At 53.7% G+C, this 280,923-nt stretch overlaps 3 protein-coding genes and 5 long non-coding RNA genes across 27 annotated transcripts; 3 read left to right on the top strand and 5 right to left on the bottom strand.

Moving 5' to 3' along the window:
* Positions 1-16,977: 16,977 nt before the first annotated feature.
* LOC139032967 (uncharacterized) lies at positions 16,978-23,455 on the bottom strand. Its single transcript, XR_011485583.1, has 4 exons — positions 23,221-23,455; positions 22,781-22,919; positions 19,685-19,781; positions 16,978-19,212 (listed from the first exon to the last, which is right to left on the bottom strand). It is a non-coding gene; the product is annotated as an uncharacterized lncRNA (long non-coding RNA).
* Positions 23,456-28,240: 4,785 nt separating this feature from the next.
* LOC139032991 (uncharacterized) lies at positions 28,241-29,244 on the bottom strand. Its single transcript, XR_011485611.1, has 2 exons — positions 28,902-29,244; positions 28,241-28,552 (listed from the first exon to the last, which is right to left on the bottom strand). It is a non-coding gene; the product is annotated as an uncharacterized lncRNA (long non-coding RNA).
* Positions 29,245-71,233: 41,989 nt separating this feature from the next.
* Positions 71,234-88,193, bottom strand: LOC139032972 (uncharacterized). The gene is made up of 2 exons (XR_011485589.1): positions 87,992-88,193; positions 71,234-71,618 (listed from the first exon to the last, which is right to left on the bottom strand). It is a non-coding gene; the product is annotated as an uncharacterized lncRNA (long non-coding RNA).
* Positions 88,194-88,246: 53 nt separating this feature from the next.
* Positions 88,247-201,919, top strand: AFDN (afadin, adherens junction formation factor). Of its 17 annotated transcripts, none has more exons than XM_070461352.1 (35): positions 88,247-88,571; positions 119,284-119,479; positions 123,256-123,371; positions 125,085-125,245; positions 127,238-127,398; positions 131,624-131,781; positions 138,710-138,821; positions 140,131-140,298; positions 142,816-142,860; positions 147,105-147,199; positions 147,942-148,204; positions 153,041-153,110; positions 154,736-154,854; positions 158,034-158,095; positions 158,199-158,404; positions 160,513-160,533; positions 161,261-161,406; positions 163,048-163,142; positions 163,515-163,780; positions 165,983-166,126; positions 167,500-167,698; positions 169,021-169,124; positions 171,587-171,673; positions 181,854-181,919; positions 182,065-182,138; positions 182,484-182,602; positions 183,974-184,168; positions 184,769-184,860; positions 185,158-185,343; positions 186,587-187,486; positions 189,328-189,363; positions 194,905-195,039; positions 197,190-197,454; positions 199,170-199,254; positions 200,042-201,919. In XM_070461352.1, the coding sequence occupies exons 1-35, from the start codon at positions 88,467-88,469 to the stop codon at positions 200,193-200,195; spliced, it is 5,406 nt and encodes a 1,801-aa protein (XP_070317453.1). In that variant the 5' UTR covers positions 88,247-88,466; the 3' UTR covers positions 200,196-201,919. The 17 variants fall into 17 exon arrangements, with proteins under 17 accessions (XP_070317453.1, XP_070317464.1, XP_070317452.1 ...); XM_070461351.1 differs by having other exon boundaries at positions 88,249-88,571; positions 123,259-123,371; positions 125,082-125,245; XM_070461354.1 differs by having other exon boundaries at positions 88,249-88,571; positions 125,082-125,245; positions 189,331-189,363; positions 194,911-195,039.
* A 3,868-nt stretch (positions 201,920-205,787) lies between these two features.
* KIF25 (kinesin family member 25) lies at positions 205,788-248,080 on the top strand. 2 transcript variants are annotated; one of them, XM_020909986.2, is made up of 15 exons: positions 205,788-205,892; positions 212,395-212,460; positions 216,744-216,836; positions 219,020-219,158; positions 219,640-219,746; positions 221,817-221,905; positions 224,716-224,752; positions 230,530-230,597; positions 236,811-236,885; positions 239,612-239,761; positions 243,933-244,109; positions 245,238-245,410; positions 246,416-246,610; positions 246,971-247,126; positions 247,855-248,080. In XM_020909986.2, the coding sequence occupies exons 1-15, from the start codon at positions 205,821-205,823 to the stop codon at positions 247,992-247,994; spliced, it is 1,737 nt and encodes a 578-aa protein (XP_020765645.2). In that variant the 5' UTR covers positions 205,788-205,820; the 3' UTR covers positions 247,995-248,080. The 2 variants fall into 2 exon arrangements, with proteins under 2 accessions (XP_020765645.2, XP_070317851.1); XM_070461750.1 differs by lacking the exons at positions 243,933-244,109; positions 245,238-245,410; positions 246,416-246,610; positions 246,971-247,126; positions 247,855-248,080 and adding an exon at positions 240,060-240,595.
* Positions 248,081-253,465: 5,385 nt separating this feature from the next.
* Positions 253,466-266,952, bottom strand: FRMD1 (FERM domain containing 1). 3 transcript variants are annotated; one of them, XM_070461344.1, is made up of 13 exons: positions 266,685-266,952; positions 266,386-266,501; positions 261,480-261,570; positions 260,745-260,824; positions 260,377-260,459; positions 259,414-259,600; positions 258,858-259,013; positions 258,545-258,610; positions 258,358-258,426; positions 257,596-257,770; positions 256,949-257,260; positions 255,650-255,732; positions 253,466-255,393 (listed from the first exon to the last, which is right to left on the bottom strand). In XM_070461344.1, the coding sequence occupies exons 2-13, from the start codon at positions 266,452-266,454 to the stop codon at positions 255,190-255,192; spliced, it is 1,575 nt and encodes a 524-aa protein (XP_070317445.1). In that variant the 5' UTR covers positions 266,455-266,501; positions 266,685-266,952; the 3' UTR covers positions 253,466-255,189. The 3 variants fall into 3 exon arrangements, with proteins under 3 accessions (XP_070317445.1, XP_070317444.1, XP_070317446.1); XM_070461343.1 differs by having other exon boundaries at positions 266,386-266,498; XM_070461345.1 differs by lacking the exons at positions 266,386-266,501; positions 266,685-266,952 and adding an exon at positions 262,099-263,065.
* Positions 266,569-268,259, top strand: LOC139032971 (uncharacterized). The gene is made up of 2 exons (XR_011485588.1): positions 266,569-267,218; positions 267,469-268,259. It is a non-coding gene; the product is annotated as an uncharacterized lncRNA (long non-coding RNA).
* A 5,327-nt stretch (positions 268,260-273,586) lies between these two features.
* Positions 273,587-278,922, bottom strand: LOC139029619 (uncharacterized). Its single transcript, XR_002317066.2, has 2 exons — positions 278,617-278,922; positions 273,587-274,021 (listed from the first exon to the last, which is right to left on the bottom strand). It is a non-coding gene; the product is annotated as an uncharacterized lncRNA (long non-coding RNA).
* Positions 278,923-280,923: the final 2,001 nt, after the last annotated feature.

The following is a 280,923-nucleotide window of genomic DNA, read 5'->3' as shown; positions in this document are numbered from 1 at the left end:
GCGTTCTGAGCTGCCTAGCAGTGAGCAGGTAAACGTCGGGGCTCACCAGGCCACGCGGCCCGTCACGGACCCTCAAGACCCGGCACAGCCCACCGAGGCCCCGATGGGCAGGCAGAGCCCTCCCCTGTAAGCCCCCAGGATGTGCACTCATGGGGCCCTGGCTGCTGACCGCAGGGGTCAGAGGTCAGGGAAGGTCAGTCCCGGGCACTGGGAGCCCCAGGCCCCAGGTGCAGACACATTTGCAGAGCTGACCTTCAGTGAGCGCTAACCACCCACCCCATTTCCTGGGTCAACAGTGAACAGGAAGCTTTTAAGAACAAAACCACTCCCTGTGATTTGGAAGGTGATACTTTCGTTCAGTTTGAATGGACTCTGAACCTGCTGCTCAGTGGAGAGAAAGCGCGCCAAGGCTCCCCACCTCTCCACGCACCTGTTAATCGGCCTGTCCCCTCGGGGGACGAACTCACTTCCCACTGTCTCGATGCCTCCTCCGCCTTCCAGCTTACGCTCCAGGACCTCCGTCTGCAGCAGAGTATATGTCTGTACACCAGGAACAGACCTGAAGACCCGAAACAGACTTCCTCGGGTTTGCAGCCTCACGAGGTGCTGTGGAAACTGCCGTGTGCACCAAGCCGGGTTCTTGTCCAAATAAACCGTCCGATCAGAGCATCTACATTCTCTTACATCAAGTTTACTGTCAACATGGCCGAGGCCACAGGTCAAGTGCAAAATGCCACACTGTCACTTCCCAGGTGGCGCAGTGGTAAAGAACCCGCCTGCCAACGCAGGAGATGCAAGAGACATGGGTTCGATCCCTGGGTTGGGAAGATCCTCTGGAGGAGGAAAGCCAACCCACTCCAGTATTCTTGTCTAGAGAATCCCAGGGACAGAGGAGCCCAGTGGGCTATAGTCCACAGAGTTGCAAAGAGTCGGACACGACTGAGTATGCACGCCTGACACTAATCTGAAATCATCTTGATAAGATTCATTCACATTCTCATCATTCTTACCCTTATAAAGGAACTAAAGCTGAACTATTCCAAATATAAGACCTTGACACAAGATAGGGACTTCATCCAGGTCCGTTTACTGACTCACCCGTGACTGAGATTGTTTGTGTGTCTCCCAGCTGCTTTGGAGTGATCAGCCTTCCGAGACCAGGTCACCACGTGGTGAGGCTACTGCCCAGAGCCTTGAGAGACGCTGAAGCAATGATATGCTCGTCCACTCGCAGGCGCTCACAGCGAACTCAGCAGAAAAGGCAAATATGACAAACTCACCAAAGCACTGTGAGCCGTGGGGCCTCAGAGAACCCAGACCTTCTCAGCAAGGGAGATTCAACCCCACAGAAAGCTCTCGGTGTACACCCCCAAATATATACCATCCCAAGCACACACCCCTGGCGACAGAGGACCCAGAAGCCCCTCTATCACCATAACTCAGCTCCCCACAGCACATCTCCCAGAAGAGCTGACTTCAGACACAGCTTACAAATTCTTAACAGCAGTCCTCGGGCCATGATTATGGAAGTAATTCAGATTTGGTCCAGGTAGACAGAAGCTAATGATGGAGAATCAGCAACAACATTCCTGGCGAGAAAACAGGCTAGACTAGAACTTCCCCATTCAGAGATGAATGATAAGTGGGGAAAATCCAGCAAGGAAGCCATAAAATGTCCTCATCAGAACAAGAGAGGGAGGGGAGGAAGGAAGAGAGAGGTGGGTGGAGAACACACTGGATGTTCACGAGACAGGTGAGAGGAGACACGCGGACAGGGAAGATTGTTGTAAATCAGACACCCGAGCATCAGAGGCAGCCTCTGACAACAGTCGGCCAGCCTCAGACTTACCCTCAGAAACGACAGTCGTGTGCAGACAGAGGGGCCCCGTGCACACACAGACAAGGACACCCGGGTATTACCTGTACGTATGACGACAGAGCGGCTCCATCCCACTCATGGCCTCGGGAAAGAAAGTCCCTGGGAAGCCTTCCTTACACGTCTGCTTAGCTTCAGAGCGTGACCCAGTGAACCCTGGGCGAGAACAAAGAACGCACACGTTTCTCTCCTGCTTTCCCTCCCCTTCCTTTCCTTCTTACTTTCCTGAAAGATTATGTATCAGTCCTCTCCCTTCCTTCCCCTGGTCTTTCTTGAGCCCTCGGGACCAGTAGGGTCTGCAGAACCAGAGCTGAGAAGGTGAGCCGGGCTGATGAGAAGGTGAGCCGGGCTGATGAGAAGGTGAGCCGGGCTGATGAGAGGCTCCGGACCCACCAGAATTTTCTGCAAGGTGGAGAACACAGAAGAGTTCCGTTCCAGGGGAACCGGCAGAGGCTGCTGCAGTGTCGTGTAAACACAACCGTCACCTGGGGATCCAGAACACCAGTGTGGCTCCCTCTCCCCGGTATTCACTTTAGTCTGGGGGTCTGGAACGGAGCCCCCTAGCACCTTCAAGGTGTGCCTATCTAGTCATTGTTCGGTCACTCAGTCGTGTCTGATTCTTTGCGACCCCACAGACTGCAGCACGCCAGGCTTCCCCGTCCCTCAGTATCTCCTCGAGTATGCCCAAACTCATGTCCATTGAGTCGGTGATCATCCAACCATCTCATCCTCTGTCGTCCCCTTCTCGTCCTGCCTTCCATCTTTCCCAGCATCAGGGTCTTTTCCAATGAGTCAGTTCTTTGCATCAGGTGGCCAAAGGACTGGAGTTTCAGCTTCAGCCTCAGTCCTTCCAATGAATACTCAGGGCTGATTTCCTTTAGGATGGACTGGTTGGATCTCCTCACAGAGTCCTTTGGACTCTCAAGAGTCTTCTCCAGCACATCAGTTCCTGTACATATGTTTTTATTCTTTCACAATATATAAAGGCAAAACTGAATAACGTCAAAGAGAAAAACTTTAAAACAACAAGAGAGAAAAGACATATTAATACTACCACCAAGAAACAGTAATTTAACTGCAATTGGGCTGACACCAGATTTCTTATGAAACTGCACTGAGTTAAATTGTTATTCACCAGAGGGAGAGAAGACATTTTCAGACAAAGACCAAAAGAAACCCACCTGCAGGCCCCCATTAAATGACTGCGGAAGGACTTCAGTAAGAAGAGAATTAGAACTGGAGGGAAAATGGGATTTGGTAGGAAATAGGAGCCATGAAGTGTATACAAAATAATGGAAAATTTAAATAAACACAGTAAAAATCCATCATCATAAAAACAGGAACAAGGGTATTAATGACTACTAGGCGGCTAATAACAACAAAAAGAAAACTAGACCAACACCAGGGAGGCCAGGCCAGGGAGATGGAAGCCCAGATGTCCCCGCGTCCCTGAGTTCTTCGGATCAGAACACGGGTACCAGTTACCCCAGGTCTTGTTAAGTGGAGTGGACCGCGGAGGTGTTTGGAGCAGCAATGGAGGGGCAGGTGGAGGACAGGCAAGCTCTAGCGGCAAGAGAAGAAGGGGGAACACAGGAGACTTGATCATTTCAATAAAAAGGCAAAAAATTAAATCTAAAGAAAGCCAAGGAAGATCATGGCAAAGAGAAATAGCCACACAAGGGACTTCCTTAGCAGCCCAGCAGTTAAGATTTCACCTTTCAATACAGGGGGTACAGGTTCCATCCCTGATTGCAGCGTTAAGATCTCATATGCCTCGGGGCCAAAAAGCCCAAAACATCTCTGCAATATTGTAACAAATTCAGTAAAGACTTAAAAATGACCCACATCAAAAAAATCTTTTTTCAAATATAAACTAATTTATTTTAATTGAAGGCTAATTACTTTACAATATTGTATTGGTTTTGCCATACATTGACATGAATCAGCCATGGGTGTACGTGTGTTCCCCATTCTGAACCCGCTCCCCCCTCCCTCCCCATCCCATCCCCAGGGTCATCCCAGTGCACCAGCCCTGAGCACCCTGTCTCATGCATCGAACCTCGACTGACGATTCATTTCATATACGATAACATACATGTTTCAATGCCATTCTCCCAAATCATCCCACCCTCACCCTCTCCCACAGAGTCCAAAAGTCTGTTCTTTACATCTGTGTCTCTTTTGCTGTCTCGCATACAGGGTCATCATTACCATCTTTCTAAATTCCACATATATGCATTAGTAAACTGTATTGGTGTTTTTCTTTCTGGCTTACTTCACTCTGTACAATAAATAGGCTCCAGTTTCATCCACCTCATTAGAACTGATTCAAATGCATTCTTTTTAATGGCTGAGGAATATTCCATTATGTATATATACCACAGTTTTCTTATCCATTCATCTGCAGATGAACAACTAGGTTGCTTTCATGTCCTGGCTATTGTAAACAGTGCTGCGATGAACATTGGGGTACACGTGTCTCTTTCAGATCTGGTTTCCTCAATGTGTATGCCCAGGAGTGGGATTGCTGGGTTACGTGGCAATTCTATTTCCAGTTTTTTAAGGAATCTCTACACTGTTCTCCGTAGCAGCTGTACTAGTTTGCATTCCTACCAACAGTGTAAGAGGGTTCCCTTTTCTCCACACCCTCTCCAGCATTTATTGCGTGTAGACTTGTAGATAGCAGCCATTCTGACTGGAGAGAGATGGTACCTCGTTGTGGTTTTGATAAGGAAATACCAACATGAGCTGGCCACAGAAGTCCACCTCTAGGAGGATCTCAGTCAACCCACGATGTAAACTCACCTGATACACAGAGAGCAGAGCCCTGACCCGTGTTCTCAGGGGACCGTTTGGATCTGAGGGTGGCAGAGCCGACTTGCCACCTGGGGAATCCTGTCCCCGAGTTTCTAATCCAGACGGTCAAGTAGCAGGCGTTGAGAAATGGCTAAAACCAAGGGAGAAGGCCGTCTGGGTGTCAGAATTCACAGAATCTTCTCGCAGAGCGGATTCGTGTTTCACATGCTTGTGCATCTGCATTCAGTCACAGCCACGTCCCCCTCTTTGGGACCCCCTGGACTGTAGCCCACCAGCCTCCTCTGTCCATGGGATTCTCCAGGCAAGCATACTGGAGTGGGCTGCCATTTCCTCCTCCGGGGACTTTCCCGACCCAAGGATTGAACCTGCATCTCCTGCATCTCCTGCATTGGCAGGTGGGTTTTTACCTCTGCACCACCAGGGAAGCCAGGGTGGATTCTCCCTCTCCTCTTTGGCACTGAGCCTCCTCCAGCCTCGTGGGTCCCCAGGGCACCCAGCTTCACAGGCTGCTCCCTGACTGAGTGCTTTGCTGCCTACGAAGCCCCATGGGGCCCTGCCCACCCCTCCCATCCTCCAAGGGGGCTTGGAAAAGACACGCAGACTCCTAGGAATATGTACCCCAAAATACGCAGCTAAATTTACAAAGATTTATGTACACAGATATGATAACAAAAGGCAAGGTTCTTATGGTTAAGATGGTAAAGACTCTGCCTGCAATACAGGAGACCCGAGTTCGATTCCTGGGTCAGGAAGATCCCCTAGAGAAGGGAATGACAACCCACTCCAGTATTTTTGCCTAGAGAATCTCATGGACTGAGGAGCCTGGTGGGCTACAGTCTGTGGGGTTGCAAAGAGCCAGACCCAACTGAGTGACTAACAAGTATCATAGTAGCAAAAGTTGGGGGAAACTCAGATGTGAACCAGCAGGCGCTTGGTTCACAAATCTCCACGGGTCAGCTATTAAGAGTAAAGGAGATCCACGGTCTCTTGTCATGGAGAGACGTCCCAGACGAGTTGGTTAGTAAAAGACAGTAAGAGACTTGTATGTATAACAGGATCCAGTTTCATGAGAATGCATTCATGCAAGGTCTTTGCTTCGGTTCAGACCCAGGAAAACAAAACAGGAAGGGTGTCTACAGTCTCTGATCGTGGTTTTTCAAATGGAATGTGGGCAGGAACAGTGGTTATGGAAATTTTTATTTTCCAATCTGTTCCGACTTCTCTATTGTTTTTTTCACTAGATTGCATTTATTGTACAGATGGGGGGGAGCAATAAAAAGAGGGTTTTTTTGTTGTTTTTTAATGTAACATTACCTTAATATGAGTTTTTAAATTGCTCTTGTCCTTTGTAATATGAAAGGATTTACCCTGACACCCCAGGCTTTATCTGCTCTGTTTATCTACCCAGAATTGTCAGGATTATGACTCTTAAACAAGTAGGCAGTGCCAAGGGTTTTGGTTTTGCTTTGTTTTTAGTGGACTTTTTAGGGGCAGGAGGGATGTGGACTGTGAAAAACATACTTGCAAAGGATTCCTTTTGTGTTGGGAAAGAGTTTTGAATATACACCACAGGGTATTTTTATTCGTATAACAGCACTCAGAAATTCCCAGCTGATTTCAATTATCAGAGTATTTATGGACAAAGCAACTTTCACTTTGATAAGCAAAACTAATGAGACAGTTTAAATAACGTCTTCGCAGCCTTCACCAGCCTCACACCACGCATCAAGTCCTGTAAAATGTCTGCACCCTGAATGGACGGCAGGAGCGTGCTCACGCGATCAGACCCGGTGGGCACCTGCCACCAGGCCGTCTCAGGAGGGCTGCTCACTGCCTCCGCAGCCACGCCCGCCGAGGAGCCGCTCCCGCGGCAGGGCCTTCCCCGCCCTCCGGGGCCTGCTTTCTTCTTCCCCTTCCTTTCTCGTGTTTCTCTTTCTCTTTGCCTCTTCCTTTCGCTTTCTTCTTCTCTTTATCTCTTTCTCTTTCTTCTTTTCCTTTCTCTTTTTCATTTCATTCTTTCTCTTTTTCTTTCGCTTTCTTCTTTCTCTTCCTTTCATTTCATTCTTTCTCTTTGTTTCTTTCTCTTCTGTTTTCTTCTTTCTTTTCTTCCCCCTCTTTCTCTTTTTCTTTCTTTCTCTTTCCTTTTGTTTCATTCTTTCTTTCTCTTTGTCTCTCTTTTGCTTTCTCTTTCTTCTCCTTCCTTCTTTTCTTTCTGTTTTTTTTTTTTTCTTTCTTTCTTTCTTTCTTTCTCTTTCGTTTTTGTAGGGTTTTAGAGACAGCATTAATTTCCCACCGGGCCGGGCGCTGGGCTCCCAGGAGCTGCGGTGCTCACGCTGTGGCTCTGGGATTCCTGATGTGAGTCCCAGTAACTCTGCCCTGATGTGGGTCTCAGTAACTCCGCCCTGATGTGGGTCTCAGTAACTCCGCCCTGATGTGGGTCTCAGTAACTCCGCCCTGATGTGGGTCTCAGTAACTCCGCCCTGCTGCCAGGGCTGAAGGCGAGGCCGTGGTCACACTGTACACGGGACTCCCAAGCACTTCGGGGTCCCTCTTTAATTTACCCCTCCTGTACCACGCTACACAGGGTGACGACCACGTCCGCTTTTCTAGGTGATAAAACTGAGACTCGGGGCCACGACAAGGCTCGCCATGGTCAGTGGCCAGTCTGCCCAGGAGGGAGGAAGGGTGAGATCTGAACCCAGACCATCCATTTCCAGAGACGGCTGCTTAACTGGAGGCTCCGGTGCATCCGCGGGAGGGTCACAGGCGGTGAGCAGTCTGGAGGGGCCTGGCCACACACCCCTGCCCTGCTGGACGAGGACGTCCTTGGGGACAGTCACCACCTGCCCCAGCGGAGCTGTTCTGGGGCTTGATGTCTGACGTTCCGGGGCCCACCACGCAGAGGCTGAGTCACGGGAAGGGTGTGAGAGGGCGGGAGCCTGAGTGGGAGGGCAGGGTGGGGAAAAAGCGGGGTCCAGGGGAAGGACGGTGGGGCTCCTTGGGAGGCGGCCGCTCCTCCGGGGAGGAGCCGCTCCCTGGACACCGACGTCCCCAGGAGAGGCCCGCACCCACAGAGACGCTCGCTAACCAGAGCGCCGTCTGTCTGGGTGATGGACAGGAGCCAGTGCAGGGAGGCCAGGTCTGCGGGGCTGTGACATCGCCCGGCTGCTCGGCGCTGCCCCCGGGGCGGAGTCTGCACAGACCCACCTCCGGCCCACGCCCACCCTGCCCCCTCCTGAGGCTGAGTGTCCCCTGGTCTGCGGTCGGGGCACAGGGCGGGTGGCGGGGCATGTCCCCCTGGACCCAGCTCTGCAGAACTCACGCTTATACAAGCAGCCTTCCGGCCCAGAGAGAGGGAGAGCTAGGAGGCCCCGAGCCCACCAAAGTGCCCCATCCTCTGGGGCTACGAGACACTGGCTCTGTTCATGGAGCCGATTCTTCGCCTCCGCTGGGCCTTTCCGCGTCTCCACCAGTTAGAACATGGAGGGTCCCAACTCCACCCACTGGGACCCTGTCTCCCTGCTGGCAGAATCACGAGGTTTTAAAATTTTATTGAAGTATAGTTGGTTTACTTTTTTTTTTTTGGTTTGCAATGTTGTGTTAATTTCTTCTGTATGCAAAGTGACTCACACACAAACACAAACACACACACACACAGAGGTATAAGTTGTTTTGCATACCGTTCCATCCTGGTTTATCACAGGATATTATGAACATAGTTCCTGGTGCTCTACTGTAGGATCTCGTTACCCACCCGTCCTATATGTACCAGTTTGCATCCGTTAATCCCCAACCCCCAGCCACCCTCCCCACCCCAGCCCCCAGCAACCACAAGCCTGCTCTCTGTGCGTCTGTCTGTGTTTGTAGACACAGAATCGAGATCTTGTTCCCACTGGGGTCCCCTCCCCACGTGAGCGCGTCCTTCTGCGGCAAGGGGTGCACCAGCCTGACCCGGGGTCCGCAGCCTTGGTGTGTCGGGGCCCCTCCCCAGGGTCTGAGGCTCAGTACAGCGACGAGCCTCCGGCACGTGGCCGGTGCCCCTCTGGGAGCACTTTAGGTCCTGCAGGGAGGACAGCCCATCAGAGCCGGGAGCAGGATCCCAGTCCCGGGCTGGGTGGGGCCCTCTCCCTGGGGCGGGCATGGAGGACGCAGCCCAGCCCGGCGACTTGCCCATCTTGCAGCAGGGAAAACCAGCCTCGGGATGGAGAGCCACGATGACCGATGACCGAGATGAGCCACTGATTCACGGCACCCACACCCCTACCCACCCGGTACTTCCCGTTTCCTGATGTGTGAGGTCATGCATTTCCTTTTTTCTTTTAAAGCCAGTTTGAGTCAGAGTTTCTGTCCTTATAGCTGAAGGCACCACCTATTTCCTTTCATGGGTAAAACCAGGAACTCACAGCCTAGAACCACAGAAGCTAGAGTGCTACAGCCTGAATGGGGCTCGGGATCCACCTCCCCCAGCCCTCCGGGGGTGGGGACCCAGACAGCCAGGCCCCCGCTCCAGGCTCTGTGCCCCATGCCCTCCTCCTGGATGGACAGCCCACAGACAGCTGCCTCGGCCCAGGGTTTTTTTTTTGCTTAGCGTGTCTTTCTTAAGAAGTCAGTGCGTTGAAATGTTATGTCTTAGGCCTACTGAAATATTAAGTGTCTGGTTTTGTCTCCATGGATATTGACCTTCGGAGCTATAAATAAGGATCTGTGAAGAACAACACAGTATATCTTACTTACCCTTAGAAGTATTCCCAAATTGCAGTGATAGTCAAAACACTGCAAACACTGAGAAGGAAGGAGTAAAAAAATCACGTGTACAGAAACACAGACTAAGATCATCTCAGGACTTCCCTGGTGGACCAGTGGCTAAGAATCTGCTTTGCAATGCAAGGGACCACGGTTTGATTCCTGGTCCAAGAAGATCCCACGTGCCGAGGAACAGCTAAGTCAGTGCAGCATGACTAGTGAGCATGCGCTCTGGAGCCTCCACGCTGCAGCAGGAGGAGTCCCGGAGTGGGGAGCCGAGCCCCCTCGTGCCCCGCCCCTCGTGCCCCGCCCCCTAATGCCCCGCCCCCTCATGCCCCGCCCCTCGCGCCCCACCCCTCGCGCCCCGCCCTCATGCCCCGCCCCCTCGCGCCCCGCCCCCTCATGCCCCGCCCCCTCATGCCCCGCAGCTGGAGAAAGACCTCGGGCAGCAAGGAAGACCCGCCACAGCCAAAGTGAAATAAATAATCTCTTTAAAAAGGATTACCTTAGATTTCTACAGTGCAGCCCTCTGTGCCAGCATGTAAGGAAGCCACGTATTTTAAAAGACACTTAGAAGGAAGACGAAAGCTGGTCCTCACGCCAAGAAGTCAGTCAAGCTTGGATTCCTGTGTAAAGGCGGGGTTGCGTGCTTAAATCACATTCTTGTCCTTTGTTCGAAAAAGATGATTTAGTTAAAAGCAACAGGAGCCGCGTCAAATTCACAAGAACTTACAAAGCATACACCTTCCTGGAAAATTTTACTTGAAAATATGTTTTAGCCGTGAGATAAGGAGGAAAAATTAGCTTAAGAGAGGGAGGGACATCCATGGAAACACTGACCAAGGCCTTTGAGACCAGTTTAGAAAAGAACAAAACTATCTACCAAGTTACCTGCAAAATATAAAAGGGACAACAAAAGCTACTGGGAACAGAACCCCCAGATTAAATGAACAAAAGGCAGGAAGTTGGGGGCAGAGGGGCAGGGGGCAGAGAGGAGAAAAAAGGGTCCCTCCTGGTCTTTCTCCTGCACCCCCACACACACTCATGCGCACGCATGTACACACAAAACCCACCTTGCATGCCATTTCAAATACGTAAAGTATTCTGAAACCATAAATATACTCACTAGTATATTATAAAATATGTGACTTTTTCAAGCACCAAAAACAGTGACAGCAAAGAAGATAAGTCAATTTATATTGGTTGTATTGAGGTTATAAGATAAATGAATGAAACAGAAACTTTAAAAAAAAAAAGTGACTGCAGCCATGCAATTAAAAGACGCTCCTTGAAAGGAAAGCCATGAGAAACCTAGACAGCAGAGACATCACTTTGCTGACAAAAGTCTGTATACTCAAAGCTGTGGTTTTTCTTGTAGTCACGTACGTGTGTGAGTTGGACCATAAAGGAGGCTGTGCACCAAAGAATTGATGCTTTTGAACTGTGCTGGAGAAGACTCTTGAGAGTCCCTTGGACTGCGAGGAGATTAAACCAGCGAGTCCTAAAGGAAATCAGGCCTGAATATTCACTGGAAGGACTGATGCTGAAGCTTCAATACTCTGGCCACCTGATGCAAAGAGCCGACTCATTGGAAAAGACCCTGAAGCAGGGAAAGACTGAAGGCAGGAGGAGAAGGGGATGACAGAGGATGAGATGGTTGGACGGCATCACCGACTCAATGGACATGAGTTTGAGTAAGCTCCGGGAGATGGTGAAGGACAGGGAGGCCTGGCGTGCTGCCTTTGGGGTCACAAAGCGTCAGAGACAGCTTAGTGACTGAACCACAACAGCTGTGAGAAGAACTAGGGAACATGTTATGTTCATACTTTACAATCCTCAGACTCATATTTCCCATAATTTCAGCCATATTTTCTTAACACATGTGGCATCATTGTCTTTTATTTTCCTTAATTTGACTCACTTTTTCATTTAGAAACACAGTATAGCTGGCTGGCAGACGGCCTGGAGCACAGGGTCTTGTCCCGGCAGGCAGCCTTGGGAGCACCTGCTGAAGTTCAGGCAGGTGTTTCTGTTCTTCCCAGGTAAGCCCGCTGCACCTTTTTCCTGGACGCATTTCATGGCCCAGCTCCAAGAAGAGATTAAACCAGAGCGTCCAGCAGCTGCCCTGCAGCTCGAGAAGAGCCCTCACTTCCCTTCCATCCCCTGGGGGCAGAGAGGGTGGGGTGCAGGCGGCAGGCTGTTTCCCGGATGTGGTTAGGGGGCTTCTCCAAAGCATCATGGGTCAGTCCTGACTTTGGGGTGAGCACTCAGGAATGGGGAGAGGGATGGTGGAACGCAGGCTGCAGAGAAGTCGTTGACTTGATGCCACAGCTCACAAGGGTCAGAGCTGGAACTTAGACCCGGGCCTGTGTGACCCCAAAGCCAGCGCTCTTTACATCAGTGAGCGACAGACACGTGGGAGAGGGGAGCCCTGAGCATCAGTAACTCTGACCCCTGAACTCTGACCCAGAGAAAGGTGTGCAAGAACCTGGGCTCCAGGCACTGCCTCCTCACCCGTTCATTCATTCCCTCATGATCGGTGCGGGGGCATGAAGTGAGGCGTACAGCATCACACGCCCAGCTTTAAGAGTTCAGGATGACTTGAGAACATAAGGCAGGCGTCTGTCAAAGTCCAGAGACTGACGGGGAAGCAGGAGAGCAAGTGCCAGCCTCCCGGAGGGGACAGGGTGCCAAGGTTGGCTCATTAAAGCCTGAGCCCAGGGCCTCACCAAGAACTTCTGTTTCTGATGTGAGAGCTGTCGACAAAGGAAGTCCTCAAGGGCAGAAATCAGATGCACCATTTGTGAATCTTTGAAAGACTTTTCATGTTAATAAACTCTCACATCAGAAAAATATATAAACATGCTGACTGCCCTGGTGGGGCAGGTGCTGGGAGGGTGCAGGAATCCTGGGAGCAGAGGTGAAGGCCCTGGGGGCTGGCGGGCCAGTCTGATGGGTTTTGGGGGGAGGACGGGGACCAGGTCCCTTTCCTCCTCATGTTCCCAGTCGCCAGCAAGGCGCTGGGCCCCGGGAGGCTGCCAGGTTGTCCTTCAGGCAAAGGCGCTGCCCGTGTGCAGGTGGAAACACGCCCGGCACGTTCCTGCAGGGATGAAACCGCTACATCCACGGAACGTCGGGTGTGAATACAGCCCCTTCCTGACAGCTTTGCTCCAAATAAGGAGTCTTCTTGGGACAAGTCCTTGACATCTCCTGATAAGATGGCTGCAGTTGTACGAGAAACCTTATTCTCAAAAGACAGTGTTCCCTGGATTGAAGGGGAGGGAAACTCTGGGCCACCTCTTGGTTACCCGAAACACAGCTAGGTGGGAGCTGGACGGCCTGTGATCCCCAGAGTTTCTGGAAGGTTCCTGGAGGACACGGGTGAGCAGGGCCCAGGAGGGTGTGTACTCCTGACTGGGTTTGTTCCGGGGCCGCAGGCCTGGCTGGAGAAGGAGGAATACCTGCTAGAAAGACAAGGAAGAAGGCGACCGGGAGCATGGAGGCCACACCACGGTGAGCGGAGTCCTTGGCCTGCAGCAAACCAGCCCTGCCTGTCTGCCGGGTGTCGTCACGGCTGATTTAAGGCTCCGAAGCGTCCTTGCCCGTCGACTCACTCGCGACAACTCATCAGAGGCAGAGCAAGCACGCAGTGACCTCACTCCAGTTTCAGTCCTGCTTCTGTGTCTCCATCCTGCTGAAATAATGTTCATGAGCCCTGAGAGTCTCTCTCTGGTTTTTAATCTGTTTTTTAATTTCAACTGAAAGATAGCTACACCTCACAACAGTGTGATGGTTTTTGCCACACATCAGCATGAACCGGCCGAGGACAGACACGTGTCCCCTCCATCCAGAGCCCCGCTGACCCCTCCGTCCCCACCCCACCCCTCGAGGTTGCTGCGGAGCACCAGCCCTGGGTGCCCTGCGTCAGGCACCTGCCTCCCCCAGCTCCCCGGTTCCCGCTGCGTCTCGGCAGCCTCTCGGTCATCCCACCCTCTCCTCCCACCGAGTCCAGAAGTCTGGTCTGTACGTCTGTGTCTCTCCTGCCCTGCCCATAAGGTCGTTAGCACCATCTCTCTAGATTCTCATATATAATTTTCATTTTTTTTAATTAAAAAAATTTCTTCTTCTTCTCTTTTTTCTTTCTTCCTCCCTCTCTTCCCCCCCTTTTTCCTTTTTACCCTCATACTGTCCTAGTATGGCTCTTTATTACTCTTTTAATTTTTATTTTTTATAGCCCTGAGATTCTTAACAGTGCCAGGGCTTCACAAATAGTAGGCTGGAGTCGCAGAGGGGGTGTGGGTGAGGGTCCTGTGCTCCTAGACGACACGCAGAACACACCCCTGCCTCCTCACCCAGGGGACAGGGTGCCCCCGGGTCCCTCACGTCTAAAGTGCAGCTCAAGCTTCGGCCTTTCCCGCATGCCCCAGTCACTCAGGTCAGCGGCCCGCCAGGTGGGATTCAGTGACGCCAGAGAGAGATTAAGAGCCTCTTTCTCTGTCCTTCAAAGAAAACTATTAAAGAGTCACTCACAGAAATAAATCCTGACCATCTAGGATCTGCATAAAGCTGAGGAAGGAAAGTGGAATTCTAGAAGGTTGGTTGTAAATTTGTGTCACGTCAGATTTCAGAGGCCTGGAGCATTGTTCTGAACTTCCATAATTGTCACTACGAGGGTGGTATTATATACTAGAAAAAGACAGCCTGACACCACCAAAATTAAGCAGAATGATCGAGTTTCCATGTGCAAGTTGAATAGTAGTCACCGAGTCTAGATAATTGAAATTTCTCAGTGAAAGATGGAATACTCAATCTAATAAATACTTTTCAAAATTAAATTTTTAAATTAGAGTTGTCACAAGTGGTGTGCCCTTCTGGATTCCCCAAAAGTAGTCATTAATAGAAGCTCGGGGCAATGAGAGGAGGTGACAGCTGCTTGGCAGACAATCCGTTCCAGGGAGCAGGGCATGAAGCAGGAAGACTGATACGAAAGCCCCTTCCAGCCACGTGGGCAGAAGATGATGGTGGCGGTAAAGATGGAAGGACTGTGCGTCCCCGGATCTGAATGTTGAAGGTGGGTCATTTCCCAAGGACTGGATGTTGGGGGGTGGGGGGGAGAGGGTTGGGGGAGACAAGGCAGGGTATCATGGGGACCGCTCACCACATCGCAGCTGTGACGGAAAAGGAAAAAGAAGCGGAGAGGGGGAAGTCACACGCAAAGCACCAAGGTTACACCTCCTCTTAAAACCTACTTCCTATTCCGAGTAATAGGAGAAGTGTTTCAATAATAAATTGAGTGAAATTTGGCTAAAAGTAAAGAGAATCAGGAATGACAGAAAGGAATTCACAGATGAAATGAGACAGCAGAATAAAATGAAAAGTTGCAGCGACAGGGAGCAAAACGAGGCCAGTAATTCACGGTTAGAGAAGGGAGGGCTGGATTCAAAACTCTGAAGCAGCAGGTAGCACAGCCCACAACTAATTAGTTCCACGGAGGAAAAGCTGCTCACCTTTCATGGAAATACTCACACAGTGAGAACAAAGATCCATTGAACCAGGAAAAAATACCATGCTTGTAGGTTTAAAAATGGCCAAAGATGGTGATTCCTTATGGTTAGACCTAATTAGATGGAGTGAAAGTCACTCAGTCGTGTCCAATTCTTTTCAGCCCCGTGGACTGTAGCCCACCAGGGCTCCTCTGTCCATGGAATTCTCCAGGCCAGAATACTGGAGCAGGTAACCATTTTCTTCTCCATGGGATCGTCCCAATCCAGGGATCAAATCTGAGTCTCCCACATTGCAGGTGGATCCTTTACCAGCCGAGCCGCCAGGGAAGCCCAATCAGATGCATCAAAAGTGAGAAAGTGAAAGTGTTAGTCACTCAGTTGTGTTCTCCTGTTTGTGACACCCGTGGGCTGTAGCCCACCAGGCTCCTCCATCCACGGGATTCTCCAGGCAAGAACACTGGAGAGGGTTGCCATTTCCTCCTGCGGGGGATCTTCCCCACCCAGGGATGGAACCCAGGTCTCCTGCTTGGCAGTTGGATTCTTTACCACTGAGCTCCCTGGAAGCCCTTTAGCATTCTCATAAATGCAACGCTGCTGCTGAGTCACGTCAGTCCTGTCCGACTCTGTGCGTCCCCATAGACGGCAGCCCACCAGGTTCCCCCCTCCCTGGGATTCTCCAGGCAAGAACACTGGAGTGGATTGTCAGTTCCTTCTCCAGTGCATGAAAGTGAAAAGTGAAAGTGAAGTCGCTCAGTCGCGTCCGACTCTTAGCGACCCCATGGACTGTAGCCCACCAGGCTCCTCCATCCACGGGATTTTCCAGGTAAGAGCACTGGAGTGGGTTGCCATTGCCTTCTCCAGTAGTGATCTCTAAAAGATAAGAAGAGAAAGTCTATCACTTCCATGGTCCCAGCCAGACTGGCCACAGGCTCACCCAGGGCTCCTTCTTCAGGGTCAGGGTGCCCGTCACCTGGGGACCTGTGAGGTCCCTGCTCCATCTCGTTTCAGACATAGAACCTCATCATCCCCATCCGATTAAAGTCATCTGAGAAGGGGCCACAGGGTCAACACTGCCCTCTGTTAAGGAGAAGGTGGTCATTACTCCAGTGGGTTAGGGATCCGTGAAAAGGCAGCCTGAGTAGATTACAGTGTTTAGAACAAAACAAAACCGAAAAAGGCCTCGGGTCAAGTGATGATTCACCCACAGCCCCCGAGGCTCGGGAGCCCGCGAGCCCTCCTCTCTCCTTTGCCTCAGTGAGCTGCTCAGAGCAGGAAACACCTGCGGACCCCTGGCTCTTGCAGGGTTTGCAGCGGCTCCGGGGACACCGGGGAGAAGGAGGCGGCTCGCTGGGCAGACAGCCCGGCAGTCCAGGTAGCAGGTCACCACGCGGCCGCCTGTCACACACACTCGGCAGAGCCCAGAAGGACGGGGGAAGGGGGTGGGTGGAGAGAAAGGGGGCGCAGCAGAGGGAACAAGGCGGGGACAGGCTCTGCATCTCACATGGTCAGGGGCTCACACCAGGCACCCACGACTGTGAATCCAAGAGCAGTTCCTCTTTTCCTTCTCCTTTGGGTCACAGAACTCCTGCAACTTGGAAGCAGAAACATGTGTGCTTCCCAGCTCTTGCTATAAGGATGGCCATGTGAGAAGTTGTTGGCTGGGGCTTCCAGAAAAGCTATGTAAAGGTGACTGAGTCAGCTAGATGGAATGTAGATGTGATGGTCACAGCCACAGCAGACATTTTGCTACCATGAGGAAATTTGGAGCAGAAAGACAGAAGAGGCCCAGGTTCCCCGTAATGGGAGAAGGCAGGTGAAAGAAACCAGCTCTGGACAGCCTACCTCCAGATTTGTTTTACAGAAAAGAAAAGTAAATCATTATCTAGTTGAAGTCTGTCTTATATTAAATATATGTTTTCTGCTACATGCGACTGAACCTAATCCTTAACAATACAACTAAAAAATTTTTATTAAAAAGTCAGCTATTTATTTCCCTAAACTCCTGCAATATTTATACTTTGCACTAAATAATTTATCCCTGAGTTATACATATATGTATTATTTATTAACCAACGGCATGATAGATGACTCCCATCTTACTGCAGGATCGTAAGCTCTGTGCATGGAGATGAATGGTTTCCGCGGCCTGCTGGGGGCTTGGAGCGCCCTGGGCCAGCTGGAGGGGTCACCATGGGCTCCCCTGTCTTCTTCTCATTCACGGGGAGCGTGCAGAGGGCAGGGAAAATGAGTTTTGCTTCTACTCTTCAACCAATGATGCTGGTGTTAATTCCACGGGGGACGAGGAGACCAAGGTTCAGAAGGATGAGCCACTGTCCGGTGGTGAAGCAGGGAAATGGCAGAAGGTAGAGGCAGCCCCGTCCCCGGGGCCTCTGGCCCCTGCCCCCCTTGACCAGACAGCTTTCTGAGAACTGCGATGGATGGGCTTTGCATGAGAGGCCACTGACATTGACATTGAAGTCGCTCAGTCGTGTCTGACTCTTTGCAATCCCATGGACTGTAGCCCACCAGGCTCCTCCGTCCATGGCATTCTCCAGGCCAGAGTACTGGAGTGGGTTGCCATTTCCTTCTCTAGGAGATCTTCCCGACCCAGGGATCGACCCCGGGTCTCCCACACTGCAGGCAGACGCTTCACCGTCTGAGCCACCGCAGGAGCGTTCGGATCACTTTTATTTTACCCTTCGTGTTTGATCTTCAGTGGACATGTTGCCGTGGGAACCCCAAGGGCAGGGCTTGATCCAGGATGAGCAGGAAGCTGGCTCATGCCCCTCATGGCTCAGAAAACTGCCCCAGGAGGGACGGGGGTGTGTCCGCTGTCCCCTGCCTGCCCCCTTCCTCCCGCCTCTGGCAGAGACTGGTGGGCTTACCCAACCTCCCCACCCACACAGGTGAGCTGAGGCCCCGAGTCCGGGAGATTCTGGGGTTTCCCCTCCCTGTCTCCCCAGTAAGTCACGATGAGAGGCCACTGCGGGACAGAGCTAAGCCCCTCTTCAGCCCCGCCCCGCGGCCCGCTCTTCCGAACCCCCAGAGGCTCTGGCTCCACTTCTGCCTTGGCTCCTGCCAGCGTCCACCTGCTGCCCCCGCTGTGCTGCGGACTCGGGACGAGCCCCCACCCGGCTCCCCGGGGCCCCCCACAGAGCAGCCCCCAGTGAGGCCCGCGTCCCCGTGAGGGGAGCTGCCCGCATCCCAGGAGGTACTCGCCGCCCGGGACTCTGTGGTTCCCGCGTGGCTTGGCTCTGACCCCAGAACACGCTTCTGCTATAATTATTATAATAAATATAATAATTATTATTATTATCATTGGCTATATGAGTTTCCAGGGTGGCTAATTTTCAGCCAAGTTTAAATTTAACAACAGCTCTTGGAGCAGCAGCGTTCAGAGCCTTCTCCTGCGTCCTCTGTGATCGCCAGCATCAAGTTTCCATCTCTGAGGGTTCAGCCTCGCGGCCTCTGTCCCCCAGGACCACGTGCCTCAGGCCTGCGCCGATTTACAGGATGGAAAAGCAGGGTGCTATTGCTGGCCCAGAAGGGTTCTTTGAGGACATGAGGGGAAAGAACTAAAATAGGAGAAACCCTTTAAAAGCAAGAGCAACACTTGCAATGATCTCAGTGGAATGGAGTTTGCCTGTTTCTAGGAAGGCCGTGACCCCACAGTGGGTCAGGAGTCCAGCTGGCATCATGCCCCCCACCCAATGTTTTCTGGCACCAGAGCCCCCCTCTCCCATGGGAAAGGGTTGGAGTTTGAATGAGGCTGAACCCACTCCCCTACAACCGCCTCCAGGGGCTCAGAGCTCCGGCCACCCGGCAGGTTCAGGGGTGGGCATCGCTGCCCCGAGGTTCCCCTGCGGTCCTTGGAAAACAAAGACCTCTCCTCCCAGAGGGTGAGAAGCAGAGGCTTACAGAAGAAAGCAATAAACAGAGAAGACCTCGGGATAAGGAGCGGTGGAGCCATGCCTGTCTCAGCCCCTGGGTTGAAGTTGCCTGGTAAATGCAATTGCCCAGATGAAGCTGAATTTCTGGGTGAAGGAGGCAGAATGCACTTATGCTAAAAAGCTATACTTTCTTCATCTGAAATTCAGCTGGAACTGGGTGTCCTGGGGTGGCTTGGTTTTGCTTTTTGCTGAGTCTGCACTCCTGCCTGGATCCACCTGTGCCTGAAGCCCAGCTTGCCCTCACCTTCCCGGCACGCGGCTGGGTGTCTCTGCTCATAAACAAAGGGGCGTTCCTGGTCTGCCCTCTGTGGAGCTCTCTCTCCTGCATGAAACAGAAACAGGGAAAGACAAAGTTACCCTGGGGTCCACGAGCATTGCCGGAAAGAAGGAGGAGCGATACTCGAGATATTGCAATTGTCCCTGAATGTGGAGACGCCCCGGGACTCTCCCGGGAGCCGGCGGTGTTGATGGAACACAGCAGTGTGTTCCCATGGGGTAGAATCGAGTAGATCCCATGGGACGGGATCTGCACAGTTGTGGGAAGGAGTGCTTCTGAGGTCTCCTGATGAGTGATGAGCGCCCCAGAATGCAGCGGCTGAAAGCCATCCAGGGGTTAGTCTTGCTTTCTGGGTTGCAGTCCTGAGCTCAGCCTGCTGGACGGCCCCCCCCTCACTCGCAAGCAGCGGACGCTGGCTGTCGGCCGCTGGGTCCTCGCTTCTCCGACCCGGGACCTGGGTGTCTCAGGTTTGGGTCTAGGAGGGACTTTTCCACCCGAGGCAGCAGAACCCACAGACCTCTCAAGGCGCAGCCTCCAGGTCGCTTGGTATCTGCTGATCACAGCAAGCCAGACTGGTGTCTGTTGCTCCAACTGTGTGATACGAAAATAAAAGCCTGTTGGAAAATTAAACAACAAATTATCTGTGGTCAAATTCATCAGGCTTTCATTTCTTCGTCTCCTTTGGGTCTTGCTTACTTGGGAGGGCCTTATCTATTCCTGAAAACTGAAATATACTCAGTTATTTGCCTTCATTAGTTTTAAGATCTTTTATAACATTCAATTTTTTATCTGAACATTATTTTTATAAATATTGTGAATTGAAATGTAGCTTTTCCCCCAAATAGATAAATGACTGTCCCAATACCATTTATTAAATAATCTGCAGTTTTTCTTACTAGCTCGAAACGAATCTAGACTCTCCGTTCTGTGCCATTAAAATGCTTTTTTCATTCCTGCCTCACCACACTGATTCAAATAACCTCATACTGGGTTATAATACCTGAGAGGGCAAGTTTTCGCTCTTAGTTCTTTTTTATTTGGTTATTCTTGCAACGTAAGTGCGCATTGTCAGTCTTTGGTTTTGCTGTTCTTAAACGTCTATCCAGCAATAACACAACACCATCCTCTTTTATCCTAGTAATTTGCCTACAACTTGCATATCCTGTACAATGAGCAGTTTCTGTAAAGTGTTTTCAAATCCATAATCGTGTTTGATTCTTCATCTTCGCAAATGGGACGACACGCAGAGAGGTCCATGCCAGACACAGCAGCAGGGGCACCAGGCGCTCAGGCCTGGGGTCTGGTCTGCTGGTCAGCGCGGCCGGGCTCTGCCTCCTCGGCCTGTTCGGCGAGCTGCTCCCCAGCCTCCCGCCGCCTGTTTGGTAAGCCGCACGTCACGGCCGGCTCGGCGTTCTCTAGGCAGGGCTCCCTGGCTCAGGACGGAGGCCCTGCACCTGTGTTCTCCGTCATCTGGGCTCCTCCACGGCACGTGATCGGGTTCTGGGCCCAGGACGCGAGCTGAGCCCAGTCGGAGCCCGTGAGGCCGGGGCGTGGGCAGGCACACCCTCCCTGCCCACTTGGCTCAGGGTCGCGTTGCTGGCTACTCAGCCCATGCTGAAATCTGCTCAAGCGTTTAAAATCTGTCTGTCTCGATAGGAAGTGCAGAGAGGAGCCCTGGGTGATTGGCAGAGCACATTGGAGCCTGCGTGCCAGTTCCCTCCCCATTTGCAAATAAATCAGTAAGACTGCCAGCGTCACTAATCCAGCCTCACAAAGAGAGACCCTCATCTCCGAACAGAAGTGGGACATTCCAGATTTCACAGCTGTTTGTTTGGCTAGAATTCACCCTGAATTCAAAAGAAGAAAAGGAAATCCTGGCTGAAGAATGAGGATTTTACAGGACAATACCTTTCCAATTGTGGCAAGACAGGCACTATTATTGAGCTGATGATATCAAAAGCCCAGATATAATTTAAGGCTGGCTTGAGCGTTTGGCCTAGGGCAGGTCCTTGTTAGGGAGACTGAGAGAGGAAACCAGGCTTTGTCCTTTTATAATTTCAGTGTTTAGATCATTTTTCTACGAAAATTTCCAGAACATGTTTATTAAATGGCGACTGACTACAAACCAACGTTGCGCTAGGGTTGTGATGAGACTGTCAGAAGTGCCTGCATCCGGGGCGGCTCTGAGGCTGGTGACCAGGTCGTAGGACCGGGAAGGGGAACGACACAGAAACCAGTCCTTTCTTTCCTGCTCTATCTCTTCCTTGAGGTTCTCTTTCAAGGAAGAAATGAAACAGAAAACATTCAGGATGTGTCTCACACGTTGGGTCATAAGAAGCTCACCCGTTCGGGGGATAATTCCCCAGCACCCCGTGTCATGGAAGCAGCCGTGGACTCTGGAGACACAGCACTTCCTGGGAGATGATGGATGATTGGGAGAACCGGCCGGACAGGCACGCTGTCCCCGGACCCCATGGCCCCTGCTCACTCTGTGCCCTCCTTCCTCTGGGCCCCACTTACCCATCAGAACTGAAGATGCAGCTCTTCAGAGAAGGCCTGGACCGCCAGGCCCTTGGGTCCATCTGCCCCAGACCCGAGCAGCTCCGGGGCTGCTCATGCCTCCTCCAGGTCTTCATCTGATCTGGAGCTCACCTGGCGAGCGGTCCTGGATGGTGCTCCAGGATGTGCACTGCACAAATGCCGGTGCCCCTTAACACCCAGTGCCGTGAGCTCTCAAGGCTTTTCATCCTGCTGTACCCCTGCCACCGGCCCTTAGAGGGGGTCCAGGCCAACCTGGACCCAGAGTTTCACCTGCACGAGCTCACTCAGCACTCATTCAGCATGCAGGTGCCTTCCACAGATGGGGAAACTGAGGTTGGGACGTGAAATACCATATGTCATTGGGAAATAGTCACTGGAAGGACTGTGGTTGAAGCTGAAGCTCCAATACTTTGGCCACCTAATGTGAAGAGCTGACTCGTTGGAAAAGACCCTGATGCTGAGAAAGATTGAAGGCAGGAGGAGAAGGGGGCGACAGAGGATGAGACGGTTGGATGGCATCACCGACTAGATCACCATGAGTTTGAGTAAGCTTCGGGAGTTGGTAATGGACAGGGAGGCCTGGAGTGCTGCAGTCCATGGGGTTGCAAAGAGTTGCACACGACTGAGCGACTGAACTGAACTGATAGGAACTGGTGAGGAACAGGATGGGATCTGAGCTCCTTTACTCGCCCGGGTATCCCAGGTCCCCCTGTGCCGGAGATGCTGGTCATCACCCCTCCTCGCCCTGGACCCCGTCACCCAACAAACTACACATGATCACCTGAGTTCTTCTCCATCAGACTTTCTAAAATCACCCACCCAGCCCCAGACAGGACACTCAGAGACACGGAGCGAGCCACTCCAGCCAGGGGAGCCCGGGGGGGGTGGGGGGGCAGGGGTGGAGCAGCGTGTCCTGAGTGCAGGGCTGAGGGGCTGTCTGGGGGTCCTTCTCAGCCCTGCTGGACCCTCAACTGCAGTGCCTCTCGCACCGGTCCCGGGCCACCCGCTCCACCCCCTTCCCCTATCCCTGCCCTCCTGGCCTCCTCTTTTCAGAGAGTGAAGTGTTACTCACTCAGTCGTGTCCAACTCCTGCGACCCCATGGACTGTATCCCACCAGGCTCCTTGGGATTCTGCAGGCAAGAATACTGGAGTGTGTTGCCATGCCCTCCTCCAGGTGATCTTCCTGACGCCAGGATCGAACCCGGGTCTCCTGCAGTGCAGGCAGATTCTTTACCCTCTGAGCCACAGGAAGCCGCCTCTTACCAGAGCCATCATTCATTCAAATGCTGATAAGTTTTCAGAGTCTCCAGCCCCATCTCTTCACTGAGCTTTGAACCACACACACACACAGTCCTCACACGCCCCTCCTGTCACACGCCCCAAATGGCTTCTAGTCCAACATGGTCGGAGCTGTGCCCATCACCTTCCTGGATGCCAGCCTGCCCCCCACCCCCACCCCGGGTTGGCTGTGCCGCGTCCAGTTGTAGGAGCTGAAAGACGTCTGGACTCACCCCGTCCCCCTACACCCAAGCTCAGCGGTCTCACACCCGGACTCAAGTCAGCTTCACGTTGTCTTTGTCCACACTGCAGCCTGGAGAACGGTACCCACCGTCTCTCATGGGCTGCCCTGTCCTAAGAGCCCCCAAGGGTCCTGTGAGTGGGGAACCCTGGGGGGGAATTCTGCATGGGGGTGCCCGGGACACTTTCCTGTGAGCGGCTCCAGCCACCCGCAGGACGGAGCCGGAGCCGGAGCCGGAGCCGGGAAGGAACCCTGTGCCCAGGGAGGCCTCCCAGGCCTTTGACCCCAAGCCCAGCGGCGTTTGATCCTCTGCCTCGGGGGCAGGACGCCTCCCGCCCGAGGGCAGTGTGAGGCCGCTGGCCCGTCCCAGCCAGAGCTGCCCCCGCTGACTCACTGGGGCCCCGGCCCTCCTCTAGTGTTTGGACAATCGTGGGCTTTCTGACCAAATGTTTTATTTTAAACAATGGCCTAAATTCATCCCTCGGAGACTGACATTCGACCTACTGTTCCCCGCCTTTGAACTCGCGTGTGCTTGGACCCGGGTAGAACATTGTGCAACTTCCTGCCGGGCCGCGCCCCTGGCCGGGGAGGGGCCGGACCCCCACCACCACACGCCCCACCTCCTCCAGCCCGTCCCCTGAACTCCCAGTGCCCCTTGGCGGTTCGGGTTTAATTACAGTGTTTTCAAAGACGGCTTGCCCAGTCAGGGTCTGAGCATCAATTCCACGGTGCCGAGGGCGAGGCAGCCACGGCTGTAGCCTGGGGGTAGGGCCCCCCCCTTGCCCCGGCTCTCGGGCAGGGGACAGACGGGCAGCCACCCTCCCACCCCACAGGGAGGCGGTGGGTCTGCTCTGCGAGGCTCCCTCAAGCCAGTGCCCCGCCTGCATCCCGGGAGAGGGCTGGACCGAGACCACCCCCGCCCTGGGCTGAGCTGCAGGCGGGGATGACCCTGGGCCTCCTCCCGGCGCTGGGCTGGCTTCGTGGGCCATAATCACAGACGCTCAGCTCCATCTGCTCTCTCAGTCCTGCGCTCTCTTTGATCAGCGCCCGCCGGGTACCAGACACTGTGCTGAGGGACCCACCCACGAGGCTCAGGTCGGTGCTGGGGACGGACCCTTCCCCAGGGCTGAGGCAGCCTGGTCCTGGGGTCTCCAGAGCCACAGAATCCTCTTGGCAGCGCCACCGCTGCAGCAGGCCATTCTGCAGATGGAGAAACTGAGGCTTTGAAAAGTTAAATCACTCGGCCTGCGTTACGCAGAGAGAAGAGGGGACAGCGAGGACTCTGGAGCCTCCCTCCTGACTCCAGACGGCACCGGCGCCCGGCTGGCTGACAAGCCGGGAGCTCCGGGGGTCGCTGGGGGTGGCCGGCCGGCCCGTGGGCTCCTGTAGAGGAGAAGCTGCTCGCACCCGCTGCTCATGGAGGGAGACGTCTGTGCCCGCGCCGCCACCGCCAGCGGCCGCCCCGCCCCGAGCCTGGCCCCTCCGCTGCTCCGCGTGCTGACCCCCACCCGCGGCCCCTGCCAGTCCTCGGGGTCAGCCCTGCAGCCTCCTCGGCCAGGGCACGTGCGGGTCCTCAGGCCGCTGTCTCAGGAGTCCTGGTCACAAAGCACCGAAGGCAGAAGCAGCCTGCTTCCCACGGGGGCGGCCGTGGTCCTCACACCACGGGGACGGGGCGGGGGCTCACCCTGCCCGCCCCACGTAGGAGGCAGCGCCGGACCCGCGCACGGGCCTTCGGAGCAGGCCTGTGGCCGGGCAGGAAGCTGCCCTCTGTATCGCCCCCTCTGGACCCGCTCACCGGCCTCGGGGTCAGCCCAGCGGCCCTGATGGGGGCAGTCACCTGGCCCCTGGGTGTCCCCACCGACGTGCGTCTGCTGCAGCCCTGCCCACTCTGAGGGAGTCACACACCCCTCTCCTGGGAGGGGAGGGGTCCCCAGAGGCCCTTCCAGTCTGCTCCCCCCAGCATGTCACCCCAGTCACTCTGGGACCTGGCCCCAAAACAAACCCCCCTTCAAGGAGCTGGACACGGCTGCCAGTCTCGAGCCCAGGCCGGGCCTCCCCCACCCTGCGTCCGCCCCACCTCGCCCTCAGCAGCTAACATGCACGGCCCTCACACTCACCACCGGCCTCTGTCCTCCTGCCCTGCCTCCTTTCACACTTCACCTGTCTGTAGACACTGCCCGAAATGCCCCTCTCTAGGACATTCCACGCCCCCGGGTTACAGCAGGACTCCCCGCAGGGCAGATCTGTGCGGGTGTCTCCCCTCCTGGACCAGGTAGCATCCACCTGCGTCCACCCGGCACCTGGACGCACACATAGAACCCAGCACGCCCTCAGCAAGTATCGTGCGATGAACCCGGGAGATGCCCCCTCCTGAGGGCGGCGGGAACCCATCCCCTTCTCTGAGAAAGTGAGGAGCCCCAGAAGCCGCCCTGGGCAGTGATGTCCTTTCGGCCAGGCCTCCCCTCCCCATGGGGACACCCCTTCTGGTTGGGGGGAGTCGGGGTGCAGGGTTCACCCTGCTTTTGTCTAAGAACCTTCCTCTTCAGTATGCTTATCAGCACAGACGATTTAGTTGGGATTTATATGTATCGTTGGAGTTAATAAAGCGAAAGTGATTCTTGTTTTCCTGTAGACAAATGAAATACTGAATATGTTTTTCAGGGTAAGTTGCTCCCAGGAGATCGCTGGCCTGGGGGCAGGTTGCTGAGGACCTGAGCTCGGCTGGCCCCCTGGGCCGTCTGCCATGCTGATGGGGAGCTGGCTGGAAGCTGAGAACCGCATGAAGAAGGCCCCACGATCCTCTTCACGGCTGAGAAATGTCCTGGGGAACCACGAGCGGAAAGGCAGTGAGGCTCCCCACAGCAGAGCGACTCCAGCGTGATGGTAAACATGTCTGTTACTGATGAGGATGTGGGCAGCTGCTTCGGAGTCCCAAGGCCCTGAACTTGAACCCTGGGCTCTGAGGACAGGGGACACTCCATGGCTAACAGCTGTTGAGGTTTCGGGGGTTTGCTGTGCGTACGTGCCCCGCATACGGGGACCCCCCAGACCAGGACCCGTGAGCCTCTAGGAGGCCACGGACAGTGGCAGGGGCTCACTCTCAGTCCCCTAAATCACCCACACTGAGCCCCACATCTCCAGGACACAGTGAGGGTGCTGAGCGTCAGCGCCTCCTGGGTCCGCAGGCAGCTGTAAGTGACCAGCTGTCCCTGGGGACACCCCAGAGCCGCCAAGGTCCAGGGACAGGGTCCTCGAGCCCCTGAAGCCTGCGGGTGGGAATCAGGATGTGCGTGCGCACGTGCCTGTTTTTGTGGCCAGTCCCCACCGCTTTCCGCAAACCCTGACCTCATCCTGCCCGTGGAGGTCCAGGGAGCCAGCAGGGAGGCCGCCAGCTGTTCTCAGCGGGACTCCCTGCCCCCCAGACTACAGCGCAGCGCTCCCGGCAGGTGTGGGGTGTCGTGGTCGTAGTGAAACCCCACATTCTACACATCTGGACAATTGCATTACCTCATCGACTCTTGCTCTGCAATCAGCTTTTATCTGGGGTGAGCACTTTGCAAAGGCAGATGTCGCGGGGTCGGGTGCACGAGGCAGGCACGGCCGGATCTTCTTAGTGAATCCAAACAGATGACTCACAGATAAATCACAACACAGGGAAGGCAGGCCCCGGGTCCAGTATTTGAAATCTCTCACACCCCAGAGATTACCAGCTTTGGAATAGAAAGAGACGAGGGCCAGAAATGCCCCACCCACAGAAATGATGGGGTTGGGGCTGAGATGGAAGCCCCCAGGCCAGTCTCCCCCTCCAGGGCCGGCTGTCCCTCCACGCCTGCAGGGTAGGATGTGGACTCAGAGGGAATTCCAGGCATTCCACCGGCCTCCTTATCAGAGGGCTGGTCAGGTTCCTGTTATCTCTTTCTTCTTCCGTGACCCCTGTCTTTCATTCATCTGCAAAGAATCCCAAGGGGGTGTGGGAACATTGCAGATAAGAGGACCAGGGGCTGGAACCTGAGGCATTTATTTCCCTTCAAACCTGTAACAAGAGCGTACGTATTCAAATCATATATAATAATAATAGAATATAGTAAAACCTTCAATTCCGTTGTTGTTTTTTAGAATATAGTAAAATCTTAGGGGCTTTTCTAGTGGCTCAGATGATAAAAAAAAAATCGGCCTGCAATGCAGGAGACGCAGAGATGTGAGTTCAATCCCTGGGTTCAATCCCTGGATGCCCTGGTGAAGGGAATGGAAACCCATGCCAGGATTCTTGCCTGGAGAATCCTGCGGACAGAGGAACCTGGGGGGGCTGCAGTCCATGGGGTCACAAAGAGTCGGACAGGGCTGAGCAACTAACACTAACTAGCAAAATCTAATATAATACATGAGCGTATTAACTAACACACGTACATATTCTTTAAATCTTTTCTTATATTTAAATCTTAAAGACCATGAGCACTCAGGGCAACGGTCTACCCGTGTCGCTGAATGCGTAAGTCAGCTCAGGAAAGAGATGACTGGTTCAAAGTATAGTCATGAGCCAGCCCCGCAGACAGAATTTGGCGTTTGCCCCCAGAGAGCGGAGCTCCGGCCCGGCCCCAGTCTCACCCGCCTGCAGGACCTGGGAAAGGCCACCCCCTGCTCGTGGCCTCAGAGTCCCGTCTGTGGCAGGAAGGCTGGACTTGGGCCCCAGGCAGGGCGTCTCTCCCACAGGTCTGCTGGTTTGCCAATGCTTTTAGGTGATGAAATTCCATTTAAAAACTTAAATATTTGGCTTCTCTGTTTTGTCTGACTCTTTGTAACCCCATGGACTGTAGCCCACCAGGGACTCTGTCCATGGGATTCTCCAAGCGAGAATACGGGAGTGGGCAGCCATTCCTTCTCTAGGGGATCAACCCAACCTGGGGGCTGAACCCAGGTCTCCTGTAGTGTTGCAGGAAGGGGGACCCCTTCCAGGGCCCAAAGTTGGGCTCTTGTCTAACAGTCGGGAAAGAATTGTCCGAGGAGACACGTGCTGACAAAGCAAGAGATTTTATTGGAAAAGGGCACCCGGGTGGAGAGCAGGAGGGTGAGGGAACCCAGGAGAACCGCTCTGCCGCGTGGCTCAGTCTCAGGTTTCACGGTGATGGGGTTAGTTTCCGGGAGGTCTTTGGCCATTCGTTCTAATTCAGAGTCTTTCCTGGTGGCGCGCGCATCACTCAGCCAAGATGGACGCTAGCGAGAGGGATTCTGGGAAGTGGACGGACTCGCGGTGTCTCCTTTCGACATTTCCCGAACTCTTCCAGCTGGTGGTGGCCTATTAGTTCCGTATTCCTTATCAGGATCTCCTGCCATAAAACAACTCATGCAAATGGTTACTATGGTGCCTGGCCAGGGTGGGCGGTTTCAATCAGTGTGCTTCCCCCAACAGTATCACAAGCAGACAACTGACTGTCTGAGCCCCAGGGGAGCCCACGTTAAAAAGAAAGGGGACGCTCGGCACGCAGGCCCTTCCGTCTCACTCGAGCTAGCCGGCCCCCTAAGCCCCGGCCGGTCCCCCGTCACCCTCCCTGGGGCTCCCGCAGGCGGCGTTGGCCCGGACCCCTGGGGCTGGCGGTGACCATGATCCCAGCCAGCGCTGCCCCCCACGGCTCCCTGGTCCCCAGCCGGACGGCTGCTGGCACGCAGGGTCAGTACCTCAGTGGGAAGCAGGGCCGCCCGGGCCCCGCTCAGAGGAAACACTAGGCCTTCACAGGAAACACGTGCCCTGTCTGTGCTGCAAGGCCTCCAGCCGTAAGCGTGTCTGGGTGTGCTTCAAACCTGCTGCTGGAACACGGACACGCAGCCAGGGGTCTGCGGAATGACGTGACCAAGGAGTCCCCGCACTTCTGGGCCCGGCGTTCCTCCAGGTGTTTTCTCTGCGGAGTCCCAGCAGTGGCACCCACCGGGGCCGGGATGGGGGCGGGCATGTCAGCGTGGGCCCCGGAGGAGCGCTCTCCGCCGACTGGGGAGCCCCGACTTTCCTCGGCCCAGCCACGCCCCTCCCGCCTCCGTGCCCTGCCTCCTTCTGGGTGGGGTGGTTTTCGGGGCTGGTCAAAGCCAGCGGTTGGGCACAGCCAGCGTGCCCAGGGCCGGCTCCTCTTTCACAATCGGCCCAGACTCGTGGGCTTGGGAAGATGCCCGAGCTGCTGTAACCAGATAGTTTATCAAATGACTCCTCGCTGTTTGGAATGTTTTAGTGATTGGATTTTACATGACCTGCGCTCTGGGGCTTCCTTTTAGTAAAGAGCAATTTTAAGATGATCCTTTTGGGCTCCTACATGGGAAAGAACCAATAGCGATCTGTGTCCATTCTTTTCCCGGACGGTCCTCCCCCAGAAAAGCTCTTAACTCCTTTGGACATGACCGTCTGGACGTCAGCTCTTTGGGAGCTCAGCGTTTGGTGTTCGTGTTGACCGACCGCCAAGCACGTGGCGAGCTCGGGGGCCTGAGGCTTCTCCGGCGGGCGGAGCAGGCAGGGGAGGCACGTCCGCTGCGTCCTGGGGTTGCTCTGCCACCTTTGCCTGGAGGGCTTCGCGAGCATATTGACTGCAGAGGGTGGAGTGGTGAGAACTCTGAGTCTAATTTGGCGCTTTGGTGCTTGGCCTGAAGCAAATGAATGCTCTCCAGTCGGATGCATTATTGATGGGCTTGTTGTAAATTTTTAAACAAAATAAATAATGTATTTAGAACAGTGTCAGTTTATGTCTGTTTACCAGCGGGGTGGTTTAAATGTTGAACTCAAACAACGTAAAAATATTCTTTTTGAATTAACAGTGTTTCGGTAAAGAGACAACAGCAAAGTCTTGCTTTTAAACACTTCTTTTTGTTGTGTAATTGTGTGGACTAGTGTCTGTGCTGCGGAAGAAAGAAGGGGGAGGAGGAAAGAAGGAAGGAAGGAAGAAAAGAGGGAAGACGGAAGAAAGGAAAAGAAAGAAGAGGGAGCGGGAGGAGGAGGGACCAAGGAGCAGAGAGAGGAGGCAGAAGTGATCGTGGCCCCTGTTCCTGCAGGCGGACTTGGCGGCGGGGTGCACGTGCGTCGTGTGCATGGGTGTGTCTGCGCGCGTGTATGAGTGTGTGTGCATGCATGCGTGTGTGATAGTGAGACTGGGGGGGAACGGAGTGGGTGTGGAAGGGGCCGTGACTCTGTCCAGGGAAGAGCTCCCCTCTCTGGGCAGAGGATGCCCTGCCCCTGATCGCCCCCTGACCCCGACCCCAGGAAAGCCCACCTCTCCACATGGTTTCCACCCTCCGGAGTCCCCGAATCTTGGGAATCCTCAGCACACAGGCGGCAAGCCCTCAGCAATTATTCTCTGTGCTTGCTGATGTCGCTTAATTCCATTCACTGCCCACTGGCCCAAACAGGAGCGAAACGGGAGGCTCTGTGGCCCGCCTGCTCCTGGAACCTTCTGGAACGTCTTCCCCAAAGCTCCACAGCCCTGGGGTCGGGAGCCTGAGAGTCCCCAGCCGGGGACTGAGACCGGGGCTTCCATAGGGAAGGGGGCCCCGGGGATTCCGGAGCCGCAGCTCCCAGGGCAGCCAGGAGCCCTCAGACCGGCCAGGCCTCCCCTGGTGCGGGGACTCGAGCGGCCAGGCGTCAGGCCCCGAGCATCACGTCGCCCTTTGTCCGTGTCCCTCGGAGGTGACGCCCGACGTCCTGGAGCGAAAGCCGCTCCTGCGTCCCCACCGTGGAGGGCCGGGCCCCACAAGGAATGGGCAGAGCAGCGCCGCGGGGACACGAGAGGGGAGCGGGGTCGGCCCCGGGGCCCCTGGGGGCCTCGGGACCAGCCCTCGGCCACCACCCCCTCGGAGACACGAATCGGGCTCAGAGCAGGGAGGCCGCTCCAGAGCTTCTCTGAGGACCTGAGACCCGGGGGGGACTAGCCGGGCATCAGGGTGTGAGGACCTTGGGCCTCTGCAGACGGTGCGGCCTCTGCGGATCCGAAAGGCGCTTCCTCAGGGTGGCTGCCGAAACAACGCAGGCCGCGCGGGGACAGTCTCAGCGGCACCTTCTAAGGCCTTCTTAAAAAGTTATTTTCATTTATTTTTAATTGACTGATGACTGCTTTACTATACCGGTTTGATTTGTCATACACGAACATGAATTAGCCATAGGTGTACATATGTCCCCTTTTTCTTGAGTCTCCCTCTCTTCTAAGGTCTTTGAAGGAAAAAAATAAAATCTCACGATTTACTTTTATTTATTTTTTAAAGAATTGATGGCATAAATGGCAGGTGGCATCATTTATTCCCACCTTGGGATTCCATATCGATTAACAAGCTTCCTCCTCCCCAAGTTGCCGTCCCATGGAAGCCTCCACACACCCTTGTGAACCCACGATTTGTACATTTCACTACCTTTAATGAACTGCCATTCTGATGAGCTGTAAACTCTGTCTAGGTAGCTTTTTATTAGAAACATAAAGTGAGCCGCGGTGTCCTCAGCCTCGAGAGTCTGTCTCCTGCTCTGCGGGAGATCCCAGCACAAGTGCCTGGCAGAGGGCGTGGGGCGGGGGGCATCAGAACACGGGGCCAGCCCCGGCCCCTTCGCGATCTGAAAGGCTCCAGCGCTCCCTCCCCACCCCAGAGGGTCTGAACAGCCACGACCTCCTGGCTTTCCTTCCTGGGCGAGGTTGGGGTCGCAAGCCCCCTGTGTTCCAGGGGCCCTGTAGACTCCCTCCCTGGGTTTCCACCGAGACTCTGGGCAGGGATCCCGCTGGCAGCCCCAGGACCGAGGGCGGGTCTGCCCGGCTGGCTTTTCTGGAAGTGCCAGACGCGGCATCCACGCCTCCACTCGGCCGCGGACTCTGACTCCCACGGGAGAGGCGGAGCGGGGTGGGGACTGGGGAGGCGGATGTTTGTTATTTCAGGAGTAAGTTACGCAAGTGACTGGGTCCGGCCCAGCTGGATCCATTCAGGGATCTGTGCCCACGGCCGAGGGGGGAATAGTGAGTCTGGAGGACGCGCTGGAGATGCTGGGAGCAGAGGGGCAGAGGCCCAGAGGGGCAGAGGGGCAGAGGGGCCGGGGTCACCCTCTCTGCCCCCTCGCCCTCCTCACCCCCTTCTCCTGTGCCCTAACCTCCAGGGGCCCCTGCTCCCCCTCCCTGTTCTTCACAAAGAACTGCAGCACCAGGCGTGAGGCTCCATGACCCGGATGGATGCACCCTTGAACGGAGTGTGTACAGATCTACTGTCTCACAAACCCCCAGGCCTGGACAGACCTGGACCCACCCCCGCTGTGGGGAGACCAGCTCCTTCTCGGGGTAGGAAGCTTAGAAACACATCCACGACCCGGAAACTGCTGTTTCCATGTTCTCCAGTCGTTATGGCTTCCCAGAGTCCTCTGTAGCTCTGACAAACTCCCCTGGCCCCCAGACGCTGACCCACCTCCCCAGGGCCCCCGAGGTGCTGCTGAACTGGGCAGAGGCTGGGGCGGTGGGCGGGGTGGGGGCACAGCCCCCGGAGCGGGGCGGGCTGAGCAGGGCTGGCTCTCCCTGGGCAGCCCGCCCTCTGTCCACGACCGCAGGCCTGGCCCTCCCCTCGGGCCGGGCAGCACCGTGAGCAAGGCAGGGGTTCAAGGCCTCAGCGGCTGCGGGCCATGGAGAAGGCCCGGAGGTCACGCTCATGCCCGGGGGAGTGGACGTGGTGTTGGGGCCTCTCAGTGGGTTTCTGCCCCTGCCCAGCCTGCTGGGGGCTCTCCACGGGGCAGAGGGGTCCCGTCAACCCACAGGGGCCCCAGCCTCTACCGACTTCAGCCAGGTTTCTCTCTGGGCCCAGAGGAAATGGATTTCTGTGTCCCAGGGGTTATTACAAAACTTTTCAGGTGAAACACAGACCGAAGTGGATAAACTCAATGAACAGAGTCCTCAGAAAGCGAGGTTGAAGGTGTCGATTATTTCTGAAGTGAAAGGTACAAAAGCGAACGCAGATGGAAGCAGTGATGGCCCCTTCCTGGATCCCATGTCAGACACACACACATGGATCCAGGCTGCCTCTGACGCCTCCGCGGCCAGCCTGCAGCACTCCCTGGAGCGGGGCTCCCAGCTGCGGTGCCCGTTCAACAAAGAGCCCGGAAAACCCTGAGACAGAGATGGCGTTCCACCTCCTCCTCCAGAGAGACGAAGCACCAGGGGCCCGGGTCCTCAGGTCTCGCCCATGACCAGTCACCCCCGGGACAGCCCCTTGCCTCCCCCTGCGAGCAGTCAGCACCTCTTATCTGCTCCGGGCAGGCACGGCGGCGCCAAGGCTGACTCGGAGGCCTTCTCCCTGGGCTGCGGTCGACTCTCGGGCCCGCGAGCTGATGACAGGCCGCGCCCCGCCCGCCCACCTCCCCTCCACCCTCTCTGGGGCATCTTCAGATGCCCAGGGCCGGCCAGGTGCGGCGCATCAGGGAGCGGACCCCGCCTCTCTGTGCAGCCAGGTGCCTGCGCTCTGACTCTGAACAGGAATTCATTCGGGTTCATTCCCTGAGATGCTCCCGGGCGGGCCGTCCCACCGCCCCATCTTCTGCACAGAGGCTGCTGCTGTCGGGTCAGCCCCACAGGAGTTGGATTATGGACCAGACGGTGCCCGTGGGTTCCCCTGCTGTTCCCAGAGACCCGGTCAGATCGGCCTGTTGTTCGAGCCTCTCTGAGCAGAGCTTCCTACAGGGCTGGGCCACCCGGTCCAGAGCGGCTGGGAAGGCAGGGGCCGGGCCAGAGTGGACGGGGGCGTCAGGACCCCAGGCCTCTCTGCTGACTCAGGATGCGGCCCGTGACCTCCGTCTGTCTGTCCATCAAGTAGCTCGGCTCTGGGAGGCCTGGGCGTTCCTACTACAGCAGGTCACTGGGCAGAAAGCCTGGAGGTGGACCCAAGGCCCCGTTCCCTTGGTCTCAGCCTCACTGCTGAGGACATGGGCCTTCTCCGGGGCGCCGTCCTCTCTCTGCACCCGGAGCCCTCGGGATACGAGGGTCTGAAGGCCTGTCAAGAGACGCACGGTCGGAAAGGCCACAAAGCAGGGCCGACCCAGACGGCGTCCTGTCCCACCCACGCCCCACCCTGCACCCCGTCACCTGCACCCCGGGGTCAGGAACCGGAGGCGCTGGGGTCACAGCCGCCCCGTCCCCCTCGCCCGCCCCTTCCTGGAGCCAGGCTGACTGTACGGAGGGGGCGCCCGGCGTGCCCACTCACCCTCCTCTGTCTGCACCGACCAGCCCGACCCTGCCTTCTCCCCCAAACCATCGGCCACAGACAGCCGGCCCCAGACCCTCATGCTGACCCCACAGCCCTAAGGCAGGCCGAGCGTCCGATCTGGACGTGGAGGAGGCTGGCCTAGTGCAGAGGCCCAGCCCCCACCCCCAGCCCCGTCTCACCCACCTTAATCGTGGCCCATCCGGGCACTTCCGGACAAGCCCCTGGCATCAGCTGTCCTGCCCCACAAGTTTTATTGGTGAACAAACAATTGAGCTTCGACTTAAATAGTGACTGAGGGAAACCTCAGACAAGATCCAAGTCATCTCCCGCCTTAGTGCACACAGGGGAAACCGGAGTAGGCACGGCTCCTGCCCCGGGTTGGCTGTGGACAGCCAAGGCAGAGAGGAACGGGCGGTGGGGACCACCTGCTGCCAAGGAGGCCGCCCATGAGATGCCCAGCCTGGCTTCTCCACCCCCAGACCCAGAGAGAGCCTGACCCACGTGGCTGCAAGGCTTCGAGTTGCTGTTCCGTCGCTCAGTCGGGTCTGACTCTTCGCAACCCCGTGAACCACAGCACGCCAGGACTCCCTGTCCATCACCAACTCCCGGAGTCCACCCAAACCCGTACCCGCTAGGTCAGTGACACCATCCAGCCATCTCATCCTCTGTCACCCCCCTTCTCCTCCCGCCTTCAATCTTTCCCAGCATCACGGTCTTTCCAGTGAGTCAGCTCTTCACGTCACGTGGCCAAAGTACTGGAGTTTCAGCTTCAGCATCAGTCCTTCCAATGAACACCCGGGACTGATCTCCTTTAGGATGAACTGGTTGGATCTCCTTACAGTCCAAGGGACTCTCAAGAGTCTTCTCCAACACCACAGTTCAAAAGCAGCAATTCTATGGCACTCAGCTTTCTTTAGAGTCCGACTCTCACATCCATACATGACTACTGAAAAACCATAGCTCTGACTAGACAGACCTTTGTCAGAAAAAAGTAATGTCTTTGCTTTTTAATATGCTGTCTAGGTTGGTCATAACTTTCTTTCCAAGGAGCAAGCGTCTGTTAATTTCATGGCTGCAATCACCATCTACAGTGATTGTGGAGCCCAAGAAAATAAAGTCAGCCACTGTTTCCCCATCTATTTCCCATGAAGTGATGGGACCAGATGTCATGATCTTAGTTTTCTGAATGTTGAGCTTTAAGCCAGGTTTTTCACTTTCCTCAAGAGTTTCTTTAGTTTCTCTTCACTTTCTGCTATAAGGGTGGTGTCATCTGCATATCTGGACGTTACTGATATCTCTCCCCGAAATCTTGATTCTAGCTTGTGCTTCATCCAGCCCAGCATTTCGCATGATGTACTCTGCATATAAGTTAAATAAACAAGGTGGCAATCTACAGCCTTGACGTGCTCCTTTCCCGATTTGGAACCCGTCCACTGTTCCATGCCTTGTCCTAACTGTTGCTTCTTGACCTGAATACAGATTTCTCAAGAGGCAGGTAAAGTGATCTGGTATTCCCATATCTTTAAGAACTTACCACAGTTTGTTGTGATCCACACAGTTAAAGTATTTGACATAGTCAGTGAAGCTGAGGTAGATTTTTTCTGGAATTCTCTTGCTTCTTCTATGATCCAACGGACGTTGGCAATTTGATCTCTGGCTCCTCTGCCTTTTCTAGATCCAACTTGAACATCTGGAAGTTCTCAGTTCACATGCTGTTGAAGCCTCGCTCAGAGAATTTTGAGCATTATTTTACTAGCATGTGAGATGAGTGCAATTGTGTGGTAGTTTGAACATTCTTTGGCATTACCCTTCTTTGAGATTGAAATGAAAACTGACCTTTTCAAGTCCTGAATCCACTGCTGAGTTTTCCAGATTTGCTGGCCTATTGAGTGCAGCACTTTCACAGCATCATCTTTTAGGAGTTGAAATAGCTCAGCTGGAATTCCATCACCTCCACTAGCTTTGTTCATAGTGATGCTTCCTAAGGTCCACTTGACTTTGCATTCCAGGATGTCTGGCTCTAGGTGTGATCACACCATTGTGATTATCTGGGTCATGAAGATCTTTTTTGTACAGTTCTTCTGTGTATTCTTGCCACCTCTTCCTAATATTTTCTGCTTCTGTTAGGTCCATACTATTTCTGTCCTTTATTGTGCCCATCTTTGTTTGAACTGTTCCCCGTATCTCGAATTTTCTTGAAGAGATCTCTTCAAGGCTTAGAGAGACCTCAGAAGTCTGCCCAGTGCTCAAAGCAACACCCTTCAAGGGTCCACATGCCCAGGACCGCAGTGTCCTGTGGGCAGATTCCAAGCAGTGTGTCGGGATGCCTGAGACTCTGCATCCATGAGGGAATCCCGACAGCTGGGGCCCAGGCCACAGCCCTCACTGTGTGTGGGTTCAGGGCTCCCGGCCTGACCCCAGTGACCAAACGTGCAGCTCACTGCCCCCTGTGTCCTGACACGCGTGCCCCCGGAAGGACCAGGAGGAGCAAAGCTGGTCCCAGACAAGCTCCCCACACCTGCAGCTCCACCTTCCAGCCGCGGCCGGGGACTCAGCAAACTTGGAGGTTCACAGTCAACGTGCTGAGCTTCCAGAACTGACTTCCAGGTTTTCCTTTGTTAAGGAAATCCTTTTTACAACTTTGAAGCAACACTCAGTCTAGTGCCCAGAAGGGCTTTCTTCCCTTTGAAGAGTGTTGGCAAAGGCTTCAGGCTGATAAAGCGTGTCATTGGGCTCAGCGCAGGAAGGCGGGCGTGGAAGGGGCGACGTGTGGTGTGTGCACCTTAGGGGCCGGGTGGCCCGGGGCCAAGCGGCAGCGTCCCTGGGCTTCAGCATCCTCGCCTGTGGGACGCGGACGCTCTGGGGCGCCTCGGGTGTGGCGGGGAGAACACGAGGCTGACACCGGCCGGGATGGCCTATGATGTGCAGACAACCCCCGTCAGCATGAGCACGAGCCGCCCAGTTGTGGTTTCAGCTCCTCTCGCCTCCGCTGGTGCCCGGGGAGTGGGGGAGCTTACACAGACGTGCAGGGATTCCACAGCCTGGATCGCAGACTCGAGGGTGGGAACTGGTCTGCACAGACATCAGTAACGGCGGTGAGTTCCAGACTCGAAGCCGACAGGAGATGTGGCTTAGATGACACGGTGGTTTTATATGGAAGATGTTGACCCAACGGAGCCAGCCCCCAGGACCCAGCTCCACTGCAGAGCCAGAGGCGGGGGGCAACCACAGGCCCCCCTGGGACCTGGGGCTCATGCCCTGAGTTAGAAAGGCTCTGTCTGCCTGGAAGGTCAGACACCCCTGAATCACTGAGAGCAAAGGGGGCGCCTCCGAAGCAGGGGTTGTTGGCTTCCCCCAAAGCTAGCTGGAGTTGGGGGGCCGCGTGCAGCCTTCTTTAGGGGCCGAGGAGACAGGCAGGTGAGAGGCCGACCGGGAAGGCTGTCGGCCCCTGCCCTCTTCCTTAGGGTCTCAGGATGGGAAGCACTGTCGGAAGACACGTGGTCATGCGGGAAGGTTACACGTCTTCTGGAAGCAGCGCTCAGCACCCACACCCCCTCGGGTGAACTCGCCCAAGCCTTAGGCCCAGGGCCGTGCTGTGGGGTGACCAGCCACCCTGCCGACTCTGCCTCTCATATAAGAAGGCCTCAGAGTTTCTGAGCACAAGAATTCAGTCAGACTAATCAAGTATTGATCGTTAATTAATGTCTCATTTTTGAGTGTGTATGTGCTAAGTTGTGTCCGACTCCTTGTGACCCCATGGACTGTAGCCCACCAGGCTCCTTTGCCCATGGAACTTCCCAGGCAAGAATACTGGAGTGGGTACCATTTCCTTCGCCAGGGGATCTTCCCGACCCAGGGGTCAAACCGGCATCTCCTGAGCCTCCTGCATCGGCGGGCAGAACCTTTACCACCGTGCCACAATCTCGTTGACTATTATTATTTCCATTGCTATCCTCATTCGCTGAACATCACATTTTTTCTAATTGATGACATTCTCAAGTTATTTGGCATGTGTGGACACGTCTGAGTAAACTGGGAAAGTGCAGTGCAGGAATATGAGTGCTCCACCTTCGTGATGGAAGGCGAATGGCCGTTCCCCTGGGACAGGACTCAGTGGCTCAAAGGGAGACTGCTGGCCCAGGGCCCCAAGTTCGGACAGAGTGTGGCCCGGGGACCCAGTGTCCACGGCATCCCACAGCCAAGCCAGAGATGGGCACTGATAGAACCTGGGCGTCCCAGTCCATCCTAGAGAGAGCCCAGCCACGGATCCAGCTTCGGAACCAGGCAACCGGGTTTGAGCCCTCCGGGGGATCCCCTGAATTATTCATCTCCCAGCAAATATTTGCTCAGTCAGTCACTCCATGCAAGGCACTGCGATGAGTAACACACGATTCTCTCCCTCGAGAAATCTATCATTTAGGGGAGACAGGCAGGTTAATTACTGACTCTCATGCAGGGCTGGATGAAATAAACGCTTTAATAAACGTCTAGGAGGTGCATCACGGAGGGGCTGAGAGCCAGTGATTGGACCTGATTGGAGGCATTGGGGCGAGCTGGCGTTTGGGCTGGGCCTCAGAGGATGCCACAGGCAAGAAGGGCAAGAATCGCAAGACCCACGTCCTGAGCTGTGACCTCACTCATCACTGTGTTTGCTGTTGAACTATTCAAATGGCATCCAAACATCAGTCTGTCCAGTGCCCTGGCCTCCCCGTGAAACTAACCACCTGCGTTAGGCCTGCCCCTGTCTGTCTGTGTTTCTGTAAGCAAATGAGAGTCGTGCTAATAACAACTTCTTCTGCACCCCTCCCAGACTCAGTCTGTAACCTGCTTCTCACTTAGCATCGTGTTCCAAGCACCTTCCCTACAAGGCGCAGAGACCCCTGCCCCTTCTCACCCCTGCAGACCACCCGGGTGCGGGGGCCTTTCCCACACTTGCTGGGATGGTGAACAGCCATCTCCAGGCGGTTCTCACTGGTTCTTTATCTGTCATCCACCTAAACATCCACCATGGGCTTCAGGAAGTCAGCAGCTACACGTCCTAAAGGCTGGCACTCAGCCACAGTGTCTGACACAAGCGAAGCGTGGGAGCCGGGAAGAACCAGTCTTCGAGCTCTGGGCAGTCCACTGCCTGGGGGTCGTCCCTGGAGCTCCTGGGTGGGGCAGACACCTTGCAGGAGCTCAGCGCCCACAGCCAGGCTGTCTGGGAGAGAGCGCCAGCCGCATGTCCTGGGGGTGTGAGGGTGCCTCTCCCATCACAGCTGGGACCCCTCTGCTCCGAGGCTGGGATGCTTCTAGGTGAGGCCCCCAGGCCGGAGAGGACGCAATGGAGAGGGAAAAGCAGACACAGATGGGCTGACACGCCCCACGCCCCCAGGGACGTGAGCCACCACACCTCCTGGTCTCCCTCCTCCTCTGAAACACCAAGGACAGGCTAGAGGATTCTGTGGGGATCAGTACAATCATTCATGTGGAGAGCCTGCAAGTGATTCGTTTCGGGCATCTTCTGAAGTTGGCGGGAACACTTGCTGACGGGTGGGTGTGTGGGATGGGAGGTCGTGATGGGGGGAGTGACGCCCCCCCGGGGGGGTCGTGTATGATGGAAACACGGGCTCACCCCAGCCGAGAGGGCAGGTGCGGGGTGCAGGCTTGGGTGGGAGGGGACGTGTGTCCTGAGATGCCCACTGGGCACCTGAGCAGGGACCAGGGACCCCACCAGCTGCCCAGGTGGGTCTGGAGTTCGGGAGAAGGGCTGTCCTGGAGCTCAGGCTGAGACTCACCAGCACAGAGACGATGCTCGTCTCGGGGAGCGGAGACCGCCCTCCACCTCCCCAGGCAGAGAGGAGGGACAGCAGGGAGGCCAAGAGGAGGAGCCTGAGGGGGGGAGGCACCCCGGGAGGCCACAGCAGGGCTGCTCTTCTGGCCAGACGCTCACACGGCTCAAGGTCAAGAAGACGGAGATCACACCTGGGGTCAGGTGGCCGGGCGGAGACGGCGCCAGAGCAGAGGGGTGGTCCGGGCCTGCAGGACCACCTGGGGGCTTCTGACCTCAGACGGAGACAAGCCGTTATGGGGTCTGCTGACGGGAGAGGCAGGGAACGGGGCCAGGAGGAATTTGGTATTTTTTTATCCCCTGAGAGGAGACAAATGGCTGCACATTTGTGTGCGAATTGGAAAGACCAGGAAAGAGAGAAGGTGGGATGATGCAGGCAGGGAGGATGGAATTGCTGCTTCCTGTCCCGGGGTCGTGAAGGGTCGGACACGACTGGAACACTTCACTTTCACTTTTCACTTCCATGCACTGGAGAAGGAAATGGCAGCCCACTCCAGTATTTTTGCCTGGAAAATCCCAGGGATGGGAGCCTGGTGGGCTGCCGTCTATGAGGTCACACAGAGCTGGACATGACTGACGTGACTTAGCAATAGCCCCGGGCAGCAGCGGGGTGGCCTGCTCAGGGAAGAAGGGTCTGGCCCCTGGAGGAGCCGGCTGCTCACCCGGTCTGGAAAGTGTGATCCGCTGTGATGCTCATACGGGATCAGCCGGGTGATTGGTTCACAATAGAGGCGTTTGAGATAGGGTAGGGCAAGCACTAGGCAAAGCCCTCGGGAGATGTTAATGCCACCCGCCTCCCCAGCCTGGCCACACCATATGAAGGATGGGGTGATACAGCCGGGGGACGGCCGAGCCTCTGCGGCCGTTGGGACGACGGTGGGCAGGGTGACAGATGCGGGTCCGGGCTCAGGGACCGAGGAGCAGGATGCGGGCGGTGGGGCCTGCAGCCGGTGAGAGGTCGTTCCCCGTTCATCATACAGATGGCTCTGCCCGGATCTGCTCATTGCAGTTTTATAGGTTATTTTCATCTTAATGTGCAATTTATCTTTCCTCTTTCCAAGCCTGCAGGCATATTGCACTCCTGCCCCCGAGGGTCCCTCTCCACGTTCAGCTGTCTTGAACAGAAATCACACCAGGGATCACCTCAAGAAGGAAGCTTCAAGGCAGAAGGCCTTCCACATGGGGGCTGTCCGGCCTCTGCTTCTGATCCAGACGGGGCGCCCTCGTCCTGAGAGTCCAGCCAGACCCTGCGTGGTCCGCACACTGCCGGCGGGGCGTCCAAGCCACCGCGCCCCCTCCCCAGGCACATGCGGAGTGGAAGTAGCAGAGAACCACGCCCCCGACATAACCACCCTCTGACCTGGGTGTCAGGGAGCGCCAGGTCTCCCCCTAGGCCTTGATGTCCCGTGTCAGCCCCTGCACCCCTGGGAAAGCTAGCCCCGCTCCGCAGAGAAGGGCCCCACGTGAAGCGGGGAGACCGAGGTGAGGTTTGAGGAGGAGACACAGAAGGAAGGGGACCCGCTGGCTCCTCCTCGCGGTTCTGGGAGAAGAGGGTCCCAGACTCAGGCCCCCCAACCCCAAACCGGAATGCCTGACCAGCAGCAGGACCCCAGGGAGTGGAGCGGGGAGACGGTGTTACGGAAACGACCTGACGCAGGGCCGAGGCCGCAGTGATGGCTCCCAGAGCCACACCAGGCATACAGCAGGCGCTTAGCAAGGATCCGTGACGGGTGAACGGATGGACGGAGGAGCGAGGCAGGAGTCGGTGGGCAGAACCTGCTCGGAGCCCACCTGGAGCCTTAGCGTGCGGAGTGGGAGCCAGTTAGCAGCCGCTGGAGAGTCTCCTGGAGACCCCTTCCCGCCCCGCCAGAGACCACAGGCTCGAGGCGCCCCGCCAGCCTCCGGGTGCCAAGAGCGAAGGACAGGAGCACTGTGAAACTAGGAAAACTCAGCCCCTCCGTCCGGAGGCTGGGTGGTCTCTTCCCTGAGTGGGGTCTGCACGGTTTTCCTCCAGCCCGGCTGACACAAAGAAGCCAAATAGCTGGGAGGCTCTGAATGGTTAATCTTCATGAAGAGACGGAAGACTTCACACACTTTCATGTGTTAACTCACATAATCCTCACAACAGCCCTGCTTTTATTCACATCATACATTGAGAGGACTGGACCCTTACACAGCCCCACAAGACTGTGGTCAGTGTATTGATCACTGGGAATTAGACCCAGGCAGTGTGGCTCCATGGGGCTCACTCTTAATCTCCACACTGAAGTCTCCCTTCTCCCAGAACCCTGGGTTGTAGCTATCCACTCAGTGTCCATCTGTCCTCCCATCCAACCAGCTGCCCACCTGTCCACCCATCCATCCATCCAACCATTTGTCCATCTGTCTATCCCATCCTTCCAACCATCCATCCATTAATCCATCCAAACGTTAATCCATCTGTCCATTTGTTTGCCTATTGTTCATCCATCTATTCTTCCATCCAACCATCCACTCTCCCCACCGTCCATCCATTCAGCCGTCCACTCACCTGTTCCTTTATCCTTTATCCATCTGTTAATCCATCTGTTTGCCAGTCTGTCCATCCACCCATGCAACTATCCATCCACCCATCCATCCACCTATACATCCATTCAACCATCCACCCATCTGTTCATTTATCCATCTGTTAATTCATCTGTCCATCTACTTGGCTGTCCATCTCTCAGTCCATCCATTCGTTGGTATATCTATTACTAGCAAGTCTTATGGGTTATGGGTGAGCTGGCAGTCCAAACAAGCTGACAAAGGGAAGGATAGGAGATGACACGCTCTGCTGCCTGAGTTATCACACGGGTTAGTCTGTTCACCCGGAGAAAGCATGAAGCAGAAGTCTGATGAGATGAAGCCCGATGAGCATCCATGTGAGGCCCAGGAGGAAGCTTCCCCAGGTGTTTTCCCCATAGACCCCACTCGGGGCCCATCCCAACCTCATTCCCCTGTTATCTCCACACTTAGCACCATCCTTACACTCCCCGTGAAAGCTTTTCTCCTTTCCCCACAAACTCCACCTTAGTTCTGGACAGCGTTGCATTTTTGCTAAAGCTTAAACTTCATTTACGGAAAGATACTAATTACGTTTTTGTGATCAATTACCAGGGCCAGAGGGACCGAAGGGACTGACTGCCTTGATGGGTGAAATCACAGCCAAGCACGTCTCATCTCCCACAGCCTTGGCACCGTGCTCCAGTGACAATGAGACTCGCATTCCTGGGCCCGTCTCTATTGTAAACACAACAATGAACTATGAGCTCTTTCTCAATCTTGTTACCACTAGCGTAAATTCACATGTCAGCACGTGACTGTTGCCAGGAGACTGCATGAGTGCCAGTACATGATGGAGGCTCCAGGTTTCATTCTGGTGCAAAGGAGAGGAAACAGCTTTGGTCGGTAGATAATGTGCAATGTTGCCGGGGGTTTCAATACTGCCAGTAAGCACAGTCTTAGAGTTCTGCAGAAACTATGCTTGCCTTTCATTTCTTTGTACTGGACTTGATCTATCTTAAGTGTCTGTAAGGTTGCTGCCCGGGGACAAAGTCAAAGGCAACAATGAGAATGAGAAAAGTAAAAAGTAATCTCGCTTCTCCTTCTGGTTTTGTATTTATGTTTGTTCATTGATTTGACTGCACCGGATCTCAGCTGTGGCACACGGGGTCTTTAGCTGCGGCCTGTGAGATCTAGTTCCCTGGGGAGGGGCTGAACCAGGCCCCTGTATCGAGAGCCCGGAGTCTTCGCCGCTGAACCACCGGGGACATCCCTTCCTCCTGATTTTAAAGCAAGGTCACTACTATGTCATCCATGTTGTATATTGCCTATCTCAAGATCCTCATCTCCTGTGAAGTGAATGCTTGGCCAGCGAAGCTCTTCTGGACGTCACATCCAGGGCTGGTGCTGCTCAGGTTCGGAGGGGGCGGCTGGCACTGCTCGCTGACGTGAACAGGGTCCTCCTCTCTCCCAGCGTGTGGGGGGCTGGCCTTCCTGATCCCCCATGGTGGGTGTGGCCCCGTGACGAGATGTGGCCATGGTCCCGAGAAAGAGAAAAGATCAGGGCAATCGTGCCTGCCTGGCGAGGCTGTGGAGCGGCTCCCACCCCATGTGGACTATAAGGACGGTGGTGGACGCGGGGGTGTCCACAGGCCTGGAAGGGCGGCCTTCCTGGAAGAGGCAGCACAGGGCTAGGGGTGAAGGGTGGAGAGGCGGCCAGCCTGGCTTCCACCGGAATGGGGGAAGGCCAGGGTGCCGTGGCTTCCGTGCTGCTCCCAGCTGTGGGCAGACTTGGTCCTTGGCCTTTTCTCGCTTAGCTGAGGGGAGCAGAGCAGAGTGCGTGGCTGGCAAAGGAGGTCCCAAGACGACAGGCTTTGGATCGTGGCAGAACTCCTGGGAGGTTCTGTGCTCCATCCCAGCGAATTCCTAATTCTATGCGAGTTACCCCAAACACTGTCATCTTCAAAGACATTCGCAGGCCCATGACATTTGAATTAATCAGAAAATCGGTCTCCTGGAGAAGAATCTCCCCCTCAGGGCTCCAAATCACGAGGCAGCACCCGGGGCAGAAACAAGACTGCGAACTCGCTTGGCCTCAGTCAGGAGGAAAGAGCCTGTGTATAAGAGCTCAGCCGGACTGAACGAACTTTCCCACGGGCGTCCTCGCCACAGCAGGGCTGGTCCCTGCGGGCAAGTCTGGCTCCAGGGGAGGCAGCGCTCAGCGGGCGGGGTTCCCTGGTCTCTGGTGCTCGGCCAGCTCTGCTCCCGAGGTGCAGGGGGTGCGGTGGGCAGTGGGGGTCCCATCGTCCTCCAGTCAGAGACTGAGAGCCCGGGTGCTCTAAGCCCCCACGTGACACGGCTTAGAGAAACAGGACAGGACCCTCAGTGGGGGACAAGTCCCGGTCAAGCCTCCTGGTCGACCTCCCCGAATCCGACTCCGACATGGACTCTGGGTTCGTTCACTGACCGTGGGCCCCTTCCCCCACACCACGCCCTCCAGGGATGCCTGAGAGTCACCTGCTCGGCAGGGGTCACTTCACGCACTTAGCCCAGCTGTTTTTGGTGACCTGGCTCCACCAATCTGACGTCTACAACCTCAGACTTCAGCTCGTTTTGAGCATGCTTTCCCTAGTGACCAGGCTGTGAGCTGACCTCCACCGTCACCTACGACCCGTGTGCAGACCCTGGGAATGCACGCTTGCCTTCCCACCCTGCAGTTCCCGCCAGGCCTGGGAGAAGCAGGTGGGCTGACTCTTCTAGTCTGCTGGGCTCATGCTTTCTGGCCAGGCTAACCTGCCTGAACAAGCTGCTCAATTGCCCGGGAGCGCAGGCCTTGGCCCGTAAACTGGAAAGGATGCAGCGTCCCTGCTGTGCTGGGGTGTTTGTGTGTGAGTGGCCGGTGGCATCCAGCAGGCATCTGGTTTGTGTTGACTAGTGGTACCCGCTGGCTGGGTGACCGCCGTGCTCCCCACGGGCACTCGCGATGACCTTGCTGGCCGGCTCTCAGCCTGCAGGGCTGTGAGCGCCCCAGACGCCCCAGAAGCTGGCGGTTTATGTATCGAAAGGGTGGTTGGGAGCTGCAGATGGCTCAGGCCACCCCGCCGCTGGCCCACCGCTGGGGTCTCCCGTCTGGAATGGGGCTGCGCTTGGCCCCGTGGGAAGGTGCACACAGCAGGGAGAGCCTGGATGGGGGGCCCGCCCCCAGAGCAGGTCTGAGGGGGCTGCTTAGTCGCAGCAGGTCACCCGGGGCTCGCGGTCTCCGTGCTGACAGACGCCCCCCACCTCCGGCATGAGTCCTTGGTCCAGTCACCACGGGGCAGCATCACCGACGCTGGACGGACTCCGAGGGCCAGGCCAGCATGTGTCAGCCACGCAGGGCTCCCTGGGCTTTCCCCGGGGTGGTCTCCGGTGGCCGCTCTCAAACTCTTCCCCAGCTTTCAACAAACCACGCGGGGCCGCGACGAGGGCTACAGGGAGCAGTCCCGGGAGCACTCCCGCGGCCCCCTCTGCCCCCAGCACGATGCGCACGCTGGCTTCATCACGTGGCACCTCCACCCCCGACTCCAGCCTCGGAAGGCCTCCTCAGTGGCCGCTTACTTCCTCCCTAGTTTATTAAAACTATCGAAAAATGTACATGCTATTTTTCCAGCGTCTTTCCTTTCTTCTCCGGGTTATGAATCTGTAGCTGGTACTTGGACGGGTCTGAAAGCTCCCGGGAGATGGTGCTGGTCGCATCTTCTGTGAACATCTTCTTTCTCAGGAGACACCTCTCTCACTCCCCAGTCCTCCTCTACGATCGTCAGAATAACTGGCCGAGAGTCTATTCAGGACTGTGCAGGGACCAAGTTTCAGCTGAATAAACAGGACCAATGACCAAATGGAGACTCAAGAAATACCCAGTTAGGCTCCCTTCTAACACACTGCTGTAACATAAGAAGTGTGGCTCTCCCGCATGGCGTGTTCCTAAACATGCACGTGGCACATCTGCCTCCATTTCAGTGAAAGATTTTGCCTTAACACAGCTAGGCCCCACTGTCCCACCTGGAAACCACACAACAGTTTGGTGTCCCCTGTCCCCAAGAGGCAGCCAGGACCTCAGGAGCAGGCCTTCTGACCCAAGTCCCACGCGGGCAGGGCTCCAACGATGACCTCGCCTTACGGGAAGGATGCGGCGTCCTCCCAGGAAGGACAGGCTGACAGCCCTGCCCGCGCCCGAGCGGGTTTCCGCCCTTCCCTGCCCGCCCAGCCCAGTGATGCAGCCTGCCCCTCCAGCCAGGCCCCCCAGCCTGGGAGGGCAGTCGGTACATGCTCCAGCAACCCTAGCCCCCGGCCCCCTCACTGGACGAGCTGGTGCCCCTCACCAGGTCCTCAGATCCTGCCACCATGTGAGCTCAGATGCCACCCTCACCTCCAGGCCAGAACAGCCCCAAGTGACTTCCATCCCGAGTGGTCCCGGGACCCTCCGTGGGCGCTTCCGTCCAGCGCCTCTCACAGGCACGCAGGCGGCCCCAGAGGATGGCAGCACCTTCAGAAAAGATGAAGGCCCGCCAGGGAAGTCGTCACAAACCATCGCTCCTGGTCCCGACCACAGAGATGCTCAGGGCAGTGAGGAAGCATCGAAACAGGTGACTGAGAGGCAAATCAGTTTAATACGGAAATCAGCATATGCTTTAAAGGGACCAGATATCTTCCTCTTCATTCTCTAAACTGTATCATTATCTCATGAACACCCTTCTGTACAACCATCTACCAAGATACATGAATTGTGGCCCAAATCGTTTATCCAACCTAATAATTTCCAAATCACCAACAGATAGCTGAGAACGTTGGGGTGACACTTACTTGACAAAGCTGTCCCCATAAGATGCCCCTGACTGAGCCACAATCCACATGGGACCCCCAAAATCCTTCCAACTTCCCCATTAATTACGCAGTCACTAGGCAATGCTAGTTCTTTAACACCCATGATACGGCTCACGGGGCAGAAACGGTGTGAGCACCTGTGACACTAACCCCCATCACGTGCAAATATTCCTTCCGTCTCCAAGACCACTGTCTGACATTTTTGCAAATTCAACATCTCCGCTATTAAACCGAATCTTGATAATTGGTTCTTGGGCTGTCATATTTAATAGCCAGCTGAATTTTCTTTCTCCATGGAACTTCACACGTGCCATTTGACCCAGTTTCAGAATTCCGGATTTAAAAGCCTTAACATTTCATTTTATCTTTTCCCTTTTTTTCATTAAACCACAAGTGCCTTTTCCCATAATTTTTAGGCAAGCTGCTAGCTCTTCCACGTGGACCAGCCACTGTACATTTTCATTTGAAATTCCATGTCTTATTTCTTCTCCTGAGCATAATCTTCTCCTTTTTCTTCATGACTTCGTTTATTTCTTTTACGTGTTCATTCACTCAGGAAACATTTATGGAGCGCCCACCAGGGTGATGCACACTTTAAGCACGTGGAATACCTCAGTGACCAAAATCAGCAATAACATTAGCAAAAACCTCTGCCCTGAAGGGCTTCCAGTGTGGAGGAGAGTGTGCGCGCTCAGACACTTCCGTCGTGGTCCCCCTTGTGTGAGCCCACGGACTGTACCCCGCCAGGCCCCTCTGCCCATGGGGTTCTCCAGGCAAGAAGACTGGAGGGGGCGGCCACGCCCTCCTCCAGGGGGTCTTCCCGACCCAGGGATCGAACTCACATCTCCTGTATTGCAGGCAGATTCTTTACTGCTCCCCCACCAGGGAAGCCCAAAGCCCAGAGGAAAGAAAGCAAAAAGAAGCACAGCAGGAAGGAAAATGTGTGTTTAAAGGCGATGAGGGCTGAGAGCAGGAAATCAGGGCGTTCAGGAGCTCTGGGACGGCGGGGCTGCTTTGAAATTTTAAACTGAATCTTCAGGGCGGGTCCCACCAACAGGAGTACGCGTCTGAAAGCTTTCTTCACCCTTGCATGACTGAAACATCCTTCTCGCAATAACTACAAAAAGTTCTGACGGCTTTGTGGGTGCGCAGTGTTTATCAAAGCCCATATTAAAATGCTTATCCTCTTTCAGATGACAATTTTATTAGAGAGCCTGAACTTACCTTGATACACTTTTTAAATGCTACAGTAACTCTAGCCACACAGGATGCAGGCTAAGATACAGATATTCTTCCGATTTCTTTATTTTTATTCCTACTTCTTCAGACAGAGTATTTCATCCCTCTGCTGTCTCCTTGGTATATGAAACAAATATAAAGCTTTTTGAGAAAAGCTGTGAGGTGATCAGTTTACATATTTTATTATATCATTTGGATATAATCGAATGTGGTCATTTTAGATGATCTAAATTAAAACACCTGGAATTTTTATAAAAATTAGCAGAAGTGACACATTTTCTCTCTCCAATTAATTGCAATTAAACTATAATTGCAGTGTAATTGTGACATGTGGACACTGATCATACGTTTCCAATTTATTCTCTGTGGGAAGGTTTTTCCTCTGAAATTATTTTTTCAAGCACTAAGAATAATGATTGATGTGTAGCTACATCTACCCCTTCCAGAACCACGATATCAACCAAACCATTAAACCATTTCCAGAGCGCTGCATTTTGCACTTCAAATACAGTACCACAGTATTCTTAAGTGAAAGAGATGAAGTATGACCGACAGGGACAGAGATTTTGCTGGCTTGGCTTCTAAATTTTTCTAAAAGTTGCTTTCACATTTCAGTAGATGCACATATTTAGTCAGGAGGGTCAAAAATCTAGATGACAACAATTCAGCTACGTCAATGTTATTTTTTCAAAGTTCTAGTAAATATTTCATGTCTGAAATGCCTGATTAACTTCAGCCACAGGGTAGGAGATGTGAGAAATTATGATGGGACTTTCTCCATGTTATTTTACTTGAATTATTAACATCCTTTAATAAAAACATTTGTGCTTTTATTATTTGAAATATTTATGATATGAAACTGAATTATGATGTCCTTTAAAATTTTTCCTCATTAATCATCACAAATATTTTTTATATAAACTGTGCATTTAGTGGAGCAAGATTATCCTCGTGCTAAAATATCTGGGTGATTTAGCATTTTTATCTGTAACAAATGTTGGCATCGTTTGCATCCATGCTTAGGTCAATGCTGACGGTTTTGTTGAAAAAATCAACCTGGCTTTAATTCCAGGAATAGAGCTTTCCTAACGCATTCTTGCATGTGTCAAATCCTGCTCCAAGCCAGCCAGGTATGACGCAGCATCCGAAGATGCTCCAGGTGGCAGATCTCATAACAGCGTCTCTTCCTTATTCTTTGAAAGACTCGGAGGAGCATGCTCATGAGATTGGAAGGGAGCGTTAACACACCTACCCAGAGCGGTGCTGACAGTATTTTATTCTGAATCTGCGGTTACTACTTACATAAGAAATTCAGTGCACCACTGCAGGAAAGCCTAAAGGTTTTCAGAAAACAGTGAAACAGGGAGCTAGTTTATCTGTAGCGGTCATAACGTCTATAATGAGTTTCCGTGGCCACGACAAGTCTCCATCAGAATTCACATCACTATGGTATCACACGACACTGCCTTCGTCTCAGCCACTGCCGTGCTGCTGACCAACCACCGGGCAGACAGTCTGGTGTCCTCACCCTCAGTTCCTTCTTGAGGGCCTGGTGCTCAGGGCCGAGTTCGGGGGCACCGCTGGGGCTTGGATGGCAGATTACTAAGTTATCAGGCAGGGCGGGCCTCTAGAGTGTGCCGGTGGCTTTTTCATCCAACTGGCAGAGTGAGGAGCTGGCCACAGTCCTCTGTCCTCACCCACCCCCAGACTCCAGCCCGGAGGCTGGCACGGCCTGCATGCAGTGGTCATCAGGGTGTTAGCGTGGGGTGGACCTGGTATCCATCACGCCTCTTTGGGCACTCGGCCAGACTGCACATCTTGTCCTAGGGAAGGCCTTGGGTCATTTTCTTCACCCCAGGAGCAGTACATCAAGATTGTCAGGAAATGGACCAATGAAAATTCTCAAGCCATTTACCCAGCTGCCTTCCGTGAACGCTTTGAGGACGCGATAAGATGTATCCAGAGAGCCTGCTTCACCTCCAGCCCGAGGAACCACCAGCACCAGCTGGTCTGGCGATGCTGTGCCCGCCCCATGCCCTAAACGCTCATCCTCGCCGGCACTCCCCTGGCGTTTGGGTCCATCCGTCCAGACATGAGCCTTCTCCCGGGCACCTCATATCTGCATACTTGAGGCTCGATTGCGAACTCAGTGACTCATTCCTCTGATTTGCCCACTAAAGGCCTGACTTCAGTCAACTCTCTGCTAACTGGGGTCTGACAATCCAACTCAAGTATTTGCTTTTAATAAAGATTCTGTTTCTCCTGTGCCTTCCACATGGGCACGTTCCCAACATCTTAACAGCAGAAGGCAGGCGGGAGAGTCCAGTGAGGCTGCTATAGTTACGGGTGTGAGATGCAGACTAACCTTGCCGTGGGATTGATGGCACTACTGTGGTTACTCAGGGTTGGAATTTCTTGCTGTCTGTCTCGACTGTCTAAATATTTAGACGAATGGGACCCACACTATACATATTTCTTTCCCCAATTACTTAGTTCTCAGCTTGGCCCACAAATAGAGAATGAGATCGTTTTGTTTACAGTGGAATGAGAATGTCTTTTTTGAGAAACCCAGAGAATAGCTTTTCTAAACTGGGCAGGATTCTTTACAGAAGTGGGAGGCTTGCTATAACTATTCTTCGAAGGCGAGTGGGGAGAAAGGGTTTTACCAGCCTTAGAGAAGTTCTCGGGCACTGAGACTGGGGTTGATGTCAGATCTGCAGTCACCGTGACCTCCAGGGTAGCGTCATCCACCCACAGCATCCGCTGACCCGGGAACCACGGCCAGGAGCCCCGACGGTCCTGCAGTGGCCACTGCCTGCACCCGTGCACCGCTGTGCACCCCAGTCTAGAGACTGGGGAGCCCTACAGGCTCCGCGGGCGCCCAGGTCTGGAGCTGAGGACCCTGGCTGAGAAGGATGGCTGGGAGCATGGGGGGTCGACTGGACAGCATGTCTCCCTGAGGCTGGAGAGCAAAGGGCAGTCAGGGGCCAGTCTTGGGGGCCCAGGGAAGGGAGAGCATCTCCAGGGAAATGGAAACGAGAAAATTCAGATGGAGAGCGTGAAAGTATCAGCTCAAACAAATGCAGGTGAACAGGTCACCAGCCGTGGTCCTAGCGAAGAAGTACCGGCTTGTGCGGTCTGCCCGTCTAAACTCGGGGTCCCCTCGGTCACACAGCCCATGAAGCCCACCCTGCTGGTGGGCTGACATGCGCCTGAACTGGCGCGAAGAGTGCGCACATCAGGCTGGTCACGTAGGAACGGGCCACTGTCCCCGTCCTGTTCAGAACAGCATCTCTCAGCTCCCTGGCCCGGCGGCCACTGCATCTGCATAGGCAGCAGGGCTGGTCACCCGCTCGGGGCCGTGTTCACGTCCCAGGGGCCTCTCTCGCCCGGCCCCCGAGCCCCAGATGAAGACGGACCACGCTCACAGTCCACTCCTGGGCGTCACCCCCTGGCAGCAGGCGGACAGGTCCTCACGGCGTCAGCCCCGACCCGGCTCCCAGGTTGGCGCTCAGCCGCTCGGAAGCCCCGTCCTCCCCGGGAGAACACCGCCGCCTCCTCTCTGCGGCCTCCACCCCTGCCCTGGGATTGCAGGCCTCCAGCCACTGCGGGGCCCCTGCTCTGCTTCCAGCTCCTCTCCCCCCCAACCTGAGCAGGCAGCGCACAGCCTGACCCCCAACCCCGCTGCCCCTCCTTGAGCTCCTCCCTGCAAAGTCCCAGCCAGCCTCGCCCTGGACGCCCCTCAGCCAGGCCTCTCCCATGCTCAGGAAGGTTCCCGCCTCGTAATTGCTGACCACACGGGGCCCCAGCTCGCCCGGCCTGTTCCCCAGCCTGCAGGTGCCGCCTCCACCCAGCATGCCGGCCACGCCCGCCTCCTGTCTCCTCCTGGCCTCGATCCCACGGGGCTCCAGCCACGGCCACATCCCTGGACTCTCCCCACTTCCCAGCAGGGACCACTGGACTCCATGATGAGCATGGCCTGGCCCATCACCTCCCCACGTGACAGGCCAGCGGTATGCCTGGGTCCCCACTGCACAGACTGGGAACCGGTCTCAGGGTGGCCACACAGCCTGCTGGGATCACACCCCAGAGGAAGGCCATGGCAGGGCCCCCCGCCGGCCTGAGCCCTGGGAAGCCCATGGGCCCCCTCCCGCAGCCGCACAGCCTCTCTCCTCCAACTCCTGGACCAGGTGTGAGAGGCCCCCGCATGCAGGAAAGAGTCTAGATAACGCAGCAGGTGCTTGGCTTAAACGAGCCTGCTGTGAGTCAAAGGCAGGAAGATGTGAGTGACAGAGTGACACTTAGTGCTTAGCACCACACGAGTGGAAGCGATAGCGCTGCAATAGAAGGAGCAACAGGTGCATTTGAGGCTAAAGAGACACAGACAGGGTGCTGAGGAGCAGGTGCATCTGAGCTGGGCCTGGAGTGACAGGTGTATCCCTGTGGTCTGGACCAGCAGACCGGTGAGGAGGGCCAGCTTCCGGAAGGACGAATCCTCACTGACGCCTCCACCAGGCCCCCCTCACTTGGCACATGCCTGCTTCGCTGCTGGGCTGCCGTTTGTTGCTGTAGATCATCCCCTAAGATTTAGTCGTGTCTTCCCAGTGAGGCGTGGGGTATTGTCCTACGAACACAAACACACCAGAGTGTTGAAATACGCATGTCCTCCTCCGCAACCAGGCGGCAGAGTCCGTGAGCAGGCCTTCCACATACCGCTCATTGCGTGCAGAGCCAAGTGTCCCTGGGGGGCTGGCCAGTCCCCTGTCTCGCCGCTCACGGGCCTGCACCCACGGTCCACCCATCTTTGCATCCCGAGAGGCAAGGAGAAGGGCCCACGTGAGTAGCCCCGAGTCATCATGGAGGGGAATGTTGGGAACAGAGACGCTGGGTCTCTGAGTCTGAGCAGCCATGGGGCCAGCAATTACTCTGCTTCAAGAGACTCAAGCTCAGTCTTGCCCACAGATGGGAGTCAGGTGGTCATGTGCAGATTCTGAGTCTCTGAGCATCGCTGTGTCTGCTCGGTGCCTACAAGGAAGATCAGGGAGGTCGAGCATCACTATTCAGAGCAAACAGGGAGGATCCAACGTCAAGAGGCTGAAATTCCTTCTGGCTCTCTGTCCTTGCACACACGTCATGGAGCCCGTCAAACAGAGTATGTGACCCCTGCTATTGGGCCACACGTATATAGGAGACCAGCGGTGCCTTCCAGCAAAGAACTCTGCACCATCACGAATCAGGCCCTCATGAAATGCTTGGTGGGTGAATAAATAAATGACGGACTCAGTCACTGAGCGTCATGGCCTCAGCCCTGCTCGGGCTCAAGGGACCAAGTCTGGCAAAGACTGGCATGGGAGTGAAACTGAGCAGGTGCCCATGGCTCTGGACCCCCTTTCCTCTGCCTGCCTTTTGTCTGTGGAAAAACTTCAGCCAAGAATAAGTTTAACCAGCGAAGTGAGAAAATGTAGAAGCAAAGAAAAGTAGTCAAACAAGACAAAACAATGATAGTCTAGTCAGTAAGCAAAGTCGAGGACCTTTAGCTTCTCCTTGAGGGCTGTGATAACATTCTGACCCGCGTCCCACGAGCTGTCTTACGGATACTGAAACCCCCTCCCCAGATGGAGGGGTTAACTACGTGAGAGCAGGCTGTCGCCATAACATAAGCTGCCACAATTCCCAGAGCCGGCCTCAAGGAAACGGGAACACACTGACCCTGGAACTGAATACTAGCCTTATTAACTAAGGTGACGCGGGTCAGACCACCGGTGACCCACTTCAAGGCGACCGTCCGAGCTGACTGCGCTGTCTCTGCAGGTCGCCCCCTCCCTTCGCCTAGAAGAGCTCTTGCCCGCTGGCTCTCGGGGTGGGGAGTCGGCCTTGGGACAGGAGTCTGCGCTCCGCACTCCCATCCCGTTGCCAGCCTCTGAAATAGAGCAAAGTGCTTTTTCCGCTGACCTTGTCTCTTTAATGGCCAGACCCCCACTTTCAGTTCCGGGAGGAAATGCTTCTTGGAGTCGGGTCTCTGTCACGCCCCACCCGCACCCCATGGCAGAGGCCACCTAACGTCACTTAATCTTCCCGGAACACGCGTCCTGTGTCCTCTCCTGGGTTCCGTAAGTGATCCCACCAAGCATGACCCAGCCCAGGAGCTCAGCTGAGGGTGGGCATCCACCAACGGAAGGCCCGAGTTTCTGCATCTGACCCCGAACTCCAGGCTCTGAATGAATACGCTGTGGTCGCACCTCTCACGTCAAACACGGGCCGGAAAGGCTGGGGCTGGGCTTGACCATCTGCATGTTGCCCAGCCGGCCGTGCTGGTGGCCACCAGACCTCAGTTCACAATCCCGGGTCAGCGCCGTGGGGATCTCTCCACTAAGGCATCACCAACAGCTTGCCTGATTATAGGAGTGATTCCAGAGCTTTACTGGGGTGATTCAGTTCCGTGTTAGTCAAGATTCCCCAGAGAAGCAAAACCAGTAGGAAATACCGACACGCATACAGAAAGGGATTTTAGGCATTGGTCCTGTGACCCGAGGGCAGCAGGTCTGCAGCACAGAGGCCAGGTCAGCAGGCTGGAGATCCCAGCCAGTCCTAAGCCTGAAGGCAGTCTGGAGGCAGGATTCCTAGGGAGGAAATCACAGTCTTCGCTCCTAAGACTGATTGGACAAGGTCCAACACATTCCAAGGTCACCTGCTTTGCTCACAGCCGGCGGATTTAAATGTTAATCACGTGTATACAGCACGTCCCAGCGCATCTGAAGGCGTTTGAAAGAATAGCAGGTCATGTCTCACCAAGCTGACACACAACATTAACCCCCACAAGTGTCAAACTTCCAGAGGCGCGACACCCCTTCCCTTTATCTGGGCATCTTCTCTTCAAGCTTTACTGTCTCTGCCTTTGGCAGCCAGGTTCCCAGGGCCGGGTCTTGATGGACAGACAGCCGGGCAGAGGCTTGCTGCCTCCAAGGTCACACGGCCTCACCTCCACCAACGTCTCTGGTTGGGACAGGAGCCAGACCCCACAGGGACTCAGAGCAGGGTGACCTCGGCCCTCACCTCCCCAGGAGGGAGGGCACCTCCATGACGAGTTCCAGGGCCAGGGCGGCGGTGAGCTCACAGGCAGGGGTGGCCCCCCACACCCCCTAGAAATGCCCTCGGGAATGCAAGCGAGCACCGTGGACAGAGGAATGGACGGCTGTCATGAGAACATATGGTTCTTCTCAACGGCGATGCATCAGGGTGTGGCCCAGACTGTCACCCTGAATCCTGTTCCCTGCCTCCACCTCTGGTTCTCCTCCTCCAAGTGGTGAGCTCCTTGAAGGCAGAAACTGTGCCTGGGGCCCCGAGATTAACCGGAGCCAGATGGGCAAACGGCGCTCAGTAAGTACTAGTCAGAAAGAAGGATGGAGGGAGGGAGGGAAAGAGAGGGAAGGAAGGAGAGAGAGGGGGGAGGATGGAGGGAGAGAGAGAGGGAGGAGAAGGGATGGCGGGAGGGGGGGAGGGATGGAGGGGGAGGGGGGAGGGATGGAGGGAGAGGTGGGGGGAGGGATGGGGGGAGGGATGGAGGGAGAGAGAGGGGGAGGGGAGGGAGGGGGAGGGAAGAGGCAATGGTCCCCTCAGTCTGCTGTGAGCTCTAAGGTTCAGTGATGTGGGGCTCTGGTCTCAAGAAGCCACAGTTCTCATCTCTGCAGGAACCACAGCACAATCAGGATGTAAACGAAAAACTAATTCACTGCATTAATTCTCCCTCCAATACCAGGAGCCATCTTTGCCTGAAGGGAAAAAAAGAGCCAGCTTTTTTTTTCCCCAAAAAAAAACTCATCTTTGGACACATTTTATAAATTTAAAAGGATGCACCAGAATATTCTCTTTCAAGTCCAATAAAAGCTACCGTAACAAACAGTGGTTTCACCTATTTTTTTTTTCTTCTACACGCCAGGGCATGTTTTAGAAGAAATAATTCATTTACACCTCTACTGTACATTTCCTCTGAAAGCATGATGAAGAGAACACCTCAGAGATGAACATATTTGCTCGTGTTAATACCGAGTCAGAAAGGAGAGCTTTCTGTTTTTGAATTAAACTTACCTTTTTAAAACAACTGATGGAAAAACAAGTGTTAAATCCGATCAGAAGCCTGGAGATTTACATAAAATCTGATAACAAAAATCAGCTTCTTTAAAGACTCCAACATCATGGAAAGGGAGGATATTTTCAAATCAGTCCTGAGCTGGGAAATCTACCGAATCACTCTCCTGGTATTCCTGTGTAACACTGCAGTCACCTGAAGATGAGGACGTTCTCCCCATATGCTTTCCTGGCCTTCCCTTTTCAAGCTGAATTTCATGCCACCTGCTGTTTGGCTGATGAATGTGGGCTTCCTTCCTTCTGACCCCAGCCCAAGGCCAAGACACCGGTGTGGATGTCCATCTTTCAAGCTGGACCTTCCACCAACCACTGACCTGAGAGTGTTCAAAATCACTCTAATCAATATTTTTAGTGTTTCACCTGTGAATGTTTAAAAACATTTATCTTCATTTCATTTCTGAGTGCATCCTGTATTCCTACACTCAGATACCACCAGCGAAATTCCCAGCTCCCAACGTGTATGTGCGGTTCGTGGTAAGTAGAGGTGACTCCACGAAGTGTCCCCAGAAAGCCCACTAGTTACTCTGGAGCCCGAAGGGCAAGCGACCCAAATAATTTAGGCTTTTTAAAAATGGAGAGAAAGAAAAACTCTGCTTCCTTAATAGCAAAGGGCAATTCGGGGTGAGCTTTGCAGACGCCAGCTCGCCTGTATCAAGCCTGCGGCTGCCCGCAGGGTCGCCCCTAGAAGGAGCCTCAGCCACGAGTCTGACCCACACCGGTCCCCGAGGCAGGAGCGTCTGTCCACACCCCAGCAACTCTCACCCTCTACGGCATGTCAGTTTATAAATGCAGAGGCTGATCACAATCACTTCTTACCCAGAGGAGTCCCTTCCAGTCAACAGCTGAAATGACCTCTGAAATCATCCACACTGGTTGAATCTAAAGCTCAGAAATTACATCCCACCCCAAGTTTTCCCACTCTTCAACCTCATAAGGCTTGCTCAGAACTGAAATGTTCAAAATATTGCATTTGCAAAATTTGTGCATGCATTTAACTTTCAGCCTATGGGCTTCCCTGATAGCTCAGTTGGTAAAGAATCTGCCTGCAATGCAGGAAACCCTGGTTTGATTCCTGAGTCGGGAAGATCCCCTGGAGAAGGGAAAGGCTACTCACTCCAGTGTTCCTGGACTTCCCTTGTGGCTCAGATGGTAAAGAATCTGCCTGCAATGCGGGAGACCTGGGTTTGATCCCTGGGTTGGGAAGATCTCCTGAAGAAGAGAAAGGCTACCCACTACAAATTCTGGCCTTGAGAATTCCATGGACTGTATAGGCCATGGGGTCACAAAGAGCCGGACACGACGGAGCGACTCTCACTCTCACCTCTCAGCCTGCTGTATCAAGCATATGAATGTCAGTGAACAGCCACTTTCCTCCGAAGGCCAATTTAATTCAGTGTTCAGAGCACATCAGTTACTCAAAAAAATCTCAGAAAGAATATCATTTTATTAATAGCTGTGAAGGGATTCTATAACTATACATTATAAATAGTATTTATACATGCTGACTGTGAGGAGTCTGATGTGAAAAAGACAATGCCATTAGGTGTTTGTACGATCTTCTGATGGAGAAGGTTTTTGCTGTGTTTTGTCTTTGGCTGCCCTGCATAGCTTGTGGGGTCTTAGCTCCCAACCAGGAATTGAATCCAGGCCCACGGCGGTGAAAGCATCGGCTCCTAACCACTGGACACCAGCGAATTCCCAGAAAGGCTACTTTTTTTAACACACAAAAGTGAAGAAAGAACCCATAAACAAAACAGTAGCAGATTTTTTTTACTTAAAAATAGAAAATCTTTAGCAGTCAAAAGCTCAATTAACAAAATTAAAAGCAAATGAAAATTAGAAGAAAATATTTGAATTATACATAATAAACAAAGCATTAATATTTCTAATATGTTTGATTATTTTAAGTATCAATAAGTAAAAGATAATCCCCATGACCCAGATGGGATCAGAGTATTAACTGGCAACTCATTAAAAATAGGTAACAAATACATCAAATAGTATTCAACTTCTCTAAAATTCTAAGAAGAGTCTATCAGAACAATGAGAAATCCATTCGTCATTGAATTATTTATTTTGGGTTTTATTGTTTTGATAAAGGTCTCTTTTGGTAAAGATCTGATACACCGGATATTCTCAACACAGGTAGAAGGAATGAGAATTTACCAAGAGACTTAACAATTTCAGATGCTGTAACCCGTTTACTCCAGTTCTGTGAATCCAAGGAAGAATCAGAAATGTGCAGTGTGGGGACTCCCCTGGCGGCCCAGCGGTTCAATCCCCAGGCAGGAAGCTCCATCCCAGGGGCCGGGGTTCAATCCCCTGGCAGGAAGCTCCATCCCAGGGGCCAGGGTTCAATCTCCTGGCAGGAAGCTCCATCCCAGGGGCCGGGGTTCAATCCCCTGGCAGGAAGCTCCATCCCAGGGGCCGGGGTTCAATCCCCAGGCAGGAAGCTCCATCCCAGGGGCCGGGGTTCAATCTCCTGGCAGGAAGCTCCATCCCACAAGCCACGAGTAAGGAGCCTGCATGCTGCAGCTAAGGCCTGGCACAGGCAGATTTTAAAAATGTTTTAGAAATGTGCAGAGCTTTGGATATAAGGATATTTGTGCAGCATTACTAACAATAATGGGTCCTAAATGTTTGAGAACAGGAGAAGGGAGAAATTGTGTTTTTTTCTCCATTTGGTAGAAAATGATAGTCATTTAAGAAATGTGATTTTGAAAAATATCTGTTGACCCTGGAAAATGTTTGTGACAAAGTTAAGAGGGAAAAAACAGGCTCAGATCTCTGTAAATAGCAATGACTTCCCCAGGAATGCATGTCAAAGTTACCCGTGCCTCTGTGTTTATTAACAGTTCACTCATGATTCTAACGTGCACTCCTCCTCTGAGAATCACCAACATGCGGTATTATCCCAGTTCTATTGCACAGAAAAAGACTGAAACAAAATCCACGAAATATTGCGCACCCTCCTAGAGAGTGGAATTAACAGGCAATTTTATCCCAGTTTAAAACAGTATTTTTCCAAGTTATTGATAGTGTGTATTCATTACATTTATCATTTTAAAAGAGGGTCATTTTTTAAATGCAAAAAAAGCCCTTGATTTTGGGTGAACTACACCTTAAAAATGTTGAGAGAGTTTGATTCCCAGAGCAGTGAAAATACCAGACGTCCTTGGTAACAGTATAAAAAGCATGTTTACTGAGTGGCTAACAGCTTATAATCAATCAAGCTCTAACTATTTCACAGCCATGTTCTCTCTATCCAAATCCAACCCATTTGTTTAAAACCTGAGGATCGAAGCTGCCGTACCTGCAATCTGCTATAGATTCTTGGTCCCTTGCATTCTGTCTGGCTCAGATCCTCTTTTTTTAAAACTTATTTTTAACTTTGAACAAAACTGATTTATCTGTTTACTTCTGGATGTGCGGGGTCTTCACCACTGTGCTGCTTTTCTCCGGCGGTGGCGACCGGTGGGCGCCCCTCCAGGTGCGGCCCGTGGGCTCGCAGCTCGGGGCCCCGAGCACAGGCTTAGGGCTCCGCGGTCCGAGCTACGTGGCGTCTTTCTGGACCAGGGATTGAACTCCCATCTCCTGCACCGGCTGGCAGATCCTTTACCACTGGACCCCCAGGGAAACCTCGGGTCCTCTTTCCTGCCTCGATTCCCACCCTACCTGTCGTCTCCCGACGCCCGGTGAGGCTCAGAGTCTCAGGTGCAAAGTCAGGGATCCTCACATCACACAGCTCAGGAAACACGCAGCTCCAGTTCTTGACAGCACAGCGGGCCCGGGTCTTCCAAACCGAGGTGCTGATGCCCTCAACTCGCAGCGGGTGTGTGCCGGGGCCGTCCTGAGTGGGACCCTCCGGCACCGCTGGCTCCAACAGGTCCCTCGAACTCGGACAAGCGTGTGTTCTCGGTGCCCAGCGGGGCCTGCCCCCGTGAGCCCACCTGGCCGCCTGCACAAGCCCCACCTGCTTCTCCCACATCCCCTCTCGTGGCACCCAGAGGCCACCTCGGCCCCAAACATCCCCCGACCCAACGTCTCGCCCTGCTCTCTGCTGGGTTCCAGTGGTAGCAGAGTCTTCCCGAGGTGAGAATAAATTCAGCACAAATCAGAAATCAAGGCGGAATCTGTAACTTGGTGCATAACTGACCTATGTATCCTATGGACACTCAGGATAAGCGTATCTCTCTGTCTACACACACGCTTCTCCGCCTGTCATTACAGCTCATGGAGGAGATAGCCTCTTTGCAGACTGTGATGTCCTGGGCGGCAGGCCTGTCCCACCTACGGGCACCCCGCCAGAGCCGCTGGTGATCTGTGGCCACATTGCGGGGGGGCGGTTCTCAGTGTTTCATGAAAGGTGGTCACACGATTGTATGGCATTTCACGTAATCTTAGCAGTGATTTTTTTTCTATTTGCATGGAATTTAATTTTATCTTTTTTTTTCACTTTACATGGAAAATTTAATATTTCATTTTTAAACCTCCTAAAATAATGTGCTTTGAAGCAGAAAATCGAGGTAACTAAGGACACAGGCTGGAACCTTCAGCACACGGCCTGTCAGTTAACATCCCTCCTGCAGAGATGGGCTCAAAGCAGGTCCCCGGCTGTCCCATCAGAGGCCACGGCCAGCCGAGCTCCCAGCTGCACGCTCTCTGCCGCTCACCCATGTCAGAGGGGTCGCCCCGTAGATGCATTTTGCATCGTGTTTTTATCCTGTCTGATTTCTCTTAAATTATAACTGTGAAGGGCGCACGTGTTGGTGCTGGCGGGGCGTGGGTGGAAGTGTGGAGGCCAGTGCCCCAGGGCCCTTTTTCCTCCGGCAGGAAGCCGGCCCCCCGACAGTGATGGGGGCCCGGGGAGGAGGCTCAGGGAGCACTCTGGCCTCACCCCGTCCTGGGGACCCAGTGTGCCGGCTGCCCCCACAGAGGCACAGCGGGCTGTCCTGAGTGTTCCCAGGAGGTCCTCCGGGGGCCAGAGTCAACGAAGAGACCACTCAGGTGCAGCCAGCAGCCAGGGCAGGCTCTCCCCTGTCTGGAGTTTGGGCCGGCCGGCCTGTGGGGGGTTAAGACGGTCTGGGGGGAGCAGGAACGCAGCCCTGGGCTCGAGTCTGAGGCACAGCCAGGCCCCTCATCCCGCCGCAGCAGCACTCCTGGGATGCCCAGGAGACACCGGAGATGCATTGGGCAGGAAGGAGGGTGCCCAGCGCTCAGCCAGACTCTCTCACCCTCTTGCACGCCCACAAATGAGAAGTCTCAACTCTTCAATTTTCATGATTGTGCAAAGGCTTGATTTAACGAATACCTGCTTCACCCATGATTATCTACTTTCACACCCGATTGAAGCAAATTGTAATCAAATCTCATCAATTTACAATTATAAAATAATGCCCCTCTAGTTCATTAAGCATCTGAATTACAACATAATTGAAAAAAAAATGCAACTTTCTTACTGGTAAACTCAATGAATTGTATAAAGATGTAAATGAATAAAAATAAAATGTTTTATAAAAGGACTTGTATGCTTAGATTCTAGACTGCTAAATGCAAATTAGAAAAACACCCTAACAATAAAGTACGGGCTTCCCTGGTGTCTCAGCAGTAAAGAAATCGCCTGCCAATGCAGGAAATGCAGGTTCGATCCCTGGGTCGGGAAGATCCGCTGGAGGAGGGCAGGGCAGCCCACTCCAGTATTCTTGCCTGGAGAACCCCATGGACAGAGGAGCCTGGCGGGCTACAGTCCATGGGGTCACAAAGAGTTGGACACGACTGAAGTGACTTACACACATGCCATAATGGTGGCGAAGACATAGAGAAGGTTTACGGACCCAGTGGACGAAGGAGGGGTGGGACACGTGGAGAGAACAGCATGGAAACATATGCATCACCATATGCAAAACTGATAGCCAGTGGGAATCTGCTGTGACTCAGGGAACACAGATCTGGTCTCTGTGACAACCTGGATGGGCCGGAAAGGGAGGGGGTGGCTCATGAGCGAGGGGACTTATGTCTGCCTGTGGCTGATTCATGCTGATGTGTGGCAGAAACCAATACAGTATTGTAAAGCAATTATCCTTCAATTAAAAATAAGTGAATTCTAAAAAAAACTAAGAAAATTTTAATAATAAAATTAACTAAGACCTGAAAAAAACTAGTGAAAAATACAGAAAAATAACAAAACAAAAAAATCTTTCAGAAGTCAGCATCGTGGTTGGGATTGGAAGAGGGGGAGGGCAGGCAGGGGAGGGGGAGGGCAGGCAGGGGAGGGGAGGGGAGGGGGAGGGCAGACGGGGGGGGGGAGGGCAGGCGGGGGAGGGGAGGGGGAGGGCAGGCAGGGGGGGGAGGGAAGGCGGGGAAGGAGGCAGGGGGGGGAGGGCAGGTGGGGGAGGGGGAGGGGCTGACTGGGGTGACAGAGCCTGGAAACAGCTGAATAGGCGCTGGGGTCCGAGGGTGTGGCTGAGTCTTCCCTGATGAGAAAGGTGTGCCGGGCCTGCGAACCCGGACGCTTTTCTGTACGTCATTACTTCCAAAAGGAGTGAGAAGTGTCACACAGATCAGAGGCCCCACAGGCAGTCAGCCGTCTCCATGGCTCTCCGCAGGGCCGCCCTTCACAGGGCAGTCAGACGACTGAAGCCACATCCTTAAAATGCAAAGCCTCATGAAAATAAAGCATCCTCCGGCCGTGCCTTCCTGCCGCCCCGTCTAACCAGGGGCCGCTGACCGCGTCCTGGCTGGGCTGGCCAGGTGCGTGTGTGTCTGATGTGTCCCCCTCAGCCCTTGGAAAAGAAGCGTGTGAGTGCTGTAACAACATCCATGCGTTATGGCCCCATCTGAGGCCACAGCTTCTTTTCCTTTTATGACGCTACTCAGAGCAATTTTTGATAAGAACCTGACCAAAGTCCTCCTCAGCTCCAACGTCTCAGAATTTCAAAGCAGCCCTGTTGTTGGGGTTTTGGCTCAAGTTCCCAAAGGCTTGATTAGATGCTGAGTATCATCCCTTGGACTGCAAGGAGATCCAACCAGTCCATCCTAAAGGAAATAAGTCCTGAATGTTCACTGGAAGGACTGATGCTGAAGCTAGAACTCCAATACTTTTGCTACCTGATGTGAAGAGCTGACTCATTGGAAAAGACTCTGATGCTGGGAAAGATTGAAGGCGGGAGGAGAAGGGGGCGACAGATGATGAGAGAGGGTTGGATGGCATCTCCGACTCAATGGACATGGATTTGAGTAGACTTCGGGAGTTGGTGATGGACAGGGAGGCCTGGTGTGCTGCCATCTATGGGGTTGCAAAGAGTCGGACACGACTGAGTGACTGAACTGACTGATTATCACCTCAATCCCAGTGGACTTTCCCAGTCATTGAGGCAGAGGGGGCACTGAGACTCCTCATCCGTCTTGGCCCCCTCCTCCCAAATTAGCTTATTCTCCTTTACAGTCGCCCTCATCTACTGTCTCCCAGAGCACGTATCACTCCAAATCCTTGATGCCTGTCAGCAGACACTCTGGGCCTTCTTGGTCGTTCACAAGTCTCCTTCTACTTTTCCGGTGACTTGGGGGGGTCCTGGAGGGCGGGGAGTAGGTTTCCCCCATTGTTCTGCGAGCACCACATGCCCTGCCCGACAGAGGCTCCGTGAGCATCACCTGATGAGCAAAGCACAGTCACAGGGCACCCGGGGAAGGGGAGCCCTCCGTGGGGCTCTGAGACCCAGCGCCCCCTTCCTTCCTGGGAACGGAGCAGAACTGTCCCGTGGAGCCTGCCGGTGTCCCACACATGGCGTCCCGGGACGGCAGCCTCCCCCGCCGCGGCCTGGAGGACACCCAGGTGTGTGAGGGTGGCCCCCGGCTCCGGGGAGGGCGCCTTCCCGGCGGCCGGTGGGGCAGGGATGTGGGCGGCTCGTCGCCCCGGGCCCTCCAGGGCAGGGCCCTGCGTGCAGCTCCAGCTGGAGGTCTCCTCTGCCCACCAGGGCTCAGGACAGCCGCCCTGCTCCCGCCCACAGCCCGGAGGCCCTGCCCCTCGCAGGCGGGGACGGCCTGGTCCCCGAGCATCCTCAGCTCTGCCGTCATGGAGGATGAATGGACACAAACCAGGGGTAAACAGTGGGCGCTTAATACACGGCTGCCCGGCATTTCTCAGAGCGGAGCTCTGCCGCTCTCTCTTCCATCTTCCCCGTGCCCCTCGACCCGATGGCAGCAACTCCAGTGAAACTTCGTTTTCTTAACTAAAGGAGGGCCTGTGGTTTAGTGTTAATATTTAAACCCCTGAAGACAGTGGGCAGTGGTGAGATGGGCCAGAGTGGAGCCAGGGAGGAGCTGCACCCCTGGCTTCCCCTCCCAGGGACCTGGGGGGCAGCGGTAGGGTCCCCGTGGACCAGGGGCAGATGCTCAAGGGGGATGGGGACCAGGGGGCAGCGGATGGGGTCCCCGGGGACCTGGGGATGGAGGCTCAGGAGGATGGGGCCCCCAGGGGGCAGCAGATGGAGGCTCAGGGGGGACAGAGGCCGGGGGGCAGCAGACGGTGTCCCCGGATGGAGGCTCAGGAGGATGGGGACCAGGGGGCAGCAGACGGGGTCCCCAGGGACCTGGGGATGGAGGCTCAGAGAGGATGGGGCCCCCAGGGGGCAGCGGATGGAGGCTCAGGGGGGACAGAGGCCAGGGGGCAGCGGACGGGGTCTCCGGGGACCTGGGGATGGAGGCTCAGAGAGGATGGGGCCCCCAGGGGGCAGCGGATGGAGGCTCAGGGGGGACAGAGGCCGGGGGGCAGCGGACGGGGTCTCCGGGGACCTGGGGATGGAGGCTCAGAGAGGATGGGGCCCCCAGGGGGCAGCGGATGGAGGCTCGGGGGGACAGAGGCCGGGGGGCAGCAGACGGTGTTCCCGGATGGAGGCTCAGGAGGATGGGGACCAGGGCACAGCAGACGGGGTCCCCAGGGAACTGGGGATGTAGGCTCAGAGGGGATGGAGCCCCCAGGGGGCAGCGGACGGAGGCTCAAGGGGGACAGAGGCCGGGGGGCAGCGGACGGGGTCTCCGGGGACCCGGGGACGGAGGCTCCGGGGGTCGTGGACTGCAGGTGCCGGGAAGAACAGGGCCTCCAATGCATGCAGAGAAGAGTCACTGACCCAGGAGCCCTGCCTGCTGTGAAAACCAGCCCTCTGAGCCCCTTCCCTGCAGGGCTGATAGTCGTTCCAGCCTGGGCTGTCTCTACACCGGGCCCGCTGAGGGGACGTGGTCCCGGGGGGTGCACACGTCTGACCGCGACTGCAGTCTGCGCGCCCGTCTCTGACTCTGAGGTGGAAACAGGAGCGGCGTCCCGCGGGCTCACCACCGGTCCTGACGTGAGCGGGGAGAGGCGCCCGTGCTCTGAACATGCGTGTGGTGCTGAATGCGGGCTTACCCCTCAGGGGAGAGTTCCAGAAAAGTGTAGGACTGATGAATAAATAAACCGTCCCCCTTATGGATGAAGACCGGAAGCCTTCTGAGGTGAAACGGAAGTTCCAGACGTTAAGTGATTTTCACCAGCCAAGCGAACCAGAGCTCAAATCTTGCCCGTGGTCCTCAAGGTCTCCGTCTTTGGAGATAGTTTGTTCAGTTAGATTCTGAGTCCAGGTGTGATTATTTAACCTTCACCCTTCATTTGTCTGAATTGCTCAACGTGTGAATTTGTTTTTGCGGAGAATGATTCAGATCAATAACTAGATTTTCCCCATCTTTGGAATGAGCTACATTAAGTGTCCTGGTGATTCAGATTCTAACCATAACCTTCACTCTTTAAAGCTTCGCTTTGTGACAGAGATGCGGCTGTCTCAGCCATGCAGAGCAAACAAGAGCAGACAGTGGGAGAAGGGGGCCAGCCCTCTCTGGCGCCGTCTGGCAGCCTAGGGAGCTGGGGTACACTTCCTGTGCCCCTCAACCACCCCAGAGGCGTCGGGGAGGCAGGGCAACCCCACGGAGGCTCTCAGAGCCCTGCCGAGTGCCGCTCTGGCCATGCAGATGCCTCCATCACGCCTCCGCGTTCCATCAGCAGGCTCATCTTCTGATTCGGTGCAGAAGTCTCGGTCAGCTACTGGTGAGACGGAGCAAGCAAGCAGTGTGCTGACTGTCATGGAAACGGCATGTTGTCACTCTAGACAGGCCGGCTTTCTTGGTTTCAGCCCAGGTTCCGCAGGTCAATCGGATCGCGTCTTTGAGTATTAGCACATCGAGGGAAGGGCCCTGTGACAGAGGAAAGGCGGTGTGCAGGTGGAGACGTTTAAGTTCTGGAAACATTTATATTCTGGCCCAGAAGACACACCCAAGAAGCCACAGTGAGAAAAGCAGAGAAGAGGAAGACAGTTCTGGGTGGCGTCAGAGAGGATCCTCCAAGAAGGCGGGACCTCTGGTCCCAGACTCACTGGAGGCTCCGTCAGGGCAGGGATCCCAGCTGCAAATGTTGCTCTTTAAACCTACTGGTCTTCAGAGGAAAACTGAAAGGCAGCGCTCCTAAGGTTGGATACATTTGCCCGAAGCACCTAAATTTAATTTGGTAACAAACTGAACCAAGTTTCAAGTTACTCAAATTGGCAAGTAGTCGTCCAGTAAAAAGTTTTTTTTCTTTTTTCTTGAAAAGAGGGCCTGGGACAGGGGACCCCTGAGGGTCCAGCCCGTGATGCTGGCAGCCTGTGGGACCCGGTGTGCGGCTCCAGGGCCCCCAGGCCACAGGCTCCAGTCCCACCACCCAGACCTGCTGCTCCCCTCCGCACCGTCTGGGAACACCGGTCCATCCTGTGCACACCAGGGTGCTGATACTTCATTTGGTGGGCGTTACTAGACACTGAACGGTTTCACACAATTTACTTTTCTAAACAATGGAAACTTATTCCCTTAAGGGCTAACACTTTTACAATTTTTTTCAGTTCAGTTCAGTCGCTCAGTCAGGTCCGACTCTTTGCGACCCCATGAACTGAAGCATGCCAGGCCTCCCTGTCCATCACCAACTCCTGGAGTCTACCCACACCCATGTCCATTGAGTCGGTGATGCCATCCAGCCATCTCATCCTCTGTGGTCCCCTTCTCCTGCCCTCAATCTTTCCCAGCATCAGGGTATTCTTCAATGAGTCAGCTCTTCGCATCAATTTTTTTTATTGGGGTGGTTTCTGCCACGCGACAACGTGAATCTAGAAAGCTGGTGCAGCTGAATCTCCTCGCAGAGCAGCCGGGGAGATGCAGACACGAGGACAGACGTGTGCACACAGCCGGGGGAGGCTGTGCCGAGAGGGCAGGATGAACCGAGAGCAGCGTGGAGATGTGCACATCACCACATGTAAGACGGACAGCCGGCAGGAACTTGCTGGGTGATAGAGTGAGTTCAACCCGTGCTCTGTGACAACCTGGAGGGGGGGGATGTGGAGGGAGAGGGGCTAATACTTCTGTTTTAGACAGCTTGTAATGTGCGAAACCTTTTTTTCTGCATTCTGAAACACATCCCAGTTTAACCTTTCTCTAAGTGTGTGATTCCGTGCCTTTGTTAAGAGAGTAATTTTTGGACAATTATGTCATTTAGAGCCATTGAATTAGAGAGGGTGCTTCGAGCCCACAGTCGATGGTTCCAGACTTCAGTGACCTTAAAATCCCGTATTTGTTCTTTCTATAGCTTTTCTTCTTCTTCCTCATACTTCTTGCTGTACGTTTCTTTAATAGATTTCATCTCTCAGCTTGTGGGCTAAGAAACGTGATGGCTAAGGAATTAGAGAGAGTGAAGGGAAGTTCAGGACAGAGCGGGCTCAGGATAAAGAGAAACTCCGAAGCTGAGGGGCACTGCTGTTGTTGGAGAGACCCCCAGCCCCGCCGCGGGACACAGCACGCTGAGGTCTGGCCAGAGGGGAGACTGTGGTGCAGGCGCTCCCGCCCCGTCTCCTCTGCGCTCCTCTGAGGCCGCCCCGTGCCATCGCGGATGTGTTTCATCATGCCTCCTTGGAAATCCTCAGACTCTGCCCTCCTATTCTGCTGCCTTTGCCACCAAACTTCTTAAAATCTTGCACTTTCTGATTCGACTTCCACTCTTTCCTTCACACTCCACAGAGCTGAAGTCTAATTCCCAACCTCCCAACTAGTAGGGAAACAAAACTTACCAAGCCTGACTCCCTGGAGAAGCTGTCCTTGCTGGTCGCCCATGAGTTCTGAACCTGATAAACCCGAGGGCCAGGTCCCCCCTGGGGACCCCGACGACCCTTCCCTGACTCTCCCCGAAGGCTTCCTGCGTCTTCCTGAACCGTGTTCTTGCCCTCCTTGGGCAAGGGAAGTCCCGGACTTCCCTTCTTCCTTCTGTCCATCAGCGCTGGATCCCCCAGGATTCATCTAGAGTTCTGCTAACTCCATGATCAGTGGAGAAGCTATAGCCCACGGAGGCCCCAGCCTGTCAAGAGGCCACGGCTCCATCCACTGGTTCACTCCCCTTCACTTCCTTCTGCAAACGTGGTCCCATTTGTTGCGGGACCGGAGCCGGCCTTTTGCAGTGCAGAACGCCGTGGGGTGGAGGACGGGCAAGCCAGGGACATCGGGGCCAGGAAAGGGCCATGGAAGATGCAGCTAAAGGCGTCTGAAGGGTGATGGGGCAGGAGGGCGGGGCTGGGGTCTTCACACCTTTCAAGGAGCAAAGAGAGCCTGGGCTGCTCCCAGGGTGTCTCTGGTCCTGAGCTGGGGCTCTGCGGTGGGGGTGGGGGCTGGGGCGAAGGTGGGGTTCAGGACGGAGCCACGGGGCTACGCAGGCTCCTGAGCACCAGGGTGGGCCCCCCACAGTAGACACCCTGTGGCCGGTCAGGGTGACTCCAGCCGGACGCCTTCTGCCTCCCCTTCTTCATTAAGGGCGTCACTCACCTGATGCCCAGAGCTGGGAAATCAATTTCTCTTTTTTTCACACCACATTGGTATACAAGTCTAAGCCAGTGGGCTCCCGGCCAGAAAGGGTGGCCCGCCGCTAAGGGTTCGACCGAGGAGAGTTCCACGGAGGCAGTGTTTACACAGACGTGGGCAGGGCCACGGGGACACGGAGGGAGGGGAGGCGGGGAGGAGCCCCTTGGAGCGAAACGTCCAGAACGGGGCGAGAGCGGCGCAGGGCTTCCCTGGGGCCAGGGGCGGCTGCGGGCGGCGCGCAGGCTTCTGCGGACAGCGATCTAAAGTTGCCGGTGCTGAAAGCCGCACAAGTCTGCACGGAGCCCTACCCACCGAGAACGGTGGACGCCACACGTGTGAACCGCACGGTATGCGAACTGTATCTCCATAAAGCCTATATAGAGGGCGGCGTGCGCGGGTGAAGCTTCTCCACCGCTCGGAACTAAGCAACAAGGGAAGCGGTACCACCTGTCAGCCGCAGACTGGAGGGGAGGGACCAGTGATGCTGGTCCCCGAGAGGGCGGCTGTCCCGAGGGCCCCTCGGCAAGAGCCGAGTCCAGAGGATAAAGCCGCTGCAGGCGGCAGGAAGTTGGGGAGCAGGGGGGGGGAAACCCCACCCTCCCTCTGCCCCCCACCCTCCAGCCTGTGCGGCCTGCAGTTCACAGGGGGAAGGCCACCCCCCGGGCACAGAGGGGGCAGGGAGGGCTGGCTGAGGGCGGGCAGGCACAGAAATTAGGAACCATGTCGTCCCTTCCTCCACCGCCGATACGTCCCGAGGACCCTCACGCGGCCAGGCCTTGAGCTTCCTAACATCCTGCCTCTCGTCTCTCTACAAGCCAACCAGGATGGGGAGCAGTGAGACCCCGAGGACGCGGAGGGGCGCACACGCCTAGAGAACTGAGTGTTGGGAAGACAGGCGGTCTGCCCAGCGCCCGGCCGCGGGGCGGGGGCCCAGCTGACCCCAGGCGGCCCTGATCGGGCACTGCGGGTCTATTCTCGCCCAGACAGCGGAGCACACCGCTGTTCTCAGACAGCAAAGAGGGCAATCCTCACAGGTAGTGTTGGGGTTGCTTATTGCCCAGTCACAGCCAGACCCGTCATAGATGTGAACAAAGCCTTCGCAGGCAAAAGAGTGCCCCAGAGTAAGAGGGAAACTCAAATCTTCTCCAACAAACAAGACGCAAATCAGGCTCACGGGTGTGTGATCTGGGAGAGGGGCTGGAGAGGAAATTCCCCAGAAGCGCGTTACAAAGACACCATTCACTGGGACCAAACTCAGCACGGTTGGGTGGTTTTGGATGCTTTCCTTAAACAGAAGTTACAATGAAATGTTTTGACAAAGAAGTGCTATATCACGTGGTTTAATATTTCATGATTTCTCTGTGAAATTTTTCATGAGCTCTGGCAAGAATTCTTAAACATTGTGAACTCTTGCAGGGCGGTGGTCTCACATACGATCAATATCCCATATTGGCAGAGGTCCAGCAGGCAAGGATGCAGTCACAGAAGTTAGGAGGCCTCCGCCCTGATTTCAAATGGGAACTAGAAACAGAGGAAGTCGCCACAGCGCTTATGAGACTCTCAGGAGAATCCACCCCGAGAACAGGCCACGGTTAGTTTCGGGTCATACTGCGGTGCCATGGTGAGCCCTGGGAGTCAGCTGGTACCTTCATGAGAATGAGTTCTTATTCTTCTTTTCATGATCTAGTCCTAGTCTACACGCCTATTTCCTGTCAACAAGAAACACAGGACAGAATTAATGCACGATGGACATTCTTTGCTTGCATATTTTTAAAACAAACATGCTGTACTATACAAGGTGCACATTTGATGGAAAACGTTTAAAATAGGTCCCAATGCCAGATACTCGGGTACCACCCGGCAGGGAAAGCTTCAGTCTACCCTTGGAGATACTTGAACAGCCAACTTGAGCTGCGAGAAAAACGCTGGAAAAGGCACATCCTTGTCATCTGCCTGTGTGTCCCGTAGGTATAATTAGGATACGAAACTTGAATCTAATTGCGGGTATCAACTGAAACCTAAAAGAAGTAATGATGAGTTGACAAGTATTTATAGTGAGAAAAATAGCTCTTGGTGTCAGAGAGGAAGGGAGCATGACTTTGAGAGACTAGCATTTGCCAGGGTGATTGAGTGCTTCCGCCCATCCTCCCAAAAACTTGAAGGTGAGCGTCAGCAGCGGGCAGAAGGCAAGGCTTCACCCTCCGTGGAAGCTGGTGGGCTAGCCTGGCACAGTGACAGGGAAGCTGGCGGAAGACAGAGCGTCCAGGCTCACAGTCAAAGGGCCCGCCATGCCCAGCACGGCAGGCAGCCTGAGTTCCATGCCTGCCTCTGTCCCCCACCCCCAAATCCCATGGGGGTTTGCGTCCCAAGGGACCAACTCCAAGCCTAGGGTCCCTCAATCCTTTACAATGGGCTACAAGCAACCTGCCCCTGACTCCAGAGGGAGACACTGTATCTACTACAAACAACAGTGAAAACCTGCCCCTTGGGACTCAATGGAGGGAGCTGCCATCCCCCCAAACTGTTTGCTCTGCCTTCATCCTGGGAAAGATGGTTGTGACAAAGCACATCAGTGCTCCATCAGTGCGAGAATCATGTCCCAACGGTGGGCAATCTGATTCCAGTTATTACAGATACATAAATCAAACACCGCAAGGAGATCCAACCAGCCCATCCTAAAGGAAATCAACCCTGAATATTCATCAGAAGGACTGATGCTGAAGCTGAAACTCCAATACTTTCGCCATCTGATGTGAAGAACTGACTCATTGGAAAAGACCCTGATGCTGGGAAAGATTGAAGGTGGGAGGAGAAGGGGATGACAGAGGATGAAACGGTTGGAGGGTATCGCCGACTCAATGGACATGAGTTTGAGCAAACTCCAGGAGATGGTGAAGGACGGGGAGGCCTGGCGTGCTGCCGTCCACGGGGTCATAAAGAGTCGGACACGACTGAGCGAGTGAACAGCAACAAGAACAAATTAAACACCGAGGAAGGCGTCCGAGCTGCTCAAAGTCACAAAGCTGAAGCTGAAGCGTCAGGATTCCAGTGCGAGTGGGCCCGATTCCTGCACTTGTCTCGACCAGACAGCTGCTCAACTCCCTTCCACGTGAGTGAGAAAATATTAATACAAAAAGGCAGTAGACCACAAACGCCAGAGCTTCCCTCCTAGCTTCCTGAGTATCTATATTTTTCAGTGACAGATCTATTACTGTCAATGCTTTTAAACAGGCCTCACAGCCTGGCACTACCATCCTGCGTTTTTCACATGTCGAACATGAAATACAGAAGGAAAACCAGCAGGGGAATCAGAGCTGTAGCAGAGACATGGCACATCCTGACCGAACTTGCTTCCCGCTGTGGGACTCCGCCCCCAGCTCTGGACTCCTCAGACCAGGCCACTTTCAGCACTACGCAGTGTGGCACCTGAATGTGGGCACATCGTGCATTTTTTTTTTCTTGCAAAGCCAATAATATTATATTCATATTTCTCAATAGCTTGATTGTTCTGGTCTCTAAACAAAATTTCTAAGTCATTATTATGTGTGCATTTCTGCAGGGATTTCTTACCAGACAACACTTTTTCAAAAAAAAAAAATATATTTAGAGAGTATAATTCATTTCTAGACACAGAGAAAGATTTTACACAGTTGAAATGTATGTTCTAGTTCCAATATTGATTGCTGATTTACTTCTAGCATGTTTGTGCTATATTTGCCCATGAAAAAAAAATCAGCAAAATTGCCAAAATGAAATCTTCTTAAAAAGGATCAGAAAGAAAAAAGTAGCCAGATTTTTGCCCAAGCCTAACTACTTCAAGAAGTGAAAACCACACAGGAAACCACGGTGACCAAGGCGCAGCATTGAGTAGACATACGACACAACTGGGGTTTCCGATAGGGGAGAATCTTTTCGCCAGCTTTATTGAGGTATAATTGACATACAATAAACTGCACATATTTAAAGAGCATACTTTTTTTTAGTTTTCACGTATGTACACACCCATAAAAATATCACCGCAGTCAAGATATTGCCTTGTGATCCATTGCAATCTTCATTTTCTCCCCTCCCCAAATGTGTGTGTTGTAAATATTCCAGACTTGAGTAGAATCTTGGCATCTCATAAAATCTCAGGCCTGAATGTTTCCAAATTAAAGCTTCTCAAGTTAGCTGTGAAGTTTCACGTTTTTAATTTGCTTAGAAAAGCAAGATATGTTACCCTCTATTTTTAATGAAAGCTTACAATTTAATAATTATGTCATTCCAAATATATTATCCAATTTTTTAGTTATATTTAATAATTTAGGAAGATTTTCTATCAACTAAGAATAATTGTACATCATTACCCTGCAACTTTCTTTTTCCCCTTTCAACAAAATGAACTAAGGCAAGAATGTTTTAATCTATAAAATTCATTATAAATATTAGCACCTTATGTACAAAACACACTGGGCAGGAATAACTGAGTCTATTATTGTAATGGTTATATTTTGATCATAGTATAAGATTTGTATGGTAATCTTTTTCATTTTAAAACAAAATTGTTCAGCAACACGGACAAGCCTTGAAAACATACTAAGGAGAGAACCCAGTCACAAAAGACCACATATGGCATGACGCCTTTTAAATGAAACGTGGAGAACAGGCATCACAGTAGAGACAGAGGCAGGTATCAAAGGGAGAAGGAAGGTCAGTGTCTATTACGGTTGTGGGGGTTGGGAAACATGAAGACTGACTGCTAACAGTTTGGGGTAAAAAGATGTTCTGATATTACTAGTGATGTTTGCACAACTCTGTGAGTATATGAAAACTCACTGAAATGTACACTTGTAAAGGTGAATTTTATAGTATGTGGATTATATTTCGATAAAGCGACTATTTTTAAAAAATTTGCTGAACTTCCTGAAAAATACCAATAAAGCCCATCTTCCACTCTAATAATGTGAGTCTCTTTGTTTTCTCAGATACTCAACATTTCCCATCATTCGTTGTCAATTTACTATATATACTGAAATTCAAACTGCAGTCCCATCTTCTTCAATTAATAATGATGTGGGGAAATTTATAATTAAAAATTGCTTCTTGAAAAAAATCTTGTTATTAAACAAAAACAACCCATTTCCAGAATCCCAATGGAAACAGAAGGACTCAACCATAGAAAATTCTCTCATAATAAACTGCTGACCTTACTGTCTTAAAGACACTAATAATACTTCTCATGGGAGCTACATCCATGACATAGTGAAACTACACAGTACCTGGTGCTGCTGAGTTAGAGATGTATGTATTCCTGAACACACTGCGGCTCTCTGCTAGCCTAGTGAAAAAGTCATGGTCTCGGGAGGTATTAACACATAAGAAGAATTTACTATCCAAACAACAAATTCCTTCCACCAAATATAAAAATTCCTTCCACCTTCCCTGGCGTCTCAGACGGTAAAGCGTCTGCCTACAATGTTGGAGACCCAGGTTCAATGCCTGGGTCAGGAAGATCTCCTGGAGAAGGAAATGGCTACCCACTCCAGTATCCCTGCCTGGAGAATCCCATGGATGGAGGAGCCTGGTATGGGGTCACAAAGAGTTGGACACGACTGAGCAATTTCACTGATGAAGGTGAAAGAGGAGAGTGAAAATGCTGGCTTAAAACTCAACACTCAAAAAACAAAGATCATGGCATCTGGTCCCATCACTTCATGGCAAATAGATGGGGAAACAATGGAAACAGTGACAGACTTCATTTTCTTGGGTTCCAAAATCACTGCAGATGGTGACTGCAGCCATGAAATTAACAAATGCTTGCTCCTTGGAAGAAAAGGTATGACAAAGCTAGATAACATATCAAAAAGCAGAGACATTACTTTGCCTACAAAGGTCTGTATGGTCAAGGCTATGGTTTTTCCAGTGGTCATGTATGGATGTGAGAGTTGGGCCATAAAGAAAGCTGAGCACTGAAGAACTGAGGCTTTTGAACTGTGGTGTTGGAGAAGACTCTTGAGAATCCCTTGGACTGCAAGGAGGTCCAGCCAGTCCATCCTAAAGGAGAGCAGTCCTGGGTGTTCATTGGAAGGACTGATGCTGATTGATTTCTCCCTGGGGAAAGGTACCATAGTCTGCACGATATGAACCTGAGCAGGGAAACCCCAATGGATTTCTAGTCCATCACCTTAACCACTTGGATGCTGAAGCTGAAGCTCCAGTACTTTGGCCACGTGATGCAAATAACCGAGTCATTGGAAAAGACCCTGATGCTGGGAAGGACTGAAGGCAGGAGGAGAAGGGGACGACAGAGGATGAGATGGTTGGATGGCGTCACCAGACTCATGTCCATCATCAATGGACATGAGTTTGAGTAAACTCTGGGAGGTGGTGATGGACAGGGAAGCCTGGTTTGCTGCAGTCCATGGGGTCGCAAAGAGACGGACATGACTAAGTGACTGAACAATAGCTATATAAAATGTGAGTTACTCTATATTTATTCATTCTATCCCTGATATTTAAGTATGCATTAAACAAACCAAAAAAAAAAAAAAGAAAGAAAGAAAGAAAGAAAGAAAAACCCTTGAAACCAAAAATTGTCCCACATTTCAAAACAGATACTCACTCAGGTCAAAGGTAATTGGAGACATTATATGAACAACTAAACTTTTTCAGTCTATGATTTTCAACTTTTCTGATACATAATTGGCTTTTTAAAATTGATTTTCTATAAATTTATATAGAATCAATCTGATTTTTTTAAAGAAATATAAGAATATTATTGTGTAATAATGTTATCAAATTTTTTATAGCTATGGTTTGCTTTGTGAACTACCCTTAAAAATGAATATCTGCGCCTTATTTAGAAGAAATCAAACTGGTAATAATATTGGGCAGAGAAATTTATCTGTTCAGCCTTGTCATTATTCTATAAATTGAAGAAAAACAAAAATAAAATCTCATCCTCTGGGACTACTTTAGGGTTGTGCGTTTCCTATACCAAACAATGTCAGTGGGAAGGTTTTCCATTTAGGGAGCTCTGCATCTGTATTACTGCACAAGTGCAGCTCATTCATCCGTCACGCTTCAGAGGCATCACATCTAATATTTAGACACATAAACTGGCTTTCAGAAAAAAGTTCAGGGGACTTCCCTGGCAGTCGAGTGGTTAGAACTTCACCTTTGAATGCCAGGGGTGCAGGTTCCATCCCTGGTTGGGAAGCTGAGACCCCACATGCCTCACGGTCCAAAAAACAAATACCATGTATTGATATAGAACTATCCATAGTACATACTGTTACATGAAAACCACATGGTACAGAAGAGTGGATATTTTTGTGTAAAAATGTAGAAAAAACAATTTAATTGTATGTGCATAAACACTCTCGAAATACAAAGGATACTAAAAAAAATTAAAAATAGTTTACTTACACGAAATGGGGATTGGATGTGGAAAATAGAAATAAGACTACTTACAATACCTTTGTAAATAGTTCTGATTTTTGGTCCACATCAATGTATAAGCAAGTAACGATCTTTTTAAATGAATAAAATCATTGTCCATTTTGACTATTAAAAAAACAAAACATAAAACAGAAGCAATATTGTAACAGATTCAATAAAGACTTTAAAAAGGTCCACAGGTCAAAAAGAAACTTTGAAAACAAAGAGGGTTCGGCATTAGTAGCCAGGGGCAGTTTGACATTCAGCGAGGGTCACCCCGGGTTATGACCACAAACAGAGGGACAGACCACGGCGGGGCGGGGGGGGGGGGCGGGGGTTGTGGAGGGACCCCGCAGTCTGGTTGGTGCGGGACCACTCCCGGCGGGAGGGGGCATCCACCCGTGTCTGAAAGTCGATGACGGGCCTGCAGACAGGCCAGGCTGTGCCCTGGTAACAAGCGGCCCTAAACTGCCGCGTTCACAGCCACCACGGGGCTCAGAGACCCTGCAGGGTCAGCTGGGGCTGAGACGGCCGCTTGGCCTTATGAAACCTTGGTTCCCACATGGACTCAGTCGCCACGGGCAGGGCCAACGGGGCTGGACGGTCACTCACAGGCTCCTCCTCCCAGAAGGGACACACTTCACGTCTACACCGTTTCATTGACCTAAGCAAGTCCCGTGGGCCGCCTGACTTCCCACGTGCAAGGTGACGTCCCGCATGTTTGGGAGAGGAAAACAGAAACCAGTCCTCGGTGCTAAGGTCTAAGGGGGACGGTGAGGGTCCCCAGCGGTGGATCTGAAGGGGGCTTCCCCCTGGAGGGAAGAGTGAAGCTGGCAGGTATGGGGCAGAGGGTGTTTGGAAGATGGAGTCACAACAACCTGCCTGGAACTCACAGGTTGAGGCAGTAGGAACTGAGCTAAAAAAGGAACTGGGCTGTCAACTTGGATGACTTGGTTTTATTAGTCCAGACAGAGATACGATCAGAGCAGCGTGTTGGGAAGATGGAGACCGTCTGACCTGGGGAGAGGGTGCGGAGAGTCACAACCAGAGCTGTAGATTGGGAGCCCAGGAGGACGGAGCAGAAGGCAGGGAGGACAGGGAGACCAGAGGGGCAGGCCCCTAAGCCAGGCTTCCCCAGGAGGCCTGTGATGGGGTGTGGAGGGGGGAGGGGGCTGCAGGGAAGCGGGGGGATGGGCAGCAAGACACCCTGGATCCTGCATGTGGAAGCCAGCTGGAAAGGTGGCTGAGGAACTCAGGAGAGGGTGAGCGTGCGCGCTTGCTCTCCCCCACGTCGAGTATGCAGAGTTTAAACATTTACAGTACTAACCGATTGCAGTGTTGCAGTGAAAACAATCACAATGAACCACAGCCCAAACAAAGACAATACAGTCAGTCAGTTCTTACACATGCTATGGCTTGAAAACCTCCCAAGGCTTGCTTCAATACTCTGCACAGAGTGCTAATGTAGTTTCTTTTAATAATTCAAATTTGCATACAAAGTTAAAATTTAATGTTTTTTTTCCCCACACACATAAGCATGAATACTTCTGTACTGTTTCACTTCCATCCAAGTCTATTTAAAAAAACATTTTTTTTACCCCCTAGGCTTTCCTTCTCTTCATGTACGTTTTTAACACCCTGCAGGGCCAACATTCAATGGCCTTCCCAGGTAGCTCAGTGGGTAAAGAATCTGCCTGCAATCCAGGAGATGGGAATTCCATCCCTGGGTAGGGAAGACCCCCTGGAGAAGGAAATGGCAACCCCCTCCAGTATTCTTGCCTAGAGAGTCCCATGGACGGAGAACCCTGGTGAGCTACAGTCCGTGGGGCCGTGAAGAGTGGACAGGACTGAACATGCACATGCCAGCATTCAAACCTGAAATGAAGATGTTGCTACACCCACAGGCACTTGGAGAAGACACTCACGTGTTTAACTCTAACTTAAAGCTTACGCTCAGCTCTGAGATGGGTTGCTGGGGTCACTGCCCTCAGGAAGTTATTTTTCACTGAGGGAACGGTGCCTCAAGAGAGCTACATGGACCCCGGCCACTACCTGTAATTCAGAGGTGGACCTCACAGTTGAGGGCTTGACTTTCCCCAACAACCTGCTCATTCTAGCACCTCTGACCACACACATAAAACCGATTTCCAGGCTAGTTCAGTGATACAAGAGAACCAGCTTCACCCAGGAGAAAGAGGTGTCACTGCAGACGTGTGGCGTTGGGAAGTCACGGTCTCAAGGTCAGAAAGGACCTCAGTGGTCATCTGGGCCAGGGGCGATCTGACCCGGCTCTCAGAATCATGTCCTAGCCCTGCATTTTGACTCTGCGTCTGGGATCAGGCAGAGGAAACAGGTTTCAAAAGCCTTCTGAGATGTGAACACAGTTGATAGTTGATGACTTTAAGGAATGATTGTTCAGTTTCACAGTATGACAATATTAGGGGAATGTGCATTTTAATTACTGTGCCAACAAAAGTCCATCTAGTCAAAGCTATGGCTTTTCCAGTGGTCATGTATGGATGTGACATGACTATAAAGAAAGCTGAGTGCCAAAGGATTGACGATTTTGAAACTTGGTGTTTGAGAAGACTCTTGAGAGTCACTTGGACTGCAAGGAGATCCAACCAGTCCATCCTAAAGGAGATCAGTCTTGAATAGTCATTGAAAGGACTGATGCTGGAGCTGAAACTTCAATAGTTTGGCCACCTGTTGTGAAGAAGTGACTCACTGGAAAAGACCCTGATGCTGGGAAAGATTGAAGGTGGGAGAAGAGGACGACAGAGGATGAGATGGTTGGATGGCATCTCCGACTCAATGGACATGAGTTTGAGCAGGCTCTGGGAGTTGGTGATGGACAGGGAGGCCTGGTGTGCTGCAGTCCATGGGGTCACAGAGTCGGACACGACTGAGTGACTGAACTGATGTATTTTAATATTTAATGGTCCTAGTCTTCCAAAGATAATTACTACATCTAAGATAGTAATGAATCAATACGTCTAGTTTTCTGGTTTATTTATGTTTTGGTTCTTGTTTTGAAATAATCTGGGGATGAGGGCAGAGGGCAGAGGGTCCATGAAGCAGGCTTGTGGTAGCCGCTGGAGCCGGGGCATGGGGGTGGGAGAAGGCCTTCTTATGACGCCCAGTGCTTCTGGAAGAAGTCATGGGGATCCGCTTCCCCGGAAGCGCTTTTGCGATGAGGTAGCTCCAGCGACAGCGGCGCCCCGTGACTTGACCGGGGTGCACACCGACGTCTCAGCGGGGCCGCTGCAGACACGCACCCACACGCGCCTGGGTGAGGAGCCAGAAACGGCGTGACCGCACAGGGCGTGCAGAACACAGCGGAGGGGGCCGGTGGCCAGCATCCGTGTCCTCGGGGACGGTTTGCTCCCCCAAACCCGGGACCTGTCTTTGATTCTACCTTTTCCCTCTGTTTTTAGGCTGTTCCCAGGTAACCGGTAGCGTTTCCACCTTGACCTTCGCCCTGTAGTTCCACTACTGTGTACCTGCTCCAGGCCTGAGATTCTTCTAAGCTGCAGACTCATTTTTCCCACTCTGGAAACTCCCCAGCGTTTGTGGCTGCTCTGAATTTCCTGTCCCCTGGAACGCTGATGAGACGGGACTCCACCAGCCAAGCTGAGGCTCACAGACGCTTACGTTTAGGAGCCTCTTTCTCCCCATTCTGCTTTCCAGACGTGCTTCTCAGCACTTTTCTTCCTTCTATGGTGGTTTTTTTTACGTCAACGCCCACATGGATCATTTCTAGAATCTCTTGTTTCTTTATAAATATGTTGCTTTATTACTTTGAGTTCTTTGTGGATTTTACTTCATCATATGTTCCCTTCCCAAACACTGGGACTTCCCTGGTGGCCCAGCGGCTGAGACTCCAAGTTCCCGGTGCAGGGGCCATGGGTTCAATCCCAGGTCAGGGCACTAGATCCCATATGCCAAAACTAAGACCCGGTTCAGCCAAGTAAATAAATAATTTTTTTAAAAAGTTTCCCAAACACTTCAAACTTTTTCTAGAATGCTCTCCTTTTCCTAGAGTGAGTTCATCTTCAGATTGCTGCTTCTGAGGGTCCTCCAGCAGCTGGGCTACACGTGGGCCTTGGCATTCGGGGTCTGTCAGCTCACCCCAAGTCGGGGGCCATCTCCCTTGGTCTCTTGGAGCCTCTCTGCTCACTCCTGTCTCTGGCTAACACAGTCCTTGCCCTGGCCCACTCCTCCTGGAGTGAGTGTGGTCTGGATGGAAGGTCTCCCAGAGGCAGCCATTGCGGGGCTCAGCCCAGTTCTAGGCCAGAGGATGCATCAAGGCCCCCTCTCCTCCTGGGGTGCGCTCTGGAGTCCTCGGCCTGACAGGAGCCAGCTCCCAGCAGATCCACTTCCTTGGGCCCCCAGGCCCAACAGGTCAGCTCCTCAGGCCCCTCTCACAGCTGTGCACTCTAAACTTACATTTTCTCTTTATTTTTCACCTATCACTCATGTATAATCATGTATAATCAGAGCTGGAGTCTCTGCGCATAGACCTGTAACACCATTATCACAGAAGCTGACCCAAGCTTCCCACTTCTCAGGGAATTCCTGCACGTATCAAGTGCCTTGTTTAAGCTGTGCTGTTTCCACGAGCAAACACCTGTGATTTGGTGTTTCTGGTTTCCAGAGAGCTGGTGGGTGAGGAAGCGCTTCCAGGCTCCTGTGGACAGAGGCGCCTGGCAGGCCACAGGCCACTTTCTTCTCTGGTGTATCTTATTTTCACTGCTTTGTTTGTACTCTGCTTAGTTGCTTTGTCCGACTCCTTGCAACCCCATGGACTGCAGCCCACCAGGCCCCTCTGTCCATGGGGATTCTCCAGGCAAGAATACTGCAGTGGGTAGCCATGCCCTCCTCCAGGGGAATCTTCCCAACCCAGCGAATGAACCCCGGTCTCCTGCATAGCAGGCAGATTCTCCACCTTCTGAGCCACCAGGAAAGCTGCTAAAGCCTTAATAATATGCATTCCCTTCATTTGGTACGCTTTTATTTGTTTAAGTACAATTTAATTGGAGTTTGCATTTTAAAATGTTTTCCAACAATTTAAAAAAAAAAAGCCAAAAAGACAACCGATGGAATAACAGAAAATATTTGCAAATGACATGACAGGCAAGGGCTGACTCTTCAAATACACAAACAGCTCATCCCACTGAACCAAAACCCAACAACTCAATTGAAAAATGGGCAGAAGACCTTAACAGATATTTCTTCAAAGAAGACACACAGATGGCCAGTAGGCACATGAAAAGATGCTCAACATCACTAATTACTTGAGAAATGCAAATTAAAACTACAATGAGGTACCACCTCACACCAACCAGAATGGCCATCACTAAAAAGTCTGCAGATAACAAGTACTGGAGAGGGTGTGTAGGAAAGGGCGCCGTCCTCACTGCTGATGGGGACGTGAGCTGGTGCAGCCAGTGGGGAAAACTGTACTGAGGGTCCTCAGAAAACTCGAGTTACCGTGCGACCCAGCAATCCCAACCCTGGAGATACGCCCAGAGAAAACTATAACTAAAAAGAGGCACGTTGACCCTGTGTTCACAGCAGCACTGCTCACAACAGCCAAGACATGGAAACAATCTAAACGCCCATCGACACACATATGGATAAAAAAGAGGCAGCACACATATACAATGGACTACCACTCAGACATCAAAAGAATGAAGCGATGCCATTTGCAGCAACTTGGATGCAACTAGAGACGTCAGACCAAGAGAAGTGAGAAAGAGAAAGACCACGCGATCCTACTTACACACAACATCATATCTCGTTAGTCGCTCAGTCGTGTCAGACTCTGTCAACTGCATGGACTGTAGCCCGCCAGGCTCCTCTGTCCATGGGATTCTCCAGGCAAGAATACTGGAGTGGGCTGCCATGCCCTCCTCCAGGGGATCTTCCCCACTCAAGGATCGAACCTGCATCTCCTGTGTCTCCTGCAATGCAGGCGGATTCTTTCCTGCTAAGCCCCTGGGGAAGCCCAGGGAAGTATATCCAGGGATACTTCAATAAAGAATAACAAACAAACTCATGTTTTCCAGCAAAATCATACATACTCCATACCTCAGCATATATTATAAAATTATATATAACATGTAAAAGTTTATATATTTATATCTGTAAGTATTATATATGTATATATATGCAATACGTAAATACCCGTTTGCTAGCAGAACATGGTATGAGACAGAATAACAGTTAACATATCTGTACCATTTGCCTTCTTAGGTCTATTAAGTCACTGGTCTTCCTGACACTGTATTTTCTGGAGCCTGTGGAAACTGCTGCAGAAGTCAGGGTTATTGCATTTAGTTCACCGTAGCACCTAGTTTCCTTAAGGCCTCCTACATTTTCTTTTGCTTTGCTTTATCAGTGACAGTCGGGTGGCGGACTCCTAGAGAAGCCGCTCGGGAACTAAGACCTCAGTTGTAGGAATGAGGCCCTCTCCTCACCCAGCTCCATTCAGGAGAACAGGGAAATGCCGATGGAGAACTCCCGAGACCTCCAGGCTGAGGACACTGCCTGGCGCAGACCCCTTGCTCGAGCGCTGGCCCGGGGGCGCTGGCCGGCCGCTGTGGATGCTGTGCGCCGGCGGCCCACCGTGTGCCAGGCTCAGCAGTCGGAGTGAGGGCCCGACACCCACTGCACACAGACCTCTGCGCCGCGAGCCGGGGCGGACTCAGGAACTGCAAGACAGGCCTGGTCACCGGGGGTGGCCGTGTGGGGTCGCTCTACAGCACATGACGGGGGAGTGAGCAGTGCTCACGGGGTGAATTCTCCATCTACCACTACACACACACACACACACACACACGGACACAAGCTAACACACACTCAGACACAGACACACACACACGGACACAAGCTAACACACACTCAGACACAGACACACACACGCGGACACAAGCTAACACATACTCAGACACAGACACACACACACGGACACAAGCTAACACACACTCAGACACAGACACACACACACGGACACAAGCTAACACACACTCAGACACAGACACACACACACGGACACAAGCTAACACACACTCAGACACAGACACACACACGGACACAAGCTAACACACACTCAGACACAGACACACACACACGGCCCATTTTCTTTACACTCAGCGTAAATATCTTATTGATCTGTTTTAGATAAATAGATCTGTTTTTTTCAGCATTATGTTTAGTTTACAAAATGCTAGAGAACACACACCACGGAAGTTTGAGTTAGTAATATATATTTATATATATATATATGTATACATATTTTTAAATAAGATTAAATTCTCACTGTAAGGGCTTTTTATGGCTCTGCTCTTTGAAATCTACAAAATCTAAAATTTAACTAAATATCAGGAACATTGGAATATAATGAAGAGAGTATAAAGGATATTTCTTTCAAGTGTAAGTATACATTTCTCCATTTACCCAGTAAAGTAACACATACCCTACTTTTATTTCTTGAGACCTAATCCTCTAGGATTTGTTTTCTTTTTTAAACTGAATTAACCACACTGACCTTCCTAGCCATGGGTTAGGCAAAGGAAGAGTTTCGTCATTTAACGTTTAGATTAGCAAATTAAATGACCTCTTACTTTCTTTAGGCCACTAAGGAAGGTGGTGTACCCTAGAGATTCTCCTATTTGAACCTTTATTATACCCCTTTACTTTTTGCTTAAAGATGACCCTCTGAATTGATATATCCAAGAAAAAGCTTTATGATGCTTAGTACAATTACAGGATGAAATAATTTTCAATTTGGTTAACTTACTGAAATATGAAATCTATTGGTGGCTAGAAAATGACCCATAGGTCACTAAATATAGTTGATATAGTTATATATAGTTAATATATTTGTATCATATTTTCCTTCTGAGACGGATTAAGCTCCTGATCTTCTCCCTGTCATTTTCTATTTTCCAGAGCCTGTGAAAACTGGGGCAGGAATAGGTTCATTTCATTTGGTTGGTCTCAGAACACGGTTTTCATGTTTCAAAAAATATTTGTAAATGTTCAGAGCTTAACCAGAATTTTAAAATTATCATTATTTATTTGTCCTTATATATTTATAAGATATGAAACTGCAAGGCTTTATGTAGCTTTGTTTTACAGATATTTAGAATTATTGGTAGGTCAGTACTGACTTAAACAGAAGCTCTTTATTTTCTTAAAATGTAGCTAAAAATAATACTTAAAAAGGAAACCAAAAGGTAAATATATACATTGGAAATTTAATTTTAAAAAATAGACTCAGATTAAAAAATCTTTTCACCCTCATCCAGTGCAGAGTTGTTTAGCAGGATTAATCATAAACCCCACACAACTTAATTTTCATATAGCATCTCTTGAATAGCACTTACATATGATTTCCAAAGTGTATCAGAACTCAGTAGTGCAATGAGAACAGAAGATGGATGGCATGTCTACTTATTATTCTTATAATGTGGTATCAAAATTAACATATGGCTCAGCGCATTTTCTTGGGCCTTGGATAATAACAACGAGTAGAAGAACATGTTATCTTTAAATTTTCACGGCCTAAATAGATAGGCGTCTTCATGATTTAAGAACTTCCCTATAGCTCAAACAGTAAAGAATCTGCCTGCAATGCAGGAGACCAGGGTTTGATCCCTGGTTCGGGAAGATCTTCTGGAGAAGGAAATGACAACCCACTCTAGTATTCTTGCCTGTAAAATCCCAGGGACAGAGGAGACTGACAGGCTATAGTCCATGGGGTTGCAAAGAGTCGGACATGACGGAGCAACTCACACACACACACACAATTTAAGAATCATAGGTACTCTATGGGTTTCACCTCGCTTTTAAACCTTTGTCAAGAAACTAACACTGGTTGGGACCTTCTATGAACTGTATGGGCTTACCTGGTGGCTCAGACAGTAAAGAATCCTCCTGCCAAAGCAGAAAACACGGGTTTGATCCTTGGGTCAGGAAGACCCCCTAGAGAAGGAAATGGCAACCCAGTCCAGTATTCTTGCCTGGAGAATGCCATGGACAGAGGAGCTATATGCTCATACACTCATAACACCAATGGGGATTTTTAATGAGTCAAAAAAATAATAATGAGCTTTGATTTAGAGCCTTCTCTGCATCAAACTGTAGGCATTTCATGTATGCTTTATATTTTTATTACAAAAACAACACTACAGGGAGCCCATTTTTATTTTCCAGCAATACTAAATTTTCCACGTGTACTTATTTCAGACACCAGCAACCTAACTGCCAGCTTTGCAAACTCATTTTTTTTGCTCTAAGAGCCAAGTGATCCTTGCTAACAGCATCGTCAGGAATAAAGCTCTTACTGTTAGGATTCAGCTGACAATATAGCTGATGACCCACATGGCATGCGTGCAACCTAGCTGGACAGTTTTGAGCTGTATGGACACTGTGATGTTCACCACAACAAACAAAAAAACAAAATCTCAAAACAGAAAACGACTTGAGTCTATGAAGAAGCACAGGAACTAAAAGGCATAAAGGAACAGAATGTCGGAACAGGGATGTGCTGTTTATACACATATGCTTTTCTGCAAGTCACCACATTTTAATTTTGAGAAAGGAGGCCAGAGATCTATTGAAGAATTCATCCCCCCGTGGCACTGGTTCAACACCGCAGGCTTCTCTGCTGAAAAGCCTCCTTATGAAGCTGAACTGTACCAGTGCTGCAGAAAAGAGAGCTGAAGACAAAACCCAGCAGGGATGGTAGAATTCTCATCTTTCCCAGAAAAGAAGAAATCCGATTGGTGGAGAGGAAAATCGTCTCCACGCTGCAAAAGACAAAGTAATGACACAAATAAAGAGGCTCTGTCAAACGCAGCTCGCTGTTTTCATCACTCGGCGTGGTATTTCAGACACGAGGGCTCTTTGTTTCCACACATCACAGATAAGGCAGGAGGCTGGTTTTACCTGGCCGAGCGCTGCACGGAGAGCTGTCTGCTGGAAGGTGTTCTGCGGCCAATTTTTTTTTTTAAAGGGGGCGGGGGGGGGGGGGCCACGGGGAAAACCCTTAATGAAATAAACATTTCTAAAACGGACAAAATTTGCTACTGAAATGAATGTGGGGTCTGCACGGACACCGGGAGCCTGAGAGACGCCCGCGCAGTGGACAGGCAGCATCTCCCCGCGGGGGCACCTCGGGGACCCCCCTCCCCCGTGGCTGGAAGCCTGTGCTGGGAGAGGACGGGTTTCCCGGTCCACACGTGGAGGACACCGCGGGACAAACACGGGCGAGGGGGCCCAGCCCCGGGCGGGGCGGACAGGGTCACCCCGGAGCTGGCCCGGTCGGGCGCTGCGGGGCCCTTGTGGTCAGCGCGCACAGGGGCTCCGCGCGTCCTAGCCCTGGGGCCTCGACAGCCCAGCGCGCCTGGCCGAACCCGGCCCGCCCGGAGGACCTGGCACCGTCCATCCGAACTCCACCCACTAGCTCGACCCGAGGCCGGCTGACCCAACACATCAGCATACGGACCCAGCCAGCCCGCCTGAACCCAATACCGTCCGAACCCGGCCTCCCAAGCGGACCTGGTACTGTCCCTCCGAACCCCACCCACCCATCCCCGGTCGGACCTGCTACCCCCGGTCCAAACCCGGTACCGTCCGAACCCGGTCCGCCCACCTGACGCGGGACCGTCGGTCCGAAGCCGGTACCACCTAAACCCGGCTGGGCCGTCTCAACCCGGTGCCCGCCTCCGCATCCAGCACGGTCCGCGCCCGGCGCGGCGGTCGGACCAAGCCGCCCGCCGGGACCAGCCCCGCCCGGCGCGCGCGCAGCAGCAGCACCTCGCGGAGGCCGGCGGCGCGGGCGGGCGGGGCGGCGCGGGCGGGGGCGCGCACGGCGGGCGGGGCGGCGCGGGGCGGGCGCTCGGGGCGCACTCACACCGGCCGGCGGCGGACGCGGGGCCGGCGGACGCGGCCGAGCAGCCCGCGGAGCCGAGAGCCTAGGCGGCCGGGCCGGGGCGCAGGGCGCGCGGGGGGGCGCGGAGCCGGGAGCACGGGACGCCGGCCGGCGGGGCCGAGGCGGACAGGCGGCGAGCCGGGCCCGCCGACCCCGGCGCGCGGCCCCTCGGCCGGGCCGACCCCGCGGCCGGAGGATGTCGGCGGGCGGCCGCGACGAGGAGCGGCGGAAGCTGGCCGACATCATCCAGCACTGGAACGCCAACCGGCTGGACCTGTTCGAGATCAGCCAGCCCACCGAGGTGCGGGCCGCGGGCGCGGGCGGGGCGCGCTCACCTGCGCGGGGCGGGGGGCGCCCGGAGCGGGGGGCGCGGGGCGGGGGCGGGGGGCGCGGGGCGGGGGCGGGGGGCGCGGCGGGGACGCGGTTGGTGGGGTCTCCGCCCGGAGAACCTTTGTCCCCGGGGCGCGCGGGCGTGTGGCCGGCCGCGGGGTCGGCGCCGGGTTCGGCGGCCGGGCGGGCACAGCGAATGTCGGGGAAGTTGTTCCGACCGTTCGGCCCCGCTGATAACGCGGCCCGGAATTGAACTCCGCGGAGAGGCGGTCCCTCCCATTCGCTGCCGGCGCTCAGGTGGACGGGCGGGCGCCCCTCCCCGCGCCGGCCGTGCGCGCGGCCGCGGGCAGGGTCTGGGGGAGGGGGGGCTGGGCCGGGAGAGGGGCGGGGGTGGGGGAGGGCGAGGGTCGGGAGGGGGAGGGGAGGGGGTCGGGGCGATCGGGTGGGGGCGGGGTTGGGGGGGGTTTGGGGAGGGAGGGGAGGGGCGGGGGGCGCAGGGCGGGGCGCGTACGGTGGCTCCGGGCCTGGCTGGGGGTAGCCCGCCCTGGGCGTGCTCCTGGGAAAGGAGGAAATCTCACTCGCCTTCGGCCTGGGACAATGGTAGTTGTTTGTGGCAAAGAGGCTGAAAGAATTCCCAGCAGTTTTCTGTTTTTTAAATAGGTCTCCTCCCGGTGCGTTGGTCTGGGAGAGGTGTGGGAGGGCCGTGGAGGGAAGGGCTCAGGGAGGGACCCTGAGAGCCCATCCTCCCGCCGCGGGAGAGACACCTTACCCGGGACTCACGTCCTCTTAGGAAATGGTTTTAGTAGCATCTATTTCTGATTTGTCCCCATAGGTAATTACAAGTTAATACTATTTACTGAAATGCCGTCTTTGGGGCCCCAATCCTGTTGGACGAATTTGAACATTCTCATGAAATTGAATCCCTTATCATTAAATCCCAGTTTATAGTTTTGAGCAAACTTGACTTTTAGCGTCTCAGCCTCTTGAGTTTGCCCATGGTGGGGGAGAAGATCCATTTCTTCCGTCTGCACTGGCCGAGCCATTCGTCCTAATCCGTAGTTGAATGCCAATATGAATTGTTAGGTTCAGGTTGCCAATTTAAACACTGATGATAAGTTACTCCTGGTTCACCACTTACCTTCTCTAATGATTTTACGAGTTAGGTGCTAGTAAACAAATTAATAATGCGTAGTTGTGTTCATTCATAGGTTTATTAGCAGGTCTTTGAAAGGTGACGTGCAGTCATTTAGCCTTCAGGATTATGCTGTCTTTCAGAATAATGAGTTCATTTTTCTTTATTCTGATTTTAAAAATTCAGGTGTAAAATATTATATTGGTACATAGTTGTTTTGTTTTTCTGTTTGAATGCAGAATGAATAATTATTTTTTTCAGAAATTTCCCAAGTCTAGTTGAGAAAAGGAACTTTTTTTCAGTTTAGTGCTAGATAATACAGTTTACTCTTTGGGATTCTGAATTGCATTGCCATTTTTAAAAATCCTGACTCAGAAACACAGTTGATTTTATTAAATTCTGTTTTTAAGCACTTGGTTGAGACTTTTTCTCTCCTTTCTAAGATACACTATCTGAGTAGTTTTTAAAGTAATAACTGGCCTGTCATTCAGAGAACTATGTTTTTTCTGGTTGTCCTGCGGGTGAAAAGTTGCTGTGCAGATGTTGAAGCAAAGCAAAAGTCGAAGGCCATTTCAGGCAAATGGTTCTATATTTCATTTAGAAGTGGCAGCCCACTCCAGTGTTCTTGCCTGGAGAATCCCATGTAAAGAGGAGCCTGATGGGCTACAAGCTATGGGGTTGCAAAAGTGTCAGGCATGACTTAGCAACTAGACAACAACCTCTCCACTTACGACTGAACATTTCTAGAAATGATCCTCCAGGGTTATGTTAGAAACTGTTTCTTGATGAAATAAATTGGCTTTTTAAAATATTTTTTTCTTAGCTCTTATATTATCTAGTACCTAGTTTACACTTGCATTTTTTGTTTTCTGGAGAACCTTTGCATACTGTTATGTTTATGTTTATTCTGGTCTTTGGAAGTTTAAGCATCACATTTAGCATGTATTTTTCATTATCATGAAGGTAAACTAAAGTTAATAATTCCCTAAATCAATATTTTAAAGCCAGTGGATTTGAGTTGCTTTATCTAAACTTTTTTGTCTGAACTTTTTTTAATATCTGGGAAATGATGAATTTTCACTCTATTTGTCCACCACAAATAATTTCTCTTGTAAGTATGTAACATCATTCTGGCCTTTATTATGGTCAATAAATGTTGAGCAACTTTATTTCAGAATTTTATTTGTAAAAATAAGATGTAAGCCATGTATTTATATATTTGGAGAATCTTTTTTATGTACATATACGAGTGTAGTTGTTTGTTTTCTTTTGACAGCGGTTTTGGAGGGGTTACAGTGATCAGTATCTGTTAACCAAATTACATAACTATTGACTGTCTGTGACTGGTGGTTTCAGGCAGCATTGCTAACTGCTGATCTGGGGTGTTTATGTTTAGGGAGACGATAAGCTTGGCTTTTTGGATTACTCTCACTTTTAAAGAAAATTAGAATATGTTTTAACATCAGCTTCGTTAAATTTGCTTCATATTCACCTTTGTATGTATAAGGGCTTCCAAAGAAGAAACAGATTATATTTTATCATTGTGTGTTTTTCATCTCCGATTATATTTAAAATGAAAGTTGATGATCTAAACTTAGAGTCAGTGCTTTATCACCAAGAAATTGATTTTAAGCTGAATTAATATCTTGATTACTACGGAGAGCTATAGTGCATGATAATGCTTATAAGAGATTCTTAGTCCCGCCTTTCCTGTTTCATTTTTAATGTTAAGCCTTCACTTCTTTTAGGGGTTTCTGATTATTTATCATGGCAGAGTTCTTGTTGCTAATCTCTGTACTTCCTCAGAAGAGGGCTTCTCTGGTTACCCAAAAGTCTGCATGTTGTTTTGGGTGTTCCGTTGTTTATCTTATCCTAATTTTGTCATTATAGCCATTGGTTTTGTCTGAATCCTTCTCTGATTGCATGAAGGCAAGAGTTTTATTGTTTGAAATGTCACTTTTATGTCTGTCACATGGTACGTGCTCAGTAAACACTTTGTGAAAAGAATGCTGAATATGGCTTCCTTTTTGTGTACCTTTATTCTTGACTAAACAGGGATATGTGCTTTTTAAAAACTTAGTGAGATCCTCTGTTCGGCTGTTAAATATTTGTCGTTTCATGTCTTATTCTTTTGCATAAACTTTACACCTGAATGTAGAAACCTTGCTGGGTAGTTAGTTGACCACTTCACTTTTGTGAGATATTTGTTTACTTATTGAATTCATTGCCTTTTTTTGGCATCGATGGGGAAAGGGTAACCTAGAATTTTTGTGGTCACCCCTGTATTCTTTATTGAAGGTAAATGTGTTACACTTTAATACTCTGATTAGTCTTGAGAAGTAACGTGGTGCTTCATACTACCCAGGCTACCCAAAGGTGTGTGTAAAAAATAACTTGTGGTTTGTCGGTAGAGGTAGAGTAGGAAGTCTTCAGATGAGGTCGTAGTAATCGCATCATTTGGAGCTGAATCTGGGCTTCCCTGGTGGCTCAGATGGTGAAGAATCCGCCTGCAATGCAGAATCCGCCTGCAATGCGGGAGACCTGGGTTTGATCCCTGGGTTGGGAAGATGCTCTGGAGGAGGGCATAGCAACCCACTGCAGTGTTCTTTCCTGGAGAATCCCATGGACAGAGGGGCCTGGCAGGTTATAGTCCGTGGGGTCTCTAAGAGTTGGACATGACTGAGCAAATAAGCACAGAGTTTAATCTATACTTTGGACTAATGCTTAGGTTGTAACTATGCTTTATCATTACAACTTAAGTATATTTGAGACTCTTTTGGAAATAGCAGTTGTATTATTAAACTTTGGTACTTTGGAAGATCTGGTGACTAGTGTGTAATGAGCTAGGCAGTTGCCAGTGATGTGTTTTTAGTATTTATAGGTATCTCTATTCCTTTAAAAAAGATTTTTTTCCTTGGGTAGTAATTGGTTGTGGTTTGCGTTTGTGGGTTTGAGGTCAGGGCGCCATTGTCTCCTTACTTTGAATTGGAGCTGCATCTCAACCAGCTTCACTTTGCTGTGTTCCTGCCAACGAAGCAGTAATTTTGCTTTATGCGGTTTATGGACTTAATGGAATGTAAATGTTGTAAATACAGGCATTTCTAGAATTGTCAGATTTTGATTGCGGTTAATAGTAAAATACAGAGCTCCAATACTTTGGCCACCTCATGCGAAGAGCCAATTCACTGGAAAAGATCAGCTGGGAAGGATGGAGGGCAGGAGAAAAAGCGGGGGTGACAGAGGATGAGATGGTTGGATGGCGTCACCAGCTCCGTGGCCATGAGTTTAAGCAAATTCTGGGAGATGGTGAAGGACAGGGAAGCCTGGCGTGCTGCAGTCCATGGAGTTGCAAAGAGACACCATTTAACAAACCGAACAACAGCAATAGTTGAATAGCAGAAATGGTTCTTTCATATTCATGAAAAAATTTGATTCACAGAAAACCAGGATATGATACTAAGTTGGTGGGATGTTTAAGAGAAAAAGGTTTAGGGTTATGTCAATAGGGATTTGATTGAGTGATTGTAGTATATAAAGCATTATTATTAGTGGTTGATTATTATTCTGGTGGCATAGATTTGTTTATAAACAGTTTTGCCAGACTTGAACTTGAGTGTAATATCAGAAAACACTAATAGATAATCTAGCAGTTATTTTGGTAGAACCTTGCTTTCCTCTATTATACATAAAATAGACGCGAACAATATTTACGTAACTTAAAACTGAACTGACCTCTTCAGTGAAAATGATTTCCAGGTTAGGTAGAGTCTGTTGGTTTTTGTTCACAATTTTCCTGTCGCCTTTAGTTTCCCTGCTGGTTTTGTTTCAGGCGCGCTCAGTTACCCTGATGATGCCTAGGACAGTGGTGGAAATGCGTGTGGCCCGCAGCCCCACACGCTGGGGGAGGATGCATCACCGTCGAGCCTGTCTCTGCCCCCGACGGCGGTGCAAGCAGCGGGACGGGGGCTTCCACAGGTCTCGCTCGGGTCTCCGCTGGCTCCCTGGGAGCCCCCAGCCCACCCTGAGAGCTGCGTGGAGGGCCTGGCCGGCTCCTCACTGCTCAGCCTCACTGTTTTGCCATGTTCTGAGTCACGGCTTGATGGTTCTGTGTTGTTCCATTCCACACATGCTCCATTCAGGGAAAGTCGGGCTCCGGCTCTCCACTAGTTTAAACCATTTGCTCCTTTACAGAACGTACTTTCTTTGTACCCTTGTCTGCTGACAGTGGTACTTTCCGTGGTGACTTACTGTTCTTTTTATTTCCCGAGTCTTGCCGGAGACCCAGCACCATTTCTAACTTGTAATTTCTTTTCATGCTGCTGTTACCAGCTTTTAATACGGAGGCTGGAGGCTGCCAGTTTCCCCCTTTCGCTTTGAGGCTGGTCTAGTTCTACATGGTTGGTAGAGAAGATGGGCTGGGGGCAACAGTGCAATCAAATATTTAAAAACCGCCGTGTTCTTAAAAGCGCGTGCCTGTCTCCATATACATACTTCGTTCTGGACCTCGGGAAGATGTCTTGCAGAGACATTATTTTTAGGTAGGTGTTGATATTATTTTCTGAATAAATTTCTGAGTGCTCCAGATTTACAGAAAAAAGCTTGTAAAATCTACCATGGTTTTATATGAGTTTATAGTGCACCGTTATTATCCATGAGCTTCTTAATGAGTTCTTAGGTTATCTTACATTTTTCACTGTAATGTGTTTTTGTGTTGGCAAATACTTGGGGGGATTATTGGGGTGATTATTTCTAAGAGACATGGGAAATAAAAGTAAGAGTCAGTTTTATGAAGATTTCTAGTTTGAGCCTAAGTGTTTCCGTTTCTGGCACTAATTCTCCTTTGGAAGATTGTCTTAAATCTTTTCTCATGTTCTGTTAGGTTAACATCCATTTGTCTGTCTTGCACTTTGAATGGGTCTTGTACCCATGCATGGTTTTGTGCCATCAAGCATTGACCACTTGGAAAATACTGGTTCTCTGAGTTATGTCAATTTTTTCCACATGTTGATAAATTTCTTTAAACCATATAAAAATAGCCCATTTGTTAATGTCAGCACTGACTAGAAAAATCTTAAGTATTGGGAAGCTTCCCTCTTAGCTCAGTTGGTAAAGAGTCTGCCTGCACTGCAGGAGACCCAAGTTCCATCCCTGGGCTGGGAAGACCCCCTGGAGAAGGAACCGGCAACCCCCTCCAGTGTTCTTGCCTGGAGAATCTCATGGACAGAGGAGTCTGGCGGCCTGCAGTCAGTAGGGTCGCAAGAGTTGGACATGACTTAGCCGCTAAATCCCCACCAGCAAGGTGGAGACCCGTTTTCGGAACACAGAGTCCCTGTCAAAGCTCAGGTGTCGTGTTCGCTGGCGGCCCTTCCACAGGCGGCCCTTGAAGGAAGAAGCTCACTTCCCTGGTTTCTGAGAAAAGGCCCCAGAAGCCGGGGTGCGCCCGCAGCTCTCCGAGGTGGATGTGGTTTTCCGTGAGAAACGGGGCTTGTTCGGTCCACAGCGGCGTTCACTGAGCTGCCCGCGGGCTTTCCGTCCGACGTTCGCTGGACTCTGACGAGCAGCCCGAGCCCTTCACACGCGCTTTGTATTTTAACACATAGGGTGCCGGACAGAGGTACTTGAGTCCACGTCTAAGACTGATCGTCCCTCCTGTTTCATCAGAGACAGTCTTGGGTGAGACCGGCCCTCTTTAGGCGTACCTGCCGCAGGGACGGGACTGTTGTCAGCGCGGTGTTCCCGCGGGGAGCTCGATCCGCCCGCGTGCCGGCCGCTGCTGCGAGGCTCCACCGCCTGCGGATCCAGGAGAGCGTCTGACCTCACCGCGGACCTGAGAGGGGCCAGGGCCTCCTGGGTTAGTGTGAGCGGCTGCCTGGAACACTTGGTGATTGCTTTTAAGAGTTTTGGTTTCAGTTATTTTTGTATTCTAAGGCAGATATTTAAGTCTACATTCATGGTTTTTTCGAACTAGGGCTATACAGTTAACAGATAAGGTATTATTTAAAGTCGAACGTAATACTCCTTCTGATAGAAAGATAGGTTTTAACATATATTCATTTATTTTGCATATATTTACTTATTTTTTATAAATATATATTTTCATTTGTTGTTGTTCAGTCGCTAAGTTGTGTCTGATACTCTTTGCAACCCCATGGACTGCAGCACGCCAGGCTTCCCTGTCCTTCACCATCTCCCTAAGCTTACTCAAACTCATGTCCATCGAGACGGTGAGGCCATCCAACCATCTCATCCTTTGTTATCCCCTTCTCCTCCTGCCTTCAATCTTTCCCAACATCAGGGTTTTTTCCAGTGTGTTAATTCCTCGCATCAGGTGGCCAAATTATTGGAGTGTCAGCTTCAGAATCAGTCTATCTAATTCAGGACTGATTTCCTTTAGGATGGACTGGTTGGATCTCCTTGCAGTCCAAGGGACTCTCAAGAGTCTCTCCAACACCCCAGTTCAAAAGCATCAGTTCTTTGCAATCAATGTTCTTTATGGTCCAACTCTCACATCCATACATGATTCCTGGAAAAAGACAAAGTTTGAGTTTGTAGTTATCAATAATAAGATGCAAGCATGTACATTTTTGCTGTTGAGAGATACTGGCTACAACCTAACCGAAGGGTGACTGAAGGTTCATTGCCCTGATTCACTCAGGCTGTGGCCTGGCCCACTTCCTCCTGGCCAGTGCCTGGTTCTGAGCGTTGGCGTCTGATATCCCAGGTCACCTGGTCGGTAGGTGTGTTGCTGATGTGGGCTCTGTCTTCTGGCGCTGGTCTGTCCTTCCAGGCCTCCCCTTCCAAGAGTGAGCTCGGCACGGTGCCAGCGACCGATCCTGAGAGGGCTTTCTCCTGCTGTTTGGTTGTGCTCCCCACTAGCGTCACTGTCTCTCCTGAGAGAGACAAGACCGCACAGATTAGTGTTTGCATTCTAAGATCCGCCATGCACAACGTGGGATTTTATACTTATAAATAGTATGTGAGCATACTACTTTTAAAATTGCATATGGCAAAAACAAAACATGAGAATATTGAATATATGTTAAAGATTACCAACACTTAAGATTAATTTATCTACTCAGTGCAACTTTTTGTAGCAGATAATGTTGTGTGGTTCTTTCATGGAGATGTGTAAGTTCATTTGAAGCTTTGGTGACCATTTTCTTTTTATAGGTAGTACTACTAAATTATTTTGATGGAGCACTGTTTTTAACCACATAATGAGACATATTTATTAATAGACATGTTGTTTTAATTTACCAGAGTAATACAATGCAGATCTGAAACCTGAGTTGCTGAATAAGTGAGTCTGTGGACGGCTCCTTTGTAGAGGAGCTGGGCTTGTCTTACTCAGAGGAGGGTTCTGCCCAGCGCACCGTGGACAGTGTCTTCATCATGGTTCATGGTGAGGACCTCAAGTGTTTTGAAATATGTTTTTAATTCTGTTTTGGCAAAGGTGGCCTTGTAGACTTCATAGAATAATTCATGTGTTTTTATGCCAAACTTGATTTCAGTTTTTAAAAATAATTTTTTATAACTTTCATTAAATTGTTATTTTGGAAATGTCAAGAATGGTAAAAATAAGGCCAGTGAATCTGGAAAAGCACTAAAAAAATTTGTGATGTTGTTTTATGGTTTATTTTTGAAGTATATTCTTGAAAATGTCATTAGACATGAAGGAGTTAAGGCATTTGCTTTCTTTGTATTATGAAAATTAGATGTTTCTTTTGAATATTTGGGAAGTGTTTGAAGTATACGTACTTAGTTATTAATTACTTGCATTTTTAACCCAGTATTGGATCATTTGTTATTAATCATGTTATTAAGTTTACAGTTTTTGTCAAGAATCCAGTTTTTAAAAGCTTTGTAGGTTATTCTGATGATAGCTGTGATACTTAGCATTCTGTGGGTGTATAGTGTCTATACTTGACATTAGTGTGAGTGCATTGCCTGTATCATCTCCCTTAGTTTTCAGAGCAGTCCTGTAGGTATGTGGACAGGTGGTAAGCTGGGGGCAGTGATCTGCCCAGGTCGCGTGGTTCTGGAACAGAGCCTTCCTGTAACACAGCACTGTAGACTCTGAAGGTTTAAGATCTCTGCAACAAAAACAGTGTTTGCAGGTTTTATAGAAAAATAATTTATAAATAGAACAACTTAGAGCATAATTTTAAGGAATAACCAGAGGCATGATATAATGAAACGTTACGTGTATATGTATATATATGTTCTGTTAGGTTGGTACAAAAGTAATTGCAATTTGGATTGAGTTTTAAATGATTATAACTAGGCTCAAATGCATCTTTATTAACCAAAATAGGAACCATTACAATCAACACATTTTTGCCAGTGAGAAATAGGTTTGTTCCTGTAGCATAAAAATCCATGCTTCGGGATTTGCTGAACTCTTGGAAAGCATTTTCTGCCTCCTGCTGGTTGTAGAAGCATTTTCCCTGCAAAACTTTGTTGGGACGCTTGAAGAAGTGGCAGTCGGTTGGTGAGAGGTGAGATGAATATGGCAGATGGGGCAAAACTTGGTAGCCCAATTTGTGCAACGTTTGAAGTGTTGGTTGTGCAGCGTGTGGTCAAGCGTCGCCCCACGTGGAGGAGAACTGGGCCCTTCTGTTGGCCAGTGCTGCCTGCAGGCGTTGGCGGTTCTCGCTGCATTTCACCTATTTGCTGAGCGTACTCTCTCGGATGTGGTGGTTTCGCCAGCGATCAGAAAGCTGTAGTGGGTCAGACCCTCATAAACAGTGACCGTGACTTTCTTGGTAACGTTTGGCTTTGGGAAGTGCTTTGGAGCTTGTTGTCAGTCCAGCCACTGAGCTGGTCGTTGCCAGCTTTATAAAATCCACTTTTCGTCGCATGTCACAATGCTGTCAAGGACCGGTTCATTGTTGTTGCACAGAAGAGAAGACAGCACTTTAAAATGACAGGTTTTTTCGGTCCGCTCCCGAGGCGCCGACTCGTCAAGCTTTTCCACTTTTCCAGTCTGCCTCAAATGCTGAGCGACTGTAGGGTGGTCGACCTTGAGTTCTCCGGCAGCTTCCCTTGTAGTTGTAAGAGGATCCGCTTCGATGGTTGTTGTTAATTAGTTGTTGCCAACTTCCGATGGCTGGCCACTATGCTCCTCGTCTTCAGGGCCCTTGTCGCCTTTGCAAACCTTGAACCCCCACTGCGCTGCATGTTCGTCAGCGGTTCCTGCCCAAAAGTGTGGATGCTGCGAGTCGTCTCCGTTGCTTTGAACTCGAATAAAAAAATCGCTTGAATTTGATTTTTGTCTAACATCATTTCTGTAGTCTAAAATAAATATAAAATAAACAGCAGGTAATAAGTCGTTGGCAAAAAAAAAACACATAAAGCAAGAAATGTGCGTTGAGATGATGTATAACATAACCACACTTAAGAATGCATTCCAGTGTCAGAAAAGTTCAACAGTGCAACTCTGTAGCTAACTTTTGCACCAGCCTGAATATAAACATGAGTATGTAGACTGGAAGGCCTTGCTGTGTCTTATCTTCAGACGGGTGAGTGTGCTGTATGGTCAGCAAGGAGTGGCCGCCCTTCTCTTCTCGCTGTCTGCAGATGTGACCCGCTTGTGTCTCGCACAGTCACCAGCAGCTGGAGTGTGAAGCGTGGCCGAGGTGGCACAGGTGGCCTGCCCTCCCCGAGGCTGGGGTCCTGCCACGTGGAGACCCTGCTCCGGCCGCAGGGCGCGGCCTGGGTCCGGTGTCTGCTCACCTGGCCCCTTTCCTCCTGCGGGCCTCCCGCCCCTGGGTCTGGGTGTGGCCCGGCCTGTCCCTGGTCTGAGCCTGAAATGGAGTGACAGGTGAAACCTGTTTGCTCCCGTCACTGCCAGGGCTCCTTACTCTGCCTTCCCGGGTGCGGTTTACATATTAACCAGCAGTTTCCCCAGGTGACACTGCGGTTTCACCAGAGTCCTCTGGAGCTGTGCCCTAGTTGTTGCTGACGGTTCTAACTAACATCTCCTGAGTGAATAGTTGCCCTTCCTGATCTGGAAGGGAGGATTTCAGACCAAACAGCCAGTTCAGGGGGCCTCCCGGATGATCACACTCTCCCTTCTCTGCTCAGGAGCCCGTTTGCTCCCCTTGAAGGAGACAGTAAAGCGTGGAGGAGCTTCCTCGGTGGGAGCTGGGTGTGCATTTCTTTTACGAGTCCAGGACTGAAGACTTGGCTTGGGGAGCTGCACGTCCGCGTGCCCGGGTTTGTGAGGACAGCGGCCTCCATGTGCTCCCTGAGCTGTTTCTCCCAGGATGGCTGGACGCAGGGAACTTCAGGTTGTCACCCACCCCGGTTGCGTTTGCCTCTCGATTCTTGTGGTTCATATTCCAGTGCAAAATGTAATTTAACCTTAAGGTTATTAGTGTTTTTTTGCCGAGTGACTCCTAAACTACTGAACACTACGTTTGTGGTTTGTACAACTTCTAAGCAAGTTTCCAGTGCTCAGGAATGTTCCATGGATTAGTCTGACGACGTTGTTAGGCATCTTGCGTGTGTGGTTACAAATGTGCGTGATTGGTACCAACAGCTTGATTCTTGAGAAACTATGCAGACTTTACATTAAATAGAGTGATAGTTGCTGTCTGCTTCTATGAACTTCTGAGCAAAAAATTCAGAAATGGTTATACACTTAGCTGAGGGCCTGAGTGTTGTGAGAAATTGCTTCTGTGGCATGTATGTGTTTATTTCTTTTTTTAGTGGCTTAGCGCTGTTAAAATGATGACATTTAAGCCCTTCTCTTGGGTCTGTCATCGGCCAGTGCGGCGTTCGTTCATTCAGAGTAATATTTTCCAAGTGCCCCGTATGCGTTAGGCGCTGTGGGCAGGGCCTGGGCCCTGCGCGCGGCCTGCTCTGCCGTCGGGGGCGAGCGTGAGGGGGCTGCCCGGCGTCATGTGCAGCTCCCTTGGCGCTCACCTCGACGGGCCGGTCCTTGCGAATGCGGGGCGCGGAGCCCCGGGGACCCCTGTGCTTTCCGCAGCGGCTCCCGTCTGAGCGCGCAAGAGCACTGGGAAGCGTGTCTGGAGTGTGGCGCGCGCCCCGCCTGGGTCCCGAGGAGCAGGCGCCCTGTGCAGCCTTTGCCGTGGATCTTCGGATGACAGGGAACCTTCTCTGTGGTTCTGGGGAGGGCGTTCCTGGCAGAGAGCGTGACTCACTCAGCGAGTATGTGCTCACCTGATGCCCGTGGGGCCGGGGTGAGCCGGGAGACGCCTCCAGGGGCACAGCCTGGTAGGGGGCGGTGTGCCCAGGTCCGCAGGCCGCGCTCCCTGCCCTGGGGCAGGGAAGCGCCTGGGGCTTAGGCACAGCTTCCCACAGTTCATCTCAGGAAATGTTCGCTCTGAATCCTGAGGAGTTTGTAGAAAAGGTGGAAAGCTGACTTAGAAAGAACCCGGTGAGTCCGTCTGTGGGCCCGTGCGCACGCAGGCACGCCGTTCCTCGGGACTCCGCGCCTCGCCTTTTTCACCAGGCCTGAGCGCGTGCCTTGCTCTGGCTGGCGAGCGGCCCCCCTGAGCAACAGCTCTAGGCCCCAAATCCACGTTGTTTCTGCTCGAACCTCTCCCGTGAAGCCGTGTCCCAGGTGGGGCTGGTGTGGAAGCCTGGAACAGAGAGGTGTGTCTTGAGAGAGCAGTGAAACTGGAGCGGGGCGCATGAGCTTTGGGTTCGTTTGTCTTTGCAGCGCGGCCTAGTGACTGAAAATCGTGTATGTCTGTGTGTGTCTGGATGTACAATCGTGCAGTTTACTCATTTGAAGACCCTGATGCTGGGAAGGATTGACTGTGGGAGGAGAAGGGGACGACAAGAGGATGAGATGGTTGGATGGCATCACCGACTCAGTGGACATGAGTTTGAGTAAACTCCAGGAGTTGGTGATGGCAGGGAAGCCTGGTGTGCTGCAGTCCATGGGGTTGCAAAGAGTCAGACATGACTGAGCGACTGAACTGAACTGAACAAGTGTGCCTGCTGGCCCGTCTGGGCCAAGGCGCTGGCCGCTGGCTGAGGAGCTGCACGTGTTAACAGGTGGGTTTCTTACGGGCCTTGTAAGCCAAGGTAAGAACGTAGGTGAAAGAAAGTGATGACGTTTGCAGTTGAGCTCTCCCGCCCTCCCGGGGAAGCGGAGGCCACAGGGCGAAGGGGGAGCAGCCTGGCGGCAGGAGGCTGATCGGGTGCAGGGCCTTCGTCTTGTGAAATGAAGGCCACAGCTCATATGCAAGCAGAGGATGAAAGAGAGCTGTTCGGGGTCATCCCAGGTTGGCACTTGGCTACGAGGTAGGTGGTGGTGCCCTTGAGTACATGCGTGTGTGCTAAGTCACTTCAGTCATGTGAGATTCTTTGTGACCCCGAGTTCTGTAGCCCACCAGGTTCCTTTGTTCATGGGATTCTCCAGGCATAATATTGGAGTGGGTTGCTTTGCCGTCCTCCAAGGGCTCTTCCCCACCCAGGGATCAAACCCATTTCTTTTGTCTACCTACACTGGTAGGAGGGTTCTTTACCACTAGCACCAACCTGGGAAGCCCTCTTGGTACCCTTCTGTTCTGTTCAGTTGCTCAGTCGTGTCCTGAATCTTTGTGACCCCATGGACTGCAGCACGCCAGGCCTCTATGTCCATCACCAACTCCTGGAGCTTGCTCCAACTCATGTCCATCAAGTCGGTGACGCCATCCAAGCATCTCATCCTCTGTTGTCCCCTTCTCCTCTCACCTTCAATCATTCCCAGCATCAGGGTCAGCTCTTTGCATCAGGTGGCTAATGGAGTGGGTAGCCGTTCCCTCCTTCAGAGGATCTTCCCGACCCAGGGATTGAGCCGACATCTCCTGCATTGCAGGCAGATTCTTTACCATCTGAGCCCCCAGGGAAGCCTTGATGTGCTCATCGCCAAACCAGGCGCCCTCACTGGCCTCCCACCTCTTGTGAGGGTGTCTGTGTGTTCCCACCCTTCCCTGGTGTCACGGGTGACTCCGTCTGGCTCCTCTTTCTTGGCACTGTAAGTATTTTCACATTGGACTCTGTCCTCTGTTTATTTTTTCAATGAAGGCCTGTAATTAAGCGTGGCACCATTATCCTGAGGTCAGGGAGGCGCACGGGTCAGGGTGGTGCCTGACGGAGCGTGCACACTCAGAACTCCGTGACTGTGGGGTCTGCCTGAGCCCCTCTGGGTCCCGGAGCCCTGTCTCCAGCTGAAACCTCCGTGGCTGCTTCTGTGTGAACGTCTGTGTCTGACTTTAGGAGCAGAACCCCCGGGGGCAGTGGCTCTTGAAGCATTAACAGCAGGCTTTTTTAGGTGAGTGGTGCCCGGGTCATTTTCACTAGGAGGAAGCTATGGGGACTTCTGCAGCACGTGCATAAAGTGCTCTTGCTTTTTAATGGCTGTGTAATATTCCTTGTACGAGTCGTATTATTCACACCTTGTCTCTACAATACAGTGTTTCAGTGATGTTCCTGTGAACATTCTGCATAGTTATCTCCCTGTAGTTGTATTTCTGTGAAATAGAAATGGATTTCCAAAAGCAGTTAGCATCGGAGGGGTGGACACGTGGAACGTGTTGATAGACTTTGCCGGAGTTCTCATCTTAGGAGGCTCTTCCAGCTCACACCCTGCTGCAACGGGTGTCACCCTTCACCTAACACTGATGCTGGGAGTTCATCTTTTTTCAGCCTGACAGAAAGTCCTTGGTTTCAAACTTCACATTCCCTCGTTCACTGTTGAGGAGCAGCGTCTTTCACAGATTCATTGACCATTATACTTTCTATATGATGTGTCTCTTTTTCTGTTGGGATGTTTGTTTTAATCTCTTCAATTTGTGCAAATGCTGTTTATAAAACATATTGATGTTTTATCTTGTATTAAAAAATAAATTTTTTTCTATTTAGTCATTTTGGTCTTTTAATTTTATATCCATCAGTGGATGTATTTTACTAGTCATTTGTTTCTTCATTGTTATGTACTTGAAAAGTAAGTAAAAAATCAAGGGAGCACCTATTTTAAAATCGTAACTGTCTTAGCTTGAGTTACGGCTGACAGCATATATTCTTTTGTGTTTAGTAATCGCCCTATTTTTTTAAAGTGTGGGCTGTCTTTTTTCCTTAAATCAGGCTCAATTCTATTAGACTCTTCACCAGAATTTAGAGTTATCAGGAGGAGACTCACACAGATAGTTTTGTGTCTTAAGGATTTCATTGTGGAACTACTTTGGATATGAGGGGTAAATTTTTCATTTTTAGCAGTAATTAATGAGCTTCCCTGGTGGCTCAGATGGTAAAGAATCTGCCTGCAATGTGGGAGACCTCGGTTCACTCCGTGGATTGTGACGATCCCCTGAAAAAGGGAAAGGCCACCCACTCCAGCATTCTTGCCTAGAGAATCCCGGGGACTGAGGAACCTGGTGGGCTGCACTTCATGGGGTCACAAAGAGTCGGACGCGGCTGAGTGACTTAAGCACGTACAGCACCTAAATGAACTGAAAACCTTTCCAAAAACCAGAACATGAGCTTCAGAAGTTCGGAATTAAGCCATGAGCTTTGGAAAAATCAGCCTTATTGGTAGTTGTAAATGGTTAAGGTTATCTGACTATTTAAAATTTCCTTCTAATATGGAATTTAGAAAGATGGTAATGATAACCCTATATGCAAAAGAGAAAAAGAGACACAGATGTACAGAACAGACTTTTGGACTCTGTGGGAGAAGGCGAGGGTGGGATGTTTCGAGAGAACAGCATTGAAACATGTATATTATCTAGGGTGAAACAGATCACCAGCCCAGGTTGGATGCATGAGATAAATGTTCGGGCCTGGTGCACTGGGAAGACCCAGAGGGATGGGGTAGAGAGGGAGGTGGGAGAGGGGATCGGGATGGGGAACACATGTAAATTCATGGCTGATTCATGTCAATGTATGACAGAAACCACTACAGTATTGTAATTAGCCTCCAACTAACAAAAATAAATGAAAAAAAAAACAACACAAAACCTTCCAATTTGTTTGATTTGTTTTAGTGATATTTTTTTTTTTTTTCAACTTAATGTCTGCAAACATCCCAGTAGAGAAAATAAGTTAATGGGTTAAAAAATGATTCAGTTCAGTTCAGTCCCTCAGTTGTGTCCGACTCTCTGCAGCCCCATGGACCGCAGCACGCCAGGCTTCCCTGTCCATCAGCAACTCCCGGAGATGACTCAAACTCATGTCCATTGAATCAGTGATGCCATCCAACCATCTCATCCTCTGGCGCCCCCTTCTCCTCCCGACTTCAATCTTTCCCAGCATCAGGGTCTTTTCTAATGAGATTAACATTAAAAAAGAGGCGGTTTTGTTTCCTGGAGTTATTTTTAGAGTCTTCCCTGTGGTGGGCCGGAGAGCCGGTATATAGGTTGTGGAGTATGCGGCGTCTTCAGGGGAGTTCTCGTTGTGAAAGTCCTTAGAGCTCCGAGGTTGGCTGAGTAGATATCAGAGCTGCTTACCTCTGCTGACCCATGCCGCGCTGTGGAAACAGGCAGTGATTATGTGGCTGTTTTGCCAGTTTGGTTATTTGTGGATATGACCAGTGCAGCGCAGCTGCGCTCTGCTATCAATGTAAGTTGTCTAATTTTAAAGATGAAAATGAAATTTTAGAACTTTTTCTTTGCTCCTTACCCTGAGGGCCCAACCCTCGAGTTCACCCAGACGGCGCTTGTCTAAGTCACTAGTACCCTTCGGGCTGCCGGGACCCAGTCATCACCGCGGGCCCTCTGATCCCATCCCCTGGCCTCGTCTCCGCTTGGCCCCTGGGTCCAGTCGGTTCTCCTGTACGGAGTGGAGGAGCCCCGGTTTGCGGCCTCCTCTCTGCTCCTCCTTGGGGCACCCAGCGCCGACGCCGCCCTCAGCGGACGGTGTCCACACCCGGCGCCCGCACCGCCCCGGATGGAACGTGCCCGCATCTGGCCCCACACCGCCTCGGATGGACAGTGTCCGCACCTGGCGCCCGCACCGCCCCGAGCAGACCGCGCCCGCACCCGGCGCCCGCACTGCCCTGGACTGGACCGCGCCCGCACCCTGCGCCAACACTGCCCTGAGCGGACCGCGCGCGCGCGCGCGCACCCTCGCGCTGCCTCCTCACCCGCGCTCCGCTCAGCGGCTCCTGCAGCCTCCCGGCCAGAGGACTGCCTGGCCGCCCCTCGTCTGGGCTGCTGGCGCCCCTTTGCCCCCGTTCTCAGCCCCGCTTCTCCTGGGCCTCAGCCCTCCCCAGTCTGGCGGCTCTGCCTCCAAAGCGTCGTCGGCATCTTTCGCGTCTCAGCACGTCTTGCTGGTGCCCAGGCCGGGCTGTGCGCGTCTCAGCCTTCAGTTCAGTGATGCGGTTTTCCGTTCAGACCCTCAGGCGGCTGAACTGCCACCCGAGGCGCCCCGTGGCCGTCGGGGCCGGTGTGGCGCTGCGGCCTGAGAAGCCCCGGCGCCGCCCGCCCTGTCTCCTTCCGCCCGGACTGCCGCGGTCCTGCTGGTTTCAGACACGCTGCCGGGCGGCCCCCGGACTCTCGGTCCCTCCGCCTCGCTTGACGGTGTCCGCCTGTCCCCGAGGGCCTCCTGAGAACAGGCTGTTTGCGGCTCTTCCCCTTCGGAGTGAAGATAATTTAGCTGCAGAGAGAAGCAGTTTATTCCCTGGGCTGCTTGTCTGTTCTGAGCCTTTTTTCATTTCTAAATTACAGTTTTTATTTCTTTTAAAACATTTATTATGATTGCTATTCCGTTTTACTGAATGTTTGCATTTAATGCGGCTTAAAAATGTTACCCTGCAGCGGGCTCTGTCTTTGAGCTGATTTGTGTCCCAGCTTTGGAAATCTGACCCTGGGTGTTGGTTTTTATTGTTTCCTTCCTTCCAGACAATTCTTCTCCTCCTTCCCTGTTTCTTCTCTCCACCCCGTGAGAGTTACTACTGGACAATGCAGGGAGCCTTTGTCCCGGGCCGGGCCGGGCCCCGACAGACTCGTGGCCCCAGCATGGTCTGTGTCCTGGGGCCTTTGCTGTTGCGGGGACCGCGCTTGGGGGGCCAGGCCCTCCCGGCCACCTCCTCCGCGAGCCACTGCCGAGCTCACACCCCTGAAGTGTCGCCTGCTGAGCAGTGGTTTAGACGCACAGTCGGCCCGTTGCTCCGTTTAATTCCCAAATCAACAAGGGAGTATAGTTGTTATCATCCAGGTATCTTTCAGCTGAAGGAGGCCGGGGAAGCCTGAGGATGTAGAGTTAGTAGGTGCAGCCATCCCTCCTGCCTGTCTTCCCCGCTTTCTGCCTCCAGAGAACACGGCTGCCTGAGGCTGGCAGGTTAGTGCCTCAGGTGTCGCAGCAGGTGCGCGGTCGTCCTCTGTTCCGCATCTCTGCTCCTGCCTCGGGCCGGCCAGGCTGTCCTGCATCGTCCCTGTTACAGAGCAGGCTTTCCAGGGCCCCCTCGTCTGTGTCCTTCTGGGCCAGGGCAGTGTTAGCAGGACGACTAGATGTATGCAGGCGCAGATTCTGCCACATTGATCTTGAGATGGGTTTGCCAGTTTACATTCCAAACCTCAGAAGTGCCTGCATCCTCAGTATATTCAGATTTTTTTTTTTTTTTTTTTGGTAAGCAAGAATACATGAAATAATAATCATGACTAATACTAACCTGTTTTCAGTGAGTGAACGTGTTTTCTTACGTTTATGGTCATTCTGGTTTTCTCTTTGAGTTACCCATTTATACATTTTGTCCATGTGTTTTTCAGTGAGCTGTTTGTCTTTTTCTACCTGATTTGTAGGAAATCTTTATAAACACTGAATTCTGATCTTTTACCTGTATGTTGCAAGTATGTTTCCATTCGTTGTTTTCTTAAGTTTCTTAGTGTGTTTTGTCACACAGGTTTAAAGACTTACACTGTAGTTGGGTTCCTCGGTCTTCCCCTTAGACTTTGCTTTTACACCTTTTCTCTCTGGTTTGGGGAACATGCTCAGTGCTCCCTTCTGGAGGGTTTACAGCGTGACTTTTCACACGTAGCTGTTCACTCCACCTGGGGTGCCTTGGCCTGTGGGACCCCTCACCCCCTTTCATGGCCTCGCTGCTGGTTTTCCGGGCCCGCCCTTCTGTAAACGCAGCGTGTGTCAGAGCGCTGACCGTGCTTCCTGTCCAGTCGTGGGATGCTGACTGGCTGTGCAGTCTGCGTGTGACTGAGCGTGGGGAGGGTACAGCCTTTCTTCACAACAGGGTAACAGGCCAGCTTCTTGTCTCAGATCCGCCTTCTGACCCGAGGGTGCTACTGTGTGGTCCTGTTCAGGCAGCTTACCAGTCCTGGGCTCAGCTAAGGGTCTGCAGACAGAGGTGCCCACCCCATAGGGCCGTGGCTGGAAGTGCCGTGGTCCTGGTCTCAGCTGAGGGTCTGCAGACAGGCCTGTGTCTGGAAGCGCAGCAAACGGCCTGAAGAACGCGCTCGGCTCCAGGTGGTGCTTCCCTTCTGGACTGGTGATGCTTCTTGAGGATGGGTACCTGTTGCTGTTCTGGTTGTTTTGTTAGCTGTGCTTTTTCTCCTTTCCTATGTTTTGCTTGTCTGCTCCAGCAGAAGGTCTTCCTTGTCTGTCGCAGGACAGAAGCTCAGATCTGTTTGCTCAGCCTGGTGTCAGATGAGGTCCTTTGTCGGGGAGGGGAGGTCCCCAGCACCACGTTCTGGGTTAGTATTGCAAGTTTTAGTTTGATTCTGCTTTGCGTATCTTAAGCTGAAAAAAAGTCTTATTTGTTGCTGTTTCTGATTTTGTCTAGAAATGGTAATATCTTCTTTAAAAGATATAGTGTAACTTTACATATAAAAAAACAAATCAGTGATTTTTGAGGTTTTCATTTTATGGAACCTAACACTTTTTCTTTTCATCATCATATTTCTGTTTGTCTTTGAGTTCATGCCTATGACATATTCCATTAGTTATCTAAAGAATTTATTCCAGAATGTACTATTTTTTTTTAGCTTATACACGAATGCATTATAGTTAAATACCCCACATATTTGTAATACTTACTTCAGTATGGAAAATTCTGGAATAGAAGTGTTATTTTGGTGAGCAGAGTGACAGTCCACTTTGGTGGTTGCTGCTTTTCGTGAACGTTCTCTTGTGCAGTTACGCTAAAAAAACTCAGCAGAACAGTGAGTTGTTCTCACCCGTGTCACTCTGCCCTCCTGGGTTCCTTTCTACTTCAGTGCTGTTAAACATCCTCCTAAACACTGTGGTCCTCTCCGAAGTCTCTGCTGATGTGAGCAGCTCACCTTTTTGCCTCACTCTCGCCTGCTACCAGGCGGCATTCTGTCTGCCGTGGTCAGCTGATAACCAGAGTGAGGCAGGAAGTGCGGTCCACAGGTCCCGCTTAGCAGCAGGTATGCGGCCCAGGAGCCCCCATCAAACCAGGCAGGGAACGTCAGACCCGGTGCCGGTTTCTCTGTGAAGCCCCAGCCAGAGGCGGTGGTGCTCACCTCACTGCTCCAGCAGCCTCTGCCCCTGCGGGCCCCGCCCCCAGCCCCCTTTCAGGTGTCTCACGGAGGATATGCGAGGCCTCAAAATATGGAAGAGGACTCAAAAACCATTTCAAAGTGTATTTGGTTACTAATGCAGTGTATATGACGGTGAAGATTTGAAGATAATTTTTTCATTTATATAAGTTTCTTGAGTTTTTTTTTTTTTAATAGAACAGGTTGAGTACTGTGAATTCAATTTTTAGTATATTACAGAGATTCAGATGGTAGCATTTCAGCTGTATGAAGCTTCTTTGAATCAGTTGTTGCAGTTGAGTATTTACCTGGAAGTTATGTAAATACAGTAAATGATAGTCTACCAACTTCTGTATATAGTTGTATGGTGCATTACCCTTGTTCAGATTTAGAAGCTTTTTAATATTTCACATAGTTCAGACTCAGTGCGGATATAGGAAACAGGTTTTAAAACAAAATTTCCTCATTTTATTATTGAAGCTGAGTTTAGGGACATGGTTATCTGAGAGAAGATATTTCATCACTTCCCATCTAAAAATTCTCAAGTGCTCATACACTTAAACATGAGAAAATAGTTGGAAAAGTATATAATCCTATCTCTAGCAAAAAAAAAAAAAAAAAAAAAGGCAAAACCAACCAAGCAAATTAATAGCCTATATGCATGCATATGAAAAGAGCAAAATATAAAGATTCACAGAATAAAACAGCGTACATTCATGATCCTATTTCTGAAGTTCACTGTCCAAAACTTCCAATCATTTCCAGTGGCGGTGGGGAGTGACTGTTTCTGTAGCTTCAGAGCCGTGATGGAGCTGAGGTCCACACGCACGTCCAGCAGGGCCTCGGGGGGTGGCCCCGAGCTGGGGGCGGAGGAGGCGGCCCAACAGCCCGCCCAGGCCCAGCAGCCTCTGCCTCCTGGCTGGGGTGGTGCCTGTCCTCGCCCGAATCGAGGAAGTGTTAAAAAAAATCCTGATTTCCCAGTTCTGTCATTTCTTTCATGTTTACTGGCTGGAATTCTTTAAAAGCCTGTCTTCCTCATCTGAGCTGCAGGAAGACTGTGAATGCCGCGTTCTGACTTGAATTGCTTATTTCCCGACCGGGGAGCCGGTGCCCTAGTAGCCTGCGGCGCTGACAGTGACCTTGACTTTGGCCTTCTCCCGCTCTTCACTGACGCAGTGCAGTTGGGGCTTTTCACGGCTTCTGGGTCTCATCACTTGCGGTCATTACTGCTGCTTGTAAACAAACTGTCCAGATTTGGCCAGGTGCACCTTTTGGTGGCTAGACGGTTTTTCTTTTTTTTTTTTTTTCTGAAAACTTATTTGTTGTCTGGTGTAATAAGGTGTCCCAGACTCATCTTGTCCATTTCCTGACCATACCTGGATTAGACCATTTCTCCACGGATCCTTGGTTCCTTTTAGTGGAGAAAAGGATGGAGAGTCAGTCGAGGTGCTAGAGATGCTTAATGTTACATCTTGTCTCTTGCTTTAAGACTTCTTAAGTGACGAGAGCTGTTGTTACTGAGTTGCTGATTTCTGACTCCTTGTGACCCTTTGGACTGTAGCCCACCAGGCTCCTCTGTCCTTGGGATTTCCCAGGCTAGAATACTGGGGTGGGTTGCCATTCCCTTCTCCAGGGGATCTTCCCTATTCAGGCAGCGCTTTAGGGAACAGGTGTCACGTAAAAGGCGCTGACTGTAATACACACACTGTTGTGTTCCTGCGTTCATTGAAACGCGGACTTGGGTTCTGTTCCATGTCATAGTGAGATGGCAGCGTTTCATTCCATTATGTGAAGGGACCAGAGTTTATTCAACCAGTGAACCTCGCCTCATCACTTCCAGACGTTTGCCGTTATCACCCGTGCTGCAGTGAACGACTCTGCCGGCGTGTCCCGGGACAGGCCTGCGGAAGGGACTCTGCCGCTGTGTCCGGCACAGGCCCGCGGAAGGGGCTCTGCCGCTGTGTCCTCAGGCCAGGCCCGCGGAAGGGGCTCTGCCGCTGTGTCCCGGGACAGGCCCGCGGAAGGGGCTCTGCGGGCGCGTCCTCGGCCAGGCCCGCGGAAGGGACTCTGCCGCTGTGTCCCGGCACAGGCCCGCGGAAGGGGCTCTGCCGCTGTGTCCTCAGGCTAGGCCCGCGGAAGGGGCTCTGCCGCTGTGTCCCGGGACAGGCCCGCGGAAGGGGCTCTGCGGGCGCGTCCTCGGCCAGGCCCGCGGAAGGGGCTCTGCCGGCGTGTCCCGGGACAGGCCCGCGGAAGGGACTCTGCCGCTGTGTCCCGGGACAGGCCCGCGGAAGGGGCTCTGCCGCTGTGTCCCGGCACAGGCCCGCGGAAGGGGCTCTGCCGCTGTGTCCCGGGACAGGCCCGCGGAAGGGGCTCTGCCGCTGTGTCCCGGCACAGGCCCGCGGAAGGGACTCTGCGGGCGCGTCCTCGGGCCAGGCCCGCGGAAGGGGCTCTGCCGGCGCGTCCCGGGACAGGCCCGCGGAAGGGACTCTGCGGGCGCGTCCTCGGCCAGGCCCGCGGAAGGGGCTCTGCCGCTGTGTCCCGGGACAGGCCCGCGGAAGGGGCTCTGCCGCTGTGTCCCGGCACAGGCCCGCGGAAGGGACTCTGCGGGCGCGTCCTCGGGCCAGGCCCGCGGAAGGGGCTCTGCCGGCGCGTCCCGGGACAGGCCCGCGGAAGGGACTCTGCGGGCGCGTCCTCGGGCCAGGCCCGCGGAAGGGACTCTGCAGGCGCGTCCCGGGACAGGCCCGCGGAAGGGACTCTGCGGGCGCGTCCTCGGGCCAGGCCCGCGGAAGGGACTCTGCAGGCGCGTCCCGGGACAGGCCCGCGGAAGGGGCTCTGCCGGCGCGTCCCGGGACAGGCCCGCGGAAGGGGCTCTTTGTGCCAGATGCCCAGCGTCGTCTGTTTTGCCCAGCGTCACCCCAGGTCTGCTCCGTGGATGTGCATCTTGTACCCGCCCCACAAATAGAGCGGTTGTTAGACTTTCAGATTTTTACCGCTTTGATTGAGGAATGTTATCTTATTTGGAAGTTTTACAGTTATTTTGTCATTAACAAGGTGGATCGTCCTTTTTCCTATTTGAGTCATACTCACTTTGTGAACATGAGGCTTTTTAAATCCATTTTAAAATGGGTTTTTTTTTCTTCTCATATTTTAGGGACTCTATATATCTTACATTTCTTTCTTTCACGTAAGTTGGAAATGTTTTTCCCCCAGTGTGTCACTTGTCTTTGGAGTTTACTTATTGCGTGCTTTTTTTTTCCCCCCAAATGAAAGTTTATTTTTATGTAGACAAATTTATTTACATTTCTTAAATTGCCTTATGATGACATCTGTAATTTTTGAAGTGTGGGTTTCTGTGAAGATGTTTATTACAGAATGCAGGTTTCGAAAGCAGTGTGTGAACTGACTGCATACTAATGCTGAGACGATGAACTCAAACTGATCCTAGAAGTGCTCTCTGGTGATGGAGGGCCTGAAAAGAAGCCCGGCGCGGGGCTGGGAAAGCTGTGCAGTCCCACTCACAGGAATCAGCCTCACTCAGCGGACGCAGTCACATCACTGTGTGTGTGTGCCTGAGACAGGGGGCTGCCAGCTTCGTAGATGAAGGAAGTGGGTTAGTCACGATGTGTCTGGACGTTATCAAGGGATTCAACCATGTCTTTCATCCTGCTCTTCTGTTTAAGGGCCGGATATAAGTACAGTGAGATGAATTAGGAAGAGGTGATTGTGCTGTGCCAAGTCGCATCTTTGTGACCCCCAAGGACCATAGCCCGCCAGGCTCCTCTGTCCACGGGATTTCCCAGGCAAGAATACCGAGTGGGTAGCCATGCTCTCCTCCAGGGCATTTTCCCCACCTAGGGACCGACCTGTGTTTCCTGCTTTACAGGCAGATTCTTTACCCCTGATTCGTGGGGGAAGCCGGGGAACCGGTGATTAGTTGTACCCAGAGTCTGTGGTTTAACAGGTTAGTGCGAGCTGGAGAAAGGCTGCTGGAGAAAGGTGGACTAAGGTGGCAGCGACTCAAGAATTGTCATTTTACTGACGTCTCCTGTGAATCTGCACTCTCAGGTGGTCACCGTCAAGTGGTGTCACCTTCTAAGTCGTGTTAATTACAGGTGTGGTGTTAGATTTAGCAGTTCATTTGCAGCTGGTTAGATGCACCCGGAGCTCACTGGCCACTTCTGGACACTGCGGCTCAGAGGCTGAGCAGGAATCTGTTCAGGAGAGAAGTGGGATCGTGCCTCAGGAAGGAGGGCACTTGGAGGGCGGGAGCTGGAGCGCCGTGCTGCGGAGGGCCGGCTCGTCACTGGGAGCCCGGGCAGGAGTCTGGGGACACCCTGGTCTCCCGGCTGGCGGGTGCTGCTGGCCTCTGGTAGGTGGAGTCCAGGGGTGTTCCAGGTGCCGCACGGCTGTCCCCGAGGAGCGCAGGGGCCCGTCCCGCCTGCTGCCCCCACCCCCACCGCACAGGGCACGGTGCCTGGGACGTCAGCGCCGCCCCTCCACCTCACCGGTGGCGCAGGATGTTGTGCTCAGACCTTGGTTTGAGCATCGGGCTCAGGGATGCCAGCGGGTAAAGTTCAGCCCGGTTGGCAGAGCGACGTGAGATGAGTTTTGCTTTTGTAAACGGCAGTATTTTGTAGCTGTCAAGCATGTTTGTCGTCTCTGGAGCCGCTCCAGGGACGCCGTCTCACTTGAGGGCTATAGATACATTCCATGGATGAGAAAATAATGACATCTTAATTTCAGTAAATACATTTTTATTAGCCTGTAACTGAAATTTAACATTTTCTTCACTTACAAGTTTATACTCATGTCTCCTTCAGATTTGAAGTTGTAAAATTTTAAATGCACAAAAATAAGGTCTAGACCTTATTTAGTATGTTAGTAAAGACCACTCATGTTACTGTCACAGGTTTTAAAAATATTTTAAATATTGTACTTTTTAAAAGATTTCTCTGTTTATTGGCTGCATTGTGTCTGCATTGCTGCCTGGGCTTCTCTCTGGTCGTGATGAGTGGGGGGTGCTCTGGCTGCGGTTTGCAGGCTTCTCGTCGCGGAGGCTTCTCTTAGGGTGGCGCGTGGGCTCCCAGGGCGAGAGCGAGGGAGTTTGCGGATCCTGGGCTCCAGAGTGCGGGCTCAGGAGTTGCTGCCCAGTATCTTCCTGGACCAGTGATCTGTCTGGTGTCTTCTGCATTGCAAGGCGCGTTCCTCATCACTGCACCACCAGGGAGACCCTAATAATTGCATTTTACTGTGATTGTTCACTTTGCAATCCTCCGTGCTTTATGCAGTTAACATTTTTATTCTGAGAGCAGTGGCATAGGCCTCACCAGTCTGCTGAAGGATCCCGGACAGAGTTGGGTAGAACCCCCAGACTAGAGAGGTGGCTTTTTGAAGAGTGCTTTCTTTACTTGCCTTGTGGCTCAGCTGGTAAAGAATCCGCCCACAGTGCGGGAAACCTGGGTTCGATTCCTGGGTTGGGAAGATCCCCTGGAGAAGAGAAAGGCTACGCACTCCAGTGTTCTGGCCTGGAGAATTCCATGGACTACATAGTCCACGGGGTCGCAGAGAGTCGGACACGACTGAGCGACTTTCACTTTTACTTCACTTCTTTACTTCTGTGCAAGTGCAGTACTTCCGAGTCACAGCAGAATGAAGACGTCATCTTTAACCACAAGTGGGATTTTTGCTTTTTTGTTACTTGGGTTTAATTAGTGCATCCTTTGTTACCGTCTTTCACATCCCCAGTGCATATAGTGTGGTAGCTACTCAAATACAGAGATTAAAGATTTTCAGAGGACTGTGGGGAGAACTTCACTGGTCCACCCCCTTGTGATGCTGACTCAAGGTTTCGGTAGGTTTCCGCTTCCACTGGCGTCTCCCAGAGAAGCGCACTGGGAACCTGCCTCAGAAGCTGACAGTTGTAAGTAGACGGTGCTGGCGGCCATAACAGGCCTTTGAAAACCATGTTTGCGACGGGTTTTCACAGCAGGCTGTTTTCTGGCATAGAATTGTCTTACTTATAATGCTTACGTGGTCGGATACAGGGTGGTTTGTTTGAGTTCATAAAGCAGTTATCTGCGGCGTGTGTTCTCTGTGGGGTGTGTGTGTTGGGCTTGGTTTTCTAGACCAGAGAACTTGTATGAACTCTGAGATCTTCCCCTGAAAGGTGACTTTTCCCGCGTTCAGTGAGCTTGCTCCAGCTCGGCTCTGGTGATGTCAGGAGAACAGTAGTTGGCTCACACTGAGAAGGCGTGCACTGGGATGTGTTAGAGACGGTGCCTTTGCTTTCAGACGAGGAGCTGTACCAGAATCATTGGATCACGCAGACCCGTGAGGCGTGTGCCTTGAATCGTGCTCCTGGGTGAGGACAGCCGGGTCGGAGGTCAGCACTCAGGACGGCCCAGGCTCGCCCCAAATGAGCGGATTCGGTCCAGAGCGCCACCATGAGGCCAGGCTCACCACTTTGTTTGGTTTCTGGTTGCAAATAACAGTCACGTTCACATAGTCCTATAGTCTGTTACGTGTGCAGTAGCATTATGTCTGAAAAAAGAGTGTACCTGCCTCCACTGCAAAACACTTCAGTGCCAAGAAATGCCAGCCGTCCGTTGTGTGGCCCTCCCGGGGAGCCTCACCCCTTCCGTTTTTACAAAGCCAGTGTCCGCGGAGCGCTGCGCGGCGTGGCGAGGCGCCCCATGGCAGGTTTTGCCACAGGGAGCCGGGGAGGGGGCGCCTGCCCCAGGAGGGGTGGGCGAAGGTCCACTCCAGACGGTGCTGAGCCTTCGGGAGTATCTGTCGTATAGAAGTTACAGGTAATGAAACGCATATAGTTTTAAAAAGTATTCTTCAGTACTGATTTAAAAAATAGTTCAAGAAGTAGTTTATACAAGTTCAAAAAATAGTATTTATATAAGTACGATTCCAAAAAATCCCATAATCAGGTATTTCGTCCATTCTCTACCTAAATGTTACTGCTGTTTTTAACAGCGTGAGTCAAACGGCCATCATCTGACCGATGGCTTTATGCACGGTAATGTTTGTGCTTTGGAGGCAGCAGCCTTGGGACTAAGGTGTGTGTATGAGATAAAGTCGTGGCCCTGTGAACGAGGGAGTTGGAAAGCTGACCGCCTGTTGGCAGGTAGCATTGATGGGCTGCAGGCTGGGACCTGGTTTTCCTAGAAATGCTGGAAGTGGTGAGAAGAACATGAACAGAGCCTGGTTCTTAGTCTGTGTAAGCTCTAGAGCAGGTGGTTCTCGGTAGCTTGAACAGAAGGAGATTTGGGGTTGTCCGGGTGAGTTTCTGCTGGTTCGGATAAGAAGGCCGATTGATTATCAATTTCATTAACCAATGAGGTATTGGTAAAATATTGAGACGCAAACCTCCATCTGTACGTCTTTGCTCCTTGTTTTGACTCTTGTGTGTGTAATTTGATAACGAGCCTTCTCTCTCTCTCTTTTGGTCTTCTTGTATTCGTTCTGGTAACACAAGAACACTTCTGTTTCAAGAGTGGTAACACAACCCCGCGCAGTATTCATTTCCGTTGTGACCGTCGGTGATGTTTCTAGGGGAAGAATTTATGTGAAGGTGAGGATATACCTTTAGGCAAAAAGAAGGCGATTTTTCTGTCAGGAAAAGTGACCTTTGAGGAAAGGAACCCAGTACCCGCTCTGTTAGGTGGTCCCGCCTTTCTGCGCATCGGGCTGCAGCGCCAGCTGCGGAGCACAGGTGGGGGGTCGTGCCGCTGGCCCTGGAGGGGCTGGTGGCGAGGAGGCAGCTCTGGGGGGGACGGGGGCCTGAGGGGCGGGGGCAAGGGTGCTGGCCGCCTGGCGGCTGTGTGCCGGCTGCTCACGCTTGGCCTCCCTGGACCTTCTTTTCCCCCCTTGCACAGTGGGCGTGATGGTGGCACCTGCCTCCTGGTTTGGGGAATTAAATGCTGAAGACCGTCCGTATCTGGCACATGATGGCCTGTCACAGATGTTAGTTACAATTATTATTGTGTGTTAGCTTGGTCACTGCCCACCCAAGTTAATGTTCAGGAACTTGATTTTTTTTGTCTTCTCAGTTTTGATAAAATTCTGTAGACTTACACACACTGGCCAAAACTGGCTGAATAATTGAGCAGAAAGCTAATGTGTTCCTTTATTAGGGGACTCAGCTAGTAACGGCTCTGCTCAGGTGTTCCTGTGTGATGTTAAGGAGATCCGGCAAACTGAACTGCTAGGTATTTATTAGTGCTTATTTAGTGCAAATCAGATGAAAGGAAGTTTTTAATAATCTATGTTACTTAGGCTTAATCGAGCCTGGAGAATTGTTTCTTTAAAAGCATCAATAGAGAGGTTTCTTTTAAAATGATTATCAGCCTGATTTTTGGCCCAGGCCAGACACGGACGACTGCTGACTTGCTTTCTCAGCTGCCACCCTGTGCCCGTGCCCGGCTTCCCTGGCATCTGTGGTTCGGGTAGTCCTTCCCACACATCCCTGCGTTCCTACCCCGGGTCGGGGAACACAGGGGCGGGCGGCCCGCAGCAGAGTCGGGCGGACACAGTAGGAACCCAGGGGGTGGAAATGTGCCTGACGGTGTCTTTGTCCCGTTTAATTTTCAAATAGACCGTTAAGCCCATGCTAATACTCCACGTCCCTTACTTTCCTTCAGGTGAAGACTCGTTAGGTGGTGCCTTTCCATGAGGGCAGGCTGGCGGGTTGGGACGTGGATAGAACTGGCTGTGATGGTCTCTGAGGCCGCAGGGACGTCTGCGAGGAGGAGGGCGAGGGGGGCTCCCCGGCCTGCTCTTAGGGTGGGGGTGGGCTCTGGATGCTCGAGGCGGTGGGAAGACCTGACATGTCAGGGTGAGGGGAGGGGAGCCTTGAGGACTCCTGCTGAGGTGCTCTTGGTGCTGGGGGCCGTGCAGGGAGCCTTGGGGTTGGAAGAGTCCGAGGAGGTCTGCGGGGAGCTGCGCTTTGTCCAGGGAGCCCCGGGGTACACAGCATCATCTGGTAAAGTGTGACCCACCAGACAAACACAGGTGCTCTGTGATGCAGCAGGCCTCAGCCCTTGGGTGTTGAACTCCTGAGTCGTCTTATTGTGGTGCTGGCAAGAGTGTTGCCTCAGAGTGTCACTGTAATTGATTGAAAAAGCAAAGGAGCCCTGGGAAGGAGCCTCCCAAGGTCCTGTGTGTGGGCTTCACCCTCCCACGAAGTAGTCTTTGGTTGGCATCCATTGTACTTTTCTCTGGAAGTAAGATTATTTTAAAAAATCAAAAAGATTTTAAGAAAAATCTACATTGTGCCTGTTGATCTGGAGCAAGTAGTTCACGCTGAAGATACTTAGTTACATTCCGCCAAGGTGGCTTTCCATTAATTCACATTCATGCTGGAGTTGGGGTTAGCGTTTCCCCTTTGAAATCTCGGGACAGATGGGCCTCAGGGTCAGACAGGTGGGCCTCAGGGTCGGACAGGTATGGACCTCGAAGTTCAGTGCTGCTGCTGCTGCTAAGTCACTTCAGTCGTGTCCAACTCTGTGCGGCCCACAGATGGCAGCCTCCCAGGCTCCCCGTCCCCGGGATTCTCCAGGCAACAACACTGGAGTGGGCTGCCATTTCCTTCTCCAATGCATGAAAGTGAAAAGTGAAAGTGAAGTCGCTCAGTCGTGTCCGACTCTTCGAGACCCCATGGACTGCAGCCTACCAGGCTCCTCCGTCCATGGGATTTTCCAGGCAAGAGTGCTGGAGTGCGAAGTTCAGTGCATCCGGGCTTAATTCTGGACTTGGCTTTGATCCTGCTTGAACGGGATACTCAGACTTTGTGAGTTTTAGTGGCCAGATCTCGAGGCTGGGCTTTGATCATAGCGTCTGCTTCACTGGCTGGTTATAAAGACTTGAACAAGTGGTGCCCGGCCCTAGCTGAGGGCCCCGGTCCGAGTGGGCAGCTGCTGACACAGGTGCTCTGTGGCCGGACCTGACACTTGAGCCACGCAGCGGGGGGCAGCCTGTAAATAGCTCATCCCAAGTCATTTGACTAAATTTGAAGACACCTTTTTTTAATAGGGTATCGTTTTTTTCAAAGATGTATCATTTCATTTTCCTTTCAGGATTTGGAGTTCCACGGAGTGATGAGATTTTATTTTCAAGATAAAGCCGCCGGGAACTTCGCCACGAAATGCATCCGGGTGTCCAGCACCGCCACCACCCAGGACGTGCTGGAGACGCTGGCCGAGAAGTTCCGCCCCGACATGCGGATGCTGTCGTCACCCAAGTACTCACTCTACGAGGTGCACGTCAGCGGAGGTCAGTGCGCAGGATGGGCCGCGGGCCGTGGTCCTCGTCGTGAGACGCTCACTTTCCTGGGGCCCAGCTTTCCTGCTGCCTCATCCCATTCTGAGGGAGTAGTGAGATAGATGGCAAAGCTCGAGTCTGTCTGTGAGATCCTCCTAGCAGGTAGCGTTTGGGGAGTTGCTTTCTTCTTTAGAGATAAGGAGCGCAGTGTTGCATACTTGAATTCTCCAGGTCTGGCACATACTTTGATGATACATGGGGCTGCTTGATTTTGGAGAAATACATCTTGTAACTCTATTTGTAGATTACCATGCTACAGCTAGAAGTAGCCCATTGTTTTGTGAGTATGGCCCATAAGTCTTGTTGTAGTATCTTTGTCCTGTGGAACAGGAACCGTGTTCTTGGGAAGAACAGGCATCGTGAAGAAACTCTTTATGTGGTCACTAACTTCTCCTTGTTTTAAGGTTTGAAGCTTTTGAATATATCCTGTATATTGCATGGCAATTTAGGTTGAGCTGATTAGGAATGTAAAAATGTTTAAAATTTTTTATGAGTGCTTTGGAAATACTGAGTCATCTGCCAAAAAAAAAAAAAGCAAAATCCAGTTAATGCTGTAAATAAAGAATTGCAGATAGCACAAACCTTATTTTAATACCTATTTAAGTTGTCACAAAACCTGTTTGAACATTATTTATTTAGTTAGTTTTCTTCCTGAAGTATAGCTTTCTCTGTCTGAAATTGGGTTAAGATTTTTGTAGTATGTGAAATTCAGGTATCACCACATACTACCAGCCTTGGGTTAGGCAGGCCATATTTGTTCATCATTCTTTCAAGTTCACTAGGGTATCACCTGCATGCATCGTACCCAGAGTAAATCTGACAGGAGAGGATGGTCCCAGTTTTGGATGTTTTCTCTGAGGCTGAGTTCTCCTTTCACCTCAGAATCTCTGTACATAGCTTACAAAGAGGAGGATGATATTTCTCATCTTTAGCACTCTTCTTTCTGCACCGTTGGTCATTTGAACACCACCACGTGAGGTCTTTGGAATGACATCTGTGGTTGGGATTTGAGATCTAAAAATGGAATGGGCTTAATTTTTTTTAAAGAATATTTTTCCCTTAAATTTTCTTTGCCAGATTTGGTTTTAATTAAAAAGATATGTTACTTGTACGGGATGAAGACACCAGGAAGGTGTGTAAGGAAGCAAGTGTCCGTTCCCTACCCCCAGCCATGTCCCCTTGTTGACGCTCAGCCAGGCTGGCCCGCCTGTGTCTTGCACCTTCGTGTGGCTCCAGCAGGGCCTCAGAGAGGAGGAGGCCGTGGATGCAAGTCTGCAGAGGAGCAGGCCTGGTGCAGGGCCTCAGTCTTTTTCGGGTTACAGAGCCTGTAATGTGTCAGGAACTTTTTGTGGCATCCCCAGGCCAAAGGAAATACTTAACACTTTATTTTATTGCGTAGATCCAGACAAGTTCATAAAGATTTATGTTCTTAACAGCTTGCTGGTTATTTGGGAAAATAGTAGACATAAAAGGAAAACTGGTGATTTCATTCCGTTCCCAGTCACTGTTGCTCCCTGATGGGGGGCATGTCTCCTGGGCGCCCCCTGCCCCAGTCCTGGGTGGAGGCAGCACCTCCATCTCCTGGTTTCCACAGTGCCGTGGCAAACCCACCTGACGCGGAATGGGACGCCCACAGGAGAGACAGTGCTCAGCCTTGCAGGCACCAGTGGTTCCTGCTGCGTCTGGCAGGTACAGCTCGTGTTCCCTGGACGGGTGACATGTGTCTAGTGAGCTGGCACCTCAGCCGGTGGGGGGAAAGAGCACTGGCCCAGTACCATGGAAATGCCACTTGGAGCCCTTTTCCACATTAGAATTTCTTGTGTGAAGTCAGTTGGAAAACTAAAGACTTCTGCTGTTTTAACTTGAGCAGAAGATACTGTAGATTGTAGCAGGGCCCTGACTGTATCTGCATGCAGTTGTCAGGCACACGTGATGTTGTTGACTGTAGACAGTAGTAGGATCCTGACTCTCTGCATGCAATCATCAGGCACGTGTGATGTTGACTGTAGACTGTAGCAGGGCCCTGACTGTATCCACGTGAAGTTGTCAGGCACATGTAATGTAGACTGTAGTCTGTAGCAGGGCCTGACTGTGTCCGTGTGAAGTTGTCAGGCACGTGTGATGTAGACTGTAGGCTGTAGCAGGGCCCTGACTGTATCCGCGTGAAGTTGTCAGGCACGTGTGATGTAGACTGTAGACTGTAGCAGGGCCCTGACTGTGTCCACGTGAAGTTGTCAGGCATGTGTAATGTAGACTGTAGGCTGTAGCAGGGCCCTGACTGTATCTGCATGCAGTTGTCAGGCACACGTGATGTTGTTGACTGTAGACAGTAGTAGGATCCTGACTCTGCATGCAATCATCAGGCACGTGTGATGTTGACTGTAGACTGTAGCAGGGCCCTGGCTGTATCCACGTGAAGTTGTCAGGCATGTGTAATATAGACTGTAGGCTGTAGCAGGGCCCTGACTGTATCCGCGTGAAGTTGTCAGGCGCGTGTGATGTAGACTGTAGACTGTAGCAGGGCCCTGACTGTTTCTGCATGCAGTTGTCAGGCACACTTGATGTAGACTGTAGCAGGGCCCTGACTGTATCTGCATGGAGTCATCAGGCACACATGATGTAGTCTGTAGCAGGACCCTGACTTACTTTCATGCAGTTGTCTGGCACATGGGTTTCAGGGCAGCTCCCTCTTTGCTGTTTTACAATTGAGACTTAATTGTCCTGAATATTAGTTCTCTAAAAATGTGCTGTGAGGGATTTCAACCCAGTGCAAATTTTGCCACTTGAGCAACTTGGTAATTTTGGTTTGAAGCAGGAATTTCAAGCTTCTTGGCCCAGCCTCTGATTTATCACTGTTCTCATATCTTCTGCTGCTACAATGGTACTTGAGAGTTCGTCTGTCCTGTATTCTGGGAGTTCACGGTGCTGCTGACGTGTGATGCTTACTGAGAGCCTCTGTGAATCTTGGGATCTATCTGGCCGGTCCCGCCTGCTTTACCACAGTGATTGCCCATCTTTGCTGCCCTCTTCCCGGCGTAATCTTCGCCAACTCTCACCTCCTGGTGGTCAGGTGTGGGGGCCTCAGGGGGCTGCCAGGAGTGTTTCAGATTTCAAACCAGGAAGGACGTAGACTCTGAACTTAGCCCTTTACCTGTACATGGAGAACAGTGGTGCTTGCTGGCGGGAGGGGCGTGAGGGTGGAGGACGGAGCGTTTGGAGCAGGAATCAGGACACAGTGGGAGGAGGAGCGCAGGGTTCAGGCCAGGACGGATGCTGGTGGGGCAGGGCTGCGTCTCGTCGGCACTTGACGCTGATGTGAGGAGTCTCATCCATCAGTGGAACGTCTTGTTTTCCAGTTGTATGTCAGAGAACGTGATTTACAGAAATAAACATAGCAAGGCCCTACATGTGTTTTTTCCTAGGCTGTGTGTATTTCTCATATCTTCCTGGTTAGATTCTAAATATTGTCAGGAAGCTGTGCCTGGCCATCTCTGGCACTGGACCCATGGTAGGTATAGACATACAGTAGCACCAGAATCCTGAATTAGTCATTGAAATGCTCACTCCACAGTTTGAATTACACTCAGCCTATCAGAAAGTAAGGAAGGTTACAAGACATTTTTTTTGTCTCTAAAATTTACTGTATATCAGAATGTTGTAATGTTGTATTGATTAGTGCCATTAAATAACCATGGTTTTTTGTTCTTTTTTCTTTTCATGTTGTGAAGAAGAAAGAAGATTGGATATAGATGAGAAACCCCTGGTGGTGCAGCTGAACTGGAATAAAGATGACCGAGAGGGGCGGTTTGTCCTTAAGAATGAGAACGATGCCATTCCTGCAAAGGTGAGAGCCGGGGGCCTCGCTGATGCTGTTCCAGGGCTGCCTCTGATCAGGGGTCATGGGGCTCATTCGCTTCTTTGATTCTCTCCCTAAACTGTGCTTTCACCTTCCTCCTGGAAAGTACTGTAAGAGTAGCCCAGCTTCATCCTCTTATTTCACGGAATAATCCCAAGTATTATTCTCTCCTTTTCAAAGGATTATGTAAACTGTTGTCACTCAGAGACTTCATGATCAAGGAATCAGCTTCAGGCCTTTTCCCCCCCAAATTATAAAGTTGAAATATGTTTTAATAAGAATCAGAAGGGAAAATAAAACTTGAAAAACCTATTTATATGTGAACTTTCAGATACAACTTAATAGTAAGGCATGTTTAAGACCTTTTTCATATTATTATGTGGAAAGTTAAAACTTGGTAAAGTTCCTTGAGTTTCTCTGGGTGCTGTAATAGAGTGAGGCTAAAACTTTCTCGGCTAGTAGGACATCTGGATTCCCGTGCTGCTGTTCTTTTCATGTGGAATACTGTGAAATACAGATATAGCTTTAAAATGATTATAATTCTATTTCAAGTCAGGTGGCCTCTTACAGACTAGAACTCAGTGTTGACAGGTGACAACAAAGGCAGAGGTTAAGGGTATTTTGAGAAAAATCTTGCATTTAATTTTCCTCTGGGGAAAGGGCTGATGTTTGCTTCTGGCAGCAGTTTTCACAGTGTCTGTGTGACGTCAGTGTCCCATGTGGAAGATCCAGACACACAGCTGTGCTCCCGGGACTTGTCGCCTTTGCAATGAACACGTACGAAATAAGAACGGACAACTTTTTTCTGCCAGAGGAGCCTGGAGGGCTACAGTCCGTGGGGTCGAAAAGAGTCAGCCGAGGCTGAGCGACTGAGCACGTGACTTCGGCTGGTGTGCCTTTTGGTGGGGCCCCAGGTCCCACTCGGCGGGCAGTGGAGCCCTTCTTAGGGTCGGGACGACTGGACAGGGCCCAGGCAGCTTGCACAGAGACGGAGGTGCTTGCTGGCACAGCTGAAGGCAGTTTTCTTTCCCCATAAAATAATCTTTTATTTTTTTTATTTTTTACCAGCCAGCCTGTTAAGTCATATAAAAAATAATTTGTTTCTGTGTCTTCTGCAGGCAGGTCATGTTATAAATTAAGAATAAGCAAAAAAAAAAAAATAAATAAATAAAACCTGGAAAAGAAATTAGAAGTTTTTGTATAAACATAATACTTACAACTTTGCTTCATAAAAGCCAATTTTTTAGAGCTATTCTTGACATTTCTTCTGACTTAAAGCAAACATCTATAAGGTAGATAATGTTTCAAATGATTATTTCAGTATTTCCATTAGGTTCCATTTATTTGTTACTAATTATTTGGATTTTTATTTATTAAAAGTGATAAATAAGCTGGTGTGATTCCCATCCCAGTTTTCTTACTGGGTTTGGGTTTTCTTATGTGCTTGCTTCCTTGGTTATTGGTTTGAATTTAGCTGAAATTTTCACTCGGTGAAATGAGATCTTGAGCATGTAAGTGTGCATCAGCACACTCACATACCTGTCGGCACAGGCAGGACAAAGACCATCTGTCATCCCAGGCCTTCCCTGCCCCAGTGGCTGTTTTCGGCTGTAGCGTGTGAGATGTGGTTAGATCCCCATAGATGGCTCTGTGTGACTCTGTGTCATAGCAGTGGAGTGATAATATTGCTTTTATCAGAAGGCTCAAAGTAACGGACCTGAAAAGCAGGAAAAAGAAGGTGTTATCCAGAACTTCAAGAGAACTCTCTCAAAGAAGGAAAAGAAGGAAAAAAAGAAGAGAGAAAAAGAGGCAGTGAGACAGGCGTCTGATAAAGATGATAGACCTTTCCCTGGGGATGACATGTAAGTTAATCTCAGAAATATTCCTGTTTCTTTGTGTTCTAAGCCAAATGTTTTTTAACGCAGCAGGTCTCCTTAAACTCCCAGATAAACTGGGGGGGGGGGGGGGGGACTTCAGCTCAGTGACCGGCGTGCCGAGGGGAGCTGGGCGTCTGCTGAGCGGCACATGTTGCTGACGCTGCCCGTCTGCGATGCTTGCTCATCTTAGAGTGGGGAACCCGCGAACAGGGTTGCCTTTCCCGGTGAACCACAGGGTCAGATTCTCACCATCCCTGCCTGCCTTCCCTTCCCTCGCTGCTGTTTTGGTCGTTAAGGCAGCAGTGGTTTCTCAGACACCTCAGATACTCTTAACACCTGAACGGAGGTTGGCAAGACTGGTGAGAAAAGCTGGTGTCCCCGTCTCAGGTCATAGGCACCATCGGGCCCACCCAGCCCCTCTCCTTCCTTAACTGTACACTGGCCCCAGCACAGGTGTGCTCACCTGTCTGAAGGGACTTGCGCCTCTGGCCTCGGAGCCGAGGGGGTAACAGAAAGGAGGCATGAGGAGAACCCGGCCTCTTCTCTTCACGGAGTCTCCTGGCCTCGGCGTAGCCTCATGGGTTTTCAGCTCAGTCAGTTCATTCCATCATCAGGTGCTTTTTCCGAGGCTGCCTCCTTGTCTTGGTGTTGACTGCATCCACTCCAGCGAATGTCCTTGTTTCTACAATTTTGAGGACTCGTTTGAATGTTTCCCGAGGAAATATTCCGGAAGAATGGCTGAGAGACACTGTGGCATGCTTGTGTTGCCAGACAAGGGTCTCCAGCCCACGAGCCCCTCATGCTGCCTTAGAACTGCCGAGTGTGACAGAGCAGCGTCTGATCCCTGCAGTGTGTGTGAGCATCAGTGAATGCAGCTTGCTTCACCATTAGCAAGGCCGTGGTCTCTGCTTGTTCACCGTTTCGGTGCTTCTGTTGCAGTGACCTCTTCAAGTCTTTTCCCACATTTTGATTGATTCTGAGTGTTCCATGTGTCTTGAAGATGTTAACCATTTGTCAGTGAAGGATGTTTACTTTAGAGTGGAGTTGGAACCTGTTTTGGATTGCATCAGAGTCGATTTAGATCTTAATCTGTTAGGCAGAAATGCCTGTGTGATGAGCATGAACTTGAGTATAGTATGTTACATTGTAAGGCTCTACTCAGCGTATTTATGCAAGAGGAAGAACTTGTACACATAGGTTGCTCACATATGAAAAATATCAAGGAAGAGGAGAGTTTAAAACTTAGGCTGTAGTCATTCTGTTAATTTAGTGTACAGGATGATCAAAGTACTTGTGTTAAGAAAGTAAGCTACTTAAAATGAGTTAAGTTCAACTTGATTCAGAGCTTGACTGATTTAATGAAATTATTTTATGATTTTTATGACATCTTTAAAGTATATTTATCAAAATTTAGTCAAGTTATATTAGTCTTACCTAAATATTTAGTTTTCAACTCATTATTCTATACAGTTGACTCACTGTAGGAACTTGGGGAGCTATTTCCTTTTTCAGTCTTTCAGTTGTTGAAGAATCATGCCGTGTGAGTTCTTCAAGACTTACTGGGTCACAAAGAGTTGGACATGATTGAGCGACTGAGCATGCATACATAATTTGAAGACAGATTTTTGCTAAAGTATATTCAGTTCTTTATTTCTTGTGGTTGCAATGCTGTATCACTTATTTAATCTCTTTGAGATAGAGAAACCTTGTAGAAATAACTGAAATGTGTTTTAGTTTTATTAATGAATACTCAATTAAGTTCTGTAAACTCAACTATAAAATTTTAACTAGGAGTTTCTGCCTAGTTCAGCGGTTTAGTTTGTACCGAGAGAAACTACCTGTCGTGATTAGACCAGGGCAGGGCAGAGCTGCTCGGCTCAGGAGCGGCTGGGGGCCGCACGCCGTGAGTCCGGTGAGGGCGGCGTGCCTGCCTCTGATGTAATCCCTGCTCTGTCTGTTCCTCTCCCCCTCCCACAGCGAGAATTCTCGCCTCGCCGCCGAGGTCTACAAAGACATGCCTGAGACCAGCTTTACGCGAACCATCTCCAACCCCGAGGTGGTCATGAAGCGGCGGCGGCAGCAGAAGCTGGAGAGGAGGATGCAGGAGTTCCGGAGCTCGGACGGGCGGCCGGACTCGGGTACGGGCCCGCGCCGCGCCCGCTCATCCCTGGCGCGAGTGCTGCCGTCTGGGGACGCGCCTGACGCGCGCCGTCTTCTAGTGACGCGCCTGACCTGTGCCGTGCCCGCTACTGCGCTTGACGCGAGTGCTGCCGTCTGGTGATGCGCGCCGTCATCTAGTGACGCGCCTGACCTGTGCTGTGCTCGCTACTGCGCTTGACGCGAGTGCTGCCATCTGGTGACGCGCCTGACGCGCGCCGTCTTCTAGTGACGCGCCTGACCTGTGCCGTGCCCGCTACTGCGCTTGACGCGACTGCTGCCGTCTGGTGATGCGCGCCGTCATCTAGTGACGCGCCTGACATGAGCTGTGCCCGCTACTGCGCTTGACGCGACTGCTGCCGTCTGGTGATGCGCCTGACGCGCGCCGTCATCTAGTAACGTGCCTGACATGTGCTGTGCTCGTTACTGCGCTTGACGTCTGGTGACGCGCCTGACGCGCGCCGTCGTCTAAGGGCGCGCCTGACGGGCGCCGTCTTCTAGGGGCGCGCCTGACGCGCGCTGTCATCTAGTGATCTGCCTGATGCATGCCATGCCCGCTGCTGTGCTTGACGCGAGTGCTGCCGTCCAGGGACGCGCCTGACCTGGGCCGCTCCCTCTGCTGTGTTTGACGGGCCCCGCGCCGCGCCCGCTTAACCCTGACGCCAGTGCTGCCGTCTAGGGACGCGCCTGACGCGTGCCGCGCCCGCTGCTGCTCTTGACGCGAGTGTTGTCTAGTGACGTGCCTGATGTGTGCGAATAAGTGTGGTAAAGTCACAAGTTAGTTATTGAGTAGTTTCACTTGTTAGGAAATAGTAGATGATCGTTTGTTTCAGAAAGTCTGTATTAGAAGGCTGTGTCACTGATGCGGCATTTGCTGAAAATGTCCGACCTGGTATGCCGTCACCTCTGGTTCTCCGACAGGGTCACGTTGAGGTGCTTTAGAGTCGGGCGTTGTGAACCTTTCCTGTGACGATTAGGGCCCTTACGAGCTGAGTCTTCATTATGTGTTTTGTGGGAATTGTAGTGTCGGTGACTCAGAAAACTAGGGGCTGAGAGACTTATTGTTCTATAAATAATATAATAGGTGGCTTTTGAGACCTATCCTGTCTTGTTCCAGCAGGGATTTGAAATGACTTTAAAATATATGCATTGCAAAAGAAGGAGAAAGAAGAGAGGAACTACAAAGATGAGAAAGGAAAAATGTAAAAGTTTTAGGAAAAATGTGCGAAAAGTGCAAGCTAGGGGCTTATCCGTAGAAAGCTTCCAGTCTAGCCCAGGCCTCAAATCGGGACGGTTGCTCTGAGAGTGGAGTAGAGGGTCCACATGAGGGGGCTGCAGTTGAAGCGGGCGCCCGCGTCAGACGCGAGTGTAGTCCTGGAAGGGCTGACTGACTAAGCGGTCATGGATGGCGGCCGTAAGGAGAGAAAGGAGGGGTAAGCACCAGCAGAGGGAAGGAAGGGAGCCAGCACCTGGCGGGGCTTTTCTGAGGAGAGGAGCCCTTCAGGATGACACCCTGTTAGTAGCTGGATGACTGGGTCTGCAGGGTGAAATGACATCTGGAGGGGAAGCCGGATTCACTTGTGTGTCTTGGGAGGAGCTGCCAGCTTGGTGACTGAGAACCAGTCAGCGGTGTCACTGGGCATGCAAGAGACTTGGTGCAGGTAATACAGACCTGGAAGGAAGGCCGTTGCTGAGGGGTAGACAGAGGAAACAGGGCAGACCTCTGGAGGATGAGGAGGAGAAACAGCAAACATCCAGGAGAGGAGAGCTTGTCTGCTCAAGGGATGGTTGGGGTCCAAGGAACCTGTGCAAACTTCCAGGAAACCCTGAGAAACCAGAGATTGTTGGTAGAACAGCTGTTTGTGTTAATACTAAGACAGACAAATAGAGTAAGTTGAAGTGTTCTGTCAGTCTGTTTCTAATAAGTAACTTACAGAAATGTATCTCTGTAATCTCCGTGTGTGCTGGGTTTGTGTGGTGATGTCACGATGGGAAGGTCCTTGAGAGGAACGCCGAATCTGTCATTCTGTCTCTTAGCCTCAGGGTGCTCCCCCAGGCTCTCATGAGGAGCTCACACACACTGTCCGACTCCCTTCACAGCAGGTCAGAAGTCATCACTTGTAGCAGGCGTGGCCTCTGCACCTTGGAGAGTATTTTTAGCACTCAGGTGTATTTACGCTCTGATGCCTCCCAAGTGTGAGTGACCTCAGAATGCCCGTGGGGTCAGCCCTTCCACCTCAGCTTCCTGTGAACAGCCTTGGGAGCCGCGTGTGCTGCCCTGGATCCTTCCGCTCTGTGGGCCACGCTTTGTACATCTTCCCAGTGGGGGAACGGTCCTCCCTTAGCTTTAGAACTGAAACGTGTGTTTACACAGACGGGTTATAGTTGCCAGCAGGAGTTTTAAAATGTTAGCTTCTCTCCTGTCTCTCCCTCCTCAGGGATTAGGGAGGTGTGTGTTTCTGTTGTGCTGATTCTGTGGTATTATGCTTTTATAGTGAAAACCTCTTAAATCAGACTCTGGCCGTTTGTCTGTTGACCTGTCCCTGGATGAGTTGAGTGTTAGGCTCCCTGGTGCTGTTGTGTTCCCGTCAGGCCCTCTCCCCGTGCCTGCTCAGATCAGCTTCATACAGTCAGGGGCTCACTTACAGGCACGTGTGTGTGAATTAGTGCATTAGCGTCTTGTATTTGTATCCCTTTATCATTATTGCTGCCCCCACTTTCTTGTCATTTGTTTACATGAATTGTCTTTTTCTGCCCCCTCATTTTCTGTCAGTTTGTGTCTTTAGCTCTGAAGGAAGTTTCTTATAAGCAGCATGTGGATGATTCTTGTTTTTTACCTAATCAGCCTCCTGTGTTTTTTGATTGTAACATTTAGTCCATTGCCATTCGAAGTAATTACTGATAGGCATGTACTCACTGCCATGTTATTACTCGGTTTCCGCTCGTGCACGTAGTTTTCCTCCGTTCATTTCTTTGTTTCTTCCCTTGTGTTCTGTGGATTTTCTTTAGTGGTGTTTTTGTGTTTCCTTCTTTGTAGTGTTCGTGTTTATTGTAGGTTTTTGTGGGCACATACATCCATATACATTGGTCTGTATCTACTTGTGTTAAACTAGCAGTCGTTTAAGTTCAGACACATTCTAAAAGATCTACATTTTTTCCTTCCCCTTCTTGTTAGTTTTCCCCCCTTAACATCTACCGTTTACAACCTGTTGAAAGCCTGTGGCAGTGACCGGTCCATGCTGTGTCCTCATTGTTGAGCTGGGGGGGTGGCGCTTTGTCCCCGTGAGTCTGTAGATAGCTTGCCTCCTGGCCCATGTCAGCAGGTCTGCATTCTAATGCTGGCCTGGACTTGCTGATTATCTTAGGAGACCAGCATTATTTTATTGTTGTCAGGTTGTCATGATGCAGTGTGTGCCAGACTTGTGTACAAAGGGTGCGAGAAGCATTCAGTAGCCAGAATAACTGCATTAGAATTCAGCAGACTCAGGGAGTCACAGAAGTTTAGAGTTTGCGTCGAAGTGCACAGATCTTTATTCTCACTCTGTAATTCAAAGGTGAGACAAGAAGCCCAAGGAAACGTGCCCCCACCTCTAGGTCTCCTGGCATGGGGGCATGGTGCCTTGCCTGACTTGCACACCTGCCCCAGGAGTCTTTCATCTAGACTTAAAATTGTAGGGCTTAAAAATCTTGTAAGTAGAAAGCAAATTATGACACCAGAAATGCAATAATACAACATGTAAAAGAGTCCATTAAAGAGAAACATGCAAAGAAGAAAACCTCAGGGTATCCAAATTGCTGTGCTCTAGTTCACTATTTTTCCTCCCAAATGAGTTCACAGGTAGAAGGGACAGGTTTCGGATTGTTGGTCAGGAAGTCGAGGAACTGGGGAAGGTCGGTGTCTAGCAGTGCCGGTGAGGAAGTGGGAAAGCAGGTGAAGAAGGTGTAGCGCTGAAGACGCTCCAGGGTCTCCTCCTTTCCATCCTTTACTGAGAGCGGATATGAAAGCCACGTGGGCTCGAGGGGAGGACACACGCAGCCTTACCGCACAGAACTGTTTCTTACTCGCTCTGGCTAAGGGTCCCTGGGCCAGCGTGGCCCTGCCATGAGTGTCGTTTAACAGGAAGTGGGGCTGCAATTTGTGTACAGCTCTCTGTTGTTCGAGTGAAATAAAAGTTGTGCTTAAAGATGTCAAACTTTTTTTTTCAGGTGGAACATTGAGAATTTACGCAGATAGTTTAAAACCAAATATTCCCTACAAGACGATCCTGCTGTCCACTACAGACCCTGCGGACTTCGCCGTGGCAGAAGCCTTGGAGAAGTATGGCCTGGAGAAGGAGAACCCCAGGGACTACTGCATCGCCCGTGTGAGTGCTCCCAGGTCACGCGGGCCCAGATTTGGCACTCCTGTGGACAGATGTGCTGTAGATGGAGTCGCATGTAGGCTGACTTTCTCCCTGCTGTATCATTAGAATCTGGTAAACTGAGACTGTGCGTGCATATGTATAAAAGACAACATTCTCCCTCCATTACAAAAGTAGTTTGTGTTTCTATTTGTTATAAACTAAGTATAAAAAGACAAATTGAAGAAGGTAAGAATTCTCTGTAGTTCTAGTACCAAAGGATAAGTGCTATTTACATTTTCATACATCCCCTTCCGATTTTTATTTAACATATATACTAATATATAGGTAACAATTTTAGTAAAATCTGCCTTAGTGATTTTTTTCTTATCGTAATGACTCAACATTTAAATAAATTTTGGTTTGCTATTTGTTACTAACCAACATTTGGTTGATAGATTTGGTTGCCATCCATAATTTCTTGGAGATAAAGATTGTGTCTTTGACCCTCATTCTCAAGAAATAACAGTGAAATTTTATACCTCAGAATTGATTTGCTCACACTAAGTAAAACCAAGCAGATTTTTTTCTTGTAAGAAAAACTTTCTGGTAAATCCTTCACCTTTAAGTCAGTCCCAAGTAGGTATTAGCTTCTTCGTAACCATTATTTCTGTCAGAATCTCATTGAAAGTAGATTTAAAAAGGTATCCTCCTTTATTTCATCTTAGTGGTTGATTGTTAAATAATCAAAGGGTGGTAGTCTTAGTTCGTCCTCCCACAGGATTATTTAGGAATAGTTAAAGTGCAATATGTTACATGTATTAAAGCTCATAGCACTGTCAGCTTTGGCAAGTCAGCACAGTGACCCCCTCAGAAGCTTCCTTGTGCCTCTGTTTCTACTGTGAGTTTCATTATGTGGGTGTGTCATAGTTTGTTCATCCATCACCTGTTGATGGATTTGTGTTGTTTTCAGTTTTCATTTTTTAACTCCTACAGTAAAACTGCTATGAGCGAGCATCCATTGCAGGTCTTCTCGTAGAAGTACTTCTCTTCTTGAGTAAAGACTCAGGAGAGGGTTCAGTCACACAGGAGGCACACGTGTGCTTGTCCAGCATGGCTGTACCACTTACACCTCCACACACACATGTAGACGACAGGTCCCGCTGACGTGTCCAGCGTGGCTGTATCACTTACACCTCCACACACACATAGATGAGAGGCCCCGCTGACGTGTCCAGTGAGGATATACCACTTACACCTCCACACACGTAGACGAGAGATCCCGTTGATGTGTTCAGCATGGTTATACCACTTACACCTCCACACACGTAGACGACAGGTCCCGCAGACGTGTCCAGTGAGGATATACCACTTACACCTCCACACACGTAGACGAGAGGCCCCGCTGACGTGTCCAGTGTGGATATACCACTTACACCTCCACACACGTAGACGAGAGATCCCGCTGACGTGTCCAGTGAGGATATACCACTTACACCTCCACACACGTAGACGACAGGTCCCGCTGACGTGTCCAGTGAGGATATACCACTTACACCTCCACACACGTAGACAAGAGATCCCGCTGACGTGTCCAGTGTGGATATACCACTTACACCTCCACACACATAGACGAGAGGCCCCGCTGACATGTCCAGTGTGGATATACCACTTACACCTCCACACACGTAGACGAGAGATCCCGCTGATGTGTCCAGTGAGGATATACCACTTACACCTCCACACACGTAGACGACAGGTCCCGCTGACGTGTCCAGTGAGGATATACCACTTACACCTCCACACACGTAGACAAGAGATCCCGCTGACGTGTCCAGTGAGGATATACCACTTACACCTCCACACACGTAGACGAGAGATCCCGCTGACGTGTCCAGTGAGGATATACCACTTACACCTCCACACACGTAGACAAGAGATCCCATTGATGTGTTCAGCATGGTTATACCACTTACACCTCCACACACGTAGACGACAGGTCCCGCTGACGTGTCCAGTGAGGATATACCACTTACACCTCCACACACGTAGACGAGAGATCCCGCTGACGTGTCCAGTGAGGATATACCACTTACACCTCCACACACATAGACGAGAGATCCCGCTGACGTGTTCAGCATGGTTATACCACTTACACCTCCACACACGTAGACGACAGGTCCCGCAGACGTGTCCAGTGAGGATATACCACTTACACCTCCACACACGTAGACGAGAGATCCCGCTGACGTGTTCAGCATGGTTATACCACTTACACCTCCACACACGTAGACGACAGGTCCCGCTGACGTGTCCAGTGAGGATATACCACTTACACCTCCACACACGTAGACGAGAGATCCCATTGATGTGTTCAGCATGGTTATACCACTTACACCTCCACACACGTAGACGACAGGTCCCGCTGACGTGTCCAGTGAGGATATACCACTTACACTTCCACACACGTAGGCGACAGGTCCTGCTGATGTGTTCAGTGTGGATATACCACTTACACCTCCACACACGTAGACAGGTCCCGCTGACATGTTCAGTGTGGATATACCACTTACACCTCCACACACGTAGACCACAGGTCCCGCTGACGTGTCCAGCGTGGATATACCACTTACACCTCCACACACGTAGACGACAGGTCCCGCTGACGTGTCCAGTGTGGATATACCACTTACACCTCCACACACGTAGACAAGAGGTCCCGTTGACGTGTCCAGTGTAGATATACTACTTACACCTCCACAGATGTAGACGAGAGGTCCCGCTGATGGGTCCAGTGTGGATATACTACTTACACTTCCACACATGTAGACGAGAGGTCCCGCTGATGTGTCCAGTGAGGATATACCACTTACACCTCCACACACACGTAGATGAGAGATCGCGTTGACGTGTTAAGCATGGCTATACCACTTACACTTCCACATGCATAGACAAGCGATACTGTTGTCCTCTCTGTACCCATCTTTCATTTGGTCGATCATCTTACCTGTTAGCCATTCTGATGGGTGTAGTTGTATCTCACTGGAAAAATCTTACATTTCCCTGATGATCTAAGTAGTCCTACATGTGATACATAGGCTGTGAATGTTTTTTCCCAGTCTGTGGCTTGGCTTGCCTTTTCATTTTTAAAGTGGTATCTTTCAATGATAAAGTCTAACTTGCTAATGTTTTAGCATTTATATTTTTTTATTCTATATGAGAATTTGCTTCCTCCAAGGTTGTGAACACTTTTACCTGTATTTTATTTTAGGAGTGTCATAGCTTTAGGTCTTACATTGGGGCTGAATGTTCTGTTTCAAGGTAATGTCTGTGTATGGTATGAGGTTAGAGTCGCTTCTGTGCAACACCCAGCTGACCCAGCGCTTTGGCACCTTTGTGGAAAATCAGTTGGCTGTTCTAATTCTGGAATCTGATGTTTCGTTTATATATCTTGTATCTTTTTGCCAATATCAAACTATATTGATTACTGTAGATTATGGTAAGTCTTTTAACATCATATAAAGTCCCTATTGCACTTCTTCCTTTTGCGTTAATAGATTGCTTTGGTCATTCTAGCTTATTTGCATTTACACATCAGTTTTGGAATCGGCCTATCAGTTTCTACGTAAACCAGCTGGAGCTGTGGGTGGTTTACCCTGACTGTGGACGACCCAGAGCCCCGCAGTGTCCAGTCTTTCGAGCTGTGAGCTGAGCGCCGTCTGCTCTGAGCTCTCGGCAGTGCTGGCAGTGCTGCTCAGAGGGGGTTACATAAGAGGCCTTGCTTGAGTGTTATGGCTTTTTTCTTTTTGTTGTAAAGCTGAGAATCTATATTCTGTTGGAAAAATCATTTGCTAGGTCTATAATTTTATGAATAAAGCCCAATTTTCAGCTGAAAATAGATAAGAAGACAGACGTTTTTATCCCATTGAGATGACGGTAAAGGTATAAAAACCCTGTGTAAATGCTCAAGAGCAAAGGGGGCGAGAAAAGAGATGGCAGGAGTTGTGAACGCAGTCCTCCCATCCAAGTACTCACCAGGTCTGACCCCGCTTAGCTTCCGAGACCAGGCGCGTTCAGGGTGGTGTGGCCATAGACACAAATGCAATTCTGGAAGACCTGAAGGAGGTGTGACCTGCAGAGGGGCCTGCGTCCCAGCCCAGGGAGACCCAGGAGTGCGGAGCTCCAGCACTTCCCCAGGCAGCATTGAAAACAGTCTGAAGACAGGTTGTCCTGGAAGTTGTTTCAGGGAGTAGCCTCCACCAGCTTGCACCCCCCGTTCTGACCGCCCTGTCAGCTCCCCTTCTGAAGGCCACGATCACACTGCGGGATTGGGGGTCCTGGCACAGCAAGGTCTTCACCACAAGCCGGGGGCAGGTGGAGGGAGGCTGTGTCCTGAGTACCGGCAGCCAGAAGATGAGCGATTCCTTCCAGACGGTGCCGGTTCTCAGGGAAGAGCAGTCTGTATGTACTCTGACCTTTGGACATCCTGGTTCACTAGCGGCCACCCTCCCCAGAACCACCCGCTCTCCCTGGACTCACCGTCAGCATGAGAGGATGACCCAGACTCCACAGATGTCGGAAAATGCCTTTAAAGTGAAAGACAGACCAACCCAAGCAGATGAGAGAACCTGAGATAAAAGAGACAAAGTAGACGGAACAAAGCTGAGGCTTGAGACAGAAGGGCTGGCCGGTGCTTGGGGGAATGGACCGGAGTGCTGGGGGAGGAAGGAGCCTGCAGAGGAGGGCCGGGGGTGAAGTGTTGGCAGGAGGCCGAGAGGCGGCGTGAAGGACGTCTGCAGAGAATGGAAATACAGGAGATAGGGGAATTTAGGATCTCCTGACGGAGGGTCAGGTACGAGGAGCAACAGGAAGTGGAGAGAGGAATAACACCAGTGTGTCTCCCAGACCTGAAGGAGTGGGGGTTTTTTGGTCCTTTTTCCTCATACTTCCAGTTGATAGCTGCTGTGGAAACTGTCTGAGGATAAAAGCAGTAAAGTGGTGCTGTGAATAGAGTCCGCACTGCTGAACAGAGGCCTGACTCTTTTCCGCCTGGGCCTGTCAGGCTGTGACCCCGAAGGCTGGAGCTAGCCACCACTGTCTGACTCTTGGGGCTGAGGCTCAGGTGTCTGCCAGGGGAGCGTTTTTAGTGTGTGTAAGTCTGATCGGTGATTCTCAGTTCCATGAAGCTGCATGTGAGAGACTGTGTAGTAGTAGACTTCATGATGTGTTTTTTCCTTTCCTTAATTTCCGCCTGATTTTATTGATGAAAATGAGAAAATGAAAGAACACCTTAGTCAGAGTCATGAAATTATAAAATACTTTCTTTGGGCTTTTTCTGACAGTCTCTTTGAAATCATTTGATTTCTTTTGAGGGTCGCGTAGTTTGGGGTTTTTGTTCTAAATACTATGTTCTTGAGCAGTTTTTTCTTTTTTTCCCTGCTAGTTTAGGCAGAATGAGTTAGGGGTTGATGATTGCTTTTAGCCTTGAGTTAGAAATCCTTTGCTCTCTTGCCATCTCACTGGTCGTGTGATATGAGGCTCTTTCATATTCATTCAGTTATCTGTTGTGTCTCTTCACTGAGTTATTCAGTGCATAGGTAGGTTCCTCTTCCTTAGATACTGTGCTAACTGTGTTAGATTCTGTGTCAGGTCAAAGCTAAGACCTGCCTTCAAAGAGTTCATAGTGAAGGGAGACAGGCGGAGAGTGAGAAACGCAGGTGGTCTGCGCGAGCACGGCGGTCCGGGAGGGCTCCCTGGAGGAGCTGCACCCGAGCCGAGGGGTGGGGGGTACTCACTGGACCCCAAAGCTGGGGGCGCCTTGCAGGTGCAGCGCAGCATGGGCTCTCATGGCCTGGCGGAGAGTCCGGACAGCTTCCGAGGGACGTGCTCTCTGAGGCCACTTGGCAGAGTGTGAGACCGAAGAAACAAGTGCGAATCAGACCCTGGAGCAGTGTGCGTTCCAAGCCCGGGATGCTGCATTTAGTACAAGACACTATGAGGAAATAGCAGTTACCTTAGTGTAAGGGTGTGTTGTATTAGTAATAAACTTGTCTTTTTAGGGTAATTTGTAGCAGTGTAGAGAGAAGTTTTACAGTTCTATAGACATCCAAGTCACTTGGTATATGCACATATGATGTAAATGGGCATAATGTCTCTTAGAACATTATTGAATTAACTCGAGGTTGAAAACAATCTCCAGGTGCCAGTGACTGGGTTTGTTTTCTGTAGTCATGTGTTGGTTGGTGTTGAGAGATGGGCTGGAACTCAGCAGGGCATTGGAGACTGAGCCCTGGTCACTGGCTCTTTTCTCTCTGTTATGGGTGGTTTTCTCTAATGATTAAGAAAATTGCTTGCTGATAAAACAGAATAAAAAGTAATACAGTGCTACAGATGTGTGAGTATCGTGCATGCAGTACCTTAAAGCCCGTGTTGAATGAATGACTGTGTACTGCATCTAAACTATCTGATTATAATTTAATCATAATATGAATTTTGTGTAAGAAAAGGAAAGCTGGTCTCTTCTGCGGCTGCTCTGTGATGGTTCTCTTGCAGAGGACGAGTTAGATGAAACTGCCTTGTTAACACCAGTGTGATAGTGGAAGGTAGGCTGTGGACCAGCGGGTCTGCGATGATGCAGTAATCTTTCTTTAAGAACCTCCTACAGGTTGAGCTTTGCAGGCAGTCCTGCCGACAGAGCGTGTCAGGGAGCAGACCTGACTAGCGTTTGGGGCGGGACAGAGGGGCAGGCCAGTAACAGCAGTCTGGTCAGCTGGCTGAGGTTTTTATTGGAAACTTTTCCCTCACTTTTGTCCATGTTTTTCAGGATTGTTTATAGTGTTTGAAAAATTCAGTTCTACAGTGACTTTTTATTTCCTCAAAAACAAAAAATTCTTCTAAATACCCGCTGATTCACTTTTGGGCGTAGTCACAGTTAATTGTTATTCCCTCTTAGGTCATGCTTCCTCCTGGAGCCCAGCATTCTGATGAAAAAGGTGCTAAAGAAGTTATCCTTGACGATGATGAGTGTCCTTTACAGATCTTCAGGGAATGGCCAAGTGACAGAGGTAAAGAGAGATTATGCTTGTTAAAGAATTAGCTCTGGGATACGTGATAGGTTAGGGTCTAACCTGGCGGAAGAGGCAAGAGGTGTGTGTGGCAATGTCTCTTGAGGACTGTGTGCTGGGCCGTCTTCCACCTCCTTCCGGGACTTGCTGGGGGCAACTAGCTGGGGCCTCCTAGCTAGCTGGTCCCCTGTTCCTGAGGCTGCTCTGGGCCAGGTGGGTCTGGCAGGGGGCCGGCACAGACCGTCAGGCAGCAGCGGGGCCACTGTGTCCTGCAGAAGCCGGACCAGAGCACCTTGTCAGGTCATGAGGGGTTGTCACCTGTTGGCACCTGGTTCCTTCCCTGCTGACCAGATGGACTGGTGACGTGTGGACAGGCTCGTCGTAATAGGGAAGATAACTTCAACCCTAAATGCTGTCTAATCCTTTAGTCATTTTGTATAAGGAATCCAGACCTTTCCACCGCTCAGACAATTTCTCCTGATTATTTCGCAGCGGTGAGGGCACAAAGGTGCATTTTTGATGAGAGAACAGTTTTCTTGCTTTCAAATATGCTTCTTAAGCTGACTGTTGCCCAATGGAGGGCCTTTGCGTTGATGAAGACGTGAAAACTTCCTGCCAGTTAATCCTGACATTTGAATGTAGATTGATACTTTTAAACTACACTTGCTTAGTACTTTTTCTTGACAGTATGAAGTTAAACTTTATTAAAGTCAAATTGCTCTTAATTGTGAGTTAATTCAGTTGAATTAAGAATATGTGTGTATATGTATTAACGTGCGCCTGTGTTACTACATGTGTGTATGGACGTATTGATCGTAGGGTCGTTTGCCAATAGAAGAGTTATTCTGAAATAGGTTGTTTTTCAAGCATATAACATGTTTGCATAATTGTTAATTTAAAATGCTTTGGGGAAATTGCTTACTAGAGTTTTCAAGAACCCAAAGTTAAATTGCGTGAGCTTTTCTTAATTATGCCTTGGGCAGTGGTGTGCAGTGCTAAGGTGCTTCAGTCGTGTCCGACTCCTTGCACCCCATGGACTGCAGCCCACCAGGCTCCTCTGTCCCTGGGACTCTCCAGGCGAGAGCGCTGGAGGGGGCTGCCGTTCCCTCCTCCAGGGGTCCTCCCGGCCCAGGGCTCAAACCAGGTCTCCTGCATCTCTTGTGTTGGCTGGCGGATTCTTCACCACTAGAGCCACCTTGGGAGATGTTAAACTGCATTTTCTTGATGAACCTTGGGCAGTTGATGGTCGATCAGCTGTCCATCAACATTCACTTGACTTGGTTGATAGCTTACAGTGTTTCTATTCTAGGGATTTTAGTCTTTCAGTTGAAGAGGAGGCCGCCAGACCACATCCCAAAGAAAAGTAAGAAGCACGTGGACGGGAAGCCCCTGCAGGGGAAGGAGAGAGCCGATGGGTCGGCCTATGGCTCTGCGCTGCCCCCCGAGAAGCTGCCCTACCTCGTGGAGCTGAGCCCGGGTGAGAGGCCACACTGGGCGTGCTGCGCTTGTGGTGAACGTTACTTGAATAGCCTGTCTTTTGCTTGACATCCTTTTTTTTTTTTCAGACCGTTTATTTTTTTATGTAGCATCATAAGATGGTATTTATTAAAAAACAAAAACCCTTAAGATCATAGGATATGTATATTCATGCATAAGAATAAACTTCACATGCACAAAAATGGATATTGAAAAACAAAATCTTACATATGAATATAGAGAGTTTTTGAGTCGTTTAAATGATCTACTCCCTTAAAAAATTTTTTTTTCCCAAAACAACCTTGTAAAATACTTAAGCTACTAAAAATCAGGAAACTCAGGACATACTCTTCTCAGGACAGATTTTCTAGAGGCAGGTGTGTGTGTATGTGTCACACTGTTGCTCAGTGTATGAACGTCCTAAAGAATGTCTGTGAACTTAGCTGTGTATCTAAGAAGCCCATGTGTAAGAGGAAGGGTATGTGCTTAGTTTTAAATGATAATAGACTAAGTTTATATTTGGGTCAGCCTTCTAAATTGTGTGTTTGTTGAGCTCTCTCACAAAGTTAAAGCTGTTGTTACAAGTTAGCCACCAGGTAGAGAAATGCACTGACTTTCTTAAAATGTCTTAACACACACATGTCCTTATGTGATGTACTTAATCTGCTTACATACTTGATACATGTGTGACACATGTATCATTCAGCTAAACTGCGTCATTTCTATTTATTTGGTTAAAATGGTGCCGTGTGACCTGTACCGTAAAATGCTGTCAAGAACAGAGTTGGCCCTCCCACCCAGAGCTTCTTTTAAATGAAGCCTAGTAAGTAATCCTAGAAAAAGTTAGCTAAAAGCAAACTGTTACGTAGATAGCCTGTGGATCCTTGGGCAGGAAGTGTGTTTTGCTCTTTGATTCCTGAGTATTTATTTTTGCTTACAAAATTACGGCTCACTGTTGGTGGGCCGGGGTCGGTGTGGTGTCCGCTGGGTTGTGTGGTGTTGATACGGGGCAAATGGCAGCTCCTTTGACTGACAGTGTAGGTTATAGTCTGTGGCCTGTGCTGCAGGCCGTAGCTTCTACGTCTGAAGGTTTTTTGAAATTGATTAGCTGTTTGTGGGGAAATGTGAGTATTGCTCTGTCTCTGAGTTCTCTGGCTGAAAAGTTGATGGACACTTTGGTTTGGAAACCTGGCGTGTCTGGCGTCCGGGTATGAGGATTGGTTCTCAGATGTGTGCAGCCGTGCACGGGGACTGCAAGACGGCCATTGGTTTTGGAACTTAGGGCATTGGGTCTGTCCTTTAAAATTTTGCATTACGTGCTGGAAATTAACGATTATTTTCTCCCAAACCAAAATGTTTGAAAATAGCATTAGCCCAGAGAGACGTGATGCACAGCAGCTGACATAGAATGGTTTTGAAATGAAGAACAGCAAGTTGACTTGGGTGTTAGCAGAGGCAGGGTGACGAGTGCTTCCCGAGGGCTTCTTAGGTGTCAGACGCTGCTCTGGGCCTTGGCGGTGGAGCAGCAGCAGGTCAGATTAAACCCCTGACCTTGGGACTCACGTTTTGGCGAGAAGCGCTGTTTTGACTGCTTATGTCATGCTTATTGTCTCCCAGGTCATAAAACGCATAGAACTGTTCTGTAGGTGTAGAGGGATGGATGGTAGGTCCTGCACAGATGTCTCTGTGTCCTGCTTGCCACCAGATGCTGGCAGCATGCATCACGCACTTGTTAGTGCCCCGGCCTCTGCCACCTCCAGTCAGGGTCACGGGGCTGCCTCCAGTGCCTGGGCAGCGGGCACAGAGGGGCCAGAGGTCTCACTGCCCTTGTGCAATTCGCTGTCTCAGTCTGAGCGGGCGGGCGTTGTGCACCTGGGGGTCTGCCGCCCTGCCAGGCTCGGGGCCACGGGGGAGCCTCTCTGCTCACAGAGGCCGCGCTCGCCGGGGGGCTTCTCACCCCAGAGCTGGTCTCCCCAGAGCTCCCTGACCTGACGGTGCCGCCGCGCACTGACACGGTCTGCGTGCTGAGTGAGAGGGTGGATGTTGGCGGGTCGGGGGTGAGGACCACGTCGCCGTGTGTCAGCCCGCACGTGTCCTTGGTCGGGGATCGGGGGCGGGGGAGCTGAGGCCCGCGGGAGCTGTCCAGGCTCCTGAGATGCAGGTGGACGCTTCCACTGTCTTCTGGAGGGACGGGGGTAGAGAGTCATGTTCCTCTCTGGGCAGAAGCGCCCAGCTGCTCTGGGCTGGGTGGGAGCCTCTGTGCTGGACTAACTGCTGCCCGCCTCGGGCACTCACCTGTTGTCTCAGTGTCTCCCTAACAGCGGGCCTCAGTCGCTTACACCCGGCCGCGCGGAGCACGGCTGTCGTTCGTGTCCGCGCCCCGGGCTCGGGTGATGTGCTTTTCCCACGGACAGTCGCCCCTGCAGCTCACTCTCTCCTGTCTCTCCCCCACGCCTTCTGCATGGCCTCTGTCCTGCTGCGGCCTTCACCTGGGTGCCGTGCATGTCTCCGACCCCAGGGAGAAGGAACCACTTTGCCTGCTACAGCTATCACACTTCTGAAGGTAACGCTATGCTTCCTACTACTTTCTTAACTAGAGCACTAACCCCCTCACGGGCAGAATACTGTGAACTGACCACATGCGTGATGTGTTCATTTTTCAATTAATATAAATAATGTTTCCTAAGAGTTTAATGTCCTTTCATTTTATATGTATCTAGTAATTGTTCCATATCCAGAATTCATTTAAAAGAAGCTTGTTTTGCAGAAATTTCCAGTTCCTTTGTTCAGGATAAGTTTTAAGTGAGAATTGGAGTGAGGAAGGGAGAGAGCTGTTTTCTTGACCTTCGACTCCCCTCTCCCCCAAGACAATCAAGAAGCGGGGGCAAGGCGGGGGAGGAGGAGACGGCCGGGGAACAGACAGCCTGAGAACCAGGGCCAGAGAGAAGGGGCCTGGGCAGAGAGGTGGGGCACGGTCTGTGGGGAGGGCTACGTGTGTGATGCCCCAGGAGGCTGCAAAGGAGGAGCCTTTGCAGCGGGGGCCACTCACGCCTGGGCCTTGGTGGGGCCCTCAGTGGGGGCCGGGCCGGATACAGGGCATCCTCAGGGCTGTCCTCGTTCTCCCGATTGAAACTCATCTCTTGTCAGCAGAGCTGTGCTTCCTTACTTGGGGTTTGTGTCTCAAATTTTGTGCAGTAGAGTCTATCTTAAATAGTACGTGGAATTATTTCTTTGGTCTGTCTTTATATTTTAAATGTCATTTTTTGCACGTCGAATGTAACAGTCAAATACATTCTCAAATATAAAGCTTATTCACCTTCTAGCATCTTTGTCACTTTGTCATTGCTTTGTCACTTTGTTCAAACTGATCATACAGGTTTTCATCAGATACTAGCCAAACTTGGAGTTTGGGGGGTTTTGTTCTTTTTTTAAAGAAAAATAGAAACAAGTGGTATTTATTACCTGTGCTGTGTGCTGTGTTTAGTTGTTCAGTCGTGTCCAACTCTATGGGACCCCGTGGACTGTAGCCCTCCAGGCTCCTCTGTCCATGGGATTCTCCAGGCAAGAATACTGGAGTGGGTTGCCATGCCCTCCTCCAGGGGATCTTCCCAACCCAGGGATCAAACCCAGTGTTTATCACCTGGTTTGATATAATACATAAATAGAGTCTTAGACATGTTTCAGTTGTTATTTTATTCCTGAGAAGGACTGTTTAATATTTTCCTGTGTTTTTTAATTTCATAATGTAAAATAATGAGGCAGTAGAGAGAGAAATACATTTTTTTTTTTAACCTGGCATATTCCAAAAATATGTATGATATAGTCATCAACTTTACTAAAGTGTTCTTAGTTTTTATGCCAGTTCTATTTGAGGAGACTTAGTTTTTTGGATTTTTTTTTTCCAATAGAGTTAGTGAAAATATTCTCAATAGTCATGTTTCAGTAAGGTTCACATTTCTTTTTTTGATGGTTTCGTAACTGTTGTCTTGGTTTGTTGAAGTGTGAGCTCTCTGAGCACATGAACATCATTCGCTTCTTCGCGGGGTGTCTCCGGTGTCGAGCACGGCGCCTGGGCCGTGGTCCCGGTCAGCCCTCCGTCCGCGCGGGGTGGCCGACAGGACCCCAGCCCCTTTGTCCCGCCGGCCGCCCAGAGGAGGTGGTCGGGGCAGAGGCAGAGCTGGCTGTGTGGGCGTGCTGTCAGCGAGAATGCAGGCGCCCTGGGACTGGCTCAGGCTGTCCGAGTGGGCTCTGCTGTTCGCCCTTGCAGCTGGGATTGGCGACGAGAGCTGCAGCAGACCAGCGTGCAGGGCAGAGTGCGTAGCAACGGAGTCGTGGTGGCAGAGGTGGCAATGCAGTTCAGAGTGGACTTCAGAGGAGACGCTGGTTAGTCAGGTGTTGGGCGTCTGACCGGGTTTCTGCGTCTTGTTGGCAGCCCCAAGTGGGTCTCTAACAGGTGTGTGAGCGCCGGAGAAGGAAGAATCTGGGTGTCGGGTTGTCCGTCCGCTGAATGTAGATGCTGCAGGTGTGCTTCTGGGTGGAGGCGAGGAGGTTTCACTCGGACTTGTGCCTTTTGAATTTTGAACCATACGATTGTGTTACATACCTATTTGACGCGATGGACATGAGTTTGAGCAAGGCTCCAGGAGATGGTGAAGGACAGAGAAGCCTGGCGTGCCACAGTCCATGGGGTCACAAAGGTGGGACTGAACAACAACAAAAGTGCAAAATGTAAAAAAAAAACAAAGCTGAAAGCCTCTGGGAGAAGCACTGGTGTGTGTGGTCGGGTTCCTCAGGAGGACTTACCTCCGCCTTCCGGCCATGCCAGAGCTGCTGTCCTTGAAAGGAGAAGGGTGCTCCTGCCCTCCAGGCAGAAGCAGTGTTTACAGAATATCTGTTTACAGAAAAGCAACAGTTGTAGTGTGTGTCTGGCCCTTGAGATGACTGCTTTTGCCGAGGAGGGGGGCACGGACCAATGAGGAGAAGTTGGCTACTTGCATATTCCTTGCCTCCATTTCTGATCCTCCCCATGGCCCCTGGGCTCCATTCTGTCTCCGGCATCTGTGGCCCCCGTTTGGGGTACTCAGGACGACGCACCTGTGAAGGTGTCTCTCTCGTGTTATTCCTGGAGAGTGGTGAGAAAGGAGGGACTCGGAAAGGTGGCTTCTGCTCGTCTGCTGGCAGGTTTCTGCTACAGGGAAGTGGTGAGAAAGGAGAGGATGGGGAAGTCTGTAGCACTCCCTTTCTTTTTATGTTTCTAAATTTGCGACTGTAATGTCCGTGTAAAGCATTGTAATTGAGACAGTTGTTCTTGGTCACTAATTTGCTTCTTTTGCTTTCTTTGTGATTCATTAGTGTAATTCTGTGTAGCCATATTGCAATATTCTGTTCTCTTCATTTTTAGTTAGTAGTTACTCAGTGTTAACCCATCCTGTCTTTACAGGATGCACGCTGTGGCCCACGCTCCGCACTGAGTGCCAGCTGTAAAGAGACTGTTTTAGACGCTGTCCTCACGGGAGCTCGGGTGGGGGGTGAGGAAGCGGCCGCAGTGGCGGGCGGCAGGGCCGAAGGTGCCTCTCAGCCGGGACTGACCCCAGGGCTGCCCGAGGTGTTGAAAGCCAGCAGAGTAACACGCCCCTGGCAGGTCTAACGGAATCGGCCGGTCCAGGAAGGCCACACACAACGGTTGCTTCCTTCTGGGTCAGCACTTAGAGGTGAAACAGAATGGCTCAGAAGAGGCCGCCGCTGCGGCCGCCTCCGACAGGGATGCCCTGTGCGGGGTCTGTTCGCGGTGGAGTCTGTGGACCCGGCTTGGTCTCCTCTTCACCTGATCTCAGGATTGCTGCAGGAGCTCGCAGACAGGAAACCTGTCATCAGTCTGCTATTGTGTGCACTCACAAGTTAGAGAGTCTCCTGACGTCTGTGTGTTCGTGTTCCCGCTCTTGTGGTCTGTGAGAGCTGGGATCATCTGTGTGCGCTCTGGTGTGGGTCTGAAGTCAGCGAGCCTCTGGTCCGGCCCGGGACCATGTCCTGGTGCCGCCGTGTCAGGGAGGCCCATCCCACCAGTGCCCCAGGGCTGGAGTTAGAGTGACCTGCGCTAGCCGGGATGTGGGGGCAAGCGGCCTGGCCTCAGTGGGCAGGGGTCTCAGTGCGTGTGGTCCCTCTCCCCCTCCTCCCCGCCCCCCAGGCCACCCCGTCAGGTCAGAGAAGTTCATGCAGAGCCAGGGGGAACATCTCCGCGGTTCCGGGAAGTTTAAAATGACACAGAAAGCTCCAGTCTCTGTTTGTGCTTCTCCCCAGTTGCGCTCCATGGAGGTGAGCGCCTCACCGCCATCCCTACAGGACTCAGCGCGGTGGCAGCCGGGTGGCGTGGGACTGCCTCCCTGGGTCTGCCCCCGGATCCAGGAGAGCCCAGGGCTCACATTTCCCCCTTGGGCGGTGTGCTGGGCTCGCGGGGAGACGGCCCATCAGGAGGTGCCCACCTCCTCCCTGGTCTTCATTCAGCACCGGCCGGGTCCAGGACCATGTAGCCGGGAAGCATTTTTACGAGATAAGAAAACTTAGTGGGAACGTTGGTGTTAGTACCTTGTAGTGTAATAAACAGAAACTGCAACATTCATGTCTTCAGTTGTATTTTGTGTACCCAGTTAGTTAAATTGCATGATGTAAACCTGGGGAGTTCTTTGAAAAGAAACCCTGCGAACTGAGAGCGGGTGTGTCTTTTCAAAGATCGCCTGTTGTTTGCTTGCTTGTCTCAAATCACGTGGCGAGAGCCCTCAGCTCGCAGTGAAGCCTGTTCTCCTCCCGCAGATGGCTCTGACTCCAGAGACAAGCCGAAGCTGTACCGCCTTCAGCTCAGCGTCACCGAGGTGGGGACCGAGAAGCTCGACGACAGCTCCATCCAGGTGCGCGGGCGGTGGGCGGTCCCGGGGCGGGGCCGTGACAGCGGCTCAAAGGTCGGTGCAGATGGCGTGCGTGCTGAACGGCGTGCGTGCTCCCGGCTGCGGTGTGAGCGGCCGTCCTCCAGCCTTTCCCAGGCCCTGGCCTGTTCACTTTTCTCCAGGACACGGGGCTGCTCTTATAGGGTGCTTCAGGATTAAGGAGAGAATACGAGCAAGAGCGCCTGGGGTCCCACATGCAGTGGGAGGCGCCGAGAGGTGGCAGGTATCACGCCCGCTCGGCGCAGCGCTCGGGCTGGACTGGGCCAGGCCCCGCGTGTCTCTGAGTGAGGACGTTCGGCCCTCGCCTCCTGGGGCCGAGCTCGGCAGGCCGCGCGCTCTCTGTGCCCTCATTGCTCAGCTGTGGAGCTGCGGGGTTGAGGACCCGTGTCATTTTCCTTCTCTGTCCTTCCCACAGCAGATCTGTCTGGACGGATCCATTATCATCTCATAAGCACTCGAGATGATGCAGTTATGCATAATGCAGTTATGGTACACCTTGTATCAGGCTCCTGGAAGCTAAAAATAAAATAGTTCTTCTGACAGTATTTAATTACTGTTTTACTATTGGGGGCAATTCCCTGAAACCACCAAGAATCCAGAGTTTGTTAGGTTGTATTTATCATGAAAGGGGGGCTCAGAGTCTTAAAATTAAGTTTGAAATGCTCTATGCTTGACGGAAGTTCCTTGGGTTTTCCTTCCTTCCCAGTTGTTTGGTTCAGGCATTCAGCCCCATCACTGTGACCTCACGAACATGGACGGGGTGGTCACAGTCACGCCAAGAAGCATGGACGCTGAGACCTATGTGGATGGGCAGCGCATCTCGGAGACCACGATGCTGCAGAGCGGGATGAAGGTGCAGTTCGGGGCGTCCCACGTGTTTAAGTTCGTGGACCCCAGCCAGGACCACACGCTCCCCAAGAGATCCGTGGACGGGGGCCTGACCGTGAAGGGCCCCAGACATAAGTCTGGGTAAGAGCACATGTGCCTTTGAGAACTCTGGAGGGCGTGATCATGCTGGAACAGATGTGAATTAGCCATGGACTGTGTGTTTTGTCATTTAATTTCTAAAAATTCAAAGTGTGTGGTCTATGGTTCAGGTTCGTGTTGGTTTGGGTTGATTTCAGAGAGAAAGAAAGGTCTTGACCTCGTCTTGAAATTGGAAGTTGTGGCTGGTTTTTTAAATTCTTTTTAAATTTTGTCTTTTAGCTGATACTCTAAAGCCATACTTTGAGTTACAGTGTTCTGAATCTAGACAGCTAAGGGTTTTGTTGAGGTGTATGTACCTTTTCTGTTACTAGCGATAAAAGAAAGGAAAGAAAAGAAAGTGAAGTCACTTAGTCATGTCCAACTCTTTGTGACCCCATGGACTGTAGCCTACCAGGCTCCTCTGTCCATGGGATTTTCCAGGCAAGAATCCTGGAGTGGGTTGCCATTTCCTTCTCCAGTGATAAAACACCGTCTTTTAAAAAGAATTTAAAGTGTTGTGGCTCCACCTAGTGCCTCTCTGAGGACCTGCGACCCAGGCCTGTGGCAGGAAAGGAAATGCTCATTGTCTGCAGGGCCGGGAGGAAGATGTCTTCTCTGATAGTAACTGTTGTTAGCAAGTGTGCTGGCCCACGGCTCTACAGCTGGTGTTCAGGCCAGCAGGTGCGTAGCCTGCCCCCTGGTGTCGCATGCCCAGGCCACGGGCAGCACAGGTCCGCCCTGGTCCCCACCCGCCCTGGAGCCTCCCGGGGCGCGTGCTTCAAGCCCTGCCTGGGCTTTCAGTCTCCTCGTGTTGCCTCCTGCCGGCTCCTCGGCATGGGGCGTCCAGCCTCTGCCTGCCCTCTCTCCTTCCTGCCGGCTCCTCGGCGCGGGGCCTCCAGCCTCTGCCTGCCCTCTCTCCTTCCTGCCGGCTCCTCGGCGCGGGGCCTCCAGCCTCTGCCTGCCCTCTCTCCTTCCTGCCGGCTCCTCGGCGCGGGGCCTCCAGCCTCTGCCTGCCCTCTCTCCTTCCTGCCGGCTCCTCGGCGCGGGGCCTCCAGCCTCTGCCTGCCCTCTCTCCTCGCCACGCCTCTTGTCCAGCGGGGCTGGCTACTAGGCTTTGTGCTATCTCTCTTCCGATGGTGTTCATTGTGGCATCGCTGTCGCAAACGCAGTTCTGTAAGCTGCCTGTGTCCCCTGTTACAGTCAGTCTTTCAGTCTTGCTGGGATGTGTGTCTGTCTGAGAACTCGGCCTCCTGCTGCAGAGGGTCCTGCTTCGTGGGGCTGCAGTGTCTAGTCTAGTTACGTCTCCAGATGAGCCGAGATTGTGTCAGGGTGGTGCTGCTGTGAAACTCAATCTCTAGTATCTTTTTCCTGCAAAACTAGTGGAAACTGCTTAGTAGTTGATTATACCAATACTTACATGTACATCCATAAATAGAACAGACTTTTCATTTTTATAAAAATTAGTATTATTGTTTTAATGTTAAACCATTACATAAACTTCTAGGTAAGCAACTCGTGTATTCTTTTTTACACACATCTATGTATACTTTTTAAATGAGATATAATTTACATGCTAGTTCAGGTGTGGGATGTACTGATTCAGTATTTGCACATACATGAAATGGTCAGAATAAATGTAGGCGCTGTCCCTCGCCATCAGAGTTACAGGAGTTTATTTCTTATATGAGAACACTCAGCATTGCTCTCTTAATGACCACTGAACTCTGGTCACTGCTGCGCGATACCCCCTCCCTCTACTCACAAATCCTCTGCCTCTGGTAACCATCAGTATGTTTGTATCTATCACCTTGGTTTTTTGGTTATTATTTTTGATACGATTTTTAAAAATTTATTTTTAATTGAAGGATAATTGCTTTGCAATGCTCTGTTGATTTCCACCACACGTCAGCGTGAATCCACCATAGGTGTACATGTCCGCTCCCTCGGAGCCTCCCTCCCCCCGTCCAGGTTGTCGCAGAGCCCGATTTGAGCTCCTGTATCACACGGCAAGTTCCCAGTGGCTGTCCGTCTCTCCTTGCGTGACGTGCGTGTTTCTGCGCTGCTCTCAGTGCGCCCCGCCCTCTGCTTCCCCTGCTGCGTCCACAGATCTGTCCTCTGCGTCTCCACTGCCGCCCTGCACGTGGGCTCCTCAGCACCGTCTTTCTAGATTCGAGATACATATGTTTTAGTACACTGTTTTTCTGACTTGCACTTCACTCTGTATAATAGCTTCATCCACCTCATGAGCACTGACTCAGAATGCACCCCGTTTTGGCTGAGTAATGCCCCGCTGTGTGTGTGCCCCAGCTGCTTTGCTCATCTGTCCAGGACAGCTAGGTTGTCTCCGTGTTTTGTAAAGACTGCAGCGATGCACGTTGGGGCACGTGTGTCTTTTTCAGTTTTGATTTCCTCAGGGTATATGCTCAGTAGTGGGATTGTTGGGTCATGTGGTAGTTTTATTCCTAGTGTTTTTTTATTTTTTTAAGGACTCTCTATCAGTGTACATTCCCACCAACAGGGCAAAAGGGTTCTGTTTCCACCAGCCCCTCTCCAGCATTTATTGTTTGTAGATTTTTTGAAGATGGCCATTCTAACCACATGAGCTGATACCTCTTCGAATTTCTCTGATAATGAATGAGGTTGAGCATCTTTTCATGTCTTTAATAGCCATCTGTCTGTCTTCATTGGAGAAGTGTCTCTCCATCCACTTTTTGATTGAGGTTTTTTATTTGTTTTTTTTTTTTTTCTGGTATAGAGCTGCATGAACAGCTTGTATATTTTGGAGATTAATCCTTGGTCAGCTGTTTCATTTGCTGTTATTTTCTCCCATTTTGAGGGTTATCTTTTCACTTTGTTTATAGTTTCCTTTGCTGTGCGAAAGCTTTTAAGTTTAATTAGGTCCCGCTTGTTTATTTTTGTTTCTATTTCCACTCCTCTGGGACATGGGTCACGGAGGCTCTTGCTGTGATTTATGTCAGAGTGTCCTGCCTGTGTTTTCCTCTCAGTTTTACAGTTTCTGGTCTTACGTTGGGTAGAATGGACATTTTAGCTATATTAATTCTTCCAGTCCATGAACACAAATATCTAGTATCTTCCATTTATTTGTGTCTTCTTCCATTTCTGTGATGAATGTCTTAAAATTTTCAGTGTATTTGTTTTTTACTTCCTTGGTTAACTTTAGGTGTTTTATTCTTTTTGATGCCATTGTAAATTGGATCTGTTTTCCTGGCCGCTCTGGCACCGTTGCCAGTGTGTGGAAGCAGCCTCTGTCTGGCCCTGCGGGTCCTGCCGCGGCACCCGGGTTTTCCTGGCTGCAGACCACAGGGGCCTCTCTAGTTGGGGCACTCGGCTTCGTTGCCCCAAGGCCGGTGGGGTCAATCTTACTTCCCCGACCAGGAATTGAACCCACGCCGCGTGCATTGGAAGGCAGCCTCTTCACCCCTGGGCCACCACGGGGGTCCCATGCATGGATGTTGAGTTTTGTGGAATCTTGTTCTGTGTGTGTTGAGATGATCATGATTTTTACCCTTCCTTTTCGTTAACGTGATGTACCACGTGGATTGACTTGTGAGTGTTGAACCATCTGGCCTTGCTGGGATCTGTCAGTGTTATCTTCGTGAATGAGCGTCTCACTGCACTGTTACATTGGGCTGCTGGTGTTCTGTTGAAACGTCTGCGTCTGTGCTCAGCGGGACTGTTGGCCTGAAAGTCTCTTTCCTTGTGGTGTCCCTGCCTTGTTTTTGGCATCAGGGTGATGATGGCTCATACAGTGAGTGTGAAAGTGCCCCCCCCCTTTTATGGTTTGAATTAGTTTGAGCATTTGTGTTAACTCTTCTTTAAATGTTTGGTAGAACTCACCAGTGAAACCATCTGGTCCTGGACTTTAGTTTGTTGGGAGACCTTTGATTACTGATTCACTCTCCTTTCCAGTGATTAATCTGTTCAGATTTTCTATTTCTTCATGCTTTAGTCTTGCAAGATTTTGTTTCTAGAAATTTATCCATTTCTTCTGGGTTGTCCAGTCGGTGCATTGTTGTTCATAGTGGTGTGTTCCGATGTGTCTCTGTGGTGTTGACCGTAGTGTCTTTTCTCTCATTCCCAGTTGACTTGAGTCCTCTCTGTTTCTCTCGGTCGGTCTAGCTGCAGGTTTGTTTTGCTCACCTTTTAGAAGAGCCGTCTCTTAGGGGCTTTTCCGTTGTCTTTTTAGTCCCTGTCTCATTTATTTACACTCAGTCTTCATTTGCTGTTCTTATTCTGGTTCCTCAAAGGATGCATGATGTGTGTGTGTTCTTAGCTGCAGACTTGGTGTCTCTGTCTTCAAAGCCTTGGTGGTGGGGTATCCCCAGGACATCACAGTTGGTGTTGATGATCAGTGTGGGGTGATCGGTCTGGTGCTATGTCGATGAACCTGCGTGTTCATCTCGTCCACATCCCTGAACACCATGCCATCGTGAGCTCTGCCATCAAAGTCACCATAGAGTCACTTTGTAATTGTTCACATACCAAGAATGCCGTGCAAACGGGTCCATTTTACACTGGAAAATTAACAAACTCGCACAGTGGAAGAGCTTTTTTTCTTTTTTTTAATGCTTCTTTTCAATTTTGTGTTCCTAGTTTTAAAAACTCTGATCTTGACAGCACTCAGTATATGTTAGAAAAAACAGTTTATAAAGTTAGTATAGTTTTTTTTTAATTCATTAGATTCATATTCTGACAGTAAAGTGATTTCTTGAAGATCTTTGAACACTGGGATATTTAACAATTTGTACTATGAAGAAGAGACTGCCTCTGATCATTTGAGAACTATTAATTCTGTGGCTTTCTTTTTTATCTCAACAGAATTGTTCAGGAGACGACTTTCGATTTAGGAGGAGACGTTCACAGTGGAGCGGCCTTGCCAGCGAGCAGGGTGGGTGCTTGTCCGTCGCCGATGGGACTGTGTGAGCGTAGCAGGCGGCCGTGGCGAACCACGACCACCCCGCAGGGGAGCCTGGTGCAGGCTTTGCGGGGCCTGTGTGTGGGCATTCTGCCCGCTCTCGTCTCTCGTGGTCCGCGGGAACGGCTGCAGAGTCCGGGATCTTCCGCTTCCTCTCCGGGCCGTGCGTCCCAGCCTTGTCCTCTGGGACCACACTCCTCGCTCAGATCAGGTCACCCCAGAGGTCATGGCTGCTGCTCTTGTGACCTCAGCTTGGTCCCAGCTCCCGGCCGTCCCCTCCTCTCCGCGGTCACTGCGCTTGCCCAGGACCCTCCTCACCTGCACTGTGCTTGCTCTGGGTAGCAGTCTGCCCCTGGGGAGAGGCCCCCTCCCCTCGCCCCACCCCCCCCCCCCCCAACCTGGGGCCTGAGACAGCAGGCATTTTCCTTCTCTAGGTACCGGCCCACCACTGGGGAGAGGCACCCCCCCGCCCCCGACCTGGGGCCTGAGATAGCAGGCGTTTTCCTTCTCTAGGTATCGGCCCACCGCAGGGGAGAGGGCCCCCCCCCCCCCCCCCCAACCTGGGGCCTGAGACAGCAGGCATTTTCCTTCTCTAGGTATCGGCCCACTGCTAGGGAGAGGCCCCCCCCCCGCCCCGACCTGGGGCCTGAGACAGCAGGCGTTTTCCTTCTCTAGGTACTGGCCCACCGCTGGGGAGAGGCCCCCCCCCCCCCCCCCCCGACCTGGGGCCTGAGACAGCAGGCGTTTTCCTTCTCTGTAGTTGCTGTCTTGCTGCTGGTTCCTGGCGTGGGTTGGTTGGTGGCTGGGATATGGGGTAGCTGGGTCTTTCCACTTCCCTGTCACTGTTCTGTAATACAAAAATCATACTACATGCTGTTTACAACATGCAGAAAAGTATCTTTTCAAAGCAGGCTGTGTAGCCTCATTTGGGGGCGATGTGAGGAGTGGGGAGATGGGTTCTGCAAAGTGTAAATCTCTGCTTGGTGGGCTCAATGCCTGCGCTCAGCTTCTACAGGGAGGGGTGTGGTGAGAAGTCTTGCAGAGATTTTTGCTGTGGTGAACTTTGCCCCTAAATGTATTGGTCTGTTCTGATGGTCCTCTGAGCATCGGTCGCCGTCCCCACCGGCTGCAGGCTGCAGGCCACAGGCACTGCTCAGAGGGGCGTCCATGCCCCCTGTGGGTTGCTGTGTGGGTGTCCTTCCTGTGTCGATGAAGGGCAGGAAGTGAGCTGGTTTCTGCACTGAGCTCTTCACTGGGTTTTGCGCTATCATGAGTGAGCTTGCACATCCTTTCTTGAAACTCACAAGTAAAACAGACACCTGCATCTTCACACCGTGCGTGTGCCCTCTCTGCTGCGTCCTGACCCAGGGAGCACATGGGGTCCAGATGCCGCGGGGCCCTCTCTGCCCACACCCCAGCAGTGGGTTCAGACCCGCCTTGCTCTCTGCCCGGGACGTGGGCTCTGTGCTCGGGTGCACGGCTGTGGCCCCTCCCGGTCTGCACTGTCCCCCTGGCCCCGCCCGTGTCCCCTGCGACGCCAGGTGTCACACGCGGTTGGCCGCGTGCTCTGTTTACACGCCTATGTCTCCTCGGCTCAGAGCGCCGCCAGGCTGGACAGCGACAGGACGCCGTCCGCCTCCAGCACTGCCGAGCGAGGGATGGTGAAGCCCATGGTCCGCGTGGAGCAGCAGCTGGACTACCGCCGGCAGGACAGCAGGTGGGGCCGAGCCCTGGGTGCCTGAGGGCGGGGGGAGGGGGGCACGGAGGGGTCTGGGTCAGCAGTCCACTCTCGAGGTCCAGCTGACACCTCTGGGGTGTTGGCAGAACCTCACGGTTATTTCCTTTTCATGTCATCAAATTAAAAAAGAAAATGCTTCATCAACAATCGTATCCCTCCCTTTATACCTTGGCCATGTCTAGGTGAAATAGGAGGCAGTCTGAATTAAAATGTTTCTATGTTAAATGTGGTAGCTACTCCGTAAAGACAAAGGGAATTTTTAGAGGATTTTAGTAATTTGGTAATTTTTATATTTAGACGAGCCTAGTCATTTTACCCATTTCTAGAAGTGCTCAGGCTTAAACTGACATTGAAGTCATGTGTTTGGGAGTCACGGAGTGCCCACCTGCCCTGTCTCCTGCTCCAGTGACTCTGACAAACGGGATGTCGTTTCTTCTGCTGGTGTTGTTTTTGCGTAAATCCTTTGAACAGAGAGCTTGGAGCTTTTGTTACTTCCTTTAGGATTTTTAAGTATGTGTCACCTTAATAAGTCGGAGTCCTGCGTCCCCGTGACTCATAGCATGTTTTGGTGTGGGAGGGCAGATGTTCAGTTCAGTGCTGAGATGGAGGCGGCACCATCAGCAGTGGCCCTGAGATTGTTGACGGAGCCCTTCGGAGCACCCCAGTACAGGTCTGTGGCCAGGGCCTGCGTCAGGGCTGCTCGGGGGCCCGTTGTGACAAGTGGCCTGTGCAGTTGCGAAGTCTTGGCGGCAGAGGGCACTGTGAGCATTCACCCCAGTGATGAAATATCTGGATTCTAATGGGAGCCTCATGTTTCTACTTTGATTTTATTGTGTGCTTTTGGTTATTATTCAGTATTTTTGTGAATTTTTTATAATTACGGTATGAATTATATTGCAGTTTTTTTTTAGCTGTAATAATGGGTAGTCTACTTTCTGTGTCCGTGCTTGTTTTTGGTAGTGTGTTCTAGAGTAAGATGTTCAGGATGGTGAGTTAGTATCCTGTGCAGAGTATCTCCGTCTGCTTATAAGGTGATCAAGATGTATGTATCGTGGTTCTTAGCCCACAGGTATTTGAAGAAGCAAATAACCGAGATGGGGCAGGGGTAGATTGATTGGCATAAAGTCTTCCGGATATGAAAAATTAATAAATATACACAGTTAATAAGTAAATGTAGTATCATAATATGGCATCAGAATAGCCATGTAATGATTAATTGTATGTCAGAAATTACTTTTTCTGTGAGCATATATTTTAATTAAATTTTTTGCAAGGTCATTTGTTTTGCCAAGACATTAAAATTTTACTTGAACTATAAATCTGTGTTACTTTGTTGATATGAAGACAGTAATGGAAATGTGGTTCTTCCTGGTCTCAATCTCTTGTTTTTCGCATCTCTGATTCTCTTCACTGGTTTAGTCATAGAATCTGAGAGGCTTCAGTGAATGATTAAATACTAATTTGAGTCAAGGAAGAAATCTTTTTGAATGATGCGGATAACTTTTAAAGTATCAGTGACACATTTCTTAAAATTTAAAATTTAGGGTATTTTTAAGGTACCATCAAATCAGGTCTTTTTGGTTTTTGTTTAAAATAATTTTTTAAAATCAGTATTGTTTTTGGAAGTAATATACTTTGAAACTCTTGAACTAATAGTCTCAAAAACTCTTAGAGGACAGTCTGAGAGCACGTATTCCTGTTGTTTAAAATAAATACATGTTTTTGAATAGTAAATTCAGTCATGGATTGTTGACTATGTCTTCATCAAAAGTGTTATTCCCTCTCAGGGTCTCTGGTGAAGACCTTCAAGAGTTTGGTTTTTTCTCCCAGAAAATTGGAAGGTAGAATTGTAAATTCATAGAACTTATTTTATAATGGTGTACCTCAGCAGCTGCCTTTCAATTTATGCCAAGTCCTTACTGAGTTTATACTTGAATAGTAAATATGTCTTCTCAGTTTTACAATGTCTTAAATTCAATGCACATTTTTTTCTTCCTTCCCCACCCTTTCTTGTTTGTAGTTCATTAAATCGTCCTATTACCGAGCTGATTTCCTTCCTGGCCGTACTTGTTGGGGTGCTGGATTTTTTTCCATGTCTTTAGTCTTCCATAAATTCAAATATATATATAAATATATATATATATATATGTTCTCTTCTTTAGCTTGTGGTAAATACAGTAATTTGCATTGAATAAATAAAACATTTGTTGCCCAAAAAAAAAAAAAAAAAAAAAAATTTTCAGTGAGAATTTAAGTTCCTTATTTTTATTAGATTTGTTGAAGTGATAAAACATTTTAAAAAATTGGTAAACTTTATCCAGGTTCATGTTGTGGGTATTAAATTGAAAAATAAGTCCTTTGTCTGCAGTTCTAGATGTTTACAAATATGGCAGTGTAAGAAAGACGTATTAAAAATAATTGAGCTTTAGAATTATGTTTCTAAGAGCATTTTTATACCTGAAGTGTGGAGTTAAACCCAAATTAATAAATCATAGACTGGGTGATAAATTCAGAAGCACGTAATTTGGTGAAAAGAAGGTTTTTGTTTTCATTTGTGACGTCTGCAGTGGCTTGGATAGATTCCTGTTGTATCTTCCCCTTGTATCTTTGGTGCATGGAGAAGGCGGGCGCGGCAGGACGAGGCTGTTGCTGGAGCTGCTGCAGATCTCCGGGCCGGGCCCGTAGCCCTGTGGTCAGCTGTCTCAGTCACCCTGAGGTGCCGTTGCCGTGCGCCTGGACAGATGCTGACACAGCGCGGCCGCGGGCTGGCCTGGTGGGGACCACCCATCTGATTTGACCGGGAGAGGCAGGCGGTATCCAGCTGTTAGGGCGTTTTTCTGTCTCACGTGTGAGAGCTCAGTTTCAGGCTCAGCGAGGTCTGGACGTTCTCTTTCTCCTGGTGGTGTCTTTCCCTGTCACTTGAGCCGTCGTGGTCGGGTGTGTTCTCCTGACAGAAGCAGATACCCAGGAGCTGACCCGTGACCTGGGATGACCCCCATTCCCTCACCCGCATGTTGGAATAGGCTCCACATGAAAATGAGCCAAAGCTCTGTATACAGTATCGACTTTTAAAAATAGTTGCAAAATCTGCACTGTTTGTTGGGGTGCTTTTAGCTAATGTGACCTGGTTTTAAGAGATGGCCACTTTCCTCTTTCAGAACTCAGGATGCTCCCGGGCCTGACCTGATCCTGCCTGCAAGCATTGAATTCAGGGAAAGTTGTGAGTAATTTCAGATTCCACTGGTAGTGAATTATTTCTTGTTCCATTTTTCCTCATATGAGTTTTCATGTTTTTTTTTTTCTTTTTTGAAATCTTTTCACAGCTGAAGATTCATTTTTATCTGCCATTATAAATTACACTAATAGCTCTACAGTCCATTTTAAGTTGTCACCTACATACGTATTATACATGGCGTGTCGGTATGTATTGTCCAGCCAGTACAGACCTGACGTCAGCCCCGCGGAACGCACGCACAAAGTCATGGCCATCGTCAACAAGATGGTGAGCATGATGGAAGGGGTGATCCAGGTAAGTGCTGACTTGCAGGGCCGCACCAGCCCATGACCATGGCGATAACTTTTAAATCAACTAAGTCAGTTTCTTTTTTAACATTTCAGATTTGCTTACATGCTTGACTTTATCTGAATAATTTTTTTCTAAAGCAGAAGTTATATAAGCAGGATTTTAAATTGTATAGCTTTTAAAGTTGAAAAGAAATGTAAACCTTTCTTTTCTTTTCTACAAAATTTAAGGGAAGAGAAATTTGTTTGTGGTCATATAGTGGTCATGGAAAAGACCCTTAAAATTACACTAGTTGTGAGAGGGCGTTGAGAATTAAAAAGTAATTCACATATCGTAAAATAAACCGTTATAAAGTGAGTAGCCGGGCCGCATTCAGGGCCCTCAGCACTGTGCAGATGCCTGTGCCTGGCTCCTCAGGGTCCCCGTCCTTCCTGACAGACCCCTCGCCCGCCGAGCAGTTCTCTGTATCGCCCGCCCATGGGTCCCTGGCGACCACCTGCAGGATCTTTCAGTTGCTGTAGAAAAGGACTCGCTCTCTCATGGTGACCCGCCAGAGGCTACTGGTGGTTGGCCTCTGGGTTCCCATCATGGGCGTAGGTGTCATGGGCGTGATGACATTTCTCACTCACAGTGAAAATCAGGCTCAACTTCTTTCGTAAACCAGTTTTCAAATTTCAGGAAATTAGCATATTCTCTTTCCAGAATGATTTGTTTCCTTTATTCCTGTTTGCCTATGAAAAGTAAAGTTGCTCAGTCATGTCCCACTCTTTGTGACCCCATGGACTGTAGCCTACCAGGCTCCTCCGTCCATGGGATTTTCCAGGCAAGAGTACTGGAGTGGGTTGCCATTTCCTTCTCCAGGAGATCTTCTGACCCAGGGATTGAACCTGGGTCTCCCGCATTGCAGGCAGACGCTTTACCGTCTGAGCCACCAGGGAAGTCCTGTTTGCCTGTAGTTGATAAAATTGGCATAACAGATTTTCACACTTATAGGTAACTTGGAGATTTAATCTTTAAAGTCACTAAAAGTAAATTTACGGACTTCTAAAAAAGTTTTCCTAAACCACTTGTCAGCATTATTCACCTGTGACACTCTAGGTATGTGATCTCAAGCAACACGATTAGATGATTTGGTTGCTTTTCTCCTGTCAGGATAGTTGGAGGCAAGCTAATCTTTTCATCCCCTCAGAACTGTCATAGAAGGCTTTTTTAACATTTTCCAAAAAAGGTTTCTCCTGTGTGAGTGGTTAGCCTGTGACTCTGAGGAGTTTAAGAGTCTTCCCCTGAGGGAGGAAGTAGATGAAAAGGAAGCTCATTCTGTCTGGGCACCATGGTGTTACTCCTGTTATTTTATACGCAAACGTGGATTTCCTTTTCAGCGCTCGTTCAGAGCTGCCGTCCGTCTCCCTCGTGCTTGAATTTCGGATTATGAAACTCCCATCAGCAGACAGCTCTGAGGGGCTTTTATTACTGGGACTGGCAGTGAAATCACATTTTTAAGGCTTTCAGACTTAAGATGTAGGTTCAGCGTGTGATTAGAAGAACCTTGAATTTTTAGGGAGGAATTTTAGAATAATTAAAAATCTTTAATTTAAAAGAAACCTACTTGCAAAAAGCAATTTACTCCTTTCTAGTATAGAAATAATAACAAGTTTTTGATACATTTTAGAGTTCTCAACTCTTACTGTTTTTGTTGGTCTTTCCTGTGTCTTCATCGTTTTTAGCTGGTCCAGGGGATTAGACTCTGAAGTCATGTACCTTTAGGTCGTCTCAAACACACAGTGTTGCTCAGAGATGTTAGGAAGCCCATTCTTTGTAAATCTTTCAAAGAAATCAGTGTATTCATTTGTTCATTGCAACATCTTCTGTACAGACAAAGTCTAGGAATTCCCTCAGTTTTTGTGCCAATGTTAAGAGTAGGAAGCCCACCCTTTATGCCCTAGATTTCCCAAGCTCCTCACAGTCACAAGGAGTGTGTAATGTGGACTAGCGTAACTAAATGTCGTGCCCTCGTGTCGTGCCTTCATGTTAGTGTTCTGATTTTTTGACGATCATGACTGTTCACGAGTCTCTCTCTCTCGTTCTGCTTGGTTCCCTCGTCTGTTTTCCTCCAGGAAGTAGACCAGGTTGACCAGGTAGGACATGCTGCTGGGAGCCGATCCTGGCTGTTGGCTTAGCTGAGTTTCTCACGCTGCTTCCATGTCAAAGCGCAGAACAACGGGACTGAGGCTCATAACACTCATTCAGCAGCTGGAACATGCAGTACTAAAATCCTTTTTTGACTGTGCAACCTTTATCAGCATTTCATAACTTTTGCTTAATGCACTTCAGTGTGGATATGAAATGACAAAAGTTCTGTTTCTCCTCTTTGTTGTTTATCCTTGGTTCCTATTCTTTGGATCTCATCTGAGGTTGCCTGGCCTGCTCATGTGGTCGGGAGATGACGCGATAGATCAGTACTTGATACCGAGTTGCTTGGTGTCCACACCAGTGACTTCGAGTATCAGGGTGGCAGTGGGTAACCATGGATACATGTGTGTGTGCGTCACAGATTACCAGATAAAGTGCAGTCTTCAATTCGGTGTTGTAGTACTGATGGCTCCTTTCCCCACTGATGCAGTTAATTGTTGCTCACTAGAGCCATGTGTCTGTACCTGAATCCTGAGAAATTGCGGTGGGGCTTACTGCCCATTACTGCATCTGCAACCCAAATTCCTCTGCAAGTATCTGGTATCTGTGCTCAGTACCCTGGTGAGAATGGGGAGGTACTGGTCTATCTTCGGCAGCTTTTCAGGAGCATTCCTTTCGTTTGTGCTGTTTGTTTGTCCTGTGGCTGCTTACGGAGCTGCCTTCTGTCTGCAGAAACAGAAGAACATTGCAGGGGCCCTTGCCTTCTGGATGGCCAATGCGTCCGAGCTGCTCAACTTCATCAAGCAGGACCGAGACCTCAGTCGGATCACACTGGACGCACAGGACGTCCTGGCACACTTGGTGCAGATGGCCTTTAAGTAAGAACCCATTTCTGTAAAGACTTCAGTCATGCTTCTCATTAAATTTTCAGAACTCATCTTAAAGATTTTTATTCACCCTAACTGAAGATAGATATCAAGAAGTGTAAATGTTGTTCAGTTGCTAAGTCGTGTCCGACTCTTTGCCACCCCATAGACTGCAGCACGCCAGGACTCCCTGCCCTTCACCATCTCCCGGAGCTTGCTCAAACGCCTCATGTCCATTGAGTCGGTGATGCCGTCCAACCATCTCATCCTCTGCCGCCCCTTCTCCTGCCCTCAGTCTTTCCCAGCATCAGGGCCTTTTCCAGTGAATTGGCTCTTTGCATCAGGTGGCCAGAGTATTTGAGTTTCAGCTTCAGCATCAGTCCTTCCAATGAATATTCAGGACTAATTTCCTTTAGGTTTGACTGATTGGATCTCCTTGCAGTCCAAGGGACTCTCAAAGGTCTTCTCCAACACCACAGTTCAAAAGCATCAATTCTTCAGTGCTCTGCTTTCTTTATGGTCCAACTCTCACATCCATACATGACAACTGGTAAATCTTAGCTTTGCCTGTACAGACCGTTGTCAGCAAAGTAATGTCTCTGCTTTTTATTATGCTGTCTAGTTTTGTCATTGCTTTGCTTCCAAGGGGAAGTGTCTTTTAATTTCATGGCTGCAGTAACCTTTCACAGGGATTTTGAAGCCTGAGATTGGATGCCATGATCTTACTTGTTTTTTGCCTTTGTTTTTTATTTTTCACTTTATTTTTAATTGAAGGATAATTGCTTTATAATATGATTTGATTTCTGCCATACATCAGCATTAATTAGCCATAGGTGTACGTGTGTCTTCTCCCTCTTGAGCTATCTTAGTTTTTGAAAGTTGATTTTCAAGCCAGCTTTTTCACTCTCTTTCACTCTCATCAGGAGGCTCTTTAGTTCCTTTTCACTTTCTGCCATAAGGGTGGTGTCATCTGTGTATCTGAGGTTATTGATATTCCTCCTGGCAATCTTGATTCCAGCTTGTGCTTCATCCAGTCCAGCATTTCACATGATATACTCTGTGTAGAAGTTAAATAAGCAGAGTGACAGTATACAGCCTTGATGTACTCTTTCCCAATTTGGAACCAGTCTGTTTTTCCATGTCCAGTTCTAACTGTTGCTTCTTGACCCACGTAACAAGTAAGATAGTCTGATATTCCCATCTCTTTATGAATTTCCCACAGTTCATTGTGTTTCACACAGTCAGAGTCTCTCCTAGTCAGTAAAGCAGAAGTAGATGTTTTTCTGGGCTTCTCTTGCTTTCTCTGTGATTGAATGGATGTTGGCAGTTTGATCTTCGGTTCCTCTGCCTTTTTCTAAACACAGCTTGTACCTCTGGAAGTTCTCGGTTCACGTACTACTGAAGCCTGGGTGGAAGGATTTTTGAGCGTTACCTTACTAGCATGTGAGCACAACTGAAGCATAGATAGCTCCATGCAGAGTGTGTTGGTTTAGTAAAGTGAGTTCAGTTAGGTGTGTTTCAGGAATCCTGAGAGGAAAACTATTATATACATGTTGTACATGGAAAATATTTCCAAACAGTAGAGATTGTTTTCCCTGTGTGATAGTAGCAGGGCGTCATGCTGCAGTTATTAAAGCTGTCAGTGTTTTTCAGGTACCTGGTTCACTGTCTTCAGTCAGAGCTGAATAATTACATGCCCGCCTTTCTGGACGACCCTGAAGAGGACAGTCTGCAGAGACCAAAAATAGGTTAGGCCTTTCTCTTTCTGCTTCAGCCCCTCCTTCCCACCTCTGCGTTTACCTTCATTTTAATATTCGCGGTCTGAGGGGCGCTTATTTCAGTGTCCGCAGTCTGAGGGGTGTCGTCGTTTTAATATCGGCGGTCTGAGGGGTGGTTGCTTCACCGTCCGCGGTCTGAGGGGCAGGTGTGATCAGAGTCCCCGGGATGTCCTGCTGGTGTGGGGAACCCCCTTGTCCTCCATGCAGGAACAGCTCTCACCTTGGGGGCCCTGCTGGGGCTCTCGGTTGGTGTGGTGGACACGGGCGTGTGGCTGGACGGGCAGGTGTCGAGCAGATGGGGGCGGGCCCTGTGCGCTGACCGAGAGCCTTCTCCCCTCACAGACGACGTGCTGCACACACTCACGGGCGCCATGTCCCTGCTGCGTCGCTGCCGGGTCAACGCCGCGCTGACCATCCAGCTCTTCTCCCAGCTGTTCCACTTCATCAACATGTGGCTGTTCAACCGCCTGGTGACCGACCCCGAGTCAGGTCTCTGCTCCCACTACTGGGGCGCCATCCTCCGCCAGCAGCTCGGGCACGTGGAGGCCTGGGCCGAGAAGCAGGGCCTGGAGCTGGCGGCTGACTGCCACCTGAGCCGGATCGTGCAGGTGGGTGGGGCTGGCCGTGTGGTCCCCAGCGTCTCTAACTCCCCTGGGGCGTCTCGGCACCTCCCCGGGGTCTTCACGTGCGCTTAGGATAACAGTGGCGTACTCATCTGCCTGGGCCGTTCTAACGAGGTGCAGCAATTTCGTAGCTTAAACAAAAGAAGCTCATTGTCCTGGAGGCCAGAAGTCTGAGACTGAGGGCGGGCACACTGGTGCCCGGACGGAGAGCATGCCCCGGCTCCTGAGCCTTCCGCTGCCGCCACTGGTCTCCAGCATCCCACCTGCGCCTCCGTCTTCAGGAGGCCTCTCTCAGGCCGCATCTCTGACCCAGCCTCCGCCTTTCATAGGGACCCCATTTCTCCAGATGAGGTCACAGTCCGAAGTTTACCCCAGGTTTACCCCCTGAGGCTTGGGGTTTCACAGTGTGACTTTCAGAGGACACAGTACAGCCCATAACAGGTGGTGACCAACAGAGTAAACACCTAGAACCGTGAGGTGTGTTTCGTAAAGCTGTATACACTGAAAGATAAACTCTGATTTAAAAGTGGATGATAGCTGGCACTTTAAAGATACAAAGAATAAAATGGGATAACCAACAAGGACCTCCTGTATAGCACAGGGAATGCTGCTCAGTATTCTGTAATAGCCTAAATGGGGAAAGACATTGAAAAAGAATAGACTCATGTGTATATATAACTGAATCATGTTGCTCTGCACCTGAAACTAGCATACCACTGTCAGTCAACGGCACTCCAGTGTAATACGGAAAGTTAACACCCCGCTGTCGGTCGGCGGCACTCCAGTGTGATAGGGAAAGTTAACACCCCTCTCCAGTGTGATAGGGAAAGTTAACACCCCGCTGTCGGTCGGCGGCACTCCAGTGTAATGCAAAAGTTAACACCCCGCTGTCGGTCAGTGGCACTCCAGTGTAATGCGGAAAGTTAACACCCCGCTGTCGGTTGGTGGCACTCCAGTGTAATGCGGAAAGTTAACACCCCTCTCCAGTGTGATAGGGAAAGTTAACACCCCGCTGTCAGTCGGCGGCACTCCAGTGTGATAGGGAAAGAACACCCCGCTGTCGGTCGGCGGCACTCCAGTGTGATAGGGAAAGTTAACACCCCGCTGTCGGTCGGCGGCACTCCAGTGTAATGCGGAAAGTTAACACCCCGCTGTCGGTCGGTGGCACTCCAGTGTGATAGGGAAAGTTAACACCCCGCTGTTGGTCGGCGGCACTCCAGTGTGATACGAAAAGTTAAGACCACAAGCAAGGTAACCCCAAAGCAAAAACCTGTAGTAGAAACACAGATAAAAGAGAGAGGACTGTGAACGCCCCCTCAGAAACTCATCACGTCGCCAGGAAGAGGGCAGGAGCAGCAGAAGGGACACGGGACACACAGTAGCCTGGTCCTTGTGGCGTAGCCCGCTCTGGGGGTTGCCTGGTGCTCGGGGACTAGACCCTGGCGCTCTGCAGTTAAGAAAAGAGCATCTGTAACCTGTTCGGTTATGTTTAGTGTGTAATTTTGTATTTTTTTCTCAATCTCTTAAAGAGATACAGTATAGAGATTTCTGCCCTTTTTCTTTGATTGAATCTGCTAGTTACTAGAAGGGTCGTTACAATGTTATTTTATTCAGACCTTAGTAATGGTAATCTGATGGTTATATAAGTGTTAAAAGTTTCTAAGGTTTTTAAATGGTTTCTGCACATAAATTATTGAGTCTTATTATACATACAATTTTAATAAAAGAAGATCCCTTAGAGAAGGAGGTGGCAGCCCACTCCAGTACTCTTGCCTGGGGAGGTCCATGGGCAGAGGAGCCTGGCGAGCTGCAGTCCCTCGGGTCACAGAGAGGCAGACACGGCTGAGTCTGGAGTACGCACACAAGACGCCGTCCGCCACCTGTAACCAGGCGGTGCTTTGAGCTCAACTTGATGCACACAGGTAATGTGAATGGACGTGTGTTTTCTTAAAAACACCCTGCATTTTAAAGTCAAATTAGCAAGTTAGTTCAGTTCAGTCGCTCAGGGTGTCCGACTCCTTGCAACCCCATGAATTGCAGCACGCCAGGCCTCCCTGTCCATCACCAACTCCCGGAGTTTACCCAAGCCTATGTCCATCGAGTCGGTGATGCCATCCAAATATTACATAAAGAGGAATATTTATGAAATATTTTTAAATCATGGTAGTTCCTGTCGCTTGTTCATAGGCAACCACTTTGCTTACGATGGATAAGTACGCACCTGATGACATTCCAAATATAAACAGCACCTGCTTCAAGTTGAATTCCCTGCAGCTCCAAGCCTTACTGCAGAATTACCACTGTGCCCCCGACGAGCCCTTTGTCCCTGCGGTAAGTGGAGCACCAGTCACCATGCACCACGTCTGTGTGGGGAGAAGGGAAACAGAGCGAGAAAGTTTACTTGATCATCTTACGAGGTCACTTTTGCGGCTGACATCTGTAGGAGTTAAGGTTCCGGGCGAGAAGTAGAAACCACATAAGCGTTTTAAGTAGACGGGGATTTAACTCAGGGAATGAGGTTCTTGGAAAGCCAGGGCGGGGAGTGAGGAAGGTGCCCTCACCCTGAGTTTGGGGCTCAGCACTGAGACCCGAGACCCCAGGGCCCCTCACGTTGGCTGCTATCAGCAGGGCAAGGCCTCCCCCAGGGGCTGCCTCCCAGAGCTGCGCCAAGGCGCCTGCCTGGGGAAGTCAGCTCCTCACGCAGAGCAGAGTCTGCTGTTCAGAGAGCTCTCCAGAGGGCAGAGAGCACAGAGAACAGTGCGCAGTGCAGCCAGCTCTTTATGATAAACACTGCCTCAGCACAGCCCCACATTAACAGCAGCTGGATGCAGGAGTCCTGAGAGTTCCATGCGCAGGTGACCCAGTCCCACAGAAGGCTTCACTTCCAGTGCTGAGTTTATGCTGACAGAAGGCAGGGGCTAAATCCACAAGACCGGAACCCACTAACAGTCCCCAGATAGACTGGGTCACAGTCCCGAAAGGGGGCCTGACGTGGCTGCACATTGGGAGGGGGCTGTAACCGCAGAGGGTTAAGCCCCGAGGGAGGGCAGAGCCGCTGTCCACACTCTGGGCTCAGGGACACGGGAGGGCCCTGGGAGAAGCCTGGTGGCCGTGACTTTGGGGACACAGGACAGGGCAGGGAGGGCAGCTTCTCTGGGGTGTGGTTCTGTCCCCTCCCTGGGGTGAGGAGGGGGTGTTCACTCTGTGAACTGTTCTGTGTGTACCTTATCTAGTAAGTGAAAGTTCGTAAACAGAAATCACCTGTAAACCCATCATAAGGCAACAATCTGCATAACCTGGGACTACATATCTTTTTAATATTTGACATTGTGTGAACTTTTTCCTGTCATTAAGTACAAAAATAAGGTTACTAGCAACTCACTGTTTAAAAAACTGTGCAAGGAAAAAATTATTTTTGAAAAGGAAAAAAGCTTATTTCCTTGTGATCAAATAGTTTCTATTTAGAACTATAGGTGTTCACTTACAAGTTAGTATCTTTAGCGGAGACAGTAAGAGTGTGTGCCGTGCCAGTGCTCGGTCACTCCCCAGGCCGGTCTGAGCTGAGGATGAACTGGCTTTCCCTCTGTGAGGCGCCCCGTGTGTGTGTGTGGCCACACCGCACATGACCAAGCGCGTCTGGTCATCACTGGTCAGCCGCACCACCCACCGCGCATCTCCCAAGCCCGTGTCTGTTTTCTGAGCAGGACTTGATTGAGAACGTGGTGGCCGTGGCCGAGAACACGGCGGACGAGCTGGCGCGCAGCGACGGCCGGGAGGTCCGGCTGGAGGAGGACCCCGACCTGCAGCTGCCCTTCCTCCTGCCTGAGGACGGCTACTCCTGCGACGTCGTCAGGAACGTCCCTAGCGGCCTGCAGGAGTTCCTGGACCCTCTCTGCCAGAGAGGTGGGTTGCCTTCCCAGCCCAGGCGTCTGCCCTCCCTGCGTGCCAGCGGCCTGGTGTTCGTTGTGTGTGTCAGGCCAGCCCCACTGCGCACACCTGGCGCGCTTCTGGGAAGGTCGGGGCCCGGGGCTGGGAGGGACGCGGTCAGTGGTGACGTGGGGTCAGAGCAGGCGTGGCGCAGCTGCCCGGGGCCCTTCTGCTCACCTGGCGTCACAGTTGGGTCAGAGCAGACATGCAGGGCCACCTGGGTGCCCCTGCTCACCTGGCATCGTGGTTCCTGCTCACCGGCCCTGGCACTGTCCTCCCTCCAGTTCCACGTGCACCTGGGGCTCCGTCCGCCCTGTGTGTGGGTGCCACCGGAGCATAGCGGTCAGCAGCAGGGCCAGATGAGCCCTGAGCCCCCCGTCACCTCGACCTTCCACCCGGGCAGTGGGCGGCCGCACCACCCCTGCTCTGGTCTGTATGTCTCTGACCCATCGTGACTCCGGGTGAGCACAGAGGTGCCGGGGCCAGGGGCTGTCTGGAGCACAGTGTGCTCTTCCTGACTGTCAGCTGGCGCTGATGAGGCCGCTTGAGAGGAAAGAACTGTGTCTGTGTTTGTGTGTGAGACAACCTTGTCACAAAATTTCTGAAAGATACTGTAAGATCTGACAGATGAGGGATGACGCGGGCTTAGTCTTATAAAGATGTCAGCAGTCCCTCATAAAAATATTAAAGATGTTCTTTAAAACGTCATCACATTTTTGGAAAAAACGTGAATGTGGCCTCCAAGGAAATGAGGACAGAGAGGAGTGAGGAGGCCCTCCTTCCCCGGGATCACTGTTCCACTGGAGTAAGTCACCAATCTTGGGGGCGAGCCTGCCTGCTGTCTTCCACCACAGTTGCTCTCTGGTCCCTCTGTCCTTCCCTTCTGTCTGTCAGGGGTTCTCAGTCTGACTGAGGAGCTCCTAGTCGAGTGGAGGAGACAGATCTGCAAGGAAGCATTTCAGTGCGATTCTGTAATTTCTCATAGACGTGAGAAGAACGCTGAAATAAAGTAGAGGTGGAAACCAGTTTTGCTTTTCTGCTTGGTGTTGAAATTACATTGGACCAAAGCAAATAGATTTTAATCACTAATAAGGCTGATACAAATACTTGTGTACAGGTTCTGTGTTCAGATAGACACGTGATGGTAAATGTCTGCTGATTCACTTCTCAGAGAGATGGGAGGTGTGGACTGAAAAGAGGGGGGCTCCGCGCCCCGGTGCCGTGCGCCGCCCCTGCCGGAGCCCAGGGCTCTGACACCGCGGCTGTTCATCCTCACGCCTGCCTGTTTCCCTCCCCAGGGTTCTGCAGGTTAATTCCTCACCCACGCTCCCCAGGCACCTGGACGATATATTTTGAAGGTGCAGATTACGAGAGTCACCTTCTGCGGGAGAACACAGAACTGGCAAGTATCATGAGGTGGCAGGCGGACCAGTAGAGGAACCTTGATTCCTTTCGATTTGAAAATACTTCAGGCTACGTCTCTACAGTCTCATCTATAGACAGATGTTGCTTTTAGGAATGCGCCTGTTTGGGGACTTACCTGGTCACCGAATGGCTGAGACTCTGAGCCCCCAACGCAGGGCACAGGTTCAGTCTGGTCAGGGAGTTCAGATCCCAGAGGCCACACAGAGAGGCCAGATAGGAACACTGATGCCTGTTGATAAGACAGATAAACCTCACACATGTTTTTTACATACATTACTATGGCAATCTTAACGGCTTTTATTAGAAAAATTTTTCTGTGATAAAAGTATTTTCTATTTTCTAGTCAGTCCTACCTTAGTGAAAATGTTAGTCACTCAGTTGTGTCCAACTCTCTGCGACCCCATGGACTCCAGCCCACCAGGCTCCTGTCCATGGAACTCTCCAGGCAGGAATCCTGGAGTGGGTAGCTATTCCTTTCTCCAGGACGTCTTCCCAGCCGGGGACTGAGCCCATCTCCCCTACCTTGCAGGCTGATTCTTTACCGTCTGAGCCGCCAAGGCTGCCCCTACGCTGCCTTAACTATGTACCAAATCATTAATATTTGCTATCTTAGTGAAAGACTGGCCAGTCCCATTAGTGTTTGCTGGCTCATAGATTTTAGGGAAAACCCTGCCTTGCTTCTTGCAGAGAATTTTAAATCAGAAAAGGAGCTTCACCATGTCTTAGAAAGGGATGCCAGACCAGAGTTGTCTTTTCCTACGTATGCTGCACGTCCGTCCAGAGAACACAGACGAGTCGTCTTTCCTTTTAGAACTTCATTGTTCTGTTTCGTTCACCTTAAGTAACTGACTCCTAAGCCACGCAAGGCTTTGGAGGAGCCCAGTAGGTGTGGCCACCTGTCTGGCAGGTAACAGTGGACAGGGCCCAGTGTGTTCCATGGCTGGGCGTGGCCGTTCGGCCCCCTGGGCCAAAGCTGGGGGCTCTCAGCTGTGAAGAATGACCACAAGTCTTCTGGAGTTCTAGAAACTTCCCGTGGTGACCTCCTGAATTATCTATTAGTCACTCAGAACCACACACCTGGTTCTCACCTAATTTCTAAGAAGATAGATCATGTGAGGAGGCAGTGCTTACACATAAGGCAACGGTGGATGTGTGTTTTGTTTATTAAATCCAAAGTAGTTGTTTTTGCTCAGTAGAAAAACTGAGCGGTTTTGTTTTGCATTTGAGCATGTCCAAAGCTTGCCTTCGCTGGTGATTGCTGTTACACCAGGGAGACCGCGTTTGACTGTCGGCAGAGTGACTGCCACGCGTGCCCGGTATCAGCTGCTGTTGCGCTAATAGCAGCAGTTTCTAGCTTCCAGATTTTACAGAAAAACAAGCTCCTTAGATGGAATCACTGATTTTTTTTTCCATCTTTCTAGTTTATTTATGGATCTCTCAGGCAATTTTAGGTCCTGATGCTTTGTAGAAGCTTTGTCACTTGATCTTATTTATTTCCCTTAAAATATTCTCCTACAGACTTTGGTTCCAAGTAAATAAGCTGTGTGTATAGTCACTACTCTTTGGCAGTGTGCCCTCATACTTACATGTATAATTAACTGAAATCCTGGTATGTGGGCCTGGTGATGTTCTTTAACTTTGCTAACTTGTTCACGTGAGGCGGGGTGTACTTAGACCGTGTGGCTTCTGTGGATGGCTTCCCTCTCTCATTGTCTGTGGATCTGCTGGGAACTGGCGTTACTGGGCACGCACTCCGTCCCTTCCGGCTGGTCTCCCACCACAGGCTCCGCAGCGGCATGCTGAGCTTTGGGCCGGCTGCTGAGGCTGAGCCGCGTCGTTTGCAGCTGAATTTTCACAAGAGAGGTTTGTGGTGGCTCAGATGATAAAGAGTCTGCCTGCAGTGCAGGAAACCTGGGTTCGATCCCAGGTTTGGGAAGATCCCCAGAGAAGGAAATGGCAATCCACGTCAGTATTCTTTCTTGCCTGGAAAATCCGTGGATGAAGGAGCCTGGCAGGCTACAGTCCACGGGGTCGCAAAAAATCGGACATGACGGAGCAACTTCACTTTTCACAAGATACAGAGATGCAAGAGCATCTTTGTTATAACTGTCTTCCCCTGGATAGTATAGAATAAGTTTAAATTTCTTCTTCAAAAAATGTCCAGTGATTTTGTTTTAAAAGATAATAAAGTAATATTGTAATGTCTTTAAGACCAAGTTTTTCTTACATGGTAGTGATTCTAGGGTTGTTTTGTTTTGTAAATTAACATCTTTAAACAACTTGTAAATATTTAGCATTGTGATGATTCTCTTGATGGCTCTGGAGTCAAGAAAGAATGCTGGTACTTACTTTACCAGGTTACCCCATCAAGGGTTGGTTTTTACTGCTTCTGTTTCCTCTTTGGTTTCCGCCCTCAGTAAACTCTCTTTTCATCCCTAGGCGCAGCCTCTGCGTAAAGAACCTGAAATCATCACTGTGACCCTCAAAAAGCAGAACGGAATGGGCCTTAGCATTGTTGCCGCGAAGGTAGGACAGGGCGGGGGCGCAGGCTGCCATCCTCTGTCCTTTAAGCCTGAGTCGGCGGCCTTTCCAGCTCCGCGTCTGGGGGCCGGGCATGGGAATGAAGTGCTGTGCGCGTGGCACTCTCAGGAAACCTGCTCCAGAGCCCGTGTGTGGAGGGGCTCCTGGGGCCACTGGCCGCCTGTTCAGGTGCGTGGCCTGCTGGGAGCTGCAGCGAGGGAGCAGTGCCCCAGTCTTGTCTAGGGGAGCAGAGGGGGAGAGGGGGCTTCGTCCCTTTTAAAGACATGCGGTTCGCAGGTGGAGCTCGCCCACAGAAGGACAAGGGTTTGAAACAGCAAGGGGATGGGCAGGAGCCATGATCTCAGGGCAGGGGCATGTGGGAGGACTTCCGTGCCAGCACTGGAGCCAGGGGCTGGGGTGTGGCAGTGGGCGTGCTCCAGGGCACAGTGGCCAGCGGTGAGGCCCAGGACCGCCTGGCCCAGCCCACCAGCTGGGACTCCAGCTGACCCCTTCTGGTACAGGTCCTGAGTGTTGTGCTCGGGACAGCCGGAGCTGGTGGGGCAGGCGGGAGCAGGCAGCTGCAGGCCTGGGGATGCTTTCCTGTTTGCTTGTGTTGGATATGAGCATGTGGAACCCAGAGGGCAGGAGGCAGAGATACAGACTTGTTCGGGCTCACAGGTGCTGAAAAGGAGGCACCTTGGAGACTGTGCCCTGGTAACTGGGCAGTGTGCAGCTCTCGTGCATGAAGGCATCCGTTCGCGTCTGTTCACCTGTGGGCTGGATGCTGGAGCAGACATGCGTGAAGGCATCCGCTCGCGTCTGTCCACCTGTGGGCTGGATGCTGGAGCAGACATGCGTGAAGGCATCCGCTCGCGTCTGTCCACCTGTGGGCTGGATGCTGGAGCAGACATGCGTGAAGGCACCCGTGCGCGTCTGTCCACCTGTGGGCTGGATGCTGGAGCACACATGCGTGAAGGCATCCGTGCGCGTCTGTCCACCTGTGGGCTGGATGCTGGAGCAGACATGCGTGAAGGCATCCGCTCGCGTCTGTCCACCTGTGGGCTGGATGCTGGAGCAAACATGCGTTTCTCCAGCTCAGCGGTGGCTTCTCCGGGACTTGCAGGGAAAGCAGGCCGTGCTGGACACACGTTGCGGAGCGGTGCCCTGCCGTGCCTGCTGTAGGTCTGTGCCAATGGCGTGGGTGGGCTCTGCCCGGGGTGCGGGGGCTCAGGCCCACCCTGCCCCCCGCTGGGGAGCCGTGCAGCCCTGGGCGTGGCTGCAGCTCGAGCCCCGGGAGGGGGCTGGGGGCCTTGGAGCTGGTCCCTGCGGCCGCCCGCCATCCCCCGTCAGCCTGGGACCCTGTCTGGCTGCTGTTTTTCCCTCTGAGCTGTCTGGGCCTTTGTGTCAGGGTTTGGCTCCGTCCTCCGCCTTCCCAGTCAGCCTGTGGCTTCGGGGCCGTGCGCCTGGTGGACTCTGATGTCAGCCCGCCAGCACCCCTCCCGGCTGCGGCCACTTTATGGAATCCAGATGCCGAGGCTTGTCCGCGCCGTCCACGGTGGGGGCTGGGGGATCAGGGTGCTGCCTCTCACTCAGCTAGGGCCGGCATGGCGCTTCCTGTTTAGTTTGGGTTTTTAAAATAGAAACTGTTTCCTCCTTCTTATTTTTCTAACTCTTTTTAAAGTTTAATAAAGTACAAAGTAAGCGAGAATCTGAGCTGCCTGGTTACGTAAGAGCCCGAAATTGCCCAGGCGCTGCTTGGAGTTTCTTAATGCCCGCGGTGGTCACTCTTGAGAGACCAGCTGTGTGTCGGCTGTCGCCAGCGCGGGTCCAGGCAGTGGTGTTCCGGCTGAGAGGTCCATGTGCCCGAGAGAGATGTGGTTCTCCGTTGTCGGGAGGGCAGAGCCTGCGGTGAGTCTACTCGGGGCCCCGGTGGCCGCTGTCCGTCCCGTGAGCGGCTGCAGCCTGTTGCCGACGCCCCACTCGGGGAGCTCGTGCTCACACACCGGGGTGCTTGCTGCCCTGCAGCTCTGTGCCGCGGCTTCTCAGGGCTCGGGAAATAAGAGGCTGTTCTGTACTTTTATACAAGAAAAAGACGAGTTGTGATATGGTGGACGCTGCTTGCAATAGTGGTCGCAACTGCTGTAGATGCTGAGCACAGACGCAAGAATGTCCGCAGTGCAGGACGTTGGCCGTCCAGGTGGTATTTACTGCAGGATTTGTCCTCAGCAGGTCTTCTCTGAAAGCATAAAAGTGACAGTTCCAAAGGTACTTATTAGGAGGTTTTAGTGTTTTACTTAGAAGTGAATGGCTAATTGAATCCTGGTTGTGGTCTAACTGTATGTAGTATTAAGTTTTCAAATCTTTGGTTAGCTTAAAAAAACTGCTGTGCCTTAGAAAGGAGAGGGTGAAAGCAGTGTTCACCAACGCGTCGCCTCCTCACCACTGGACCAGTACGTGTGAGCCACGTTCAGTGTGTGAGGCTCCCGGGGCCTTCACGTGCATCCTCGTCGGGGCCCCGGGGGAGCGGCTGCGTCAGGAGGACCCAGGAGGCTCAGCTCTTTCCGGAAGCGCTCAGCTCTTTCCCGGAAGCGCTCAGCTCTTTCCCGGAAGCGCAGGGGGCCGTGTGACGCTCCTGCACGGCTGGTGCTGCGAGTCTGGACAGCTTGTGTTTCTGCTCTCACAGTGAAGTGTGTGAAGAGCAGCGCTTTCACCTCTGTTTGCAGTCGTGGCCTAAGTGCACGTTTCTTTGGTTGGCTGACACCCTGACTCAGTTGCACTGAAACAATGTCATTGGAACGGGAATGTTAGTTCTCTGAAGCAGAGCCTCCTTTCCCCCGGCAGTTCCCGTAGAAAAAGACGGTGTAGGGCGTCTGGGTGCAGGGCCGTGGTGGGGGGCCCGCCTAGGGATGGTCCAGAGAGCCCGGCCCTACCGGTGCCCTCAGCCCTGCCCGGGGTCAGGGCTCCCTGCACTGGCACTCCTGCCTGGGCGTCCATGTGCAGAGGCTGCGGGGCACTGTCATCACCTTCCTCTCTGAGACCCTCGGGAGGCTGCGCCTGCACTCTGGAGACCCCTCCTTGCACCCTCTTCTGCCTGCACCCTTCAGGACCCCACGGTCCCCTGCGGCCCGTCTGGGGCCCCAGCATCAGAGGCTGTGTGTTTGCTCCCTTTATCTCACGGAGAGTGGGAAGATAGATAACAGGCTGTTCGTCAATTGTACTGAACGTAAACAGGAAACGAGTGCACAACCCTGACCTTGCAGGCAGAGGGGTGCTCACCTCACGGGGCTGTCCAGGTGGCCAGGATGGAACGTGTCCTGGGCATGGGTTTTGACACCTATTGTCTCAGAATTAAGGTCACTCCTAGCAGAGAGCACGAGTGCGGCGGTGTTGTTGAACCTCTCGTCTGAACTTCAGTTGTTCATGAATCAGAACTCTTGTCTGACCAGAAGCAGCGGCTCCAGACCCCGAGGAGGAGGCGGTGGAGCATTGTCCTCATGGCCTGATGAGTTTTAAACACGCCCGGCTCTTAGGTCATCCTGGCCCCTGCCTGTTTCCACGCCTGGGAACAATAGGCTGAATTCATGCTCTTTGGCTGGCAGCTCAGTCTTCCTTCTGCTGCTGCCTTTTTTTCCATTTTGGATTGTGTTGTAATGATGTTTTTATGCTGTTAGTCACATCACACTCCCACGCTCAGTCGGAAATTGCAGCTGGAATGTTGGGAGCGTGGGCCCTTCTGACGGAGTCTCTGAGTGGGAGCTGAGCGCACCTGCGCTTCAGTCTTTCCCAAGGTGCCTGAGAAGGTAGAGGGGCGGCCTCCTCCAGACTCTCGGCCATTCCCTCGGACCGCAGGGCAGCTGCCCGAGAGGTGCGCGTGTCTGTCCGTGCTGGGAGGTGCGCGTGGCTCTGCCGGTGTCTGGGCGCCTCCGCCAGCCCCGCCGTCCCTGCGTACCTGCCCCGGGTAAACTCAGGTGAGGTACCACCCTCCCCTCTCCTTCTCCTTGAGCCTCCTTCTCTGCCCTCCTAAGGGAAGGGAGAGCTGCTCCAAGATGCGTTTTAGGATGGAATCCTGGGCTCACGCAGGCGTGCCCTCAGTGGTTCACCGTGGCTGCCTGCTCGGGGCCGCAGGCTGGCCCCCGGCCTCCTGCTGTGCCCCGGCCCCCGTGAGCGGCCCCAGGCGCTCGGTCCAAAACCACGGTACTTGGCGTGGAGTCTGGACAGAGACTGTAGGACTGTTCTGCCGTGTCACCCTCAGTAGCACCTCTGGGAGACTTGATTTTGGTTTTTAGAAATGTACTTTTACTATTTAAATGGAATTAAATTACAAAATGGTAGCCAGTGGAATTTGCCATTCCTGATACATGTGGAACATATCACTGCTTTCCAGAAGGTAGTTTTTAAAAAGGTATTTGATTTGTCACATGGGGAGTGCGTAATTCTGAATAGTGTTTCTCTTCATTTTGATTTCATAAATAACAAATAGACCGAATAGATAAGAATACAAATAGACCAAAACGCAGTATGTCTTTTCAGATGCCAGTTTAGGTGTCTTTAGGCAGGGAGTCACTGAGATTTCTACACTGTGCGTTTAGTTATCATACTGTGGCTACTCTTCTCACAACTGGGAATCAAGGGGTATAATGTTAGCATGTATGTTGCATTGTGGGAAGAGTTTGTTTTTGCACAATTATCTGCATAATTACAGATTTATTGTTAGTAGCTGTGGTTACTGATGACATAGGTTTACTATGAAAAGCTTAGTTTTGGGGCAACATCGTCCAGTAACTCAGGCTATGTAGGTAAATCAAAATTTTCCATTAACTGCATTAAAAAAATAAGGGAAACTGAAATCAACAGTGTATCTCCTTGATGCAGTTGTGATTTCAGTGTCGTCACTGTGTTGCTGGTGAGACACTGTACGCTCTCCTACTCAGTCTTTGGAGTTGGGCGGACTTTGCTCTGGACCGCGAGTTTCGGTCGGGACGTGCCCACCCCAGGCCCCGCGCCCTGGGCCTCTGGCTGCCAACGCCAGCCCTGACACAGCTTCACCAGTGTCTGGAGGCTCTCTGCCTCCCCTGTTGACTGTTGGTCGGTGCTTAGCTAGTTCATCCTTATGTTCTTTTAATGACAGGTGGGATGCCTTGATACATAGCGGCAAGAAGGTGTAATTTCTGGACCCTATTTTTATTTGTTAATTTAAAAAGTAGAGTTACCGGAGAAGTGAATTGTAATTGTGTGTATTTGTAAATAGAAGAGGAACTTAATGGAATTTGTTCAATACTTTTTTAAGTTCAGTCTTACTGGGCTAGTGTGTACATTATTATATAGAAATAGGACATGAGTGGCTTAATATTTCTGAAACTAATTTTGTTTTGTTGAATTTTTTTATCAGCCTGTAATGTTTTTATTCAGATGAAGTGGGACTGGTGGCAAGAGAATGCCGTAGTGTTAAGGAAGGATTGTGTCTTGGTTCCTTCCAAGAGCTGACTTGCTCCCAGTTCAGACGGCAGTGGGCAGGCGCCATGCAGAGCTCACCAACTCTCTGTCCCCCAAGTCCTAGAGTCAGTCCAGCCAAGCCTGCCCTGGCCAGACTGAGGCACTGGATCACCTTAGCCCGGCACTGGATCAAAGGTTGTGGTCTCTGGGGCTGAAAGGATTTAATAGAGGTACTGTTGATTTAATATATGTATTTGGGTTGGCTAAAAAGTTCATAGCAACTTAACAGAAAAACCTATGATTTATCTGTACAGTAGTTGCATTTACAAATTTTTATGGTCAGTTTATAGCCGTGAGCTACACGTGAAATATGAGACTCAAATCGGCAGCTACCCAGCCAGAGAGGAGGCCGCCCCCCAGTTGCTGCAGCATCGAGCAGGTGTGCGGGCATGGTGACACAGTGTAGGCAGAGCCCAGAGTCACAGAGCGCGCACCAGCGAAACGGTACGGTTGAGGCCACGTTTGGAAGGCGCAAATGTCAACCAGAGTTTGAACACCTCTTAGAATATTACCCTACCCCCAGGAATCTTTTTAAGCAATTGTATTTCATGGTGCTTTCTCAGTGACTTTTTATTAAAGTCAATTCTTATGACCAACCTTAAATAGACCTTTTAGATGTTAGTGGTCTTTTGAATTGAGGTCCTTTTTTTCCTCAGATGTAAACCTTTTGTCACAATGACATATACTTAGAAATTGAACTTATTTGGAATTAAAAGAAATGACTGTCACTTAGAGTTTAGATACATTCCCATCATGTAAGAAAGTAGTGTTTCTCATCGCTTGGGTGCTGTCCCTCCGAGGACGGCACATGCTGTCACAGTCAGAAACGCTCAGGGTTCTCAGCTCTGCACCAGGAGTTTGCGATGTCATCAGTCTTGTGTCGTCAGCTCCCTGATAGTAGGTAATTGACTGCTCTGTGACCTCCTGTGTGTTCACTAAGGTAGCGTCTAGATCGACCACATTGCCGTGGCCTGACTACAGGGGTTCGGGAGCTCCCCTGGAAGGGAGCGGGCGGGGGCCCTCTGTACCGACTTCGGGAGCAAGGGCGGTGCCGTGGGAACACGAGTGTGCCAGGGCGGCGGCGTGCCTGGGCAGATGAGGTGAGTGGGTGGGCAGGTGAGCCCAGGAGGCAGATGATCAAAGGATTCGGGCTGACCTGTTGCATCAGAAGGTCGTTGTATGTGGCAGGAACGTGACTGAGGGGCAGAAGGGGCGCATGGCGATGTGGTGGGTCCGCACTTGATGTGGGTGCCCCATGCAGGAGGCTTCTGCTTGCTTACAGGCAGTTGTCCACCTCTCGGTGCAGGGGCCTGTCTTCAGGAAGAATCTCCTAAGGCAGCTTGGATAGAGGAGCCAGCGGGTCAGTCTTAGGAGAGCGTCCATGTCTCGCCAAGATTGTTCTGAAATTTATAGTGTAAACTAATGCTTGTTTACAGATGTGACTTCAGTCAGATTTTTCATAAGGCTGTGAAATATCTATATTACGGGGTCAGTTACTTGCATATTTAAACTGAGATTTATTAAATTTTATATTGCATGTGATGTGTGGTAAATTATCTACTTAAAGACATGGTAGAGTTTCAGGTTGTGTGAGCTCTGTCCGAGGTTCATGTGGAGTCTGCAGGATGGAAGCTTGTGTGTTGTTCTAGAATGGCATGCAATGGCTGGTCTGAGTGGAGCGGCTGGGGACAGGAAGTAGGTGTGGAGTGCAGCCGTGGGAACCGGAAGCTGCGACGCGCAGACACCTCACGGATGGACTTGCAGCCAAAGCAGGCTCGCCAGTTCTCAGTTTATTAGGAGACAGGACCGTATTCCCGCTGTTTGCTTGTATCATTCCATTTTGTGACCTTAGAAAGATTAAAGTTTTTCTTATTATAGTTGGCCTAAATAAATGAAATTTTTCCTTTGTTGATAATAGTTTTATAAAGTATACTAGAAATGGGGAAAGAAGTCTTGATGTGATTGTTTTAAAATACCCATACATATTAAAATATCCGTACATATTGAAAGTATATATTTGATATTTTGTTTACAGCAGCATTACTAAAAATACTATGTTGCTGGTATTACCGCTAGAGATTTTTTTAGTCATAGATGGTGGTAATTGATTATTTCATTAAAAGTACAGTTTTTATTATTTAAATTACCAGGACAGTATTGTACTCCCCAAGAATAGTGCTTGTGGAAATGCGGTGTGTTCATTTGCACTAAAAACTGGGAATGTGAAGTTTAGAAGTGTTGGTTTTCTCTGTCAGTCAGATGGAGAACAGAAGAAAAAAGTAATTATGTATTAAAAGCCTTTTAAAAAAAAAAATCTGGTTTAGTTATAAGGACATGATGGTGCAGTGCTTGCAGGAAAAGAGGGATTCTCGGTGCCCTGTCGGAACTGTCTGACAGGCACAGAGAAAGCCTCTGAGTGTAAGCTGCGTTGGAGGCGGGTGGTGTCTGTCTGCATGTCTACGGAGGTGGGGCGATGCAGGCACGCCGTGACTGTTTGTGGGATGAGCGAAACTGTTTTTCAGACAACTGGATTAGGTAACGAATCATGTATTCCACAGAAACACAAAGTGTTGAAGAAGCCGTTTAATCAGGTTGTGCGGGAGGGGGCCCCGCTAACCAGTGGGGCTGCCCTGGAGGTGGTTCCCCTCAGCCCGTCTGACCCTGAGCCCAGCCCGGGTTCAGGGAAGGCCGTGCTGGTGCCCCTGACGGCTGGTGGGAGCTGTGTTTGCTGACTCCTGGCTAAGAGATGGGCTGAAACTCAGAAGGTCACCGTCGCCGAGTGATCCATTCTTCATGTGCTCAGTCGTGTCCAACCCTCCGTGGCCCCACAGGCTGCAGCCCTCCAGGCCCCTGTCCACGGGGTTCCCCAGGCAAGGGCACTTGGAGTGGGCTGCCATGCCCTCCTCCAGGGGATCTTCCCAACCCAGGGATCAAACTCAGGTCTTCTGCATTGGCAGATAGATTCTTTACTACTCCCCAACCTGGGAAACCCATTGAGTGATTATACAAACACATGTCTAAACGTGTGTGTATGTAACCTCACATGTACCCCAAAGTGCAAGGTTTCCCAAGTACCCCAGTAACTGTGTGTGTGGCAGAGGGGCCCAGCCTGGAACACAGGGCAGGGATACCGCGTCGTGTGGAAGGACCGCTGTATCCTCCGGGAGGCAGTCGTATGTCTGGACCAGACAGGAGACGAGTGACAAGGTCAGGGCAGACGTACAGACAGAGACAGGTCTTGAGGGGAAGAGTTGGGAAAGCCAGGCGGCCTCTGGGGCTGCGTGGAGTGTTTATGGAGTCTGCCGTAGGCATGTAGGCACAGGGGTCTGGGGTGGCGTTGCGAACCTGGGCGGGGGGTGCTGTCAGCTTCACAGCAGGGCCTCTGCTCAGCAGTCCTCCCTGACCAACAGCCGCCAGACGGTCCTGGACCCATCCTGTTGACCAGAGGCGACAGGGAGTGTTGAGGTGGAGATCATGGAGTTCCAGGGCGTTGTGGAAAAACGTGTCCATTAAGTCGTTTATCCATCCGTCTTTATAACTTTCTGTGATGCCTTATATTGTTGCTTTTGTGACACCATAAGTTCACAAACCAAGAAATACACTCAGCTGTAGAATATTAGCAGAAACACCCAGTGACATTTCATACCTGTGCACCCAGACGGGAGCGCGTAGCTTCAGGACTTCCTTAGCATTACAGCACACGACCCTTACATTGCGGCAGCGCGGAGTGTCTTCTCCATAATTGTCTCTGCCGATGTCCCGCTCGTCGTTTGCAACAGAAAGGTTTTTCTTGTTTTAAATTTTAAACTGTGTGTGCAGAAAGAATAGGACCTCCGAAATGGCTCAGTGGTCAAGAATCCACCTGCTGTGCAGGAGACTGGGGTTCGATCCCTGGGTTGGGAAGATCCCTCGGAGGAGAGCATGGCAACCCACTCCAGTATTCTTGCCTGGGGAGTGAATCCCGTGGACAGAGGAGCCTGGCGGGCTACAGTCCACGGGGTCACAAAGAGCTGGACACGACTGAGTGAACAACAACAACGACAAGAGAATAAGGGTGTGAGGGAGGCGGCTGACTGTTGGAACGCAGAGCCCTCTGGGGAGCTGCTTGTGCTAAAGTGATTATTGCACAAGTCAGCGCGGCTCACCCACTGGGAGGGAGCGCATCCCTGCCGTCAGGGCGGCGGGTCTGCTGTGGGCCCTCAGCTGACTGGTCCCCGCCGTCAGGGCGGCGGGTCTGCTCTGGTCCCTCAGCTGACTGGTCCCCGCCGTCAGGGCGGCAGGTCTGCTGTGGGCCCTCAGCTGACTGCTCCCCGCCGTCAGGGTGGCGGGTCTGCTCTGGTCCCTCGGCTGACTAGTAATTGAGTTTTCAGGAGTGAAAGAAAGGTGAAAGTGAAGTAGCTCAGTTGTGTCCGACTCTTTGCGACCCCATGGACTGTAGCCTACCAGGCTCCTCTGTCCATGGGATTTCAGGAGTAATTTTTCTTAATCTGAAAACAAAGTAGGTACATTTCCTGTGAGTTTCCTTATATTTACCGACATGTTCATTCTATTAATACAGTTTTTGCATTTCTAATTTTCATGTAAAAACAGGAGCTAAGAGTTTATTCCAGTCACTTACACACATTTTATTCTTTGTACTGTGTTGTATTTCTAGCTGTGTTTCCAATGTGGGGTTTTTCCTTGTCTTGTTTAGGGCGCTGGTCAAGACAAACTTGGGATTTATGTCAAGTCCGTTGTGAAAGGAGGCGCTGCAGACGTGGTGGGTATACAGTCAGGGTGGAAGCCCCCAGTGTGTTGTGTGTTTGTCGAAAGCCCAAGTCTGAGTGTGCTCACCGCTGGCCTCCTCCTCCCCTTCTCCCCCGCTGTCGCCCCCTCTTCACCTGCCTGCGCCTTGGGGTGCTCAGGACGGGCGGCTCGCTGCGGGTGACCAGCTACTCAGCGTGGACGGACGGAGTCTGGTGGGACTCTCTCAAGAAAGGTACCATTTATTTGTTTAAAAGACGACAGTATGCACTTCTGGGGGTAGTTCACATTAAATTTTGGAATTAGAAGACAGAAAACCTCGCTGGAAGCTCTGCCCCTCCTCTTTCAGAGGAGAAGACTTAGCAGAGTGTGTGTATTTTACTCTGAAAGGCGTCCTTGCCTCTAGCGCATGCTCAGATCTCTGCAGGTCGCAAGGCAGCGACCAGAGCTGTGTGCAGAGTTGTCCTCAGAGGCAGGGCGCCCGAGACCTCTACTCAGACTAGCGGGAGGACGCAGGGTGCAGCCCACCCTGGGGATGGGGGGCCTGCCCATGCTCCCACCCTGTGACCTCTCTTCCCAGGGCAGCAGAACTGATGACAAGGACAAGCTCCGTGGTGACGCTCGAAGTGGCAAAGCAAGGAGCCATTTACCACGGCCTCGCCACCCTGCTCAACCAGCCTTCCCCTATGATGCAGAGAAGTAAGGGGGGGCGGAGGGGCCGTCTCCTCCATGGGCTGCGACTGCCTGCCGTGGGCCGGGCAGCCAGCGTGAACCTCTTTCAAAACTCACAGACCCTTCGAAGCAGGCCCTGTTGTGTTCATTGTCCTGATTCTAGAGAAGGGCGTGGGGATGAGCACCCTCGAGCACGGTGCCTGGGATCGCAAGCTCATGGGTTCCCAGGGCCCGGGCTAGGTGTGGCCAGCCGATCTTCAGACATGGTGCTAATCTGGCCTCAGCTGCACAGGCCTGGTGACTGCGGGGGACCCCAGTGTCCCCCATGCCAGCACCCAGGGAGCGCCGTCTGTGGTGAGGGGAGGAATGACTTTTCAGCTCTGACAGGCAGTCACAGGTTGTGAGGTCTCAGAGAACAAGCAGGCAGAGTTCTCTCCTGAACGACTGTTTGCGAACGGTTAGGTCCGGCGCACGTGTTCCGAGACAGGACATGATTGTTACGGGGAGAGTCCACCCTAAGTAAAAGGTCAGCTTTGAATAATAATTTGCTGATAGGAATCATGGTTTTGTAGGTACATCAAAAACCTCAGAAAAAAGTCAACATAAACGTCAGGCTTTTTAAAGAATTAGTTCAGAAACCAGGGAAAACTGTTCTGACTCCCATTATCTTAGAAATTGCTGTCTACTTTGCACTTCCTTGGCTCACCATAGGTGAGTAGGTCGCTACCCTGGGCAAGCCCAGAGCCTGGCCTCACGCTGGCCTCATGCGGGTCACCCAAGAGCCTGGGCTGCTGTGCATGGAGACGGGCAGAAGGCATGGCCTTCATATACGGCACCTTTTTCTTTTTTTTTTTTGCTTTTTTCATAGCATAATACTTAATGTATTGGTATTCTGATCCCCAAGTTTATAGTCATTTAAAAGAAGCAAACTGGATGATGAGTTAGGAATCACTGAGAGAAGGCGTTGGAGCCAGACGTCAGGGCCGTTTGGTAGCAGGACGGCAGGGTAAGGTGTAAGGAGTGAGCGGCCACAGCCGGTGAGAGCGGCTCAGGAGGAGGACGCCCTGAGCGACGGAAGAGCTGACGCAGGTCTGCAGGTGCGGGGGGGTGTTCACGCTTCAGCTCAGCCGGGGTGTCCCAGTGATGGTGGTCTCGTCACCGAAGCAGGCGCGCTCCGAGAGCGCACTGCCCACCCGTGTCGCTTTCTCTGAAGCCCCTTCTGGGGAGGAGTTAGACAGACTCTGCTCTCCTGTAAAAATACCTCATTTCTTCTGATGAAAAACCAGTTCTTACCTGGGGAGTTTTAGATGTTGGTAAATCATGTTGCCTTTAAACCAAACAGTGTGTAAGATACAGTCGTGAACAAGCGACCAGATCTTGAATGTATTTTGATTTCAGTTTCAGACCGCCGTGGGTCAGGTAAACCCCGACCAAAGAGCGAAGGCTTTGAGCTGTACAACAACTCGGCTCAGAACGGGTCCCCAGAGAGCCCGCAGACGCCCTGGGCCGAGTACAGCGAGCCCAAGAAGCTGCCGGGCGACGACCGGCTGATGAAGCACCGGGCGGACCACCGCTCCAGCCCCAATGTCGCAAGTGAGGGAGCCCTGTGGCCCTCCCCGAGGCCTGCCCCACACACGTCTGTGCACCGCCGGGGTGGGGGCACTCCGGGGCTGTCGGTCATTAAAGAATGTTCTCGCCTGCAGAGATAAGCCACTGGGGTGTGTTTCTCCTGAGAGATGTCACGGCTAACATTCTAACGGGAGCCTAAAGCTAGTCTGGGGGCCTTGATTCCGGGGGTGCCCTGGGCGGGTGCGCTGATGCGGGCAGAGGGTGGCCGGCTCTCCACAGCACAGACAGTCTCTATACTGTAAAGGGTTGTCGGCAGGAAGCAGCAGGCACAGGAGGCTGTGCTCCAGGTGCCAGAGTCGCAAAGCCTGAAATAGTGTCCCATCTGGCCCTCTGTCAGACAGTGGAGAGGTCTGCCCGGCCCTGGTCTGCACAGGAAACTCGGGGCTCCAGGCCCAGTTATTGAAGAGCCCCTACCTCCGCGGGCCTCGGGCTTTCGGTCTGTGCTCTGCTCCTTACTGGCACTGATGCCAGCCGACACGGGCGCTGCCCATGAACAGCTGCCGTGCTGTGACATCAGGGTTGCTTATTTAACACTGAACTTCCTTTCCTGTCTCCCACCAACAGATCAGCCTCCCAGTCCTGGCGGGAAGAGCGCGTATGCCCCGGGAACAGCAGCCAAGATCACGTCTGTCTCCACGGGGAACCTCTGTGCTGAGGTCTGGGCAATGCACAGGCCGACATGGGTTTCCCAGAGCGCCTGTGTCCTCTAGGAAAACGTCCCAATGGTTGTGGCTCCTGAGCGTTTGGGTTTTAAGGTTTTAATACAGTGGGTCAGTCAGCTTTAAGTTAGCAACTCAGCACAAAAGAAAACGTTTTTATTATTCTCAGTATAGGACTGAACACTTTACATTTTTAACATTTTTTAAAATACACAGCTTATATTTTAACACAGATCCCTGAAGGTATGTCAGTCTGTGGTTCTGACTGCTAAATGCTGCTCCCCCAATCCGCAGGAGCAGACGCCTCCGCCCCGCCCCGAAGCCTACCCCATCCCCACCCAGACGTCCACCAGGGAGTACTTCACCTTCCCGGCCTCCAGGTCCCAGGACCGCGTGGCGCCCCCACAGAGCCAGTGGCTGGGTCTCGAGGAGAAGCCCCACGTGCTGGCAGACGGGGACCACTCCAGCGCCGCCGTGCAGGTGAGAGGCGCGGGGCCAGGGCGTCCCCAGCCCCCAGGAGGCCAGCGCGGGCACACAGCACGGTCGGCGTTGGCTGTAGTGCGGTGCTGGGGCTGCAGCCGCCTCTCTGTCCTGGGCTCTGTGGTCAGGAGGGAGGAGGCCTGACCTGATGTGTGCAGGCCTTTCCAGGCGCTTGGTGAACGTCTGCGGTGTGCATGGCGAGGCTTGTAAACTGTGGGAGGCAGGCTGAAAACCGGGACCACGTCCGGGCACATGGTTGTCCACGCCTGGGGAGGCAGAGAAGATCCTGGTCCCACCCACCGATGGGGCTGAAGCTGGGGCGGGAAGCCAGCAGCCGGAGGAGGAACAGGCAGGGCAATGGGTGTTGGTGCTGCAGCCCAATCAGAAGCCCTCCGCCCACCAGGGCCGGGCCTCGAGCTGCAGACGGGGCATGTGGCAGGTTCCGGCGGACAGGCTGGGTGATCACAAGGAAGGGATTTCGGGGCCAAACCCAGGGCCTGGAGTTTTATGAAGTTAGCAGATAACTTGGATAACACATCCCTGCTTTACTTGGAGAGGTCCCAGCCTCCTCTCCGCCAGTGCGGATGCACCCAGCCCTGCCGCCTCCGCCCCGCCCCCCCCATCCCTTTCTACCCCCGGGATGTGGATGTGGCCCCGGCAGGTGGAAGTTGAGCGGGGTGGGGCTGTCGGGGTTCTTTCCTGTGTGAAAGGTAACTGTCTACACTGAAAAACTGGGGAAAGAAGTTAAATGTTCGCTTAAAAGTAGCCTAGCCTAGGCTTGGTGACAATCACGTGCCCCACTAATTCGAAGAGACTGTCCTCTTGGGATCGCAGTGGTGGAGAGACGGTTCTCCTGGGAGGGGAGGGGGTGTCTGCAGTCCAGTCGCTCACTCCAGGCGATTGAGGGGTGTGGAGGCAGAGGCAGTCGCCCCGCTTGTCCTGGGATCGCAGTGGTGGTGAGACTCCGGTTGAGCTGCGTCTGGCGGGGCCTGGAAGGCAGGGAGGGTGTCTGCTGTCTCGGATTCAGGGTCAGTCCAGTCGCTCAGTTCAGGCGCTGACCCCTGCTGCACCCCTTCTGCCCCCAGGGGTGTGGGGCGGAGGCAGTCACCGCTTGTCCAGGCATGGGAGTGGTGGCATGGGCCTCGCTGCAGTTTCCCAAACGCCCGCTTCTCCTGGGAGGAACCTCGGGGAGTCTCAGGAGCCGCTGTCGGTGGCTGAGGTCCGCGTCCCTCTCTCCCTCCAGCGTGTGACCCGCTCCCAGGAGGAGCTCCGTGAAGACGCCTACCGCCCCGAGCGGCAGCGGGCAGAGGCGGCCGCGGAGCACAGGTTGGACGGCAGCGACGCCTGGCCAACCCAGGGCTCGTCGCTGGGCTCCAGCGCGTCCAGCCAGGAGCACCTGGGGCCCCCCTCTAAGACGGGCACCCCCGCCTCCACACTCACCAAGAGCGGCCCCGGGCGCTGGAAGACCCCGGCCGCCTCCCCACCCGTGCGGACCGACCCGGCCCTGCCGCCGCCACCGCCCGCCGGGTCCTACGCCGGGGAGGCGGACACGGACTCGCCCCCGCCAGCTGCCGCTGCCGCCGCCCAGGCGCAGGCAGCCGCCGAGCGGAAGAAGCGGGAGGAGCAGCAGCGCTGGTACGAGAAGGAGAAGGCGCGCCTGGACGAAGAGCGCGAGCGCCGGCGCAGGGAGCAGGAGCGCCGGCTAGGCCAGCTGCGCGCGCCCGCGCCGCCCCCCGCTCCCGCCCGCACGCCGGACACCGTGATCCGCGAGCTGCAGCCGCAGCAGCAGCCGCGCACCATCGAGCGCAGGGACCTGCAGTATATCACGGTCAGCAGGGAGGAGCTGGCCTCCGGGGACAGCCTGTCCCCCGACCCCTGGAAGCGCGACGCGCGCGAGAAGCTGGAGAAGCAGCAGCAGCTGCACATCGTGGACCTGCTGAGCCGCGAGATCCAGGAGCTGCAGGGCAAGGCTGAGCGCTCGGCCGAGGAGAGCGACCGGCTGCGCAAGCTGCTGCTGGAGTGGCAGTTCCAGAAGCGGCTGCAGGAGTCCAAGCAGAAGGACGAGGACGACGAGGAGGAGGAGGACGACGACGTGGACACCGTGCTGCTCATGCAGCGCCTGGAGGCCGAGCGCAGAGCGCGGGTAACGGGCCGGGCGGGCGGGCGGGCGGGGCGCCTTGCGGGAGCCGCTGTCCCCGGCGACCAGGGCAAGCCGCTCCCGAGACTCGCGGTTCCTGCGGCGCGCGGGGCACTGAACCGGTGCTTCAGCCCTCTTCGCCAGCGCTGGTGGAGACCAGTTAGGTAATAGCCAGTGGTCACCGTGATTGGGGGTGGTTGCTGAAATGGCCGGAGAGTCCGTGTCTGGCTGGCTGGGTGGGCCAGACTCTTAACTGCCCAGCTCCACTACTGGAGCAGGAAAGCCTCTGGCAGCACCAGGTCGCCCCAACTGTGCAAAGGGGTGGCCCCTGGTCTCCACCATCCGCGCGCTCCGGGTCCAGGAGGGGGCGGGGTGGGGCTGAGCACAACCGCAGAGTCAAGTTTGTTGTCACCCTCAGAAACAGACTCTGTGTGGTCCTCACACATTGATGAAGTGGATGTTATTAAACCGATGAGCATTATGCTTCAGTGGTAGCGTACAGGCACTCAGAACTTAGGACTTTATAGTTTTCCGTGTGATGGAAGTAACTTCTGTTGCCTTTGTATCACATAAAAGAAGAAAGTAAAATCCATATAGTTTAGGGCAGTATAGACTGTTAAAATGCCAAATCTAGTACCCTTTGTTGCCCTCTGAGGAGAGCTGTTGACAGAGAAGCACTCATTGGTGTCAGTTGCAGCGAGTGCTGGTGACCGTTTTATGTTAACGAATTTTAGTCATGCTCTTTTTTTTAGTATAATGCAGTATTGCGAGAAAAGACAGCAAAGGGCATGTCCTTTCTGTCTTTGGATTTTGTTTCTAATTCCCCCTCTGATGCCGTCTGTACTGAAGACCTGAACCAGTGGCTGTGCTGTCAGACCCTCGAATCTTTTCAGCTCAGGATGAGAGTGCCCTGAGTGGGCAGTGTGGGCCCTTAAGGCCTTGGACGTCACCGAATACATTTCTTGTTAGATACATGTTAGCAGACAGACATGCATATGACTTAATTCAAAACTCAGAATCTCTCTTGAGAAGCTTGTTTCATAAACAAAGGTCTAAATGTTAACTACTTCAGTGTGTTATTAGGTAAGTCATCAGGAGTACACCTCCTCAAGAATTACTGTTTCCTTTGACAGAGCAGCTGTTTGATGAATAATTACCTGGAGCATAAGACTCCTCTGAGCTGTCCCCACCTTCTGCCTAACGCCCTGGCCCGGTCCGTAGGCGGTCAGCAGAGTCGCCTGCTGCACCCAGTCCTAGTGGACGCGCTGCAGGCGGGTCCCTGCCCGGCTGCCGTGGCCGTGGCCCTGGGCTCTGCCCCGTGCGAGGAAAGAAGGCTTAACTCTGAGCCTAAAGCTGAGGTTCATGGTAAAAGTTAGGAAAAAGTTAGAGACCACGTCATAATATTTCTACAGTTATTCTTTTCTCTGAAGACTAAATTTTTATTGAAGGTCTATCAGTTTTTCCAAGTGATTGAGACGCTGAATATTTCAAAGCCTTTTAGTATGAATCACGCTATTTAGAAAGTTCTTTATGATAATTTAATTTAAAATGTTTATCATTAATTATGTTTAGATTAATATCTTAGTCTCCAAGTAAGAGTGCTGAGGGAAATTTTACTATTTTTAGTTTCTGTGTGCTTACTAATGAAGCTCAAGTATTTAATACCATGTGGGCACTTCTCTGTTTCTGAGTGCTGGAAGTTGGTCTAGTCTTGACCTCTCTCCTGGGCTGTCCTCAAGCGCAGACGAAGCATGAGAGCCGCAGAGGTGCTGACGGCGGATCCAGGTCCTAACGGAACCTTTTTTTCACACTTCATCTTTCTGTTTTTTCCTCTCTGTTACCTGCAGCAGACTGCTATGCCAGCAATCTCTGTTCTAGATTTGGTATGTTCCTGTTTCTTTCCCTTGGGTACCTTTTTCCTGTCTGATTTCCTCTTTTCCTTTAGTGGTGGTGGTTAGATGTTTTCAGTAGATCTGGTCCTAGGGGTGTCCTAGATCAGGACCTTATGTAGTTCCCTGACTCTGGAAGCATGCCTTTCAATGTGTTTAGATGTAGTTATCCTTTGCTCTTCTCTGTTAATTTTAAGTGTTACTTACTGTTTGTTTTTGGTTTTGACCTTTACTCAGTTTTAGTCCTAAAGTTCATAGTATATATTCCTGCGTACTCATGAACACAGCAAACTTTGCAGTGAGTAATGACTCATTCTTGTTACATTAGAAGTACATTTTAAGTATCATTAGAAGCTCAGTTCAACTGGTTCTGACATTGTCTGCCAATTAGGATGTAACTGTCTATTGGTAGAGAAAAAGGAATTTCTAGTAAACATTACTCTGTTTTAATATCACATAATTTTCGTTTAACGTACCAGCCATACCAGTCCGTTGCTGAATAACACTCGTTGTGAAAAATAGTCACATTGTACAGTAACGGTGGTGTGTCTCACGTCTACATTGGGGAGATTGAGTGGGTTGTAATAGCGTCCACTGTGCTTGAGAACTGGGTGTCTGTCGCTGACGTTCTTAGCAGGGTATCGATACTGACTCTTAAGTAGCTTTTATTGCTGGTCAACTTTTAAATGACGCAAGGCCAGAGCTAACCATCCTTTGAGAAAAATCTGAATCCAGGCTTGACTTTAATGGCCTTTTTTTGTTCTGTTTCTCTTTTTGAATTTAAACATCCTGGTGGCATTGTCATTGCAAAGGGGACCTCCTCTCCTTGGTGACTGAAAGGCGTATCTTCTGAGCTTGACTTTTTCTTCCACGTGAGACAGAGATAGGAAGCGTGCTTTTCTCTCTGCCTCTATGTGTTGAGGTGTCTGTGGGGGGAGGAAGCAAGGGAGCACCAGTCACCTCCAGCTGTTTCTGTACTTATCATGTCCTTATCACACGTGTGGGGCCCAGGCCAGCCTGGGGCCCCAAGAGAGCCCCATGTCTGTGTCTGTGGGTGTGTGACAGGTGAGTCACAATTTGTTAGGATGGGGTGTACTGAGATTTTTGTTTCAGGGTTTTTGTTTCTTCAAAGATGATTATTTCTAGTGTTAATATTGACAGGTTTCTTAGCCCTATTGCCCCGAAGATGTTAATGTTATCGCTGAGTTCTTGCCGTGTCCCCAGGGGTAGCTTTGCTGCCAGAACCCCCGTGTCAGGCCCTGGCTTCCCAGAGATGCTGGGCTCCACAGGGAGACGCTGGGCTCCACAGGGAGATGCGTGGCCGCTGATGCGGGTTGCTATGGTGACGAGAAGCGGAAGGGCTGCCCGGCTCCGGTCTCCCGGTGTCCATTGCTCCCTCCATCCATGCCTGCTGCCTCCAGGCCCACGGCCCACGCACCCCGCCTGCACTCCATCCTGCGCTCCACCTTCAACTCCTGTGTGCACGCGCCCACCTGACCGCTTTGCACCTGTTCTGAGCTGACTTGCCCCCTCCCCCAACTCTGCCCGCATGCCGCCTCCCGCCGCGGGAGTCTGCGTGGGGCGTGCGGAGCCCCGCCTCAGGCTCTCTCTGCAGCCGGTGTCTCGGCAGCTGTAGGCTTGCCTTGGAGCTCTGAGCCCACGCATCTCCCTTCTGCTGCAGAGGAGGGGAGGGAGCCCTGCAGGCTGAGGGCCGGGGTTGTGTCCCGAGTGAGGGGACCGCGCCTCCTCCCCAGGGCCGCCCCGCCCCGGCAGACTCCTCTGGGGGACGTGGCGGGACTGGGACGGACCCGAAGCCCCGTCCTAATGATTGTCTAATCGGGATGAGTCGTCTTTACTGGAGCCCTTGACATTCTTTAGGGTGAATATTTTTAATGGGTCGGAGCATGAGCAGAACAGGCCAGTGGGGAGAGAGGTTTCTTACAGGTTGTGTGCTTAACGGACTTGTAATTGCTCTTCAGAGAAAATGTCAAAAAGCAGGGGGTATTCTGACCCTCTTTCCTACTCAGATATTTCAGTGATTGTCTGCCTTAATGGAATTTCTGTTGTAAAGATGTAATAAATTAGTATATTTTTGTGGTACAAGATTATTAACACAGAGATCTCAGCATACTGTTTTTTTTTTTTATCCCCTGAAAATACCTTTCTGAGAAATGTGGGCTGCATCAGTGTTGTAAGAAGTTGGTTCAGGCTTGCATCCTGCTTTTAAATCCCAGCACAATAGTTGGTTTCAGTGACTGTGGTCTGGGCTGGGCTGACTAAGAATTACTGTTGGATCTGTTCAATGTGCTTCCCCAAATACAGCTTCCTGCCTGCCTGTTTTGGTAGCATGCGACTTCCCCATCCTTCAGTGTAAAACAGCGAGCTTCTCTTCTCTCCGCTTAGGTACAGTCTTCATACACACGGTTTGTCGTTGGTGCTCAGAGCCGTTAGCTTCCTAACTTGATTTCATACACGCGGTTTGTCGTTGGCGCCCAGAGCCGTTAGCTTCCTAATTTGATTTCATACACGCGGTTTGTCGTTGGCGCTCAGAGCCATTAGCTTCCTAACTTGATTTGAGGTGTTCTCTAACTGTTGGGAAATGTGACTGAACTGTACAGTTCAGTGTAGCATCTGGATCTGTTGTTCGGGGCAAATTCAGAGATTCTGTTCTCATTTATGTGTTTTGGGTTTTTTGTTTGTTGTTTGCTTGTTTTTGAGTAAAGCAAAATATTGGTGAGAAACAAAAAACAGTTTGTTTTGACAATGAAAATACCCGAAACAGCTTACCAAATAGTGGAAAGAAGCTGCCTCAATTATAATAGTGCTGGTTCACTCACTGCTCTAAAACAGAAACCAGTGGACTGGGCACAGGGAGAAGGCTCCTTGCTTACACCATCAGGATTTAGAAGAAGAAGGTTTTTAAGAGAAAAATGCTTGTTTTTAGATTTAGTAGTTGTGAAAATTGAAATTATTCTGACTTCTTAAAACTATACTTTTATTTAACATAAAAGAACTCATTGGCGAGTTCAGTGTATATAGTTTTTCTTGCTCAGAACTTGTTTTTAATTAGATCTAGGAAAGGTAGGACATAATGAGTTAGTTTGTATTTTGTTGGGTAACAGAAGAGTCTATTGCATTCTTGCAGTTTTGCCTTCTTCCATAGGTTATCTTTCTGGAGATACTTGGTGTGATCCGTTGCTGTTTTATTTCCTCACTGTTATTTGGCAGCTGTTTTCCCACATCTGTGCTGACGCCTGATCCACTGCTGCTCCTCCAGCGAGCTGATCCCAGCTAGGGGCTGCCTCTGCGCCTCCACAGAGCAGGCGCCTCTGCCGCTTCCTCGCCGAAGTAGGGAGGTACCGGGCTGTGGGTGCTAGCCCAGCCCGGGTCTGTGATGGAGAAGGGGAAGTCTGTGTCCTCCTAGGCTGTGACAGCAGAAATCGCTATGTCCTCTGGACATGATAGCAGACTCTCTGTTCTCTGCCAGTCACATGTGCTTCTCCGGGTCCCTTGAGGCATTTTCCTCCTGTAGCATATAGGAGGTGTGACCAGGAGAATGAAGGAGCTGAAAGCCAGATACAACACATCTTAGGACTTTGAAGTTGTCCTTAAGAATCTGAATGGTATGAAGGAGAGAGATTAAATCTGTACTGTTTGAAAAAGACAGACCTTGAAAAACAAAAAATTGGAAGTGGTCAGGTGGTGAGTTTCAGAAGAGCAGACATGCTTTTTGACAAGTAGTTACCTGAAAATGGCAGGCACTGTGGTGGGAGGTGGACTCTAGTTCCCCAGACCCTGGAGGTGTTCAGACACAGTGGACGTTACTTGGCAGAGGTGCAGCAGGAGAGTGAGAATAAGGTTTGTCCTAAATTTCAGCCTCAGATGCTGTAAATCAGCATTTAGGGGACCCCCGAGCTGGGGAGGGATTCTTAAGTCCAGGATGGGACGCGGAGGGAGTGGATGGCAAAGGGCCAGGACAAAAGGAGAGCTCAAAACCTGGTCCCCACGACTAGGCAGGTGGCCCGCCCTCTTGAGCCCCCAGCCCACCCCACCGAGAGGCTGGGGTTCACCTGCCACGGGCCAGGAGTGCAGGCGTGCCTGACCTTCATGGTGGCAGTTGGAACAGGGCTCAGGCAGGAGGTGGTCCAGGGTTTCGGGTTCCACATGCCAGGGTCCGACTGCTGGTGGCCACGAGCTGGTTCTTGGACTTGTTCTAGTAGAAGAGTCACGTCTGTCTGCTGTGTGAGTGTGTGGGATAACCTCCTCCTCTGAGGTGGTTCTGAAGGGTGGGGACAGCTGTGAGGTGGCACTGCGTGGCCTGGCCTGGTGTCTGTGCTCAGCCGTGCGTGTGTGGCATGTGCGTGGTGTCTGCTGACTGGCCATGTGTTGTGTGCGTGCACGTGCCATGTACGCGTGTGTTGTGTGCACTGTTGGCTGTGCACATGTCAAGTGCCGTGTGCGCGGTGTCTGTCAGCCGTGCATGTGTCCTGTGTGCACATGTCTGTTGGCTGTGTGCCGCGTCCAGGCCATGCTGGGTGTGTCGTGTGCATGTGTCTCAGCTGTGCGTGTGTCATGTTGTATGTCAGCCATGCTGTGTGTGTGGCATGTGCGCGTGTCGTGTGTGCTATCAGCCGTGTGTGTTGAGTGTCGTGTGCAGCTGTGGGCTGTGTCATGTGTGTGTGTCTGCCGGCCATGCCATGTAAAGTGTCATGTGCATGTCAGCCATGCGTGTGTCGTCTCACGTGCACGTGTCGACCATTAGCGTGTCGTGTGCGCATGTGTTGTATGTCCGTCGGCCGTAGGGCATGTGTGTGTTGGGCGCGTGTGTGTCGTGTGCGCATGTGTCGGCCGTGTGTGTCGTGTCTGTTGGCCACACGTGTGCATATGTCTGTTGGTCCTGTACCTGTGCCGTGTGTGCGTGTCCATCAGCTATGTGTGTGTCGTGTGTGTGTCCTTGGCCTTGCGCATGTCTGTCGGCTGTGCGTGTGCTGGCCATGCAGGTGCACGTGTGCACGTCGGCCGTGTGCGTGCACATCGGTCGGCTGCGCATGTGCGCGTCTTGTCCGTGCGCGTGTTGTGTGCGCGTGTGGCTGTGTGCCGTGTCTGGGCCGTGCCGTGTTGAGTGTCGTGTGCGTGTGTGTTGTGTGTGCGTGTCAAGTGTCGTGTGCGCGTGCATCTGTCAGCTGTGCTGTCTGTTGTGTGCCCGTCAGCCGTTCGAGTGTCGTGTGCACTGTCTCTGTCGGCCATGCCCCTGTGTTGTGTCCGCTGGCCGCGCGCATGCACGTGTCTGAGGGCCGTGCGCGTGTCCGTCGGGCGTGCGTCTGTCGTGTGTGCATATTCGTCAGTCGTGCATGTGTGCCGTGTGCGCATGTCCGTCGGCCGTGCGCGTGTGTTGTGTCTTGGCTGTGCGTGTCGCGTGCACGTGTCCGGCCGTGCGTGGGCGTCTGTAGGCCGCGTGCGTGCGCATGCGCGTGTGTGCCGGCCGCGCGGCGCATCCTCGGGTCGGGGCAAGGGCTGACGGGCCCCTGTCGTCAGTTGCAGGATGAGGAGCGGCGGCGGCAGCAGCAGCTGGAGGAGATGCGGACGCGGGAGGCGGAGGAGCGCGCGCGGCAGGAGGAGCAGCGGCGCCGGCAGGAGGACGAGAGGGTCAGGCGCGAGGCCGAAGACAAGGTCCTGGTCCTCTGAGGGCTGCGGCCCGAGCGCGGGCGGGACTGGGCGGCGGGCAGGGCCGCCCCCGCGCCGGCCTCCCGCCCGGCCAGTGGACCGGCCCCCACTGCCGGCCTCGGGGCTCGACCCTCTGGCCTGCAGACGTGGGGCCTGTGCAGCCACGCTGGGTGGCGTCCGGCCGGTGGCTGGGAAGTGGTCAGGTTGGGGTCAGGCCTGGGGAAGGTCAGGAGCCTAGGAGGACAAACAGGATCTAGAGTCGATTCTTATGTCAGTGACCTGATTCTGGCCAGTGGTGCACAGAAAACGCAGCACAGGGGGGCTTCCAACTCCCTTAGTGTGCCCACTCGAGTAGTTACTTGGCTCTAAGGGTCAGGGAACCCTTTTAATCGGTCTTAACGTGACCACACGTGACCTAATCTGAGAAGCGAGTGCAGAACCCCGCCTCTGGGTGCACCACCGGCCCTGGGCTCGCTGCCTGACCTCAGGATCCAGGGACAGGGTAGGAGCGGTGCTGGCCGTCCCCATGGGCTCTTCTGTGCAGGCGGGAGAGCCCGGCCACGTGGGCTCCACGGGTGACAGCAAGCAGGGCGGGCCCTCCACCTCCCCGACCCCGGCCGCTTGGTGGGGCCTGGGCAGTCACGGTCTGGGCTTCGGGGGAGACCCCGTGCACTTCAGTGAGCCCCCGGAAGGAGGTGGGCCTCCACAGTCTGAGCCCCCAGCCCTGGATCTGCGGAGTCTGAGCCCCCAGCCCTGGGTCTGCGGTGTCCACTTACCCTGCGTCTCCGGCCACCTGGAAGCAGCGCCATGGGGAGACAGCCAGGCCTGTTCTCCACCTGGGGAACCTCTCCGTCATTGGGTTTTTTTTGCAGTGCGCATTCTCACAGCTTGTGGTTATGTCAGATGCACTTGTGTTTGGGTACCTGTTTCCATGACTGAGTGCTCCATGCAAAAAGAAGCTGTTTTTTTAATATATAGAATGTCCAAAATGGCTGGGCTTGCTCTGTCGTGGGAGGACCATGCACCTGTGGGGCAAAACGATGTCACATGGCTGTCTGTTCTTAACGTAACTGAAGGATGAGCCGTGGTCTCTCCCTGAAATGTCACCACGTGAGTGGTATTCGTGGGGCGCTAGGCCTCCCGCCAGCTCTGCTCAGAGTCCGTGGAGCTCGTTCGGTTGGAGCTCCTCTGTAACGGACGCTCGTTCTGTGCGGAAATGAGATGAGAATGCTTCTCCTTCCGGATGGCTCAGCGCAGGGCGAGAAGGTCAGGGCTGCGACAAGGCTGGCGTGTGTGCTGGCACTCCCCCCCACCTCGCCCCGGAAGGCTCTGGCTATGTGTGTTCACTCTGTGTGTCTGTGTGCGTGGGGGGGGGGGGGGAGCCAAAGCGTGAAAGCGTGCACGGTGACGCAGGGACTGGAAGCTCTGCCCCTGGTGCCAGCAGCTCCCTGCCGGTGCGTGGGTTTAAAACGTGCAACCCGGAGCCCATCTCAGCTTAAGGCGGATCGTTCGTCTGGTCTTTCCACTCCTTTCTTCGCTTTTATTCTTGTTCTGAAACCATTGTCAATCTTTAACAAAGCTGTGCTGTTACCTTTTTCAATGTTAAATTAACGCTGTCAACTGTAGTTTGCGCAACTAGATGTATGTCAGAAGAAATGTACAGTATGTGTCAAAATACACTGGACTGTCCGCTGCCGTCGCTGTCGTGCCTGGCTTTCCGATTTCCTGTCTGGCAGGGAGACACAAACTAAGGCCTGGGGGACGCGTGTTCGCTGGTGGTCACCTTGGGAAGAGACAGTGTGGGTTTCCTATTAATTTCCCTTTGCGTCACTGGAACGAGCCAGGCAACTTAGGCCTGCCCTTCTTCCACGCGCTGCGGGGCGGGGCGGGGCGGGGGCTGGTCCTCCGCAGGTGCCAGTCAGAGCCTAGTTACCCTTCGGTTTTGTCTTTAAACTCAGGAGCGACAGGTAAGTGGAAATCCCACTGAAAGCAGGAGACGCGCCCCGGGTTCGTTCCTGCTTCCGCTTGGTTTTATGTCAGCGGCTCCACGTCCAGGCCCAGCTGCCCGCTGCCGTGGCAGTCGCTGGAGCTTGGGGGCACCCTGGGGTGGACCCTCCCTGCTGCCCACTGACCCGCCCTTTGTCTCCCGGCCACAGAGGCGGCAGGAGGACGGTTACTACAGCCGCCTGGAGGCTGAGCGCCGCCGCCAGCACGAGGAGGCCGAGCGCCGGCTGCTGGAGCCCGAGGAGCCGGGCCTGGGCCGCCCGCCACTCCCGCGTGGGTACGAGCCCGCCGGCCCGCCGCCGCCACCGCAGCGCACCGCCTCCTACCTGCAGACGCAGGCCCTCTCCCCGGATGCCCTCTACACCGCCAAGTTCGTGGCCTACAACGAAGAGGAGGACGAGGACGAGGAGCCGGCAGGTCAGGACAGGCCCTCTGGGCGGAGGGCGCGCCCAGCCTCCGACGGCATCTTCCTCTCCGGCCCATTCCGGCCACCCCCGCCCGGCACCAGCAGGACCGGGCCCAGGGCCGGCCCGCCCCCGCCCCCTCCCTCCAAACCTGGCCCTGCCCGACCCAGCCACTCCAGAGGTCGAGGTAAAGCCGGGGCGCCCCAGCCCCCCACCGCCCGACCCCGGGCACCCACACGCAGCGCGGCCCCTCTGATCAGAGCACTGGCTTTGGAATCCGGTTCCCGATCGCGGCGTGAGGGGTGATCTGCTCACCTGCGACCCTCCTGTCTGCTCCTCCAGCCCCCGTTTCTCTGCTCTGCGGGGGCTCTCAGCCCAGCTTGTCTGACACGCTGATTAAAAATTCTGAAAATTTTCAACAATTGATTTTTACCAGTGGAAACAAGCAAGTATTCCTCAATTAAAACTCAAAAGATGAAACACGTTTTTAAGGCAAATTGAAGAAAAAACGTAGACTCAAAATGGAAAGTTTTTCACTCTGCCAGTAATTTATCTAAAGGTCTAGAGCAGGTTACATTAGAGACATCTTTCTGTTTCATCTTTTGAGTCTTGGTAGAGGACCACTCCTGTGCCCTGGTTGTGGGTACCCCAGCCAACTCATGAGCAAGACGCAGTGCCGGGAGGGGTACTGGGAGGGGTGCCAGGCATGGCCGGGCTCCTCGATGCCCCCACACGGCCGTGGAAAAGATACCTCTTTATAAAGGGAGCAAAGAACATAGACTCATGGCTGCAGCCTGTGGAGAAGGGTCCTTTTAGCCCTGAGACCCTGTGGTCGTTTCCTGGCCTGTTGAGTCCAGTGTGCAGCACTGTCAGTGTTTCCTGAGTATTTCAGTGTGTGTTACCCTGGCCTTGGTTATAAGCAAAAGATTCCTCAAAGTGTAAGATCTTCTTGCTGACATTGCAGTTAATAGAAGCCACTGGTCCTGATTTCCTGCACTGTGGTCTTGACCGTCACACCGCTCGTGCACTCTCACTGTATGTTTGGCTGCGTTAGAGCTTCTCCAGGCGTCAGCTTTTTTGATCTTCGGCAGCGCTCTTCAGTATGTGGGCAGTTGGTCTCACTCGCCCAGTTACTGGCCGCTGACCCACAGCACTGGGCCCCAGGCCGGGTGTCTGACAGTCACCCTGTGCTGCCTCGGGTCTCCTTTTTGGTCAGTGATGTTGTGTCTGCGGCATTAGTATCAGACCTTTCGGGACCTCTTCTTTTTCCTTTTTTTCCAAATGTTTTAAGAATTATAGCCATTTATTTTGTGGGGAAAATTCAGTAACTGCTCTGAAAAGAGGACCATTTGCCCCCCATGATCATTTAAGAAAGTTCTTAGTGTCAGGGGTGTCTGAAAAAATTCGCCATCTGTCAATTTTTATTGTGTATTTGTATAGTTATACATTTTACCTGATTTGAACTTTCTAGCTATACTCCCTTAGACTTACGTTTCCCCTAATAGTAAGGCTGCAGGCCAGGTTCCCAGCACCTGCAAGGGCCGTGATGGGGTTGCTCAGGCCACCCAGGGATGTGGTTTCCATTGAGTGTCTTCCACTGACTCGAAGAGCCTTTCGCTGCTGCTTTTTCAGGACGTAAGAGGTCCTGAGCACTGCATCTTCATCCTGAGTGTGGTTCTGGAAATAATGCAGGTACTTTAACCGTGACTTTTTCTTTTTACGGAAAAGGAGCAAACTCTTACGTGGGATCTGCTGGAGCAGTTTTTGGAGCCCATGATGTTCATCGGGATCCGAGAGAGAAACCGTCCAAGAGGTATTCACTGAAGCTGTGCCGTGCGGGTGTCTCGTCACTAAGGGCGCCTTTCTTTTCTCACTACCTTTTGTGAGGCTGGAATGAAATTTCAGAGACCTGGTTGTCAGCTCAGGCCTTGAGTTGTGTGAGCACAGAGGCTTTATTTACTTCATGTTGCTAATACGGTTCTGCCTCCAATGGTGTGCAGGGCCCCAGGGCTTCTGGCTGGGACCGTGGAAGGGGCTGGACGCGCTGCCCTCTGCGTCCACCACCGAGGAGCGAGACGCCCAGGGTAAAGGCCTGGTGTCCTGCTGGACCGTGCAAGGTCACACCCCCCCCCCCCCCCCGAGTTCAACAGACATTCTCAGCGAGGTGTAGACAGAACTACTGATGCCCAAAGTGTTCTTACATCTTTAAATCTTTAATATTTTGGTAACTTGTTATTACTGTCCGTTAGTATGTTGATAGAGGCTTCTCAGATGCAGGTAGGCTTCATTAAAGTGCCAGATTTTTAAAGTGAACTCTTCAGTTAAACTTAATTGCTAAGGATTGTGTGCTTGCTAACACTGATGTTACTACCTTTTTGAGAGTCGGGTGGGACTGGAGAAAGTGAACATTAAATGAAGAGAACACTGTGCCCTTTCCCACGTGGGTTTGAATACAGCCCCGGCAGGGTTATGAGGGAATTAAACAAAGAATGAGCCTTTCCCTTAGAAAGTCTGACTTAACCACGCTCACGTGAGCCGATCCACCTGCTGCCGGGTTGTTTCCACTCTGAAAGGTAACCCTGTACCTGTTCCTCCTGCAGCCACGAAGCAGACGTCCCTGGGGGGCCCGGAGCCCCTGAAAACCTGACATTCAGGGAGCGCCAGCGCCTTTTCTCCCAAGGCCACGACGTCTCCAATAAAGTCAAGGCCTCTCGCAAGCTAACAGAGCTGGAGAACGAGCTGAACACGAAGTGAGGACGGCCCTGTGTCCAGCACGGTCCCTTGGGGTGCTGGTGACGGCACAGCCTGAGGACCCCGGTCCCCAGGGAGCCTGCTTCTAGAAGGCTTGGCATGTGGAAGAGTTCTATCGCTAAGAAATTCCGCTTTACCTTACCAAGAGACTGTCATTTCTACAATCTAGACACTGTCTTCTTAGTGACCTGACTCCCAGGAAGGTAGCTTTCTGGTCAGTCTCTAGGGTCTGGGCTTGGAAAGGGGCAGAAGAAGATGCTGAGATGTGTCTTCACCCCCGTCTTCCCCCAAGGAGCACAAAGAAGTCCTGTTGCTGTTCTTTTTTAAAACTCGCTGTTCACTAATCAGAGTAGCTTGAAGTCCCCAGACTGTCATTTGCACTCCTTAGCGGCAGCTGCAGCCTGCTGCGGGAGATGACTCTGGGGAGACTGAGCGGACGTGCCTGCATGCCAAGGAGTGCGGCCGGCCTGCCGTGTCCGCGGCTGGGAGGCGGGAGGACCTGAGCGGGACCGCTGCAGCGCCGTCCCCACGGGCAGCCCTCCGAATCAGCTCTAGTGTTCGATTGAAGCAAGTTTCTCCAAGAAGAAAATTTTGAGCTTAGGAAATTTTATTTTTTTAAATACCAGATGATTATTATGCCAGTAAGTCATTAGTGATTTTGAAGATGGCGCTTAAGTTAGAAGGTTAACTAAATGTTTCAAATATTCCAAGGGAATCTGTAAAGGAGGATGTCTACTAAACAGTGTTGACATGAATAGGAACAAAAGTACCGAAGAAGGACGAGCGCGCAGTAGGCGACACTCGGCACAGCTGTCGATCAGAAGAGAGCTGAGTTCACACCCATCTGCTGTCAGGGAAGGGAGGGTCCATGGCGTGTGGCGTCTGTAACTGAAATGCTGTAGGAAAGACTCGTGGCAGTTCAGGCTATTTTTTTACATTTGAATAGAGTTATTTAATTTTCATGTATTGAATTATTAGTTACCACTGTCACTTCTTCAGCTGTGAATATGAGGCTGGTGTTGGGAAGACGGACCTCACTTTGTTTTATATTATGTGATGTTAAAACAGTCAATGATTTTGTGATCATGAGCAGATTTTCTATTTGACAAGCCCTGCTGCAGCTCTAGATGACTTTACCGTATTGTTCTGTTAACAATAGGTGTGTTAGGAAGATACGCACACTTTCCAGGAGAGGGTGGGGGGCTGTCTGCCTTAGAAATCACTTTCCTCAGAGCTGTAAGATAAATCATTACAACGTGACTGTAAATATTTTCTGCGTCCGTCAGGGTTCATATCTGGAAGTGTGCTGCTCTGATTTCCCTCGTTAAGAGAGTAAGTGGTTCTAAGTGTTTATGAAGGATCTGCATGCTTGTGCCTCCCGACGTCTCGAGAACACTGGCAGCCTTACGGGGACTGAATCCACAGCCTATTTAAAGAAAAAGATACAGGTGAACTGTTATCCTGTTAATATATAGAAAAACAACAGACACACATGAGAACATGCAAATACATGTAAATATTTACATGCAGGGATATTTCTATGTGTGATTGTAAACCCGTTCCCGTGGATTTGGCGGTCCTTGGACGATTAGGTCAAATGTGAATATGTGTAAAGTGCTTTTCATGACTGTGCGTTACTATGGAGAAGACATCAGACCTGCTGTAGCTTTCCATTTCTACTGTACTTCGTTTGCAGCCTATTTTTAATAAACTTCATATGTATTTAAGGGTATTTGCTATTATATTCACCAGTGTTCACAGACTCATTGGCAACAGAACCCCCCTTCCCATCTCCCCGTCCCGTCCACTGATCAGTCAGCCCACTGAGCATCACTGCTGTGACAGGCAGCGTCCCCGGACCCTGGGGATGCTCCCCCTCCTGATCGCACAGACACACAAGCGGAGGGTTCGAGTCCCTTTGGCCGCTGCGTGAATGCTCAGCCTCCGAGTGTCTTAAGCGTCCCGTCCTCTGATCACCCCTTGTGTGAAGAGGGTGCCCGTGTGACATGCCTGAGGGCAGGGGCCGCCATTTGGGTGCCTGCGTGTCCAGCTGGGGGTGGGGTGGGCCGGCGAGCCCCTGCCCCAACAGGTTTCAAGAAAGACCTTCATGACGGAATAGGGGCCTCGGGGTTGTGGAGCTCACTCAGCGCCAGGTGTTCCCACACAAGCTGTGAGCATTCATGTTCGGCTCACTGTAATGCCCAGGAAGGGGGCAGACTTAGAGACTGCGTTGGCCTTGGTTCAGTCTCACCCGAGGCCGCGTTGCTCTTGTGGCAGGAATGACTGCCCGCGGGGTCTGTGGGCACCCTTCCAGGGCAGCCACGGGGAAGGGGCTCCTCTCTGCATTGTGCGCGGAAGGCTGGTCTTGGGGTTTTACACATTTAAGGAAATGCTGGGCCCCAGCAAAGCTGAGGTGGCGTGACTTGCCGGAGGGAACTAGGTACAAAAAGTGGCCAGTTTTCATGCCCGTGTACATGTAGTTCCTCCAAAGCCACCTCACCCCGAAAGATAGATGTGCTCACTCGCTCAGGCGTGTGCAACTCTGCAACCCCGTGGACTGCAGCCCGCTAGGCTCCTCTCTCCATGGGGATTCTCCAGGCAAGAACACTGGAGTGGGTTGCCATGCCCTCCTCCACGAGGTCTTCCTGACCCAGGAATTGAACCACGGTCTTCTACATTGCAGGCAGATTCTTTCACCAGCTGAGCTACCCAGGGACATATCTGACTTGAAACTGGGATGTAAAAGCCAACTCCTTGCACAGTTTAGTCAACAAAGACACCTTATAAATGCCTACTCTGTGAATCCTGTCCACCAGCTACTCCAAAGCAGACTGGGAGACAGGTGCGTGGTTCATAAATAAACCTAGAAACTGCATCTGGGTGAGCAGCATGTCCTGGGCACTTGGCAGGTTGACTACAAGCGCCCGCTGCAATCATGGAGCTGGCAGACAAGAAAACCATCCTCCCTTTGGGAGAAAAGACTGCAGCAGGCAGAGGAGGACCAAGGCAAGGCTGCCGCCCTCCGAGCAGTGGGTCAGGGCACCCCAACCCCGGTGGGGACCTCGGGGTACGGGGGGGGACACAGCTTCCTCCTGGCTCTGGCCACCGTGGGGGAAGGGAGAGTGGACAGCGTCCGCCAGGCGTTTGCCCACAGGGGGGTTTCCAGCGTGACCCACCAAGTGGGCCATGGGCTAATGATGGAGACGGGGGCACAGCTGAGGTCTTGGGGGGAACAGGGAGTCAGCGGGGGACCCGGCTGGGGGACCGTGAAAGCGAGGACCAGAGGGTCTTCAGTGTCCATGCGTCTTGCGTAGTTTAGGCCTCTGTTTTTCTGCTCTTGTAGAGCTTGTGTCTTATTCTTTATGGAGAATACAGGTAAAAATGGCCAAAAGCTAAAATGGTAACAATAGTTCCAGTGTTAAATTGGATTTTTATTTTATTTTTTAATTAATTAGTTTAAATCTTTTTTTTTTATATTGGAGTATAGTTGATGATACCACTTGAATAGCAGAAAGCAAAGAGGAACTATAAGAGCCTCTTGATGAGAGTGAAAGAGGTGAGTGAGAAAGCCTAAAACTCAATATTAAAAAAACTAAGATCTTGGCATCTGGTCTCATCACTTCATGGCAAACAGAGAAACACTGGAAGCAGTGACAGATTTCTACTTGGGCTCTAAAATCCCTTTGAGGGTGACTGCAGCCATGAAATTAAAAGATGCTTCTTGGCAGGAAAGTGATGACAAACCTAGACAATGTATTAAAAATAGCAAAGACATCACTTTGACACCCAAGATCTGTATAGTCAAGGCTATAGTCTTCCGAGCAGTCATGCACGGATATGAGCGCTGGACCATAAAGAAGGCAGAGGCGGAAGAACTGATGTTTTCAGACTGGTGTTGGAGAAGACTCTTGAGACTCCCTTGGACAGCAAGATCAAACCAGAATTTAAGTTTTTAATTCAGAAATTAATTCTGAATATTCATTGGAAGGACTGATGCTGAAGCTGAAGCTCCAATACTTTGGCCACCGATGTGAAGAACTGACTCATTAAAGACCCTGAAGCTGGGAAAGACTGAAAGCCAGAGATGAAGGGGACGACAGGGTGAGGGTTGGATGGCATCACTGACTCGATGGACATGAGTTACAAGTTAGAGCAAATTCTGTGGGAGAGTAAAGGACAGGGAAGCCTGGCACGGCGCAGTTCCTGGGGTCGCAAAGCGTCGGGCACGACCCGGTGAACAAGCAAGCGTTGTGTTAGTTCCAGGTGTACCCCAGTGTGATTCAGTCACACAGACACAGGGTCCTGTTCTTTTTCAGATTCCTTTCTCGTTGTAGAGTGCTGAGCAGAGTTCCCTGTGTTATCAGTAGGTGGTAGGTCCTTGTTAATGATCTGTTTTAAATATAGCCCGGTGGACACGGAATTTTTTTTTTTAATAGTATAAAACATTAACAAAAAGAAAAACACTAGCTTAACTGTGCGGCCAAAAGAATAGCCTGCACCACCCCCACCCGCAAACGTTTCTCTGCAGGAGGCTGGCTCCAAACACAAGGGCGGCCTCGGGGGCAGAGTGTCGAGCAGGCTCCACCAGGCGCGCCAGATCTGGGAGGCGAGGCGTAGCTGGTGCTGGGCCATCTTGGTCGTGCCGATTCCCGTTGTTTAAGGACCGTCATTTGGGTAACTGAAGATAACTAAAGCGAAGTGCAAGTCGCTCAGTCGTGTCTGACTCTCTGCAACCCCATGGACTACACAGTCCACGGAATTCTCCAGGCCAGAATACTGGAGTGGGCAGCTTCTCTCTTCTCCAGGGGACCTTCCCGACCCAGGGATTGAACGGGGGTCTCCTGCATTGCGGGGGGATTCTTCACCAGCTGAGCCATCACAGACCATGAATACTGTCCCCAAACCCCCCAGACTGGATACAGGGTGATGTGTTTCTCTCCTGGTAGTGACAGCAGCTTAATTTGATCTTTGAAAACTCCCGCTGCGGCAGTTTCACCTCCTCCATCCCGGTCTCCTCTCAGGAAGGAGCCCTATCTCCTGGGGCAGCCAAAGGAGCCATGGACCCCGTCCCCACCGATCAGAGCGGGGAGAGGGGCCTGTGGGTGGGGCCGGCCGGCGGCCCCGGGCAGGGCCTCCGTCTCGCGGTCACGCTCGCCGGGGCACCCGGCGTGGAGGGTGCAGATCCCAGCGGTGGCCAGCTCATCTCGGTCATGCGTGGAGACTTCCCTCGGGCCGGGACGCCCCCAAGCCGCGGGGGCAGCACTTGGCTCAGGAGCTGCCGCAGCCGCAGTGCGCAGGGCGCAGGACTGGAGGCAGCTCACCGCGCGGAAGGTGAGGGGCTGGGAGCCTTGTCCCCGCCGGCCCGGCCCGGAGCCTCTAGAGCAGTGTCCACCGGGCCCTGGGGCCGGAAGAGGCACCTCCGCGCTCCGTCGACGCGGCCGCGCGCCCGGCGGTCACTGCTTCCGGGCAGGTGTGGGCCGCGCGCCATGGAGCCCGAACCCCTCCTGCCCGGATCCAGCCCCCCCGGGCTGCCCCCCATCCCCCTACACGTGCACCTGCGCACCCCTCCCCCACCCACCCCCCGCCCGCATCCCCTTGGCGACCACCCAAGGCTCACAGACCAGGGCGATGCCAGCGCGGGGCGGCCGTTGGGGAAGCTTCTGGGAGCTGCGGGCAAGGCAGCTGCAGCGTCAACTGCAGGTGAGGGACCCGGGACCCCAGGCCGCCTGCACCCCACCGCCCCTCAACTCAAGAGGCCGCGCAGCCCGGGGTGGTTTGGGCGGATCCGTGAGCTGGAAATGGCGGGCCCCACCATACCACCGGAGCTCCACGCCCGCCCGGTGCCAGCGCTGGGCATCCCCGCCTCCCCGCTCCCTGCCTTCCCCATCCCCACCCGCTCCGCGGCCTCACCGCACCCCTAAGGGTCTTTGTGTCCTCCCTCCAGGGACGCCTGTCTCCCTCCACGCCCCTCGCCCCACTTACTGTCTTCTGAGCCCTGGGCTAAATGTCAGAAGTCAGGCAAGAGGAGTAGGCTGTCTCAACTGCCCTCGGGGGATACGCAGTTGAGGAAGAGGAATATCGTTGTAGTTCAGTCGCTCAGTCGTGTCCGACTCTTTGAGACCCCGTGGACTACAGCACACCAGGCCTCCCTGTCCATCACCAACTCCCAGAGCTTGCTCAAACTCATGTCCATCAAGTCGGTGATGCCATCCAACCATCTCATCCTCTGTGGTCCCCTTCTCCTCCTGCCTTCAATCTTTCCCAGCATCAGGGTCTTTTCAAAATGAGTCAGTTCTTCGCATCAGGTGGCCAAAGTAGTAGAGTGTCAGCTTCAGCATCAGTCCTTCCAGTGAATATTCAGGACTGATTTCCTTTAGGATGGACTGTTTGGATCTCTTTGCAGTCCAAGGAACTCTGAAGAGTCTTCTCCAACACCACAGTTCACAAGCATCAATTCTTCCGTGCTCAGCTTTCTTTATGGTCCAACTCTCACATCCATACATGACTACTGGAAAAATCATAGCTTTGACTAGACGGACCTCTGTCAGCAAAGTAATGTCTCGCTTTTTAATATGCTGTCCCTTTTCTAAATCCATCTGGAAGTTCTCCATTCACGTACTGTTGAAGCCTGGCTTGAAGAATTTTGAGCATTATTTTGCTGCCATGTGAGATGAGTGCAATTGTGTGGTAGTTTGAGCATTCTTTGGCATTGCCTTTCTTTGGGATTGGAATGAAAACTGACCTTTTCCAGTCCTGAGGCCACTGCTGAGTTTTCCAAATTTGCTGACATTTTGGGTGCAGCATTTTCACAGCATCATCACTTAGGATTTGAAATAGCTCAACTGGAATTCCATCACCTCTACTAGCTTTGTTTGTAGTGATGCTTTCTAAGGCCTTCTTGACTTTACATTCCAGGATGTCTGGTTCTAGGTGAGTGATCACACCATCATGGTTATCTGGGTCACTGAGATCTTTTTTGTAGAACTCTTCTGTGTATTCTTGCCACTTTTCTTAATATCTTGTACTTCTGTTAGGTCCTTACCATTTCTGTCCTTTACTGAGCCCATCTTTGCATGAAATGTTCCCTTGATATCTCTGATTTTCTTGAAGGGATCTCTAGTCTTTCCCATTCTATTGTTTTCCTTTATTTCTTTTCATTGTTCACTTAGGAAGGCTTTCTTATCTCTCCTTGCTATTCTTTGGAACTCTGCATCAAATGGGTATATCTTCCTCTTCTCCTTTGCTTTTCACTTCTCTTCTTTTCTCAGCTATTTGTAAGGCCTCCTCAGACAACCATTTTGCCTTTTTGCAATTTTTTTTCTTGGGGATGGTCTTGATCACCACCTCCTGTACAATGTCATGAACCTCTGTCTATATTTCTTCAGGCACTCTGTCTATCAGATCTAATCCCTTGAATCTATTTGTCACTTCCACTGTATAATCATAAGGGATTTGATTTAGCCTGAATGGCCTAGTGGTTTTCCCTACTTTCTTCAATTTAAGTCTAAATTTTGCAGTAAGGAGTTCATGATCTGAGCCACAATCAGCTCTTGGTCTTATTTTTGCTGACTGTATAGAGCTTCTCCATCTTCAACTACAAAGAATATAATCAATCTGATTTCGGTATTGACCATCTGGTGATGTCCACGTGTCTCTTGTGTTGTTGGAAGCAGGTGTTTGCTCTGACCAGCGAGTTCTCTTGGCAAAACTCTGTTAGTCTTTGCCCTGCTTCGTTTTGTCCTCCAAGGCCAAACTTGTCTGTTACTCCAGGTATCTCTTCACTTCCTATTTTTGCATTTCAGTCCCCTATAATAAAGAAGACGTCTTTTTGGGGTGTTAGTTCTAGAAGGTCTTGTAGGTCTTCAGAGAACCATTCAACTTCAGCTTCTTCAGCGTTACTGGTTGGGGCATAATCTTGGATTACCGTGATACTGAATGGTTTGCCTTGGAAACAAACAGAGACCATTCTGTCGTTTTTGAGATTGCATCCAAGTACTGCATTTCGGACTCTTTTGTTGACTATGAGAGCTACTCCATTTCCTCTAAGGGATTCCTGCCCACAGTAGTAGACCTAATGGTCATCTGAGTTAAATTCATCCTCACAAAGTAAATGTCAGCTCGGAAAGGAACTGACAGGGCTCCCGGGTGTGGTCAGCCATTCTGGTCCAGCCCCCGTGGGCCTCACCTGGGTCTGGGAGTGTCTCCTCAGAGCAGGTGGAGCTGAGTCTTGGGGAGATGTGAGTGGGGTCAGGGGTTGAGGACCGACCTGCCCCAGGGGTGACCTGAGCAGGGCTGTGTGGTGGGCAGGCTGGGCCCGGGGTTGGCGGCAGGCAAGGCTGTGAAACAAACCTCAATAAATTGAAACTGGCAGAAATCAGATGCAGTGTGTTATCTTATTGCAATAGAGGGAAGTCAGGAATTTATGACAGAGAGGACTTTGATAAATTCACAAATATGTAAAAATTAAATAACACACTTCTAAATAACCAACAAATAAATCCAAAAGGAAATTAGGAAGTATTTTGAGATGAATGAAATCAGGGTTCTACACACCAAAATTTATGGGATGCAGCCAAAGCAGTGCTTAAAAGGAAATTTATTTAAGCACCTATATTTTAAAAAAGGTAGATCTCGTGCCAATGACCTAACCTCACCTCAGGACATGCTGGATAAAGAGAATGAGACCCACCCGAGCAGAAGGATGGAAACACTAGAGATCAGAACAGAAATAAGAGGAACAGATGAAAGGAAAGCTCTAGAGAACATCAACAAAACCAGAAGCTGACTCCCTGAAAAGATGAACAAAACTGACAAGTCTTTAGCTTGATGGAGAGAAGACTAAAGTTAATAAAATCAAGAATAAAAGAGGGCTTGACTGCCAACCTTGCAGAGATAAAAAGGATTATTCAAGAATACTGTGAGCAACACTGCGGACTGATTCGATACCTAGGATGACATGATCAAATGCTTTAAAGACAAAACTACCAAAGCTGATTCAAGAACTAGAAAATGTCAACAGAGCTGGAAGAAGTAAAGAAATTAATAAACGAAAAAAAACCCTCACAGAGTTAAGCCCAGGCCCAGATTGCTTCACTGGCAAATTTTACCACACATTTACAGAGGAACTCACTCCAGTCTTTCACAAACTTCCAAAAAATAAAAGAGGAAGGGACACTTCCTGCTCCGTGAGGACAAAATCATGCTGACACCAAAGCCACACAGAAGTACCTCAAGGAATCTACAGAGCAGGATCTCCTACGAATGTAGATTCAAAAAATTTTAACAAGCATTGGCAAACTGAATCCAGCACTATATATAAAGGGTTGTACATCGTCACTAAATTGCGATTGGATTTATCCCCAAAATGCAAAGTTGGTCTAGCAACAAGAATCAGTTAATGTAATAAACCACATCACTAGAATTAAGGCCTAAACCTCCATCCTTATTTCAGTCGACCCAGAAAAAAATCATTCGACAATATTCAACTGCCCTTTGTGAAAAAGCACTCAGCCATCTAGGAAGAGAGAGGAATCCATCAACCTGATCAAGGGCACCTGTGCAAACCCACAGCGAACGTCAGGCCTTGTCCTTAATGATGAGCAAGACGAAGGTGCTCATTGTTCCCGCTCGTGTCCAATACCATCCTGGCAGTGTCAGTCATGAGGATTAGATAAGATAATGTGGGAGGGGGGTGGCACGTTTATCAGGAAAGGAGACTATTTGTACATGACACGATCTCATACACAGAAAACCCTAAGGAATTCACCCCCCGCCAAACCACCTAAAAAACTATCAGCACTAAAAAGGGAGGTCAGCTATGGTTTTCCAGTAGTCATTTACGGATGTGAGAGTTGGACCATAAAGAAAACTAAGAGCCAAAGAATTGATGCTTTCAAACTGTCGTGCTGGAGAAAACTCTTTTTAAAGAGTCCCTTGGACTGCAAGGAGAGCCAACCAGTCCATCCTAAAGGAGATCAGTCCTGGGTGTTCATTGGAAGGACTGAGGCTGAAGCTGAAACTCCAATACTTTGGCCACCTGATGCAAAGAGCTGACTCATTGGAAAAGACCCTGATGCTGGGAAAGATGGAAGGCGGGAGGAGAAGGGGACGATGGAGGATGAGATGGTAGGATGGCATCACTGACTCGATGTTTATGAGTTTAAGCAAGCTCTGGGAGATAGTGAAGGACAGGGAAGCCTGGCGTGCTGCAGTCCATGGGGTCACAAAGAGTCGGACACGACTTTGCAACTGAACAAGATGAGCTCAGCAAGGTGGGGTACATGGTCAGTACACTGAAGTCAATGGTGTTTCTACTCCGTAGCAATGAGTGGTGTCAGCAAAGGTAACCAGATGCTTTGGGGGAAATTTACCCCCAGAGGGTGGGTAAGGCTTGCCCTCTGAAACGATGGTCGGGGCCACCAGGCACATCCAGACTAGACCCCAGCAAGGTGCCAATGCACACTCCCTGGAGGGCTGTCGTTGGAAAGACGAGGGGAGCTGGGGGGCCGGAGGAGCCGGAGTTCGCACAGGCTGCGGTGGGGGTGTGAAATGGATGCAGCCCGGCGTTTCCTCCACTGGCTGCAGACGGGTCCTGCGCGCCATGCAAATCCTAGGGCACTCTCAAGCGTGAGGAGAGTGTCCTCTGCAAAGGGCGGGACTCTCAGAGCAGCCCCGTTCCTCACAGCCCAAGAGGGGAGGCCACCCCGCGGGCCCTCAGCTGATGAGTGGACAGGTGTGGCCCCTCCGAACAATGGAATCATATCAGGCAGTAAAGAAACGAGATGCTGAAACATGCCGCGATGCGGTTATGCCTTAAAAACCTGGTGCTGAGTGGAGGAGGCTGTCACATAGGACCCCTTGTCCTGTGATCCCATCTACTTACAGTGTCCAGAACTGGCAGGAATGCAGGAGCTGGAAGTGAGTTAGTGGTTTCCCAGCACTGAGTGTGGGGAGTCAGGGGTGATGCTGTGGGTTTCTTTTGGGGGTGATGAATGTATTCTAAACTTAGTTTTGGTGATGGTCACACAACTATGAATGTACTTAGAGCCTCTGAATCTTTCACTCAGCTGGGCGAGTGGTGTGCGAACTGTCGCTCAGAACGGCTGTGGTTGGGGGCGGGCGTTGACGATGGCACCTGTTGAAGTAAGAGCTGCTGGGATCTCAGGATGAAGCGAAGTCTCAGGGAAATATTTGAGGTGTTATATTTTACGAGGTAAAACTGACTGTGTTTGATGACAGAAATCTAGATGGCTCCAGGTTTCGGGTTTTCTCAGCAATCACAAAGAGCATGTCCTGAACTCATCGGGGTCCTTGTGAGCCACTCGTCAAAGCCTGGGGGAAGGAGGGCTCCCCAGCCGGAGGGCCCCGCCTGAGCCCGCCTTCCCGGGAACTGGCGCTGTCCTGTCCCTCAGGCCCCCGGGATCTGGCCCGCTCAGCATCCGTGCGTGGCCAATACTGAGGCTCCTCCGCCCCGAACTCAGCAGCCCCTTCCTGCCTGCTCACGCCTCCCTCCTGGGCTCAGGGAACCCTCCCCGGCCGTGCGCCAGGCTGGCCGGCCTTCTCTCTGCGCCTCCGCTTGCTAAGCTCACTCCTGCCGCAGGGCCTGTGCATGGGCCCCCCACTGTCTGCCCCCGCCCCCCCCAGGGAGGGGCCTATCCGAGCTCTCATTGCCTGTTTCAGTTCTAGCGGAGTTGCTACTGTCTCCACTCACTGGCTCCATCCATGGGCACGTGAGTTACCCCACGAGGGTGCTGACTCCACAGCCCCTGAAAGGCCCCCTGGCACGCAATAGGTTTCTAACAAGTGTATTTTGAATAAGTGAATAAAAGGACGGAAGCAGTGGGTTTTGGTGAGCAGGGTCCGTGGAGCCCTGCCTTCCCAACTTGAATGTGCCCACCGTGGCCTGGAGAACTTACTGAAATGCAGACTTGGGTCCATTTGGGATGGGAGGGTCCCAGATTCTGGGTTTCTAGCAAGCCCCTAGCTGCTGGTCTGGGGCTCACACCTGGGGCCCGGGGCACAGACAAGGGCCTGGGGGCCCATCAGGGCCCCAGGTGTCCCTCCAGCCCGCTGCCGCCTGCCCCCTTCCTTGCCTGCCGGGAGCTTGCACCCTTGTGCATAAGTCATCATTCTGGGGGTGGTGGCGGCTGCTGGTGAATTTCACTGATGCTGGTCATTTTGCTTTCTGGATCCTTGGTTGCAGGCCAAAGAGGAGAGAATAGTTGAGCTGGAAACGGAGAATGCTCTTCTTCACCTGAAACTGGCGGAGGTAACACTTTTACATGTCTTGGGGTTGAGTTGAATTACATCCGGATTTGTTTCAGGCTCTGCAGAAGAAAGTGTTGAGATGCTCTTCTTCACCCAGCAAGGACCCTTTAAAATACCTTCTTATGCTGAACCATCTGTAGGTCTGATTTCTTATTATCTCTGTGCTCATGAGTATTTAGGGAGTAATAAATTAGCAAGGTGCCTGTGCTTTTAAAGCCTGCTTTATTGAGGAATCTCTCAGGTACCAGACATTCACTCAGGTGAAACATACAGTCTGGTGTTCAGTAAGCTCACGGCTATAATCCCACCACCGCAGTCAGCTGTGGACCTCTCCCTTCGGCCCCAAAGATGAACCTTTTTATGATTCTACCCACATCATCTGCCTCCCTCACCAAAGCCAGAAAAAAAGGAGGTAGGGCTCAAAGCAGCTCTGCCCAGCTTCTCTTGCAGATTTGTCCTTCACTTTGACAAAGAGGGAACACAAACGGGGAATGCTGGGGGATCCTGCTTTGTCTTATTCCTACATGACTTGCTGTGGCCGCCTTTGGTCAGCTGCAAAGTGGCCCCCGGAGATGTCAGTTCCCTCCCGATTCCAGACGCTGTGGACGTGACCTTGACCAGGGATAATATCTCTGCAGACGGGATTGAATTTGAGGTGGGGCTGACCCTGGGTTGTCTGGGGAGCCTCGGTGCCTTCCCATGAGTCCGTGTAGAACGGAGGCAACGGTGACGGAAGACAAAGAAGGGAGATGTTCTTCGCTAAGACCCGGCGACATCAGGACCAGACGGAGGGGGAAGGGCTCCCTGAGCCAGAGGGCGTGTAGCTCTGCCCTCGCCTGGGTCTTGGAAGTCTGGCCTCGGGACGGGAGAGAAAACACTGGCGCAATCGTAGCCTCCCAGCTTGTGATGCGTCGTTACGGCGGCAACAGAAAACCAGCACGCCCCCATTAAATAACTCCCAATCCCTGGAGGGCTCTCCTGAGCACCCCCAGGGGAAGCAAGCTTCAGACTTGGCTCCCTGCAGATAACCCTGTCATTTCACTGAAAAAATTGTAGTCATGCTGAAACTGCCTGGTAATTTAGGGTGAGTCACACTAGCTTTAAACAAAGTGCTTGTTAATTTATCAACGCACCTTCAAGCCTGTGGTCTTCTGGTGCTTCTGAGCATACCTGTGGTTTGGCTTGTCTTGGCCACCAGCTGGCCTGAACTGCTGAACTCCAACTGTGGCATTTCCCCAGCCTCAGCGTCCTGGGCTCAGGCCGCCCCCGGCAGGTCACTGTACCTGGAATCCCTTGTGGCCAGGGCTGCTCACCCCAGAGAATAAGCTTGAGCTCGTGTTTGGGGTTTTCACGAGTGTCTGCAGTGTTAGCGCATATTGTTGTTCTTTAGCTGCTGAGTCGTGTCCGACTCTCTGTGACCCCATGGACCGCGGCACGCCAGGCCTCCCTGTCCATCACCAACTCCCACAGCTTGCTCAAACTCATGTCCATCGAGTCGGTGATGCCATCCAACCATCTCATCCTCTGTCGTCCCCTTCTCCTCCTGCCCTCAATCTTTCCCAGCATCAGGGTCTTTTCCAATGAGTCAGTTCTTTGCATCAGGTAGACAAAGTGTTGGAGCTTCAACTTCAGCATCAATCCTTGCAGTGAATATTCAGGACTGATTTCCTTTAGGATTGACTGGTTTAATCTCCTTGCAGCCCAAGTGACTCTCAAGAGTCTTCTCCAACACCACAGTTCAAAAGCATCAATTCTCCTATTTGGATCAGATGTTCTCCCAGTGGGGGAGCTTCAGAATGCCAACCGTTTTTCCAGTTTGTCTTTGAGACAATTTTTTTGCTTGTTTTACATGTAAGATCATTAGATATAGAATGTCAGATAGAGCTTGTAAAATTTCAAGCATGTATAAGTCCCTATATTCTTTTCTGAAAATTGACAGAGAAATCTCAGTCTCCATGGCCACCATCCCCCAAACCCTCACAGCGCCGGACACTGTTGGCCCAGCCCCTCCGGCCTCAGTGGGAGCAGACTGTGTGTGTCCACGCCGGTGTATCCCGCGCTCAAGGACTCTGGCCCCACTTGGCACTCTCGTTTTCACCCCCTGCCGCGCAGGCCGAGCTGTCGTCCCGATGGCCGGATGAGTCTCCGGTTCCCTCGGGCCTCCCGGGATTGACACTCCTGGGTTCAGGCTCACAGTCGCCTGAATGAGCCCCGTGTCCTTTGCCCGAGTGGGTCTGTGTGTGCGTGTTGATCTTCACCCAGCCTGACTCCTGCCTCTTTCCCTCTCCCTGGGGTTCGCCCTCCCTGAGAAAGATCCGGAGTCGCCTCCCCTCGTCCCCAGCCTCTGCTCCTCCAGCCGCTTGCCACATGGCCCCTTGGGCCGGCAGGGCGTGGGCCTCATGCTCCAGCGGGGACTTCTTGCCCTCCAGGGTCTGACACCCGTGTCGGCTGCGTCCCCTGGCGCTCCAGGCAGGGCTGCCCTTCCTGCGAGCCCAGCTGCTCAGCTGCTGAGCCCCGTCCCCTGGGCGGTGGGCCTCTGATGAGGGCTCGGCGTCTGGTCCCGTCTTTGCTCGGTCCTGCCCGCCTCCCGGCTCCATGTGCCCTGATCCAAGCACACGCCTCGGGGCCTGTCGGGGCCTCCCCTGCAGCTGGCATTACCTCCCGTGTCCCCTGGGCCCCCGCCCGGGGGCCGGTGTCCCACCAGCTGGGTGCGGGCCCCCAGCACACGCTCTCCGGACAGGATGGGCCTGTGTCGGCTCCGGGATGTCCCACCGGACCCCCGGCCATCTCCTCTGCCCTCTGCCCGCCCCCCAGGAGACGAGCAGCAGTTCCCGCTGATGAAGTGAGCACGCACCCACCTCTCATGTGGCTTCTGAGCTGTGTGTATCCATCCCGGGCGCGTGGAAAAGCAGGGTCATGGGTGGTTTAACCACGTGTTCTCACTGCGTGGGGACGTGTGCTTGCTGTTCTGGGGAGAAACTGCAGCGTTTGCTGGCTCGTGAGGGCGTGGTCTGAGAGCGCAAACACCTAGTTAAACCCCGTGGGAGTCAAATGGATCGAAGGAAAACCCAAGCTGGCTGTCTGTGCCCAGGACCTCACCGCACCTCCCCGCCAGCGGCTCAGGCCGGGTCCGTGTTTCCGTCCCAGCCTGAGTGTTTGACCCATCTCTGTCTGCCGCCCAGACCACGAGGGCCCGCCAGCCGCAGTCTGAGCACCTTGCCCCCTCCCCCCGTCCTCCCCGCAGGCGCCAGCGTGAGCTTTTGGAACCTGCAAATCGGCTGCAAGTCCTCGGCAATGTGGCACTGCCTGTGGCTCCTCCGGGGAGTCGCCCTGCGGGCCCCTCCCCCGCTTTCCCCCCAGCCGCGGGCTGACCCCCTCACCTCAGGCCTTTCCAAGCGCTGCTCCCACCGCACCCGCCCTGCCCCTGGGCCCTGCTCGCCCAGCCTGGTCCCTGCAGCTTGTTTTGGTGGCTGGTGCCCTGCGGTCCCATCACTTCATGACAGATCAATGGGGGAACAGTGGAAACAGTGACAGACTTTGTTTTCTTGGACTCCAAAATCACTGTTGGCAGCTGCAAAGTGATTGCAGCCTTGAAATTAAAAAACACTTGCTCCTTGAAGAAAAACAATGACAAACCTCAACAGCGTATTAAAAAGCAGAGATACTAGTTTGCCTACAAAGGTCTGTATAGTTAAAGCTATGGCTTTTCCAGTGGTCATGCATGGATGTGAGACTTATACTATAAAGAAAGCTGAGCACTGAAGAATTGATGCTTTTGAACTGTGGTGTTGGAGAAGACTCTTGAGAGTCCCTTGGACTGCAAGGAGATCCAATCAGTCCATCCTAAAGGAAATCAATCCTGGGTGTTCATTGGAAGGACTGATGCTGAAGCTGAAACACCAATACTTTGATACGAAGAGTTGACTCATTTGAAAAGACCCTGATGCTGAGAAAGATTGAAGGCGGGAGGAGACGGGGACGACAGAGGATGAGATGGTTGCATGGCGTCACCAACTCAATGGACATGGGTTTGGTGGACTCCGGGAGGTGGTGATGGACAGGGAGGCCTGGCGTGCTGCAGTCCATGGGGTCACAAAGAATCAGACACAACTGAGCGACTGAGCTGATGCCCTGTGGCCCCTGAGCTTGCCCTCGGCCTGGGCAGCGGCTCCTTGTGGGCAGATGGGCGCCCTGTGGACAATCCGGAAGTGTCTCCCTCAGAGAAAAGGCCCCTGTGTCTGTCCCGACGCTCTAGGTTGTCTGTTTCTCTTTTCTGGGCCACAGTCCCGGGAAGTGGCTGCAAGGGGCCGCAGGGAAGAGACGCCCCGGCGAGGACACCCAAGCTCCGCCCTGACCCGGCTCCGCCGCGCCGCCCAGGTGAGGACTCCCAGGGTCCGCCTTCACTCGCGGGAGGAGCGTTCGTGTTCAGTCGGGAGAGTGGTTGCTTTCTGGGGAATTGTGTGAGCCGTGCCTGTCAAAACAGACGTGCTCAGCACTCATGTTATGAGAGTTTAGTTGGCTGACAATGTCACGTTAGTCTCCGCTGTACTGAGAAGTGATTCACGTACATATGGACGTTCGGGTTTCTAAATATTGTTTTCCCTGTGATTTATCACGGTGGATCTGCTCTTTTTTAAATAACTTTGTCTATTTTCGTCTGTGCTGGGTCTTCTCCAGCTGTGGCAGGCGGGCCCCTCCCCCGCTAGAGACTGTGGGAGCCCCTGGGTCTCCCCAGCGGCAGCTCTAGCCGGGATCCGCGCGGCAGCGGACGCGCGACGCAGTGCCCGGGCTCCTCGTTGCAGCGGCTCCTCTTGCCGTGGACGGCGGGCTCTAGGGCGCGCCAGCCTCAGTAGCCGCGGCTCCCGGGCTCCGCAGTCGCGGCTCACGGACCTTGCTGCCCTGCGGCGTGTGGGATCCTCCCGAGCAGGCATCAAACCCTGCCTCCTGCACAGGCAGGTGGCTGCTCTACCACTGGGCCACCGGGAGCCTGATGACCTACTCTCGTGGAGCTACAAGACGCCTTAGTTTTAGGAAGCGAAGCCCCTCAGTGTGTTATATGCAGATTTCCCATTACTGGCGACTGCCTGGCTCTTGTTTATTAAACCACGCAGTGATTACCGGTTTATCATCAGTAGTGAGACAGTTCGCTGTGGGCCTTCTGCTTTCCGGAAATGAATAGAAGGCAAAGCCTCAGAGCAGGATTGAGACCTCGTGCAGAGATAGGAGGGAGACGGGCTTTGGCCACGAGATGAAGTGCTGCGTTTACCTGCTTGTGGAATTTCACACATCACAGTCACTCTCACTTACGCTTTGCGTCAAATGTTAGAAAACTGGCTGCTACACGTCTGATTAAATGGCGTTAGTACAGCAGATTATCCAAGAGAGCACCTCCTTTAAAACCACCGTGTCTCCTGACAGGAGCTGGGAAGCACAGACACAGTCCACTGGCAGTTCTCCAAGGTGGACGCCTTTGGAGCGTTGTTCACCTTTTGTTACAAACAGGGTGACAGGGTAAAGATTAGAAGGAAAAAAGATCATCATTGCAACAATAGAAACACCATCTGTAAATAGGATTAATTTGCCCTTAGGGTGGTTTTTTTTCCACACCCCCGCCCCGCCCTGGAATGAACTGCATTAGTTTATTTAGAGTGGGTTTGTATGGAATTAATTCTTCATTTTCTTCCAACTGGGTAAAATTAATCCATCCTTCAATGAAGTATATAACTTTATGTGCATTCCATAAAGTAAAAATAATTTAATTCCGTTTAGTTTTGATGTTTTATGAAAATGTTTCCAAAACACACTGAAACAGTCTCCACTTGATAGCCAGAAAAGACTTAACGAAAGGGACAAAGAACATGCATTTCAGTTCAGTTAGGGTTTCGTGAGTGACGTGTTTGGTATTAAAGAGTAGCACCTAGGTTCTTTCACTCCATGGACTGGTTTTCAAGCCAATACACCTTCAAGTCACTTCAGGAAGAAAGACCGCGCCTTCTGTGGAGGACGCTGTTTAGTCGGGCTGTTGCATTGTTCCCGGGGCTCTGGAATCCACTGTTTGTGTGCCTGGAAGTCCGTTGTGCACATTTATAACCCAGGCGGGCATTGTTCTCCCGCCTGGGGAGTAGATTAGAGCTTTGTTCCCGGGTGGGGAGCCCCGCGACGCAGGAAGTAAACAGCAGGCGGAAAAACGTCCCAGGCGAGCTCTCCACCGGGCCGGGCTGCGCTTCCTACGGAAGCTGGCGAGAGACCTGATTTTCTTAAGTGCTTCAACTGTGTAAGTGTGTAAAGTCACACGGGCTGCGTTGCAAAGTGCAGACCCCAGGTCTGGGCTCAGAGTGTCTGGGAGTGAGCCGGGCGTGTCTGTCACTGAATCACGTGGCTGGTGAGCCTGCCTGGGCCTGGGGTGGAGGGCGTCGGCTTGAACAGATGCGGGTCGAGATCGCCCCGCGTGTGGTCCTGTCGGGTTGGGCTGTGTCCTCCCCTGGGGAAGTCCTGTGAGTGCGCTGTGACGAGCAGCAGTCATGCCCATCACCTTAGTCGTGTGGGTCCTTGTCTTGCAGAAGCTGAAACAAGAGATGGAGGCGCTTCGGTCCTCTTCTCGGGGGCTCCTCCAGAGTTACCGGGAGGAGCATCGGGACTGTCTTTCTGAGATAGTGCGGGCTGTCCAGACGGCCCAGCTCCACCATGAGGCTCTGCTGGGTAAGACGGACCCCAACTGAAGATGCGCTGGTCCATGTGGAGGCGGGGGCCCCGCAGGCAGCGAGCAGCCCGCTGGGGCCTGGGCGTCCAGCCCCCTCAGTGCTGGGGGCCTGCGAGCTTGTGGGCAGGGCTGAGTCCCTGTTCTCTGGGTGACCACTTGACCTCTTGACCTTAACCTCGGGCTGAACAGGGCCCTCTGTGTAAGGGTCCCCACCATGGCGCCCCAGGAACCCACCCTGTGCCCCCCACCCCTGTCCACACCACGGATGGAGATGAGTGTCCATGGAGATGAGTGTCCATGGAGATGAGTGTCCACGGCCACTGTCCTGAGACCCAGGGCCTTTCCCGAGGCTGGCACAGGCTGCATTTTGGGTGCCCTGGCTGCCGAGGGCCCAGCCTGCAGCACGCTGGGCACAGGGCTGGTGGAAGGGGCCGGGCCCTCCCCTCCAGAGCCGCTCCGATGGGGTGACCTTGCCTGCAGCGGCCTGGCCGGCGGAGGCAGGGCGTCTGGAGCGGTCCCTGCGGGACGTGACCGAGTGCTGGCGGCAGGAGCAGCGGGAGCGGCGGCGGCTGCAGGAGGCCCTGGCGGTGGGTGACCGTCCGCCCGACCCCGACCTCGGGGCAGCGTGGGCGGGGTCCCTGTCCCCTCGGGCCGCCACCTCCCGGGTCCTCCGGCCCCTCTGTGGGGGCAGGGCTGGGCCCTCCAGGCCAAGCTTGGCCGCGCGGGGCCGGGAGGTGACCACCCTGCACCTGGGGGGCCTTCAGGAAGGGCAGCGGGCGTGGGTGGGGGTGCGGTTTGCAGAGGTGGAGACCCCAAAGCAGGACTGGAGCCCGGTAAAGCCTGAGCCACCTCTGAGGCGCTCGGGGGCACAGGGGGCCGGCCCTGCCTCCTCGCCAGCTCTGGTCCACCCGGCCAGGGTCTGCGCAGAGGTGACAGCTGGACGCGGCCCTGGGGACATACTCTGGCCTCCGCCCAGACCCGGACTATTTGGGCCCTAATTACCTGTGACTTGATAGAAATAAGCAGGCAGGTTGATGACATTTGAAGATATGAGTTTGGAAGGAATTGATCGCAGACGGGTTGAACAGCAAAATATTTCAGCAGGCTGCACCCAGCCTGTCCCCAGAATGGCGGGCACTTGGAGCGGGGACCGGGTGTGGTCCCCTGTACTGACAGCGCCGCCTCGCTGGGCTGAGGTCCGATTCCAGGCAGACCAGCACGTTAGAGCCCATGTCTCCCAGTCCCCCGAGCCGCCGTTACTGTTGTTACTCGGGGACCCTCTGGCCGAGCTGCAGAGCAAGCTCAGGTGACAAGTTCCCCGGGGTCTCTGCCCCTTGGCCTCCAGGCCCCGCTGACCTGCCCCTGGCTGCCCACCTGTCCTGGGAGGTCACGCCTGTCACTAACAGGTGTGAGAAGCCCTGGGTCACTAGTGGTCACCCTTCAGCCACCGCCTCCGGCGTCCCCCACCTCATCCAGCGGCCGCCTCTCCCCAAGCCTCTTGTGTCCCACGGGTCCGCACGGCTCCCTGAGAAGCCGTGGCTTCTCCCCTGCATCTAGATTTCTGCCCTGGGGTGTTTGTGGGCATCTGGCAAGTCTGCAGCCATTTTTCCTGCAGTCTGGAACTCTCCCCAAAGGCTGAGGGGCTGGGGGGGAGCGGACGGCTCCAGAGTCCCCTGGGCACCAAGGCATGGGGTGTCCGTGGAGTCCTTGTGGGAGCTGGCCGTTCATGTCCGTGGCTGCCAAGGAAGCGAGCGGTTTGCCTGGCGGTGTAGACAGAAGAGCCTCCGAGCGTAGAGAAGGAGGGGGCCCCCTCTGCCTAGAGACGTGCTTCTTTTCCCCAACACGACGCTTTAGGAAGGACACGGACGGGCTGGGTTGATCTCAGCCGTGTCAGGAGGACGGTGGACGTGCCCTGGAGCAGTGAGGGCTGGCAGGGCGAGCAGGCAGGGAGGTTTCCGGGGGACACAGGAGCGGGGCTTCTGACAAGCTGGTGTGTGGGAGAGGAAGGGCCCCTTCGGTGTGACCCCTGAGTTATCGAAGGTCCGCGGGTCAAAGGCCCCAGCAGAACCGTGTAGCAGTGACTCAGACAGAGCTCACCCAGGAGACAGGACCTCTCCGTTGGAGGGACCCAGGCACAGGCCGGCGGAAGCGTGGCCATGTCCGCGGGGCTAAACTCCGCACGATCTTGCCGTGAATTCCTAAGATAACGGGTGCATCAGCTCTGTGGGTCCCCGGCGTGTGGGAAGGTGTGGCTCCCGCACTGTGCTAGGCGGAGGTTTAGGGGCTTATTCTTCATCTCTGCTTCTGCATTGTCTCCTCGCACCTACCCCCGGGAGGGTCTGGGTAACGGGCCGCATTTCAGAAGCCTTCTCAAATCCCTGAGAGATTAGCCCGGGGCGCTGTTACACGTTAGTGACTTGATGCACTCAACCCAGTGGTAATCATTTGCCACGTGAGCAAATGTAAGAGTGAATTTTTTAAAAATTTGAGATGACACAGATGCTCCCTGCCCCGTGGGGGTTTTCTCCCATGTCGAGGCTTGGTGGGAAGTCCAGCACTCATGTCTTGGGGCAAGTCCTCGGCAGATGCCCTTCGAGGACACGGGTCCCTGGGTTCTGCGTGCTCCCAGGCGCACGGCAAACCTCCTCCTGCTTCAGGAGCTGAAGGGCGACATCAGAGTCCTCTGTCGGATCCGCCCTCTGCTGCCCTTCGATGACAAGGCTCAGGAGCCGGTCTCACAGAACAGGTAACCCGCTTCTGCACTGTGTGTGTGCCTGTGCACGTGAGCACATGCGTGTGTGTGTGCACGCGCGAGTGTGCGCGCATCTGTATGTGCACATGTGTATGTGCGTGCATGTGTATGTTTAAGTGTGTGTGTGTGTGTGTGGTATGTGTATTATGTACACATGTGTGTGTGGTGGTGAAAGGTCGTTGCTGAACCATGAAAGACTCCAGGATTCTTGGCTTATGGAGGAGAAGAATTCAATCTGGGGCCAGAGACGAGGCTTGATCACACAGAGCTTTTGTGTGATGAAGTTTTATCAACGTATAAAAGAGATAGAGAAAGCTTCTGACATAGACATCAGAAGGGGGCAGAAAGAGTGCCCCCTGCTCGTCTTTAGCCGGATGTTAAACAGCTACTAGCAGGCTGCTAATTGGAGAAAGGAAATGTCTCAAAACTCAGAGTGGCACCAGGTCCCTCACCCACAACATGCATCGAGCTAACATTGGCTCAAGGTAAGTCATCCCAGGCCATAAAACGATTGACATGAATCTTGAAAAAAGGCAGGTTTCCATACAAATATTTAGCTTTATTAGCATAGATTAGGAGAACAATATATGAGTATAACACACTGGTTTGTCAAGTCGGTTCTGAGCCTTTAGGTGGAACTGACTTGAAGACAGAGTCTAGGGTAAATACATAGTACATTAACATAGCTTAAGACAAACATTTCCATAAGAAAAATGCATTGGTTAGCTCAAGGTTTGAGAAAAGTTAAGTTCAGGTGGAACCAGGTGTCATTATGGCAACACAAAATTTTAAGAGAAACCTCTTTTTAAATTTGTATAGAGAAGGGGAAAAAATATAACAAGTTTGTTTCCTCTTAAAATTTGTTTAAGAGAGAGAAAAACTGCGACACTCGCAGCCTATTTCCTCGGTTTCCTCCTAGTTCCTCCTCTCTCCTCGCCCCGAGCCTTCCCGCCTGCTACCCTTTCAGTGTGTGTGTGCACTGCGCACACGTGTGCGGTGTGTGCACGTGCATGTGTATGTTTGTGCACGTGTGTGTTTGTGTGCGTGCACACGTGTGCGTGTGTTGTATGTGTATTGTGTGCATGTATATTGTGTACATGTTTGGTGTGTATGCATATTGTGCGCACACACGTGTGTGGTGTGTTCGCATGTGCGTGGTGTGCACACACGTGTGGTATGTATATGTATTGCATGCACATGTGTGTGGTGTGCACATGTGTGTATATTGTGTGCACACGTGTGTGGTATGCACACGTGTGTGACATGTGTGTTGTGTGCACACGTGTGTGTGTGTGTGTGTGTGACGAAGCACAGAAGTGGCACCCCACCTCCTATGTTCTGGTCTCTGGAGGAGGCCCTCTTTTCTGGATGGAGCTGATTTGCCAAGATGAATGAGTGGCAGTCGCTCTGGAATGTGCCTGAACGTGGCCAAAATAGCTGAGCAATAAAGAGAGGGGTCGCAGGAGCCCGCTACCCAGGCAGTCAGGCGGTCAGGCGGCCATCGGTGGTGCAGGCCAGCTCTTGCTGGTCCTTGCCCTCTGATTCCCCCCAGAGGCCCTTCAGAGATCAGGGGGTGGTTACTGCTGACTCAGTACTCCTGACTGAGAGAAGGTGTCCCTGGTGATGAATGACACAAAATTACCTGAAATTCACTTCCTTGAAAATCATAATCCTGACTTTTCCTTCTTTCTCCGATGAAACAAATGCCCCGTGGACGTCTCCACTGGGCGGCCCTTCGGAGCAGCTCCCGACTCTGGGCCTCACCGGGCCCGCGTCCCGCTCAGCCCGCAGTGGCCCCTGCTCCACTAGATCGGGCCAGGCCCACCCGAGGGCTCGCGGTGACTGCTTCCACCCGCCCCGGTGACTGCGCCCACCTCAGGGCCCGCCTCGTGCCCTGCCCACGCTTGGCTCTTCTGTGAAGGCCCCATCCACTCTCTCCTCTCTGCACGCGCTACAGTGTAACGCTTGGCTTTGGAGGGCCTTTAGAAAGGCCCCGGTCAGTCCTGTGGTGTGAAACTAGTCTTGGCAGTGGGGCGTGCCTAGCTCTGCAGTGCCGTCCAGCAGCCAGTGGTCCTGAAACGTGGTGTCTCCATGAACATGCTCCTGGAGTGGTGTTTGCAGGTGGCCGTGTCACATTATTAACCTGCTTCTGTGCGGCCTGACAGGCTCGCTTCCTGCCACACGTGGTCCTGTGACTAAATGAATTAAAGTTAAGTGATCTGGACGCATAGCTGCTCAGCTGCTCCGGCCACGTCTCAGGCGCACTGCTGGACAGTTCATCACCACAGAAAACTGTCAGACGGCACTGCCCGGGGATGCCCAGCCTGGCAAAGCTTCCCGAGAGGCGTCATAAACCATCTTTCCTGTTCTTCTTTCATTTACAGCTACTTAGTTTTAGCTCTGACACGTGTCGCCTCCCTCTGGATTCACAATCGCATTCCAATACTGCCGCTCCCGAGGGCAGAGACCTTGGCAGGCCTTTCTTTCTGTCTCAGTCACCCCCAAGCTCCTAACCTCAGGCTGTGTGTGGGCGGTATTTACACGTAGACGTACGTGTCACACACCACAGCTGGAGAAGGCAGAAGTACCGAACAGAGCGGAGGTGTGCAAGGAAAATGTGCCGAGACAAGGTCAGAGGGCGGGGGGAGGTGGAGGTGAGGAAAGGATAGAAAAATCGAGACCAAGATGCAAGACGCCAGGGACCAGAAGAGAGGGAGCTGGAAGTGAGCCCGAAGTCTGAGTGACGGGGATGCGCGGAAGGAGCTCCACCGTGACGTGTGTCTTCATGCTGTTTCACCCCTCAGCTCCGTGTCCGGAGGCGTGGTCCACGCAGTCGATGACGTGAGTCAATTCTCCTTACACCTTGTATCTGGGAGCGCTCCGTTTGACGGTTCACACATCCCACCACTGAGTGGGTCAGAGGCTGAGTGAATGCGAAGCAATCTCCTCCTTTTTTATGCTTTCTTAGTTACTGTTTCTGTTTCTCGATTCTATCAGACGTGGGATTTGTGAGGCGTTGGGTGCCTTTCCCACACGAGCCCATAAGGCTGCTCGCCTGCAGCTCTAAGGGAGGGAAGCCACCCCCCTTTCATTAATTCTCCAGCCCCCACCTCAATCCGTGCACGTGTGAGTGAGTCCTAATATTTGCAGCACAAGGAAAGAAGTGCACGTATAAAGCAAGTAGAGTTAAGCATGGACTCAGTGTGCATTTGAAACGGACACCTCTGTATGCGTGCATGAGTGTGTTTTCCCTTTAAAGCCCCATTCTCCTTATATTTGAGCTTCCACGGTGGCTCAGCTGGTAGAGAATCCGCCTGCAATGTGGGAGACCTGGGTTCGATCCCTGGGTTGGGAAGATGCCCTGGAGAAGGGAGAGGCTACCCACGCCAGTGTCCTGGCCTGGAGAATTCCATGGACGGTGTAGGCCATGGGGTCGCAAAGAGTCGGACACGAGTGACTGACTCTCACTTCACTTTCTCTCTCATGTTTATCTGTTGGAAAGGCCAAGACGCAGCAGCGGGTGCAGGGCGGTGGGGTTCCTTGAGGGCTCGTGGGTCACGGGTCCCGACGAGCCCGGGGCAGGGGAAGGGGAAGGGCTGGGACTTCCTGCTGGAGGGCTCAGAGCCTGTTTAACAGAGCGCCCATCGGGGTCGGACGGAACGATGGGACTCAGGAAGTGAAGGACGCAGGCCAAAATAACATATTCCCGTGAAAACCTTCAGTTCATGGCTGTTATTATTTTTAGATCTTGTTGATCAGTTTGGGAGAGTGCTGCGTGTCGGTCCTTTATTCTAAGACACAGTAAAGAACAAAGGAAACCTCGTGTGGCCCTTCCTGATGAAACATGTTTCAGGGCAAATGCATCACTGATGAGGGAAAGTTCTTTATGGGAGATTCTAGTGAATAAACCCAGAAAGTGAAAAGCATCAGTCACGTCTGACTCGTGTGACCCCATGGACTGTAGCCTGTCCATGAAATTCTCCAGGCAAGAGCACAGGAGTGGGTAGCCATTCCCTTCTCTAGGGGATCTTCCCGACCCAGGGATTGAACCCGGGTGTCCTGCATTGCAGGTGGGTTCTTTACCGTCTGAGCCACACGGAAACCCAAAGACGCTGGATGAGGGTCCTTTATCCTGCCCCATCCAACTCTGCGTGTGTCTGAAAGTCTCCGTAAATAAAAGTCTTAAAAGATGTTCTAGCTGTATTATGACCATCACAAAATGAACTGCTCCAGTTTCAGCTCTTTTATTGTCATTTTCATTGAACATGAAAGTCCAGGCCCTTTGGGGCAGTGACCTCTTGGAGGGTGACCCTGGGTTGCATCGATTGCTCTCAATCTCGGCGCTTGTCCGCCAGGCCCGTTGTCTGAATCAGTCTTATTGTCATAACATATTGTAAACCTGAGCAACCCTTTTTGCTCTCCTTTTATTTTATTATTTTAAAAATAATCTCTCTCTCTTTTTTTTTTTTTTTTGGCCTCACAGTCAAGCATTCGGGATCTTAGTTCCCTGACCAGGGATGGAACTCTGCTCCCTGCAGTGGAAGCACAGTCTTAACCCCTGGACTGATAGGAAGTCCCAGCTTTAAACTTTGTAAAGTAGTTTCAGTTAATGGAGTGATACCTTAGTTTTTTTTTTTTTTTTCCCCCATTTATTTTTATTAGTTGGAGGCTAATTACTTTACATCATTACAGTAGTTTTTGTTATACATTGACATGAATTAGCCATGGATTTACATGTATTCCCCATCCCAGTCCCCCCTCCCACCTCCCTCTCCACCCGATCCCTCTGGGTCTTCCCAGTCCACCAGGCCCGAGCACTTGTCTCATGTACCCAACCTGGGCTGGTTATCTGTTTCACCCTAGATAATATACATGTTTCAATGCTGTTCTCTTGAAACATCCCACCCTCGCCTTCTCCCAGAGTCCACAAGTCTGTTCTATAGTTTTTTAAAATAAAGAAACCATGAAAATTGTCGTAGCTGATTATAAAATTCCATATAAAATAAGCCTTTTAAAAATTCCATGCTTTTCAGTACTTTTCCTTCTATTTCGGTGCCTTGTAGGCTGTCTTTAGGACGAGTGTCATGGGGTTGAGCAGAAGACCAGCTAATCCTCGTTATTAGGAGTGTGAGTCAAAGGGAATCCTCGGGACACGCCACTGCCCCCACCTCCGCCTCTAAGTGGTTAAGTTACTGCCTCTCCTGCGTCTCCCCAGCTCTGAGGGCATCTGGTCCCTGCGGGGAGCTTCCCGTGGGGGCACATCCGCCCCCAGTGACGGGTCCCCCTGGGCTTGCTAACATCTTCATCCTCTTTGTGGTCCCTGCCCGTCCTGGCAGATTCCCCTGAGTCTTCACACTCTGAACTTCGAGGCTTTACGAAAATGTTTTACCCATCAAGATGAGATAAAATTTCTTTCCATTGGGACATTTCAAATTGTGCTTTAGGAAAGCAGCAGAATCCAAGTCATTTTTCAACTTCACTTGACCCGCCTGTTAAAGGACTTCCTGTCACTGAATGTGCTGAAGACGCGAGTGGTCTGCCCTGCGACCCTGGAACTCTGGGCTCCCGCGTTGTGCTTTTATTTCCAGGAGTCTGACGAGAGTTTGCGTTTGTCCTGGGCGCGTAACGCAGCTTCGCGTTTCTTTTTTCTGGCTGCACTGGGTTTTTGTTGCAGCTCGTGGGTTTAGTCACCCTGCAGCAGGTGGGGATCTTAGTTCCCAGACCAGGGATCGAGCCCGCCTCCCCTGAATTGGAAGGTGAACTCTTCACCGCTGGACCACCAGGGAAGTCCTTTAGTGCTTGATTTCGGTTTGCGATCCGATTCCACATTGCAGGGTTCTGGATTCAGCCTACAAATAAAGCTGGAAGGGTTCTGGATTCAGCCTATGAATAAAGCCCGTCTCAGACGGAGTCGGCTTCTGTGCCAGCTCTGGGTCGCCAGGGCTGCCCATTGCGTCTTTGGTTTGGTTTGTTTGTTTGATAATCAGATGCAGAGGAAGAGATGCTGGCTTGGCCGGGAGTGTGAGATGGCCCATTCGCATCTCAAACACAAACACTCCAGAGCGGCTTCTCATCGACCCTCCGATGGCTGTCAACCCCACCCCGCGCTGCCTCAGGGCCTGGCACACGCCCTTCCGTCCTGATGCCCCCCCCCCCCCCCCCCCCCCCCCACTCACCTACCCATCCTCAGCACACAGTGTGAGCATCATGGCCTCAGGAGGGCCTTTCCTGCCGTCCGGCCCAGCGAGGACGCTCTCCCTGCAGTCTCATCGCATCTGTATTTCTCTTCGAGGTTCTTTGTGGTATTTCAGGCAGCTCCGTGATGAAGTCCGCCTATGTCCGAGGTTCTTTGTGGTATTTCAGACAGGTCTGTTGTGAAGTCTGTCTGTATTGCCAGACTGCTGGCCCAGGCAGGCACACGTCCCTTCTGTTCACTAGAGGTTCCATTCAGCTTCCAGCTTAGGCAGTTCTCCAAACATACTTACTATGAGGGAATAAAAAGGTGAAAGCACATTTCTAGCTTGATTTGTTTCTGGGCAGATTGTATTCAGAGACTGAGATGGTTTTTTGCCAATAACTGACTTAGCCCAGGTTCACTGCGGGAATGAAAGTGGTTTCATAAGCCCTTCGCATACAGGGCAATGTCTCTTAAAAAGTCAAGTAAGGAGCAACACTGCTAGGGCTCCCTGGAGGCTCAGCGAAGAACCTGCTGGCCAGCACGGGAGACACGGGCTTCATCCCTGGTCTGGGAGGCTTTCACGTGTCTCGGAGCAAATAAGAGAGATAAAAAAAAAGTAACATATTACAAATATGACAGATTGATCACGGGTTGTTCCAGGCAGGGGGGACGAAAGGACGGAAGTGCAGCTGGAGCTGAGGTGAGCCTTGCTGGGAGCTGGCTCCCGCGGGGCGGCCTCCCCAGCCACGCGCTGGTCCAGCTCCTCCAAACCCGCCTCTCGGACCTGCCGGGTTCTGGGTCCCTGTGCTCTGCTCCCCCAGCCGCACGGCTCAGTCTCGCCCGCGTTCAGGCGAGTCCTCGAGCCTTTGATTCTCCTCCATCGTCTCCCCCTCTCCCCGACCGTTTGTCTGTCCAGCAGTCCCGGCCCAGGACCTGGGCGTCTCCCTCTGTCCACGCGATGGTGCGTCCTCAGCCACCCAGCGCACCGCTGTGTCTTCTGCGCATCTGAGTGGACCTCGGGACCCCAGGCTCGGCCGGGCAGCTCACTCACAGGAGGCGGGGTCTCTGGTGGGGTCTCTGGGGGCGGCAGCGCGAGGATGCAGAGGGTGGTGGTCGGGGCTGTGGGCTCTCCCTGGAGAGCCAGTCTTCAGACGGGGGGTGGGATGTCTGCCCCGTCCCTCCTGGGGCACTGGGATCTCATTCTGGCTGGTGCTAAAGGAGCAGCCCCACAGTCAGGCAACAGAAACGCCGCAGGGCGGGGGCGCAGGGCCCAGGCTGCTGGGCAGGCTCCAGTCCAGAGGCTGGGGTGACAGGCAAACAGTTTTTGCCTGCAAAACCTAAATAGGCCACTTTTTGGATATGTATTTATTTTGCATATATACACACACACACATTATATGTAGGTGATGCCAGCATTACTAAAATAAATATATACACGCACTAATACTGGGCTTCCCTGGTGGCTCAGTTGGCAAGCAGAAGATGCAGGTTTGATCTTTGAGTCAGGGAAGATCCCCTGAGACGGGAATGGCAGGCCACTCCAGTACTCTTGCCTGGAGAATCCCATGGGCGGAGGGGCCTGGCGGGCTGTGGTCCGTGGGGTCACAAACAGTCGGACACGGCTGAGTGAGGCAACAGCCACGCACGCTGATAGCAGTTGGTGATGCTGGTAAGACGATGTCAGTAAGACTTTGAGCAGGCCCCCCCAGCCCCCACCCCGGAGTCTCTGCTGTCACGGAGATGGCAGGTGCCCGCGGGTCTCTCCCCCCCCCCCCCCCGGAGTCTCTGCTGTTACAGAGATGGCAGGTGCCCGCGGGTCTCGCATCCCTGCAGCCCTGGGGTTTTCACTCTTCCGCTTCTATGCTGTGTTCTCACGACTCGCGTTTTGTTTGAGAATTGGAACCGGCTCCAGTGGCTTGTTCTTCCTTTGCTCGAGAGAAACTCAGGCTCCTTTCCTGCTAACAAATTGCCTTTGCTTCTCTCCCTACAGGATGTTGTGTAAGAAAATAGTTTAGCCATATCAAAAGCTGATGTGTTTGAAATACAATCCACCGGTCGTAACTGAATTATAACGATATCTGAGAAAGATTGCTTTAGCCCCGGGAAGTCTGACGCCGCCTCACTTGAAAAGAGCCGCTGGGGCTGGCTGACCCCGGTCCGGGGCAGAGGGGGAGCGATGTGTGTGTCTGTAGACTTGACTTGCTTCTATCAGAGCCTGGCAGGCTTTCCCTCTTAAAGACCAGAGAGTGAGCTTCAGCGTCCTCGGGACAATATGGTCCGTGTCTGTTACTCACGCTAGGGAGGAGAACAGAGCCCCAGGCCGTCTGCAGACAGGGCGGGCCGTGTCCCTGCAGAACCTGCTTAGAGCAGCGGCCCCGGGGCCGCGCTCCGCCCCTCTGCTCAGCACTACTAATGCAGCTTTTTTTGTTTTTACTACTAGGAAACCGTCCTGGTGGAGTGCACCCGGCCTGGCCACCCTTTGATTAATAAGACATATACGTTTGAAAGGTAAGTACTTTTCGAGATGACAGGTAAAGTTACACAAATGGAAACTTTGCACTAGGGTTTGATTAATAAAAGGCACAATTCATCCTATCATTTCGACTACTTGCAAAGGGGCAGAGGCAGTTCAGTGGAGAAAGGCCAGCCTTTTCCGCAAGTGATGCTGGAACCACTGGACGTCCACGGGCAGAAATGAAATGGATCTTTGTCCAGATGCCACAGCTTTGGCAAAAATTAACTGAAGTGGAAACTAAGTGTCAAGCCTGAAACCACACAACTTTTAGAAGGCAGAACAGAAGAAAGTCTTTGTGACCTTGGGTTAAGCATGGGATTCTTAGAAATGTGCCAAAAGCGTGATCCAGAAAAGAATCAGAAGTTAAACTTTCTTTTTTGTTTATGATACTGTTAAGAGGATGTGGGGACAAGTCACATACTGGAGAAAGTATTTGGAAATCACATAGCTTACAAAGGACCGGATCCAGAATACACACAGCGCCCTGGAAAATCAGAGAACAGACAGCCCAGTGAACAAGCGGGCAAAACATCCAAACAGACATCACTCCAAGGACAGAGACTCAAGTTACAGTTACTTGGGAAATGCCACTGATAATCCAAGCGGAATGGCAGGCAGTGCCGTAAACCCCTGACCACTTGACCCAGCAACCCTGCCCCAGGCATTCACCCAAGACATTTACAGAAATGTTTACACACATGCTTACACAAACCGCGACACTGGGTGTTTACAGCTGCTTCACTCATAACCGACAAAACTGGGGACAAGCCGGTGGGAGGTGGAGCCCGAGGGTCTGGGGATGGAGTGCAGACCAAAGGGACGACAGACCACCGTCGTGGGCAGAGGAGGCCGGACCCAGGGGTCCCTGGGATTCGTTCCTTCACAGACGTCTGGACAAGACAGAACTCTAGTGGCTGCCAGGAGGCGATGGGGGAGAAAGAGTCAGTTGCTCAGTCGTGTCTGACTCTGTGTGCCCCCGTGGACCGTAGCCCGCCAGGCTCCTCTGTCCATGGGATTCCGCAGGCAAGGATACTGGAGTGGGTTGCCATTTCCTTCTCTAGGGGCTCTCCCCGATCCAGGGATGGAAGCCGGGTCTCCCTCATTGTAGGCAGACGCTTTACCGTCTGAGCTACCAGGGAAGTTCTGTACTTGTGATAGGGGGATCCTGACTTAATCAAATAAACAAACCATTAAAAAAAATCATGCTGGACTGACTCTATTCATATCAAAGCTGTTGTTCAGTTGCTAAGTCATGTCTGACTCTGTGACTCCATGGTCTGCAGCAGGCCAGGCTCCTCTGTACTTCACTGTCTCCCGGACCTTGCTCACACTCGTGTCCACTGAGTCAGTGATGCCATCCAACCATCTTGTCCTCCTTCTCCTCCTGCCCTCAATCTTTCCCAGCATCAGTCTTTTCTAATGAGTTGGTTCTTCACATCAGGTGGGCAAAGTATTGGAGTTTCAGCTTCAGCATTAGTCTTTCCAATGAATATTCAGGACTGATTTCCTTCAGGATGGACTGGTTTGGTCTCCTTGCAGTCCAAGGGACTCTTAGGAGTCTTCTCCAACACCACAACTTGAAACCATCGATTCTTTGGCATGCAGCCTTCTTTACAATCCAACTGACATCTCTATGTGACTGCTGGAAAAACCATAGCTTTAATTATATGGACCTTTATCAGCAAAGTGATGCCTCTGCTTTTTAATACGCTGTCTAGCTTTGTCATAGCTTTTCTTCTAAGGAGCAAGCGTCTTTGACATTACGGCTGCAGTCACCATCCACAGTGATTTTGGACTCCAAGAAAATAAAATCTGTCACTGTTTCCATTGTTTCCCCATCTATTTGCCATAGAGGATGGGACTGGATGCCATGATCTTAGCCTTTTGGATGTTGAATTTTAAGCCGGCTTTTCCATTCTCCTCTTTCACCCTCATCAGGAGGGTCTCCATTTTCTCTTGGCTTGATTTCAGATTAATAATAATATTACCTGGGAGCAAGAGGTTCACTTCCTAATAACAAAGGAATCCACGTTGAGAGGAACCACAGCCCTAAAGGTGGTGACAGAGCTTCAGAATAAGAGACAAATGTGATAAAGCCTGGGAAGAATCAGGCAAATCCGTCAGTGTAACCAGAGATGCTAGCACTCCTCTGTCAGTCCTGGACGGGCGGGGACGCAGAGCTCAGCGTGAATTGGGAGCTACCCTCACGAAGTGGGAGAGTAGCCGTCTCCCTGCCTCCCTCGGGTGGGGTGAGGGGACCTCAGGGTGGTGGTCCCCGTGCTGTCTGCTCAGGGGTCCTCGGAAGCAGCTGCGTTCCGGCTCCAGGGTCACGTCCCAGCCCCGGGGCTCTGAAGCCCCACCTGCTTCGGGAGCCCCTGACTCCGCCTGCCCTGTGCCAGGCGGGGCCTGACCACCCCTTCATGGGCACGAGCAGGTCCGACTTCACCATTCGTGCACCTAAGGTCACTTGGCTTTCGGGGTGGCTCTGGGGAGGAGGCAGGCGCAGACCCCAGCCCCGGGCAGGCCCAGCGTGGTCAGGTCTTTGCATCCCACCGGCTGGCGCTTGGACGGGCGGGGAGGGTGGGGGAGTCGCCGTGGCCCCCCGTTTCGGCTGGGGCAGGGGCAGCAGGCAGCTGGCAGTGGGCCGTCAGCTCAGACATGAGCACCCGCTCGTTGGCGCCACGCTGGCCACGTGAGGGCTTTGGATGGAAGGGGAGGTCCGCGCTGTGGGACTTGGGCTGAGCCCAGAGAGAAAGGAAACCATCTGTGAAACGCGCTGACGGCTCGGCAAGTAGGAAAAGCTGAAGCTGAAGCCTTCACGCTGGGCGGTCAGGGACTCGGGGCCTGGCGACCTCACAGGCGGTGGAGCACGCGGGTCTGAGCCAGTCACAGCACGGTGTGTTTCTTAGCAGCTTTTCACGGGAGGAGTAAATGTCGAAGTGGTTTATTTCCATCTGGAGGGAAACCTCAGCAGTTTCAGCACTGAGCTCCTTTCCTCTTTTTTTAAAAAATTTATTTCTTTATTTGGCTGTGCTGGGCTTTAGTGCACCACGTGGGGTTCTTGGTCTTCACTGAGGCACACAGCATGTGAGAGTTAGTTCCCTGACCTGGGATGGAACCCAGGCCCCCTGCACTGGGAATGCAGGGTCTTAGCCACTGGACCACCAGGGAAGCCCCACTTAACTCCTTTTAAAAACAAATGCATGCAGGGGAAAGCACTCACCTTGCCTTTCAAGAAACTATGGATGGATCCAGGGTCAGAAGAAAGTGGTCTCTCCTGAGAACAGCAAAATATTATTATTATTTTTAAAGTGACAGGAACTGACCCAAAACGCAGTGGGAAAAATCCATCACTTGTATTGTTTTGAGGCTAATGTGTGCAGCAGGCAGCGGGAGGCCTCTTGGCTGTGTTTATCTGGGGGGGGGGGGTGGTGTGTGTTTATGCGGCGATGTATCTGCCAACACATGTGCAGTGCTGTCTATGTGTGGCCGTCCCAGCATTGCCTGAGCCCCTGTTAACGGGCAAGACGCTGCATGGGTGGGGAGGGCGAGGCGAGGCCGGTCCCCGCGGCCAGAGTCCAGCTCAGGGGAGGGCGGGACGAGCAGAGGCTCGGGCCCTGGGCCCCCCGCAGCCAGCTGACCGGGCAGAGCCGGGAGAGGAGGGTCCCCGGCCTCCCCCGCTCCACCCGCCCGTCCTGACCTCTGCGTCCCCGGCCCGTGTGGGCCCCAGGTTGGCTGCTGGCCGTGGTAAGAAACGGCGCCTCTCTGTGCCCCTGGGGGTCGGGTCCGACGTCCTTCATGTGACTCAGATGTGTTTCTGCAGTCTTCCTGTCTCTGGCTGTTTTTCTATAAAAGTACAGAAAGGATTTCTAATATAAGGAATTGACTAGATGCTTAAGGAATGCTCTATTATACTCTAAATTTTTTCTTCTCTATTTTTAGGAGCACTTTACATATTAAGGAAATCAACCTTTTGTCTGTGATTTAAGTTGCCTCTATTTCTCTCAGTTAGTCACTTGTATCTCTTTCCTTGCGTCTGACAGCGTTCAGCCATGTAAAAGGTCTGACTCCGTTTACCATAATCACAGCCTCCTGGGTCACACGGGAATATGCCCACAGGCTCTGGTGCCTGCACGGTCAGATTTCTTACATGGATCAGACCTCATGACCCACTTGGGACGGGACCTAGTGAACCAGGTGAGGTGGGGACATCTCCATGGTGAGACTTCATAGCCAAGAGCACGGTGCTGGGCGCCTGCTCATTCAGGTGGAATTCCGTGTCTTTCAGGGGTGGTTTATGATTTTCTTCATAAAGGGTTTAGACGTTTCTTTTCAAATTGCTGCCCAGGATCTTTTTATTTTCGTTCTCCTATCACGTGTACCATCTTCCGTTATATCGGGGAGCTCGTTTAGTTAGTATATCTGAATGCTGTTGGGTTTTGCACACGAATTGTACCACTTGCTACTTCACTAAACTCTCTGGTTAATTTGGTAACTTTCTCATCATTCAGCTTCGGATTGCTTGGATGTCTGGCAGAATCAGCTCTGAGCAGAGTCAGGCGATCCGCTCAGCCATCCTAGGGTCCCTGAGTTAGCGAACAGGGCTCGATACTATGCTGAGTAGCGAGCAGGCGGCAGGCCTGTGAGAGGCCTTTCCTCCTTGATTAGAAAGACTCCAGTGTCTCTTTGAATAAGAAGTGCATGAAGCCTAAAATGTTTCCCACCCAGAAAAAGTTTGCCACGCATGAACATCTGTGAAGACATTTGGCCAGCTGCAATGATATTTAAGAACTGATGGGAAAACAAGCTTGTCAGAACCCTGGAGAGATGTGTGTACTGCCCTCTTCTTGATGACAGTAAGGAGTTAGTGTGCATGTTTAAGAGTGTGACGGTGGTAACAGTGTGGTGACTTGTTAAAGAGGCGTCGTCCCTTCGAGGCAGGTAGCCAGTGTTTATGGATGAGCTGGGCCTGAGCTGGCCGCGGAGGGCGGCAGGCAGGGGCTCAGGTGAGCTCACCAGGTGGTGGGCGAGTGTCGGAGCTGGCGGTCACTGTTCTTCCTGCTTTTGTTATGTGGTGGGATTTTTTGGTGACAAGTTAAATAAGAGCTCAGACAGCCACTGCTCTAAACGTCCTCACTGTGCTCAGTGAGCAGCATTTTATAAGGAAGGCCCCCAAAGTGGAAAACCAGCCCTGCTTCTAGAGATGGACTGGCTCCCCTGGGCATGAGGACACATTTTGAAAGTGAAAGAAGGGAAAGCTTTGGTTCCAGCTAAATAAAAACCCGTGTTTCAGAAAACGAAGCTTAAAATCCAAGCTCGCTCAGTTCACACACGACTCACCATGGCCATGTCAGCTCTGGGCGGCCGGCCCTGCCTCTCCCCGCTGGCGCTGTTCCCATCTTGTTCGACGCTGTGCAGTGAACCACAGTTTTTGGAAGTCACTTCCTACTTTGGTTTATTCATACATGTTTATAAACACATAACCGCACTGGACTGCCTTATCATAGCCAGCTTTCCAGTCCCATTTTGTGTATTAACATTCGGCTGAACCAACCTGAGGTCTAGGAAAACATTTTTAAGAGCATGAACATAAAAATTAAGTATTACATATCAAATATTGCCGTAGTATGATTTTTACATCCTTGTTGTTGGACCCACTTAAGTGGAACTAACTTAGTTATGGGATAATTATATGATATCCTTTTTTTCTTGCTTGCTTTTTCTTTCTGCTTTGCAAGCATTTATAACTTTGCTTATGCTTATTACATTTTTATAACAGAGGAAGCAATTGTCATTCTTCTTTAACCTCTGTTAGCTTGAAAAGTAATAAAATTAATCTTTTATTGCTAAAAAAAAATGACTGTTGACTGTGTTGGGGCTCCTATGAGAAGTATGCAAGGATGTTTTTCTCAGGTTTCTGTATTTGGATAACAAAGTAAACCTCAAGACTTCCCCAGTGGCTCAGATGGTAGAGAATCTGCCTGCAATGCAGGAGACCCATGTTCAATCCCTGGGTGGGAAGATCCCTGGAGAAGGAAATGGCAACTAACTTAAGTATTCTTGCCTGGAGAATCCCATGGACAGAGGAGCGTGATGGGCTACAGTCCGTGGGGTCGTAAAGAGTCGGACATGAGTGACTGACTCACACTTACTTAACTTACTTACATTTTCTTCCAATAATGCATCATGTTCCCTTTGCCTCTCAGAGTTTACGGCCCAGCAGCATCTCAGAGAGTGGTGTTTGAAGATGTGTGTCCCCTTCTTACGTCCTTCTTGGATGGGTGAGTTCAAACATTTCTGAGATCGATTATCGCAGTGGGAGGTCAATGTAAGTAGACGTCATCTCTGCTACAGATGAGGGTCTGGCATCAGTGTCCAGGTATTTTGTGCGCGTATAGAGCAGACCCATGGCCCGGTGTCCACGTCCCTTCCCCGGGAGGAGGCAGAGACATGATTTGAGGAGTGACTGTTAAGGGAGCTCGGGTGCCCTGGGTCCGGACGATCATCCTGTTAGGTCGAGTGAAGGCGTGCGTGCTCAGTCGGGCCGGACGCTCGTCCTGTTGGGTCGAGTGAAGGCGTGCGTGCTCAGTCGGGCCGGACGCTCGTCCTGTTGGGTCGAGTGAAGGCGTGCGTGCTCAGTCGGGCCGGACGATCGTCCTGTTAGGTCGAGTGAAGGCGTGCGTGCTCAGTTGGGCCCCACTCTTTGAGACCCTGCGCCCCGTGGCCCGCCAGGCTCCTCTGTCCACGGAGCCTCCAGGCAGGAGCACTGGCGATCATCCCGTGAAGTCACGTGTCGTCTTCAGACTGAGAGGGCAGCTGCCTTCTCTCCGGGATTCTTTGTACCTTTAGGCCCTTCCGTGAAGTCTATTAAGAACAGTGACACCAAATCGAGGGGCTTGTCCCGGGGGGAAGGAGTCTCTCCCCGCGGACGCTGCTGCTGGCTTCCAAGGCAGTGGCCGTCACCCAGGGACAGAGGTCACTTTTCGGCAGTGCCGCGCACGGCTCTGATGGCTTAGCTGAGACCCAGTAGAGCAGTGCTTTCCACTTTGAAGAATCTGGGCTTGATGCAGACGTTGACATCAAGCGTCCAGAAGAAGACATATTTGTGTTTGCCCAGCGCCAGTGAAATGAGGACTGTAATGACAGGGCTGGACCCAGCCACAGCGCGGCTGCCTATGACCTCAGGGGTGAGGGGAGGCTCGTGGCCCCAACAGTCGGGTCAGCGCAGAAGCCACATGTCGCCAGCTGCTCACGCCTACCTGGCCCGCCCGCTGGGACCGGAATTTTCCTGTCCATCTGACAGAAAGAGCTCTTCCTTTGAAAACAGTAGGAGAATCTTTCTCTCGCTCTCTCTCTCTTTTTTTCCCCATAAGTATGTATCTTTCAAGTAAGCAGATTCCAGAAATAAAAAATGTCATCGTGGTTAACATGGTCTCTGCCTGTTGTAAATGTGAAACAGATGCGCGCATCGAGTCCTGGGCTGCATCTCCCTCTCTCCTTTCCTCAGTGGTCTGGAAGGTCCCTGCAGGCACTCATCTGTCCCCGCAAAGGCACTCCCTTCCCCACCCCACCCCCAGACACGCGCCTCTCAGGGAAGGTGTGAGAGGTGGGATGCCTGGTGTCTTCTCGGTTCTGGGAGAAGAGAAACGCAGGGTGATGGTGGAGAGGCCCTTGATGGGTTTTCACCCTCGCATTTGGTTCCCGGCGTCTTTTCGATTGAGGGAACAGCTGCCCTTGGAGGAGGAGGACTTTCTGGATCGATGCTCAAGGCGTGAACCCGTCAGAACACTCTTCAGAGTCACTTTACCGGAGCCATAGCCCTTGTCTGGCTGGAGGAGGGAAGGGTTCTGAGCAGATTCGAGCAGCGGGATCAGAACCTCCGAGGGTGGGGCCTGCCTTCGGGGGGTCTCCTCCCCTGGGAGGCAGATGGGAGTCTGGGCTCAGCTTCAGCCACTTGTGGGCCAGGCTCCCCTGCGCCTCCACGGCCACGCGTGTAAAGCTACACTGCAGACTTACTTCAAATATTCCTTCAGATTCTTCCCCTCTTCTCACTGACCTGGGCTAATAGCACAGGTGGAAGAAAAATCCTTCAGTGGTCCTCATCCTCTGTGAAGGAAGCTGCACTAAAATAACCCCAAACCAGGATGGTGGGGGCAGGCCAGCTGGGCCCCAAGAGGCTCGGCACGGTCTGAAATGAGAACCCCAAGACCCTTCGGGAAACAAGGTGTAAGAACACCTCACGACATCGCCCACCTGGAGTCAGCACTGCAAGGAATCCTAAATGTAATGGGGGCACTTCCCTGGTGGCTCGACGATAGAGTCCGCCGGCCGATGCAGGGGACGCAGGTTCAACTCCTGGTCCGGGAAGGTCCCACGAGCCTCGGAGCAACTAAGCGCAGGGGCCACAGGTACTGAAGCCTGTGCACCCCGAGCCCACGCTCCGCTGCACGAGAGGCCGCCGCCAGGAGGAGCCGGCGCTCTGCACCCAGAGGGGAGCCCGAGCAGAGTGAAGACCCAGCACGGCCAAAAACAAAGAGATGAAATTATCTTTAAAAAATGGAATGGGGGAAGTATTTTTAAGACATCAAAAGAAAATATGCAAACTTTCATATGCATTCTAGTTAGCCTGATTTTATGAAGATGAACTTAATTCAGGCGACTCCAGACGTTGGAATGAGTGGAACTTAGGAGGAGGGCCTGGCCCGGGAAGGACTCCTCGGGCTGGCTGTGGGCTCCTTGTGGCCTCCCATGAGGAACCGCAGAGCTGCCTATGAGACACAGGTGTCCCGAGAGGCACGTGTGTGTGAGCACGGGTATGACCATCCGTGTGCACCCGTTCAGCCACGCGGGCGGGGTATGCCCAAGACAGGTGTGGTTAAACGCAGGGCGGGCTTTTCAGGGAGCAGATTCAGGGGGAATCACTCACGCGAACACTCGTCTCAGGGTCCGGTCACGGCGCCAGGCCCTCCGCCTGTTTTTCTGCCCTGAAGTCTGGCTTGCATTTCAGGTACAACGTCTGCATCATGGCTTACGGGCAGACGGGAAGCGGGAAGAGCTTCACCATGCTGGGCCCGCATTGCCAGGAGGAGCCGGCCCCGCCGTCGGAACCCTGCGGCGACGCGGGCATCATCCCCAGGGCGGCTGGAGAGCTCTTCAGGTACCGGGCGGGCAGGGAGGACCAGGCCGGGGTGCGGCAGACGTGGGCGTGAGACGGGGGCCACGCCCGTCCTCCTTTAGGACGCGGTCAGAACCCGGCGTTACCACCAGGGACGCTGTGTCCTTACGGCACATTCGTCAGTAATGCTGACATTCTGACTGTTGCAAGTAAGGCAATGCTTCTCAAAGGGCTCTCCAGTCGGACAGCTTGTGTCAAGGGGGGCTGGGGAGTGGGGTTTCCCGTCTGTAGCTGAGGGGACAGAGGGAAGCCTGTGGTCTCGCCCTTGTCTCCTGCCCAGGGAAGCAGACACGAAGTCCTCTTTGTGGGCGACTGAAGAGGCTCCCGTCCCACTAAGGGGCCTGGGAGTCACGGAGGCGCGTCCTCTGGTTGTCACGGTGTTGCTCCGAGGAGAAACCGGGAAAGCTGGCCCCAGCAGCCCAGGCCGTGTCCCAAGGTCTCCTCCCGCGGGTCGTGACCTCCTGCCCCGGGGCGCCCCGTGTGCACCGCCGGGCCTCGCTTCTGTGCGTTTTGTCAGGGCCGCAGGTGCAGCCTGCGCGTGTGTCCTAAGTCCCGGGAGGAAGGCGTCTCCCGCAGCGGGGAGCCGCGTGGCTGGGTGCCCTCTGAGCTCCCAGCCCCTGGAGTTCAGGTTTTGTCTCCGTATCTCCTTACGTCATCCTTCAGTGTCTCAAAATCAGGGCAAAACGCAACTCACACAAAACCTTGATGTTTTGGTGCCTCTTCAAACCAATATTCTTTCATTATTAGTGCACAGAAAAGACTCATTTGTTAATTCGCTTCCACAAACCCTTTCTGAAAATAAACCTTGGTAAAATATCTCCCAGTTTTGGGTCGTTCTTGTTCTCCCCTTGACGCGTGTGATTTTCGGGATCAGACCACTTCTTAGGAGGTCAGGCTGTAGCCCTGGAGAGCTGCAGCTGTCACGAGCGTCCTGCAGGTCGCCGCGGGATGCGGCCCTCAAGGGCGGTGCTTGGGCGACCGTCAGAGCACGCGGAGGCGGCCGGGGGACCAAGGCCAGCCTGGGGACCCTGCTCTGTTTCATCAGCCCAAGCAGGTGACGGCCATGCCTGAGCTCCGTGTGTGGACGTCCGTGAGCAGCAGAGCCGCTCTCGCACAGGGCTCACCGTTCCTGGGCGGAGGCCTCCTGCTGGGGACGCAGGCCACGGGAAGTGTTTCTATTTCAAGAGACCGAGGCCTCGGGGACACCCAGGGAGTCGCCTGGTCCCTGCCTGGGGCTGCTTAGCAGGCAGCTGGCTGGAAGCTGGGTGGCGCCGTGTGAGAACCAGGCAGGACCGCGCGGCTACCCTGGGCATCCAGGGAGAGGGACCCGGAGAGACGGGGAGTGTGTGGGAGGGCGGTGCGGACCGGCAACCTCTGGGAGTTGCCCTCATTTAAAGCGGCTGCACCCGTGCTGCTAAGACAACCGTCCAGACCCGTGGAGACAGCGTGGCTGGGGCAGGCCTCAAAGCATCACCCAGTGGTGCCTCCCTGCCCATCACACCATCAAGGCCCAGAAACAGAGGAGGCGAGCGAGTGAGCTCAGGCCAGAAACAGGGCCGGGACAGCAGGAGTCAGAGACGCCCGCTCTGAGCCTCACACCCCCGCCATCCTCTCGTCTCGAGTAGGGGCCCCAGGGGGCAGGCAAAGCCCTGCCCAGCAGGGAGACGGGCCGACGGCATTCCTCTGAGTTTGCCTTCACTGAATCCTAGTGTGAGCCACATGCCTGGACTCGCAGGGCCGGTCCAGACCGAAGCTGAACTTGCAGACACACGATGTCCAATGAGCCCAGCGTAGGTAGTGCTCACTTGGCAAGTCACGGAGCTCGTCCCCGAGGGCAGCAAGCAGAGGCCGAGGGTCCAGGGCAGGACGGCAGCCCCTGAAAACGCTGGAGGGAGGCTGTTCGGACTACGCTGGGACAGTCAGCGTCTCCAGAGATAGGACACACGGCGTCGCCTGATGGTGGCCTCCTGTCAACGGGCATTTAAATCACCTGCTTCCAGAGCGGGTTTTTCACGTTTTGAGTCTTGGGAGTGAAACGAGTCAGACCCTTCCCACTCACCGTTGTCTCTTCTTCCGCGTGGGGGGCCATGGGCGCAGCTCCCCACCCAGGGCCCACTGCCATCGCTTGCACGAACAGGACTAAAGGTCCAGACGTGGAGTTTTCTACCTCTTCAATTTCTAATCAGAGTGGACAAACCCCAGGAAGGAACGTGTGTAGCCATGTTGGCGGCTGAGTCTGTGCGTGACTCCAATCCCGGCGATGGGGTCGCAAAGAGTCGGACACGACTGAGCGACTTTCACTTTCACTTTTCTACCTGCTAGACACCGCTGAGGGCTTCCCTGTTGGCTGGGTGGTAAAGAATCTGGCTGCAGTGAAGGAGACACAGATTCGATCCCAGGGTCGGGAAGATCCCCTGGAGAACGGAATGGCAACCCGCTCCAGTGTTCTGGCCTGGAGAATCCCATGGACAGAAGAGCCTGGCAGGCCACAGTCAGACACGACTGAGCGCCTAACACGCAGACATGGCTGGAGGCACAGGGAACATGAACCGTGCGTGTGAGAGCATTCAGCCCTCAACAGAGCGGAAGCCTTCAGGACCCAGGACACACGCGTGGGGAGGGACGGACAGGACCCCGGGCCGGGGCACCTGGAGGGGCGCTCGTGGGCGGGGGTCGTCACCTCCCTCCACCGCCTCTGGGCCCAGCGACCTCCGCGCGGTGACGTCTCAGGAAGCCTGTGCGTATTTTATATAAAACGTATCACACTCTGTTGGAGTCATTTGCCTACTAAGCACATAGTTTCTTCAAAGCCAAGACTGAGGACTCGTTTTTAACATTGTTTACAGAAATTTACCACCAATTGAGTAATTCTTGTGGGACAAGTGAATCGATGCATTAAACAAATCAAATAATTAAACAAGAAAAGCGTTTCCATGAGCTCCCTGGTACTGTAGAGATGAGAAATCTCATTGCGGTTTGGGGCGCCTCAGAGAGATGGAGCCAAGTGCATCTTTCCTGACGTGTCAGGAGGGGACATACCATCTCTAGCTTAGCTTCTCTTGGTTTTTCACTTTTAAGACAGTCACTTAGAGTTTTCTCAGCAAAACCCAGTGCTGAGAACTATCCAGATATCCAGAACTCTTTGCTAGCGATTACTTTCACAAGAGAACTTAGCTCACGTTTCCTTCGTTGCAGTCTTTTTTATTTCCTTAGTTGATTATCATTAGACTACGCGAATGCCTGGTTTTATCCGTAGATGTCCCATGGATGCGGATGCAAAGCCCACCTAGCAGGACTTGAGTAGGACTCGCCCAGGCCGGGGCCCAGAGTGTCTTTACGACAAGAGAAGCAGAGTCAGAATCAGACTGGCTCTCCTGGGCCAGCGTTAGAGACACGGTCATGCCCCGAGGAGACGGCCTGGTCCTTGGTGACCGGATGGTGTGGGGCGTGAGGTCAAAGGGACGGAGCAGGGACATGGGGCGGGGGCAGGAAGCTGGGCTCAGTGGTCAGCGCTTCCTGGGGCGGGACCATGGGGTTTTGCTCTAAGTGTGTCCTGTCTTTACTTTTAAATTGATCTGCAGTCTGCATGTAGTGCTTTCAAACTTGAAACAAAATAAGATGTGTGGTGGTTTTCTTTAGAGTCTAGTGGGTTTTAGAGAGGTCACGGTGAGGGCTTAGTTAAAAGGCGCTGTAGGAGGGGCATTGACTCAACACCACGGACTCAAGCTTCCTGAAACGGAACAGATTTTAAAATAAACAAGTCTGGTTGCTGGACCAGTGCTCAAAGCCTGCTTTGGGCTTCTGTGGGGGACTCAGCTTGGGCGTGGTGACTTCTGGGTCAAGACTGTGGGCTCTTCAAGAATCTTTACAGTGTATTTAGAGTTTGAGGGCAGAAAGCATTGATTTAGATACAACTCGGATGAAATAACTGTGTTCCCAAGACAGTCATTTTCTCTGCAGTTTAAAGAGGGTGCTCCCTTCTTCCTGCGTGGCTGGTGAGATGGTGCCCAGTGGTCCTGAATCCTGAGTTTTGCAGCCCGTTTCTCGAACTCTGACTGCCTCATGTTGGAAGTCACTCTTTAAGCCCTGTCTCCCTGGGGTTACCCACGTTCCTCTGATGGTTTGGTGTCTGTGTGTCTCACCCCTCCTCCAGGCTTATTTCAGAAGATGCGTCACGGAGCCCCGAGCTGGACATTTCCATAGTGGAAGTTTATAACAATGACATTTTTGACCTTCTGGCTAACGACAGTGGTCGAGTGGCATCTGGGGTGAAGCGACAGGTGCTGACGACCCAGCAGGGGAAGAAGGCGGTCTGCGGGCTGACCTACCAGTGAGTGACCGGGTGCTGAGCTCTGCGAGGGGCCGCAGCTTCGAGGGGACCCCATGTAGAGCCAGGCGAGGCGTCCCAGTCAGCACTCTTCCCTAGAGAGGGTTCACTGTGTTTATTTGCCCAGGGTGCAGTTCTCCACTTTCAATTTGCTTTAGAAACGATCTTTTAACGTCATAATGAAGACTAATTAGACGGTGCTTTAAAACATCTTCTTTAAGAGATGGCGGGACAGGCGTTGCGAGGCTCAGCTGAGGGACGGGCGTGGAGAAGCCCCAGGACCCGCCAGAAGCCCCTGGGTTAGGCACTGGTGTACTTGCATCCCTTGGCATATCAGAATTTTACCGAATACACCAAGGAATCAGCTTCTCCTCCAGAGGTCCGTGTTGTTAGATTCACGTTCAGGAATCAGGTTTGCTTCGGGCAGGGGTCACTGACCCACGTGGACAAGTCATGAAGGGTTGAGGTCATGCCGCCCATTCTGCGGTCTCAAAGTTAGCGGAGGAAGGGTCTTCAGACTATTCCCTTTTCCTTTTTCTTTTGTATTGGCATATAGCCAATTAACGATGTTGCGATAGTTTCAAGGGGTCAGCAGAGGGACTTGACCATACATGTGTATGTGTTTCTAACATTTGAAAAAGCCTAAAGGAAGTCATACGTCTGACCATGATAAGTTTACACGAGCTAACCCAAACTGCCAGATTTTCACTGATAGATGTCATGATCAAAACGTTTTCTCCTGCAGATCAGAAGTTCTGCTTATCTCATCAATTAAAAGAAGAAAGTAAATTAAATTTGCATTTCATAAATTTGATGAAATTTGGTTTGATAGGCAAAATATTCTAAAATCTCAGGGTCCTTGAGGGTACCATAAATACAAGCAGGCATGATGTAGAGAAGATTGGGAAGCTCCACTTGGTTCAAAACCAGCCTCTTACTTCAGGGTAAAGCAATGAGAGACACGACGAGTCAAACAGACCCGTCAAGGGAAACGCTGGCTTTCTCGCGCTTACTCTTGTCTGAGGCGCGCTGCCTCCCTGAGCCGCGTACACGTGGCCCTGCCGAGCTGTGCGTACAGGCCGGCCTCCCCGCCCACCCCCGGCCCCTCAGTGCCCGCGTGTGCACCCGCAGGTCGGTCCGCAGTGCCGCGGAGTTCCTGACGCTTGTGGGCAGGGGTCTGCAGCTGCGGGCAAAGCAGCCCACTGCGGTGCATGCCGAGTCCTCCCGATCTCACCTGGTGATAACCGTGACCCTGGCCACAGCCACCTCCTCCCGTGGTCCCAGCGGGCGGCCCTCCGCACCCGGTCAGTGCCCATGGAAGAGATGCACGGGGGATGGGAGGAGTCCGCCTACTGCAGGCTCTGAGACACGCCCAGAGCCTGGGGAGGGTCTGCAGCCCAACCCCAGGAGCCAGGGGACCCAGGCTGAGGATGAGGGGGGCCCAGCATAGAGACAGCGTGCCTTCCTGGGAAACGTGACGCGTTCATCGCGAACGACACTCTGACTGTGACCTGGGTTTAAGAATTCAGACACCAGTACACACACACACAACAATTCCAGCTGTGTAAGAGAATCACGCGCGTGTTCCCAGGTCCTCACTGACCGGAAGGTCCAGAGCAGTGCGCTGGCATCACCTGCGGGGCTGGTGGAAGCGCGGACCCTCTCCCGCCCCCTGCCCCCTGCCCCTCCCACTGTCGGGACCCCGGGGCACGGCTGGGGCCCTGGACGCATGCTTCTCCAAGTTCAGGGAGCCAGCGCCCCATGAAGGCCACGGAGAAGCCCCGGGCCCAGGGGCCAACCCCCAAAGGGTGTCTACACTCCAGACTCAGGCAGGGAGGCGGAAACCGTCCTGACCCAGCTTGTTGCAAGGCCACTTGAAGCCCAGGGCATTACCAAATCTTCCTTGGAAAGCTTGTTTAGTGTTCGTGGGACGAATTAGGCATTGCTCGCCGGGTGGCTCAGTGGTGAAGAACCTGCCTGCCAGTTCAGGATTCCCTGGATTGGGACATGGCACCCACTGCAGGATTCTTGCCTGGAGAAGAAGCCCATGGACGGAGAAGCCTGGCGGCTGCAGTCCACAGGGTCACAAAGAGTCGGACTTGACTTAGCGGCTGAGCACGCACACAGACTTTAATTCACGTTTGACCCCGCAGGGTCTCGGGGCCCTTTTCCTGTCTGTGTTTAAGAGGAAGGGTCTCACTTCTCGTGAGGTGTGGGCCTGCGGGGCGGAGCTGGGGGACTCCCACCTTGGGGGGAGGCCCAGGGAGCTTGGGCACCATCTCTTGTTTCTTGTCACGCCCCTGCTGCAGCCCTGCAGTTAGATCAGTCAGCGTCCACAGAGCCCTGCCGGCCTGGACCGCGGTCGCCGGCAACCAGGAAGAGGCAGAGCCCACCCATGCCCCTGAGGACCCGCGGGCATGGACTCGGGCAGGTGGCCCCGGACCCCCTGGGGCAGGTGCACGCCACCCTGCAGCTTGTGGACCTGGCGGGCAGCGAGTGTGCGGGTGAGCGCGGGGAGGCTCGGGGTCCTGACCATGAGCAGACGGGGCTCCCAGGGGTTGCGTCCCCCCCAGTGCCCTCTGAGTCTCGCCCCTCCCTCCTGGTGCCGTCTCAGCACGAAGACCGAGTGTCAGTTCAGATGCCGCTCCGCGGGCTCCCAGCAGGGAGGGCAGCCCGCCCCCCCCAAGGCTTTCCCTGCCGAGGCCGCAGGTGGTCCTGGGGGGACGTCCTGTGACAGGCTCTCCTCCGCTCAGCCTTGCAGAGGGCACTCTCCCCACGATGCCTCTGTTTTGCTTCTCTGATGCCTCTTGATGTCAGCAAGGATTCATGCGAATCTTGTATGAGGGGGTCTTTGCACTCCCCAGGTGTGTCTGGAGTGACGGGGCCAGCCCTGAGGGAGACTTCTTGCATAAACCGGAGCCTGGCGGCCCTCTCGGACGTCCTGGGGGCGCTGGCGGAGGGCAGAGGCCACATCCCCTACCGGAACAGCCGGCTCACCCACCTGCTGCAGGACGTGCTTGGTACTGCTGCGCCGCGGCTGCCCCTGCCCCCTACCCCTGCCCCCTGGCCTGCTCCTCCCGCCCAGGGGGCTGGCTGGCTCTGGGGGTCTCTGCCTCCCTTCCTCAGGACTTGCAGCTCCTGTTAACACGGTCGTTGTCTCGAGGGTTGCCTGACCTGGGTCGCTGGGCAGCGTGGGCACCACCAGTCCCTCCAGCTGGTCCCATGTTCCTGCACCTGCAGGGCTTCTCTGAGCCGTGGGACCACGCGGCTCCGTCTCTGGTCTCAGGGTCTCCTCTCGCTCCGTCCACAGGACGAGGAAGGGGCCGCTCCCAGCTCTGCTGCTGCCCCTGATCCACGCCGACTGGGACCAGTGTTCAGCAGGATGCGTGGGGCTGGGGTGGCGGTGGGCACCCACTCCGCACGTTCTCATCCCCACGGCTGAGCTGCTGTTCTTCCCGCCTTAGGTCTTTTTCCAAACTGCCTCCCCTATTGCTGGCCCTTCAGGCAACATGAGAGGGGGCTTCCACTTTGGGGAGAGGCCCAGTGGCCCCTTCCCAAGGGCCTGGAGGGGGCCAAGGGCCTGCAGAGCAGCAGGCGGGGCCCCAGCCTCCCTGGGTGCACCCAGGCCCCTGTCTCACGCTCGTGTGGAGCCGCAGGGCCGGGCCGACCCCTCCGGAGCCGGGCTTCAGAGACCCTCCTCTTTCACTGGGGCTCTTCCCAACTGCACCTTGTCACTTCTTTCTCCAAGGAGGTGACGCCAAGTTACAGGTGATCGTGTGCGTGTCCCCAGGCCAGAGGCACGTGGCCGAGACGCTGCAGAGCCTGGGGTTTGGAGCCCGAGCGAGGCAAGTGGAGCGAGGCCGTCCAGCCCCCAGAAAACTCAGGTGAAGGAGAGGTGGCGCGCTCAGGGCTTTTCTCCCTTAAATGTGCTCCTGGCTTTTCCTTATAATGTACGTGCTGTAAAAATAAACACACTGAACATGCAGCTTGTGAAGCTGAGCCAAGTGTGGACAGACCATCCAGGCAGCTGGGGTCTGGGCAGGGGAGGGGGGAGGGGGAGGGAGGAGGGGGAGGGAGGAAGGAGGAGGGGGAGGGAGGAGGGGGAGGGAGGAGGGGGAGGGGTTGAGGGGGTGCAGGTGGGAAGAACCTCCTCCCCCCCAAGGGCTGCCAGGCTTGGGACAGAAGGATCTGAGAGCCTGACGGAGTCCCGCTGTGGTTTAGATCGGCACCCTTTTCTTCACGGGAAAGTGATGCAGTGAAAAGCCAAGGGCCCTGGCAGAGATGCTGCAACTGCTTGGGGGCAGGTTGATGTGGGCCTGGGTCAGCGCCCGGCACAGCCAGCACCTCTGGGAAGGGAGGACACGCTGGCCCAGCCTGGGGGGCTCCTCTCCACTGTGACCCCCGGTGTCTCAGGCTGGACTCCACCGTTGCTCCCACGACAGGAGGGTGCCAGCCGCTGGAGGGGACGGCCAGGGGCTGCTTCCCTCATGTCCCCGCCCCCAGGACGCGGCTCCCTGGGGACCAGAGGGGCCAGCGCTGGGGGTGGAAGGGGGCTGCTTGGGGGAACTGCAGACACCACCAGCCCTGGGTCTGCGGTGGGTTCTGGAGTGGACGTGAGGCCCAAACAGGCTTGGAGCCGTTGCCGCCGATGGCAGCCCTTGTGGCCCAAATGGTTTCAGTGCATCCTGTCTCCAGCCCGTCCCCGCTGAGCGTCGGGGAAAGTGTTTCAGTCTGAGCCTGTCTGGGTGCGGGTGTGCCCTGCAGGACCCTGATGGAAGCTACCACCCCGAGGATGCCGGGTGGGATGGGCCGGGCCCAGGGCGAGGTCACTGGCCAGCCTCTCAGCCCTCCTGCTGCTGCTCCAGGCTGTGCTTTCGCCCAGCTGATGGCCAGCAGGCCAGGAGGCCAGGAGCCCAGCAGGCCAGGCCCACTCAGGGCAGCGGGCAGACAGACAGGGACACCGGGACAAAGCGGGCCGGGCTGCCCTGGGGAGAAGGGGCCCCCAACGGCAGGGCTGGGCTGAACTGAAGGGACCAGTCTGCACTCGCAGTTTTTAATATGGACAATCAGCTCGACGGTAGGTGGATCAGTGAGACAGGACAGTTTATACAGAAGAGCTACACGGACGTGCTTCTGTGTGCGGCATCGCCACGAACGTGGCTACAAAAGCAAAACAACACGGGAGCGTTTCTTGTTCACTACTCAGGTATTCTGAGCAGTGTAGCCATGGAGACAGAATTTTCTAAAACGGTGCAAACTCAGTAATGTGACAAGTGAACTGGTGTCAACTTCCCTTGATTCACATGATGCTGGCCTTCCTGCCAAGAATGGAGCTGAAATGGCTGTCGTGATCCTGCCTGACTTCCTGCAGGGCGGTGCCCCGGGCTCCGCGTCCGCATAGTCCACACCCAGGAGTGTCGGGCGGGCTGTGAGCAGTGGGTGTGGATGAGAGGCGGGGGGCTTGAGGAACAGGCCTTCCTGGCACTGCAGATCCTAGGACCCCAGCCCCGCCAGGTCTGAGACCCCACCCGCAGCCCTGAGATGTGCCCTGAAGGCTTCAAGGCTCGGCCCTAAGCAGGTCGAAGTGACTCCAGGGAGCTCGGTTCTCACGCGCCTGCTGGCCCAGGCTCAGAATCCCACCAGTGGGACCAGGCGTTGGGGGCGATCGGAAGCCTCCATAGTCAGGACAGCGGGCTCTGGGTTCGCCCACAGGACACGCGCTCACGGCCCTGGGCGGGACTACTGCCGGTCCTGCATCTGCTGTGGAGGGGGAGCTGGGGCCGCGGGCGCCCCGAGAGGGGGACAGGCCAGCCCCGGGCCCCGCGGGGCCAAGGAGCCGCCCACGGAACATGCTCGGTGCCGGGCTGCAGAGGCGGTCTGTGCCCCCGGGGGACAGCGCGGCCCTGGGCCAGGCTCTGAGTGACCCTCCAGTGCTCCTCCATGGGGACACGGCACAGCAGACGCCCGGGTCAGGCGTGTCCACCGAACCTCCCATTAGACCCAGGTGCCCCCGTCCTGCCGTCCCGGGAGGGCCTGGCGCAGGGACAGCTGAGGGAGGAGCTGCCTGCCCTCGGGTTGGCGATGCCTGCCTCCTGGACGCACTCCCCCAGCACCAGGCCGAGCTGCCCACCCGGCGCCCATGTCCTTGTGATGCACCCCACCCCACCCCACCCCACCTCCCCGAGCCCCCACCTCCAGCCACGCCCACGAGCTTCCTAAGGCACCATGGCCGTTCCCAGTGGCCAAGGTCTCTGAATAGTGGGTATGTTTCTACATTTGCTCTTGGAGGAAAGTGGGGTCTGTGTTCACAGGAGCCCAGCCCCATGGGGGAAGCAGGAAGCAGAGGGCGCTGGGACCCATCCCGGCTGAGACCTGGGGTCCTGGTGGGTCTGGGGGGCTGGGCCTGCTGCCTGACCTCCCGTGAGTGACGGTGACGTCACAGAGGGTGACGGCCTCCTGAGGAAGAGAATGGGTTCTGCAGATGCACAGAGAAAAGCTTGACACCATCAGGTCACAACTTTAAAACTCCTAAAAAGCCTTCGAATAGCACAAACAAGCCCAGCATTCCGCCACTTTGTCCGACCACACCCCCACCCTTTCTGGTGTGTCCTTGTCGAGTCCTTGACCCAGGAAAACACTGCTTTCTCCCGTGTCTCCTGATGCTGAGGTTTGGGACTAGCTCCCATTACCCCCATGGGAGGGCCTGCAAGGCCTTCTTGCCACTCCAGCCTGGCACCGGGGGTCAAGGTCCTCACGAGACATGACCTGGATCCCCGGGCCACCCCTGTGGCCAGGGGGTGATCCTGGTGGTCACTGTGAACCCCACGGGTATTTCCCACCAAACTGTGACCATGGGGAGGGTCATGGAGCGTGCGCTGGGTGGAGACACAGCCGGCCTAATCACTTAATGGTTAAAAAAAGTCCTGGTTCTGCAAATTTTTCCAAACGGTGTCACCACGTGAATATGCCAGCAGGGCCCAATGCCTAACCCTGCCAGCCTGGCGGCCCGCCCTGCCCCGCCTGGTGCAGCGGAGGCTCCCCGCCTGCCAGCTCTGGGGAGTCTACACCGCAGGAGCCCTGGGTGGGGGAGTGGCTGCCCCCAGAGTGCCCTGAGCACAGCGGGGGGATGCCTCCCGGTTCTCCCGCGGGGTGGCACCTTGGGCAACCGAGTCCCCTGGGCAAATGAGCGGGAATCGTCAGCATGCAGGTTCCCAGGCCCCAGCAGCTGGTGGCTGGCCCGGAGTGAGCCCTGAGCAAGCCCTCGGCTTTCTCGTGAGTATGACCCGCTAGTGTGACCTCTGCCTCCAGCAAAAGCGAGCTGGCAGGGCTGGGGGAGCTGTGGTCATGTCCGGCCGGTACTTCCTGAGCCATCTGCCCATCCTTCAGGGTCCAGAGGGAACCTGGGGGCTTCCCTGTCGGTCCTGACAAGTGTGGAGGGAGGCGTGGGGGAGCCCTCCCCACAGCCCTGGGGTCTGCACAGCCCTTGGGTGACCGTGAGTCGGCCACCAGCAGCCCTCATGGCCCTCTGGGAAGACCACAGCCTGTCCACCGCTCACAGCTGTCTTCCTGGGTCTCTCCAGTGTCTGCTTTGCCTGAAAGGCCTTTGGTCTAATTTAGGCAAAATGAAAGGCCAGTTTTTCTGATGTCCTAAAGAAGCCTCCCTCCTCTCCTGCTCTAGCCCTGGCCTTCTGCTGCCCCCTGGTGGGCAGAGACGGAGGGAGACCGCTGGGGGAGGGGCTAGCGAACAAAGCGAGGCCCCTCCCGGCCTCTGACCGTCCCGTACTTGCCCAACCACCACGGATGGCCTGCTGCTGAGTGCACACTGGGCACAGTTTTCTGCGTCTCCACAAGGCCCAGAGGGAGCGCAGGAATAGGAAAGAAGCTCTGGTGGTTTCTGGGTCAGCAGTGCTGCTTCCGTCTGCGAGGACACAGGGTGCTGGGCTGAACTCCCTCGGCCCTGGCGCCGGCCATCCTCCGCCAGGCTGGGTTGGATCAGGATAACAGAAGGGCAGGCTGGACGCGCTGTCCCCCAACAGGCCCCGCCCCAGGCCCCGCCCCTCCTCCCAGACACACCCACGCCGCAGGCAGCCCCGCCCCCAAAGGCTGCCCAACAGGCCCCGCCCTGGGCAGGCCTCCTATGCTCAGACGGCCCCTCCGCCCAGACACGCCCCCTCCGTCAAGGCACGCCCCCCTCCACGGCCACTGCACATTCCCCCCCAACAGGCCACGCCCCGGGCACGCCCCCTCGGCCAGACACGCCCACTCCACCCAGACACGCCCCTCCGAGGGCTGGGAAGCCCCGCCCCCCAGAGCCACAGTATACCTCCCCCAACAAGCCCCGCCCCGGGCCCCACCTCCTCCACCCAGACACGCCCCCTCCGCCCAGACACACCCTCTCCTTCCAAACACGCCGCCTCTGCAGGCAGCCCTGTCTCCAAGGCCCACAGCAGCCTCTCCCAACAGGCTCCGCCCCGAGCCCCGCCTCTTTGCTTAGACACGCCCCCTCCGCAGGCAGCCCCGCCCCCAGGGCCACCGTGCTCTGTGCTGGCCGCCCCACTCCACGCGCTGGGGCGGGAGCTCTAAGGGGACGTCCCTCCTCTGCGCCGTGTCCACTCATCACGTATGCCTGCGTTCGTGTGCACACACGGGCACGCCTAGGGGTGTGTGTGGGTCCTGGCCCCAACCTGACGCTCAGCTCTGCACGACAGCGAAGCAGTTCATCGGGCTGGGCTCGCTCCCACAATCTCCTTTAAAGGAAAAAAGATCATCGTGGACTCTGGATCGGGGCAGATGTGACCTCGGGAATTCGCAGGGAACCAGGGATGCGCCCATCTGAGGGTTCCGGGTGCTCTGCCCCGTCCTCCAGACCCTCGCCTCACTATCCTCGCCGCCTGCTCATGTGGCCACAGGCTGGGTGGCCTCGGGAGCCCTCTTTGCGGGAGCCCAGACGGACGTATGGGCACCCCCTGCTCCCAGGACTGATGGGTGGACCCTGGTGCTGACCGCGCTGCGCGCTGGGAGGGCTGCCCCCGTGTGCCACCTCCCTGGGGCCACACCTGACCTCATGGGGGACCCCCGCCTAGGGGAGAGGCCGCCCTGACTGGCCCAGGCCATCCTGCCTGCCGGCCCCTTCAGCAACCCCAGACCACAGGTGAGGGCGGCTTTCTTGTCACACTTCAAAAAAGGAAACAGATCAACGTGAGCTCCAATGGCGGGGCTGGCCTTCCTGACAAGCTCCTCAGGCCATGCAGAGTTGGTTCCCCACGGGGTGAAGCCCAGGAACCTTCACCAGGGCAACTGGGCACCAGTGACTGCGCCTGCCTGCCCACCCAGCACGGGCTGTCCAGGTGCAGACACGGGCCGGCATCCAGCTCTTTATTTGCGCCCAGTGTGTGCACAAACAAGACTCCTTTCACAGAAAGGACCCAGAGGCCCAGTTAAGACTGGGCTGCACCCTCTGCCCCCTGGGCTCAGGCTCCGTCTGTCCCTGTGTGGTTCCTCACAGACAGGCAGAACCGGGGGGACGGTGCCATCCCGGGCACAGTGCCCAGAACCACACAGGTCAGTGCAACCACGCAAAGAGGGCGGAGGACATGCAGTGGGTTAAGCCATACAGCCCGCACCCAGGGGCCTGTCACCTGCCTCAGGCTGGCATTGCCCGTGGAGTCCCACCTGTCCAGAGCGGCCCCCCAGAGCCTCTGGAAGGGAGGCAGGGGCCCATCTTCAGTCAGGAGGCAGGTGAGACGTGCACCAGAACGTCAGGGAGAACAGAGACCGGTCCCTGCCCCAGCCAGGCCCAGCCCAGCCCCTCTGCACTGGCCTCCAGGTGGACGGCTTCGAGAAGGGCCCATGCACGCAGGGCCCTCCGGGTGGGATGGTGGGGGCCATGCCTCTGCCCGGGGGCAGCCGCCCTGACTCTAGCGGGAGACAGAACACCTGCGGCCCACCTCCCTGGCGCCCCTCACCCGGCGGGCCCAACCCCGAGCAGGACGCTGGGCCTCGGCTGCCTCTCAGTCACCCACAGGGCAGCCTCCAGCCAGGGTCAAAGTCTCTTAGAGTGCTTTCCAGAAATCCCTGTGAGACTCCACTCAGCCGTTCAGCTGCCAGTGGATGCCAAGTGGAGAGGTGGTGAAGCTTGAGGGGAGGTCTCGCCCCATCTCCCCCCACCTCCCGTCTGGCCTCCTGATGCAGAGAGGGGGCGGTGGCCACAAATGGCCCGGGGGTGGTGATGACCGGTGCTGACCTGACCAGAGACCAGGGCTGCCTGACATCCAGACAGCCTGAGGCCAGATGGACACTGGGGCTGGAGATGGGGAGGGACCTCCTTCAGAGCCTGACTTGTGACGCGAAAGGAGGATGCTCAGGGTTTCCTTCTGGAACATTACTTCCGTGCCCTCAGAGGGGACCGTGGCTGAGCCTGCCCCTCCTGCTTCCTGTCGCCAGATTCACGAGCTCTCCGGGACGAGTGTCCATGCAGCCCCGCATTTCCAGGCCCGGTGCCTCCTGTGTATACACGGCGGACAGGGTGGGGTCCTCCGGGGGTCTGGGGAGATGCAGCTGGGCTCATGCCTCCCCCAGGGGCCTCTGTCCAGCGGGCCCAGGACTGTGAGTGGGAGGCACTGTGGACAGGGTGGTCTGGAGAGCCTGTGGCCAGTGCAGCGACCACGACAGTGACCCTGAGCTCCAGGCTCCCAGGAAGCTGGCTAAGACCCTTCCCTGCAGGTTGGAGTCAGCCCACACCCCACTGAGTGCGGACCGGAACCCCAAACTTTGGCTTCTGCCTCCTGGAGGCACGGGTGGAAGGCGCTCAGAGTGGCCGTGGTCCCCACAGCGGGGCAGGTGAGGCCTGCTGAGCACCTCCAGGCCTGGCCGTCAGAGCTGGCCCACACCTCCGCAGGTGAAGGCCAGGGAGGTGGGGGCCTTGGGGGGCCGGCTCGGATAGACAGAGGGACTGAGCGGGGGCGGGGGGGGGGCGGGCGGAGACTTGAATGGATGGAGCTGCACTGCAGGGACAGAGACCCAAGCAGGTGGAGCGGATGGCGTGGACCGAGCCCTGCGGTGGTGAAGCAGCCCCTGGGGACGTCTACACCACAAACTCCTCTGGGAGCTGGTCCTTCTGGAGCCGGCTGGGGGACAGGGAGTTCACGGACCTCCTCAGCCCGGGGTCCAGCGCTCGGCCAAGGGCACGGGCACGGGGTGCTGGGCGCGGGGCGGGCTTGGGGTGCGTGTGGTCCAGGCTTCGGCTATGCTGGTCCACGTGTCCAGCTGCCGCCTTGGGCTCCAGGATCTGCAGGCAGAGATGACGAGGAGCTGCCCCCTGTCTCAGTCCGGCTCTGTTCCCCTTCCCGCCCCCCTTAACTCACGCACGCAGCCAGGAAGACCCCCTACTCCAGGCCAAGCTCTCAGTCCCCCACCTGCCTTGTCCCCCAAAACCTCACCCACCCCCCACTGCGAACCAAGTCTCCAGTGGGCTCTCTGGGGGGCCCCTGGCCTGATGGGAGAGGAGGGAGAGAGCTGGCTGCCCAGCCCAAGGGGGGACCTACCTGGTGCAGGGTGGCCTCAGCGCTCGGGGCCCTCATGCTGACCAGTGTGACCTGCACCACAGCCAGCGGCTGCTGCGGGGAGGCTGAGGGGGGAAGGGGGTGTGAGCAGGGCCTGGGGACAGCCCTCTGCTCCCAGCAGAGGGGGGCCCACCCCTGGGACCCACCTTGAAGATGAGACTGGGCACATCTGTGGCTCCACACCCCCTACTCCTCCTGGGGCCTGGGGTCGCAGAGTGGCAGGCTGTGACCTCAGACCCCCGCCTGCAGGCCACCTGCGGCCCCCCCACGCGAGGGGTGAGAGCCCCTTCAAGAAGCGATGGTTTCTGTGGGCGACCTGGGCTCCTCCCCTCAGATGGTCCTCCAGGAACCCCCCGACCCCCGCGCCCGCCTGCCAGTTCCCGCTGCCCATCCTTCCACACTGGCCGCTGAGGTCGTCCAAGTTCTGACGTCCAGGAAGATGCAGACATTATTACTATTGCTGACATTACTGCTCATGCTGGATCGCAGACCTCACGTTTGGACAACGCCTCGGGGATGGAGGCCAGTCTGTCCTTTACCGGAGGACCAGACACTCAGAAGGTAGAGTGGATAGGATGGCTTGATGCAAACCTGCTGTGTGACCCCGGGTGACCCCGGGCGCTCCTGAATCATGCTCAGTGACCCTACATGACCTGAGTGACTCTGGGAGGCCTTGGGTGATGCTGGGTGCCCTGCCTAACCTTGGGTGACTCTAGGTGGACCTGGGTGGCTGGGCCCTGAGGCTTACATCCACTCTCCAAGGTGCTACAGACGCCCAAGGATTAGCAGAGTCTGTGTAACCTTCCTGGGGTGACCCCTTCAGGGCCCCCCACTCCCAGACCTACTGCGGAAGCATCTCCGAGGACCAGGAGCCACGCTAAGCTGGGTGGGCGCTTGGTCCTGGAACTCCCTCAAGCGGCCGAGTACAATCAGTGGCCTCCTGTCACGTGACTTCTGCTAACCCTGGGGGCAGCAAGAGGAAGCTGGCGGAGCTCCTTCCTGCGGTGGGGCCTTTAACGAGGATGCCAGCCGGGCCGTCTCCCTACGAGGGACCGGCTGCAGGGGGCCGACGGGCCGCCACCCGCCGTGTCCGCAGGGGGCCCGGCCCTCCCTGACCCTCGCCGTCTGCCCCCTGGTGCAGGGACTCCCGTGTGACCAAGTGTCCAGGAGCCAGGGTCACGCATGCCCTGGCCCCCAGCGGTGCCCCCAGCGGCTCAGCCGGAGTCTAGCCAGGCGGCAGGCTCCGCGTCCCCTGATCCCAGGTGTCCCCCGCGCGCCCACCTCTGCCGCTGTCGACTGTGCCAGGGCTGCTCCGGCTGCTGCTCGGGCTGCTGGGGGGCTCCTCTGCAGGGAGCCCCGCAACCCCTTCGGGCTCATCCACCGACATCTCCTCCGGCTCCGTGGGCCCCGTGCGCTGGGGGTTGACGTCGAAGCCCAGTGAGAAGGAGTTGCAGCGGCTGCCAGCTGAGAGGCGCGAGCAGAGACTCGGGGGGCGCCCGCCTGCCCCCACGCGGTCCCCTTTGCCTGCCGGCTCCGTGTCCTGCTCGGCGTCCCGCGCATCGCTGACATAGGACTCCCGGTAGCACTGCTTTTCTGTGTGGGGAGGGGCGGCGGCCGTGAGAACAGCGCGGGGGGGGGTGGAGGGGCCGCACACTGCGGGGATGCCCTGGGGGCCGGCCTGCTGCCAGGCCCTGTGAACCATGGCCTCCCTGGAGATGCGGTGGGGGGAAGGAAGTGCCACCCAGACCAGGGCCCCCGTGTCCACTGTCGCTGCCCGGCCCCAGGCGGAAGCTGTCATCCGACCTCGTCCTCTCTGCCCCAGGGGCTATCGCGTCTCAGCCTGGGCGCACGCACACAGGCACATGCACACAACGCATGCTCGTATGCTCGCGCGCAGCTCCTGCGGGCCGGGCAGGGATGGCGCCCACCTTCCGCCTCCTCGAGCTGCTGCAGCTGCTGGCGCGCCTGCTGCAGGCCCAGGTGCAGCTGGTGGCTGGTGCGGAGCAAGCGCAGCAGGTGGCGGGAGCGCCAGGCGCAGCCCGTGCGGTACACGAGCCTGCGGGCTGCGGGCTGCCCGTGGGGCCAGAGCTCGAACTTCTCGCCCTGAACAGAGAGGAGCCCCGGCTGTGACTTCACGAGGAAACCAGACGGCGGCATCGCCAGGCCTGGGGCTGGGAGGCTCCCTCCCGGATCTGTCTCACCGTCTGATTTCGCCTGGCTGGGGGTGGGGGCCTGAGAGTGGCTGTAATGTGGGGCCCTCTGTGCTGGGCTGGGGGCTTCTGGACCCCTGGGCCCACGGCGTGTGGGGCGCCTGAGGCCAGAGAAGGAGCCGATGGCCAGCCCGCGCCCAGTGCCCACCCTCCGCCCCCCGCAGGGTGCCAGGCCCAGCCGTGAGGCCTGGAAGTAGAGTCTGAGGTGCAGGGTTTCCGTGCTCCCCCACCGCCCGACCCCTTTATTGTCTCCACCCAGGAGTCAGAAGCTCTCCTGGTGAGGAGAACCAGGCAGCTGGCCGCACAGGAGGGCGCCTCCAGGGCGGGGGCGTCTCCGTGGCCTGACCCCCCAGATGCTGGGTGCTGGGCCTGCACTCATGGTCGATGGCGGGCTGGTCAATGCCCTGCAGGACAAGCGTCTACCAGGCTCCCCTGGGGGCAGAGGCCCACCCCCTAACCTTGACCCCCTCGGACACGCACCAGAAAGGCCAGCTTCTCAACGTGGGGCCAGGGGAAGTCATAGAGAAGTTGTGGGGTGCGGTTCACCTCCTGCAAGACAGCCATGTCCACAGTCAGCCAGGGGAGGGGCAAGGCCAGCTGGGGGTGGGGCGGGGCAGAAGGGGCGCTGGGGGCGGGGGTGGGGGTGGTGAAGGACCCCTGCAGTCACCTGGAAGACCTGCACCCCTCTGAGCGTCAGGCCCAGGATGACGGTAGGTTGGTCCTCCTTCTTATCCTAAAGGGTCATGATGTTGGTGAGGTCTAGGCCCGTGCACCTCCTCACTGACCCTCACTGGTGGATTGGGGAGTCTGCGGGCTGAGGAGGGTCCCCAGGCCTCCTCCCACTTCCCCTCTGGTCTGGGCCAGGGTCGCGGTCCTGGGATGGCCGTGGGGACACTCCCCCTCCCCATCCTGGTGGGCCCAGGTGGCTCAGCTGGTCCTGGCCCTGGAGGCGTGCCCCCGCCTCCCCATCCCGCAGGGACCTTGTAGAGCCTGAAGAAGTGCACTGGCACGTCCTCCAGCCGGCAGGCCTCCCGGATGAAGCGCAGCTCGGCCTCCCGGGGGCTCAGGCCGCGCTGCTCGAGGTGCAGGGCGGGCGCGTGTCTGAGGACGTAGGCGCTGCCCCTCTTGGCGATGATCTGCAGGGGGAGCCGCCGCCTGATCCAGCCTGAGCCCGACCCTCTCCGGTGGACCCTGGCGGCCCCCAGTGGGCTCTGCCCCCCTGGACTCCTCCCACTCCGCCCCCCGCCCCCCGCCCCCTGTGGACACCCTTGCCCACGTGGACTCCCCCCAAGCTCCCCGATGGACCCCCCTCGCTTCTCCCCCCAGGTGATTTCCCCACCCCGTCCCTCCCACCCCCGTGAACTTGCCACCGCGCCCCCGCTCCGTGGACCCCGCTCCCCATGGACTCCGCCCCGCTGTGGATGCCCCACCCTCCCCCACCGTGGACTTCCCCCGGCTCCGCCCCCCACCCACTCCCCTGCCCTTCACCCCCACTCACCCCCGGACCCCGCCCCCGGGAGGGAGAGAAACCCTCACCCACTGCGGGAAGTAGGCCTGCGGCTGGAAGTAGCAGCCGGTGTGCGCCGCCCAGCGGTGGTTGCCCAGGTCGGCCTGCAGCCCGTAGGCGGCCAGCAGGAAGTAGGCCTCCTCGCGATGGACGCACTGCGAGCGCAGCACGCGCTCCTTCAGGTGGCGATAGTACAGGTGCCGGGCTGCGCGGTCCCTGCGGGCGGCCGGCGGCCGGGCTCAGGGGCCGTCCCCGCGTCCCCCGGCCTCCTGGACCCCGACTGGTCACCCCCAGGCCCTCGGGGCCTGGCGGCGGGGCAGGCACAGGTGGGCGTGCGGCTCCTGTGAAGCCAGGTGAGCAGGGCCCAGGGCCCAGCCGGCCAACCCGGTTTGCAGCCGCCCACACCCCGGGGTGGGTCCCTTTCTTCTGCTCACTGCCCGCCCTGCGGGGGGCAGGGTACCCAGGGCCAAGTCCACACCTAACACCACTGGAGCGACTGGCCCCATGGCAAAGGGCCACCCTCCCTCCCCCCAACCTGCCTGTTCGCCCCCTGAGACTTTTCCAGAACCTTACACAACTGGGCAGGCTTGTGGGGGCCCAGCTCACCTGCTGGCAGTGGTTCCTGGACCCAGGCCCTGCTCACTCCCAGGCCCGGTTCCAGGGCCCCTGCTACCCCACACAGGCTCTGAGGGGTTCTCTCGGGAACACAGCCCAGGGGCTCAGGAGGAGCCTGCAGGGCAGGGCACCAGCAGGAGGGCGGGCCCCCACTTGCACAGGAACCCTCAGGCCCTACCCCCCCCCGCCCCCCGCCAGGGAAAAGCCCCACCCCAGGGCATAAAAATGCCTGCCCTTGAAATGCACTTGTTTGTACCCCCGGTCCTCACACGCCTCTGATTGGGAAGGTCGGCTGCCCCCCACCCTCCCCTCCAGCCTCAGCGGCATCCTGACAGCTCATCACCTTCTGGGAAGGTGTGACAGCAGCGAGCTCCTACCTGATGAGCCTTCCGTTTTCCACGTAGTATTGCACCCCGAGGAAGGTCACGAAGGGGGCGCCTGGCCTGCCGCCGCCCTGGGGCTGGAAGCGTGGAGCGCAGGCCACAGTGAGGCCTTGGGGTGGGGGCTGACCGCTGCCTGGGGCGCCGGACGGAGCCACCACCCCCATCCCCGCAGACCAGCCTGAGCCCATGTGCGTCCTGCGGGCGGCTCGTGGCTTCTGTCTCTTTGTTAGAAGTGAAAGCAAAGCATCCAGAACACTTGGGGCACTCGCCTGCACCCTCAGGGCCGGCTCCATGCCTCAACCCGGGGGATGGGGCCGCCTGAGGGCCAGCAGCCCGGCCTCCGGCCCGGCGCGCTGACTTACTCCGCGAGTCTCTCTCTTCCAGTCCTTGGAGAAGTATTTGCCGAGCTTCTGCTCCAGATCCATGAAGACGTGCTCGTTGTCTACAGAGAGAGGCAGGGCCTGAGCACAGCGTGCTGGGACTGTGAGAGTGTGTGTGTGCACCAGTGTGAGCGTTAAACACGTGTGAGTGACTGTGTGCATGAGAGTATGTGCATGTAAGTATAATGTGAGTGTGAGTGTGTGCGTGGTGCAGGGTGTGAATGTGTAAGCATGTAAACATGTGAGACAGCGTGTGTGTGATATGTGTGTGCATGTAGATACTTGAGTATGTGTGTGTCTGAGTGTGCATGTGAGTGTGCGAGTGTGTGTGTGCCTGTGTGCACCAGTGTGAGTGTGTGAACACATGTGAGTGTGTACATGTGAGTATAATGTGAGTGTGAGTGTGTGCGTGGTGCAGGGTGTGAATGTGTAAGCATGTAAGCATGTGAGACAGTCTGCATGAGTATGATCATATGTGTATGGATACTTGAGTATGTGTGTGTCTGAGTGTGCATGTGCGTGTGCGAGTGTGCATGTGTCTGTGCCCATGAGAGCACATGTGTGCTCTGATGTGGTGAGGAGGAATCGCCCCATGCCCCTGGAACATGGCACAGGGGGGCACCAGGCAGAGGCCTGGGATCATCTGCCCCTAGCACCCCCCACCCCTGCCCTGGGAAGGGGCCGGGGTCCCGGGGTCACCAGGCGATGCTTGCTTACTTCTGACCACGCTGAGGCCAAAGAAGTGGGCTTCTCTGATGCCGGTCAGGTCACACACCTGCTGGAAGAGCTCGCGCCCCGTGGCCTGCACCTGTGAGGGGGCAGGAGGCGCTCAGGGCACAGCACAGGGCAGTGCCCGCGAGAGGGGTGAGGAGGAGGGGCTCCACCGAGCAGAGCTGGCAGGCAGGGGCCTGGCTCGGCGGGCTCCCCAACCAGCGGGGTCAGCGCGCAGGGTCCCTGGAGGCTCCCGGGCTGATGACAAGGCGTCCCTCCCTGCAGTGGGGCTCCTGTGAAAGAGGGAGGGGGTGCCGGCTCCAGAGAGAGCCTGTCCTTCCAGGGACAGAGGCTGGGTGCCCCCCACGCCTCCCCACCTGAAGCCAACATCGCCAGGCCACTCCTGGAAGTGGGGCTGGGATCTGGGCACCCCTAAAAGGAGCCGGTCATGTGGGGGCGGGTCTGTGACTCCCCATGTCCCACTCCTGCTCCAGGCCATCCCACCGGGTTCCAGGGCCCAGGCCGAGCCCCCAGCCCTGCCGCCTTCCGGCCCCTCCCAGCTCTGCGCGGCCTGTCCTGGGTGTGTGTCCACCCTGCGTGGTCAGAGCCCAAGCAGCCCTTTCACCTGCGTGTGCCCAGAGGAGGGCGTGCGCTCGCTCAACTGTTAGCCACTCTGCTTTCCATTGTCCAAAAATGCTTCAGTCTTCCTAAAAAGTCCGTTATACCAAACATCCCCCAAGATTAAATTTCCAGTGGTCTCACGAATGTCAGCATTTTCCTGCTTTGTTGATTGGACAGAGCTCAAGGCCTTGATTTTGGGGCACCTGGGTGCTGTTCCCCGTGGCCAACACGTCTCCTGGATGCCTCTGGGCCTCCGTCCTCTGCGTATCCTGGGCTGGTGGTTGGGCCGACAGACGGAAGCTCCCGTGCGGGGCTGAGTCCATGTGTGGGAGGCTGGCTGAGGAGGCCACAGGTGGTGGACCCATTCACCCCGGGCTGCCGTGGGGCTGGAGCGAAGTGGCCCTGGGTGCTGAGCATGGGGCCTGGCCCGGGGCGTCCGAGGACACTGCTGCAGGCTTCCTGGGGAGGCCGTGGCTCCTGGGACTTCGGGACGGTCTGTCACCAGGGCGCCTAACCGTCTTCAGTCAGAGGGGCGTCCCGCTGCTCACTGGTCAGTTCCTGGGGGTCCAGCCTGACTTGTTGAGGGTCGGCCCCTCAGCCTGCCATGACGGTGACTCACCATCTGGGTCTTCCCAGCCATCGTCTCCTGACGCTCGGTGTGAAGCCGCGGTGCAGGTAAACACGGGGTCTGCCCGTGCGCTCAGCCTGGCGTGCACACGCCTGGAACTAAGCTGGCCCCAAGTTGCGAGGCCAGGTGGGGAGCCTGCAGGAGGCCGCCCTGTGGGACCCGTCACAACTGAGTTCCGTGTCTGCATCCACGGGCTCACCTGCCTTCTGGCCGTGCATCCTCCAGGGAACCCGCCCTGGAGGGTCCCTGCAGAGCCAGGGAGCAAGACTTGGAAAGTGCAGGGAGACACACGGCCCTGACTCGGGAATTGAGGCCCTCACGTGGGCAGGGCCCACACCCAGCACCTCCCTCCCACCTCCCCCAAGTCCTCCTGCTGCCCCCTCCCTACGGCCTGCAGCAGCTCTCAGGACACAGTGAACCCCCTGAAGACCCACGACCAGCTCGCTGGATGGGGACAAGGGCTTGGGGCCTCGGCTCCAAACCAGAAGAACGTCCCTGAGCAGAGAAGCCTTGGGGCACTGCGGTCCCTCCCGGCCGGTCCCAAGGGCAGCCCTCAGGGAGCCGGCTCTTCACTAGGCCCCTCCCACGGTAAGTTCTGCTTTTTCACAAACCACAGCTACCCTTTACTGCCTTCACCTCATGGCAGACAGATGGGGAAACAGTGGAAACAGTGTCAGACTTTATTTTCTTGGGCTCCAAAATCACTGCAGATGGTGACTGCAGCCATGAAATTCAAAGATGCTTGCTCCTTGGAAGTAAAGCTATGACAAACCTAGACAGTGTATTAAAAAGCAGAGACATCGTTTTAACGACTAAGGTCCATCTAGTCAAAGCTATGGTTTTTCCAGTGGTCATGTATGGATGTGAGCGTTGGACTCTAAAGAAAACTGAGTGCCGAAGAATTGATGCTTTTGAACTGTGGTGTTGGAGAAGACTCTTGAGAGCCCCTTCGACTGCAAGGAGATCCAACCAGTTAATCCTAAAGGCAGTCAGTCCTGGATGTTCATTGGAAAGACTGATGCTGAAGCTGAAACTCCAATACTTTGGCCACCTGATGCGAAGAGCTGACTTGTTTGAAAAGACCCTGATGCTGGGAAAGACTGGGGGCAGGAGGAGAAGGGGATGACAGAGGATGAGATGGTTGGATGGCATCACCGACTCAATGGATGTGGGTTTGGATGGACTCCAGGAGTTGGTGATGGACAGGGAGGCCTGGCATGCTGCGGTTCATGGGGTCACAAAGAGTCGGACACGACTGAGCGACTGAACACCACCAACACCAAAACCCCTCCAATGAGGACACCCCCTCAGGGAACAGCCAGCTTTCTAGGTGCTTCTCTGCATCTCTGAACTCAACTAAGACAGGCCCATGAGGGGAGCAATAAGGACAGAGAGACAGAGTCTTTCCTCCTCGGATGGGGCCTGAGCATCCGTGACAGCTGAGCACGCGAGACGTCCTGTGGATGGCAGCTTCCTGGGCCCCCATCCCCCCAGGCCCCCTCCACCCCACGTTCCCAGGAAGGAGATGCAGAAACAGGAGCTTCCTCCTGTTGGGGGTCCTGTCCCCTCCTGATGACAGTTGGGGATGGTCATCAGAATCGCTCCAGTCATGGGCCAGGTGAGGGCTGCCTCCCCCTTCCCAGCACCCCAGCCCCATGGGGCCTCCGGAGCACCCTCGTTCCCCCATGCCTCCACTCCCACCCCTGCGGGCAGGGGCAGCCACGCCTGCAGCAGCGAGATCGCACACAAGCTCCGGGACAGGGCTCAGGCTGCAGCCCCAGCTGGGGTCCCAGCTCCCCCCAGCCCTGGGCCTCGAGTTTCCCCCTCTGGGGAGTAAGGCCAACGGGGGTGAGGGCCCTCAGGCTGCGCGTGGGGAGGGTGAAGGGAGGGGGCAGAGCCCGCCACATCAGGGCTCCGGGCAGTGCGGAAGGGGCCGCCCTGGGCCGCACAGCGAAGAGGGGATGGGCCAGAGGAGCCTGCAGCTCAGACCCCCGGGAGAGCGGACGCCCTGAGGGCCAGAGCCCCAGGCACAGAAGAACCTGAAGGCGCGTCACTTCCGCTCAGCACCCGGGCCAGTGGGAGACCCCGTCCCCGACCGCAGCCACGACGAGGTCCCGGCTGGAACCGCCCGTCACTGACCCCCTAGCCGCCCCTGAGTGCCGAGGGCCAGGCTGGACGCCGGAGGCCCCGCGGGCGGGCTCTGAGTCTGCCCTGCCGACCTGCCCAGTATGTGCCCACGCTGTTCGTCCTCAGGCCAGGCCCCACGCGCCCCGCACCCCAGCAGCTCCCCGGGCCGGCCTGTCGGGGCGCTGGGGGGCGGGCTCTGGTCCCTCGTGTGTTCCAGGAGCCCCTTCCAGGGAGGGCGGAGCAAGCAGGGTCCCACCTGCGCGCCCCCGGTGCTGGCCGCCCGCAGGGGCCCGGAGGATGCCTGAGGAGCGTCCCTGGGGTGGCCGGGGCCTGGGGCAGGCCGTGGGGAAGCGAGCCGGGAGCCCGCGGGTCGCTCGCTGCCTCAGAGCCTCCGCCCGGTGCCCCCGCCCCGTGCCTGCTGAGCGGGGCCAGGCGTTCGTAACTGACGGTCCACACCGCTCCTGCGAGGACGACCTGAGCCGTTGTGAGCCCAGGACGGCGTCCAGTGAAGCCCCGCCCCGCGCCCCGGCCCAGCACCGAGGGGCGGCCCTTCGCAGGGAGGGCGGGGCCTCCAGGGTCCAGCCCGAGCCTGTGTCCGGCGCAGTGGAGGGCGGGGACTGTGCGGGAGGCGGGGCTGCAGGCGGCTCTGTGTGAGACCCCTCCCCGAAGACTCGCGGAGACCTGGGCGGGGGAACCTGGCCACTCGGGCGGACGCCGGAAGTGGACCGCGAAGGGTCAAGGGGAGGAAGGACCTGGGGCTGCGTGACGGCATCTGCTCTGAGCATCACGGAGGTCTGGGGTCTGGGGAGGACACCTGCTGCGAAAACGCAACTTCTCCCCTTCTTGGGAAGACGACCGCGGTCTGCTCCCCGGGGCAGGACCTCACGGTCACCCACAGACAAGGCGGGAGAGGCCTGACTCTCACCGCTCACCCCACCGCCCCTGCTGACCCCAGGCCCTGCTCCTCTCCATGCTCACCCCAGGACCCCGTCCCCAGGCCCTGCTCCCCTCCATGCTCACCCCAGGACCCCGTCCCCAGGCCCTGCTCCCCTCCATGCTCACCCCACGGCCCCCCGTCCCCAGGCCCTGCTCCCCTCCATGCTCACCCCATGGCCCCCCGTCCCCAGGCCCTGCTCCCCTCCACGCTCACCCCAGGACCCCGTCCCCAGGCCCTGCTCCCCTCCATGCTCACCCCAGGACCCCGTCCCCAGGCCCTGCTCCCCTCCATGCTCACCCCACGGCCTCCCATCCCCAGGCCCTGCTCCCCTCCATGCTCACCCCAGGACCCCGTCCCCAGGCCCTGCTCCCCTCCACGCTCACCCCACGGCCTCCCATCCCCAGGCCCTGCTCCCCTCCACGCTCACCCCAGGACCCCGTCCCCAGGCCCTGCTCCCCTCCACGCTCACCCCACGGCCTCCCATCCCCAGGCCCTGCTCCCCTCCACGCTCACCCCAGGACCCCGTCCCCAGGCCCTGCTCCCCTCCACGCTCACCCCACGGCCTCCCATCCCCAGGCCCTGCTCCCCTCCACGCTCACCCCCACGGACAGCCGCAGCCGTTCCCGTGTAGGCAGCAGCACCAGCACGTCCCGGAGCTCCGCAGTCATCCCGCCGGCTGCACACGGTTCTCGGGACCGGGGCCTTCCGTCTGCTACTGCAGGAAGGACTTGTCAGGGTGGGGAAGGGCTGGCAGCCGGTGTATCCCCAAAGGGACAGGGGCTGCGTGTCACCAGAGGGATGGGGCTGTGTGTCCCCAGGGGGACGGGGCCGTGTGTCCCCACACATGGGGCCGTCTTCTGTCGTCCGGCTGCAGGCGGGGTGCCGCACCCAGACTCACCCAGCTGCCGGCTTCCGGGGATGGGTGCCCTGTGAGCTCCTGGCTGGGAAAAACGCTGGCACTGGGGCCAGGACAAGGTCCAGGCTCCTAAGTAGCCGCGATGTCTGGAATGCAAATAAACACGCCGGCTGGCTCCACCCTGCTCCCGCCTGACCCCTCTCCCCAGCGGCCCACCTCCTCCTCCAGATCGGGGACTGAGCGTGGCCCCAAGGCCCCGTGTGGACCGCAGACCCAGGCCCCACGGGGAAGCTGGAGGGGCTGGAGAGGCGCCCCGGGTCCCCATGGCTCCCTGCCTCCTCTCACACCTGGAGGGAGGTGAGCCCAGAGGTAGCGAGGCCAGTCCCCAGACAAGGTCTCCCCGAAGGTTGCCCTGGCCCATCAGGCCGGGGTCCCTGCCCCCTGCTGGCCAGGGGCCCCTGGTGAGCGGACCTCCTGACCTCCCAGCTGCTAGGAGAGCGCGGGGGAATGGGACGGCCCGGCCCGCAGGTGATTCCCATCCCTGCCTTCGCCCGCACCCCGGGTGTCCGTCCCCAGGTGAGCTGGGGGCCCTGAGCTGCCGCCTCTGAGAGGGACTGGGGGAGGCTTCCAGGGCACAGACACGAGGCCCCGGGAGGGCGGCTGGCCAGCCCCGGGAAACTCGGTTCCCGCTGTCCTTACATCCGGCCCCACCGGTGTTGGAAGGCCTGGGCCATGGGTGGGGACGTGCAAAGCCCTTCTGGGCTCTGTCTGCCCCTCGCTGGGGGGTCACGGGGACTCTGAACAGCCTGCCGCCCTTTGTCTCCAGGGTCAGCAGCCCTGCTCTCCTCCGAGATGTGCGTGTCCCTTTAACCTGTGACTTGAGGATTCTTCCAACGGCTGAAGAGCCGGGAAGCGGATACTAACCCCTGACCCCTGCACCTGTGCCTGGCTGCCCGACTCACTGCCTGCGATGCCCTGTGAGCCACAGACCGTCCTGCCATGAGGAAGGATGGACGTGGGCACGGCCCCTTTCCACGAGTGTCCAAGCAGGGGCAGCCACGCATGCGCACACACAGGGACCCTGGGGGTGCAGGCAGGGGCGCAGAAGTGGGGTTTCTCCCAGGGAAGGCGCCAGGAATGGACATCAGCCCCCACCGGGCAGCTCATGAGCACAGCCCAGGGGCTCTGCCCCAGGTTCTGGATCCTGCTCTTTGTCCTCTACCTCGAGATGGGCCTGCCAAGAGTGTTTCAGAAATAAAGCTTCCAAAACACAGGCCCAAAAAGTACAGGTTTCACAGAACGACGCGGGAAAACCATTCAGCAGTAAGTAGGAACAAACTACTGGTTTGTGGACAAATGTCAAAAAATCATGCCAAGCGGAGAACACGATTTACATGAGTCCATGACACATGCTAGAGGCCACACCGGAGGCAGAAAGCAGGTCCGTGCTGCCCGGCTGGAGGCGACCACAGGTGGGCGACGTGCCGCGGTCAGGCGGTGGGGGCACGGTTGTGCATTTACCAATTCACTCTATTGTTCATTTGAATGTATTTTTAACATGTAAATTGTACCTCAACAATGCCGTTAAAATACCCTATACAATAGTAGAAAACCACAGTCATTCCATAGAAGGCACAGAATACAATGCAATTGTCTGCCAGGAAAGCCGCTTCTAGCAGGTGTGTGTGCCTGTGTGTGCCCTGTGTGCGTGAGTGTGACAGAGTGAGCGTGTGCGTGCCCTGATGTGAGTGTGCCTGAAGTGTGCGTGTGCATGCCCTGTGTGCGTGAGTGTGACAGAGTGTGTGTGTGCACGCCCAGATGTATGCCTGACAGTGAGCATGTGCATGCCCTGACGTGACTCTGCCTGACAGTGTGCGTGCGCATGCCCTGTGTGCGCAAGTGTGACAGAGTGAGCGTGTGCGTGCCGTGTCACTCGCCTGGCCCGCCCCGTGTCCAGTGAGGACCCGGTGCAGCCCCTGCCGCCCTTCTCACGGCGCTCCTTACAGCTCTGCTTCTACTTCTTAAGGTGCTTCTTCATTCCCACTCTTCCTGGAGGGGCAGCTGGCCAGAGGCAGCGCGGCTTGCTGGCTTCATCCATGGGGAGCCTGATGCAGAGAGGTCCCTGCTCCAGCGCCTCTGAGGCCGCACTGCAGACCCCGCTGAACTCAGGGACGCGTGCTTGCTCTCATGGCATGTCCAGGGCGGCTCCGAATCCCGAGCGGCAGACTCAGCCTGGGGGGAAGCACAGGGGTCTCACTGCTGCTGGGAGGGGGCTGTGCAGAGTGCTGGGGCCTCCCTGATGCGCCCCCGCCAGGAACTGAGGACCCCCGGCAGCCCTGGCCAGGTGATGAGGCGCCAGGGACCGCTGCCCCCGCCACCCCAGTAACCTGTCCGGCCCCCACAGCTCCTGCCCGGTCCCGCCAGCCAGTCCAGGAGCAGCCGCCAGTGAAGGGACCCAGTCCTGGTTGGTCCCACTCCTGGGCCCTCCCCGGCTGGGCTGGGTGACAGAGCTCCTGGGTCTAGGGCCCATTAGGGGGGCACTTGCCTTTTCCAGTCCACACAGCTCTCAGGAGTGGGGGCCCGGAAAGGAGGGCAGAGAAAATGGGGACACGGGGTCGGCAGGGGGCAGAGGTGACCTGAGAGGCGGCGCCCGGGTCACAGCCTCGCCCTCCTGGCTGAGGGACCAACCGACCCTTGACGGGCGGGGCCCCTGAGGTCAGGGCGAGGTCACCCCCAAAGAGGGCCTGGGTCCACTTCCAGGACGGGGCCTCTGGGCGTGATCACTGCCCCTTGCTGCCCCCTCCCACAGCCCCCTGCCCAGCCCACCTTCTCCCCACCCCTTCCCCACTCAGCCTAGCTGTGCTGCTTCCGGAAGGCGGTCCTGGGGCCTGGATGGTCCTGGCCCACCCCACATCCTGGCCACTGTCCCTTGAGCAGCCCTTGCACACCCACCCACACTTCCCGTCTCACTCCCGGCTTGGCGTGAGTGCGGCAGGCGTGGACCAGGGGGCTGATGTGGGAAACAGGGTGGCAACCCAAAGCCTGACCCCCTGAGGCTGAGAATGGGGCCTTGGGGGCCAGGACAGCAGGGGGGTGTTCCCCGAGGCTCTCAATTACTCCCCCCCACATCAGCCCGACCCCCTGAGGCTGCGAAAGGCGGAGCTGGGGGCGCTGGGGGCCAGGACAGCAGGGGGGTCCCCGAGGCTCTCAGGACCTCCCCACCCCGTGTCGGCTCTCCTGGGGTCACGTCACGAGGGGCAGGAACACTGTCCTTGTCCCCCCATCTTGTGGGGTCTCCCCCCTGGAAAGGGCCTGGCGCCCTCTGGGGCAGGAGTTTAAACGGTGAACCAGAGCACAGCTGTGGGACCCGCGAGCTGGGACTCGGGGAGGGGCCACAGCACGGGGGCAGCAGAAGGCAGGATTTGGGGTCCGCTAGAACTGCCCTGAAGGATGGCAGGGCTGGGGGTCCCCGGGGGAGCAGGCTGAGCCACGCTGACTGGCCCCTCACTCCACGACAGGTGGGGGCAGGGACACCCTTGTCCCCACAGTGGGGATGAGGTCCGGCAGACGGCAGGGGCCGGGGCTTGTCCCAAGCGTGAGGCTGTCACTTGGGGGGTGGGGGGCCAACCGGGGCGTGCTCAGGCCTACAACTGCTCCAGCCACCCCCCCCCCCACCCCCAAGTAACCCTCACCAGCCCGGTGAGGATAGCGGAGGACCCCTGGGATTGCCCCGCGTCAGCCCCCAGCCCTCCTTGGGGCAACGCAGGCCAGGAGGAGGAAGGTGCCCGAAAGGATACGAGTCAGCGGTTATTACTGGGTGGTGGCCGGGCCCACCCGTGGCTCCAGCTGCCCTTCAGCCGGGAGAGCAGATTCTTAGAATTCCCTCCGGCAGCCTCCTCTCTGCTGACCTGGCCAGGACCGTGATTTAGAGCCACGATGACCCCACCCTCCCCGCTCAGAGAAAGAAGCCAGCTGTGCACGGACGGCAGTTTGCTCAACCTTGCCCAAACTGCGTGGAGCCGGGGGTGGGGGTGGGGGCAGGGGCTTTGGGAGCAGATCAGCCCAGCCCACGATCTGTGGGCGTTTGGCACACCCTCTGCTGTGCAAGCGCCTGCCTTCTGCGTTTAGCGAGGCTTAGTAGTGGTGGTCGTTGCTCAGTCGTGTCCGACTCTTCGCGACCCCACAGACTGCAGCCCACCAGGCTCCTCTGTCCATGGGATTCTCCAGGCAAGAATACTGGAGTGGGTCGCCATTCCCTTCTCCAGGAGATCTTCCCGACCCAGGGATCGAACCTGTGTCTCCTGCATTGCAGGCAAACTCTTTACCGTCCGGGACACAGGGAAGGTCAGTGAAGATTAGCAAAGCTCAGTGCTTCCATAGGCGAGTTATCCGAACAAACAATGCACCTGTGTCTGCTGGCTGGATGCCTCTCTCTGGCTGGAGGCACCGCCCAGCTCTCCGGAGTAAGCCCTTGCCCCCGGTGGGGCCCCCTGCCCTCAGCACAGAGTGCCCTGGGTTTTGGCAAAAGGCTGCCAGGTGCCAGGGCCTCACGCTGGGGCCTTTGTCTGGTCTCGGAGGCTGCGCTGGGCGCGGAGCTGGTGCCTGGGCCCTGGTTCAAACCCAGACTGGCCGCTGGCTGCAAGAGAGTGGGGAGGGGTCCCTGGGTCCCTGAGGCCCCGCAGGTCCTGGGCTAAGTGACCCAGTGGGTGTGGGGCAGAGGGGGGGGGAGGGGCGTGCGGTTCACTCTGCTGGGTGAACGCAAAGCAGACGGGCATAGCACGGATTTTTGCTGCTTCTGAACGGTCTGCGCGCTGGAGGACACTTCTCAGCAGTGCCGGGCAGGCGCGGCCCCTGCTCTCGGGTCCCGTGAGGCCTTCAGGAGTCCCACGCGGACTGCGCAGAGCTGAGGGCAAAGCCGGCCACTGTGGGCCTGCTCATCTGAAAGCAGGACTCTGCCCTGAAACCAGTGCGAGGGTCTCAGCGAAGAAGGGAAGTTGCGGGACACGCAGTGCCCGCCGGGGAGGAGAGACTAGCCGTCCCCACGCCTGGCGGGCCCTTTCCTTAATCTGCTCCGGAGGCGTCTGGGGAGCCCGCAAGGCCATCCAGATCACTGGGAAACAAGACGAGACCCTCCCCTCAGCCCCCTCCCGCCCCCTTCTCCCCCTCCGCCCCCTCCGCCTGGGCGCCCTGCCCCTCCTGCTCTGCGCCCAGGACAGCAGCCTTGGGGGTCGCCAGGGGTGTTTCTCCACGGCTTCACCTTCAGGCCACGCCCCCACCTCCACCTCCCGGTCCACACCCCTCTCCTCCAATGTGGACTAGGGGGGCTCCTAGATCCTCCTCTCTCAGCTCCCCCACCCCAGGACTCTCGACACCTCAGCCCTGAGATCTTGCTGAAATGGGGCGGATCACACACTCTAGCCGAGAATGGCTCCCACCTCCCGCCGAGGAGAAGCAGGGTCCTTGGCCTTCGAGCCCCTCCGAGGGCCAGCCTGGTCTGTTCTCCGCCCCTGGACCTTTGCGTGTGTGCCCTCCAGGACTCAAGGTCATGGCCACTGGTCATCCCCCGTGTCCCCTTCTCCCGACTGAAGAGAAGCCCTGTCAAAGGCGCTGGACCAACGCACTCAGCGTTACACTTGACCATGCCCCAAGCAGATGTCACCGTAGACCCCGACCAGCATCCTTCCGAGTTTACGGTTTGCTGACTTTTACAAGGTGGCTTGGACTTCCTGGACCGACCCACGGCTTCCACTTGCTGGAGGTCACAGCAGTACACGAGACACACGAACCACGGGGACTCAGAGCCGCTTCGCAGGCCCGCCAGCGGGCTCGCGGGTCTCTCTGGAGCAGGCACAGCAGAGGCCACGAGGTGTCGGGGTCCTGCTGACCGCGTGCGCTGGGAGCAGAGACCACGGAGTCACCTGGACCCGGCCTCGTGAGGAGCCTCTGGGAACGGCCGCCGCTGCCCGGATGGCCGAAGTTCCAGTGCTTTCTGCTTCTTCACTGGGGAAGCCAAGTCCTGGTGCGGGTGGACTCCACAGACGGGCCCCTCTGGGGGGCGGGTGGCGTTAAATGAGGCTGCTGTCCCTGGGTTGTGTGCGGTGACCCCAGGGCCCCTTGTTCAGCGTGGGACACTCCACACACCAGGTCGCCCCCCACTTGCTGGCAGGAGCCTCTGGTGAGCTAGGTGACGCCTCCCGACTGGCCGGTGGGCCCGGCGTGCTTACCTGGACCCCACGGGGCAGGCCTGACACTGTGTGGAGCCCGAGGCGGGGACTGGGGGGCAGCATCCCTGGGGGAGGGGGAGTGGCCATTGCCTTCAAGGTTCCCAGGCTTCCTGGAGGAACTCCTGCCAGAGCTTCCAAAGCCCTGAAATAGACCCTGTAAAGCGTCCTTCCTTCCTGGCTTCCTCCTCCAGTGATGGTGGCGCCGGGGAGGGGGGCGCCCCGACGTGCTGGGGTGTGTGCCGCCCATGAGCGCTCTGCCTACACGGTGGACACCGGGGCTTCTATCCTGACACGCTCGTTCCAGAGCCAATCTGAGGGTCAGCCCAGGACACAGAGGCCCCCAGGCAGGAGAGGGTTCAGGGCCCAAGCTCCACGGAGCAGGAAGCTCACCCCCACAGCGGGGTACCTCCCGGGGAAGCAGGGGCTTCCTACACGGGGGCCACCGCAAAGGTCTCTGTGCATGCACGCATGCTGTAGCTTCAGTCGTGTCCAGCTCTTTGTGACTCCGTGGACTGTAGCCCACCAGGCTCCTCTGTCCATGGGATTCTCCAGGCAGGAATCCTGGAGGGGGCTGTGACCTCTTCCAAAGGGTCCTCATTACCGTTTATTTTGCATCCACCACAAGGACCTGCAAGGTTACTGGGAGGGGCCCCCTCCCTCGAGTCCCAGCCTGGCCCTGCCTGGCGACCCCCAGGGCTGTACCAGCCTGTCAGTCATGGCCCTTGGAAGAACATTCTTTATTCCATGATCCGGGTCACGCACACATGTGTGGGCCGCTAGGGAGTGCAAGGCCTCCAGCGGGCCTCCCGTGGTGGAGGGCGCGACTGCCGGCTGACCACCGGCTGGACCCAGACCGTCCATGCCCCTGTCCTCGGAACGCGGCCTCTGCCCACTGTCCACACACCCGCGACCATATTAGGGAGGTGGCCTTGAGGCAGCTCCGCGGGGCAGAGACGGCCGGGACGTGACCTCAGTGGAGTCCTTTACGGCCTCTGTGTGAACGTGAGACCTGGGCGGTGGGCCAGTCCGGCCTGGTGCTGCCCACGGCGAGCGCAGTATTTGAGGCCCTCGCTTATCAACCGCGCCTGCCGTCCGCGCCTCTCCGAGCCCTCCGTGTACGAGCAGGTCCAAGTCTCACCCAGCAAACTCCCGAGACTGCGAACCAACCAAGCAAAGTGTGGTCAGTGGTGGTGAGCGCGGCTCCCCCATCGCTGTTCCCGATCTGTGGGCATGCACTGGGGGCGGCGGGAACCTCATCGGGACCCAGTCATGAACGTTAGCCGGCCGCCCGGGGACCCTGGGCCCCAGCACCCTGCAGGGGCCGACAGGACTGTGCCCAGCTCAGGACCACACATGGCCCCGTGGCCACCAGGCCCTGTGTGTCCTCCTGGCTGGCCCACCCACCGGGCGCGGGGTGTTGCTGTGACGGGATTCTCAGATGCCATGATCAGTTGGCCTTAGGTAAAGCCGATGACCCCCCACGGCGCGGGCGGGCTGCCCTCTAGGAGGTGAAGGCCAGGAAAGACCAGGCCCCTGGAGGGAGAGGACGCCTCTCCCCAGACAGCCTCCGAGGAGGGAGTGCCTGCCCTCCTCCCTTCTTCCTTCTGGGGCCCAGAGCCCCCTGGTCCAGGGGAAGGGGCAGGGGGGGGGTGCTGCCCTGCTTCCTCCTGGGCCCAGAGCCCCTCTGGTTAAGGTAGCGGGTGTGGGGGGCTCCCCTCCTTCGTCCTGGGCCCAGAGCCCCCTGGTCCAGGGAGCAGACCCCCCCCTCCTCCCCTCTTGGGCTTCCCCCTGCTCTCTCCCCCCACCAGTCCGCCCTCCCCAGGGAGTCTCGCTGACTCAGCTCCCGCCGCCCCAACCTGTGCCTCCCTCCACTTGGGCCATCAGAGCGGCTGCTCCCTGACATCCCTTCCTCCTCACTGCGCCCCGGACGTCTGAGAATGGATGAGGAGTCACTTCCAAGCAAACCCTCCTAACACCCCCTGCCCCCCGACCCCCGGGCCTCTAACCCTGACTGCGTCTCCCTCACCTCACCCTCCCTCTCTCCGGCCCAGTTCCTCCTCACCCAGAATTCTACCGGGACCCCACCTCGGGGCCCCCACCTCTGCGCCTTGCCCAGCACCGTCCCCTTGGCCTGGGACACGCTACCTCGGGCCCCAGCCCTTCCCACGGTCCTTCCCACTGTCCACTGGCCTCCAGCAGCCGGTCACCCTGGTCCCGACCCTGTGCCCCGCAGATACTGCAGCTCGATCGTGTCCCAGACTCTGTCTCCCGTGTCCGGCCCGGTCTCCTGGCTAGCGCCCCACGCTCCCTGCACAGGTCCGTGCCCCACTGCTGCACAGGCCCTGGGCCCAGCTGCTCGGTGCACACGCGTGAGGCCCAAGGGGCCATGTCACTCTCTGGGGGGCGGAAAACAAGCTGCAACGTCACCAGCTACCCGTGGCTTCCTTCATCAGAGCGTCGTCCGCTCACCCCATTCCTGGCGCAAGGTGTGCACCCCGCGAGACCCCCTCAAAGAAAGGACCGACTGTCAACATCCACTGTGCCGTTCACCTGCCGCAGCCCCTTCCCCCGGCCGCTGGGTCCGGAGGGCGGTACCTCCAGGACATCTCCAGGCGGAGGCCTGGGGAGGAGGAAACAGCCGGGGGCAGGGTCCCCGAGGCGTGGGGGCGCGGCACCGCGCAGGCGCGTGGGGGCGCGTCCTTACAGAGACTCGGCCTCCTCCCGTGTGTGCCTGGCGGTCAGTTACTGTCTCGGTCCTGCTCTCCGTGTCCCGACAGCTGGACCTGGGGGCCCAGTGCCCACGGGCACCCTGCATACCTCTGCTCCTTCCCTCTCCTTACATTATCGAGTGAAATAACCCCAAGAACAGCCCCCTTGGTGATGCCAGTGCCCACGAGGCCAGTCCAGAGGGGACGCCGGCCGCGGCCACCGCGTGTCCCTCTAAGGGCCCCTGGGAAGGCAGTTGGGGTCCTGGGGTGCTCCATGGCAGGGCAGTGAGCGGGACCCCACGGCCGTTTCCGGGCCGTGTGCGACTCCAGGGCTGCGGTCCCTGCAGTGCTGGACCAGGCGCTGGGCGCCCGGCTCTCCTCCCCGTCGGCCACCCGTCTGTGTTGTGACGGTCACGCTCGCCCTCCCGCTTGCTCACTGACTGCCTCACGGAACAACCCCGCCTCCGCCAGTCCCCCAGGGCCTCCCAGCAGGAGACCAGGAGGGCGTGGAGCGCGGGCCGCAGCGCCCGGTGGGGGTTGCAAGACAGGGGAGGGGCCGAGCCTAAGGGCGCAGACCTGGGGATGGGGGCCCAGCCTGGGGGAGGGAGGGGGGACGGGGCAGAGCCCAGAGGGGAGGGACGTGGAGGGGGCGGAGCCCAGTGGAGGGGGCGGAGCCCAGAGGGGAGGGACGTGGAGGGGGCGGAGCCCAGGGGACGGGGCAGAGCCCAGAGGGGGAGGGACGTGGAGGGGGCGGAGCCCAGGGGAGGGGGCGGAGCCCAGAGGGGAGGGGGCGGAGCCCAAGGGAGGGGGCGGAGCCCAAGGGAGAGGGACTGGGGCGAGCCCAGAGCCCAGAAGGGCAGGGAGATGCCAGGCTCCCAGAGTCAGAGACGTCCCGCCTGCCGCCCGCCCTCTGGCCCAGGTTGGTGCCGGCTCTAAGGACGGGAGGAGGGGAGGATTAGGTGACCTTGCCCCTCTCCTGAGTGACACGCGCCCTGGAACGTCCTCAGGTCCCGCCTGTGAGAGCAGAGACCCGACCACCCCCTCATAATCCAGCCACGTTGCACACCCGGCAGAGGTCCTGTCAAACAAAGTGCCTGGTCGGCGTGCCAAGGACACACCACACTTTGAGGAAGCCAGTGACTCTGGGGAGGCCAGTTCTTGTACTTTTCCAAACCAACCACTTTCCTGAAAAAACTGAGGCTGAAACAGACCGGCCAGGAGCAGGTCTGCCAGCCCAAGCCCAGGGTCAGCCCTCTGCCAGGGGGGCAGCCCCAGCCACGCCCACGACTACGCACAAGCGGCCCCTGGGGGTCGGGTGGCCGAGGCCTGGGGGACACAGGCCTGCCCCTTGTCCGCACTGCCGGTGCTCAGCCCACCCTTGTTGAGAGCAGAACGGCGCAGCAAGGTCCGGCTGACTTAAGCTCCTGGGCAGTTACTGCTTCGAGAAGAAAGGCCCTGCTGGGAGGAGGGCAGGGTGCCAGCAGTCACTGTGGGGCAGACCAGTCCTGGCTACCCTGGGGCTGGGGTCAGGTGATGGGCGACCAGGCCCTGCCATCAGAAGCAGCCGGCAGGCCGCCACCTGCCTTGTCTTACTGCAAAGCACACTGAGGTCCCAGGGGCCCGTCTTCCAGGTCTTGGGGGCCGAGGGTCTCCTGGAGGTCAGGCTCACCTCTCTCATCCCCTGAAGGGAATGGTGCTGGACCGGCGCTCAGGAGGATGAGCAAGGATGACAGCAGCTCCTGGAAGAGCCGCACCACACCCGCTGCCCCCAGCCCCGCGGCCGCCGGGCCCAGCCCAGGCCATGGACGGGGGCATCAGAACGCCAACCCCAGGCCCCTGCTCTGCCTAACCACACCCGGGTCAGCGGGAGGCCGGGGCCTCTGCGTCCTGTGTCACCAGGATCCTCTGCTTGGGAAAACCCTTGGAAATCCAGGAGGAAGGATCCGGATGGGGCCACGGTAAGCAGAGGCGACCGGGGGAGCCTCCTCTTGTCAACAAGCAGCTGACCCCCACAGCCACCCGCCAGGTGAGACCATCTGTCTGCCTGGGTGGGGCCTTCCTGCGGGCGCTTTCCCTCTGCCTACTTCTGGGGGGACAGGCCCGGCACGTCCCTCCCCCGCCAGGATTGGGTGGAGGGGTGCGGGGTACACTTTGTTTCCAGGCACATTTTAATGGAGGCAGCGTGACCAAGGTCCCACAGAAATGGGGATGCAGGGCCATGTCAGGGCCCAGCTCCCTGCTGACAGTGTCCTAGAAAACCCCTTCTGTTTTCAAGGAGACCTGGCAGGAAGCAGGGACACTGGCCCGGAGCCCAGACCACCTCGTGTACGCCCGTGCTCACCTCACCCCCACCCCACAGAGCCTGCCAGCCCTCTGCCTCTTCCCGGGGCTGAAGGAGAGAGGCCCCGGCCGGCCCTCTGCTTGGCGACTTGCTGCCAGAGTCCTTCTGTAGACGTGCTCACTGCCAGCCCCCAGCACCCACGCACAAACCTCCAGGACCACCCAGCCTCCTGATCTGCAGGCACTCCACACCCCGCGTTTCCCTCTAGACGCTTCTGGGGCAACAAGAGACAGGAACTCTGCCTAGAACCTGGATACCAGTCCTGCAGGACGGCCCTTTCAGAGTCTAGCCCTTGGGAGCAGGCTCAGAAAACCTGCATTTCAGGCCACCCCTGGATGGAGGGTGGGGGCCGGGGTACAGGGGGCCTAGCAGAGGCCGTGCTGAGAGGAGATGGGAGGAAGTGGAGGGCGGGGGCCGGGGCTCTTCCCGAAGGAAGGATGGGCAGGCAGCGCACAGACTGCTGTGCGCGGAGCTGGCCCGACCTGGTCCTCACAGCAGAGCCAGACCAACCCGGTCCCCGCAGCAGGCCCGGCCCGACCCGGTCTCCACAGCGAGCCGGCCCGACCCGCCTCTACAGCAGGCCCGGGGCGGTGCCGAGGCTTCAGCTCTGGACCCAGCTAGTCGCGGCGCAGGCAACAGCCATCGGCCAGGTCCAGGCCGGGACGCAGGAAGGGGCGCCTCTCGCGCTCTGACATGCTCACCTGCGGAGATGGGAGTCCGGGTCCAGGCAGGGCTCACGGGTCCGGGTCGGGGTCCGGGTGGGGGTCAGGGTCCGGATCCGGGTCAGGGTTCGGGTTCGGGTCTGGGTCCGGGTCGGGGTCCGGGTGGGGGTCAGGGTCCGGGTCCGGGTCGGGGTCCGGGTCAGTATCCGAGTCGGGGTCCGGGTCCGGGTCTGGATCTGGGTCCGGGTCGGGGGGCTGAGGGTCGGGGCGGGAGTCCAGGTCCGGATTCTGGCGACAGTGTGAACTTGGCCGCCGCTGGGCTGCGGTCCGGGTGGAACCCGCGGAGGCGGCGGTTGGGGGCGACCCCGGGGGAGGGGCCGGCGCCCCCCGCTCCGCCCGCCTTCTCCTCCGCCGGCCCCGCCGGCCCCGCCCTCGCCGGCCCACTCCGCCCAACTTCCTGAGGTTGCCCAGTCCAGGGCTCGCACCGTCGCGGTTGCTGCCCTTTCCCAGGGTTGCAGCTGCGCGGGGTCGCCAGGTCCTTGGTGCCCCTCAGCGGGGGTCTCACGGGCCCAGGTCCACTGGGGGACGCAGTGGAACGGTCCCGCCTGCCCTCGGCTGGTACTGGAGGCGCGGCGGAGAGCGCGGAGCCGCGCGGAGGAGATGCGGGGAGCTCCCTCGGGGGACGCGCGAGGCCGGGTGCCGCCCGCCGGCCGATGCGCGTGGCTCCGTGCTCTGGGCACCGCGCTGGGGCCCGCAGGAAGGAGGCGGGGGTCGTGATCCGGAGAGAAGCAGGTGAGGGCTCTGCGAGTGCGCACCCGGAACCCCAACGTCACCAGGTCCCAGCCTCGCTTCTCTGAACAGCTTCTAGAGTCGGCTTCTAGTATTTCAGTTACTTACTCTCATGAGTCCCCCAGTTAGAGTGTAAGCTCCACCAGGGGAAGTAGTTCTGTTTGCTGTTGAAACCGGAACACCGGGAGAAGTGGCTGGCACCTCGTGGTTGTTCAGCCTCAGGGCCACATGCAAGCCAACCGCTGGGGTGAAGATTTGGACTTCCCGGGGTGTCTGCCAGTGCTGGGTTCAGACCCGGGTTATGTATGCTACAGATTCATTTGCTGCTGCTGCTGCAAAGTCACTTCACTCGTGTCCGACTCTGTGCGACCCCATAGACGGCAGCCCACCAGGCTCCCCCGTCCCTGGGATTCTCCAGGCAAGAATACTGGAGTGGGTTGCCATTTCCTTCTCCAATGCATTAAAGTGAAAAGGGAAAGTGAGGTTGCTTAGTCATGTCTGACTCTTCTAGATCCCATGAACTGCAGCCTGCCAGGCTCCTCTGTCCATGGGATTTTCCAGGCAAGAGTACTGGAGTGGGTTGCCATTGCCTTCATTTGCAGTGTGATTTTTTTTTTTTTAGGCTTTTGTCTAGTCTTCAACAGTATGTGAATGGAGAACTTCCAGATGTTCAAGCTGGATTTAGAAAAGGCAGAGGAACCAGAGATCAAATTGCCAACATCCATTGAATCACAGTAAGAGAATTCAAGAAAAACATCTATTCTTGCTTCATTGACTACACTAAAGCCTTTGTGTGGATCACAACAAACTGGAAAATTCTTAAAGAGATGGGAATACCAGACCACCTGACCTGCCTCCTGAGAAACCTGTATGCAGGTCAAGAAGCAACAGTTAGAACTGGACATGAAACAACGGACTGACTTGGTACCAAATTGGGAAAGGAGTATGTCAAGGCTGTATACTGTCATTTTGCTTATTTAACTTTTATGCAGAGTATATCATGCGAAATGCCTGGCTGGATGAAGCACAAGCTGGAATCAAGAATGCTGGGAGAAATATCAATAACCTCAGATATGCAGATGATACCACCCTTATGGCAGAAAGCTAAGAGGAACTAAAGAGCCTCTTGATGAAAGTGAAAGAAGAGAGTGAAAAAGCTGGCTTAAAACTCAACATTCATAAAACTAAGATCATGGCATCCGGTCCCATCAGTTCATGGCAAATAGATTGGGAAACAATGGAAACAGTGACACTTATTTTTGGGGGGCTCCAAAATCACTGCTGATGGTGACTGCAGCCATGAAATTCAAAGATACTTGCTCCTTGGAAGAAAAGCTATGACCAACCTAGACAGCATATTAAAAAGCAGAGACATTACTCTGCCAACAAAAGTCCGTCTAGTCAAAGCTATGGTTTTTCCAATAGTCATTTATGGAGGTGAGAGTTGGACAATAAAGAAAGTTGAGCACTGAAGAATTGATGCTCTTGAACTGTGGTGTTGGAGGAGACTCTTGAGAGTCCCTTGGACAGCAAGGAGATCCAACCAGTCAATCCTTA

Source organism: Odocoileus virginianus, chromosome 34 (genome assembly GCF_023699985.2).
Source record: "Odocoileus virginianus isolate 20LAN1187 ecotype Illinois chromosome 34, Ovbor_1.2, whole genome shotgun sequence".
NCBI classification, from domain to species: Eukaryota; Metazoa; Chordata; class Mammalia; order Artiodactyla; family Cervidae; genus Odocoileus; species Odocoileus virginianus.
This window is presented reverse-complemented; position numbering and strand designations above follow the sequence as displayed.

Excerpts from the sequence above, each read along its gene's own strand:
- AFDN (XM_070461349.1), top strand. The coding sequence starts at position 88,467 with ATGTCGGCGGGCGGCCGCGACGAGGAGCGGCGGAAGCTGGCCGACATC. Across the intron at positions 138,822-140,130 it reads GGAATGGCCAAGTGACAGAG|GGATTTTAGTCTTTCAGTTG; the intron begins GTAAAGAGAGAT and ends TTTCTATTCTAG. Across the intron at positions 187,487-189,327 it reads AGGCCGAGCGCAGAGCGCGG|CAGACTGCTATGCCAGCAAT; the intron begins GTAACGGGCCGG and ends TGTTACCTGCAG.
- KIF25 (XM_020909986.2), top strand. The coding sequence starts at position 205,821 with ATGCCAGCGCGGGGCGGCCGTTGGGGAAGCTTCTGGGAGCTGCGGGCA. Across the intron at positions 219,159-219,639 it reads CCACCATGAGGCTCTGCTGG|CGGCCTGGCCGGCGGAGGCA; the intron begins GTAAGACGGACC and ends CCTTGCCTGCAG. Across the intron at positions 221,906-224,715 it reads GAGCCGGTCTCACAGAACAG|CTCCGTGTCCGGAGGCGTGG; the intron begins GTAACCCGCTTC and ends TTCACCCCTCAG.
- FRMD1 (XM_070461344.1), bottom strand. The coding sequence starts at position 266,454 with ATGACTGCGGAGCTCCGGGACGTGCTGGTGCTGCTGCCTACACGGGAA. Across the intron at positions 259,601-260,376 it reads GAAAACGGAAGGCTCATCAG|GGACCGCGCAGCCCGGCACC; the intron begins GTAGGAGCTCGC and ends GGCCGCCCGCAG. Across the intron at positions 258,427-258,544 it reads GAGGGGTGCAGGTCTTCCAG|GAGGTGAACCGCACCCCACA; the intron begins GTGACTGCAGGG and ends GCTGTCTTGCAG.